The following is a 288,358-nucleotide window of genomic DNA, read 5'->3' as shown; positions in this document are numbered from 1 at the left end:
AATGTCACGCGTAACGAAAAAATGTTACACTAAATTTTTTTCCAACCCCGATAAAGAAGTTTCACTTCAATTAACTTAAACACATTCGATTATGTTATTTTTGACCACTTACCTTTATAGGAATAAAACATCTAAATAAATATTCATTTATTTAAATAACGAGGTCAATAACTTCATACAAAAATAAATTGAGAAAAAGAAATCACGTATGATGAATAGTAACTAAATATTATTATTCATGACGCATTTCTAGATGATCCTTTACTCTCTGAACCAGAAGAATACGATCATTGTGAAACCAAAAGTATTCGTGCGTTTACAAAACATATTTTAAGAGCACCATCTTGTTAATTTTATTGTGCAGATGCATGAATGAAAAATTTCTTAATTTTTGTTTACGCGTATTTAATTTTTATCTATTTACAGATTAAAAAAATCAATGGTTTCAACATAATATTATTATATTGCTGACTAGCTGCGCTCCGCGGTTTCACCCGCGTGGCTTCGCTCCTGTTGGTGTGAGCGTGATGATAATATGTTATGTAGCAGCTTCCTCGATAAATAGCCTATATAATACTGAAAAAATTTTTCAAATCGGACCAGTTGGTCCTGAGATTAGCGCGTTCATAACAAACAGACTCTTTAGATTTATACTAGTGCTCGTCCTGGATCCGCACGTTGTGGCCCAAGAAGGGCCCAAGTTAATAACGAAACAAAATATAGCCTTTGCCTAATAATGTAACTTTCTGATAGTGAAATAATCATTAAAATAAGTCCAGTATTTTTGGAGTCTATTCAATAACAACAAAAAAATATTTCCTCTTTATAATATTAGTATAGAAGTATAGATGATGATGCTCTAGAAAATATTATTTTTCCATCTAGAATCTAATAAGTCTGTTTAAACAATAAAACCCAAACGTGCTTATTCGTATATAAGGAGATCACGTTTTCATATTGACCGAATGGATTTCATTTTTCCGGTACTATTTTTTCTCGAATCTATAAAATATATTTAAAAAATACGTGAAATGTGATTATTAAGTTATTTTAATGTTAATAATTGACATGCATTTTGCATTTATATTTATAAAATATTTGAATGCCACTAAACCAAAAATATCAAATTCAATAAAATAAGTATCTACTTCATTGAGATAATATTACTACGTATGGAGGAGACACCACGAACAAAATCTGTGCGCCATTTTTTTGCTCTAACTAAGTTTTAAAAATTATAATTTAGTTAGGTACTTAACGATGAAAGTTATTCCTTTGCACTTTTCCGTATTATTTGTATTATTTGTGCAATATCGTAACACACACGAAGGCATGTTTGATGCGTTTCACTTTAAAACCATTAAAAAATACCGCTCAACATACGTCACATGACGTATGTTGAGTGGAACATAAGTGATGTAGGCGGTGTCGTCTCCTATTAATATTATCTCAATGATCTACTTGGTATTTTGATGAAAATGTATATTGGCGAATACATTTCATAAATTGTATGATTATATTTTGAAAGTGGTGTAGTTTTTTTATTGCTAGAGCGATAGTTTTCTACATAATAATTATTATATTCAACTAGCGGTCCGCCCCGGCTTCGCCCGTGGTACATGTTTACGTTTTCTCTACATAAGAACCATCCTCGTACTTCCAGGAATATAATAAAAATAGAATTATCGAAATCGGTTCAGCCGTTCTCGAGTTATGCGCTTACCAACACATTTTGCGATTCATTTTTATATATAAGAAGAAGACTATTATCACACCTAGAAATTTTGGTTAAGTTGTTTAAGGCGGTATAATTATTTATATTGTTTTTCTCGATTTTGTTTAAAATATGCGAGTTTCTATAGTAGGGGTCACAATTTACGAATCCTGTTTTGATTTGTACTTACTCGAGACAACGTAAACAAAGCAGGGATTTCTGTATAATAGATAATTTTAAAGGATTAAAATTAACAATACGCATATTTATAAAGTACTAGCGGTCCGCCCCGGCTTCGCCCGTGGTACATATTTACGTTTTCTCTACATAAGAACCATCCTCGTTCTTCAAGGAATATAATAAAAAAATAGTTATCGAATCGGTTCAGCCGTTCACACGTGATGCCGTGACAACGTGAAACGGGTTTCATTTTTATTTATAAAGACTTTTAAATGGCCAAAAAAGGTTATTCATGTTAACCGCGGAACAAAAAAGTGAAATTAATAAGAAATTGTTTTACTGGTCGACGTTCCTATTTTTTTTAATTTGTACGAAATAAATTATTAAACATATTTTTTACTATATACCTTATGCGTAGATGGGGGTTCGATTCCCGGTGGAGACGAAGAAAAAAATGTCTCGGTTTGGCAGGACACAGGAGGCTGATCACCTACTTGTCCCTAAAGAAAATCGATCAGTGCAACAGATGTATGCATAATGCATCTGCCCCTTAACCCACTAGGGGACACGGGACTTTATGTGTTATTCTATAGAAATATGTTATAAGTCATCTAGTACATAAGCTACATCACCGCCACATAATATTATCAAAATACATTCATTTTGTTCATTCCGTTTTTGAGTAAAGGAGTAACAAAGACTTACAATTTTTTTAAGTTTTTTTTTATATGCACTTATAATATGATATTCCAAACAAAAAATCAATCCAGTTAATTATCATTTCTACACATAATACAAAAGATAAATGGCTCATTGGAAATTGTTTTGACGCTCTCATTAGTCAGAAGCGCGGTTTTGATGTGCCCGTGACAAATTGCTTTCGCACAACACTGTATATATTTTATTTATATAAATTGGGTGTATCTTTATTTTGTGTAAATTGTACTTTTTAGGCCAGAAATATAAGGAAAGTATTTTTATGTTTGTGAGGCTTTTTAGGTCAGAAAGCTAGTCAATGTTTTCTTTTTTATGTTCAAAGAATCGTAGGCCTTAAAGATTGCTGTCATTACTTTGGTGAGACGTAGCGTATTCTAAATTTTGCAAGTGATATAAAAAACATAATAATTAATATTATATAGCCACATAGGTTCATTAGTTTGATAGCTACAAACATACACAAAGTATAGTCATCGATACTACTTAATCATAAAGTAAATCGGTTTTTTTCATACTTTCAAGTTATAGGTATAAGGTAGGAAGTTATTTAACAAAAAATAATTAACAACAGCTTTTTTAATAAAAGTTCGTAATTTTGATTTGTTTAAATTATTTTTCAGAGTTATGATTTCTCAAGACTATTATATTGTATTATGATTACTCTTCATCCATATAAAAATCTAGTTGTACCCATAATATAAATATTTTAAAAGCCAAAATAATGGATTCAAAGCGCCATCGACGTGGCATTAACTTTTGCTCGAAAGGTGATAAATCAAGTTACTCCGGACCTAGTTGCGAATGCTCTGAATAACTTTGTTTATTTTTCTTTTTAACAAGCTGTATACAGTGACAGTGAGATATGTTTTATAGCTATAGAAAAAGGATATTGTTATATTATTATTTACTAGCTTTCCGCCCGCGGCTTCGCCTGCTCTCTCTAAAACCTAATCAATTATACACTAAAACCTTCCTCTCGAATCACTCTATCTATTAAAAAAATCCGCATCAAAATCCGTTGCGTAGTTTTAAAGATTAAGGCATACATAGGGACATAAGGACAGAGAAAGCGACCTTGTTTTATACTATGTAGTGATTTCTATATTATATAGGTATTACTCTTATCACTACATAAGCTGCGCTCCGCGGTTTCACCCGCGTAGTTCCGCTCCTCTTGCTATTAGAGTGATGATGATGATTATAACCTATAGCCTATAGCCTTGCTCAATGAATGGGCTATCTAACACCGAAAGAATTTTTCAAATCGGGCCAGTAGTTTCTGAGATAAGCGCGTTCGAACAAACAAACTCTGCAGCTTTATAATATTAGTATAGACTATATAGACAGTATAAAACAAAGTCGATGTCGCTGTCTGGCCTGTGTGTATGCTTAAATCGTTAAAACTACGTAACGGGTTCTGATAAAGTACTTATAATGGATATACTAGTTCTTGAGGAAGTCTTTAGTATAAAATTTTTTGATGTTTATTTTAATTTAAAAATGTTAAGCTTGTTGTAACTCTTTAAACCTCTCTTCAATCTTAACCTCTTTAATAAGTCATATTTTAAATGCTTTAATATCGTTAAAGTCACTCGTAAAAGAAACAGCAAAAACCATTTATTACCAACCCATAGCTTACTTAGTAAAAAAAATAATTTCAACAAAACACCGAAATTACGAGTTCCTTAATACCGAAGATCCCGAAAATATTTTACTTGTGTTTTTGTAAATCCCCAAATGCCGCACTAAATAAACAGTGGTTTAACTTTAACCTTTGTTTACTGTAAGTATAAATGTGTCAAAAGTTATGGTTTTATGTGTTGACGGAGAATCTTCGGGAACATCATAAGATGGTATTAGTTTTATGATGGGACCGTTTAAATTTCGGGCAGTTAACCTAAATTGATCGTTGTAGTATTTTCAATGTTCTTTGGGCTTTTGATAGTGATTAAATATATATTCTTGTGTCGGTTCTAAGTAATTAGATAAAGCTGTAAAGTTTGTTTCTTTGAACACGCTTATCGAAATATTCCAGCGATTTTAAATCTTCCTTACAAAACATTAAATAAATAAGGATTAATTTAAATTGTGTGTTTTAATGTTTGTTTCTCTTTCAGGCTCAAGACTCATCGGATCTACAATGCAACTTTTCACAAAAATATAGAGTACAGTTTGTACTACTACTTATATTCTTATACGACGTGAGTAAAGCCGTGGTTTGAAGCTGGTATATTTAAGAACGAAGAAGTCGTCGTTTAGCAAACTAAATTAAACCGAACATAATGGAAAAATTATAAGTAGTAACAAAGATGAGAACTAATTATCATTTTATTGATAGGATATATTATCGTGATAACCATGCTGTTATTCATTAATTGTAACAGCTTGATCTGTAGTAAAGAGGAATATCTATCAAGATATTATGTAACTGAATTAAAAGCTTAGGCATAATAATATTATGTGAGATATCTACTCCTTGACGTTATATTTATCTACAGGAATAGTTCTTTCGCTATGTTTTGGCAAAAGCAAAATAAATATGAACTAAAACTTATTTTATTTGCTAACCTACAATATTTATTTTAGTGCTTAATTACTGAAGAATAAATCAGTTTGCTATTCGCTTATAAATGAACTATCTTCCGCCCGCGGCTTCGCCCGCGTGGTGTTTTGATAAAAGGTCTGTGCCAAATTTCATCAAAATCGGTTGAGAGGTTTAAGCGAGAAAGCGTAACAGACAGACAGACAGACAGAGTTACTTTCGTATTTATAATATTAGTAGGGATTTCTGAATCCTACTAATATTATAAATGCGAAAGTTTGTGAGGATGGATGTGTATGTGTATGTTTGTTACTCTTTCACGCAAATACTACTTGTAGTGAATGTCCCCTATTATCGGCTCTTAGACGCACACGACCTCTCACTCCGACCGCCTGCAGCCAACTGAGCTGTGTAAGCGGTGTCACCGTTGCACGTGCGCAAGAGATGACATAATACTTCCGTCTCTTTCACTCACATACACTACATCCCTCCTTTATTTTAGAAATTTTTAATTTTTTCAATTAATTTTATTAAATAAAATATTATGTTCTATTCGGGTATGTTATATGTATGCTTCTATTCTAGTCTATACCTAAGCACCAGTATCAGTTAGTAAACACAACTCAGGGACACGTCCGCTCCATACCAGCGATAGAGTAGAATGTGTCACCTGGCCTAGTAATATAATTCTATCTATATGCAACATCTCTCCTTTTCATTTTTTTTCTTTTTTTTTCCATTAAGTATATGTATATTCAAAATTATAATAATTTTTACAATATATATGTATTCAAATCGATATTAATTAATAATTTTTTCAAACTCAAACCTTCATTCATCAACCAGACCTCGTCCAGAAACGTTTTAAAATCGTCAGTATAAGGACAAAATATGAATTTACCACTGGTTCGGAAAGCCGCCTCAACAGAGAAGAGCCGGCAAGAATATATAGGCATATAGTCGCTCCTTCAAAATCATATAAACGTAACATCTTACATCTAAGGTATTTATAATAACAATAATGACAATTTATTTAAGTATACGACAATCTATCATGAATAAGTTGTATACTTATATTTAAGCTTATTAAGTCATTATTTATTTATTGACCAATGGGACGAAATCGTTTTCAGTAACTTAATGTATATGTAAGGTATAATGTTTAAACTATGTTCCTTCTGTAACTTAACTATACTTTTGACTAACTGTACCTGTACTGTACCTGTACTGTACCTGTACTGTACCTGTACTGTACCTGTACTGTACCTGTACTGTACCTGTACTGTACCTGTACTGTACTTAACCTGTTTTATTTTTTCCTTACATGACTATTGCACTACCTTGTTGATATGTTTCACTCACTATTTATCATGACCTGCACTCCAGGTCATTTAGAAGAGGTGAATGCTGCTTCTTCTGACGCATAATTTAATTCACTTTACCTGCACCGGCATCTGCACCATCTAAGTAACCACTGTTTTCCCACATATTAAAATTATTAATAAACGATAGCTGCAAACCGAATTATTACCAAGTGAAATGCCTATAGACTGGGTACATACTTAAATGCTCGGTTATTATTTAATATCTATATTCTGTATAATTATGTACTTCGTTACTAAAACAATATATGTTCCGATTTTAATTCAATATACCTAATAAAATCGGAATGTAATATAATATGTATATATCTGTACCCTAAATAATATAATAAATATTATACGGCCAAATTTTAACCAAACACTAATTGGTTCATTATTTATTCTTATTTAAGCAACAACAACTTATCATATTATGATCCTTAGGCACAAGGAAGATTTGTTTATTTATTCGTTTGTCCGTCTCTCTTTCATATCGCAATAAAGCGATTTATGATATATTTTTGGGTGATAGTTTAGAGGCTAGAAAGTGGCAGCCTTTTTTATAGCGCATTAAGAATATTTAATTCATACAGATACATAGTATTACAACGTTAAGGTTCATAATTATCAATTATTTAAATACCAACTTTCGGGTATAAACCACTCTGACAGAATTATAGTCTTAGTGGAGCTTGCTCTGCAACAGTACAATATCATACTATACTGTGCCATTGACTTCTGTTGAACCGCTTTTAGCTTCACCTGTATGTTCGTATGACTGTATGCAACCGATTCTTTTCGATTCGCTTATGACCTACCCAAACCGTACAGATTTAACTTCAGTGACAATATTACAACAATTTATTGACAATACAATAATGAATATTTAGTAAAGCGTGATTAATAATGTATTACTTTTTTTTATACTTCTTATTGTAACCTCAACACACACGCGGTGTTGTTCATTGTATGATTATTACATTAATAACACATAGGTATTTAAAATTCAATTAATGTAACGAACCTAAAACGAATCAAAATGTATCATTTTGTTGATGACTTTTTTTATTTGTTACTTATGATAATATTTGTATTTGTATTACTGACAACTTAATAGCCACTTGAAAAAGAAAAAGATAACTTAATGACAATAATAATGGCTAGACATTAATCACACATTAATGATCTGAAAATAAGTAGTTGGATACATATTTTTTTTAACTGTACAATGTTAACTGTAACAATCAGTAATACAAATTTAACTGTAACAATCAATAAAAACTTTGTTACCTATAACTATATAAGTATTTGCATAAATTAATTAACTTGAATTTACAATATTCAATTTTGCATTTCGAAATCAATACCACTATACCACCTCAATATTGTAGAGATTGATACTTGGAATTTATATTCTGACTAAGGCACGAATGGTGACCTTTTCGCGATAATACATTTTTTTTTTGCTTTGACAAGAAATCTTTAACGTATTTCTTAATTGATAATCTTTTATTCAATCTAGTACGATATCCGTTATTTTTTCGCAGCGGTGTTGATGCATTAGGTGCGATATTTAATGTTCAAAAGATGAGCTCTTAAAAGATGTATTAAGTATGTGTCTTTCTAAAACACACAGCGTTGGATGAAGAAAGCTGTCTATGAATCCTATATATCTCTATAAAATAGGGTCACCTTGCCGAATATCGATGGATCTTTCACCTCACTAGCAAGAGCGCGTCCCTAGTATGTCATCTGTCATCGCCAATTTGACATCGCCTTTGAAGTGCTGTCATCTGCCAAGCTCATAGCGTTTATGAATTCGTGCGCAATAACATCGCGCAGAATTTATTTAGTATTTATCTCTAGTAGAAGTGATGTTTTTCACTTTAAAACACATAAAGCGTTAAATTTTAGTAGTAATTGGTGTTTCTAGTGTTTTCTCGTCTATTATAAAATTGGTGTTTTTAAATTAAAAACAGTCGTTATTAATATAGTAATAACTAGATGCACATGGTGTATGATTTTACCATGGTTCTTACATATACCAATATTTGCGGTATGATGTGGTTATGATCCATTTTTTATTTTACATTAAATGTTCGTCTTGAAATTGACCTTTATTATCTATCTAAAAATTTTAAGTGTATATTTGACAGGTTGTTTGTCACTATACACTATCTATCAAAGTAATCTACTATATAAAAATAAGTCGGGTTTTCCTTCCTGACGCTACAACTCCAGAACGCACGAACCGATTTCCACGGCTTTGCACTCGTTGGAAAGGTCTCGGGCTCCGTGAGGTTTATAACAAGGAAAAGGTGTCTCTGGTTCGAAACGGACTTCGCCAGGTTTGCTAGTTATTAACAATTAACGATTCATATTTTATGCCAACTGTCTATTGTCCAACTATTGTCTTTCACGGTATATTATTGTATAAATTACGTAAAAGTCGTTTTCAACGTTCCAACATGTAATGATTAACAGTGTGTTATACCTAACCCCAAACCGGGGTGCTACATTTCCGCTGAGGGAGTGGTGTTATGCTACTGCTACGTTCCGTTTAGAAAGCTTCTACATACCCGCAACGTTCCCGCGCAGGGAATTGTCGCGTCCTTGCCACGTTCCGATAAGGAACCTCATACGCTGCTACATACCGCTTAAGACCCATCTTCAGTAGTACTACGACATTGCTACGATTGCCGCTGAGGAAATCCTTCTACGTCTTGCTTGCTTCGGCTCCTTAATTCCTGTTGAAGGAATTCAGCGACCAACCCCTAAGACACCCTACCGCCTAGCCTTCACAACGAGACGCGCACTCCATCTTACGTCCACCTATATCAGTAAGAGCCCTACCGGAGGGTTTGGACCTAGGCACACCACGACCCTTATTGTTACTGATATTTGTATTTTATTTTAGTAATTAACTAAATTAATTGTCGACTGTATGGTGAGTATCTAGTTCTTATTATTATTTTTTTGTTTCCACCTCACCTACAACGCCACATAGTATATACAATAAAAATGAATAGCCAAATATGTTGCTAAGTGTAAAACTCAAACCTCGGCGCGCGGCGTATCGGCTCGACCAATTCGGATAATATTCATGTTCCAATTCGTTTAAAGAACCGATAAAAGGCGAAAGAGCATAACAACGTCTGCCAGGTGGGTAGTTTGAAATAATGAATATTGAGACTACTCTGTATGTCTCTCATTCCATTTATTTTTGTTTTCGAATATTCATTGTTTTATAACCTTACCCTGTTTATGATTATTATATTATCACTTAACCTGTCTAACTTTATAGTTGTCGGTTAAATGTGCAATACCTATCGCAGATATTTTAGGTATTGTTATCATTATGATTATTCTTTCGTTGTTTAACAAAATCTGCTATGAAATTATGAAAATATTAAGTCACTTTTAGATAAGAATAATAAAAGCTACTGTAAATATTTTAGTATTTACTGTATGCTCTTAAAAATTGTATTATTCCATTTTTTATTTGGATATCAATACTAACCGTAAGTATTTTCGAAGATACAATCTATCTTACGAACAATACTTCACTGTGAAATGGTGACGAACGATCACTTTTTTTTTTAAGATCGCGTATTTAAGTGCATGAATTCGCAATATGGGCATCACCCAAAATATAAACATTTTATACGAGCATCACCCGTATCACATCACTACAGGCATCACCTGTATTGTAATTATATTACGACTACCAGGCATCATTTGGTATAAAATTACAAAGTACACACGGGCGTCACCCGATTTTTGTTTTTGCACTACCAAGCATCATCATCTGGTATAACATTACAAAATACACACGGGCGTCACCCGATTTTTGTTTTTGTACCACCAGGCATCATCTGGTATAACATTATAAAATACACACGGGCGTCACCCGATTTTTCTTGACCACCAGGCATTATCTGGTAACACAGTACAAAGTACACACAGGCATCACCCGTTTTTTTTTTCCTGTACTACCAGGCATCATCTGGTAACACATTTCAAATTACGTACACGGGCGTTACCCTTTTTAAAGTGAAACTTTTATTACATCGTCTCAAACTTTTTGGTCTGTGTAGCGCATGTCGCGTGACGGTCGGCTGTCGAGTAGGTATAAAGCAGTGTTCGGAACCGTTCGAACAGTTTCACTTTTACCGTGGTTTCATAAAACCACACAACATTTTTTTTTGTCAGGCTTCATCTTGTAACATTATAGCTTAACGACAACTTTAGAAATCCCTTGTCGTGGTCCACATCACCATCGAAACACATACATCAACTTACATGAACTTCCATAATGTTACTATATTAGCCTGTCCAGGAAACTTACGTTCCTTGCATGATAACCATTAATTACTTCTTTATGCAATAATGAATAATCTTAAATAATACTCATGCAACTTCACATCGAGTAATTAAATAAGATATAAGTGGGTATTTGGTATAATTATATTTTTGTAACCAGACAAATCTATTCTGAGCTGATCGGGAATCGAACCTTCTTAGCTCATTTAATCATGTTTAACCAATCCTTTAAGCAGGTTTTTACATATCAGTATCAATAAATTTATATGTAAACAAATATCCCAAAATAATAATCTACAGCCTCGACTAAACAAAATATCACATTTAGTCTCGCATAACGCAGTTACAGTCCTATGCATGACTACGTGAGTACATATACTGGACGACGCTAGCTGTATACCCGTACACTGTACAGTGTATTTATCAAACAGGCACCATACGCTCGAGCAATAAAGACAGCCCGCGTATGCATTGGTATCAGTGTAGTTATGTATACGAGAAACAATTTACAAACCTACTTTATCCTTCTGGCTACAATTATTTAAGAGGTTTTGCTAAATCTTTATGTAAACGAAACCTTCGTTTTCTACGGCGCGGAGGCCGGAGGCCTCTCGAAAGGCACGCACATGTTATTTATCTACTTTGTGCGGATATTTTTTTTTTTATGTAAGCGGCACAAAATATCATAATGAAAATAGGTATGTGTGTATATTATTATTAACTTTAATATTCCCTTCGATGTAACTTGACTGTGGATATAATTAGTTCAATAGTTATCACAGCACACCTATTTCCTCCCTTTTTTTTGTTTTGTAATTTTTTTTTATTATCAAAAAAAAAATTACTTACATTTATTCCCGATTTACCTCGTCGCCAAAAATGTAGTGAATGTCCCCTATTATCGGCTCTTAGACGCACACGACCTCTCACTCCGACCGCCTGCAGCCAACTGAGCTGTGTAAGCGGTGTCACCGTTGCACGTGCGCAAGAGATGACATAATACTTCCGTCTCTTTCACTCACATACACTACACTACTGACCCGATTACAATGAAATTTAGCACACATATAGAGGGTAACTTGGATTAACACATAGGATAGGTTTTATCCCGGAAATCCCACGGGAACGGGAACTATGCGGATTTTTCTATGAAAACGCGGGCGAAGCCGGGCGGAAATCTAGTATACTATACAGCTTCGAAGTCTACTAATCAAGATCTTACTAAAAGTGCATCCCAAGATAGTTAAATTACAAAAGAGTACTAACTAGCCGTCTTTGAAATGAAAACGTCTTATAAGTTGTGTTTTTTTTTAAATTTCAATTCCATTGAAGCTCTGATTGAAAGTGGGTCAACGATAAATTGGATTTGTTTCACCCGATGAGATAATAACGAATCTTTTAAAGTTTAGGTACTGAGTTCTGTGTTGTCTGTGGTGTGGTTGTACTGATTTTAATAGACTGTGGTTGGTGGTTTGAAAATGATGATTATGGAAAATAGATGATTCCTTTTGAAGAAGAACACATTTTTATACAAGTACTCATCTTTTCTATACTAATACATACCTAACACTGAATAGTATAAACTAGAGTCGCTTCCCGCGTCTGCCTGTATGTATGTATGCTTACATCTATAGACACAACAAATTTTGATGCCGTTTTTAATAGATAAAGGGATTCGATAAGAGGAAGTATTTAATTTTAGTATTTTATTTATTAGGTTTAAGAAAAAGTGGGCGTAGCCGCGGGCAGAAAGCTAGTTCAGTATAAAAAAAATATTTTTAAGTTTGAGTTTGAAAAAATAGTTTCATACGATATTTTACTATGAGAAAGTTCCACGTTTACCGAGTAACATGTATCATATTTTTGTTTCTCACAACAAAACCATATAAATCGAATCAATAGATTACTGAAGGAATACAAATAGGGAAAGATTAATATTATTATATGTACAAAAGATAAGCAGAAGTGTAAATCAATTAGGAGACGGAAAATAACGCATTTTTGCCGATTTTTCCCTCCACGTGAAGGAAAATAAGCGATCATTGAAATTATGACATTTTGCACTGATACTGTGATATTACAAGGTGATATTTTTAAGGGAATATTGGAGTTTGATTATAATATTTTGATTTTTTCAATCTGAGACAAGGCTAGAAATCATTGAAATCCGTTCAGCCGTTCTTGAGGTGTAACCTTGTTTTATATAATTAACTAGCTGTTGCCCGCAGCTTCGCCTGCGTGGAAAAGATAAATAAACATGATACAAATTTTCATCCCCTATTTTATCCCCTTGGGGGTAGAATTGATCAAAATCCTTTCTTAGGGGACGCCTCCGTCCTAACATCTACCTGCATGCCAAATTTCTGCCCGATCCGTCCAGTGGTTTGGGCTGTGCGTTGATAGATCACTATATCAGTCACCTTTGAGTTTTATATATATAGATTAACATACAATTATAAAAGGAGAGGCTCATATAAAACTAGCTTCCGCCCGCGGCTTCGCCCGCGTGGTATTTTGATAAAAGGTAGCCTATGTTCTTTCTCAGGGTCTAAAGATTGTATGTGCCAAATTTCATCAAAATCGGTTGAGAGGTTTAACAGAGGTGTAACAGACAGATAGACAGAGTTACTTTCGCATTTATAATATTAGTAGGGATGTATCTGGAACGGAAAATACACGGTTTCATAACGAAAGTTAAAGATACATCAAGAATTATCCGTAGGAATAAATCCCTTAATTAAGAAACTTCTTGCTCAGGCGTTACTTTTAATTATTAATTTAAAGCCAAGTCAGCTAGCGATACTTTTCCTTTTAGGCATTTTAAAGTTATTTATGTTACAAATGTTAAAGTTTGATTTTGAAATTTTGTTCAATTGTTCTTCAATTTTATGTTTCGTGTAAATTTGTAATTGTTCTAATTTCAATTAAATCTGGTTAAAGTATTAATAAAACTGTATATTTCTAAGAAATTTCGCAATTCTTTAAATAGATAATCTACTTATTCTCTATAAGAATAGTATTTTAGACTTACATTTTGTCATCAATTATAACTCTATAACGCAAAAGTATTCTCGATAAATGTATTTTTCACTGTAGCTCCTAAACTAGTGCTTCTATTCGACTTGGTCATAATTTAGTTTATCTGAAAAATTGATTGACAAAATATGCAAATAATCAGCAGCTGAAACATTACAAGAGTCACTTGTGTTTATGGGCACTTAACAGGTTCAATCAGTTTACCTACATCGTACATGCGGAAGATTGCAATTATAGTGTTCCCGCAGCGCGTTGGTGCACGGTGGGGTTTTAGTCGGTAGGAATCCCACGGCTCCTTGCCCCGGGAGAGGAGAGAAGTGGGTATCTTAGGCAAGATTTCCCCACTTGAAAAAAAAAGGTTACCTACATCGTACCTTATTCCTTCTAGATATAAAGCTAACATAACCACGTGGACAACGAGGAAATGCTATTTTTTTATTTCACTCCTATATCATGTAGGGTGTATCGAATACCCTCCCTGTTGCAAGCTGGTCCAATTAATAAATAATAAATAATAAATAAATATTATAGGACATTATTACACAAATCGACCTAGTCCCACAGTAAGCTCAAAGGCTTGTGTTGTGGGTACTAGGCGACGATAAATATAATATTATAAATACAAAATATATAGATAATAACACCCAGACCCAAGAACAAATAATTGAGTTCATCACACAAATATTTGCCCTGACCGGGGATCGAACCCGGGACCGTCGGCTCAGTAGGCAGTTGCTTTACCACTGCGCCAACCGCGTCGTCAATTCGTGCCGAAGCATGCTAGACTCAACATTAAAATCGGTATACAGGTATTTTCCTTATTTTATAGAAAAATAAACGTGAAGCATATTCATTGTTAAATCTAACATTGTTGATGAGGCAGAAATATAACATAGTGAGCTAGTACTGACGAGAGTTATAATTAACCTGTTTTAATTGCAAATTTATGATTTATATAACGGAATCTATTGTTTAAACAGCTCATTGGATCGCTTTATGTGGAAAATGTTTTGATATTCACTGTCAAATGAAAATTGTGAAAAGCTTTTAAACATAATGTGCAAACGGTTTTCAAATTAATAGAAAATTATTTAAACTGACTGTTAGCATGTATGTACATAATATAATATATAACCGGTAATTAATTCAATTCTTAATGGTATATAAAATAACGAATTGTTTTAATACAATTCTGAAATAGTAACTCGTTTTTCTTGGATGCATAGATATTAAGTTTAAGAAGGTTCTAAGGTGCCTTTTTATATTTTTATTACAGTATTATTATATTTATTATAAGTATATATTTATTATACGTATAATTTCTAAAGTATTAAAGTGTACTTAACTATTCATCATGCCTTTCATTTAAGGAGCAATAAAGAAAATTCCTAAATTTATAGCCCACAGCTTGAAACATTAATGTGAAGCCAGTGATACTATCTAATGCAATAAAACTGGTTGCCCTGTTTTCATGCACCACCAAATATAACTCATAACTATTTATAGAATAACACATTTTATTTATTTACTAGCTGTGCTCCGCGGTTTTACCCGCAGTGCTCCGCTCCTGTTGGTCTTAGCGAGATGATATACGTATATATGATGCCTTCCTCGATAAATGGGCTATCTAACACTGAAAGAATTTTTCAAATCGGACCAGTAGTTCCCGAGATTAGCGCGTTCAAACAAACAAACTCTTCCGGTTTATAATAATAAATATATATAATAAGTTAGTAAGTAACTTATTTGTACTTTATTGTACAAACAAGAAAAGAGAAAGCAGAAAATGAACAAAACGCTCCTACACAGCTACATACGCTTGCTTTGCATACAAAAAGTATCAATGTGAACATTCGTTTTAAACATACAAACACACAAGTTTTACGTACAACACTCCTTACATCAAATGTTAAACTATCTTTACTGAACCCATTTCTTACAGGCATCTGTTACTCAGTTCCTAGGTCTCCTAGACTCCTAGTCTAATTGGAATTACATACAAGAACCACTCCAAAGGGTTAAAGAAACACAATTTCCTCCGCAAATGTCTGTAAAATTCCCTCCAAATAAAATTATTCGCACATCAAACACAGGGTTCATTTGTGTAGAAAGTCATTTTTCTGCTTCGATGCCTTTGTGGATTTTATATTGAAATATATCTCGGGTAAGTGAGCAAGGGCATTAGCAAGTGGAGCTAAGAGCTTATTTTTATTATTTATAAATGGTAGGCTTAAATTGCTGTGGGATTTTTTTACTCCAATTCGATATTTCAACCACAATGGACCGAATAATTGACCATTCAATATATTTTATTGCAATTAGCGAATAGCAATTTACATGCGGTATTTTGGTAGTCGTTTTAAGGACTTATAAGAAGAGCAGATACTATTCTTAAGGACTGGAAGGTCATGGGGTGTTTTTAGGCGTTTTAAGAATTACTTATAAGACCTGCGTATACCATTCTTAATGAACATAAGAACAGAAACGTCTCTAACGAACCCTAAAAGTTGTGGTTGTATTTGGTAGTCTGAACGCATTTTATATACAAGGGTCTATTCTTCTTCGTCTTCAATTAATAAACAGCAAGCAAAGCAATTATTTCTTCACGATTTTAAAATATTTATATATAATTTTTAGATGAATAAGTAAATACGCTAAAACAGTTGTATTCTTGAATATTCTCACAGATTGTAAACATATTGCAATCCCAATAGATTTACACACAATTACGTAGCAAAACATTGCAGAACTTTTTTGAAGTCAGTAAAATAATATTCAGTTTCTCGCACACCAATGTAAAATACTATAAACAAAGAGATACAATGATGCAATTTAAATAAAGCTGTTTAAAAATGATAAATACACTTCAGGAGCTTACGCTTAGTATCCTCCCGTTGTCTGTGTGTGTCACTTTATATCGCATCATATACAGGAAGCTTATGTTCGAGTGGTACTATGAGAAGTCGACTCGAACTCACTATAATCTCACACTTTTTGTATAAGAATTTTGAAGTGAAACTTTACATGCGTTCAGAGTAAAATTTCAAGGTCGCGTCATGCTATACCGTCACCTCATGGAGTATGGCGACGATTTTGGTATCTTTGAATCTTGCCAAAGAAGTTTCACTTCTTACACCTGTGCTCGGCACACGCTCTTTTATATATTCTAAAGAATGACAATATGTCATCTCGCTGTTCAAACTAACAATGAAAGCTCCTTAAGATCAATAATTTTATCCTTACAAAGACTTATTACTACTACTATAATTACCTGGAAAAATCCCTAGAGTCAGTATAGATACTGCTAGTTAAAATAACCCCTTCATTAAATAGTACACGTTATAATATAACACGAATAATAAACGGTATGAATTTGAGTTTACCATTGGCAATAAAAATGGTGAAATAAATATCATTTTAGCGCCCAAGTATCCGCCCAATAATAATATATAAATAAACTAGTGTCATGTCCTTGACATTTACTGTGTTAAGGGCTTGGTCTAGTAGTGCAAACAAATGCATCCTGTCATCCTATATGTAAATAATACAAATGTACTAAGGGAAAGTTGCTCCACTTAATTTTTAAAAATTAAATCATTCGTATGCATAATTTAATATTCGTAATAAGTACCAAAAATGACAATTTGAAACAATTTTCGTGAAAATTACACCGGGTGTTTTTTTTTATCAGTACACAAAATTTGCGAATACTTTCTATTGATATCTTCAACTTCATGTTTATATAACTGATCAACTTTTACAAAGAAATTTGGACGAAATGTAAAAAAAAATAAGCTTTCTATACAAAATGCATAACTCTATACATTTTTTTCGACCTAAGTTTCTTAGTGAAAGTTGTTCAGTTTAACTAATAAAACGGATAAACAAATTTTGTATATATGTAATAAAAAAAATGTAATGTTTGTGTTAAAAAATTATAAAATAGAAAAATACGCAAATGAAAACAAAAGATATTTATTTCTGACTAGCTTCCGCCCGCGACTCCGTCCGCGCGGATGTCGGTCTTCGCGTCTTCTACAGATTTATTATATTATGTATAATATATAGATTTATATTGATAAACCTAATAAATCTTTTGCTAGCATTCTGATGCTTTATCGGTTGCACTGGATTTATCTCTTTTTTTTTTCAATCGCTTGAATAATATAGGATGGGTCCTTGATGGGCATCGAATGCTGAAGTCTCGAATCAATCAATTCTGACAGTAGGCAATTTATGTAAAATCTTGATAATGGTCCATCATTTTATATTGCCTAAACGTTACATACTTTTTTATATATTCTATTTTTAACGAATGATTCACTCCAGTCCAAACAGCAAATAAGCAGACTTCTGCTTCTATAACGTTTAGTTGTCCCTGAATTTGGAAAAAATAGTCATGATTCTTATCTATGAAAAAAGTGTTATTTTTTGCATTGTATTTCAAATATTAAATTTTATATTTTTAACTGCATCTACCGCATTCATGTCTTTTGCCGGAATTAGACATTTAACTTCTACTAGTCCCATTTTCCCTTTTTGATACGGGAGTGTATAAAGTAAATTTTTTAGATATTTCTCGTTATACTTTTAAAAAGTTATTATTGTCATTTTGCTCATTAGGTAAAGTAATTTCGATATCAGTTTTAAGTTTTTTGATACCTGCAATAATAACGTCATAATCGCCTGCACATACTTATCGATTACACCCTGTATACAATCCACCATCCACATTCATAATGTTTTCCTGTCCTCCTCTCCTTTACGCTGTTCACCGATACATTTTAAATGAGTAAATCTGCTACCACTGAAGGATGTTTCATTGTGATCAGCAAATTTTCACCACTGTTGTCGATTATTTGTTTTTCATTTTTAATCAGCAATTGGGAATCATCAGTTTTGTTTTTTGCAGATTGGTGATGTACCCTAACAATACGTCGAAAAGGGAAAGCATCAACGAATTATCGTTTTCGTCCTCTTTTTTTATTCTTCGCGTCTCTGTTACTTGTGTTTGTTTAGTTCTCAACACCCACTGAATTTTCTATGTTATTGTGATCTTCCATTACATCTGAGTTTTGATGATGTGATGATAATCCATTCGTTTTAATATTGGTACTTAGAGTTGGTGGACTAAACTAGAAATGGCGGACTAAATTTGTCAGCGCGTCTGTAAGATCAGAATATAAAACCAACATCCTGTATTTAAGTTACAAAATTAATAATCAAACAACATGCCGCTACGTTGAAAATGACTAGAAGAAAAAATTAAAACACCTCGGCATATAATTTTGGAGTAAACAAATCATTTTCCTTGGGGATTTCCCCGGATGAACTTGGGAAGTTCAAGTTCTCAATACAAGTTTATATTATATTTCGTATTTCTCAAACGAAAAATAAACATTTTTGGAACTTCAAAAAAAATGTTGTGTGGTTTTATGAAACCACGGTAAAAGTGAAACTGTTCGAACGGTTCCGAACACTGCTTTGTGTAGCGCATGTCGCGTGTCGGTCGGCTGCCGAGTAGGTATACCTACCTACTCGGCAGCGGCGATACACGCGACATGCGTTACACAGACCAAAAAGTTTGAGACGATGTAATAAAAGTTTCACTTTAAAAATTATATTATAAGAAAATTTATGAGCTTACTTTAGTTTTAAAGAAATATACATCCCTTTACTGACACTCCGTAAAATAAAGAAATTGTTGCCAATCACCTTTGCAATCTATTTGGTTTCATTAACTTTATGTTCGAAGATAATTTTTTTTCTAGTAAGTAGTTACACGCGTATTTTTTTCGTTTATTTTCCATATCGAAATCAAATGTTTAAAAATACGAATATTTGCACAAAACTAAGATAAAAATAATCAATTAACAAAAATATTAAATTTAATGAAGTAGAGCAACTTTCACTTCGGTATGAAGGAAAATCGAGCGTAGAGCACACGTCAGAACGCTCCGGCCCAAGGAGCGCGACTAAAGAAATTCGCTAGGATTTTTCCTAATTATTTTAAATATTTTTTTAATATTTAAAGAATTATCAAAATTAAAAAAAAATTTTTTTAAAAGGATTAATACTCATTGGTCTTCAACCAACTCGAATAAATTAATGGAAAAAATAACTTTTAGCAGTATTTATCAATAGATTTTGGTAGGCAAAAAATGGGAAATTTAATGAATTTATAACGTTCTAATTAGGAAAATCATAAGTTTTTCGGCAATTGTATTCAGCAGTTTTTAATAACGACTATATAAGGATAATAATGCGCTGATCAGATTGTGTAAATTGTAATCGGTTGCAACGCAGTGAGTGCACAAACTTAGCTCGAAATGTCTTTGGGGGAAAGAGACTTATCTTGAAGGCCTGATTAAGGTAACATAAAGTAACTTTATAAATGTGAAAAAATTCACGCGCATTTCTTATATAACACTAATTGATAAACAAGAAAAAAAAATTCAGTTTATCATTTCATTAGCCGGGAAAAAATTGTCAAATAACTTGTTGAAAACGCAATTTTGCTAGACTGCAGCCTTAAGGCTTATTTTAGCGTATTAATTCTATACCTTTCATGTCATCATTACACAATACACTCTTACGCTAAAACCTACATGTATTTTTACTTCTTTTGAATACAATTTCAATAGAGTGACTCATGAACATAATCTGTCATGTGTATTTTATAATTTAGAATGTTTTAAAATAGATCTTTTACTTGTGAATCAAAGATTACCTACATAAATAGCTAGAGGTGTTTCAAAACACTAAAAATAGAAAAGGCACCTTTCATTGAAAATTGATTACTATTATAATTTTACGCAGAATATTCACTTATAATACGACAAGACTCAAGAGCTTCAAAATTATCGGGTATTTTCCGATAGGTTCGTTGCAAACAAATGAAGGAGTCAAGTTTTTAGTCAAGGTTAAAAAATCACGAGCGCGAAGCGCGAGTATTTTTCCTGAAAAACTTGACGACTTTATTTGTTTGCAGGGAACCTTGAGGGAAATGCCAGATAATTTTGAAGCTCGTGTGGTATTCGGGAGATTATTTTTCCGTCCCAAATGTCGGTCAATAATTTCACAATTGAATTGAACCTGTCAGTTTGACGTCAACGACCAGAGAAAATTTTCAAAAAATTATCAGTATGTAGTAGTACAACCATGTAGGTTGTACCACGTGACGTCGAATGGTGCAATTCTATTGGTCGATATTTGGGTCGGAAAAATAATCGTAAATAATTTGAATATTACTTATTATTCTTGCTATTGTTTATTAAAATATAACCCTTAGTAGGGGATAAATAGCTGATATAATCCGATGACGCTGTTCGGAATATGACACTGTGTTATAAACTGACTGACGTTTAAATATTGCGCTGTATTAAAACGTTATATAATAAATAATAATAATACACATATTATAAGCATTTTACCTGAATATTAACTAAGACTATTTTTAAATTAAAACAAATACATATGAATAGTTTACACATATGTTTTATTAGCTTATTATTGGATACTAAAGCGCCTAAATTTAATATTGTTTAGAAACTTTCATGTAATGTTTGATAGCTGCTGGCTAACTTTTTGCCAAAATAAGTCAAATAAGAATTAGAATGACCAGCAAAGTTCTTATTAAAATGTATTTAACTAAAAAATATATACATAGAGGCATTTTTAATAAAATGAAACTATTTCTATACCTATATGAATAATTTAATGTAAATAAGTTTTACAAAATCTCGTTTGCGTAGTGTTCGTATTGTCTTTCCTCCTTAATACCCTGAAATACGAAAACAACGCGACAAAGCGAAAATGTATTTATTTATTTTACGTGAAAATATGGATATTATGCGGCGTGGAAAAACATAATATTTGTGATGTTTCTTCTTCATTTATTTTACTTGCAATATACGAAGCTGCAAAATAATTTACCAAAAACACTCTCGTCTAATTTCCTTATCCTATAATATTATATACCTACTATTAGCTGCGCCCAACTGATTCACCCGCGTGAATCAGTTTCTCCTTTAAATCCTAATGTGTGGGAATATCAGTATAAAAATAGTCTTAGTTACTCATTATAACATCAGCTATATGTCAGTGAAAGTCCGATCAAAATTGGTCCAGCCGTTCCAGAAATTAGCCGGCGCTGTATGAAATGTTTACTTCCATTCAAATTTTGCATAAGAACGCTTTAATATAAAAAAAAAATCGACCCATTTCATTAAAACAATCTACGTTAGTTAGTTTATCCATCCATACGTCATCTCCATTCCATCTATACAGCTTTTATTTAAAAGGACACTGTTCTTGAATTCCTCTAAGTTATTATTTTTGACAATATTGTTTTCAAATTGCTATTTATTTCTGACATTTTTTTCTATGTATAATTTAGATTAAAGACTAAATTCAATCCAATGTTCAAGTAATGCTGTGTGTACCTATAATTAGTAGCCAATTTAGAATAAGATTTAAATACGAATTCTATATTATGTTACAAATGAGCTACTGTTGGTGCGTCTTTAAATAAATAAATAAATAAAACTGTATCAACAAAGTCCAAACATGACAATACAGTACAAAATAACCAATGAACAAGCAAGAGAAGTGGATCATACAGTAACATAGTTATAACAAGTTTTCTATTAAATAAAATCGAAGAATATCTTGTGTAACAGTATTTTACAATCGCGTAGAGTTGCTATGAAATGGGTCACAGAATGGTTTGATGTTATTTTATATGAAACTAGCGGTCCGCCCCGGCTTCGCCCGTGGTACATGTTTACGTTTTCTCTACATAAGAACCATCCTCGTACTTCAAGGAATATAATAAAAAAAGAATTATCGAAATCGGTTCAGCCGTTCTCGAGTTATGCGCTTACCAACACATTTTGCGATTCATTTTTATATATAAGAAGAAGATTAACTGTAACTTTAGTTACATAAGTTTCTTAAATGGTAAGTGTGGTGTGGTTTTGGCCAAGATACTTATAAAGAAAATTGTAAAGAAAATGAATTACATTAAACATTAATTATTTATTTATGATTAAACTGCTAGTTGTTATACAACTTTAACGTAAACTGCTACATTAAAATAAGTATAAAACATTAAATACATAAAAAATAGTGTGTATTTATTATTTTTCATAGACACAGATCTCATAGACTTTACTAATGTTTTCTTTGTTGCGTTTGATATTGTCGGAGAAGACGAGACTAAACCTACATCTTCTTCTTATATATAAAAATGAATCGCAAAATGTGTTGGTAAGCGCATAACTCGAGAACGGCTGAACCGATTTCGATAATTCTTTTTTTATTATATTGCGTGAAGTACGAGGATGGTTTTTATGTAGAGAAAACGTAAATATGTACCACGGGCGAAGCCGGGGCGGACCGCTAGTTATGAATAAAAATTTAAAGTTGCGTTTTAAAAATTATGACTACTTACAAGCATTTGACAACGTTTATGTATCGATTCAGGAAGTCTATTATAAAAACAATTACTAACAATCCTTGTTCCAATTTGTTTTTCTTCTACATAAAATAATAATAATAATAAAGCTCATTTATTCCGTGAAAAAATCAAAATTTACATTTCAAATGTTTTGTTAGTTGTTAGTTTAACTTAATCTATTTTAGTATCTAATGTTAGTTTTATTTTTCTTATTTCCACGGACCCCTTATTGGGTAAAAGCCTCCTCTCTCCTCTTCCATGTAATCCTATCCTGTGAAATTTTCATCCAGTTTTTGCCCACCGTTTCTATTAAATCATCAGCCCATCGCTTTCTTGGTTTACCTTTTTTCCTTTTTCCTGTTGGTCCTGCCCATTTAGTTGTCAGTAATGTCCATCTGTTATCTGTATATCTCGATATGTGACCCGCCCATTGCCATTTGAGATGTAGAGCTTGGCGGAGAGCATCTGTTAGTTTAGTTTTATTTCTTATGTCTTTGCTTCTAATCTTCTGTATTTTTTTTATTTTTAATATACTTCGTTCCATTGAACGTTGGCATGTGGTAATTTTGTTTTTAATTTTCTTTGTATATGTCCATGTCTGGCTCCCGTATGTCAAACTAGGTAAAATACAGGTATCCATCACTATTCTCTTCAATCCTATGTGGTAGTCTCCTTTTAAAATTTCTTTTTGAGCCCAAAATTTCTTCCACGTCCCATTAATTCTTCTATCAACTTCTTCTTCATTACAGTTTTCGTTAAATGATACTAGCTTTCCTAGATATATGTAGCTGTTAACATATTCGATTTGATTACCGGATATTTGTATTAGTTTAGTTCGAGAATTGGTCATTATTTTAGTTTTTTGGAGGTTCATATGTAGGCCTACTTCCTGGCTGGAGTTCGATAACAGTTGTAACATTTGTTCTAGTTCGTTGGCTGAGTTGGCAAATAGAACTATGTCATCTGCAAATCTTAGATGACTAAGATATCGGCCTGAAATCCACAGCCCTTTGTTTTTCCAGTCAATACTCTGGAAGACATCCTCCAATACTGCGATGAACAGCTTTGGTGATAAGGGGTCGCCTTGTCTAACTCCTCGTCCGATTTGTATCTCTTCTCCTTTGTTTTCTAACCGTATTCTGCTTACACTATGAGAGTAGATGTTCTTTAGAATATTTATATATGTGGTACTTATTTTGCATGATTCGAGCGCTTTCCAAATTGAACAGTGAGTAATGGAGTCGAATGCTTTTGAGTAGTCAACAAAAGCTACATAAAGCGGGTGATTGAATTCTTTATATTTCTCTAGTACTTGGTCTAACGTGTGGATATGATCTATAGTTGAAAAGGCCGAACGAAAGCCTGCTTGTTCAATTGGTTGTTGGGAATCTATTAGTGGTGTTAACCGACTCAAAAGTATGGATGTGAAAAGTTTATAAATACTAGATAGAAGGCTAATAGGTCTATAATTAGCAATATCTAATGGATCTCCTTTTTTATAGAGCAAAACTATCTCTGAGCTGTACCATTGTTTAGGTACATTTTCGGTTTGAAGTACTAAGTTATAAAGTTGTGCAAGATATGGAGTGAGTACTGGTGCACCTATTTTTAAAGCTTCATTGGTAATATTATCTGGGCCCGGACTTTTGTCAGATTTTAGTTTTTTGATATGTTTTAATACTTCGTCCTCACTAACAAATTCTTTTACGATATCTTCCTTATGTTGCGTACTCGAGAACTTTTTCTGTGTAGTTTGTATCATTATTTCTGGTTTCCTATATAATTCTTTATAAAATGAAGTTGCGTAGTTAATAATATCCTGACGTGTTTTAGTTGTCTCTTGCTTTTTGTTTAGTTTAAGTATCCAGTCTTTATGTGTAGTAAGTTCTTTATTAGCTCGTTTGATGCTTCTGTATTTGTCTAAGTTTTTCTCTATAATTTTGCTTCTATGGTTTTTGTAATCTCTTGCTATTTCTTTATTTGATAATTTAAACAATTTTTTAAGTTCCTCTTTAATTTCTTTTGTTTTATTTTTAGTTTTTAATAATTCTGTCCGCCTGTTTAGTAGGTTTATTGTTGATTCGCTTAGGATGTTAGTTTTGTTGTCTCTGCTATTAGTTGTAGGTTTTTTAATAACGCTTGTTGAGATTATGTTTTCTAATTTGTCGTAGAAATATTGTATGTTTTTTGTATCATGATTGAGATTTATTTTATTTTCTAAATTTTGTTTCAGTAGCTTTATGTACAACATTTTTTCTTGGTCAGTTGAAGGTAACTTATGTTGGGATCTGAAAGTTTTCCTGCTCAATTTCGGTATTTTTAGTGAAAGAGATGCTCGTACTAATCTATGGTCTGACGGATAGGACAGGTTATTCAGAACTTCTATATTATTTATTATTTTAGGTTCATTGCACATTATAAAATCAATTTCGTTTCTCGTTCTATGGTCTGGCGACACCCAAGTCCATCTCCTATTGTGCCTCTTTTTAAAATATGTGTTCATTATGAACAGTTTTTGTTCGCAAGCATATTGAATTAATCTTTCACCTCTAGCATTCCGTCTCCCATATCCAAATTTACCCATTACAAAATTTTCATGACTAGATGGTTGTCCTATTTGAGCGTTGAAATCTCCCATAACCAATACGGTTTTGCCTTCAGTTTCCTGGGCCGTCCTAAGATCGTTATAGAATCTATCAAGTTCTTCCATTCTACATAAAATAAGTATACAATAATAGTGACAATATTTTCCCCGGGTGGGAATCGAACCCACGACCTCTGGCTTAGAAGGCAGGATCATTACCAAACAAACCAACCGGTCAGTCAATTTATAAATTAACGTCAATTATTTATACAAAAAAATAAATTATAATAAACATAATTTAATTTATTTCATTCTCCTAAAATCTGACAATAAATCTGTAACTAAAGTTTCAGCCGACTTAGTCGACTTTATTCTATTAAACAAATATATAACCTACATACAAGCCTTGTCCGCACTTTGGAGGCTGTATTTCACAACCGGTCGAGCTGAAATTTGGCACATACGTAGCCTCTGGTTTTCAAGCAAATTTAAAGGTATAGTTGAAATCTTACTGTGGCTGCTATTTGTAAATGATACCTGTGCAGTTAGCATAGAGTTCATTTTGGATTGAATAATGTAAATGGTATATAGATCTTACATTTACTGCAAAGAGAAAAGATTTTGTTGGTCATTTTAGCTTATAATGTATTCGCTAATAGCTTATAATTCGTGAACTACTTTTCTGAAAATTATTTTAACCTTAGAATTCTGTTAAAGTGACATGGACTATATTTTCCAATGCTTAGATTCGGGCAGAATCAAGTGCAATAGCTAGAAACCATATTTCAAAGAAAAAACAATTGTCTTGTGATCTCGGTGGATTATAAAATTAATAAGTATATAGTATATTTTTCTACTACTTCAGTTTTATATTCCGCATAGTTATACTACAAATAAGAGAGTAAAAATCTATGTAAGTATCTATGTGGTTTTCCTGTGTATATTTTATTATAATTTTTAACCAACCAGGTTTAATTAATCCTTTTTACTAACAATCGATAATTTGATTATAATTAGTAACTATGATGTTATTTAACAAAAAACAAAATATAGTTAAATTAAGATTCTATTCATCCCAAATAACGTATAATTAAATATAACCAATTTGTTTGTCAGTTGTTTGTCTGTTAAGTTTTGAACTAGTTGATTGCGAGTGATAGGAATTCTTAGTGAGGTCGTTGCTCTTTCTACTATCTATACTAATCTATACTAATATTATAAAGCTGAAGAGTTTGTTTGTTTGAACGCGCTTATCTCGGGAACTTCTGGTCCGATTTGAAACATTTTTTCGGTGTTAGATAACTCATTTATCGAGGAAGGATATAGGCTATAGGGCTATCACGCTACGACCAACAGGAGTGGAGCCACGGGGGTGAAACCGCGCGGATCAGCTAGTTGATAATACAATAATTAATTCATGAAATACGAAACGCGACACTGTTCTTAATAATTACAATGAACCTGGCTGTATATTTATTATCTACCTAGTTTGTAAGTTCAATAACCCTTGAAAGTTTGAAGAATGTTTCAATGAACGTATTCTATGAAGTTGTTAATTATAAATCCAAGTAATTATTTTCCGACAGGCGACTTGCCTTTATTTTAAAATGTAAACAATTTAAGTATTTAACAAAGAGCTTATTATCGTCTGGCTTGTCCCATCGAAAGTTAATGTGGTTCGAAAAAAAAACAATTTTCTCGAATTTCTTAACTATCACTCGTACGTTATAATATTTTAACGACCTTTGTTATTTTTATTTCACTCTGTTTTAATTCTATCTGATCGAAAAAATCTTCGGAAATGCTGCACCAATTCTAATACAGTTCTAACTTAGTGACAGAGTAAATAATGTAATCACCATAGTCCGTTCCAGCAAACCACTAGACCGATTCATTTTGTTACATTCAACCTTTACATTTACTTTGAAATTAAGTTTTATATTCCAAAGTATAAGCTTCGTGGAATAAATAAACTACAAATAACAGTGTCAATGGCAAAGGCGTAAATTGGAGCCGTCTCCACTTATTTTATAATTGGAGAAAATTACTCGTGGACTTAACATAAACCTGCCTTAATAAGGCTGGTTATATACGAATTAAAATGTGAAAATTTGAACGCGTTTTCTCTAGCTTCTGGAGTGAAAAATTGTAATATGTATACGGGTATTTGTATAACTACGCCAGAAGTAGGGATAGGTTTTTAGAGTATGACTGTGTCTTTGGTATGTCCAAAATAGACTACAGGCCCATGTTGAAAAAAATTATGGGTCATTTGAACCACCAGGTGACCTATCTAGAACGATATAAGAGCATAAAATAATACGATTCAGCACTATGTCGTCACTTGTAAGCTGTCCAACTGAGTGCAGATGAGAATTCGAAATTACAGATAGAGATTTTTCCCCTTGTCTCCATGTTTTTTTTACGGCGTTGCGGAATAATGGATTAAAAGCAGTATTGAAATAGTATGACACAGATGCCGTACAAAAATGGTAGTCCACAAAGTCGGAATTTATTTTTATTTTCCGACAATTGCCGGGGTAAATTTGGTCATTTGATTTTGTACGGCATCTGTGTCATATATAAATAGTGGAGGAGGAGTGGTGGATTTATGGAAACAAATGGATGATATGACAGGTATCATTTTTCTTAATTGTGTGAAGTTTGAGCGATACTGAGTATATCACACAAAACAGAAAAAGAACACCTTCCTTGCAATACCAAGCTCACAATTTTTGATGGTCTAATGGAGATAGACCCCCGGCAAAAATAATATACAAACGAGCGTATAACCTGCTACATTTGCTAATATTATATGCAATTTATAACTTTCCAAAATAATTGTTGAATTATTCATATATGTATAAACGAAAATAAAATCCCTTCTTTTAAAAGTTGAGAAACACCACAGTACACCGTCAAAGCTTAGTAACTAGAAAACTTTCACATTTCACAATCTATTTAATATAAAATTTCTTGTAAACTGTTAAAAATCAGAATACAAGAGTACATGAAACTCGGTTAAATTTAACCCAAAGTTATAGAAGTTGAACGAAAAGTGAATAACTAAGAACCAAGCTTGAACTCTAGTCAGAAATGGTTATTTTTTTATTCCGTTTAAAAGTTCCCGTGAGACACAAAAGTATGTCTGCGAGCGTTCTGCTGATTTCATTTCATCAAATTTGGTTTTACATTTTAAAATACGTCATAATGTACCATCTACTTATCCTCTTTTACTTTTACTGAGTGTTTTTTTACCCAAAAACTAGTAAACGAATTTTGTTTTTTTTTTATATTGGCACTGTCTTTATTTAATTTTTATTAATTGATTGTTTTTATAATTAGTATCTTTGGTTTTTAGGGTTCCGTACCTCAAAAGGAAAAAACGGAACCCTTATAGGATCACTTTGTTGTCCGTCTGTCCGTCCGTCCGTATGTCAAGACCCTTTTTCTCAGGAACGCGTGGAGGTATGAAGCTGAAATTTATATCAATTACTCAAGTCTACTGTCCCTTGAAGCTGTGAAAAAATCAAACTTCTAAGCCAACGCAATCAAAAGATACAGCCGTTTATGCCGCAAATTTTCGACACTTTCAAGGGAATCAAAACCTACAGGGTGCTTCCCGTGAACTCAGAATCTTGAAATTTGGTACGAAGCAACGTCTTATAGCATAGATAAAGGAAAAATTACGAAAACCATAAATTTTTAGTTACATCACATAATATATATTTTTTTAATAATTTTAAACTTATTTGTACGGAACCCTCGGTGCGCGAGTTCGACTCGCACTTGGCCGGTTTTTTTTTTATACAGCAGCTATCTTATATTATATCCAAAAAACACAGTCTTGTGATATTAAAAAAGTTAGTTTGCCTGAATTTTTTAAATTTCCGCGAAATTTCTTAACATTTTCCATCACTAGAACATTCTTCTCTCTCCATTCGCAAACGAGGACAAAAAATAATTACTTAGAATTGGAAAAATCAAGATGTATGATATCGTTATCAAAGAAAATAAGGATTTGTTTAAATAACGTGAATCATGTGTTTTCCCAATAAATATACTGAAAACGTATACGAAAACCATAATCTTTCTTTTTGTTTGTCTATCTGTGATGCTATTCAAGGCACAGATAATATTATTATAATACAGGTTCAAGCTATGTAACATATTCTACACACACACATCTCCACAGAACATCTCGACGCGCGCTTGGCTACCATCCTTTCGTAGTTGATGTACCTTTTTGCGCACAAAACGGTTTCAGAACTCTTTTATAAACCGAACTGCGAGGGACTGGAATGCCTTGCCCGCGTCTGTCTTTCCAGAAACCTATAATCCGGATCTGTTCAGGGTAAAAGTGAATAGGCTCTTTCTAGGCAGGCATGCCCATTCATAGACTGCATCACTACTTACCATCAGGTAGGATGCAGTCAAATGCCTGGCTATCTTTAATAGATATCCGATATTGTTAAGGGTGCCACAAGTGATTATATGGAACCAAATTATACCCTTTGTTGGGAATAATGAAAAATAATAATTAATAATATACGTTTCATTGGAAAAAACATGTTATAGACTACAGGCCCATGTTGAAAAAATTATGGGTCATTTGACCCACCACCTGACCTATCTAGAATGATATAAGAGCATAAAATTATAAGATTCAGCACTATGACGTCACTCGTAAGCTGTCCACCTGAGTGCAGGTAAGAATTCGAAAGTTCAGGTAGAGATTTTCTCCCCTTGTCTCCATGATTTTTGTACGACGTTGCGGAATAATTGATTAAAAGTAGTATAGAAATAGTATGACACAGATGCCGTACAAAATCAAATGACCAAATTTACCCCGGCAACTGTCGAAAAATAAAAATAAATTCCGACTTTGTGGACCACCATTTTTGTACGGCATCTGTGTCATACCATTTCTATACTGCTTTTAATCAATTATTCCGCAACGCCGTACAAAAATCATGGAGACAAGGGGAGAAAATCTCTACCTGAACCTTCGAATTCTCATCTGCACTCAGGTGGACAGCTTACAAGTGACGTCATAGTGCTGAATCTTATTATTTTATGCTCTTATATCATTCTAGATAGGTCAGGTGGTGGGTCAAATGACCCATAATTTTTTCAACACGGGCCTGTAGTCTATAATAGATAAGTCGTGTATTTTTTTGTGTATGCATTATGCAACGGCTTTTTGATTGATATGCTAAAAGTACATCCATTAAAATTATTAAATTTCCATTCAACGGAATTTGTATCCACTTAACAACGTCTAGGATTTGGTTCCGACAGCTCTGTTACAGATAGGTCTTTCGAAACCTAGGATTACTCAGAATTTATTTCATTTGAAGTAAGAATTTATTAATTATCATAATGTAGGATTATATGAGAAGATTAATGAGAAATGAATTCTGTTTCATTAATTAAATTATTAAATAATGTTTCCAGTCTGAAGAATTTTCAATTGAAATGATAATATTACATAACATAATATTTTAAGGTGATTGCAACGATCTGTTCCCAGCCAATATCCCGCTAGATGGCGCTGAATTCTACATTTCTAGTTTATTTGAGTTTTTGCGTAATTGGAATAGTCATCAAACCTAGGAATAGTCATGGCGGTTACTGAATATTATATTTTATTGAAATATGTTATATCATTGCCTTAAAATCCACCCAATTCGGTAAAATTATGCGTTTTAACATCTGTCATTGCATACAGGGTCGTTTACACACACAGACGTATACAAAAATGATAAAGATTTAACTCTAGATGGCGTGAATGTAAAGCGCGTCACACACGGTGAAGATACTACCTATAATATTTTATCTAATCTAGTAATATTTTATATTACAGTATCTTAAGGTATCCGGTATCAGCGTTCTGACCATCATTTTTCTTTTTTCGCTGTAGAACCGCCATCCTGTTACAAATGACCCACAAAGGAGAATGACCACGGGTGGTATCGGTAAAATTTTAGTTGTGCCACGTATTCGTTATATTGTATTTATAATGATCATATGTATCAATATTAAGTCTTAATTAAACCGGATAAATTGAAATAATAGTAAAAGTAAAAGTTTTTCTTTTGAAACATGTATGACTACGTATGGAATCGGTAAAATACTAGTTGTGTCACGTGTTCGTGATATTGTTAATTCCTATTTGTATTTATAATGATCATATTTATCACTATTAAGTTGTAATTATACCGAATAAATAGAAATAAAAGTAAAAGTTTTGTTTTGACACATACCTATATCTATCTCTCTTGCAAACGTCATATGTCATAGTTTCTATTTGAAATGTCAAATGAATGTGTTCGACGCATTGTTCGATGTTATTTTGAAATAATGTTTAAATTACGATTTACTTTTCACATTTGTCTTGTAAATTAAAATATTACCTATGTAATAAATGTAAAACTTAACGTTCATCGTTAGTTTAAACTCGATTAAGTAGTTTTTTGAAGTGTTGAATAAAACTATTGTTTTATTTTTATTGTCGCGAACTGCGGCTTATTTACATAAAAACTTTAATCATATCTAAAAGTACTAACATCAAGCTTTAAATTGAGCTATATTTCATCTTGACACAATAAGTTTGATTGCGATACCAAGTGCCATAGTCTATTGGGCAATCTCCTGTGGTTTTCATTTTTCTGTATGGGTAGACAAAACTTCAAAACGCCACCTGCTACGGTTTATATTATTATGAACGATTAGCTTTCCGCCCGCATTTTCAAAAAAAACCCGTATAGTTCCCGTTCCCGTGGGGTTTCCGGGATAAAACCTATTCAATGTGTCCAAGTTACGTTCTATATGTGTGCTAAATTTCATTGTAATCGGTTCAGTAGTATTTGCGTGAAACACACACATACACATCCTCACAAACTTTCGCATTAGTAGGAAGTAGGATTGTTATAAAAATAAAAGTTATATTTGTTGGCGTAAACTATTTTATTGTAATTTTGGGAAATAAATAATGTCAAAATTGATTACCTACAATAAAACGCAGTTTTATTTTATTACCTACATTACACTATTGTTTTTTTTTTATCAAAACATGTATTTGAAGTAGCAAATATGATATTATGCTGATCCAAGCATTTTCACTCAAAACTAATATCACTAATGATTTGTAAAAGTAAATTATTTCAAAATACATTTCATAACCAACAAGTAAGAATAATTATTCATACAACAACAAATCAAAAACACTATTTACTATGGAAAAAAAACCAGGAAGGTGAAAAACATATTTACGATTTCGATGCACTCGACTTTTAGTAAAATAATAGGTAAAAATATTATTATGGTTTTGATCACAGACATATCTGTGGTTTTGATTTTAGCTACTAGTATCAGAAAGCTGCGTGTTCAATGCACGTCGCGTCGGGGTCCCACAACTGTGGAGGAAGGAAGGTAGAATACCTCCATCGAATAAGTGAAGTTTCTCGACATACTCGATTTGCCGGCCGGCCTCAATGAAGATTGTCCGAAAGTTGTATATGTGCTCTGTAACGAAAAAATTTCGCTAGCGCGATTCAGAGTGAGGTGTCGTACAATATACCTAATGAAGTTTTTCATCTTTTTATTTTACTGCAAATACAAAATAAAAATTAAACAATGGTAATGTAAATTCTAAACAAACTACTACCAAAATACAATTAGAACAAAAATCATTTGACTTGTTTATTTCACCCAGAGGCCAGAGGCGGCTCGTGACAAAATTGTATAGGTGTTCACTTGAAATAAAACAACGAAAATACAATAGCGTTCGGGATGATTTATTACAAAAAAATGAGCACCACATTTTATAAATGTCTATAACACTAAAAATTACAAAGTACAGGCTATTTCAAAACGAATTCAATGACTAGGTATCAATAATTAGTAAATCACCGAATTTGCATTCGCGAGCGTAGGTATCCATAGTGTTTGTCACTGACGGTCACTGACCTCTATAACTTATAGTTATAGAGGTCAGTGGTGTTTGTTGTGTAAACATGTATGTATTTGAGTAGTTAGTAGCATATTATATTCTGAATTTCTGATCCATGCCTATTCACTCAAAACTAATAACACTAGTAAATTATTTCAATAGGTAGGTATTTGAACATTTCCCAACAAGACGTAAGAATAATTATTCGTAGGTATACAAGATACAATAACAAATCTAATACACTATTTATTATTTTATTATTTACTAGCGGTCCGCCCCGGCTTCGCCCGTGGTACATGTTTACGTTTTCTCTCCATAAGAAGTAATAGCTAGAGAGCTAGCGCAAAGCTACCTGTATGTATTTGACCAGACCTGGATTTTTGTGTGTTGATTCCCCTATACCTACTATACATGAGATGAGGAGTCACTAAGCCCAGAGTGGTGGACGGGGCGCGCGCTTAGGTAAGACAGGTGGAAATTTTTGGCGAACTTTGAAACCATTTGACCACGTCTGCCATTTTGATATTTGAAAATAGATTATTATTACTATCGGAAAATAACAATGGCAGACCATTATCACGCGGATAACATTCTGGCAGACACTTATGAAAGTGCTGAAAAAAATACAATTTTGAAAGTATTTGACCAGATCTGCCATTCATATATTTTATTTATTAGGGTCTTAAAAACTTATTTTCGAAACGGCAGACATTTTCATTGCGTACAGACTTCAGCAGACAACAAAACTTTACAGACTTCAGCAGTCAACAAGACTTAGCTTCTACATGGTCAGATGTATATATGTATTACGTTCCCTGACCTTACATCAATGATTTACTTTATTAATGTTTTTATGGTCATTTACATTTAATTTTGAAAACTATGGAATAAAATTTATAAATTTGATGATACAAAACTAAATATACATTTGTAAAGAATCTCAAATATAAAGTTGTGTTGCAAATAACAAATCATCATTTAAATATTTAGTTTATTTCTTTATTTAAGAAACAATTAACAATTACAAAACAACATAAAAAAACACGCATGCATTTATTGAAATGTTCATTCATCATCACTATCGTATGGCGTTGTGTGACTCGTCTTCATAATCCATTGAATCGGATTCTGTAAAAGTAAAACGTAAATTATATAATAAAAGAAATGAGTCATTATAAACTTACCTAGTAAGGCAATGCCTTTGATGTCGCACGATGCCGCCGCGCCGCCAGTGTAGGTACTTCTGCTGCTACATGAAAATATGCTAGGGTTGCAACAAATGGGAAATAAAACAATTGTGATTATTACTATTATGATGTAATCATTTATTCATATTATGTACATTCAAAACAATTGCTATTATTAAATCTGATGTAATTATTTTTTCATAAATATATAATTATTATTAATTACATAATATATTGCACTGTGAAATATTTACGTATCACTTTATTTTTGATGTTCTTAATTGTCTTTTATAAAATTTAAGTGACGCATTCGCATTGGGATCAACAATCCGATAAGAAAAGAATGGAGACAACATATACATAGCTTTGATTTCAATTCTACAGATTTATTTATTTATTTATTTATTTATTTATTTATATTTTAGGAGAATCTACAGCTGTATCCTTAAAGATAGTCACATAATATAATACTTACAATAAGCCATTTACAGATTCTCACGGCTAGAATAATGTTAGTATATAACAATTACAAATGTGAGCGATTACGTACACGAATCAAATGCTTAAAAGTTAAAACCAATGCTATTGTAACACTAATCAAATTACATATCAACTTGACCACCAAACTGACGGAAGAACTCATTAGCTAACTGACGCTTAATGGAGTAAGAACTGCTGCAGAATAAGTCAAAGTCGAACTGTTTTGATAGCTTGTTAAAATTATTGCTTACGCGTAGAATAAACGAGTTTTGACGATAGTTAGTGTTGACTGCGGAAGTAAAGATAGGATTATATTTACGAGATAAAATTGAGGGTGTGTATAAAGAAATTTTGGCTAGTAGTTCTGGGCAGATACAAAATATACAATCTATCTAAAATGATACAACGGATGTTTCCTGCGTTTTCTCGTCAAAATACCGAAACAACGTAATTATTGTATAGTAGTTGGGCGTGAAAGTAAAAAAACAAATGAAAAGTGTTTTCCATATGATTATTTATTAAATTTACGCGATTAAGAATAATTTCAACGATACAATTTAGTAACCGAGAATTCAGAGGATTAAAGAAAATACCTGCCTGATCATTTTATCAAACTCTAAAAGAATTATGGTTATTTCGCATCACTCGGTTTATTAGTTTGGTAATAATTATTAAAGGTAGTTACAACCCTAGCCATTGAGTCGAACGGTAGGCAACACAATATCGACTTTGTGCGGGTACATATGGTACATTTCTTCTTGCTGTGAAGCGTAATTATTATTATTAAGATTTTTTAGGCTATTTTGAATCAGCTGTTCTAATTTAATTCTAGAAATTTATTAAAACGTGATTTTTTTAAAAGTATATTATGAGTTTATAAATACCTCAACCAATAGTTATTGTGTCCTATCCTCATTTCTTTATATCTTGGTAGTTAACTAAAGTGTTAAATTTACATAACCTCAACAACAACATTTACACTGCCACTGCACTAAAACTAAACTAACTAGCTCTCTAGCTATAAGAACCATCCTCGTACTTCAAGGGATATAATAAAAAAAGAATTATCGAAATCGGTTCAGCCGTTCTCGAGTTATGCGCTTACCAACACATTTTGCGATTCATTTTTATATATAAGACTAGCGGTCCGCCCCGGCTTCGCCCGTGGTACATGTTTACGTTTTCTCTACATAAGAACCATCCTCGTACTTCAAGGAATATAATAAAAAAAGAATTATCGAAATCGGTTCAGCCGTTCTCGAGTTATGCGCTTACCAACACATTTTGCGATTCATTTATATATATATACTAGCGGTCCGCCCCGGCTTCGCCCGTGGTACATAATATTTACGTTTTCTCTACATAAAAACCATCCTCGTACTTCAAGGAATATAATAAAAAAAGAATGATCGAAATCGGTTCAGCCGTTCTCGAGTTATGCGCTTACCAACACATTTTGCGATTCATTTTTAGGTATATATAAGATAAGATTATGTGAAAATAACCAGGAAGGTGAAAAACATATTTACGAAAACATAGTAACATAATATGGCTGTCGCTACAATAATTATATTTCAATTTTATCTTTTTATACCTAGTAGAACTGGCCGACGAATAAAAAAAATCGTATTAGAATAAATACAATAAATTACGGAACAAAAAAAGGATTGTAACTGAATTAGGTATGTTTGTTTCTGGGCGCACCGTTTTCGACGACGCGACGCGCGACGTAAGCGTATAGGTATAGGTACCTACTTTGCTAAAACAAACTAATAAAATTGTGTGTCTGTCTGAAAATTCGGAAAAGCATATTTTGCAAGTTTGTAATTACTTTGATAGTTTACCGATTTATAATAATTGTAATTGTAATTGTATAATATATAATTTGCAATGTGGTGAAATTTCATAAAAATCACGGGCCAATTTTTTGTTTTGAATCCCACCGAAAATATAATTGCGTTATTAGAATAATTAATTACTATACCTACCCACGATCAATTATTACAATATAGTCTCAAATGCATACTAGAGAAATATTGCAATTTGATTCAATTAAAATGCATAGCATACAAAAATAAATTCACAACACAAGAAATTCCGCGCGCAAATCATAGCGCGTGTCAATGAAATCAAGAATGTTTTATATCAAGCCGACGCGGACGACGACGCGACGCCGAACAAAAGTACCTACGACGGACGACCACGCTTCGAGTTGCCAAACAACATGAGTAATAAATTGTTTACAAAAAAAACAAGTTTTCCATTTTTCTGTATGAGTAGACAGAACTTCAAAACGCCACCTGCTACGGTTTATATTATGAACGATTGTTATAAAAATAAAAGTTATATTTGTTGGTGTAAACTATTTTATTGATCAATAATTTTGGAATTTAAAATTGTCAACATTGATTACAATAAAACGCAGTTTTATTTTATTACACTATTGTTTTTTTTATCAAAACATGTATTTGAAGTACCATATAATATTATGCTGATCCAAGCATTTTCACTCAAAACTTATATCACTAATGATTTGTAAAAGTAAATTATTTCAATATACATTTCATAACCAACATGTAAGAATAATTATTATTATTCCTACCTACAACAACAAACCTAAAACACTATTTACTATGGGAAAATAACCAGGAAGGTGAAAAACATATTATTATTTACGATTTCGACGCACTCGACTTTTAGTAAAATATAGTAGGGAAACATAATATTATGGTTTTGATTTTTGCTACTAGTATAAGAAAACTGCGTGTTCAAACTACTTGTTTGTCTGTCTGAAAATTCGGAAGTACTTTGGTAGTTTACCGATTTATAATAATATTGTATATATCGTTGTTTAAAAAATATTCAAACACAATAAAATATGATATATGTACTGATTTATCACTGGTTTCAGTGATGAACTGATGAGTCAATTATAGCCACTATACTTTCGTCATACGTGTGTATGATTGATGTGATTTGCAACGTGGTGATATTTCAGAAAAATCACGGGTCAAATTGTCCCACCGAAAATATAACTGCGTTATAAGAATAACTATACCTACGATAAATTATACATAATACAATATAGTCTCAAATGCATACTAGTGAAATATTTTATTTGAATCAATAAAATAAAAAAATAAATAAAAAATAATAATAATACAAAAATAAATTCACAACACAAGAAAATCCGCGCGCAAATCATAGCGCGTGACAATGAAATCAAGAACTTTCGAGCCGACGCGGACGACGAAGGAGCCTAACAAAAGTACCTACAATCATAGGCGGCTCGTGACAAAATTGTATGGCCGTGTTCACTTGAAATAAAACAACGAAAATAGGTACCTACAATAGCGTTAGCAGTACAAAAAAAATGAGCACCACATTATAAATGTCTATTTATACACTAAAAATTATAGAGTATTTCAAAACGAATTCAATTATTATTTAGCAATAATTAGAAAATCCCCGAATTTGCATTCGTGATCGTATTCATAGTGTTTGTCTACACTAATATTATAAAGAGGAAAACTTTGTTTGTTTGTTTGATTGTAATGAATAGGCTCATAAACTACTGGACATTTTACCAATGTTTGCAAGTTTGTGATTACTTTGATAGTTTACCGATTTATAATAATTGTATACTTATATCATTGTTTAAAAATATTCAAACACAATATGATATAGGTACTGATTTATCACTGGTTTCAGTGATGAACTGATGAGTCAATGTTAGCCACAATACTAATCACTTTCGTCATACATGTGTATGAACTATGATTGATGTGATTTGCAATGTGGTGAAATTTCATAAAAATCACGGGCCAATTTTTTGTTTTGAATCCCACCGAAAATACATATATTACTAATTGCGTTATTAGAATAATTAATTACTATACCCACGATCAATTATTACAATTTACAATATAGTCTCAAATGCATACTAGAGAAACATTGCAATTTGAATCAATTAAAATGCATAGCATACAAAAATAAATTCACAACACAAGAAATTCCGCGCGCAAATCATAGCGCGTGTCAATGAAATCAAGAATGTAATTTTATATCAAGCCGACGAGCGACGACGCGGACGCCGAACTAAAGTACCTACAGTACCATTTACCTTCAGTGTACAATACAGTTTACAGACCTACGACGGACGAACAATAATGAGTAATAAATAAAAAAAAACATAGTTTCTAAGGTCATTAGTTTTATTTTATTTTATTGTTATTTTCTTTGAACGATTGGAAATGAAATTACTCAATTTTTACACAGAACTTTGATTTATTAGAATTATGCTCATTATGCATAAGAGCGTTTTTAAAAAAAAGTGTACCCCTCACTTTCGGCCTGTCCCCTGTGTTTCAAGTTGAATAACAAGTAAAATTTATATGATGGCTAATTATATAATGCTTGAAAAGTATTAAATACATCATAATTTGATAAATGCAAACAATTAATTCACGGAAACATTGCGTACTATTTTTTAAATAATCATTTTTAAAACTAAAGTGTCAGTTTTTGGCGTGTCCCCATCCAAGTTCTTCGATGTTAGAGAAGCGATTCTAAAAAGTTTTATACCAAGGTACCATAAGTTTTAGTGTCATCTAAAAGTACATTTATTTGCGAATCATCGCATGTAGTTCATAATTAAGGCCTTATAATCGTTTAAAAGCAATTTGATTTCCAAAAATATCTTAAAAAGTGGTACCGACCGGACATGTCGGGTTTATCACGGCTAATAATGCCACTTACAAATTTTAGATTACTATTTGAATTTTATAAATGGCAAAATTATCGTTTACTTTCACCGTCCGCTAATTTAAAAAAGCTTATTTTCAAATACAGTTCGAGTAAAACAGAAGTGTTTTGTGAGTGCAACGGCCGTTGCAATTTCTACTGTCTGGTTTGAGACATATTATTACTTGATACAGGGAAGTAAACATCGTTTAAATACTTTCAGAAGATGAGCAATATATTCATTAACCGTTATTTACATTTGATAATCAGTGTAGGCACATTTTTTCGTCAGAATATAATTTTGACTAAAAACTGAAAAGAAAACGTCACGTCAGTTTTGCAACATTTTGCTTCGTGACCTATAGGCTGACAAGAAAAGTCGCAAAACTGCAGCATAAAGCCAAGTCTAGATTGTCATTGTAATATTCTTCATAATTTTTATAATTTTTTCATATTTTTAGGTTTCACTGATCTCGGGACCAAAAAGGACATGTATAATTTGCAAAAAATGGTATTGCAATGAATGCGTTGGTCAGCAGGTATACCCTGAATACATAATATGTGATACATGTATGGAAAGTTAAAAGGTGTAGGTAGTGTAACTCTGAGTTTTACCCTAAAATTGATACTGTGTCAAACTATGTGTTGGTGTATTTTTTTTATGAGACTTAAATAAAATTTTTGTAAACATATTCTCGGTTTTATTTTAACCATGTTAATTGGATTCAATATAAACCTAGCCTTATGAAAAATGGTCTATCGGTTTTGCGACAGTCCCCCGTTTTGCGACAAGAAAAATTTTAGTTTTTACATTTTTTTATTATACGAGACACAAATAATTTGATTTCAATATTTAAAATGGTTTTACTGTTCCGAAATAAAATAACCACTTTGCCGATTTTAATCGAAATGTATTAAGTATCGTAAAAGTAACGGCTACTTTGGCATCAGCTGTGGCAAAACAGAACTTAAAGCTCGTTTAATAGGAATTTTATTAATTTGTCGACTTCAATTTTCTATTTTTTAAATAATGTATGTTATAATCTTCGTAACACAATCAAAATATTTTGCGTCTTTCTTCGTAGTTAATAGTTACATGAGCATTAATGACTGTCGCAAAACTGACACTTTTTTTCACAGTCCCAATTTATTTTGATGATTTCTCGTAAAACAAATTAATCTGCAAGAAATTAAATACAATTTCACTTACTATGATGTATATTTAAAATTTCTAAATCAAAATTTCATTAAAAATGCAACATTTAAAATTTATCCATAAATTCAGGCATGGTACACTTTTTTTTGAAAACGCTCATAAGATAACGAACGCGAATGCACGACATCTAGCGCGTCAATGTCTAAACATCGCCTTTCGTTTAGACATTGACGCGCTAGATCTGTAATAAGTATATAGTCTATGCGCTAGATGTCGTGCTTTATGTCGTGTTTCGCTTGGCAAAAGTCACGCACACTACTGTAGAAGTGTCAAATTTTTCCGGTATTTTACTGTTGTTTTTCTAAGTAAATATTGTAAATTATTGATTAAAAAGGTCGAACGCGCACACATTTCATTATAGAGAAGTGATAAAATGATTAGTTTTAAAGAAATAGTGTCTGTGTTAAGTGTTTAGAGGTAATCAAAAATGTATGGAGGGACGGTCGGAACATCAACCTTAAGTTAAGATTTTAATTCACGAGATAGCGCCTTTAATCTAGATATCTAATGCAAAAAAAAAAATATTATAATGTATTTTGTTTTTATTTTAACTACATGATTCCTATATTTTTAATAAATTCATAAATTCACGAATTTACATCTTTTATCTCTATCTATACTAATATTATAAAGCTGAAGAGCTTGTTTGTTTAAACGCGTTAATCTCAGGAACTACTTTTCCGATTTGACAAATTATTTCGGTGTTAGATATCCTATTTACCGGGGAAGGCTTTAAGCTATATATCATCACGCTAAGACCAATAGGAGCTGAGCTAAGCGGCTGAAACCGCGGGGCGCAGCTAGTTCAATTACATTAAAGTACTACTTAAGTCACTATACACCGTATTACTGTATGACATCCATGTAAATTGATATACAATTTGTTATATCTTATTTGTTATAAGTATAAATATAAATAGTGTGCCAAATACCATGAATGAAATGAATATGAAAATATAAAAGCCCACGCGTTTTCAAGGAATTCGAAATAACATTTCCCGTGAAACCATAGCGATGCATATTATGTATATTTTTCGTTCCAAATATCGCATTTCAATTCCTATATCAGTTATTTGTATTATAATGATAAATTAATAAAGTCAGCCTAATTCTGTATCTATAAAGAGCAACACAGGATTGAAAACTATATCCTTTTCAAAAGACTGACAATCATTCTTGTTGTAGACGACTTAAATAAACAAAATATTAAGAAACATTATAGCATTATGAGTAGAAAAACTGAAAATGAAAAATATATTTATGTTATACATAATTTTACAGTTACAGAAAATTAATGGGACCTCCTAGTAAGTTTACAAAAAACTGGAGAACCCGACCTTTCTTTAACTAAAGTTATTTATGAGTATATATTTCACAATAAATTTAAAAGTTCGGATAATAAATTAAAACAACAACAGATTAAGTGATAAAAATAGCTTAACAAGATTAACAACTCAGAAACGATATCACCCACGCCAGAGCTTATTATTTAAGAAAAGAAAACATTAAACAATGGAAAATTATAAATGCAAATACAACAGATGTTTTCGTTAAAGAACAATGGAATTGTACATATTTTACATACACATATTTATAAAGTTTGAAGGTCACCTTTCCGATAAAATAAATAAATAAATAATACAATTTCAGGACAATTTTCACACACGGCACGATCTGATCCCATACTAAGCTTTCGCTTGTGTTATGGAAACCAGATAACTGATAGACATACATATATAATTTTAAATAAATACTTAATATAGATAATTAACACCCAGACACAGAGCAAACATATAAGTTCATCACACAAATATTTGCCCCGGGTGGGAATCGAATTCACGACCTTTGGCTTGAAATGCAGTGCCACTACCAACCAAGCCAACCGGTCAGTAAATAATAAGTACGTAATAGAAATCGAGAAGATGCATATTCATAAATAATGTGTACACATAACAAAGTTTACAGGCAGTCTTATCATTTAAAGCAAACTCTACCAAGCAACCTTTATATGTATCTCTGAACATGACCTACCTCACTTAAAAATGTAAATTGTAAAGAGCACGACAAAATATATGTACCGCTTAAACTTTAATCATATTTTATTCATACATCAAGTTATACATGTCCGCGAGAAATCTTGCTTTTCCAGTCGGAAAAGTTTGCTTGGAAATTATAATATTACTAGCGGTCCGCCCCGGCTTCGCCCGTGGTACCTACATGCTTAAACTATCCTATCTCTCAAGTTGGATCGAACTGCACATGGTGTGCAAATTTTATTATAATCGGTTAAGTGGTTTAGGAGTCCATTGAGGACAAACATTGTGACACGAGATTTATATATATTAAAGAAGATTAGCAGTCCCAGCATACGTTGTTCTGCCTTACTCTTATCACTTAGGGGTAAGAGAATGATGTTTGACGATTCTGAGATCTACCCAACAGGTACACAAAATTTATCAACCCAACCTGTGATCTGTGTAGGTGCACACAAAATTTAATGAGAATCGGTCGAGCCGTTTCGGAGGAGTATGGTAACTAACTGCAGTGTGACTGTGCGAGAATTTTATACATATTATTATGGAGAAGACTAGGAGAGCCTTGTTGGTGTAGGTCTTGTACGATGGAGAGATCCCAAATTCACGTGGGATTATAATTAATAAACTCTGGAGTACAGAAGCAGTGGCGAAATTATATACAGGTTGATAAATAATGATCGGTCATCTAAATGTTACAAGCAATATGTGATAGTAGAAGGTAATTAGGCTTATTTTCTTTATCTTTTCTTATCCTCTATTCGGCTTTCTATTTCTATTCTCATTATCCAATCCACCTTTCTGGAAGGAAAATTGACGAAGAAAAAAAAAAATCAAATAAATTATACACTTTTTAACGTTTGTATCATCACAGTAAAATTGTCCGTGTTTACGCCAGTTGTATGTCATCATCATCAGCCCATATACGTTCCCACTGCTGGGACACGGGCCTCCTATGAGGGGACAGGCCATAATCCACCACGCTGGCCAAGTACGCTGGCGGATGTAATGTAATGTTCTGAAATGGTTAATTCACATGTTAAATAAAAAACGACAAAATATTGAACAGAATTGTATCAATGAAACAATTTTCAAAATCGATCAAGTAGTTTTTGAACTTATGAATTGCAAACATACAAAAAAAATGTTAATTCTTTATAATATTGCAGAAGAGATACACCAGTATTACCTTTACATAAACGACTCAAAGTTACGTAACGTACAATATCTTGGATTAAGGTCTCATAACTATAAGATAATACCTTAGTACTGTCCCAGAATAAACATTCTTAGCGCATACTAAAACCCTAATTTTAAGAATTTCGGTTTTTAACAGTCTCACCACTGACCACAGATATACTATATTTCATCAAAATATTATTTTATGAATTCCTGGAAAAGGATTAATTTTTGCTTCGGTTATAATATGATTTATTTATATGCGAAAAACATTAAAATACAAATAAAATTATGATCAAATATGGTATAAGAAGCTGTTATTAACTTTGATTATTATTTGAGGGGTCAAATTCCACTACTCGATAAATTATTGTTCAATTTTCATTGCAAAAAACATTAAATTTGACTCTACACTTCACCTTTCCTCTAATTTAATTTCTCTCCGTACCTCCGGTTGTCTGGAAGAAATCGCTGCATAGCGATAAGACCGCCAATTATTGTTTTAATGTATTCTTAGGTTAAGTATTATTGTAATAATTCTAAGAGCAATAAAATTAATTTGTATAGCAAATTTTATATTTGTCTTTTTGTTTGGTTAGGGAAGCTACTTTCCTTCAACTTTCCTAATCATTTAGAAATCTAAATCCTTTGAGCGCATTAAAATGTAATATTCTAATGTGTGTTTGGTTTAACTTTTTCAAAAACAATTGAATTACATCGTCTATAAACTTTCTATAATCAGACATGCTCTTTGCTCTATATTGTGGAAAAGAAAGTTATAAATCGTAATTTATCAGAAAGTAGAAAAAAAAATATTTTCATAGCCATTTCATTTCAGTAAATAAAATAAAAATAAGGTATCAGATAATAAACAATCAACCGACTTCTTGATATTTTCAAAAGAATTAAAAAAAACAAAAAGTTCTCATTTCATTTTTTTATGTTTTTACCTCAGTATTTTCGACTAGGTGAACCGATTTTGATGATTATTTTTTTATATACGCTATTTCAGATGTCTCTCATTTGGTCTATATTATGACCGTTTCTACGCAGTCTTATTATTAAAAAAAAATAACTAGAGTTTGGAGTCCATATATAAAACTCTACCATAATTTATGTTATTATGGCTGACGTCTGACTGGCGCCTGTCCACATTTAGCAAACACAATATGCTAAAACTGTGTCCTGCATAGCTTCTGTTTCTTGTTTTGAAAATATTGTATCGAGATTTTATAAGGAATAGGTAAAATTCGACCAGAGTGGGATTTGAACACGCGTCTTCGATCGAATTTATTCTATTCTAAAAAAATCTTGTTTGCAAAGCTTTTAATAATTCTTTCTGTAACATAAGTTCACTTACAAAAATAGTATGTGCCCGAATAATATTTTAATGGACGTTCTAAGTCAAAATCGTAGGTGGCAAATTATTATTGATTCACTATAGCGACCCGCCCCGCTTCGCCCGTGGTACATGTTTACGTTTTCTCTCCATTAAAACCATGCTCGTACTTCAAGGAATACTATAAAAAAAGTAATTAACGAAATCAGTTTAGACGTTTTCGAGATTTGCGCTTAGCAACATTATATTGTCGTTAAATTGGCAGAATTTGTTTTCTAAATGTACTTATGTCTTATTATTAATTATATCCATTCTATTCTTGGAATTCTTGGTTATTTTTATAGGATTTATATTTATAATGAAGACCCATTCGTTTAAAAATGAGACAGATGATTCCACTCATTAACCCGCTAGAGCTTTTATTTTAACTCTTTGAATTTCCGAACGAATGACGTGACCTTTGAAATGAGAGAGAACAAGGAACACATCATTTTATTCATACATATTTTTCATTGACATCTCCTCAATTTGACCTCATTTTATCATAAAATATCAAAAGTAAGCCTAAATATTCAAACAACATAATATCCACCAATATTTTATAACCGATTGCTTTTCTCTACATTGTATTCAAACCTTTCAACCGTCTGGACGGCACATAATATATTCCACACAATAGCTAAGCTTTAATACATCAATATGACAACCTCAGCCACATCTACATTTAATAATAATTGTAAAAATAAATGTAAAAATCGTTTTGTTAACGCTCACCCGGGCGAAGTGGCGCCCCCGCCCGGTTTCAGGCAGTTTCATGCCAACCTTAGCGCTGAACGCATGTCCGTCTGTGAAATAATCAAATTACGCACATTTGTGTTGTGACTTGTGATTAAGTGCTGTGAGTGTGGTTTCCAAAACGGAATGTGAAAATGTAAGTTTCGGTAAGCGTGTGTTGTATTTATTATATTGAAATTGTCTGAGTATTTGGTTTTACGAGTTAATATCCAATGTCTGCACGATAGAGGTGGCCATAAAATTGTATTAAATGACATTTTTTTACACCTTTTACAGCGTAATATTAGCAATGGTTCCAGAAATCTGTCGAATTTTCAAATCTATATAAGGTCTACGGCAATGAAATTATTATTTGGTTGAATAGTGACGCATCAATCTTGCTCAGAATACTGTTTAGTGTTTTATCGATATTTTGAAAATAATCGACGTTAAAGGTACGCAATTTCAGCTCTACACCTCTATATATTTTATTTTTAGAAGTAATGAAATTATAATGACGTTTCCGATTAAATTCAACTTATTTTATAAAAATAAATATTCTGAGGTAGTGTATTATTAATATACTCAGTATTTTTCATACATTTCAGTTTTAATAATAAGAATTTTTTATCAGTGAGAAATTGCCGTCATCTATAAAGTTGAGTTCGTAGCGCTATTAATTTTTCAAGTTCTTTTAAAATTTAAATTTATATTGTTCTCATAAAAAAGTCATGAATAAAGCTTTCCTTTTATTTTACGAATACTTGCATATTTATAATGTTGATGTCAAAGAATCTATGAATCTTATACTTTAAGGTTTAACCGTACTTATCATAAAATTAATTATGGAGATAGTTTGAGCCTAGATAAGATATTTTGCCCTGTAATGAAATTCATATGGGGTTGAAATGGGGCTTATATTTGGAGCATTATATATCGTGTAGTGGAGAAGCATTTATTGATGATACTTCGTAAAAAAGATAGCTTAAGGTTTAATGAATATATGGTATGTATTTTATTGTGTTTGATTTTACGCGAGTATTTTATATTTAGAAATTAAAGATTTTAACGGATTTTAAACGCGATTTGTTCATTATATTATGATCCCGATATGGTATGTTGTAAGTACATGTAAAAGGTCCTTAATAATTAAATTAATTCGTTTGTTTTAGGTAACAATAAAACTTTTATTAGCTTGTAACATACGCCTTGTATTCTCGTTAATTGGTACTAAAAATAATTGCTTATTAAAGAGAGCTGCTATGTTCTAACTTCTAATGCCCCTTAATTATTTATCTATTTATTTCATGGAAAAATACTTTTTCTTTCATAGTTATTGTTTATTCGTATAAAGATTAGTTGGTGGGTTTTTTATTAAACTTCAAAGTTTAAATAACACAAAAAAAAAACCTATTGGAACTATTTTTCCTTTTTTATTTGAATTAACTATTTTAGAATTTATTTACATTTGTATCGCATATTGATATACGGTCTTTGGATTTTTATAATTCAGTTTTCAAAAATTAAGTCAACTTGAACGTACTTCTATATCATATCCATTAAATTGTATCACAATGTATATGTCCTACTAATATTATAAAAGCGAAAGTTTGTGAGGATGTGTGTGTGTGTGTGTGTTTGTTACTCTTTCACGCAAATTCTAATGAACCGATTACAATGAAATTTAGCACACATATAGAGGGTAACTTGGATTAACACATAGGATAGGTTTTATCCCGGAAATCCCACGGGAACGGGAACTTTGAAAACGCGGGCGAAGCCGCGGGCGGAAAGCTAGTATTATTATAATAACCTCTTAGAAACTTGTAATCTATTTAAAAAGTAATGCTTTCATTACTTGCCTATCCTTTTAATAATATAAATTATCACATATGTGCGTAATAATATAGCGTCACCAACATGATTGATTTCAAGATGAAGGGTGGAATATGATTATGATGTTGAGTTTATCAAGTCCCTAGACGATAATGCACCTTGACATGCATAACGTGGTGTCATGCATGAATATTAAATTAATGTTTCAGGACAATTTTCACACATGGTATGATCTGATTCCATACTAAATTCGCTTGTGTTATGGAAACCAAATGGCTGATAATAATCATACATTTTTGTAAAATAATTATAGTTATACAGATAATTTACTAATAAACAGGGATCAAACATCTATGTCCATCAGACAAATGTTTGCCCTGGGTGGGAATCGAACCACGACCTCTAGCATCGAAGGTAGGGTCACTACCAACTAAGCCAACCGGTCTCTCAATAATCCTGTAGACTCTAGACTCTAGCACATGCAAACGTGGCAGCTGATTGAAGAAGATTAATTATATTTTCTACTAGCTTTCCGCCCACGGCTTCGCCCGCTTTGTCTAAAACATAATAAATTAACAAAAGTGCACGCCTCATAATTTTTTTTTAATAAATATTTATTAATTATTATTTTTGTTTATTTAATAACAATTAAACCACATCGAATCAGACCCTGAAAAATGAAAGGGTTCTATTCCTGAGCATACTCAAGCGTAAGAGAAAAAAAAAGACTCGATTAGTAAAGTATTTCGGTCGCTATCGTGTTAACAAGAAAAAGGATCCGCACATACAGACACACGGACGTCCAAGACAGAACTTTTTTAAACTGTTTTTTAACTAGTTTAAATAACAAAAATGACATCAAAAATATCATGAACGTTAAAAATAGTGTTTTTTCTTAATATGTGTGTGTATGTATTATCTTACAAGTGCAATGTATGATACATAAAGACATTTTAAGTTTGAAAAATCAGATGTTTTGCGCGAAGTGACAGTAGTACCCACCTCAACGCTTCGCTTATGAGGCGTGCAATATATTAAAACCTTCCTCTTGAATCACTTTATCTATTAAAAAAAACAGCATCAAAATCCGTTGCGTAGTTTTAAAGATTTAAGCATACATAGGGACATAGGGACAGAGAAAGTGACTTTGTTTTATACTATGTAGTGATCCTGCAAGTGCATCATGCAGCATGATCGTTTAGATCGATTGCTGTCATGACTCATGCATCGCTGAATCGGTGGTTAAATGTTAAAAATATCTAATGACGATTCGAAGGTGCTTCTAAAAGAAGTCTAATTGAATAAATAAATGTTTGAGTTTGAGTTCTGCAAAAGCTTAGTGTTTCATAAGCGGACGCGAACTGTATAAAATGCATGTTTTGCTATTTTTAGACATTCATGCAGCATGACAATACACACGTAAACGCATGACATGCATACATAGCTGTCTAGGATTACTTTAAAAAAATGGCGAATGTTTTGCAAATTATGTTTAATATAAAAATAGTAATAATAAATAGTAATAATAAATAGCGAATAGAATATAAATTATTACAAGCTTTTAAAAGCTTTTACTCAATGTTGATATATTTTTGACTGACCTTGATTCACATTGAATTTCAGTCATTATAGTTGCAATATAAATGAAAAAGGTTTATGAAGGTTTTAATAACATTTTACAATTAAAGCGACAAAGGCATGTGGGGGCAATTTCCCGCGCTTTTGTGTAAAGTATCTCATTTTCTAGAAGCTCACGTTAATTAATATTAGCTAGTGATTATCACACGGATTACGGGTTCTGTAAGGCTTATCTTTGGATTAGAGGAGCATCAAAATGTGTTAATAAGTAAACTCTACTATTTTTTGTTGAGATATCTTTAAATTGACTTCCTTTTTAATTTTTTTAACTAAAGATATTTTATGATATCTTTTTAAAATGATTTTTGGACATTATTTTTAACATTATTTTATGAAACAATAATTCTACTTCTATTATGGTTGCGAAAGTTTGTGAATAGGTTTGGTTGAAAATCAATAATAAGGTAAGCACATGGTTCGATTTGTTTGTTTGTTTGTCTTTCATGTCGCTACAGAACGATTAAACTGAATGATATCCATGGCAGGATGTAGTGTGAAGGCTAGAAGTGATATAGGATACTTTACCGCGGCGAAACATTATTTGTTTTGGAAATTTATTTGTTAACTAGCGGTCCGCCCCAGCTTCGCCCGTGGTACATGTTTATTTTTTATTTCCATAAGAACCATCCTCGTACTTCAAGGAATATTATAAAAAAAGAATTATCAAAATCGGTCCACCCGTTCACGCGTTTCGCCGTGACCAAGGAAAATGGGTTTCATTTTTATATATTATATAGATGCGAGCGAAGTCGCGGGCGGAAAGCTAGCAACTAGCTTACTGACTACTGTAAGTAAGGCATTAGCAAATAAAGAAGTATCTAATTCTATTACACGTCAAACACACGAGTTATATAACTTCCTTGACTCCCGTTCATTTCCTCTATTGGTAGGGTATTGAAAGCACTAAGCAACATTAACTTGGCCGGATGCTTTGAACTTACTGTACTTGGAAAGTTTGATTCTGTAGACCAAGGAACTCAGCGTGGGTTGATATGGCCTAGGATCAATAAAAATAATACCAAACACATAGTGAAGTCCGGTGTCCCCTAGTAATATGGGGTAAAGGGCAGATGCATTATGCATACATCTGTTTCACTGATCGATTTTCTTTAGTGACAAGCCTTCTGTGTTTCTGTGTCCTGCCAGACTGAGACATTTTTTTTTCGTCTCCACCGGGAATCGAACCCAGGATCTCTCTGTTCTCTCTCGCGTCAACAGAACCAAGGAGGCGGTCATACCAAACACATAACACTACAGAATTCAGAGGTTTTAGCATCACGGTTTTGTTTGTGTTGAATAAAAGAAAATATACTATAACCACTACCGAATTCTGTTTTATATCATGCGTTGCAAATTAAAGAATAATTTTTTTCAGTTTTTTATTTGGGTTATATTTGGGTATAGTTTGTCGAGTAAATGAGCTATCTATGATTGGTCGAAATAGAAGTTATTTCTAAAATATGCAGTTTTTTGCCACTGAGTTCCATTACCGCACAGCCCGCCATAAACAGAAATACCACCCTCACCACCTTGACTGCTGGCGGTCGACAACTGTGCGCTTTAAACGAAGCTTCTTTCCGCGCACAACCGTCTTATGGAACCAGCTTCCTAGTACGGTATTCCCGAATGGTTACAATCTGGGGACCTTTAAGAAGAGAGCGTATTCTTTCCTAAAAGGCCGGCAACACACTTCCAATGTCCCTGGCGTTGTGGGTGCTTATGGGCGACGCTGAACGCTTACCATCAGGCGTCGCGTCTGCTCTGTTGCCTCCTCTCTCATAAAAAAAAAAAAAAAAACTTTTCTAATAGATTTTTTAGATTTTGCATAGGAAGAAAAGGTCGAGGCTTTATAGTAGAATTTAGTTTGCTTACCTAAATAATAAATTTAGGAAAGAAAATTTATACGAGTATCAACGAGTACATGGAAGACCTTGATTTAATTAGTTTGGAATGATGGTTGGTTTCATAAATGTTTCGTTATTATTTCCACATTAAGAGAATACTTTAAAATCTCCATAATTCCTACAAATATAACGGAACGTTGAACATTGTGTGCACTACAGTTTCCCGGACAGAATTCCATCCCTCCCGTTGACGCAGCTATAAGAGAAAAGATATTTTTGATCAGAAAATTATGCTTTAAGCATTTCGCTAGTATGGCGCAAATTTTGATCAAAATTGCCCTACTTCAAGTACTTGGAATACTGGGAAATTGTAGATACTTTGAACGTTTGTTACGAGTGAAATCCCATGTTTTCATGTGGTGTTTTAGTTTTTGCGAAATTAACCTTTCCTTGATAATAATAAATTAATAATAATACAACATATTTATTTCTCATCATAAATATGCATATCAGAAGAAGACAATACCAGATATAGTATAAATGCCGTCATCTGGATACAGTCACTTTTTTCTTATTTTTAATATTTTCCCACTTTGAGTGACCCCACTGTTGTTAGCTAGCCCGCAGGCTAGCTAGTCTTAAATAATTTCCACCGTAAATGCATATTCACTGAAGTTTACAAATTATATTATTTGTAATATTATTACCAACTAACATAAATCTAATGCACGCAGAATTTACAGTGATACTAGCGGTTCGCCCCGGCTTCGCCCGTGGTACCAACATGTTTACGTTTTTTTTCATAAAAACTATCCTATCTCTCAACTTGGATCGAACTGCACATGGTGGGCGAATTTTATTATAATCGGTTAAGTGGTTTAGGAGTCCATTGAGGACAAACATTGTGATACGAGATTTATATATATTAAAAGATTAATTTCACTGTCATAATTATCAACGATTTGAATATTGGCTTGAAGACAGCAAACACTATCCTGGAAATCCCACGGGAACGTAAACGCGTTAATTTTTCTTTGAAAACGCGGGTGAAGCCGCGGGCTAGCTAGTCTTAAACAATTTCCACGGTAAATGCATATTCACTGAAGTTTACAAATTATATTATTCGTAATATTATTACCAACTAACGTAAATCTAATGCACGCGGAATTTACAGTGATATTAATTTCACTGCCATAATTATCAACGATTTGAATATTTGCTTGGATACAGCAAATACAGTTTTCCCGCAATATACCGTAGATACGCAAACAAATAGTTTATTACGTAAATATTGTCATATACCTGATATTCCTTTTATTTGGTATCTATTTGGTTTCCGATTTTGAAAGATGAATGTAAAACTTTGTGTATTTTGATAATAAAAACTGTTATTTTCTCTGTAGACCTTATAGGAGGGTTGGAGAATAAACGTATGAACTAATGGTCTTATTTAAATTTTATGATATTTAATTATTAATTAATTAATAAAACTGAAACATGTGTTTATTTCAACATAATAAGATAAAGTTGCCAAATTCCTAAATAAATATTATGTTTTGTTATGATTATTTTTCCGACCCAAATATCGACCAATAGAATTGCACCATTCGACGTCACGTGGTACAACCTACATGGTATTATACTGATAATTTTTTGAAAATTTTCTCTGGTCGTTGACGTCAAACTGACAGGTTAAATTCAATTGTGAAATTATTGGCCGACATTTTGGCATTTCCCTCAAGGTTCCCTGCAAACAAATAAAGTCGTCAAGTTTTTCAGGAAAAATCAACCTAAATTAACCTTGACTAAAAACTTGACTCCTTCATTTGTTTGCAACGAACCTATCGGAAAATACCCGATAATTTTGAAGCTCTTGTGGTATTATAAGTGATTAATAATTATTATCAGTAATTATTACTTATTTGAATCAATCTGTTATTTACTTTAAAAGTTGACTCAAAACTTGCCGTGTGAGCTGAGAGGTTATGTCGACCTAACCGTTTTATTAAACGAACCTACAAATTTTGTGGAAAATATTTTTTCCAATTTACTTTCGAAAACACAAGCAAATGTATACAACTATTACACAAAAAGCAACCCCGCTTTATACAGTACATAAAATAAAACGCATTTCTCTCCCAAAAAATAGTACAGTCCAAAAAAGATTTATATAAAGTCCCGTGTTGTGTTTATCCGATTAAAAAATAAGCATTCAGACCATTTCTGGCCCGAAACACGACAGGGGCCTTTGTCGTTTAAAATACAAGTGGTATAAAATTGTACCATTCAAAAATATAGTGCGAAATATTCGTTCACCGGTGTACGACTTTGATACGCATTGATTGTATGTAGACTTTTATTATTTTTCTGTACCTAGGTATATACGTGTGTATTGCACATTTCTTTGGTCAAAAGAACGGTATACGCTATATAATCCATACTAATATTATAAATGCGAAAGTAACTCTGTCTGTCTGTCTGTCTGTTACTCAATCACGCCTAAACTACTGAACCAATTTGCATGAAATTTGGTATGGAGATATTTTGATACTCGAGAAAGGACATAGGATAGGTTTTATCCCGGAAATCCTACGGGAACGGGTTTTTCTTTGAAAGCGCGGGCGAAGCCGCGGGCGGAAAGCTAGTATATAATATAATGAAATAATATGGCATTTACTTAGAACTTGTGCTATGTACTTTAAAAAATGTTAAAGTTGTGTTTCGATAAATCGGTACTTATTAATTATTGTAGAATTCTTTACAATTATGAAAGTGTTACTAACCTTTTCATTTTAAGCATTATGCAAAAATTAAGGCAACTATGGTTAGTCTAGTCAAAATTACTAAAGAATTTCTTTTAATTTTGAAATAGGTCTCTCCACTCCTCCAACACCAAAGCAATCTTTAGGTGTTACAACGTTTATATTCTAAGGAAAGAGTACATTCCTCAGAATACCTATAAACGTTATTCATCTCATTTATATCATGGTGGTTAAGGTGTGAGCCTAGCACCCATATATTTTAATAACAAAATGTCAGATAATCGTGTAAAAAAGTCGATTATCTATCCAAATTATGTGAAATATATAATATATTTGCTTATATGCACGGACTTCACTCTACATTATATGGTAGTTCATAAAATTTTGGTTTTAAACTTATAATTGATGATATGGTAAAAAGTAATTAAAAATTAATAATTACTTTTAACATTCGTCCAATTTAATTTTTAATGAGGTTTTAATGTTAAAGCGAGAAAATTATTATAATATTAAATATTGATTGTATTTAAAGTCCATTATGTTTTCCGTAAAGGATGATTTAACTGTTTTTAAAATAACAGCTTAATTAATATTTCAAAATAGTCATATTTCTACCCTTGCTTACGTATTATATTCTTTGGTAAAAAATTAGGTTAATTTTGGTACTAAACTATTTCGCTCGCTGAGCTTTCTCATCACTACATCGTATAAAACAAAGTCGCTATCTGTGTCCCTGTGTCCCTTTGTATGTTTAAACATTTAAAACTACGTAACGGGTTTTGATGCGGTTTTTAAATAGATACGAGTGACTTATGAGCTGTTAGGTTTTAGACAAAGCGGGCGAAGCCGCGGGCGGTAAGCTAGTTTATTATAATTGATTTGAGTTCGCTGTAACATTAATAGTACCTAGTTTAGCTGTGTTTCTTTGTTTATATGGATAGAAGCACATTTTCAGTGGGTTGCCTGAAAGAGACCATTTGAAAGTGATAAGGTCGCTTTTTTCTTACTACGTTTTTTTTTTCTTATTTCATGATAAATAACGTAGGTATAATAAAATGTTTCAAATTAAATAGAAATAAGTAAATAAATACTCATTACGTAGTGCAAATTGGCAATGGTCTCTTTTTAATTCCCTACCCAGTAATTAAGTGCGCTACAATGGGTATTATGACCTACTAAAATAACAATAAACCCTAATGAAACTACATAGTACATTGTATTTTGAACAGCTGATAAAAAAGTGAAGTCCCGTGTCCCCTAGTGGGGTAAGGGGCAGATGCATTATACATCTGTTTAACTGATCGATTTTCTTTAGGGACAAGTAGGTGATCAGCCTTCTGTGTCCTGCCAGACGAAACATTTTTTCTTCTTCGTCTCCACCGTGAATCGAACCCAGGACCCCTCGGTTCTACTCTCAAGCGTTAACCACTGTTCTAAGGAGGCGGTCGAATAGCTGATACTCATAATTAAAAACATTAAAATTAGTACAAATATTTTTAGGTATAAATCTGGTAACACGCACATCATAAGCAGATAATGGTACACAAAGATTAAGAAACCTTAAAAATGCATGTCGTTACAACAAAATTTGTTGTAACGACATGTAGGTACCACGGGCGAGGCCGGGGCGGTCCGCTAGTTTCATAGTATATTTCATTATGTTTTCTTATTTTTTATTTAACGTGTTTCAGTTTGAGTTACTTTTTAATATAGTAAGCGAAGCTGGAAAAGGCTGATTTATTTCAGATTCTTATTGGTATTAAAACTAAATATTAAATAACTATTTCAAACATTTAATTAATTATAAAAACGATACCTTTTTAAAACAGAATATAAAAAATGGTGAAAGTTATGAGCATAATTTATTATCGAACAGAAAATTGCGAATATTTTTCATTGAGATAAATTCAACATGTTATTTTGGAAAGGTTTAGGTTTAAAAAATAACAAATATTGACAAATTATATCGTTTAATTTTTACAAATAAAATATATGTTTTTGTAAATATAAAAATACAACAAAAATTACATTTAACTTTACGAGAAAAAGAGAAAACTTAAAAACTGTCATTAGCTTTACTCAACTAACAAAGCCATTATTCACAAAAAAATCTTAAAAGCTGCATTAACATAAGCCAAAGCACATATTCACACCTTTTCCGAACAGCAAGCTACGGTAGCGAAACAGGAATAAATAATTTAAAAGCTAATCTCTTCTCTTCTCTTCTCCGTAGATACTGCTTTCCGAATCGGTGGTAAATTTTAAAATATGTAATGACGTTTCAAAAGTGCTTCTTTAAGAAGTCTAATTGAATGAATAAATGTTTGAGTTTGAGTTTGAGTTTGAGTTTGAGAATCAAGTCAAATGGACATTTAAATTCCCTTTCACCACTATTCCTTGTAATCCAAACTAATGACCTATTTGATTGCGTGTCGACGTGATTAATAGCATTTTCATGTTTTACTTTGATTACTTCATTTTCCTTTCGCCATGTTTACTAAGCGTTATGCTAATATTGGGGATTTATTAATTACTCTGTAATGTTTTTATTTTGAGGACCCATTTGCTTGGAGTTTGAAATATTCGGTTTTTATGAAATTACTAGCTGTGCTCCGCGGTTTTAGCCGCAGTGCTCCGCTCCTGTTGGTCTTAGCGAGATGATATATTATAGCCTATAGCCTTCCTTGATAAATGGGCTATCTAACACCGAAATAATTTTTCAAATCGGACCAGTAGTTCCCGAGATTAGCGCGTTCAAACAAACAAACAAACAAACTTTATAATATTAGCTAGATATATAAAGTAGGTAGAGTTGAATAATTTGTTTATTAGTTAGGTAGATATTATTTTGTGGAAGATGGTACATTATTCTCTTTATTTTCTTAGCATTGTATTGAGCTGCTAGCAAAAAAATGACTATAAAAATTTCAAAATTGTAAATGGTTGATATCATATACCTAATTTTGAATAAGGTCTTAAGTTCAGTCTCTGAATTGAAAATTTATTGTAGGTTTGAAAAAGCTTAATGTCACATGCAAGAAAATATTTAAGCATGGTTTGAGACAAGAAGCTTATATCTAATACACTGGAGATTTCAGTATGAACATTAACTTGTAACAAGAAAATATGACCTTGAATGACGCCTGTATGTTTTTTTATCCCTTTCACACCTAACTAACTACCTAGGTGTGAAAGGGATAAAAAACATACAGGCGTCATTCAACGTCATATTTTCTTGTTACAAGTTAATGTTCATACTGAAATCTCCAGTGTATTAGATATAAGCTTCTTGGTTTGAGACTACATAATAGGCCAGTGGAAATTAACATTAAATTGTTGTTTGGATCAGTTGTTTGGATCAGTTAGGGTGATGTAAATCCCAATTTGCAACTTCGAAAAAGTTGTGCTCGCTGCGCACCACGTGATAAACTGCGAAAATTTTAGACTTTTTTCACTTTTTGCTCTAAAAGTCATAAACTATGCGTTTCCGACAAGTATCATTCAGTACATAAATTAAGGTTATTAAATTTGCAACAATTTAAGCCTAATTACAGCTCTCTAAACCTTATAACGACTAAACTGTGGCCATTCGAAGATGGTTCATTTTTCCCGAAATATTGAAATTTTTAGTTTTGCTCCCGTTTGAAGCAAAATATTGGCAAAAACCGCTCGTTCTATGAAAAGTTCGTATAATAAAGTTGTAGTGCATTTAATTTTCTTTCATTAGAGCATAGAACAAAGTCTGTGAGACAAATAGTTCACACACAATATCTGAAAAACAAAAATAAGGTAGAAATAGATTTTTAAAGAATTGAAACTGAGAGCATATAAAATCATAAAAAGGATAATACTTTTTCATTTGCAGGATAGGTAATTAACAAAATTACAAAATTTGGGAAAGTAGGAAAAAGGATAATACGCAAATAATAAACTGCGAAAATTTTGTACTTTTTTCACTTTTTGCTCTAAAAGTCATAAACTATGCGTTTCCGACAAGTATCATTCAGTACATAAATTAAGGTTATTAAATTTGCAACAATTTAAGCCTAATTACAGCTCTCTAAATCTTATAGCGACTAAACTGTGGCCATTCGAAGATGGTTCATTTTTCCCGAAATATTGAAATTTTTAGTTTTGCTCCCGTTTGAAGCAAAATATTGGCAAAAACCGCTCGTTCTATGAGAAGGTCGTATAATAAAGTTGTAGTGCATTTAATTTTCTTTCATTAGAGCATAGAAAAAAGTCTGTGAGACTAATAGTTCACTCACAATATCTGAAAAACAAAAAGAAGGTAGAAATAGATTTTTAAAGAATTGAAACTGAGGGCATATAAAATCATAAAAAGGATAATACTTTTTCATTTGCAGGATAGGTAATTAACAAAATTACAAAGCTAATTAAATTTGCAACAATTTAAGCCTAACCGCAGCTCTCTAAACCTTATAACAACTAAGCTGTGGCCTTTCAAAGATAGTCAGTTTTTCCCGAAAATTTCAAATTTTTAGTTTTGCTCCCGTTTGAACCAAAATATTGGCAAAAACCGCTCGTTCTATGAGAAAGTCGTATAAAAAGTTGTAGTGCATTTAATTTTCTTTCATTAGAGCATAGAACAAAGTCTGTGAGACAAATAGTTCACTCACAATATCTGAAAAACAAAAAGAAGGTAGAAATAGATTTTTAAAGAATTGAAACTGAGGGCATATAAAATCATAAAAAGGATAATACTTTTTCATTTGCAGGATAGGTAAAAACTAAAAAACAAAATTACAAAATTTGGGAAAGTAGGAAAAAAGATTATACGCAAATTAAATGTTTAACTAAGAAGCTGCACTCGCCAAAGTGATTCTGGAGGTGTGTTTTGACAGTTCTGATGTCAGGTTTGTATTCGCCTTTGATTTGTTGTGCTCTATTAAAAGAAAATTAAATTTTCTACAACTTTATTTTATGACCTTCTCATAGAACGAGCGGTTTTGCCAATATTTTGGTTCAAACGGGAGCAAAACTAAAAATTTGAAAATTTCGGGAAAAACTGACTATCTTTGAAAGGCCACAGCTTAGTTGTTATAAGGTTTAGAGAGCTGCGGTTAGGCTTAAATTGTTGCAAATTTAATTAGATTTGTAATTTTGTTAATTACCTATCCTGCAAATGAAAAAGTATTATCCTTTTTATGATTTTATATGCCCTCAGTTTCAATTCTTTAAAAATCTATTTCTACCTTCTTTTTGTTTTTCAGATATTGTGAGTGAACTATTTGTCTCACAGACTTTGTTCTATGCTCTAATGAAAGAAAATTAAATGCACTACAACTTTATTATACGACCTTCTCATAGAACGAGCGGTTTTTGCCAATATTTTGCTTCAAACGGGAGCAAAACTAAAAATTTCAATATTTCGGGAAAAATGAACCATCTTCGAATGGCCACAGTTTAGTCGCTATAAGATTTAGAGAGCTGTAATTAGGCTTAAATTGTTGCAAATTTAATAACCTTAATTTATGTACTGAATGATACTTGTCGGAAACGCATAGTTTATGACTTTTAGAGCAAAAAGTGAAAAAAGTCCAAAATTTTCGCAGTTTATCACGTGGTGCGCAGCGAGCACAACTTTTTCGAAGTTGCAAATTGGGATTTTCATCACCCTAACTGATCCAAACAACGTACCAAAAATTCAGAACTACATCGTGCTTTGCGAATTTAGGGTTTTTTAGTGTCGATTTCTACTGGCCTATAACGTCAAATACTCAATCTGAATAGCACACGTCATTAAAGTTTCTAACTATGGAGTATGGAGTTTTATGCCGGTTCTTCTCCTTAGATACTTCTTTCGGAATCGGTGGTAACTGTAAAAGATATGTAATGTAGATTCAAAAGTGTTTCTAGAAGAAGTCTAATTGAATAAATAAATGTTTGAGTTTATTAGAACAACAGAATCGAAATATACTAGGTTTTTATTGCTAAAAGATTATAATATGAGAAATAACCTGAAAGTCTTATTCAAAACAAAGATTTATAACAAACATAAGCTTCTTTTTATCACAAAGTTCCACATCCACAAAAATCAACATTCCTTTCATTAAAATCAACTCAAAGCCACGAGAGTAACGTATTCCATTATTCAATCAAAATTATAAGGAAAAACCGAGGAAGGAGCGAAACTCAAAGTTCGCAAGATAGGGCACGCACAAATATGAATATCATTTAAAACTTACGCGTAGAGCATGAATTTTACATTTCCAACTTCGAAACCTGTACTGTCTTAAAGCAGTATTACTTCCAGAATGCGAAAGGGATGCCGCTACACGACTTATGTAGCGCTGTCATTGTTCCACACTGGAATCAATACTGCTTTAAGACATCATGATACGGGCGGTATGGGAGCTGGTTTGTTATATTCGGTTCTTATGAAAAATATGAATGTATCTTATGTTTGGTTATTATGTTTTATTTGTAGGTGTTTTTGAGAATTTATTATACACAAAATTTGAAACGCTTTATCCTATTATTATAATACCTTAGTTACTTTTTATAATGTGAGCTGAGCCAGCGAAATCTTATTACCTCTACATCTACAATCGATGCATTCGTATATAAGATGTGTGTGATATAATTGAAGTTTCGTAATTATTGTATTAGTAATTTTCAGTTATTGTTTGATTCTAAATGATTTTAATAATATTATTTCTTGTTTTATTACTTATTTTATTTTATCCTAAACACCTTCGTTTAACAAGTAGGTATTAGATTTGAAATATTAATCTACTCAACATTTTTTCTTTATTTCTATGAAAATAATAATTTTAAATTTCAAAGCTCCATTTTTCACATAAAATATTATACATTAAACGCTTTAATAATACAATCTCGAAGAACATTAAGTTATATATGGACAAACGCTAAAACGTTGAAAGTTATACAAAATAAATCACTTTTATGAACATTCTGCGAGTATATTAAGTTGGTAAATTCTTCATGTCCCCAAAAACTTTAGCTGGGAACCTATTAAAGTGACATTAGTAGTCGGGACTTTTATCTCCCGGTTTTATTAATTATGGCAATGAATTTTCATTATGATTTGATTAAATTGTGATTTGGGATGGATGTTAATTATCTTTTTTTTTTCGCAAAGTCGGGGAATGTTAAGGTTATGGGTCAAGATAATCAAATAAGAGCTTCTTCTTCTATAATATGTTTATTAATACAGGGTGATTTGTTATAGGTGAAAAAGTTTTAAAGGGGTGAAAGTTGTCTCATTTGGAGTAATAAAAGTAAACATTACCTAACCAAAAAAAAGATTTTTTATGAAAATATAAAAAAAATATGTTTTACACCTCCAAAGCATTAGAATGACGCAAAATCTGCTTCTTTTAGCTTACAATAAAATATTTCCCATCCTTTTTCCTTTACGTATCCATTACTTCTTGTATTTAATTAATCCGGTTTCCTCAAATATCTCGTAAGTCCATCTAAATCAAATAATGGAATACAAATAGTGAAATATCGTAACTAGATACCGATGTCATTGGGCAGCGATCCAAAATATTTTGTGAATCCAGTTTATTTCGACAAATGTACACAGATTCTGTAGATATAACAGTGAGTAAAATCTAAATATAGGTATAACAAATTTTTGTTTACCAAGATACTCAAATAAATATCGTCCTACACAGGTATACATTTATGGTATAATTTTAAAGATTTTTTATGTACTTCGACATAATTCGATCAATAGGCGGTTCCACACAGTGCGAGCAGCCTCGCGAAGCAAGGCTTCTCCCAATATGCTTCTTACTATTAAGCTATTGCCTAGCTTCTATCGCGGGCCTTGAGCGCGGGGACCGAATCCAGAAATTGCGTAACGAAAAACCTCACGCTCCCAACTCCGACGGGCGCGGAGGTGTGGCTTGAAGGCATAGCATGCAATAGCTTTACCGCGGCAGTCCCCGAGTGCCACACGTCTTTTTATGTTCCTAAAACCGTCATAGGAGACCCGTGTCCCAGCAGTGGGAATGTATATGGGCTGATAATGATGTTCATAAACTAAACTATAAGTCAATAATAGGTAAGTATTGAAAATATATTTATGGTATCATCTCGGTAAGTAGCATAGAAACGAATAATAAAAAGATCGTGTGTGACGAGCACTCTTGTGAAGTGAAACTTCTTTGGCAAGATTCAAAGATACCAAAATCGTCGCCTTATTCCATGACGTGACGGTATTGCCATGACGCGATCTTGAAATTTTACTCTCAACGCGCCTAAAGAAGTTTCACTTCAAAAATAAACCTACAGTAGACTGTAGAACATAATATAGGCAACTCCTGTTTTATATCGGTTAGAAATCTGACCTACTTTAAACTAATTTCTTTTTCAATTAGTCTACATTATTGTTCAATTAATAACGTAATTAATTTCTCGGGAATGTTGCTATTGGAATCGAGAAAATGGATAAGACTCAGTACTAGATGGAATTAATGGATCTTCTGAAGTAAAACCTGCTCGCCTATCTTGAAACAGATTTTTAAACTGTAATAATATATCTGTTAATTTTTAATAAAACTGCAATAAAATATGATAACCTGTATTGTAGCTATACCAGTACAGACAGATAAACAGATTATATAGAAATAGATATTTTTGGAAATTACACGTGAAGCCTCTACCTATACCCGTGGCCCCGTCGTTGATGCAGCTTGACGGAACACAGTGGGGTTTTAGTCGGTAGGAATGCGACATAACCCACGGCCCTTTCCCCGGAGGCCGTGGGTATCTATGCAAGATTTCCCCACTTAAAAAAAAAGGTTAAATATTTGATTGAATGTAAAAAGAATGTAAGTACTGCGTTTCTACACAACTGCCTAATTGATGTAGACAGTTGATAACAAATCACAGCTAGTCAACGACTATTAACAAAGTGAGGGTAGTTGGGTCGACCGTCGTATAAACAACGTCAGAGCCCCTAGGCACGATTCTACGAAATCGGCAGGATTCAAAGGAAAGCGGCATTTTATAGTATTCGACAGCTAAGCATGTTCAATTGTTCATACAGGAAATAATGACAACAGCTATGTTGACAACTATTCATCCACAAAAATATTAAATCAAAAGTTAGGTACGTCTAACAATATAATATCACCCCTCGTGTTTCGATGGGCGTTAAAAGGGGGTGTAGATGAATTTACTTATAACATCAATACGTCGATTCCTTTGAAGATATATGACGAGCATTTCTAATATATTTCAGAATTCCATTAATAATTTAATCTCATGGAAAACAATATATCATGTCATATAACTTGGCTCTTTGTAATGAAACAAGTTTATGTTGTAAGGTAGATGGGTATGACAATGTAGCTTTATGGCATGCTACATAAAACGGACGGGTTATACCTACGTTTTAGCTAAGGGAAAAATATCGTAAATTACTGAATGGTGACGAGCTATGATTTGCGACGCGGGCAAATGTAGCGTAAAAATTTCAGCATTTGCTTATGTGTATTATATTAGAATTCTATGTATTTTTGTTCGTGTTTTGTATGCGAATGAAATTCTTGTAAGTCAATTAACAATAATGGAAAATGTGAATTATTGAGATAGGTACGTATTAATCCTTTTTAGTCATCAGAAGAAAAACACAAATCTGTTCTAATAGTTATGTTAATGTCAAATTTCCAGAAAAACTTTGTTGTATGGTCTTGATTACAATTAGTTATTGTGTTTAAAATATACAGCCATTTTTTTAACTTTCATTCCCTAAAAAGCCCTAAAAAGCCCTAAATGTTGCTAGTTTTAGTATAAATTCTTCTTACATTGACAGTGACGTGAAAATTGAGCTTTAAAATTACTCTGTTTGTGAATACATTGTCTTTTATGCCAACTGCGCAAATAAAATGATAGTTATGTTTACGTTCAATTTCAACATATTATCATATTGCCAAGTATTTTATTACTTTGTAAAATAGAAAGTATAACTTGCATTCGTAAAAATATCATTAGAACTAGCTGACTCGACAGACGTGGTCCTTTCTTCGCGCAATTTTACGCATGGCCGTTACATTTTCGCATCTTTTTAATTCTTGACTTTTTCTTTTATAAGATCCTTCTCCTGTCAATAACAAACACATCAAAATAAGAATTATCGAAATCAGCCCAGCCGTTCAGAAGATTATAATACAAGCCTCTTGTTTGTTATGTCAAAACATATGCTAACATAAAACTCATATTGAGAAGCATTCCTAATAAAGATAAAACCTTTCACATAAGAAATGGATACGTCAAATTTAATTACACAGCCAATCAACGTCAAGTGCCATCACAAAGACCCTTTCTCGAACCTTCTAGAACGTTCCACGCGAATAAAATCCTTCCAATTTGATCGCACCCTATAATTTGTCCTTTCTTATAGTTCTTACATTTTGCCCTTTTCATATCACCCTACGACACGTAAAGAAGATATTTCCCGCTAAAAGGAAAACTTTCCGTGGATAAGATTTGGTTTGGAAAAGAAATGAGATTTATTGGATTTTTAATCGCTATTTCATTCGATGTGGAATTATAATCAGAAGCCACGATATTATATACCTATTATATTATACTTAAAATATTTTTCATCATTATTTATATTAAGTACGTGTGTGTGTAAAAAATTGTTTATGTTCACTGGTCTCTATCAATTATGGATAGATAGCTACAAAAATAGTTATTTTAAATATCGATTTTGTTTACACAAACATATTACTAGCTGCGCTCCGCGGTTTCACCCGCGTGGCTCCGCTCCTGTTGGTCTTAGCGTGACAAGCCTATAGCTTTCCTCGATGAATGGGCTATCTAACACCGAAATAATTTTTCAAATCGGACCAGTAGTTCCTGAGATTAGCGCGTTCAAACAAACAAGCAAACTCTACAGCGTTATAATGTTATAGTAGAGATTTAAAATGTTTGTATGTTGAGGGAAATCAAACGTCTAGACTCTACATAGACTAAGCTAGGCCATAACTCATGTATGCATCATAATTTATCCACCTTACATTAGATTATAGATTTATAAACATAGTATTAAGCAGATATACTAATTCTCGTTAAACTACCATTAAATTTTAGTATTGTCTCTGTTTTTATGACTGCAAATAACTAGGATAGAGAATTGCATTTGTATTTCAATGCAACTTTGTCACGAGTAATCGTAAAAGTTAGTTATTTTACAGACTGTCTTGGTTAACTTCCTTTAATAGGTATGTAGTAATGAAACACATTCAAATAAAGCAATGTGACAAATCGTTAAATACAAACTAAATCTATTCTATTACAGTATTAAGGAATATATGGACGATAAAAACCCATGGAGGGTTGTCGCGTAAAAACCACAGGACAGTTCTTTGGCATATCACTATAAATTATGATGTTACAAATGTAATTTGTAAAATTAAATTGTAAAACTGACATGATTAAAAAGAGCAACTATGGAGTTTCTTGCCGATTCTTCTCCGTAGATACTGCTTTCCGAATCGGTGGTAAATGTTAAAAATATGTATCTATGACGTTTCAAAAGTGCTTCTAGAAGAAGTCTAATTGAATAAATAAATGTTTGGGTTCGAGTTTGAGTTTAAAACTAGGTAGTATGCACTCTTCTCTACTCTGTGTTCAACGCTAAAAAAAGCCTACTGCAGTCATATTACAGACTAGCTGCGCTCCGCTGTTTCACCCGCGTGGCTCCGCTCCTGTTGGTCTTAGCGTGATGATATACAGGGTGTCCCACTATTGGTATACTAAGCGCGAAGGAACTTGTAGTTTTGCATACACTGATCACGTAAAAAATACTTTAAAAAAAAATTACGTCCAAAATTTTTTGCTAAATTTTTCCTGAAAATCCATGTTTTCTTCTCTAGCTTCGCGTAGCCGGCATATACCGCTTCTCTAATATGAGCATTTTTTCTATGAAAACATAATCTTAAACGATAGCTCACGTGCTGGTGGCAAAGTTGGGCGGCTCGCTTGTTATGGGTGTACACTGTACACATAGAGTTTTAAGAATTCATCTATTTGAAAAAAAATGCGTCTGGAATTTTTTAATTATTTTTTACGTACTCAGCGTATGCAAAACTATAACCTCCTTTGAGCTTAGTATACCAACAGTGGGACACCCTGTATAGCCTATAGCCTTCCTCGATAAATGGGCTATCTAACACCGAAAGAATTTTTCAAATCGGACTAGTAGTTCTTGAGATTAACGCGTTCAAACAAACAAACTCTTCAGCTTTATAATATTAGTATAGATTTCTTTATTCAACAATAAAGCAGATTTCTATTGATGAATGAGGTTTCCAATTTGATTTGTTTTCGAGTATCTTCTTAACAAACATACAAACCAGCCAAACATTAAATCCATTTTAATAAGTAGAGACAAAAACTGCACAAACAAACAGTTTCCATAACTTAATATTTTAGCCAACCTTCATATATCATACAATGGTGTTATACTATATCAGTTCTATGGGCTGTAGTGGGAGCAGAAAATACGCGAAAATATTGGTATTTCTATGGGATTTATGTGATGGACTTTCGTTAAAATGAATAAGGAAAAACGCTTCCATCGCCCATATTTGATGAATTAATCGGTGGCTTCAAGGAAAAGCTTTTTAGATGGATATTAAATTAATATTGGTAATGGTTACTTTTATTACTATCTATGTATTTAATTAAGATTGGCTTCAACATTTCTCCTTTGAAACGAAGAACTCTATATTTATATTAACTAGAAAAATGATTGGTGATCACTACAAAGTATAAAACAAAGTCTCTTTTTCTGTCTCTATGTCCCAATGTATGCTTACATCTTTAAAACTACGCAACGGATTTTGTAGCGGTTTTTTTATAGATAGAGTGATTCAAGAAGGTTTTAGAATGTAATTTATTAGGTTTTAGACAAAGCGGGCGAAGCCGCAGGCGGAAAGCTAGTTTAGTATAATTAAATGACCGTAACATAAAAACTTAACATATTCTGAAAAATCTTCCACCATTAGAAAGCTAATTATTATTCTTCAGTAACATACGCTTTTTGAAAACTGAGCAAATCCGGGTGGCTAGTCTAGCATGTTCTATATCTGTGATTTCTCCATCATCCTAATATTCTTTTCTTTGTTATTCTATCCAATATTATTAGCGATAGCGGGTGACATGTCTTTATTTTTCCTCGCAAAAACAATATTATTTCTGTCATTTTTATAGATTTGCTTTGTAATATTTACTATAACGTGTAGACTGTAGTGTACATTGGAGCGTAGAATGTAGTGGTTGTGCGTTTGATTCTAGAGGTAAATAAATTTTTACAAGTTATAGTTCTTGTGATGCATATTATTTGAATATTTAGTCGATTAACTGCTAGTAAATCCCATAAACGTCAAATTCAAAATTCAAATTCAAAAATTCTTTATTTGGAACATAATAACAAATTGTACATAAACTTAAATTACGATGACATCCGTAAAAGCATAAGAGCTGTGGCACGGATGCCAACGCCCACCTCCTTACGTATGTACTGTCTTATGTCTTTCTTATGCATTTATAGTAAAACCAGTGGTACCAAAGAATACTTAGGTATGCTTGCATGTTTTATAAGTAAACTCCTTATTAAAGTATCTCGTCATTACAAAAATATACCTAAATGTATAATATTAGATTTAATACAACCTACGTCATTCAGAAATAATAGGCCCGAAGGCGAAATTTACAAATTTTCTAGCTGTGTCGCGAGGTTTCACCTGCGGATGAACCCGCGAGCAAAATCAAGTAGGTATTTCTATAACTCTGTGTACTGATATGATGTACTTATAACCTATTTATTACTGTAAAGTTTCATCCAAATCCGTCCAGTGAGCCAATTCGAAATAACAAACATAGGTAGGTACTTCTAAATCTTTCCTCTAAAAATATTTATTTTTACAAACAAAAACACTCCCTATATTACTATAAATTATACGTTACTATCCAATTACTAAGGCTAGGATCCATTACGGAGTACAAAGCGTTGTATACACTCATTATTGAATTCCTTCCTATCGCGTTGTCAACAGCAGATAAATTGTAGCAAATAGAAAAATACGAGAAAAATATAAAGACCTTTGATAATGATACCTCGGGTTTTGTTTACAAATACTGGGGACTGTCTTTGATCTAATTATAGTATGTGGGTTTTTACGGTAATGAGGGTAGGTAGAGATTTCAATGTTAATAATGTATAATATTATAAAGTAAATACTGTGGTGGCAGGATTTTGTTTTTTAATGGTTGTTTTACATCGAAATGTTGGTTAATGGAATTTTAATGAAATAACTCTTTTTTATTTTTCTGCTCATATTTTAAGTAATTGAATAATCTGCAGTTTTTACTAACTGTGGTCTATATTTCGTCGAATCGGCATTCACAAAGTAGTATTAATTAGCGAAGCAAAATATTTTTTTTTATATTTTTTGTAACCTTTGATGTTTTGTATAATCTTTAATTAGTAACGCAATAACCAATTGATTGACAACACTTCAAAAACCCAATGAATGTTAAAACTTTAACGCCATTTTCAGTGAGGAATGTCACACAATAAACTGTCGCAAAAAATACGAGGTGGCTTCCGAAAATTCGCAACTAAAATGTCGGACTGTCGAATATATTTTTTCGCAAAAATCTCCGGACGAATCGTCATGAAACTGTGGAAATGCGGCTTTTATTGTCGCAAAAACCAATACCGTTAAGGATCTGTGGAGCGTACAGAAATTGTACAACTCGATTTAACGCTCAGGGTATACCTATACCTATACTATGTGTAATTGTATAACATAGACATGTTATGTGTTTTTCATGTCAAAGCAAGTAAAGGTACATGTGCACAACCATCCTTCTAATCTTAATACTATTATAAAGGAGAAAGTTTGTATGGATGTATGGATGTATGGATGTATGGATGTTTGTTACTCTTTCACGTAAAAACTACTGAACCGATTACAATGAAATTAAGCACACATATAGAGGGTAACTTGGATTAACATATAGGATAGGTTTTATCCCGGAAATCCCACGGGAACGGGAACTATGCGGGTTTTCCTTTGAAAACGCGGGCGAAGCCGCGGGCGGAAATCTAGTATTAAAAATGCGAAAGTTTTTGAGGATGGATGTGTAGATGTATCTATGGATGTTTGTTGCTTTATCACGCAAATACTACTTAACCGATTACAATGAATTTTGGTAGGTAGCTGAAGACCCAGAATTAGACACTCTATGCCACTTTTTATCCCGAAAATTCCACAGGAACGGGAACTATACGGGCTTTTTTTTAAAATGCGGGCAAAGTCGCGGGCGGAAATCTAGTTGCCCATAAACAACACATATTGTTCAAATAATAATTCTCAATCGACTATTTTTAATAATTAATTGCTGATCGAATGATCCAATGAATCATATACTTAATCCTTTTACATTTTAATGTATTTTTATCGCCATTTCTATGACTTCTTGATCCTGTTTATTTAATACATTTGATTCGAATTATATCATGTCATTTATTTTATGTTGAGCAAAGCAATACGACAAGATATACAGTTAACTTCAATTAAAAACACTAAAATAATCAATAAGTTGAATCCATACTAATATTATAAATGCGAAAGTAACTCTGTCTGTCTGTCTGTTACTCAATCACGCCTAAACTACTGAACCAATTTTCATGAAATTTGGTATGGAGATATTTTGATACCCGAGAAAGGACATAGGCTACTTTTTATCCCGGTAAAATGACGCAATCCCGAAAATCCCACGGGAACGGGAAATTTGCGGGTTTTTCTTTGACTACGCGGGCGAAGCCGCGGGTGGAAACCTAGTATATAATATATTAAAAATTATCGAGTATTCGATTTTGAAAAATAGATATAGTCTGTTTTTATACATGAATGCTTTTCCCTCGAATTTGTTCCATCAAACACAAAAGCCAATATGTCCGAACATAAAATTTAATGACCTTGATAAGAATTGAACAGTCATAAAGATAGCCTCTGTTATTACTAACCTGAAATATTTAGAGCCTCGAATCACGCGTCAGTCCATAGAGGGTCATGTAATGTGCAGTTCATTGCGATTTTCAACATAATGAAAGATACAGGGCGAATGGTAATTTGTTTATTTACAGTGGAGATAAAAAATAATCGTGGTTATGTTGTAGGTATTAGAGCTTTGAATTTATTTGCTTTTTATGAAGGGAAAAATAAAAGTTATGGCTAAGCAGTTATGAGTTTTGCATGAAAGTAACAGACGAAACTTTGAATCTATACCAATATTATAAAGTTGAAGAGTTTGTTTGTTTGTTTGAACGCACTAATCTCAAGAACTACTGACCCGATTTGAAACATTCTTTTGGTGTTAGAAAGCTCATTTATCGAGGAAGGCTTTATCACGCTCAGACCAACAAGAGTGGAGCTATGCGAGTAAAACCGCGGCACAGCTAGTTTGTTACATAATACTAACTTCCACCCGCGGCTTCGCCCGCGTAGAGTTTTGATAAAAGTTAGCCTATGTTCTTTCTCAGGGTCTAAAGATTGTCTTTGCCAAATATCATCAAAATCGGTTGAGAGGTTTAAGCGGGAAAGCGTAACAGACAGACAGACAGACAGAGTTACTTTCGCATTAATAATATTAGTGGGGAAGTGGGGATGTTGTTAACGCCCAAATTATTGAAGGAATATAACGTTATGAAACCGAAACAATATCAAAGAACAAAAAGTGTTTTATTATTTATAAATTCATTTCACATCTGATTCAATGAATTAGGAAAAGAACGAATTAATCATCACATGATAATTTTGTAGAATCGAACCCACTATCTCCTTAACACGCACACTTTACTAATCTCTCTGCACCAAGGAGGCGCTCTATTAAAAACTTATAATAATAATATATGAAATATCTAGTTGAATGACATCCAAAATCACATTGAAATTCAAAAAAAGAAAATATTATTCCAATTTCAAACGGGCGTTATTAGAAAAGTTTACTGCGAACTGTTATGAGTCAGGGTTGCCACAAACAAGAAGATAAATTGAGCTTTTTTTAAATAGGGTCACACTCGAGTTTGTAATTTATTCAATATTCAAAATTCATGACCAGTCGGGGTAGACTTTCAGTAGGACTCTAGAGGTTTGAGTTTTCATATTATGTAGTGTAAAATTAAAATAGTATGAAATCATGTCTATCTATCAATTTTGCATTTTGTAACATACTATATTTAATTTGTTTATTATTACGCAGAAATGTCAGTGAAGAAGGAAAAAATTCTTACTATATTATTTATTGGAGTAATATAAAGCAGTTGTTGTACAATATAAAGTAGGTACTCGTGTACCTACTGTGTAGATTATGAACTCCAGGTTCTTAATCTACACAGTAGGTACACTTACAGTCAAACTTACGCAACAAATGAAAGATTGAATAAAGGTTATATACATTTTACTTAACATTTATTATTGTATATCTACTTAAGTAAGTAAGTGTATGTTAAGTAGGTTTACCGACAGTTTCTAAAGCTTACTTTTAGAAATAGTTGTTTATATATTTATTTTAACAAAGTGACAACCCTAAAACATCCAATACTTTCACAGATTCGGTTCAATTTTCGTATAAACACTGCTTCGTGGAAATCATACATTAAGTTATTTATTTGTAACGACTTTGTGATTTAATATTTAAAAGGACCTTGTCCCTTACAAGATCTTTGTTACCAATATTGTATGTATGAGAATCATTCTTGACAATATTGAATATTTTATTATAATACCTTATGAAATAAAGTAGTATTTTATGATAGAAAACAGCTTAGAAAATGGCTCAGCTCTATCAATAATATTTTTGTATGAAGCTCAGCTCTATCATGTTTTGTAGTATGAATTCTAAGCAACGCTATTTGAAGGCAAAACACTATTCCATCTAATATAATAAATGCGAAAGTTTGCATGTTTGTTTGTTTAGAAATTAATAAATAGCCTAAAGTCTTATGAAATTTCAATTGATTTTACGTAAATAATTTACGTTAAATCAGAAAAAAGTGTTTAATTTTCCCTAGAAATGCATAAAACGAGTGCTAAAATAATTTTCAACAATAAACCTTCAGCATAAACCATTAAATTATACTGTTTCCATTCACTTAATCAAAACACATTGTCTCTGAACAGTTTATACGAACTTGAATTGGAGTTAATATTATGCATAGTAGATAAATTTATAGTTGGTAATTTGCCGAACAATATGCATAGAGTTACATTATTAATTCTAATTATTGAACGTGAATCGTGCAAAGTATGGTAATTTACAGTTAACTAGTATTCTACCGCAGCTTCGCTCTTATTTTATATTACGACGCCGCTATATATCTCAACGTTACATTTTTACATACTTTTTTTAACATATAATGTAAAAAGTATACCACATTCCTGCTGATTTATGTTGTACCAATTTAAAAAATACTCAAAATCTGTTTTAATAAAGAACTTTTTATTAATAAATTACTTTAATAGCCTTAGTAATAGATTTGGTAATAGTCACTAATTATCAACTTCATCTCATCTAGTTTTACAAAATATATTAATACTAGAAGTCCGCCCCGGCTTCGCCCGTGGTACATATTTCGCAATAAAAGGTAGCCTATGTCCTTTCTCGGGTATCAAAATATATCCATACCAAATTTCATACAAATTGGTTCAGTAGTTTAGGCGTGATTGAGTAACAGACAGACAGACAGAGTTACTTTCGCATTTATAATATTAGTATGGATGATTATCTATATATTTGTAGATAGTTACATTATGTTTCCCTTTTATTTCTGTCCTCACATTATAATAATATAGAACTGTATTGTTTCTTCATTGAGAAAATAATTTAAAAGATTTACAGTAAAACGCTCTATGCGCATGGTAATTGTTTATAAAATGGCTCGAGGGGAAAATGAATGAATAATATTTTTCTATTTATATTTGATTGTTTGCTTCATTTGATTTGCGATGTGTAAACGTTTCGTTTGATATTGTTTGAAAAATTATTTTATTTTTGAACGTGAAAATCTGTATTGGATTTAAATAAATTTTTGTCAGAATTTTTGAGGTTCGCATATAAACCTAGTTCAGAGGCAACGAATGATATATTTTACAAATGATGCAATGATTTAAATAAATTGTAAGGATTCTGAAATTTAAAGCTGCGATTAACAATTTTTGGTAGGTTTTGTGTGGTTTTGTGTCACTCAATAAACTTAACGAATTTCGTAAGACAGGGTTATAATTTAGATGAAATACAAGTATAATAAAATATTGCTGAAAGGTTTGTAGCACCTTTAGAGGTTTTTTAAATATTTATATTAATATCTGTTGATAAATGACTTTGCTCTTTTTACATTAAAACCCATGAAAATGTAAAATACTATCATAAACTAAAATGAACTAAAATGAACTTCCCTCAACTGTGTTTTAATTAGACAGAGAATACTGTCGCTTTCTCTGCCAGTTCATTATTTCATAATTGTTTATTTTAAATTTAGTTTCAATAGCACTATTTATTTTAAATATTTAATTCATACATAAAATAATATTCTAAGTAAACTATTTGTATAGTGAAAAAAGTAATAGCTAGACTATATTATATAAGACCCTGACCTTGACCCAGGGTCACTTATTCAGGAGTGCATTATACGCAGCTTTTGAGCTCGCAGCTTTCGAGCAAAAAGCTTCAATGAAAAGAAGCATCTAAGCATTGTGTTTGAAATAAAAAGCAGTTAACTTTTTTATCAACACATAAAGCGTAAACTAGACTTTTTATTATTTAATAGATATTATAAAGTTTAGTTTGTTTGTTTGATCGGACGTGTTAATCTTAGAAAACGTTAAAATTGAAAAAAAAGAAAAAAAGAGTGTGTGTACTGTGTACCGAGCACACTCGTCAGAAGTGAAACTTCTTTGGCAAGATTCATAAATACCAAAATCGTCCCCTTATTCCATGACGTTACGGTATAGCCATACAACAACAACAATATGAGGCATATGTTACATTTAAATCAATTTTGCACTGGGTATCGAACTCAGAACATATCGATTAAAAGATAAAACGCTCCTAATCAATCTGCCAAGTTTAAGTTTTATCAAGAAAATGTAATATCCAAATTATTTATATACATTCAAAAATTGAAATTATTTTCAGATTAAGTTTGGTATCGCTATACGCATTTTAAAACTTATTTTTCATCAATCGAAATAATGATATTTGGTACTTATTATTAAAATTCTCGGAATAATTTTCGCGTAAATCCATAATACTTTTAAAGTATTTTGAATAATTTATTTTTTACGCTTTGAAAAGTGGATTATTTTTCACGTAAAATTGTTATTAAAGTAATTATATTTTAGGAGTTTTGATATGTTTTTGTTACGAATTTTAATATTATATTAAAAGGAACACAATGTGTCCTGAAATAAAACAATTTTATTATTTACTAGCGGTCCGCCCCGGCTTCGCCCGTAGTACATGTTTACGTTCTCTCTACATAAGAACCATCCTCGTACTTCAAGGAATATAATAAAAAAAGAATTATCGAAATCGGTTCAGCCGTTCTCGAGTTATGCGCTTACCAACACATTTTGCGATTCATTTTTATATATAAGATTTAATAGATTATTAACCTTTGTTTACTTTAACTCAAATAAAAGTTATACAAATTTTAAAACAAGATTTTTGTATCTATTAAGTACTAGCTTTTCGCCCGCAGCTTCGCTCGCGTAGTCAAAGGAAAACACGCATACTTCCCGTTCCCGTGGGATTTTTGGGATAAAAACCTTTAATCCAAGTTACCCTCTACGTTCCAAATTTGATGACAAACGGTTCAGCAGTGTGTGAAGGAGGAACAAACAAACATACAAACTTTAGCATTTATAATATTAGTAGGATTATGTAATCCGAATAAGAAATCAATAAAATAAAATTATCTATTTATAGTAGATGAATAAGTATTATCCCTTATTCCTATATTGTAATGTTATTCAAACTAAAAATATAATTTCAAAATTGTATCTTACTGTATGCAAACATTTCGATTAATTTTACACTACTATTTTGCTCCGGGTAACAAGTTATGTTCACACGAAACTCGTACTTGATACACTGCAATAAAGTCCATTATTCCTCAACTGATAAATGTAATAGATGAAACTCAACACCTCGACGTTGGAAAGGAAACGTAACGGTCATTTACGAGTATGTACGTTAACATTACGTGGTGAGAATTATTAGTATGTAGGTGTTTGTATGTTGTTTTGTTCGTATATTTCAACCCTTATTTCTTTACTTTTTTATCTGTATCATCTTTTTATAACGTAGTTGTGACGTAGTTTTAAAATACAAATAGGTATTTTATCATTTCCTTGGTGTCATTTCCTATTTTAACCCTTGTTCAAATAATATATTCCTAGCTACATTCTTACAAAACACGATTATTCCTTAAAAATCGTGTTTTTTATGTAGGTAACTAACCTAACTGAAAACGGTGTATTTTATCACTTGTCTAATACCTATTATGATCAAAACTACTAAGTTACTACTTAGTTACTAACCATTACTACCTATGATAGTATCACTGTTGAAGTTTTCATGTTTTAAACGTGGAAGAAAAACATATTTCAACTAACTGGTCAACCTTAATTTTCACTGAAAATTAAAAAAAGCGTGCAAAAACATTTCTAAAAATAACGAACCCTAAATAAATATCTTAAAATATTAAAGGGTCCAATAAATTTCCCTCCATTGTCTTATTCGGAGGGCTTAATCTAATACATATTATAAAGGCGAAAGTTTGTAAGGATGTATGGATGTATGGATGTATGGATGTATGGATGTATGGATGTTTGTTACTCTTTCACGTAAAAACTACTGAACCGATTACAATGAAATTTAGCACACATATAGAGGGTAACTTGGATTAACACATAGGATAGTTTTTATCCCGGAAATCCCACGGGAACAGGAACTATGCGGGTTTTCCTTTGCAAACGCGGGCGAAGCCGCGGGCGGAAATCTAGTCAATAATAAATCAATGTTAGTCTATAAATCTTTTGAATAATTAACGGACCTCCATTAACAGAAAGAATTAAGGCCAGGTGTTCTCAGTGATTTGGCCAAGTTTCCCGCCTTTAAGGTCATTAAGTCACTCATTATTTTTTTTGTGTTGATTGAATAAGTCAGGGTTAGGACGTTACAAAGATAACTGTATTTATTCAATTATTATTCAATAGTCTTCAGGATTATACAGAACTAGCTTTCCGCCCACCATCCCGCTTCACCCGCGTTTTCAAAGAAAAACCCGCATAGTTCCCGTTCCCGTGGAAGAAGTAGGTTTTAATCCCGGAATTCCAGTCCTATATGTGTACTATAAATACTATAATAATACTATATGTGTACTTAATTTTATTGTAATCGGTTCTGAAGTATTTGCGTGAAAGAGTAACAAACACACATCCATCCTCACAAACTTTCGCATTTATAATATTAAGTAGGTTAGGAAATAATGTATTCTTCCTATTTATAAGCTTTCTTAATAATTCTTCATACACCGCCACTGCAATAACTCAGTTATGTGTAGGTAAGTATTAATATTTTACAACTATTTAACTAGTTTACTTTTAAACAAACATAATATAGTAAATACTAGCTTTCCGCCCGCGGCTTCGCCCGCGTTTTCAAAGAAAAACCCGTTCCCGTAGGATTTCCGGGATAAAACCTATCCTATGTCCTTTCTCGGGTATCAAAATATTTCTATACCAAATTTCATGCCAATTGGTTCAGTAGTTAAGGCGTGATTGAGTAACAGACAGACAGACAGAGTTACTTTCGCATTTATAATATTAGTATGGATTAGTTTTAATTTTTCTGTAAAAAATAGTTATAATAGAGACAATAATATACAATAATATACACTGACCCATTATCATAATTGTGTATGTGCAGCTGTAAAAGCATGTTACAAATCTGAGAGACCAACATTACTTATTACCATCAAATGCGTTTTATATTAAAACATTTAATTAAAACCAGTAAACATATACTAAATACACTATTATTAATGCCAAACATTCATCATGCATGTTTAGTTAATTTCCTAGTAAACCGCACGCTGAAATTTCTAGGAACACAAATCGGATAATGTCACACATTTAGCAAAACCTGAATACACGAGCAGTGGTAGCTCAGTAATAGGAAATTCAAACAAAATCTACTAAATTTGAATTTTTTTAAGTCTGTATTCATTTAGGTACCTACTCAGTATCCAAATATCGAAAAAAAACAATACACACACTGTTAAGTTTACATTATAGGTATTTTTATAGTATCCGCCCCGGTTTTGCCCGTGGTACATATTTAAGTTTTTTCTCCATACTCCATAAGAACCATCCTCGTACTTCAAGGAATATTATAAAAAAAAATAACCAAATAGGTTCAGTCGTTCTCGAGTTTTCCGCTTAGCAACACATTAGGCGATTCATTTTTATTACATTGATGGTTATATCTTCTTGACCCGAATCTGCCCGGGATAAAAATAGCATATGTCCTGAAGTATATACTTTTTAATTTATAATTATCAATATTTATTAACAACTGACATTGTTTAAGCCAATGTTCTGTTACACAAAAAACCTTAATACTATTATGATTTAAAAACAATTCTATTTCTAATAATTTGCTAGCCAAGCCTTGAATGTTTTGATGTACAATAGAAAAGGTCTGCTTAGCTGTTGTCTTATATACTAGTTTAAATCTAGCTTAGGGCTAGATTTTCTGTCAACACTAGGTTGGTGTATATAATTACTACTACATAAAATTATAGTAGATCCAGGGTCTGATACCGAACATGTACCAGACTGGTTAATATTATATGCTATTAACATAGCAAGTTCTCGCTTATATCTAGATGGCAGATACACTGTATTCTTTGTCAAAGTAAAAGATTTAATACACAAATTAATGTCAAAGTAAATAAATGCATCACGATGATGATTTGTTACATTATACAATTTTAAATTCATATTATGAATTAATCTATTTTGTTCTTGTGTCAAACCAGGTAGGTATGGCAATGTACACAACATAAATTTACATTTAGTCTTACTACTAATTTCCAACATTTTTTGAAATCCTACATCAATATCCTTATTTTTTACATTTAAACTATCTCCATATAGTATAATTACAATATTATTCTTATTAAAGCTGAAATGATCAAGTGATTTGATTATATAATTAAATGAACTGTTAGGAGTGCAAATATTAGTGACTTTAAGCCCTAAATTGTTGAGCATAGCGCCAAAACCCTGACCAATATTATCTGACAACACAAAAATTTCCTGCTCGGAAAGGTGTTTAGTTTTACTAGTTGAAATTGTTGTCACGGGTTTTACACTATGTATGTCTGTGCAGTCAAGCTTATGGGGCGACGTTTGCTCATTGTCACTTTTTGAACACTGACATACATATTTATTGGTCAGCGACTCAAAGCGATCCATATTTTCAGTACTCAACTTAATTAAGTCATCTGCCTGTTGTATATGCTCGTTTATTTGTATTTGAGCAGCAGAATATTTTTGGTTGACATCATTTAACATATGACTTAAAGAGTCTATCTTCTCCTTTAATTCATTTGTTTCTACATCATACAAGATTTTATAATATTCTAGATCCCTATGATATTTGTCTAACTCTTGAACCAGGTTTTTATTGTCTTTCTCTAATTGAACTACATTTTTTAAAGAACTCTTTCTAACAATTGATTGGGTACGCTTGATATTTTTTCAACTTCTTATGTGAAGAGAAATTGATTTTTTTAAAGTTTACAGAGCCACTTAACTGTCCACATTCAACTAATTCATCATGAAGACTACTTGGTGTGTTGCATTGCCGCTTGGGATTGTCCTCTTGCACTTCCATTAAGCTACATTCCAACTCCGCGATACGGCTGAGAGCTATCTCATGGTCACTAGAGCACTGCTGGAAGCTGTCCACAACGTCTTGGAGGGCTTTGCACTTGTCTTCACTATAAATGTATTTCATGTGTAGTTCAGCCAGCTCGGCCTTTAGAAGAGAGTTCTTTTTAATTACTTCTTGAATTTCTAATTCACTATCATCCCGCTCTTGTATGAGTTTTTCACATAAAGATTGTGAAGCTTTCAAATCATGGAGTGTAGCTTTTAATTTGTTCTCCATGTCCTTAGCTACTGCCTTGCGGGTCAGCATGTTGTATTTTTTAGTTGCTGAAACAGATGAAAGAAAATGTATGAGATAATTATATTTGAATACTATTATGATAGTACTAAATGTTGATAAGTGTTTAACGGTATGATGTAGTAAAGAGTAAAGAATAATATTGTCTGGGGCGATAAGTTTTTGTCTTCTAAATTGCTTCCAACTTGTCAAGCAAAGTGAGACGGTAACTTTTGTGCCAATGTATTTATTGTGACGTAGCTCATTAAATATGAGCGGTGTTGGTATAACAAATGAATGTAGGTGTTGTTTATAATTAAATATGAAATTATAAAACTAGTACTCCCCTGGTTTATGGAAGAAGTTTGAATTTGGATAACCGTTGACACGTTGACCTCCGCGTTATACAAAACGTTGCGTAGATCCCATAGAAGGTGTGTTTCACAATAATTTTCACTTGTACATCAATGTAATGGTTAATAATTACTAATATTTTCTATTTAAGTACTATACAATTCGTTTTAAATAATTTTATAATTTAAAATCTAACAGCTGATGTTAACTTTGCTGTTGACACCTGTCAAGTCAAGTTGATTGTCCTAATTGTAAGATAAAGCTTATTGAAATCTCTTACAAAACTGTAGAGTAATATAACTCGTAATTTATTTAAACTACGTTTTAAAAGAAACATAATATGACGGTGATATCTATAAACCTGCACATTTCATAAGTGTGGATTACAGCTTAAACTCTCATAGAAAGGCGTCCCTGCAGTGAAACAAATATGGTCTGACGATTAACCTGAATAATATATAGGCTAAATAGTAAATACTAGGAACTACTATACTAGGTATGAAATAGCATATCAATAGTAACAAAAATTCAAAGATTTTTTATTTTTTATACAATAAAGATTGGCTGGTATGTTGCTACAGTTTTTTAAATATAGATTATTTTCAATCGGTTTTAGTTGTGCCTTGCCTGTGGCTATTTATGAAATCGATTAATTTTATTATATATATAATACAGATACTGGATTGAGTTGTAATTGATTTGTTTGAAATAATTATACGACAATAAATGTCATTATGATTTTTATTTTGAAAATTTATTTAGATTTCATCTACCTATTTTCAATAAACTGAACGATTTTTTTGATATTGTGACGTCACACATTTATCCATAATACTGAATATACAAATTCAATAGCAATATAATGTTGTGTAGCGGAAAATGTATTTATTCGCTGACAATAACACCTGCCGCACGGTGAATAACGTTACAAGGAAAAAATGTGATTTTGATCATACAAAAACCATTTCTAAAAATATTTGTACAAAGTTAAACGCCCTGGGGGACTTGTTAAGCGTTTAAAATATTATTACAAGTTAAATGAACATAAAGATTACATATTTTAAACCAACAACTATACCGCCTTCAAAAAGAGAACTGCACAAAATTTTAAGGCGACCAACCGAAAGTAAAAAAAAAAATAACCATCAAAATCGGTTCACTCAGATGAAATAATATCTAGTAAAAACTCAAAACTCCTGTCGAATAGAAAACCTGAATCATTTTTTGTCAGTTCAAAATAAATAGAAGGATAAATAAGAAGACCAAACAAGATTCACACACATACTTCTACAACGTAGTAACGTCAGCTGGGCCCAATTCTCGTTACAAATCTTTGAATTTACATTTCAATACCATTATTATTACTATTGTCATGAAACACCGTCGATGTGTGACAGCTTCACGTTTCTATCGCATTGTAAAACACTGAGTGAAGAATAGAAAATTCCGAACAGAACCAATATTGATTTTACTAAAATGTTGAACGTTATTCGACAGCGAAATGCTTTTTATGATGATGTTTTTTAACTGGTGGATAATTGTTTTGGCAATTCACAGTTTTATGTGATAGATTTATTTCAAAACATTATTGTTTGCGTTTTTGAATGGGAGATTTGATGTTAATATTTATATTGAGTTAGTTAAAGTTATTCCATATTCACTAAACTGATTAAAACTAAACTGATATTTTAAATTCTGAATTAGTCGATGATTAGCTTTATGAATCAAGTGCTTTTTTAAGAAATAATAAGAAAATAGACTTCTTGTAGGAACTTTAAGGGATTATCCATTAACTGTGCTATCTTTCTATAGTTTTGTTCTATCTCTGATGAAGATGATCAAAGCTGGGGCGTGCAGTTAGTTATAAACATGAAAATAAGGTGGCAGGCACTCTAATATTTCAATTTCGGTATTAATTAAACAGATTCAATTTATTTTATAAACCCTTGTTAGGTAATAAGAGAAAGAAAAGACTACAAAAAATTCAGACGAAACTGGATTCCAATTTTAATATGAAATATTTCCAACCCAATTAGTAATACGAGAAATTTCGTTCAATTAGGTGCTAACAAGCTTAAAAATATACTTTTAAACGTGTCCATCAAAGAAACACTGTTCAAAGAATCCCTTTTAAAACCCTTTAAAGAAACGGAATTTGACCCTTCATTTTGCTTGTAAAATAATTTTAAAGTTCATTTAATTTTCGAGGTTTTTAACCATACAATATTATATACCTATTAGTTTGCACTTAAAAATGTATTCGTAATGAAAATTTCCCCCAAATATCTCTACAAATGTCGTAGCATATTTTATTAACTTTCATATAATAATATATAACATTATAACTAAACTCAATTATTAAAAGCTAGTCACAATTATTAAGACATAATTTTCACAAAGGATAAAACAATCAAGCGTAAACTTTATAATTCCAACCGATTATCGAATAGTTTAATCACCCCAACTTAGAAGCCGTAAATAAAATTTAACGGCTTAGTAACAAAGTTTAGTTTGATATAGGTAAAGGCCGATTAAAAACCCGAAGATTCAGTGTCCCGTGAAATTCACTTGAATTGTTTTTCAATTTATCGTCTACCGTGGCGACAAGATAGATTTGTTGAGATTGTTATCAAATGGTAGTTACAAAATGATATATTTTGGGGTCTTCAAGCGAAGAGTGAACGGGTACCTTCTAGGGAAGCGCGCTCCATCATAGGCCACATCTCAGCTTACCATCGGGCGAGATCGTGGTCAAGCGCTTCCCTATCACACAATTAAAAAAATATATATTTATAGGGATAATTATTTACTAGCTGATAACGCAAATTTTGCTATAAAGAGGAAGTTATTTCAACATTCTTCATTGCTGCTACGCTCATATTTGTTGAAATGATCTTTTTCTATATTCGATGCACCAATAAAGGTTCAATTACTACAATTCACGAACATTAACATTGCCTCTAAGATGAATTGAATTGGCAAGAGGGCGCACACAATATTGATAGCAAAAATCTTTAAAATGTCCTGTTAAATTATTAAAAATTTAAATGTTACCAAATACTAAAAATTTCATCTAAATTACAATCAAAGCTTCCTAGATCATTGGATATAGGTAACATATAAAAATTTTAATAAGAAATGCCAGATGTTATCACGTTTAACCAAACTAACGAATTCTTCAGCTTTATAGAATTAGTAAGTTAAGATTTGATCGTCTTTTTCAGTGTAGAACAATTTCCTACGATTCCTGTTAGAGAGAAAAGAGAAGAAGTTTATATGCAAGTTATAGATTTGTAATTTGTGTAAATTCTAATATTTTATTTCATCTCACGAACCCAATTCTAAATAATCTTAATCTTGAAAATTAAGGTATTGAATATCCAAAAATTAGACTCAAATATCTACGTTGTTAACACAAAAATTGAGAACCAATTGTATCAATAAATTATAGAACAAAATGTATGCCAAATGCCATAACATAAAAACATCTACCCTCTAGCGGTTCTGGCAAGCTTTGGGAACTGGAAAGCTTCTCCCTCCGGGCTTGTCTTGTGACTTGTCGACCGATGTCACCGGTTTATTCGCAAGACTTTAAATGAATATGCAACAGTATGTCAATCACGTTATAAATGGATGGGAATAGCAATATATGTTATTGTGCTCAAAGACCACATCACATAATTTTTTGTAAATGAATGTTTTCCGTGATAGATACCTAATATACCTACTTAAATAAATAGCAATATCATATTAAATATTTAAATAACATTTAAATGAAGGCAAATGGAATAACATTTTGAACAAAATTGAACGATACCTACATTAAAAATACCGATATTTATTTAGTTTTTTGATTCACAATAATAATTCTCATTCTTTTTATGTAAAATAACATAATATTATTATACCTATTGTAGCAATGAAGAAAATCCATGAGCTTCCACTTACGGAATACTAGTTGATTACTACGAATACATAATATTTTGACTTAAGCAAACACCTATCGAAGCTTTTGAGGTAATGATGTTGATTCAAGACTCAATGTTCATGGCAAAATACCGTAATATATTTTTTATCGCGTTTTAAACGTTTCAAAGGCGAATAAATTTTCGTTCCTTATAAATTACTTGGAAGCTAAGCCTATTTGATAATCTAGACTAGAAATAATTATGTTTTAATCAAATTTTATACAGGTCTGATTACATATTTTGGCATGTAAGAATAACAAACATGTATCCGTCTATTTATCCATCTTCTACGTCAATTTTTAATAGAAGTACATATTATATTTAACTAGCTTCCGCCCACGACTTTGTACGTGCTCGCCGTTTTTCCCCGTTCCCGCAAGAATTTCGGGAAATCCTTTCTTAGCGGATGCCTACGTCCTAACATCTACCTGCATGCCAAATTTCAGCCCGATACGTCCAGTGGTTTGGGCTGTGCGTTGATAGATCACTATATCAGTCACCTTTGAGTTTTATATATATATATAGATTCATGCACACTTAATAAAAAAAGCTAACGCAAATATGAGTGGGTAGTAAAATTGATGGTACTCTGGATATAAAAACTGGCCATCACAGCCATTCACTTATTTTATGTCATGTGCATTCACTGTGTGGTTGAAGATAAAAATATTCAATTACTGTAAAATTTCATATTCTAGACACCAATGCTTGTTCGACAATCATTTTTGGTTATAACCTGAAATTACAAAATTTTAATAACAATAATTTTCAAGAAGTACTTTTTATACCAATTTTGAAACGGTTTTATAGTAGACTAGCTTCCGCCCGCGACTCCGTCCGCGCGGAAATATTAAGATTTATTTATTTCTACGTATTTTTCCGGGATAAAAAGTATCCTATTTTATGCCCAGGATAATAAGGTATAATTATACCAAGTTTCATCGAAATCGAACCGTTAGTTTTTACGTGATGCCTTCACATACAGACAGACAGACAGACAGACAGACAAAAATTTTTTTAATCACATATTTGGGTTTGGTATCGATCCAGTAACACCCCCTGCTATTTATTTTTTCAATATTTTCAATGTACAGAATTGACCCTTCTACAGATTTATTATATGTATAGATAATGAACCAGAATATTAAATGTCATATTCTTACGTGAAGCGTGTTTTTGCCTTTAGTATTTTCATGGAATTTGATAAACTTCTTATATAGGTATTATTAGAATCACTGACTGGGCTTGCAACATTAAAGATGTGGTACATAAGTAAATGATCCATACCCAATCAGATTTATTACCCGTAACAAAAACAGAGATCAAAGTCGAATAAGTCATCCCGGATTGATTTATCTCCATCCTTTAGCACCTATTCGGTATATTGGCCTAAATAATTTTATTCTCCCAAAAGATTTGGATAAGACTTTCCTCCGAGTTGTGTTCAGCCAACGGAATTTATGGGTGTTTTTATTCGATATAAGTTCTGGCCGCAAGTTTATCTGGGTAATATTTTTATGGATATGTGGGTAGTTCGATATTACGTTATGGTTACTTATTAAGATTATGTAAGGGGCGCGTTTTGGGAGCATGTTTGTTTATATAAGTTGGGTTCGTGAAGATTTACATAAATATTACATTGGGTCATGTTATAAATTATTAATTAATTTAAATTGTTTCGCATACGTATCTTGACGATATTATACTGAAGGTTTTTTTTTATTCAGGGCAGATATCATAATTGGTATTGAGCCGCCTATAACATCTTCCCGGTCCTGTGACTGTCCTACCCACTTTGGGTAGTCGATAATGAGGAGCTCTAGTGCGTTCTACGCGAGATCCCGGAGTCCCCGCTACCATGCCGGTTTGGCCGTCGAGGAGGTTTTAGTGGGTAAGAATCCCACATGCTCTTTTTTTTCCCCCAAAAGAGAGTATCTTTTGAATATCCTCCTCGATACCAAAAGGGCAGATATATTATAACCTAATAAATATAACTCAAAAATATTATGTACTAGTCAGTTGTGAAATTCTTTAATATAATATGCAACTTACACGTTTCCTTACCAAAAAATTACCATCAAAATGTTCCCATCCTTTCACTATAATGAAAACAGAGTAAGATTTACTCTAGCAATTTCGTAGGACTTTTAACCCTATCCGTGAATATTGGTGCCATCAATTTTATTCGGATTCTGTAGGTCGCCATTTTTATACGCCTGTTTCTTGCTTCATTTGACTTCGACGGGACGTTAAAGGAGACGATTTTTTTTGTTTGGAGAATAGGCCCACCTCAATTTCTTAGCGTATATTAATGAAATGTGTGTTAATTTGTTCCTTGAAGTCCCCAGATTACAGTGGTGACATTATTTTTACATGTTTTAACCGGAATCCTTAGAAACACGATGTGCAAACATTTACCTCATTCCTACATAAAAACTAACTGATAATGAGCGATTTGTCTTGTGTGACCCATCTGAATTATTGGGTATAATATATTTAAATTAATGAATAAATAAATATTAGAAAACATCACATACATTGTCACGATTCCAAGCTCGGAAATCGGAAACAGCGAAGTTACCACAAACACAGAGACCCGATTTGGTTATAAATAGTATAGAAAATAAGTGATATAAGTGTGTGTACCTCAAGTTTCTGGACCTTATGCGATTTTAGCGAATGGGAAAACTGATTAAATAAGAAATTATTAGTTAAGTAGGTAGGTAGGTACGTGATTTATGACTAGGAGTAGGCACATAATATTAGGATAGGTAGCCATTTGCACAGCTATGCTATTATTCATGTTCTATTGTAATATTAAACGCTCTTAAGTTGTAGCAATTACATTTTAAAATAGGAAATAAAAACATTGTTTATGTTAAAAACATTACAACTACGACAGGAAGAATCTGACGTCTATCAAAGCAGCCAATAGATGTAACGTTTCGTTACACGGATTTTTTTAGCTTAGTAGAAACAAATTGTTTTATTTGAATTTAAAATCGCTATCAATCACATTCTTCCATATAAATAGGAATAAAAACAGTTTCTAAAGTGATTTGTTTAAGGCAGTTTTTTTTCGCTTTTTGGTTTTATTTTCATTCTATCGATAAAAACGTTTCGTTCCAGTTATTTTTAATGTTGGCCATTGTTCTTGGTTTCTAGACAGCACTACAGCAGGGATGATATCAAAATAAAGCTTTTTAATTCGATTTCATGATTCCGGTTTCGTTTCTAAAACAACGAAGCTTCAAAATTCATAATATAATTTTATATTTTTACACGTTTTTTTTTATTACTATACGTTACCGAGTCTTGGTGGGCCCACAAAAAATAGTCTCCTTTTATGTGTTCAACTTCCTGTATGTGAGTTATATAGTTCTGCCCCGGGGGGTGGGGGTATGGGCCAAATATGTGTCAATGTTAAACGGATTGATTTCTCTTATTATGAAAAAAGTTGGTCATACATTTCACATAACATTTTCATTAGTAACAATATTATGTATCAATGTATTGTTACTATCAGTTCCTTCGTGCTAATGTGCAAAAAAAGTGTAAAATTTTAACCGCGTTTCCCTATGAAGTACTTTCAACAATATCACCAAATGTATAGATAGGTATACAAACAATCGCAATTTCGCGAATTTTAAACAATCAACCCTCAAGACCATTGTCTGAAAACTTAATAGGAAATTATATAACCGTTTATGAAAGATATCCCTGAATTGGTCCCATAAACAAAGTTCGCTATCTAACCCAATAATGGTTTTGTTGACAATAGAAGATTTAGCTGACTTGGAGTTTTCAAGACGCCATTTTGATTATCGTTCTAAAATTAAAGTTTGAAGTTATGACGGTTAATTATCGAATTTTCTGTACGTAAATAGGTTTATAACACCTTGAGATTGCAAAATTGTGTTTTAATTGTTTATTTTGATAGCAGATAATACGATTGATACGAAAATTTTAAGGCTGTTAATATTGAAATTAGCGGTGATCTAAAACCAATATTGGCTTTAATATCTAAATTGAATTAAACCTCAACAGTGTTATTAACAGTAAATTCTAAGCCCACACACAATGGTAGTGTAAAACAAAACAACAATAGAGTTTCAACAAATGAATTCTATATGCCCATACATTTTCCTGACACGTTTGACAGGGGTCCCCTGATGTCCATTAGGCGGGTCTACACAGAGCGAGCAGCCTCGCGAGCACTTGCGCGAAGCTCGGTCAATGTGGACGTGGCTCGGCCGAGAGACATAGTTATGCGCTTAACGTAGGCATGGTACACCGTGCCGGGTACGGGCCGTGTCAGAGCCGGGAAACAAATGAAACAATATCCATACACATTTCAAGACCTTGCCCCGTCCGAGCCTAGTGCAGTTTAGTGTGTTGTATACTTTTTATATGAATTGATTCATAAATTACTTCAATAATGTTTGATCGAGCCCCGGATGGAGCACGGCTCTTTCGCGACATGGTGTAGCGTATCATTCTTTACTCTACCATGCTACATAGGCTCTGACCGAACTATTTCAGCAAATGCTCGCGTGGCGGCTCGCTGTGTGTGGACCTGCCTAATCACACAATGTATCCAGTGTTTGGGCATTTTGCTAATTGATCAATCGTGGCATATGGTAGCGATTGTTTTCATTGTAAATTCTAACGTTTTTGTCGCTTTGAGGAGGATTAATTGTATTGTATTTTTTACAGGTGATGGAAATGTGTTGTTTAATGTAAACGTATATACGTAAATGTTTAATAGAAGGTGTATTTTTATTTAGTCGTAGCCGGAGTTCTTTGTTATTTTTATTTCCTTCAACTAAATTAGAGTTTAAAAAAGTAGAGCGTTTCTACTGATGAACTACAGTGTGATATAATTACTTTATTAAAAAACGAAGTATTAAAAAAAAAAAAAAAAACATTTCTTATCTTTCAATCTTATGACCGTTTTGTGCTAAATAAAAATATGTTATCTGGTAAAAAGGGCATCCTATATAGGCATTTCTATGGAATTAACTGGTTCTGTTTTTACATAAAATACATAGAATACTAACAGAGATGTATTTGAGTAAATACATAAGGTAAGGGTATTCAGCTACTTCCAAACGTGATCAATCTTTGTCAAACGCACGATATAGTTTCACAGATTAGGATGAACTTAGGATTGTAATATATGACGTGTTTTAAGGGTTATTAATGAATTAATGGTATTGTTTAGTAACTCAGAATATTTGTATTTAGATTTCACTATTAAATCTTTACTTAAATTATAAAGCTGAAGAATTTGTTTGTTCGTTTGCTTGAATGCGATAATATCAGGAACCACAAGCGCGATTCGAAAAATTAACGAAGAAGGCTATAATATATCATCACACTTGGAGCAATACGGGTAAAACCGTGAGGCACAGCTAGTACAAAATAAGCACACTTTAGAGATGTATAGAATATTTGAAGGTAAAAATAAGGACCGAAACATAAAATAAAAATTTAAAGGAAAATTACTCGAAAAAAACATAATATATTTCTAACAACAGGGGAAAATATCTCTCAGTTTTATTCAACAAAATGGCAGTAATAAAGCGAACTAAGTGGGTACTATAAAAGTTTATATTTAGCTAATTGATAACCTTGACATAGAGTGATGCTTAACGCTTCTGGAAACAAGAAAAAATTGTTTTGCTTAGTCCAATGTTTAGTGGAAAAATTCCAAATGAAATGAGAGAAAATTAAAGAGACAAATGAATTCTATAAATAAGTTTGTTTCTATTTCATTAATATAAATTTTAAGTTTGAAACGTATGTATGTATATTAAAACTGAGCGCTTAATTTGGACATTAATAAGAGCTTTTTCAGTGCACCTATCTTAATTAGGTAACTAAAGAAGATTTATGTACGATTACTAATTTAAATACATAATTTAAAATTAATTCAAGAATTATATATTTTCAATTGTTCATTAATATTAATTGTTGAAAAGTATACCTACTTTTAAGTTTTCACAATCTCTCAAAGAGCATAACACATCTAATTGCTTATAATTATATTCTAGACTGTACCTAGACTACATGTTTCTATAGATAATCTGACGATATCGTCTAATTAAACGAACATGCTCTGAGAAAATTATCTAGCATTACGAGGGTTCGTGTAATACGTTATTTAGGTTTAATAAAATCAGTCTAGACTTGTTCAAGATGGAATTACGAGCTGAAATGTACAGGGATTACAGTTATTGCAAATCGAATTCTTTATCTTTTGGGAGTTTTACTTATTAGGTATCTAAGTTTTTTCTAGTGGATTTGTACAATTGGAATATGATGTCAATAAACGCTGTCATCTTCGATGAAGTAGCTTAAAACATTTCGTCTGTCTATCTACTAGGTAATTGATATATACCTAAGATAATATAAATAAATAAGTTATGTTATGTATGATGTGTTATGATGTTTTTACAGAACAGTGGGATTTGTTAAAACATGGTCTTATATCTAGAAGGAACAGTTCTCTACATCTAAACAAGTCCCATACCTTTTCAATTTGCGAACTTACCTCGTCAAACATTTACCCATTTAACTCTCTAAAAAGCACTACAATTAGTAACGCAAAAACTGAACTACATAAACTTTTAGCGGAAACAAAACAGAACAGAAACAAAAAGTAACACGTGTGCTCTCCATTCGGTAAAACAACGGGGCATAAAACCCTCTGAAAACCACATAAAGATAAATTTAAGGAAGAAACACACGCCTGCCTAATGTAGACATAAAACACCTTGACAGCTGAATTCTCGCCATAAAGTAAATTGCTACATTTAAAATTATAATTAAATGTTAACCATCGCGTGCATATGATGTGTAAAGTTGAACTTTGTATCAGAAAGCCTTTATTACCTCACCTAGTTTAGGTTTTAGGAATGAGTCGTTAAAATTTAATTGGTCGAAGTTGGAAGTGCTTTTTTGATTGACTTTTCAGTCGATTACTGCACTGTATTTGGGCTATGGGTGAAGTTAAATTGTTCTAATTGCATTGTAGCGTGAACATTCGATGTTGGTTACGTTATTTAACCTTTTGAATTCGAGTATCTTTGATTGCTAAATGTTTGGCAGCTTACACGATTCACAAACAAGTTTTCTACCTGGACCTATCCTATATCTACCTGGATCTATCCTATATCTCTTCATGTAATTAAATGCAATGTAGTAGTTATTTAAGCTATAGATATTATTTAAAGGAATAGGAGACTCAGGCAGATAGTTGTACAAATTTTTGCAAGCAACTTTATTTAACACTGTTTTATAATTCTTAAAAAACTAAACTAAGAGAGCATACAGAAAATATATCAACGGGAGCATAAAATCATCTTTTATGGTGACTCCTAACAGAATAAAGAAAAAAAACACTGTCAAAGGACGCCAAAATTTGCAAAACTGGAGTGCGGACCGTGACATTTCATTTTGAATTTATTATAAAGGTGAATTTGCATAAAATTTTTAGTACATAGCACGTATATGGTGACATAGTCCCATTTTATAGCGAGTTATATTTTACGCGCCTTCGCGATGCAATATAAAAGAGTATAAACTTGTTTTGAGAGGTTTCCTTAATTACATACTGATGGAGGGCTTCCGTCTGCTTTGATGGGTGTAATGATGAATATCCACGATGTTTGTAATTTTGTGAAATATCTATACTAATATTATATATTGTCTATGAAAACATAATCTTAATCGATAGCTCACGTGCGGGTGGCAAAGTTGGGCGGGTTGCTTGTTAGGGGTATACACAAAGAGTTTTAAGAATTCATCTATTTGAAAAAAAAATGCGTTTGGAATTTTATAAGTATTTTTTACGAACTCCGCGTATGCAAAACTATAACGCCCTTTGATCTTAGTATACCCACAGTGGGATACCCTGTATATTATTATATTTTAGCATCCATAACCCTCTGGCACCTCTGGCGTTATTATAATATTCCTTACACAACTATTAAATTATATTTAAAATAGTACTTGTAATAACTCTACTGTAAAATAAACACTCAAACAGTTGACATGAAATTCTGGATCACTGCACTGAAATGTTGACTACCATTGCTCAAACAAAATCAACTGATAGCAAAAAACACTTGTCAACTTTAAAAACAGTAATTACATCGTATAAAGAGAACGTAATTACGTACACTGGAACAAAAGCCGTATATAATGTTGAATTTTAATACTCGGAAACGGCGGTCTCTTTGATGAGCTGCTCTGTCCGCCATCTTGTCGTGCGGAACTTGTAATGGCGTCGCTTAGACTTTTGTCTATGCCCTTTATGTGCCACGTTAATGACCCTAGTCGTAAATAGCGGTTAACTTTATATGATGGAATGAGGATAGTGTTTATGGCTGCTGGTTTAATATGATTTGGAATTAATCTTAACATATTAGATCTGAGTTAAACAAATAGATGTAATAATAGTGGGCTTTGTGATACGTGTTTAAAATGTCGAATGCATTTTTTTTATTGAACACTAGCAGCTGTCCCGGCTTCGGCTGCGTTAACCTAGGGTAAGAAATAATAATAAAAAGTAGCCTAAATTTGATAGATAGAGCTTTTCAATGAGTTTTTTTTTAATCTGTCGCTTAGTTATTCACTTATTCAGTTAAATTATATCTAAGAAACATCAACTCTTTCTTCCTCTTAATATTAGCATAGATAATAATAGATAGATATCATTAAAATTGAAATAAGAAACCTGACACACATAAGAAACACGTGACTGGGTCATAATACGAAATTTAATACTGATTCACTGCCATGTTATCAAAAATAATCTTAAAATTAGTAACTGTTCTTTTAGATAAGGTTTCAATGATACATAGAGTAAAATCGGTCGAAACATAAGGCTTCCTCTATATATTTATTATTTAACGTTTTTCTTCTTTTTTTTCGACATAAGCCACTCACAACGAACTGTAATTACTCTATCAAAGCGTCGCTCTTATTATAGAGGTTAAATAACAACTTAACCTGGTAGATATATATTTCATAGCTATCGTTCGATAAAGATATAGATTTCATAGCTATCGTTAACACTAATTAGCATTGAAAAAAGCAACTCCTTCATACATTATTTATTTGCAATTTAAATTGAAAGCGTTAAGCCATCAAACTTAACCAAACAACGTTTAATTTAACCTTTGAAGATTTGGAATTATATTTGACTTTTCCGAACATCAATTTTAAGAAGATACAAACAGAATGTAAATATTAATGTTTGATATAATTTATTAAGGTGGGAATATACAAGATTTTCTAAGATTTTATAGGTAAATCACCTCAAGTTCGCACGAGTTCAAAGGATTTATCTTCTTAACTTATAATATGTGTAAAAATTCTGCCCAATTTTATATAGCCGTAAATATGTGTGAGTTATAAATCTATATCTATACACACTCCGATTATTATAACATATTTTCTTCTTCCTATTTTGGATACACTTATCTTTTGTGTCCTACTAATCCACTCTAGGATAAAAAAAAATACAAAACTAGGGAAATATAACCATCAGAATTACAACCACAAAAAATCATTTAAAAGATTAAATTTTAACAAATTTCTCATCCAATTTAACAAATAAAAAAATATATGAAAAACGCAAATTCTCAAAAGCTTAAAGCTTGGATCGCGAATTCACAACTTCAACAAGTTTGATTGACGCCCACAAACGACTGTGTGCACACGCGTTAAGAAAAATAACAACGCTATAAGGTGGCTATAGATTGATGGCTTCGTTCAGGAAACTGGAAATGGAATGCTTCGCGAACTGTACTTAGCGAGTAATGGTTGATGCTCTGATCAGGATTAACGGGTTCATATCATTCTGAATTAAAACTTTCAATTTCAGCGTTTGTTTTCAGTTTGCAAGTTAGACATGATTTATGTATATTATTGCCTATATTTTTGAACGAAGATTTTTCTTGTGCAATAGAATAAAATAAATAAAAAGAAAAGATTATAGGTAATTATTATTGTGAATAACTCTTTTTTAACAATAGATAATCCAACTTCAAGTAATCAGAATTTAACAAAATATTAATGTGACCAATCGGAAGGCATGAGCTTTCAGATAAAAAAAATAATCATCAAAATCGATTCATCCAATCGTAATTAAAAAAAAAATATAGATAAGTAAATAGTTGAATATTTTGTAGTCTGTTGAAAAAAGAAAGATAAAAAATGTTGTGTGGTTTTATGAAACCACGGTAAAAGTGAAACTGTTCGAACGGTTCCGAACACTGCTTTGTGTAGCGCATGTCGCGTGACGGTCGGCTGCCGAGTAGGTATACCTACTCGGCAGCCGCGATACACGCGACATGCGCTACACAGACCAAAAAGTTTGAGACGATGTAGGTAATAAAAGTTTCACTTTAAAAATTAAGGTACATACATACACATTTTTCGCGTTGGAGCTGCAAAAACAATTTCATGCTATGAATACATACCTCATATTATTTCTACATTATGTTATACATTACATCGATTCCCTCTAGCAATTTTTATTAAAAGACTCAATTTCCTTGACGTTCTCTTCGGAAGCTATTTGCTATTTCTATTATACCTCGTTGAAAATAATGTTTGTTTAATTAAATTATTATATTGTGTTCAAATACACAATATGATTAAAGTTGTTTATTATAATATGCTTAAAAATATATAACAGTACCAAGATATCTTCTTATATATAAAATTCTCGTGTCACAATGTTAGTCTGCATACTCCTCCGAAACGGGTGGACCGATTCTCATGAAATTTTCTGTGCATATCGGGTAAGTCTGAGAATCGGCCAACATCTATTTTTCATATGTACCACGGGCGAAGCCGGGGCGGACCGCTAGTCTTATATATAAAATTCTCGTGTCACAATGTTAGTCTGCATACTCCTCCGAAACGGGTGAACCGATTCTCATGAAAGGAGACGATTTTTTTTGTTTGGAGAATAGGCCCACCTCAATTTCTTAGCGTATATTAATAAAATGTGTGTTAATTTGTTCCTTGAAGTCCCCAGATTACAGTGGTGACATTACTTTTACATGTTTTAACCGGAATTTTTAGAAATACGTGTGCAAACTTTCACCTCATTACTACATAAAAACTAACTGATAATGAGCGATTTGTCTTGTGTGACCCATCCGAATCATTGGGTACAATATATTTTAATAAATGAATAAATAAATATTAGAAAACATCATATACATTGTCACAAGATTGTCACGATTTAAAGCTCGGAAATCAGACACAACGAAGGTACCACAAACACAGAGACCCGATATTTTGGTTATAAATAGATATAAGTGGGTGTACCTCAAGTTTCTGGACCTTGATGCGATTTTAGCGATTGGGAAAACTGATTCAATAAGAAATTATTAGTTAAGTAGGTATATAGGTATTTAGGTAGGTGATATTTTATTACTAGGAGTAGGTACGACATAACCCACGGCCCCTTCCCCGGAGGCCGTGGGTATCTATGCAAGATTTCCCCACTTAAAAAAAAAAAAAAGGTACATAATATTAGGATAGGTATCCATTTGCACAGCTATTTTATTATTCATGTTCAATTGTAATATTAAACGCTCTTATGTTGTAGCAATATCATTTTTAAATAGGTAAAAAAAACATTGTTTACATTCATTGCAAACATTGACGCAGGGGGCTACGACCGCGACAGGAGGAATCTGACATATTCCGTCAAAGCAGCCAATAGATATAACATTTCGTTACACGGATTTTTTTAGCTGAGTAGAAACAAATTGTTTTATTTGATAAATGACAGGATTTAAAATCGCTATCAATCATATTCTTACTTATAAATAAGAATAAAAACAGTTTCTAAAGTGGTTTATTGAAGGCAATTTTTTTCGCTTTTTGGTTTTATTTTCATTCTATCGATAAAAACGTTTCGTTCCAGTTTTTTTTAATGTTGGCCATTGTTCTTGGTTTGTAGACAGCACACTACAGCAGGGATGATATCAAAATAAGGCTTTTTAATTCGATTTCATGATTCCGGTTTCGTTTGTAAAACAACGAAGTTACAAAATTCATAATATAATTTTATATTTTTACACGTTTTTTTTTGATGACTATACGTTACCGAGTCTTGGTGGGCCCACAAAAAAATAGTCTCCTTTTCTGTGCATATCGGGTAAGTCTGAGAATCGGCCAACATCTATTTTTCATATGTACCACGGGCGAAGCCGGTGCGGACCGCTAGTCTTAATATAATAATATCGTTATGTTGAGAGAATGATAAACGAAATCACAACAATGTTATGAAATATTGAGTGAAATGAATAAAAATTCGAGTACCAATAAAGCTTAAATGTTTGATTATATTCTGATTCCCTTAAATCCCGAAACCAGACGGTAATCTGGTTGCCATGGTAACGGCTTAATTGTAACAATAGAAATATCGTTTAGAAAATTCTATTCAGTGTAATGACGTCATGCTCGGAGCTTCAGCTTTGTTAGTTTTCTGTTTGAATTATTAATTCGTTTGGGAAATTAATTATTAAACAAACATTTATTAAAATATGTACTAAATGGAAATACGTAAGTGTTTTGTTAATTTAATTAAATTCACATTTCTCAAAACGAGCCTTGAAAGAAGTTGAAAGTCGAATAAAGGATAGGCTCAAAACTTTGACCGTTATGTTTCTCGAAATTTCATCAGCCGTTGCTTCGTCGGGTAAAATTTTTCATATTAATGTAAATTTGTGTCCGTTTTTAGTCTGTTTTTAGTTAGGAATGATCTGAGATATTAAGAATATTCTAATCTAATAAGAAATTTGTTTCAAACTACTTAAAATTTATAGCTCAGGTAGTGCATTGGATAAATAATAATTGATCCTTTGATGTGTTATGTTTTTTCGTGTAGTTGCTTCGTTAATAAATATTATGAAGTAAAGGTTAATGTCTTATTATAACAGGAAGGCAGAATGTTTAGAAACTAATTTTATGCCCAATTGCTTTAACTAAAGTTAAGGTTTTGCTATCCTTTTTGTCCGATTTCTTTTTGCACGCCTCATAAGCGAAGCGTTGAGGTGGGTACTACTGTCACTTCGCGCAAAACATCTGATTTTTCAAACTTAAAATGTCTTTATGTATCATACATTGCACTTGTAAGATAATACATACACACACATATTAAGAAAAAAAAGACTATTTTTAACGTTCATGATATTTTTGATGTCATTTTTGTTATTTAAACTAGTTAAAAAACAGTTTAAAAAAGTTCTGTCTTGGACGTCCGTGTGTCTGTATGTGCGGATCCTTTTTCTTGTTAACACGATAGCGACCGAAATACTTTACTAATCGAGTCTTTTTTTTCTCTTACGCTTGAGTATGCTCAGGAATAGAACCCTTTCATTTTTCAGGGTCTGATTCGATGTGGTTTAATTGTTATTAAATAAACAAAAATAATAATTAATAAATATTTATTAAAAAAAAATTATGAGGCGTGCACTTTTGGATTTTCCAAATTATTTTCAAATGCTGCAGCTTTTATTAGCATATACTCTCTGTGGCTTTTAAAACTCTTTTATTTTGCCGTCGGCCATGTTTTGAAAGCCCTCTTTCTCTTATAATTCTAAGATATTCCTTGTTTTTTCGCTGTGTTATCGAAAATATCGAAACCATTTCTATAACCAAACTTTCTCGAATGTTTTATTCCTCATACGCAAGCGTTTCTGTGATTTATATCCTACATGTTGTCTTCCTTACGTGCCCGTGTTTTCTCTACTATTGCATTTTGTGTTTTAATATTATAAGAGCTGAATTCTTTAAATTAGACTGTTCTTCTGAATAATGGTTGCTGAATTGTTTGCAGAGATGGTGCTTTTTTGTAGAAATTGATTGTAATTTTAGAAAAGTAGCATTCATAATATTCTCCTTCATATTTGATTTTCGTATGTTTTAATACTAATAAAAGTCTATGTTTAATATTCCTGAAGATTATTTTTATATAACTCTACTTATGTTGAGGATTAATATCATGACAATACAATACTTTTACATTCAACACTTTAAAATTGAAGATTAGTCGCAAATTGGATGTACACGACTGAATGCTCACTAATTTTTCCTTTTCCTCTGTCGTTTTATATATTGATAAAAATATGAAATAAATTGCTGGCAATTTGTGCCTTATAAACAAAAGATTAGATTACCAAAATTATAATATAGTTGTTATTATAATATAAAATAACATCATTAACAATTATAATTTTGGTATATAGAACCTATCATTGTTTGATCAATGGTTTGGATTAAAATCGGTATAAGCATAAGCTTCTTAATTACTTCAAGTAATTTAAACGTATCTCACTTTAATGTAATTTACTTTAAAATAAATAATATATCCAAGCATTTATATTAGAGAAGATCGTGTTTTTTTCGTTCGATAGAGCCTGTAAGTTCTATTCAAGCAAATCTATTAGAAAAGATCGTGATTTTTTCGATCGAAATCCATACTAATATTATAAATGCGAAAGTAACTCTGTCTGTCTGTCTGTTACTCAATCACGCCTAAACTACTGAACCAATTTGCATGAAATTTGGTATGGAGATATTTTGATACCCGAGAAAGGACATAGGCTATCTTTTATTGCCAAATATGTACCACGGGCGAAGCCGGGGCGGACCTCTAGTCTGAAATATATTCTTATAATTAATTGCTATATATAGAACTAATTAGCAAGTAAATTATGGACCTAAATATTCCCATATTGGAAGTAATCAGCATCATATATTTCCTTTGTTCTGAATGCTATTGTCTTCAGCTAGATGCTGACGTCATCACGCGCCTGGTATTTTCATTATGTAATAACAGGGTGTGGAAAATTAGGTGGCATATGATTAAAATTCTAATTAAAAGGATATACTATGTTTGTACCTATTTAGACACATATATATGAGAAAGTAAAATGTCGTGTTCAACTCATAGTTACTTCAAAAACGGCTAAATTGATTCTGATAGAGATAATCTATATAACAAAAATGAATCGCCAAATGTGTCGTTCAGCGCAAAACTCGAGAACGGCTGAACCGATTTCATTTTTTTCGGGTAACAAGCACCACTTTAATATACATTGATTAATTATTACTAGGAACTGTAGAAAACTTAGGACAACAAGGGTAAAAAATAATAAGGATTTTTGTAACTTATGTTATTATTTGCAGATTTAAATAATTGACTTACGTACATATTTTTTAGTCGCAAAAACGCATCCACTTCCGTTTTACCATCCTTGATACGTTATAACTAGAACATGATAGCAGGACATTTATAAATCAAGTGAAAAGAATATGCTCAGTTTGAAAAATAACCAGCAATGAAGGTATCTTGGTCCACAGATAGACGCAGACTGACTGATTACGCTATTTTTCATACAGGAAAAACCGCGTTATGACAGTGTTCACGGCAGCATGGACTGTTTTATTAGGATTCCGTAGCGAAAGGGTAAAACGGGACCCTATTACTGAGACTTCGTTGTCTGTCTGTCTGTCTCCAGGCTGTATCTCATAAACCACGATAGCTAGAAAACTGACATTTTCACAAATGATGTATTTCCTTTGCCGCTATAACAACAAATACTAAAAATTAAAAAATATAAAAGGGGGTTCCCAAACAATAAAATAATGATTTTCTATTAAAGATACGGAACCCTTCGTGCGCTAGTCCGACTCGTACTTGGCCGGTTTTTCGAACGAACGTGACAATTTTCTAGTGAACTTTTTTTGAAGGGTGTCCCAAATTCGGAAAGTTTTGTCTCGCGAGACTCGGCTGCTATTATCGAGGTGGAACTTAAAATTGTGGAGAAATCTCGTTACGATGTCTTACCGTTTTATTTTCATTTATTTATATTTTCATGTATTGAGGCACTGCTCCTATAGACGTAAATACATAAATCAATTGATGTATGTGAATTAAAATTTAAAATCATTAAAGGGAGATCTACAAGATATAGTTACTTTTATTTAAATAATTAAATTAGTTATTGTAGCGCTCTTAATTGTTTAATTATGTATTTAAGTGTGCAATGAAGAATTTTTCATTCATTCATTGTCTTTACAATGCTTAAATTAATAGCTTTCTATTAATTAACAATCAACATTTAATTATCAAACCTCACTATATTAAATCCTGAAATTCTCAATTCCTATACTTAAACTACATTAAAAAGACGTGTGGCACTCGGGGACTGCCGCGGCTATTGCATGCTATGCCTTCAAGCCACACCTCCGCGCCCGTCGGAGTGGGGAGCGTGAGGTTTTTCGTTACTAAATTTCTGGATTCGGTCCCCGCGCTCAAGGCCCGCGATAGAAGCTATGCAATAGCTTAAAAAATATCTATAATAAAAGAGTTAGGTCGAAATAAGTGGAACAAGCGTTATTAAAACAAGTAATACAAGGTTTAATTAATTAAAAGGTCAGTTATATGGCTGCGATGCCGCCATTGCACCCGCTGTTCTGTAGTGTATGACCGCGGCCTAAGCATTTTCATTCTTATGAGGGATTGCTTTAATATGTGATACTGTTATGTATTCTTATTGGTTACATTTATTATTCACACTTCGTCAACTCTGCTTCATTTTGTTACGATATTTTATGACCGCCTTTGTAATTATTATAATTTTACGTCGTGCATCTAGTCATCATGCATATACTACATATTTATTACATTTCTTCATAGGCTTCCTATGTGTTTTTTTTTTATTATTTATCCCTATACTATAAGTTTTAAGTTCATTATCGGCTTTTTAAAACATTCAGAGCCGACCAACAGAACGTTTCTTAGTTCCATTCATCTACTTATATCTGTAATAAACATAATATCATATATACATTCAATGTCACAGTTCTTTGAAAACATTTCAAATTACCTATCAACCATACCAATTTCTATTTTCCCAGTAAAATGTATTTCAATCGTTTCACCTCACATTTACCATAATAAAAGCTAACGGTTTGCAAATATAAAAATATCTTGGAAATATTTGAATCTCAAATATAAGGATTTGCCCATCAACCCACAATTTCGGGGAATCGGGAAGAGGAAGGGCCTAACACCATTCATTCCTTTTAACGATCAAATATTCATGCGAGATTCACTTCTGAGTTACTTTTGTGTTATCAACGGTGAAAAATTGCGTACTTTGATTTGTTTTATTATTTAGTGGTTGTGTTTTCGTAATTGTGTGTTTTTAGATGATGTGCTGTGTTTCATTTTTATTATCCTGCCTATCTTTTTTTATAATAATGGTTCTATCGAAATATAATAATGAAGTGTGTGTATGTTTGTGCGTGCGTTTGCGTGTATGCAAGTTTGTAAGGGTGTTTTAATATTGGCTTCTGAGTGTGGTTAAGATTCAAAAGATTTTTTTCGTTTTTTGCACTGAGCCATTCTAGAAGTTTGATCTACTAAAGTCCGGTCGCGGAGCAGAAAGAATTTCGTACAATGACCTCTTTACCTACTGACAGTGGTCACAAACATTTTTGAATGAAGTGCAGTTTACATGAAATATTTGGAGGAGAAAATGTTTTTTACTAATTTATTAAATAAATGTCCTTTATTCATTTACAATACTTATTAGTTAGTTACATTTTAACTTTTTCAATAACAACGATATATTATATAAAAAAAGTGTGCGTGTACACACATAAGAAGTGAAACTTCTTTATGACCTTATTTTTCAAAAAATAATTTACTATGTACAATATTAGATACAGAAATACGTTAAGGTAGCATTCGGATCTGGGCGGTCGCGACCCGGCAGCCGCTGCCCCGCAGCCGCGACCGTGGTCGCGAGGCACCGCTTCGTAGGGAATTGTATGCGATAGTGTCCGACGCAAGCGACCGAGCCGCGCGGCCGAGGGGCGTGGCCTGCTCGCGACTTTGGCAGCGCTGCCGAGCCGCTCCGGGAGCAGTACGGTCGCGCTGCTAGCGACGTTTACCGATGAAAACGACGAGTTTTTAGTTGAATTAATTGCAAAAAATCCACCACTTTACGATCCTTGACTCAAAACCTATAAGGATAATGTTATGATATAATGAATCGATTTTATTCCTCTTTGATGATAGTAAGACCAACATTATTTGATCGTCCTCTTCTTCGTCCTCTATCAGTCTCTTCACGAGTTCTCGCTTTCGTAAATTTGACTATTATTTTGACTGAGTGCTGTTTGACTACTGCGCGTGGCAGTCGCTGCCCGGGTCGCGGACGCTGTTATCCGTAAGCTTCTGGCAGCGCCGCACAGCAGTGACAATTTTCCCGGCTGCAGGGCCGCGGCTGCCAGGTCGCGACAGCCCAGATCCGAATGCTACCTTTAGTCTTACACGCGATTTCAACTTTGGCGGATTTTGATTGGACATAAAGAGTTTGAGGTTTATTCTTATAAATTTTGAATTCACAAAATCATAATTAAACACCTGACACCAATCAAGCAAACACAAACCTTACGCTCTCAGGTTAAAGGTTTACAATCCCTAAGGACGGCGGTCATTGCACCTGTGCGAGCAAGACACATTATTTTTACAAGGGAGTGACAGTGACAGGTAATAACAGGTTAATGTACGAAATTCTTCCTGCTCCGCGACCGGACTTTAGTTTATTAGTTGAGTGAAATGATAAAATTGTGTTGTTTTTTTATCATTTTTCAGGATTTGATCAATTTACATAACCAGTTTAACGAAACATAATAATTACAAAAGTGAATACAATACACCAAGCGCACGAAATAATTACGAATTGCTAACTCCGCAAACCAGAAGTCGTATAAAACGTTCTGAAATTTAAAACCAAAAGTTTAATAACCAGCTGTTTGTCCATTCTCTTATTTCATTAAAACTTATACTTTCGTCCAGTATGGTCGTTTATTAATTCCTTTTTGGACGTTTTCGGAAAGCCGTGTCGATTAATAAATTCATTTAATCATATGTTCATTATTTTCAATGGAGTTGTTAACGCTTTATCTCTTTAAATATACATGCTTTTTCGTAATTAAATATTTAATGAGAGATTTTAAATTATATTGTTATATTTTGTCCGATGTTTAATGTGACACGACACGTTATATTTCAGAACATAAATAGAACATAATGTCAAATTATTTTTGTGTAAACAGGCGTAGAGCATTCTTTCGTTGTTCTTAGTGCGTTTGAAAAGATTCTATGCAATGTTCTAATACTGAACAACACTGAATATAAGAGTTTTCGTTTACACTAAAAGAATGCTCTTGCTACGTCGTAGAATTTGAAAATTCCAATTTAGATAGATAAATTAATAAAAGATACCGTACCTACACCATTCCTGATTGATATAAAGTACCTACCTATTTTTTTTCTCTGGTTATCTCAGTCAGATCCCGGAGCAAGCTACTTAAATGTATTTTCAGAGCAGTGCAACAGTTACACAAAAATAATAAACGAAAAGCAGATAATACAATATAACTTAACAAAGAAAACACACACGTCCGCGATAAATATCCACTATTGTTGGGAACAATTTATACCGCTCGTAGTCGTGTATGAAAGGGAGTAAACGAAATAAATAAAATAAACAAAAAGGAAACCGAAATTCACGGCTTTAGCATTAAGACAAAGTCGCCCATAATCACTATAATCATTTATGCGGGTGATACATGGATACTGGTTTCTAGAAGCGCCTTTTTATATGTATTTATATTACTTTTTGATGATAAAATCATATCATTTGTAATTTATATAATTTTGTGCGCATTGCATTTGTGTAACTTGGCATGTTGTTTTGACATTAGTACCTATACAATATATTTTAGATTTTTTACCAAAATGTGATTGATTCATTGATGTATTATTATTACATTTTAGACACAGTTGTTGCTTCATCTCTATTCTTCACTTATATTGTTTTGTAAAATATCAATAGTGTAATTCAAATAAACTATAGCAACAAAGTACAATAAACCGTCACCTAAAAGACTACACTGCATTTATACAATGCTCTACAAAATGCTAGCAAAAAATATAACAGCGTTAACCCATCTGTTACAACAACGCGAACGTTACGAAAAATAAATGCCGCTTCCTATTTCTCTATATCCTTGTTTTTATAGACTCTATGCAAATCCAGAAACCAGAGCTCAACATGCACCTGCTTTGTATCTGCAAAGAGGTCGAAATTTAAATTTACAATTGTTTTCATAAATTCCTTATTGACGGATTTCGGCTCTCTTTGTGTAATGGATTTCTGTCAGTGGGAAGAAGGTACTGAATTGTATATGCATGGGAAACATATTAGTTTAACTTCTCCGCGGGTTTACCCGCAGTGCTCCGCTCCTGTTGGTCTTAGCGAGATGATATAATAGCCTATAGCCTTCCTCAATGAATGGGCTATCTAACACCGAAATATTTTTTCAAATCGGACCAATAGTTCCCGAGATTAGCGCGTTCAAACAAACAAAAAACTCTTCAGGTAGTATAGATTATATATTTTTCAGGTATTGAAGATATGGAAAATAAATAGGTAAACGTTCTAAATAACATTGAAAACAAATGTTTAGAAACAGTTTAAACATTAATCATATTGCCCTATTAACTGATTTGAAAAACTGATGGATAACAAGAAAAAAATACTAAGAACTAACTACTTACAAACTAATAGCCGCTGAAACTATGCTGTGGTTGGAATAGCCTTAAAATGTTAACTATCTTTCCTTAAAAGGACCGCTAACAAATTATATATCTATCCATACTAATATTATAAATGCGAAAGTAAGTCTGTCTGTCTGTCTGTTACTCAATCACGCCTAAACTACTGAACCAATTTGCATGAAATTTGGTATGGAGATATTTTGATACCCGAGAAAGGACATAGGCTACCTTTTATTGCGAAATATGTACCACGGGCGAAGCCGGGGCGGACCTCTAGTATTATATAATAAAGAAAATATTCCACGGTATTTAGCACCTAAAGCTAACAGATTACACACAGCCATTAATTTTTAGAACCCAGCTTTACGACAAGGCATAATCTAAGGTAATTACTCGGTACCATGTCTTAGCAGTATTCATTCCAGTGCCGAAAAAAGACAGCGCTATATAGTTCGTGTAGTGCCATCTCTTCGCACACTGGTATTAATACTGCTTTAAGACGTAATCGCTATCAGATTGCTTGTAGGCTCTGCTCCAGTGCTCTTGAATCGATTACCTTGATGAGATGTGATATTGATATGTACCTAGCTATTTACTTAGCTATGTACTATTTTCTATATTAACTAGGGATAGTAGTGTTTGAAATTCGACCATAACCAAGTATAGATGCATCTATCAAATTTATGTACTCATTCTGTATGTAGGTAAATTATTTGTGTATCTAATTAGTAATTACATATCTAGTTATATATTATGTACTCCTACATCAGCACATTTTTCGAAAAACAGAACAAACATCTTTCTGAATTTTTTTTTCTCAAACTATGGATGTGTTTTTTAACTGTGTTTGTAACTAATTAATAAATTGGTTTTATTTATTATTTTCAGTGTGGAATGTTATTGCAATTTTTTCTTCTATTTATTTTTCAGCAAAACGAATTGCTTTGCAGGATCTATAAATTTTGATAAAGTTTTTTTTCAATATATTTCTGTCTTTTTCTGTATGCGATCTCTTTGGAATTTTATGAAATTGACATCCCATGTCCCCTTGTGGGGTATGGGCCATGGGGCAGATGCAATTATAAACAATAATGCAAATATCTGTTTCATCGATTGATTTCTTTATGGAACGTATTATTTTTTTAGTTATATTTTTTACTATGGAATTAAGGACCACTAGACAGACTAGGACACTTATAGATTGCGTTGACTACATTTTTAATTATTACACTGTAATTTATTGTATTTTTCATGGCAGATGAAGCAATTGTACTTATAATCGAACGTATAACTAGTAATTCTATCAAAATTATTATCGATTCGTCTCGATAGAAGCGATATTCAAAATAGATGCTATTATAAAAAATGAATATTCATAAATACTTGTAAAGGTTCTTGTTCATTACTTTGTTCATATAAATGAACAAATATATCTATATTTTTTATATTAAATACACAACATTTAACGAAATTTTTATTTATTTCAGGATCATCAGATCAAAGCCAACGTTATGAGAACGGTAAGTGACATTAAACCATTTTTCATTAATTTTAATAAAATATATTTTTAAAGCTGTGTTGAACAGCTTTTAAAAAATACGTGTGCGGTTTAGGGTTAATTTTATCCTTTAAATATCTTATTTCATACTAGCTTCCGCCCGCGACTCCGTCCGCGCGGATGTCGGTCTTCGCGTGGATGGTTTATTTATCCATTTTGAGTAACTCTGACAATAACATCTTATAAATATCTATTGGACCCAAATACGGCTAGGCCTATAATAATACCCAACGTGTGTTCGCGGTTCTACAGAACAACGTCTATGGATAAAACTGAAAAATTAAGATTATTTTTTTTCTTCGTATTTTTCCAGGATAAAAAGTATCCTATTTTACGCCCAGGATAATAAGGTATAATTATACCAAGTTTCATCGAAATCGAACCGTTAGTTTTCACGTGATGTCTTCACATACAGACAGACAGACAGACAGACAAAAATTTTTTTAAGCACATATTTGGGTTTGGTATCGATCCAGTAACACCCCCTGCTATTTATTTTTTCAATATTTTCAATGTACAGAATTGACCCTTCTACAGATTTATCTTATTTCATATTTGTTTTTTAACGAAAATATAAAATGATATAAAAATACGCTATTAATATTGTTAAAATAAAATTGTCTGCAAAGTACAAACCTTTGATCGAACTAACAGATTTTCATGTTTTCAATTAAAATAATGTTGTAAGCTAGAATTCAAAAGGTACAAAGTATCTTTTATTAAGGACGTTGAACTTTAAGGATTTTTTTATATCAATACTCTATTTCAAATACATATTATTCTTCTTCTAGATACTATGTTTTTTTCTCATAATCTAATTACTATAGAAATTCAAATTGAACTTAAAATATTATTTTTTATTAACGTCCTTACTTTTTGTCTTAAAAAATACCTATACATTTTTTCAGCCGAATAATTTAACTATAGCAAAGTAAGAGCGGGGGCACACGATGCGTTGCGGCGGCGGTGCGGCGCCGGAGCGGTGTCGCTGCGTCGTCTTACATAGAAATATCTGTGGCATGTCACACGATGCGCTCCGGCGCCGCACCGGACTTGTAACCACCAAGACGAGGCGGGGAGGGGTGAATGCGGTGCGACGTCGGAGCGGCACCGCTCAGTTGTTTTGCATCACAAGGAAGGACACGCTGTGCAACGCTGCTACGACGCCGCTGCGACATAACAACGTTACGGCGCCGCACCGCTCGTGTGCCCACTGACACGGTGAAATCTTTGCGGTGCGGCGCCGCAACGCATCGTGTGCCCGCGCCCTAAGGATACCATTTTGATCTTCAGTCTTTCAAAGCATTGTTTTAAGACAATATCAACTCTAACCTAACCAAATAGAGTCCCATATCATTTGAGCCTTAATTTTATGGTCCGTTGAAGTAAATGACGAACGTTTAGATCGCAGACATTCTAGATTTTTCTTTCGTTTTCGACTAAGTGGATTAGTTGGGGTGTTACTGGGAACAATGTCTCTGAGGAACAGTTATTCATATTTCAGAATGCTTTAATATTCTGACGTTTAATATATTACTGTGTTTGGTTCCTTGAGGGGGAAATATTAAATGAGATCTTTATGTTAAAAAGCTGTTTCTTTGATTGTTGCTTTGAAAGATTTGATAGCAGGAATTCCTAGAAAAAAAAATAGTTGTCTGTAAAGTCGGTTTACTGACGATAGTTGAACGTGACAACGTCCGATTGTGCTTCTTTGTCGCTCGTTCCGCGCTCTCGCTCGCACTTCAAGCCTAAATGGAACGCCTCAGATGAGTCAGAGCGAGGTAACGCCGCATGAGTCATGTTTTTTCGTGCGTGCAGCCGGCTCTATCGAATTATAAGACGTTGTCACGTCAATAAACAATTTGTATGCGTTACCAAGTTAATAATAAAGATTCCTTTGTAACAATGTCGAGGTATTTTTTAACTTGACTTAAAAAAAGGAGGAGGTTATCAATTCGACCGGTATATTTTTTTTAAATGTAGTTTATTGCTTCGATATTTCTGAACCGATTTACGTGCTTCTTTTTTTGTTTGATGCGGAATGATGTCGAATGGTCCCATAAATTGCTATTTAATCCATCAGTCCTCGGAATCACAGACACAATAGAAAATCTATTGTGTCGCGCCCCGATCGGGGCTTACGGTGGTCAATGGGTTATTAAATAGGTTTGAAGTCGGTGCCAAACACTAAGCACTAGGATTAACCCCATGCACCGACATCAAACCTTTTTAGTAAATAGCATATCTAAATATTATGTAGTAATTAATAATATCAAATCCTTTTTATTTTTTACTTTTCCCTTTTTGGAAGTCGGTTGTTTTTAACGAAGTTATTTTTATTACGTTTTTGGGTAGTGGGAAAATGTAATTAATGTACCAAAAGGCTCTATATTACCTACTATAGATTGATATTGTGATAAAGAATTCGATCTTTAGTTCATTCTTTAGTTTCAGCTACATTTTCGTTTCGTTCAGCGATTTTTAACTCTCTAATTAAGTTGTTTCAAACCATAACAATATTATGTAGATAACAACTAAAAAACTGTCTAGACTCTAGACGCTATACAGTAAATTTCCTTTATACTCGCGACGATAATACAGATAATATAAATTCATCCCTACTAATATTACAAATGCGAAAGTAACTCTGTCTGTCTGTTACGCTTTCCCGCTTAAACCTCTCAACCGATTTTGATGAAATTTGGCACAGACAATCTTTAGACCCTGAGAAAGAACATAGGCTACCTTTTATCAAAACACCTCACAGGCGAAGCCGCGGGCGGAAGCTAGTAGATAAGAAAATATTTTAAGCTATTGCATAGCTTCTATCGCGGGCCTTGAGCGCGGGGACCAAATCGAGAAATTCCGTAACGAAAAAACCTCACGCTCCCCACTCCGACTGGCTCGGAGGTGTGGCTAGAAGGCATGCTATGCAATAGCTTTATTTACCGCGGCAGTCCCCGAGTGCCACACGTCTTTTTTTTTTATTAAAATGATAATATTTAATAAGTTAATTACTTCAGGCACTTACGTAACAGCTGTTTAAAAAGCATTTAATTATAAAATATAAAGCGCGGGATCTCTGACTAATGGCGGAAAAACAAAGAAATCTCAATTGCCGAAGCAATTTGTACTTTGATTGAAATTTATTGTTTTATTCTGTCTATTTTTGCCGCTGATGAGTTTTTGGGAAGCATATAAATGGCGCACTTAATTTACGTTTGCTGTTCTGTAAGACTGATTTATCCGTTTTTAATTAGTGTTTTGTTATTCATTGTGTAGCATTTTCTACTATTATTTTTATGTTAATGTGTTCGTGTAAATATAAATCGTTTATAATCAATACTTCAACAAAATCGCTTGACTTGTTTCTTACCTTCACATTTAAAATATTAATAAGGAGAAAGTTGATGAAGTGAAACTTCTTTAGGTAGAGAGTAGAATTTCAAGGTCGCGTCATGACAATACCGTCACGTCATGAAGTAAAGCGACGATTTTGGTATCTTTGAATCTTGCCAAAGAAGTTTCACTTCTGACACGTGTGCTCTGCATTTCGGCACACACACTCTTGAATTTATTACCTCATATTATCTAACTTAGCCAACAGCCATACATTATTAAATATTAAAGAACAAAATAATTTATTTAACTGTCAAATTGGGAACAATTAAATTTTTCATTAGCAGATGTTTGGTTGAACGGTTGCAATTACCTACAATTGTATAACAATAAATTTGTGATAACACCGACCCAATTATGTTATAATTGCTCCAATTATAACAGATTTAATATTGAACTGTTGTAATTAAATGTATTGTTTCAAGTTTTGTCTTTACGATACTGTTCGCTTCAATTCAAACACGATAGACACATTTTTGTAAATATTGAAATCATTAAAGTCCGTTCAATATTAATAAAAAATATTGCTGCAAAACTGTTTTACCGCGTGTAGAATTATAGTCTTAGAAAATTCTTTATATTACATAATCAATCTCTAAAAGAAAAACCACCAGTGGCCCCTGATTTTATTTGTTATGGGATAACCTAGCTTGCTCTATTATAAAAATCCAAAATCAAACTCAAACTCAAACTCAAACATTTCAAACTCAAACATTTATTTATTCAATTAGACCACTTCGAGAAGCACTTTTGAAACGTCAATACATATTTTTAAAATTTACCACCGATTCGGAAAGCAGTATCTATGGAGAAGAATCGGCAAGAAAATCGATAATATTAGCTAGTAGGTAGGTATTTAAAATTGCAATTTCCAACTTCACTTATAAACGCATTAGTTTGTAAGAATGTATTCAAGTATGTTTGCTACTCATTCACGCGAAAACCACTCAACATATTTTAATGATACTTGGCAGGGATGTAGCTTATAATATACCAGAATAACACACAAATTACTTGCATTTGCCGACGGCGAACGCAACCGCGCGGCACAGCTAGTACACCTATCTGTTGAAATATGATATCCTCGCCTCAGTATTATCAATTTTCCAAACCGCTGATAAATTGTTCAAAACGCGTATCAAAGACGCTTGTTAATAAATACTCCTTTGATTATTAAACTAGTAAACGTCCCGTTTTAATTATCCTTTAAACTTAATCACTAAAGGAACACTGGCCAAGTGCGGGTTGGCGGATGACACATATCGTCAAACTTTTGATTCTTCGACATGTCGGTTTCCTCACGATGTTTTCCTTCACCGTTCGAGCAGTGGTGATGTTACAACATGCGCAGATAAATTGAAAAATCAATTTATTTCCTGCGCGCTCGCCCGGTCTCGAACCCCGGACTTATCGATTCGAAGTCCGAGGTCTCACCACTGAGCCACCACTGCTCTACACTGCTCTACACTGTGGTATACACGAATTATGATAAGCAATTATAGTTTTCAAACATTTAAACAATATTTGTTATTGATGCAGTGAATTCCCGTACCCCCAACTTGGGTAAGGGATGCATTATGCGTACATCTGTTTCAATGGTCGATTTTTCTTTAGGGACAAGTAGGTGATTATCCTGCCAGACCGAGCCTTTTTTTTCCAGCGCTTTAGCTTGAGTGTTTGAACTTAGAACCCAGGATCCCTCGGTTCTAACGCTCACGCGTCAACCATTGTACCAAGGAGGCGGTCGAAGTTTGTTATTAAAATAATAATTATTATTCTTGTTTTTGTTTGTTTTTTTTTTATTGTTACGAACTACTTTAGCCATTATTACTATGTTTTCAACTTATTCAATATTTTGTTTATTAAAATTTAAGAATCATTGTTATTATAAGTTACATAAATGAAACTTTGTAGCTGATTCCCTTGACACTTCTCTACTTTAAATTGTAATAAATGTCATTGCGCAATAAATCATCTTTGTATTTTTATTCACCCACATTCTCGTGTGCTTTTATTTCATAAAACGAAACTGACATGCAAATGTTGCGTTAAGGAAATATAAAACAAACTGAAATATTGTGAATAAGCTAGCAAAAGCGCGCCATTTTTGTATCGTCAACAATACACGTCATTTTCACATCACTTGTGTCACCACATTTAATTTCAACAAATGTTTGAACGCCGCCGCTACACCCAGACAATTACCTAACCCATTTTACGCGAAATGAAACAAAAACACAAGATTCATGACACGCCATTCTTACACCCCCGAAAACAATAATATGAATTCGTAAGCGAGAATAAGTCCCGATGTTTTCACGTCCCAAAATTTACATAATAACAAAAAATCTTTCGACACCCGGCTCTTCACTTAATATCTCAAACATTAGGGTATAAAATTCAATGTCTGCGAGAGTCCGGGATAAGGAATTTTATGGCACTTCTGTGCCTAAAGCGCGGTGAAAAGTGTGAGGAAAAAATTTAGCTGGCAATGAAGAAATTTATTCAGAAAAGGGTAATCTTATACTAGTGATAATACATTCCACGACTGGGAGTCAAAGAAAGGGCTATTATTTTAAATAAAGGAGTATCATCTATATATCTCATGTACTAGCTGTTGCCCGCAGCTTCGCCCGTTTCCCAAAATAATTTGATATCATAGACAAACTTTCATCCCAATTCCATCCTATTAATCCTTTTTTATCAGATGTCTACATCATAGGGGCTATCTGCATGCCAAATTTTAGTCAAGTTGATAGACGAGTAAATCACCATTTTATGTATTAAGATTTTCGCCAAATATCTCATCAACTAATAATCACCTGTTGGTTTACGCCATCCATCCATCCAGTAATTGCTGTCAGGTAATATTTCACGAACCCTTTAAGGGTTGGCGAGAAAACTAATCTATTAGGTCTTCACTAGGGTGAGTGTTTTGTTTTGGGATTCCACCGATACATTAACTAAACTAATGGCTTTAAAAACAGGTGGTTTTAATATTGTCATGAAATTCGATTTTCCCGTTCACTTTTCCTGATAATATATTAGTTGGTCCTAAGTGTTCTATCAGAAATACCTGTAAATTTGTGATTATTTAGGTAGTTGACTTGTTTTACAATGTTAACAAATATAACATGAACTACTACTACTATAGATGCTATGCCTTTCAACGATAGTATAAAGGTTGTTTTTGAGGTAAAAAGGAAATTTATTGGAACGTCAATCAGGATTAAAACTGCACCTAACCGAGTATTATAGATAAACCACCTAAGCCGTGCAGGAAGGAAAAAATATGTTCGTAAAATAGATATTTTAACAGAATACATTTTATATCCCGCTTAACAATATGTGGTTTACGATAACCCCAAATCTGGTTTAAATATAACAACCACTATAAATATATAATATATATAAATACTAGCTTACCGCCCGCGGCTTCGCCCGCTTTGTCGAAAACCTAATAAACTATATACTAAAACCTTCCTCTTGAATCACTCTGTCTATTAAAAAAACCGCATCAAAATCCGTTGCGTAGTTTTAAAGAATGAAATAGAATAGAATGGAATAGAATTGAAATGCCATTTTTCCGATTAGCTAAAGTTAAAAATTCATTTATGGGTCAAGGTATACGCTTATACAATAGAATTCCTCACAATATTAAAGAGTTTAGTACTTCTAAATTTAAAACTTATATAAAAAATGTACTAGTTCAGAGAGCGTACTACAGTATTCAGGAATATATAGACGATAAAGACCCATGGAGGGTTATCGCGTAAAAACCACAGGACAGTTCTTTGGCATATTATGATACCTATATTATTATGTAGTTAGATATAAGTTACATATTATGTAATATTGACATGATTTAAAAGAGCAACTATGGAGTTTCTTGCCGATTCTTCTCCGTAGATACTGCTTTCCGAATCGGTGGTAAATGTTAAAAATACTTATGTAATGACGATTCGAAAGTGCTACTAAATAGTAGTCTAATTGAATAAATGAATGTTTGAGTTTGAGTTTGAGTTTGAAAGATTTAAGAATACAAAGGGACATAGGGACAGAGAAAGCGACTTTGTTTTATACTATGTAGTGATATCCCGCTTAACAATATGTGGTTTGGACGATAACCCCAAATCTGGTTTAAATAGAACAACCACTACAAATTCAGGCTATATATTCAATGGATCATTCGTAAATTGCATAGCAAACTAAATCATTTCCGTAGGTACGTACTTGAATACTGCACTCAAACTCAATTTACTTGCAAGTGCCCTCAGTGTAGATTTCTGGGTTAATATACTTAGTGATGTAGTTAGAATAATTCGATCATGGCAATTAATTTAATGACTGTAATAATTCCGCTAGGTAACAGCATTTGTGTTATGCAAGTTTAATTTTCTTTGGTTATTATAATGGATCATTAGAGAGTTTGTAATAGTTGGATAATGGGTCAGTAATTATGACTTTGATTGCAACATATGCTATAGAGAACGATCAAAGCTTTGTGCTTCCAATATCGGTTTCCCATGTTGTTGGATATTTATTATTTGGTGTAGTTTTTTGTTTATTTGAAAAATTTGTGTGACTTTTAAGTTTTAGTACATTTACATATTTGCGGATATGATACAGTAGATCTAGATATATTTTTCAAGGTTTATTTTAACAATATTTATATCATATTATTCGTCCTAATAATTTATTTTCAGTTAAAATGAAATCTTATAAAACATCCCCTATTAATACAACAAAAATAAAAGATGTTTCCTCACAAATAACGAAAATAGTAACAATAACTCAAACCCATAATAATATATTATCGGCACTAAAAGGTTCTCCACAGGGACGGTGATCAAAATGACTATCTTCTAAATCGATAACGAAGATAAAAACATATCAAAAATAACCTTTGCCGTCAATAACTGGGAGGAACGTGACAGGACTGTAAAAGACTGTTAAGATTAACTCATTTTATCATGCTGGGTTTTAGGGTACCATACCCAAAGGGGTCTAAAAACCTGACCGTAGTGATATATCAGAAGTCTACATTAGTCTACACAAATATTATAAAGCAGAAAGATATAATTTTTTTGTTCTATAATAGGTAGATGTTACGAAGACATTCGTTATATCCATTTGCCCCTTTAGTGTTTTCTCTCCATAAGAACCTTCCTTGTGTCTAACAAAAACTAAAAAAATTGCCGAATTGGTTGAGCCGTTCTCGAGTTTTACGCTTAGCAACACATTAACCGCTTTATTTTTGTTAATTTTAGATTTATGAAGGATAAATCCAATCCACGTTGCCGTTCTAGAAAATAAGCACTAATCAGTTAAAACAATTTTCATACTTAGAGAAGACGAAGCAAATAATAAATTCAAATATCTGAAATAAGCTATTATTGTACTATTCTATCATCGGATAACCAAAGCTCGATCCTTGGTATGCACGAAAGGCTCCAAATACTTATATTAGTTTGTTCAGCACCGATTTGTTGACTTGACCCTTTGCCTATAGCAACGCTTTAGTATAATACCGTCTTTGTCTTATTTAAATTCGGGTGACAAGATAAATTTGCCAAGGGCTGCATAATCTTTGAATACATTGCGATAAAACCCTCAGCAATTAGTCAAATTAATATAGATTACTTTCTTCGTTTTTATCTTTGAAGTACAATTTCTAGGAATAATTCGTAAATGTTATCGTCAAAAATGTTCACAAAATAAAGGTATTTTTCATCCATCAGTAATGTTATTTATATCACGTACATAAAAATAGAAATTCTTATTTTAATCCAAGTGTATTTCTTACAAATAATACAGTTAATCGTATAAATATATTTCTGAATCGGCCGAATATTTCGTGCTTAGAATTCCCTTTTATCGACAAGGTCGGGGCAGAATTATTTGTCCCGAATCAATTCTTAAAGAGATCGTATGTAACATATTATCTTCTACCGATAGTCTTAAACCTTAATCATATACATACAAATCTACTGGAATTCCGGATAAGGAAAATTGAACATTAGCTCAATGGATTAGGGTACAAATCTCTTTGAGAATTCGCAACATGCTTTAAGATGCGAGCATAACGCTTGACTATAATTAATTCTGAATATTTTACTTTAGTCAAATAGGTTACATTTGTGTTTGGCCTTTCTCTGGCCTTAAATTTATATCAAAAGCCCACTATTTTCATAAAGTGATTATAACAGACATAGCCTAAAACGATGGAAATTCTGAATTCGTAGCATTATATTCCTTTTTTCATTTTGTGTATCCTAAACCAATATACCTACGCTGGACAACTACGTGGGATAATAGGCCAAAATCTACCCTATACTTCACTACTTGTAGTTTAACTTCACCTAAAAAATGGATTTATTAATTAACATTGGAATATGAAAAATAGGTATTTTGATGATATCTACCAGTGCACTAGCCTACGTGATAATGATTTTAGCAAGACCAGCTGAGTGAGCAACAACTGTCCGTAGCACTGCTGCATTGCAGAGAGCAATATATTTGGCACGATGGGTTCTGCTTCCTTGGCTTGTCAAAATTTGAATTAATAACGCAGAACCTTAATTTTGTCCTCTTTCATTTGGATAGTTTTTCAAGTGAAATCAGCATTAAACAAGTGAAGGTTAGAAAATTTATAGTCTTTGAAGCTACTTTTGATATGAAACTTCTTTAGGTGCGTTGAGAGTAAAAATTTAAGCTCGCATCATGGCAATACCATCACTTCATGGAGTAAGGCGACGATTTTGGTATTTTTTGACGTGACATCGTCTTATAATTCGATAGAGCCGGTTGCACGCACGAAAAAACATGACTCATGCGGCGTTACCTCGCTCTGAGGCATTCCATGTAAGGCTTGAAGTGCAAGCGAGAGCGCGGAACGAGCGACAAAGAAGCACAATCGGACGTTGTCACGTTCAACTATCGTCAGTAAACCGACTTTACAGACAACCAATTTTTTTTAATCTTGCCAAAGAAGTTTTACTTCTAACATGTGTGCTCTGCACACAGTCTTTTTAAAGATACTTGTTATCCACTAAATTATTTTAAATGTTACCATTCAATTTATTTACTTTACAAGCCCTAAAGACTCGCCATTTTTGTCCAATACCATTATTGTAACGACTGTTTTGTGAAGCAAAACGACGTATTATATCAATCCAATTCCATAGTTTTTCCATTAGATTGTAGCTACCCATTGTGATCTACCAGAAAATGTGTCCAATGGAGCCGTAATAGAATAGTTATTCCAGCCATCTTTAGAATACAAATCGCTCAGACTACAAAGTAATTAAGTAGAAGATCTTTGTCAGGGAGTTGTTCAATGAGATGGTTCGGAATTCCTAAGTTTCGGGAGCAATGAATCTATTATATAATTTGGAATTAACGGAACGGTTTCTTGGAATGGCTTAATTTAAATGGGGAGAAAGTTACAATCACCATATGGAATTCGGGAGTTACGTTCATATTGTCTGACTTATCTAACTTCTTGTTAATGTCCTTGTAAATATGTAACGTCTGTTATTACAATGTTATTAGGTGTTGGGGAGTGCTCATGTGTAGCAATAAAGGCATTTTCAGTTCAGTTTTACGTCGCCATGTTATACAATAAAATAATGATAATATCTGCATGACAATTTAGTCTAATTAACTGCTTATTACGTTTTGAATGGTTTCATTGTATTGTATACGAGCTGTGCCTCGATATTTCGTGGTATTACCCACATTTCACCGATCCTATTTGTCTAGCGTTTTGATATTATATAGCTTTCCTCAAGAAATGGACCATATAACTAGTGAAATAATTTTTCAAATCGGATCTGTGGTCCGTGGGGGTTCAAGCAAACAAAAAACTTTTCAGATTATAATATTAAAAAGATACTTGGTACAACAACATAAGAACATTGTAACAGAACTAATTGGAAACTATTGCATTATGCAAAAAATTCGTGGAATTCATTATAAAATTCAAATTTTCAGTAATCAGCGCACGTTGTACCCACTTAGAGTGAAATTCCAGCTGCCATATTTTACTAAGTTCCTGAATAAATTAATATCTACCCGCGTTCTGAAATTAATATTTTCTTTCAACAATATTTGCATTCTTAATTGGTCCATTCATTTATACTGCAAATTATAATGCAGTTATTACAAAAATTGGTAAATTTCTAACGTTTTCAGTGTGAAATTTTCTTGTTTCTAAATTTGGGTCTAAGCAAAGCTTTTCACATTTTTAATTTTTAGTGACGATTTTTTTTTTTCTATTTAGATGTTTGTTTCTTCTACACTTATAATATCATAAAGGCAAAATCTGTTTGTTTCTTTCTTGTTTGTATTTTCTTATAGATATAATCTACAAAGATATTGAATCATATACTCATAAACATAGAGCCTATTTTTCTCTGGTTTTATCTCGAGAAAACCGGGGTAAGCAACTAATATTACTTACAGACACATACATATAATCCTTTATTTCGGCTCTCCTCAAGCTATTTAGGTTTTGGTTACCTAATTAATTTTGAACATAAATTTCTCATAACACAATACAAAGAATTAAATTTTAACATAAATTTCTCATATTATCACAATACAAAGAAATTAAAATTAGAGGTAATTAGCTCAAATTCGTAGTATGTGTTGTGTAATTTAGCAAATTAAGCAAATAATTAGGTCATGCTAGTTCCGGGAAAAGGAGAAGATTGGCGGAATAGGCAGTATAATAGAACGGATACAAGGTATTATGTTACTGCATATCTTATCTTAATACTATTATAAAGGCGAAAGTTTGTAAGTATGGATGCATACATCTATACTTACAAACTTACGCCATACATCCATAGATGTATGGATGTTTGTTACTCTTTCACGTAAAAACTACTGAACCCATTACAATGAAATTTAGCACACATATAGAGGGTAACTTGGATTAACACATAGGATAGGTTTTATCCCGGAAATCCCACGGGAACGGGAACTATGCGGGTTTTCCTTTGAAAACGCGGGCGAAGCCGCGGGCGGAAATCACTTCACTACATAGTATAAAACAAAGTCGCTTTCCCTGTCCCTATGTCCCTATGTCCCTTTGTACGCTTAAATCTTTGAAACTACGCAACGGATTTTGATGCAGTTTTTTTTAATAGATAGAGTGATTCAAGAGGAAGGTTTATATGTATAATAAGATCCGTTAAGTAGTGGAGAAGTACTGTTATTTTTGATGTTTCTAATGTGATGTCGTAAAAAATTACATTTATTCCGCTTACATTGCAAACGCAGGCTGAACCCTACGAGTTTTATCAAAATAATGTACTAAGTATTATACACATTGAAAAGGTCTACAGAAAAGTCCGCGATGGTATATGTCTATCTCTTATGGATAACCCACAATAACTTTTTTTTGTCATTTACTTTTTACGACAAATAATGGCTAATTTTCGAAGCGATTTTAACCAATACAGCATTAATCCTTAACCATTTAAATACCATGGATACATTGTTCATTTAATATAGATCTATATGGCCCTTTACACCGTATGATTTAAGTGAATATTTTCGAAGATATTACAGATTTAAAAATTGCGGGACGTAGCGTTTGCGGCCGCCCGGCTATGTATTTTATGGCCGTGCGATGCCGGAGCGGGCCGCTATATTTTTATTTTTTATACCTATACAACGTTCACAATTTTTCTGTAGTGTATTTAGTATCAGCATTGCACCCGTGCGAAGCCGGGGCGGGTCGCTAGTCTAGATATATACAAGTAATTGGAAAGGGTATAGAAGAGAATTGGTAACATAAATTCGCGCGAAACCGAATTTCTTTCAAATTATGTATTGTGTATCAACACACAGGTTTTTGACTTGTTTTATCTTGTATCTCATAAATACCTAATCGTATCAAATACCTTTAATTACGTCTCCTTAATTATGTTGTTGTAATAAAAAAAAACACTATATAAAATACCTATAATATATTTAACAATAATACATTTTAACACAAAGAAATATCCGTTCCAAATTCTCTATAATAATTAATATCTATACAACATAGTATATGAATCAAACATCCTTTTGACTATATTCGAGATTCGTTAATTATTATAAGCCCCTGGTTAAATGGTATCAGATTTAATCTCAGCTGCAGATTACGGATTATATTACGTTACATTAAGTATGATGAGTAATAGAGACGGATTAGATAGCCACTATGCTATGAGCTTGAAAGCGTACATGGATGTAGGTAGCCTGGATGGTTTTATGCAATATGTCAGCGTTTTTGTACAGTGATATTTAAATGGTATCAAATTTAATCTTAGCTGCAGATTACGGATTACGTTACATTAAAATGTATGATAGGTAATAGAGACGGATTAGATAGCCACTATGCTATGAACTTGAAAGCGTACATGGATGTTGTTAGGCTGGATGGTTTTATGCAATATGCATTTTTGTATAGTGATATTTAAATGGTATCAAATTAAATCTTAGCTGCAGATTACGGATTACGTTACATTAAATTAATGTATGATAGGTAATAGAGACGGATTAGATAGCCACTATGCTATGAGCTTGAAAGCGTACACGGATGTAGTTAGGCTGGATGGTTTTATGCAATATGTTAGAGTCCTTGTATATTTATACGGAGTTAGTAGTGATAATTGTATAATTTTGTAAAAATCTTTTTGCTATAGAAACTTTTCGATCTTTCTTACATTAACATTCAAAATTTAATAAATTATTATAATATATTTTATAAGCTATCAATTATTACTCTATACATAGTGGGTTGAACATCATTTCAAACTATATAGACTTCAATTTAAAAATAAGTTTGATAATATGTAAAATACAATCTACAATCATCATTTCACCTGTAACAAAAACAATTCTCAGCACACACAGAGCTCTATGCATTTTAATTAAAAGTAAATTAAGTACGATATTATCAGTACACCTTATCACGAGATCCCTGAATGTAGCAATTTAGCGGAAACATCCGAATCTCCATATTCAACAGCTCAGCTTAACATTTAAGTGGCTACATCGAAACCTCGCATCTCTAGCTTTTAGTTTAGGTCTGTAGTACACACCTATGCTAGGAGATAAGAGATTTGATTCAGTATTCACGAGATAAATAGGTAGTATGCGATTTACGCAGAGTGGGCATGGCAAAGCAATTCCCGAGCAAAGCAGATTGTCTATCAAAGAAAGACATTTTTTAAATATAGTTTCTAAATCGCTTGGCGAGATTCAAAATATGTACACAAACTTTAAAATTCTATACATACACACAATAATAAGCTTCATTCAAATTTATTATTTAATACCGACCATACCATATAGGTAATTGTTAAATTTTTATTTCACCTCAGCATGGCGAAGAACACAGGTTCGGATTCCAATTTTTTCAAACACCATACAACTTATAAAAACACACCACGAGCATCAGATATTATAGCTTCCCCTACACCACCAGGCTTATAGTATTTCCCGGAACGTTGTTTTAATTTCGCCTGAATATCAGAGTTGAGGAAATTATGTCATTACGTGAGGAAATACTCCGTGACTGTCTGTACATTTACATATTTTATGGATTACAGGCCGCGATCTGGTCTCTAGAATATTTTATTCATTTTTACGCGAAACGCAAGGAGGAATGTTAATTGTAACATTTTCTTGTGTTTGGTTTTCATAAAGCCCCTCTTACATTTATATTCAGGATTTCAGTTCTTCTCGAGTATTGAAGACATTTGACGGATTTAAATGCGGTTATCTAGATCGTGCTATGTAAAGTGTTCATTGAAATTATTTTATTTCTTCGATTATCTCTTCATTTTATATCTATTTATATATCTTTATAGTATTGTCACAGTATTACAATATTATGGTATTGTTAATGTTATTTTTTTCCGTTTCAACCTTTTGCTCGTTTTATACATATTTTTTTCTTATTTATCATTAATTATTTGATATGTAAGAAATAAAGAACTTTTAAATTGTCCACATTGCCTTTCCTTATATTATGTAGAGTTGAACTCAAACTCAAACTCAAACATTTATTAATTCAATTCGACTTCTTTTAGAAGCACTTTCGAATCGTCATTACATATTTTTAACATTTACCACCGATTGATTTAAGTCACAGTATTACAATATCTATAGGAAATAATATTGTAATACTGTGTTTAAGTACTTTGATTTACTCACATTATTATCTGTAGATATTTTTTTAGCACCTATAATAATTATTTAAACATTTATATACTGTCTGATTCTCCCATAAATCTTACCTATTTATATGTCGATTGTCGATGTAGACAGCAGTGTCTGCGAAATCCTCAAGAAATCTAGCTCTCTGAATTTATGGATACATTCGCTTTTATGTAAAATGATAATATATCCCTGACTTTTATGTTTTTGGAAGATATCTCAGAAACAATGGCTGAAATATGGGTCTGATTTGAGTTTATGATAGAAAAATTGTTTTATATTTGGGCCACGTTTATACCTATGGTTTTTACTGAAAATCAGCGTTGCTGTAACTCAATAAATGCTGTGTTATCTGTAAACCACACTGAACGAAATAAAGATTGAAAAAGGTTATATTATTAAGTATCAAAAAATACATGCATATTGTATGTTACCATAATACATATTTTTACTTGATCCATTTTGTTTTTGCAAAAATGTTTTCAACCTTAGAAAAACATATAATGAAAAAACTGCGAGCCTACCTTATTTACAATTAATTTACACATTTTACACATACCTAAAAATATGAAACACAACACAATAAACAAGGGGTTATATTAAAAACGACCGCCTCCTTGGTACAGTGGTTGACGCGTGAGCGTAGAACCGAGGGGTCCTGGGTTCGATTCCCGGTGGAGACGAAAAAAAATGTTTCGGTCTGACAGGACACAGAAGGCTGATCACCTACTTGGCCCTAAAGAAAGTCGATCAGTGAAACAAATGTATAATGCATCTGCCCCTTACCCTACTAGGGGACATGGGACTTCACTTTTTTTACGTTTGAGTTTGAGTTTGAGTTTATATTTAAAACGAAAAATAGAATCTAAAGCGCTTGTAGCCTTGTAATATTAATCCCACCAAAACATTTTCATGTAAAATGTTGCCAAGACTCTCTTATACTCTAAAAAAGTTCCGAGATCTAATGTAGAGCTAAGCGTCTAACTCTCAACGTCTTAACTCTACAAGCCCTAACTTAACAAACTCTATACTTAGCTTATATCTATTTCTGCACTAAATTTTATCCAAATTCGATCGGCCATTCTTGCGTCAAAGAGAAACAAACATTCATTAAAATAGTTGTTTTCGGTATAGGATAATAATTATTATGTGTACATGAACAGTAAGTTGTTTATTGATCATTTTACATTTATCTTAAGAAGCTATTTCTTTTCAAATTTCAAATAAGTAGTCATTAGATTATCGAGTGCTGTTAAGTATCCTTCAAGATAAGTATTCTTAACTTAAGTTTAAGATGAGACTTCAATCTTTACTTTGAAAATGTTTAAAACATTAAAATCATTTTAATATTTACATTATTTAATTGACTTGTAAATTATATTACGAAAGAAACCAACCAGATAGAATGTAAAACTAAAAGAATTAAATAAATAGTTTTCGCACTTCACTACTTTACTTTAGTATTTAGGCTATCTTTTCGCGGTGAAACATCGCATTCCCAAAATTTCGTTCGAAAAAGCCAGTGTAGCCGTGGGTTCCATCTAGTCACTACATAGAATAAAACAAAGTCGGTTTCTCTGCCCCTATATCCCTATTTATTACTTAATTCAAAACTACACAACGGATTTTCATGCGGTTTTTTTAATAGATAGAGTGATTCTCAAGGAAGGTTTTAGTATATATTATAATTTATTGGGTTTAGACAAAGCGGGTGAAGCCGCGGGCGGGTCGCTAGTTTAATATTATAAGAAAATGCTACACCCGGATTGTTAAATGGCTGTTACACGCTCCGGACATAGAAGAGGGTGGCCCGAAACCTCTGTCCGGAAAATGCTGAATCACCACTATCTGTAAATACTGCATTTAATATTACAGACGGTTTTGGTGACATGTGAGAAATTCATAATTTTTTCAGAAAATTCGTTATAGTGTTGACGTTACTACGATTTTTAAATTGCAAAAAGATGTATATTGAAAACAAGACAAGTTTTTTGTATTTATGTGATTTATCTCGACGTGTCTTAAAACTATTTATTGATTATTTTGTATACCTATTATATTATGTATTTCGTATTTGTTATTACTTAAAAGTGATTGTGGCTTTTTATAAAAATACTGGATCGACTCATCTCCCTTACTAAATAAGTGTAATGTCGATTCGTTTTTTTATCATAATCAATAACCATAATATTTATTTGCTTGTTGTTATTAAAACAAGATAGGTATATAGTTTATTTTTCACAGTCGAATAGAAAACTAAACTCCTTTTTGAAGTCGGTTGAAAAATATTGGCTTCTCAAGGATAGCCACGGCTATCTGGGGGCACGGTAGTGCCCCCGCCAAGACGAGCCAAGCGACTACGCGCACGGGCACTACCTACCTTTTCTCGAAGCGCTTCGACGTTTTTTTGAACCCTCATAACTTGGGTTTGGATTATGTAATTACCCAACAATATTTTCGGGATATATTGTCAATAGCGGACTTATTGAACATATTAAGTTTTAATTACATTAGCTTTTATACTTCAGATTTTATTTATATCTAAAAAACGCTAATTTCGTCACTGACGCACTGTCAAAAAGTTATCAGATCTCATGTAGAGCCAAGCTTCTTACACTACACGCCCTAACTCTACAAGGCCTAACTTCACAAACTCTACACCTTAGTCAAAATATTATGTGGCTTGGCCGTCCGTTACTACAAGAACTATTGTATAACACAAAAGTAATGAACATCGAATTAATTTTTCACCTTATACGCCGATGTGAATGTAGCGAAATGGCCAAGCCACATATTTTGACTAAGGTGTAGAGTTTGTGAAGTTAGGCCTTGTAGAGTTAGGGCGTGTAGTATAAGAAGCTTGGCTCTACATGAGATCTGATAACTTTTTGACAGTGCGAGTCATATGGGCTCGTCTTGGCAACATTTTACATGAAAATGTTTTTTGTGGGATTCATATTATACAAATCGTTACCCTAACTTAACTCAAACAAGGGAAGCAAACATCGGTTGACGATCGGATTGGGCTTATCAAAGTCGGCGTGATAAGCCCTCAGGGGAAATGGTGATGGAATACTTTTAGTTTATCTTTGCAATGTGTAAATATGTATGGGAGTGTTGATTAATTTTCAGTAGGCTTTTTCCGTATATTTTTAATCAATTTAAAGTGTTCTTTGAATTATCGATGCTGAATTAGAAGCTTCTTTCAACAACTATTTGGTGCATAAATGTGAAATTGTTCAATTTTATAATATTACAAAATTATGAAGGATTTATGCACAATTATTAAAACAAACAATACGTAAAATAGTGTATTTTACGGAATTTACACGTCTTCACCCCTTTTCTAATCCGTAAATAGAATTGACATCAATCTTTTGACACGATGGCACACGATGGCTTTTTTCCTCAAACACACAATATATCTTACTTTTACATCTTTATCTAGGAAAAATAACTATTAATTATAAAAATCTCATCAATATTTCCTCTTGACAGTGTTAACTAATAAAACCAGCGTCCGTGTCCATGAATAAAATTCCTGTTACATTAATTAAATAACCAAGAAAGCAGCTAAGTCGAAATTTTGCAGCTATAAATTAACACTACGCATAGGTACTTGGCACAAATTCTTGCAGCGATTAAGCTGCTTTATTCGCTAAACCGTTATCCTTTATATGGGGATAAACCTTTTATGTACATCAACGAAACTGTTAGTAATTGTTAGGAAAAGTGTGAAAGATTATAATATGTACTTATGGAAGGTCCATTTTAGGTATAAAATATAGATCACTCTAGAATCCTTTGAAGCGACTTCCAAAAGATGTCAAGGCGACAGTTGTTATGTTTAAACAATTTAAACTTCATCAAAATAAAATAAGTAAATTAAAGAAGTAAGAAGAGAAAGAAAAAACATTAAAACGTAAGAACAGGGAAATAAAAGACGTGTGTCACTCGGGGACTGCCACGGTAAAGCTATTGCATGCTATGCCTTCAAGCCACACCTCCGCGCCCGTCGGAGTGGGGAGCGTGAGGTTTTTCGTTACGGAATTTCTGAATTCGGTCCCCGCGCTCAAGGCCCGCGATAGAAGCTATGCAATAGCTTAAAAAAATTATTTAAATTTCCTATCGTATTATACACAATACATTTAGAAAATAGGCAAAAAAATTGGGCTTTTATAATTGAAAAAACATTAAGCTTCAGATTCAGATGCTTTATATACCTACACCATTTTAACCCGTCATAACTCATACCTATATGTAAAAAGTTTTTATACTGATATTAATGTACCTAATTGGCTAAACGAAATGAAATAACTGGTTTTTTTTTATTAAGCTATTGCATAGCTTCTATCGCGGGCCTTGAGCGCGGGGACCGAATTCAGAAATTCCGAAACGAAAAACCTCACGCTCCCCACTCCGACGGGCGTGGAGGTGTGGCTTGAAGGCATAGCATGCAATAGCTTTACCGCGGCAGTCTCTGAGTGCCACACGTCTTTTTTTTTTAAATACTAAATGTAAATTATATATCTAGTACAAATTAGTAGTATACTCATATTAAATCAAGTACAAAGCTTTATTATACTTTTCAGAACATTACCATTTGTATTTCAAATAATTGAAACGATTTTGTTCAACTCAAATGCTTCATAAGTCAAAAATTTTAAATGACTGTCGAAAGAAATAATATTAAGACTATACACAACCTTTTGGATTTGAATCTAGGTCAACACGGTGTTTCGGCCAAAAATGCTTTTAATTAAAATAGATTCATTTCAAACCCGGTTTTTAAATTTTTATATAATATCTGTGGTATCTTTTCGCTGAGATGAAAATAATGACTTCAATATTTTTCAACGTTTCAAATTATTAAGTACCATTATTATGTTTAAAATGGATGTAATTGCTCGAGATCGATGTAAAAATTAAATGTTAATTTATTTTAAAATAATTCTAGTTGTAAATAGCTTTTTGCATTGCATAATAATATTATGAATGAATAAATGAAAACTCTTTATTCTACACCATATAGGACAATAATTTAAAACAATATGGTTGTAAATAATATAATATTATGTAGTTGACACAATTATAACAAACTTCAATTATTCCAATGTTAGTTTGTCTGCCTCTTTTTCAATTAATGTTTAAAACTTCCATACAAATTTCGACAGGATTTCACATCCTACGTACGTATCTCCCAAGTTAATAACATTACCTACTAGATTTCCGCCCGCGGCTTCGCCCGCGTTTGCAAAGGAAAACCCGCATAGTTCCCGTTCCCGTGGGATTTCCGGGATAAAAACTATCCTATGTGTTAATCCAAGTTACCCTCTATATGTGTGCTAAATTTCATTGTAATCGTTCAGTAGTTTTTACGTGAAAGAGTAACAAACATCTATACATCCATACATCCTTACAAACTTTCGCCTTTATAATATTTATTAGATTAGATTTAAGTTTAAATCAAAATATATTTCCATCATGTTATTTCAAACTACCCGAGATTTTGAATAATTCACAACCAGGAATAATTTATTTATAACAAATCAAATAAAACAGTCCAAGCAATTGTTTCTCAAAGCAAGTACTAGAAACTATTGCGATTCTCAAAGAAAAACTATCCCTTTTATAAAAACAAGAGCGATCTCACGATTAGGGCGAGTGTTCACAGTCAGCGATTACGTGAACGATAGCAATCTTGTTAATTGCAATCGATGAGAACTCCGCCTAACGTTAAGAAAATGAGCCACTTAGATTAATTTATATCCGTGCAATATGATTAAAATTGTTCGCGCTATTCTTAAGTAGATCCATCAGTATCTTTTTGCAGTAATCTTAAATCTAGGTTCACAGCCTTTCAATTTTATTGGTTGTCTGTTCTAAGTTCTTTATGGAAAATCGACTAGAGATTCGAATACATCGTCCAGAAAGGAAAAATATAGGATTTCTCAGATAATAGTGCCCCAAAAGGTACAGTAATAATTAAATTACCACTAACTTTCAAATTAATACACATATTGATGAATGAACATAATATACTAGCTCAAACTTATTTACTAGACGTTAAGTAATAATTTTACTAACTTTTGGGGCATTTTTAAGGTCTTCTTTCCGATGTTCCTTCACAATAACAAACACAACAAAAACATAATCATTTTTTTCACATTATTCTTTATTTTTACTTAATTATTCGATACAAGAACTCACATTTGATTTATTGAGACAACACAAATTAAATTAAGCGCACACCCACTAAAGGGAAATATCGCAATTTTAATTTCGCCAAGCGCCGACAACGATTCTATAATTTAGTGTCCCAGACGTCCAAGCCTGTTTAATATTCCTCTAAAAATTCTTCCATTCTTTCAAACGAAAATGGAGATAATTTGATGAACGCTCGAGATATAATGGAGTTTCCATCGGTTATTTTTGACTTCAGTACTACAGTACTTCTGGTGCGAAAGTTTATTTCAAATGCTGTTGCAAATATACTTGACACAAGTGAGAGAGTGTACTTATTCGGAAATTTCTTCTGGTACTTTAGAGGTTTGGATTTTGCTCTAATAATATTAATCGTCTTGGTCAGTATCTATACTAATATTATAAAGCTGAAGAGTTTGTTTGAACGCGCTAATCTCAGGTACTACTCGTCCGATTTAAACAATTCTTTCAGTGTTAGATAATCCATTTATCGAGGAAGGCTAAAGGCTATATAATATAATCACGCTAAGACCAGCATGGAGCGGAGCCACGCGGGTGAAACCGCGGGGCGCATTTAGTAGTGGTATATCATGGATACGTCTTCAATATAATGATGTAGTATGGTTCAGAAAATCTTATATTGGTAAGCTACGAGAAACTTTTGAAATTAACAACGGTTTAAAATTACCAAAGAGAAAGCTATGGTCTAAAATCAACAGCCACTTTGTTAGTAAAGCAAACACTACAGAGAGAAATATCATATTGGGGACAATCTCCATCTCCAGCACATTAGCATCAAATATCTAGATAATTTGTTATGTTTTGTGAGACATAAATTAAAAATAATTTGGAAAATCCAAAAGTGCACGCCTCATAATTTTTTTTTAATAAATATTTATTAATTATTATTTTTGTTTATTTAATAACAATTAAACCACATCGAATCAGACCCTGAAAAATGAAAGGGTTCTATTCCTGAGCATACTCAAGCGTAAGAGAAAAAAAAAGACTCGATTAGTAAAGTATTTCGGTCGCTATCGTGTTAACAAGAAAAAGGATCCGCACATACAGACACACGGACGTCCAAGACAGAACTTTTTTAAACTGTTTTTTAACTAGTTTAAATAACAAAAATGACATCAAAAATATCATGAACGTTAAAAATAGTGTTTTTTCTTAATATGTGTGTGTATGTATTATCTTACAAGTGCAATGTATGATACATAAAGACATTTTAAGTTTAAAAAATCAGATGTTTTGCGCGAAGTGACAGTAGTACCCACCTCAACGCTTCGCTTATGAGGCGTGCAATAAAAAATCAAGTTATCTGTGTAGGAAGATGACAGCAATTTTATTATTCTAAGAAAGAAACCTTACTAGAACGATCAATGAAGCTTGTTAAAGACACTCAGATTAAAAGAAAAATTGAATAAAGTCGTAATATACAGGGTGTACCAAAAAGTAGTGATGAACGGAAGCTGAGAGGTAGAGGACCTAGAGGGCTATCCGAATCACCCCCATGTATGTTATGCGATTTTTCGTATTTTCGGAGTTATGACGTTTTTTTTCAATTTTTCACCTATCGCCGAGTACGATGATATTTTCACTCATGCTGACGTCAATGATTGCGGAACATGCTTGATTTTTTTTGTGTGCTAAGCTGAAAGATAGGCCAATTCTGTATAGCAACATTTACTATCGTTAGATCTTTGAATGGAATAAAAAAAAGAATTAAATGGCAAGAAAGATAAAATTACCCAGTATGTTCACCACTTCAAGGGCCCGTAAAAAAATAAAATCACATAAAAAAAGTTTTCCGTTTGACTTTTAAAAACTTGCTCTATCTATCAGATAGCTACCCTGAAAATTTCATTTAATTATTCAGAAGGCTTCAATCGAAAAATTTAAATCTAAATGTGGTAAGTGCAAAAATTGAATTAACATGATGATCATTAAAACCAATAAATAGGTGTTTAATTACCAGAAATTTTTAAAATAACCCCGCTGTTGCTCAATGCAAGTGCGACATCACCGTAAAAAGTTGTCTTTTAAATGTCTGAATGCCCTTTTATCATTTTTAATGGTTTCTTCTGCTACTATGAATTTCCGGGTTATTTCGTCCAAATAGTGGCAGTCTCTCGTCTTTGTAGTATCCCCACGGAAAAAAATCAATAGGATTTATGTCCGGGGACCGTGCAGGCCAGGCTAAAGGGCAAAGATACCCTGAAAGATGGATTGGTCGTTGCAGCCTGCGCATGCGCCGGTGACGCCTGCCTTAAAGCCTGGCCTCCACGGTCTCTCGACCTAAACCCCATTGATTTGTTTCAATGGGAATACTAAAAAGACCTCGGCTACTTGAGAGAATGCCACAATTTGGACGAAATAACCCGGAAATTCGTAGTAGCAGAAAAAACCATTAAAAATGATAAAAGGGCATTCAGACATTTGAAAGACAACTTTTTACGGTGATGTCGCACTTGCATTGAGCAACAGCGGGGTTATTTTAAAAATTTCTGGTAATTAAACACCTATTTATTGGTTTTAATGATCATTATGTTAATTCAATTTTTGCACTTACCACATTTAGATTTAAATTTTTCGATTGAAGCCTTCTGAATAATTAAATGAAATTTTCAGGGTAGCTATCTGATAGATAGAGCAAGTTTTTAAAAGTCAAACGGAAAACTTTTTTTATGTGATTTTATTTTTTTACGGGCCCTTGAAGTGGTGAACATACTGGGTAATTTTATCTTTCTTGCCATTTAATTCTTTTTTTTATTCCATTCAAAGATCTAACGATAGTAAATGTTGCTATACAGAATTGGCCTATCTTTCAGCTTAGCACACAAAAAAAATCAAGCATGTTCCGCAATCATTGACGTCAGCATGAGTGAAAATATCATCGTACTCGGCGATAGGTGAAAAATTGAAAAAAACGTCATAACTCCGAAAATACGAAAAATCGCATAACATACATGGGGGTGATTCGGATAGCCCTCTAGGTCCTCTACCTCTCAGCTTCCGTTCATCACTACTTTTTGGTACACCCTGTATAAAAATCTGAATAAAAAATAATTGAAATTGATTGTTAAGGCGCGGGTCAAACACAAGCGGCGCGGGCGCGGGCGTGCCATAAGCTTATACATTTTGTATGAAAGAATTTTGGACAGGCGTCGAGACGGCACGCTACGGTTGTGCCAAGGTTGCGCCAAGGTTGCGCCTTTCCAAAATTATATTTTCATACAAAATGCCAATAGCGCACCCGATGCACGCCGGCAGCGCGCCCGCGGCGCGCCCGCGGCGCGCCTCGCCGCTTGTATATGTCCCGCGCCTAACAGAGCAAATAAAAATCATTTTGACGTTTATTACGTATTATGTCTTTTTGTGTAATTTCATTTGTCTTGAACAGTCTTGTTTGTTTTTATAGTAAACTAGTGGTCCGCCCCGGCTTCGCCCATGGTACATATTTCGCAATAAAAGGTAGCCTCCTTTCTCGGGTATCAAAATATATATAACAAATTTCATGCAAATTGGTTCAGTAGTTTAGGCGTGATTGAGTAACAGACAGACAGACAGAGTTACTATCGCATTTATAATATTAGTAAGGATTTACATAAACTTAATAGACCTTATAATGAACTCGGGTTGCTCTAATGTTATTGCTTTTACGTTGAATATCATGGTAAATAATGGAAATTTTGATTTTGTAGAAAACTTTATAATCTAAAAGTCAATTATGTTTTATAGATTCTTCAGTCCAGAACTTGCAAACGGTAATAATGTAATGTTCAGAGAAAAATTGGGTTTTGCAAATTAAGTTAGAGATCCCAATACACATCGAGGTAATACATAATATTATGTATATTAGAGTAAATTAAATATATTATCATCTTACCAACTATACTCTTAAAAATAATAAAATCTGCTTTATAAGTCAGCACTTTATTCTAGAAGCTTCTTTGGGCATAATCTTATATATAAAAATGAATCGCAAAATGTGTTGGTAAGCGCATAACTCAAGAACGGCGGAACCGATTTCGATAATTCTTTTTTTATTATATTCCTTGAAGTACGAGGATGGTTTTTATGTAGAGAAAACGTAAACATGTACCACGGGCGAAGCCGGGGCGGACCGCTAGTATATTATAAATATTTGAAGAGTGGCTCACTTTTAACGTTCCATACGTCTGCACTGTTACAACAAATGTTAAACTACTCAACATACTCGTATATCCCATCAAAAAACTTTTAACCACTCAGTTAATAAAACTCCACGGATAAAAGAATAACAAAACCATATTTTTAATCCATTAGCAGGATTCAAATTTTAATATTAGCACGTTAAAACCGCGATAAGAAAACATTTCACAGAAAAAACGTAATTTGACTGCTTTCTTTGCTGTGTTTTAAGTTTCTTTGTTCTGGTTTGTTTTAAAAACAACTTTTTAAGAAGCAATTTGTTTAATTATTTTTGTTTGAAGTTTTATTGATGGCTTGGTTGCGGTGATTCTGAGCCACGTCCTGATTTATTTTCTCTTGAATAATAATAATTTTAAAGGTTTTGGATTGGTAATAATACCTCCTATAGTACGGAAAGAGATAAATTGCATCCAACAATTAACGCCTTCGTGATGTGATGGAGTTTTAGTTCCCAGGCATATTATGTTTTGGCGAGTTATCATTGGTCTTCTTCAAATAACAATTCATTTACAAGAAAATTAATGAATATTTTTTAGCGTTATGTTTGATAATTTGATTGCAATTTCGTTTTCACTCATGTGATTGTTAATATACCGGTTATCAACATTTTATATTTATTCGAGAGTTTACCTTTCTTTTTCTAGAACTGTCTTATAGACACAAACATAATTCAAACAGTATACGTAAAAATCTGAACTGGTCCAATATAACCGTTTAATCCCAAAATATATAACATTATTGGGCTGTTAATATTCCGGTTACATCGAGCTCACGCTCAAGGGTTTACGCAGTAATCCATGCTGGCCAATATCTGGTTTGGGTGTCACAACTCATTGAACATTTTGGTGTAATCATTGTCAACACGTACGTTATTGATCTGGATAATGATTTATGAATATAATATTTAATCTAGCGAATTCAACAGAAGATGTCTTTGCGCGAAAAAGCTGAGGAGTTAGCTGTTAGGTTAGGTTAGGTTAGGTTATGAAATTTGATTATAATGTTCATTTGTTGTTTATGAACACATTTAAACTAGCTAGTTTGGGGTCAGCTGACCCCACAGATATTGCCTAATGCCTTGTCTTCGCGCGAACCGTCTTGTGTGAAGTTGAAATACTTAAGTATTGGAATTTTATTAATTTTTGGAGCAAATCTCTTACATTTATCGATCCGTCACCTTCAATTCTTGGTAATGATAGTGGCCTTTATTCATTTGCTGTTGCCAATGCGTGCTTCAATGTCTGTAAAAAAGGGTTTAAAACAGATGTTAGTGAACTTAGCAGATCATTTTTAGCAGATCAAAAAAAAATGTGAGTTCTTATCGCGTGCAGTTGAGTTCTACAGTTCCTGATACTTTTTAGAAATATTTCTGGCGTTTTTACCTTAAAAAACGACATTTGAAAAAATGATCTGCCAACTTCCCGTAGCAGATCATTTTTAGCAGATCAAAAAAAAATGTGAGTTCTTATCGCGTGCAGTTGAGTTCTACAGTTCCTGATACTTTTTAGAAATAGTTCTGGCGTTTTTACCTTAACAAACGACATTTGAAAAAACCCGACCTGGACCCGGCTTAACGTGATGCTAAGACGTAATGCTACGACGTGATGCTACGACGTGATGCTACGACGTGATGCTACGGCGTGATGCTACGCTGTGATGCTACGGCGTGATGCTACGGCGTAATGCTACGGCATGTGTTACAGCGTGATGCTACGCTGTGATGCTACGGCGTGATGCTAAGTGTGAGGCTACGGCATGATGCTACGGCATGATGCTACGGCATGATGCTACGGCGTGATGCTACGGCACTGATGCTACGGCGTGATGCTACGGCGTGATGCTACGGCGTGATGCTACGGCTTGATGCTACGGCATGATGCTACAGCGTGATGCTACGGCATGATGCTACGGGATGATGCTACGGCATGAAGCTACGGCATGATGCTACGGCGTGATACTACGGCGTGATGCTACGGCGTGATGCTACGGCATGATGCTACGGCATGATGCTATGGCATGGTGCTACGGCGTGATGAAATATGACATAAATAAATTTTCTAGTGTTTCATTTTATGCGAGTATTTCTAAAAAGTATCAGGATCTGTAGAACTCAACTGCACGCGATAACAACTCACATTTTTTTTTTGATCTGCTAAAAATGATCTGCTACGGGAAGTTGGCAGATTATTTTTTCAAATGTCGTTTTTTAGTTCACTAACATTTAAAACAGTAAATTTCGACTAAAAAAACAATCACCAATAATAAACCGATTAAATTTGAATGTCAACAGTGAACAATTTATAGTCAGGCTCAATATTTGTGCACCCAATGTCAGAACATGTGAAAAATAATAGAAAATAAAATATTGTCAATATTAGTAGGTATGATTAATTATCAATCCTTTTAATATTTACCTTTCAGTATTCCATAACTTATAAGTATTAAAACTACTATTAAAATATATATTTACAATTAATAAACATGCTTTTACAGTACCTATTCAAAATTAGGTCACCTGTGTACGTCATCATGTCGTTATTGCTTCAGTGAATTTGACGCGAAGAAATAATAATGTGATATTCAATTTTATTTCATATACATAACGAGGTCTTCTAGATAAAACTCTATAACATATAAAAATCTCTATGATTGTAGAAAAGAATTCTTATTTATTTCTATTTTGAGTCTGACTAGGTTAAATTGAGCAGACACAAACGGTTAGGCACAAAAAAATACAATTTACCAAATGCTCCGGAAATTTATTGGGAGTTTGTGAATCGAAAAAATGTTGAATTGAGTACGTAAGTGAGTAATAAAAGCCAGATTTGTAAACGGTTATCGGTAAAAGTATATTCATATTAAATAAATAAATAGTTATAACTAGCTTTCCGCCCGAGGCTTCGCCCGCTTTGACTAAAACCATTTAAATTATATACTAAAACCTTCCGTTTGAATCACTCTATTAAAAAAACTGCATCAAAATCCGTTGCGTAGTTTCAAAGATTTAAACATACATAGGGACGGGAAAGTGACTTTGATTTTTACGTATGTAGTGATTACAAAATCTAAAGATTTATGAACATTGACGAAACATAATATTATAAGGACGTAAAGTTTAAATTTCTATTGATTAAAATTACAGCGATGTAATTTCGTAGCGTTCTATTCTCAGCTAACTCAAGCATATTATATTCACTCGCCAAAGGTCCATCACAACCCACTGTAAGCCATCAATCGAAATTAAACGCACACCAAATTAATCATACACTCGCAAGAACAGATTGTCACATCATTCATATCTACAAACAAAGGGTCTATTGGGCAAGGCGTTGGCAAGATTGAATTACAGCGACGTACTTAAGGCAGCCTGTACCCCTACCATGAGTTGACATAGTTAAATCGTCTGACGTAACTACAATAGTAAACGTGAATAGTTCACGAGATTATTTTCCGTGAATGACGTATCTATCATCGAATAGTTATAAACTATGACATATGTCAAAATTAGAACTCATGGTGCAAAAATTGTATGGTTACTACAGCGAGTGTAGTATAGTTTACTATACGTTATCTACTGTAGTATACTATAATGCACCTCATGGTAGGCTTTTTAGTTCTAATACGGCACACTAGGGGGCGCTGTACCAAATTTCATACAAACCGCTTACTACAATCGCTAGCGAGTATCGTGTGCGTAAACTCATGGTAGACCTACTGTTAAATGCTAATGGTATCGGGTCAGGTGAACGCTTAACTTCGCAAGGGGATAATTGAGACAATGTCCTTTATGTAATCGAGCTCAAAACATGCTCCATAAGGCAGGTATTGACCCGCGCTCAAGGGTCTGTGGGTGTTTAGTTTTTTATTATTTGAGCTATGAACGTTGAAAGAAAATATTCTATATAATTACATTGAGATAATATTACTATGTATGGAGGAGACACCACGAACAAAATCTGTGCGCCATTTTTTTGCTCTAACTAAGTTTTAAAAATTATTATCTAGTTACCAGTACCAATAAAAAGTTATGTTAGTCACTTTTCCGTAATATTTGTATTATTTGTGCAATATCGTAACACACACGAAGGCATATTTGATGCGTTTCACTTTAAAACAAATAAAAAATGAGCGTGCAGTTAAGCCATATGGCTTATGTTGAGCGGAACATAAGTAATGTAGGCGGTGTCGTCTCCAATATATAATTATAATTTATTTTATTGTTCGAAAGGTTTGAGTGTAATGTGAATAATTATTACAATGAACATTTAAAATAAATTAAAGAAAATAATATTATTCTATCAGGATCAGAACAACATAGTAACAAAGAAAATGTAAAATTTAATATTATTTGAGTTAAATAAAATGCATTCTCAAAAAAATAACAAGCAAATAACAGTAAAAACATGATGACAGAAAACAATCTTTGAGTAATACACCGGAAATTTATATTTTAATTTCCAAGAAGAGAAAAACATATTTAAGGCAATTTATGCGTACAAATGTTTTGTTTTAATTTATATTTGTAGTTTGGTTATCAATAAATTTACAATCATATTCTACAAGTATAATAAAAAACACTCAGATGCGTCATATTGTTTAAATGCGATATTAATTTGAGCCAGTAAAGATGAAAATACTCTTTTAAAAGGGTAACTATCGAGTAAGTCACAATTATTTATATTCCGACAAATTGCTGGCACTGAGACAAGACCCACGGCTATTCATGAAAATCGAGGTTTACGAAATAAATATAGCCGCGATAATCTATTGCCGAAATGCTCTTAGAGCTAAATTCAAAGGATTCTCCGTAGAATTTATGAGTTCCCTTTGAGGTTTAGGTTACAAATAAAAATATTATTGCCTCAATCTTCGGTAGATGAGAAGCGTGGGGAGTCGGCTCGGTTTCGTCTTAAGAATTTTCCTGTTATAGACATTTAAAAGAATTGCGGTAGATCAAAGGTTAAAGGCCGGATTTAAATTAATGCAAATAAATATTGAAGTGATTCTGTTTGCTGACATTTTAATACTTTTTGGTATAGAGTTTGGTATCGGACATTTATATGGTACTAATAAAGCTGATGGTGTTAAATATGTAGCAAAAAATATGACAGAAGGAACCATGAAGTGATACTATGAAATGCGAATAAAGGAAGGAAGGCCAATAACAATGTAGCTAATACTATTTGCACAAAAACTCTACTACAATTAGTAAGCAATCAATATCCCAATACCAAAAAACATTCAAATCTGTTCAGCACTTCTTCCGTATTAAAGGTAAGTTATATCCTTTATTTTGTATACTACCTCTAGAGATATATCATAATATATTTCTCGAGTGTACTTTCTCCACCCTAAACTTCATCAATTGTCTCTACCTTTATAACAGAACACATCTTACATAAAGAAGAAGCAAAAGATCCAAGATTGAGTCCTCCTGATTAGAATTCTCGTGATTTATTCCTGTTAAAATGCACGAGGTGACACAGAGCAGCCGCGAAGCCAATCTAACTGCTTGTTTGACAATCCATTTTCTGCACTATGTGCCTGTAGAACTTGTAAATGAGTTTCCCAGTACTATTCCTCAATACACTTTGGTAAATATTCTCGGCTTTAGAGTAATGCTATTGCGTTGGTCTTATCAAGTTTGGAGAGTAGTGTTTGTAATTTCCGTTGATGTTTTGGGTTTTTGTATCTATTTGTAATGTTTGTATGTAGGTATGTGTTAGGCAATTCGTTGAAAAAGTATTAATATAATAAAATAAAATATTCGAATTTTGATACAACTGATTGTAACTCATACAGTAAGATTTAATATTTTAATTTCTTGCTTTTTTTTTACTGGTAGCTTAATTTGTAGTAATTAGTATCCAAACTTTAACACAAGGATTTTTATTTTACTATTTGCGAAATATTGTTTAATCATCGTCATCATCATCAGCTCATATACGTTCCCACTTCTGGGACACGGGCCTCCTATATGGGTACAGGTCATAATCCACCACGCTGGCCAAGTGCGGGTTGGTGGATGCCACATATCGTCGCACTTTTGATTCTTCGACATGTCGGTTTCCTCACGATGTTTTCCTTCACCGTACGAGCAGTTGTGCTGTTACAACATGCACAATGCTTAATAGTTGAGAAAATATTTATTACTATTAAATGATGTTGGTAGGTACAGTAGAATCCGTTTATTATGACTCCGCCTATATTGACCAACCGGTTATTATGACGTAGTTGCACTACGAAGTTTGGTTTTCATATAAAATTCTTTATAAAAAAGTCGGATATATTGACTTCGCTTACAGTGACATGCCGCTTATTATGACCCATTTTTAATAAATTATGTCTGGTTATAATGACCGGCATGATTCTTTACACCTTCGATAATGTTCGTCGATTCTTGACGACGTTCGGCACGTGGCTCGTTTTTGTTTTGAATCTCAGTGAGTATTACCTACCGCAGAAGAGGCATTAAAAGCTGCAGAATTATTATCACGATTTGATCACAGCAATATTGAAAATGATAATTTGACCATAGTAATGTCTTCTATACACAAAAGTATAAGAGACTGTTTTTACAATAAAATGAAAAAACAAAAGCAGACAAAAATTACAGTGTACTTAGGTACAGTAAAAATAACATTGGTATGTGTTATATATAATAATCTGCTGATTACGTGCAATTTTTATTTTGATTTAATATGTACGTATACATAATATGCAAGTATACTATATTCTCTTATATATAAAATTCTCGTGTCACAATGTTAGTCTGCATACTCCTCCGAAACGGGTGGACCGATTCTCATGAAATTTTCTGTGCATATCGGGTAAGTCTGAGAATCGGCCAACATCTATTTTTCATATGTACCACGGGCGAAGCCGGGGCGGGCCGCTAGTTTCTGTATAAAATACTTAAATTTACATAAAAATGATTTTTCATTTCACATAACGCTTTGTATGACGTCCGCTTATTATGACGTGTTTGTCGATTCCCTTCGATGTCATTATAAACGGATTCCACTGTACTTATTTCCGTATGTTTATATAACTTTTAATCAATGACAGCACAATATTGTAGTAAAATAAAGCCATCCGCATATACTTTGCTTTATATAAACTTGAAGTGAATATACGATGTAGTTGCAATTTTAATATCGTGATCTGAATTCTGTTATTGCTCGTACCACATCTGTGACATAACTTCATTTCATTTTCAAATTTATTACTTTTTTAAATGGGATTTTTGTATTTGCGGCCTCCAGTTGGGTTTATGTTCATATTTTAGTAGACTATGTTAATTCAATGGATTATAATTTGTTATTTAAATAAAATGTAACATGATAAGATAAATTATTCCAGCTTTGGTCACTTCACAGTATTACAAATACTCTGATATTCAATCTTTTTTTGTTATATTTTCTCAGTAATGTATTATCATTGTGTTACAGTATATTATCACCCTATTACCTAGGTATAAACTATAATTGAAAACATTTTATACATCTATGTATATGTACATATATATTTATTTAACAAAATCAACTACAAACACGTCCACATGATTATATTAGTCGTAAATTAAATTATAAATAGCTAATCAAACGGAGACATGTACATCAATACAGTATTAAAATTTCGTAAAGATAAATATACAGATACATCTTCAATTTATGTAGAGATAAATTACGATATTGATTTCTGATTTTACCAATATAATAATATTATGTCAACTAGCCGATATCCGGCACCAATATCAAGAACGATCCGGCATCATGTTACTAATTTATATTATTTAATTATCCAGCCAGATCACCAACATAAAAATGGCCAGATGATTATATTAGCCGTTCATTAAAAAGCCAATGAAACATGTACATCAATATATCATTTAAAACTTCATCAAGATAAATAGTGAAGAACATCTCCCATGATTATATAGAGATCAATTCCAATGTTGATTTTACCAATATGTCAACTAGCCGATATCCGACACCAATATCAAGAACGAGCATTTCCCTGCATCATGTTTCTAATTGAGGAATCACGGCGCCCGTTGCAGCCAATTGATTTCACACCTTTAAAGCTTGCATTGCAGGATTTCAAAATGGCCGCCTTTAATCTTTCTGACTTCCACTGGTGAGGGATTGATTCGTTTCGATGCACGTTTTTCAAACTTGTTAGTCTCAACACTTGGATCTGTTATTCATAAACGAATGGTTACTTTTATTGGACTTTCTATGATACATATAAGCCGCTCGTTATTAAATAGTGTTAGTTTAATTATATACATTATAGAAATTGTAATAAACAACTGGCGAGCATATAAACTTCACAAAGGGTATAAATTTGAATTTCATCTGTACATGATCCTGAATGAAACAAGCTGACTACGTTATATTATGAACTATTTTGGCACGATCTGCTGAAAAAATATTTGTGGAAGAAATATTAGCTCCAAAGTATCCGGCTCCTATATTATCCTACTATTCCGATGAAGCAGAGATAAACAGAAAATAGGCGAAAAACGTAAAAATTTGTAGCATTACTCCATTTTTTCCATTCCAGTTTATAACCTACAAAATACACTATAATTTTATATATTTCGTCAAATATAGACACAAATTCTAGTCCTTTAATTACCGAATCGCTGTTCAAATCAGAATATTGAGATGTAATAACAGTTATTCAGTTGGGAGCTCACGGAGACGCAATGCGGTGCCAATACGGTAATGTATCGAAAAGTAATGAACGCCTGTATTTTAAAGCTGTAATATACATAAATTTGTGTGCTAGATGTGCGTCGTGAACGTTTCAACTTTGGCGGGATTGTGTCCTAGAAGTACTATAGTAGATTTTAATGGTTTGGTGTTAAACCGAATTATTAAACTTATTGGATTTTAACTATTCAAGCGCTGTTTTTATTCGCTGTCATGAATCTAACAACAATATAGGAGTTGATCATTTGATCAAAAATATAGTTTAAAATAAAAACTAATAAGTACAGATGAACATAAATATTTATTCATAATAATACGGAATTATTTTCAGTTATTTTTAATGTTTATTAAATTCCATGCTCATATTTTAAAATAAACATGTGGATGAGAATATTAATTTTGAATGTTTACACTTTTGCGTTTTTAACGCAATTTCATACTTTAAGTTTTATTTACCGAATTAAATTTGTGAAATAACTCGACGTTTTAATTATCATTATTGATTATTTTATTTTATATTGCATTCTGCTCATTCAAAAGATTCATACATAATGATATGTTAATATACTTTATTACTTTTTATTTACGTTACTTACATAATATAGGTATACTAGCGGTCCGCCCCGGCTTCGCCCGTGGTACATATGAAAAATAGATGTTGGCCGATTCTCAGACTTACCCGATATGCACAGAAAATTTCATGAGAATCGGTCCACCCGTTTCGGAGGAGTATGCAGACTAACATTGTGACACGAGAATTTTATATACAGGGTGTCCCAAAAAGTAGTGATGAACGGAAGCTAGGAGGTAGAGGACCTAGAGGGCTATCCGAATCACCCCCATGTATGTTATGCGATTTTTCGTATTTTCGGAGTTATGACATTTTTTTCAATTTATCATCTGTCGCTGAGTACGATGAGATTTTTATTTATGGTGACGTGAATTATTATGCTAGATGCTTGATTTTTTTTGTGAGGTAAGCTGAAAGATAGGCCAATTCAGTATGGTAACATTTACTATCGTTAGATCTTTGAATGGAATAAAAAAAAGAATTAAATGCCAAGAAAGATAATATTACCCAGTATGTTCATAGCTTCAAGGGCCCGTAAAAAAATAAAATCACATAAAAAAAGTTTTCCGTTTGGCTTTTAAAAACTTGCTCTATCTATCAGGTAGCTACCCTGAAAATTTCATTTTATTATTCAGAAGGCTTCAATCGAAAAATTGAAATCTAAATGTGGTAAGTGCAAAAATTGAATTGACATGATGATTAATAAAAACAAATTAAAACCAATAACAAGGTGTTTAATTACCAGAAATTTTTAAAAAGACCCCGCTGTTGCTCAGTGCAAGTGCAACATCACCGTAAAAAGTTGTCTTTTAAATGTCTGAATGCTCTTTTATCATTTTTAATGGTTTCTTTTGCTACAATGAATTTCCGGGTTATTTCATCCAAATTGTGGTAGTCTCTCATCTTTGTAGTATCCCCACGGAAAAAAAATCAATAGGGTTTATGTCTGGGGACCGTGCAGGCCAGGCTAAAGGGCAAAGACACCCTGAAAGATGGATTGGTCGTTGCAGCCTGCGCATGCGCCGGTGACGCCTGCCTTAAAGCCTGGCCTCCACGGTCCCACAACCTAAACTCCATTGATTTGTTTCAATGGGGATACTAAAATACCTTGGCTACTTGAGAGAATGCCACAATTTGGACGAAATAACCCGGAAATTCATAGTAGCAGAAGAAACCATTAAAAATGATAAAAGGGCATTCAGACATTTAAAAGACAACTTTTTACGGTGATGTCGCACTTACATTGAGCAACAGCGGGGTTATTTTAAAAATTTCTGGTAATTAAACACCTATTTATTGGTTTTAATGATCATCATGTTAATAACATTTTTGCACTTACCACATGTAGATTTAAATTTTTCGATTGAAGCCTTCTGAATAATAAAATGAAATTTTTAGGGTAGCTATCTGATAGATAGAGCAAGTTTTTAAAAGCCAAATGGAAAACTTTTTTTATGTGATTTTATTTTTTTATGGGCCGTTGAAGTTGTGAACATACCGGGTAATTTTATCTTTCTTGACATTTAATTTCTTTTTTTATTCCATTCGAAGATCTAACGATAGTAAATATTACTATACTGAATTGGCCTATCTTTCAGCTTAGCTCACAACAAAAATCAATCATCTAGCGCAATAATTCACGTCAACATAAATAAAAATCTCATCGTACTCAGCGATAGATGAAAAATTGAAAAAAATGTCATAACTCCGAAAATACAAAAAATCGCATAACATACATGGGGGTGATTCGGATAGCCCTCTAGGTCCTCTACCTCCCAGCTTCCGTTCATCATTACTTTTTGGGACACCCTGTATAAGAAGATAGACAGGTTATTTATTCTAAATGGGCAATAAAACCTTCAGCACAAAGTTATAGTACTGTCTATTAAACTAACGAGAAAGACATAAATAAAATACAAGTTTGATATTGCGGATTTACCCAGCAATTATAGAATACAACTGAAATATTTTACATCTACATTTTACATAATATAAAAATACTGCCTGGCTTTCAGCCAAGGGTGATATTCAGCACGATTGTGTATTACTCTTGGTTTTCAAGTAAAATATTTTTTGTTTTAATATTTCGCGTATTTAAAATATTTTTATAAGTGCTATCAGGTAGTGGAGTTTTTTCAAATGGAGTCAAGCATGCTACGTTACGAATTGGGTTGCGTTTTTATTAACGTTATCGTTTTCACTCTAAATTGGGAAGTTTAAAAAAGTAAAAGTTAGTTTTTTTTTTGTGTTGAAAAACGTGAAAAACGTTTCTGTTTTTTGTTTAATAATGGTATGGTAAAACGGGAACAGGTATGTTACTAAGTGCTAATTACCACCCATAAATCAACACTAGTGGTGTCATAGGTGCTTTGCTGTTTTTATCAAATTATCTGTTCTCTACTTGAAGACCTGTATGTCCAAATTCTTGAGGAAGTACGCAGCTTAAACACAAAAATATGATTAATTAATCTTGATTTATTTTATTAGTACATATATACCTATTATAAAACATACAAAAATTATATATATTTTGTATCAATCAAAAACCAGTCATATAAAAAGAAGAAATGAAAATCTGTTCTATTAAACTAAAGATTCATCTCTATCTTTTCCATCCTGCAATCTCAGGGATCCTAACTCAAGCTTCCATCTTCAGGGATTACATGTGTTACCCTGCGTTATCTCATCTGGCTACAGACCTGTCATTGATTTTGCTTGCTAAGGTCTTCGAGAGAGAACGTTCTGAATTCTGTCGTTTTTCAAAACGTTTATAAAATGATCTGGTTTTATTTTTAATTGAATTCTTGATTGTAATATTCATCGTTGTTTGATATTGTCTTGTATGACCTTTTGCATTTGCTTACCTTTATAACATAGATGAGTGAATATATTGATGAATTAGTGTAGTAATTAAATCACTACTTTAACAAAAGACGATATTTGAAATCAATTTGCTATTAATATGCACGTGTAATATTAGGGGGCCGCTATCAATTACAGATAGCGGCCATAATATTAACCACAATCATTTATGTATATATTTAATAAGTAATTATAATTTATTTGTACGACTTTCCGTTTGTGAAACCTGTAACAGGAAAAAAAATTACGTATTACAATCCGTAAACATCCATAAAACAGAACTATTCAACACCAAAACAAAAATATCAAACAAACGCAGAATTCACTCAACAATATTCCCTCTAAGGGAATATGGCATCCCAGATCATTGGGATTTACTCCGCTTGTAAATGCAGTGACCTAAAAATGGATAGCTAAAGAGGGCGAAAAAAATTGTAACATCATTTATCCAAAAAAACACCTCACACAGTTTCGGCAGGTTGACATAAAAATACATTAATACGCGTCAAACTGGCTCACTTGCGTTTGCAAAAAGTTGATGCTTTACCCACTACGCGTATTTTACGTTGCGTATTATAATATTTCGATTTTAACATGTTTTTTTTTTTAATTATAATACATTGAAACAACGTTAATTTCACTACATCCACATGATTTTATTCATTACTTAAATAAATATTTGTATTATAAAAACTTAAACGGTTTAATAATTGAGATATTAATTATTTTAGGTGACGTCTTACTATAATTATCCAATTTAGAGTTTAGACTGTGGTTTAGATATTCTCACCCATAAATACAAACTGTCACATTTATAAACTTTTAAATGTATATAATTTCAGTTCCCCACATTTCATGACATATACCTATATACTTAACCATTTATGTTTTTGAATATTTTAGTACTTGACACTCTCGTATTCACTAAGTCGAGAAATAAAGACGACGACGAAATTTTTTTCAATAATTTATAGATGTACCCCTTAAAATCGTCTTACCAAATGCTAAAGTCGCGCAACATAACAGTGCGTAGACCGAGAAAACACCAGTACCATAAATCAAAACGTAATGATAGTCACGTTTTACAACGTTTTTACGAAGACCATTTCGGCTGACATCGAATTGGAGATGACCCGCGGTAATTTGCATACGATTCCTGTCAAATAGCATTGTATCATTTAGCTGTAGTTTGCTTTAGTTGAGGTTTTACCATGATAAAGTTAGTGTCAAACGGTTGGAAGTTTTCGGTTTTCAATTTTATAGCAACGTTTTTAAGCCATTCAATGACTTCGAAGTTTTAAAATTTTTTTGGTATATTTTCAATTTGCAGGTTGGAAGTTTCTTGGAAAATTTTCAATTTATCGGCATTTTTCAGGCTTTAAAGTAATCGTTGGATGACGTCATGTCAATGATGATGGATGTTTTAATCTTTACCAGGTTGAAGTTAGTTAATAAGGACCACGATATATGTATACTAGCTTTCCGCCCGCGGCTTCGCCCACGTTTTCAAAGAAAAACCCGCATAGTTCCCGTTCTCGTGGGATTTCCGGGATAGAACCTAGCCTATGTGTTAATCCAAGTTACCCTCATTGTAATCGGTTGAGTACTTTTTGCGTGAAAGAGTAACAAACACACACATACACATCCTCACAAACTTTCGCATATTAGTAGGATAGGATGGTGTCCCAGGATGATATTATTTTATTAAATGTTCGTGATTTCTAAACTGTAAAAAATAGCATGCATATCTATACCACAGCTTGATAGTCTTTCCTGGAACACCCTGTATAACTAAGCACTATGACGATGCAGTTTACAGAAGGCCTCTCAAAGTTATATTATGTAACATACAGTTCAAATGTTGCTTCTATTTGAAATCTCAAACGTAATATTGTCTGGTATAAAGTGTCAAATACACGACTATCTGTCGTGTAGTTTGTGCAATATTTGAGATATGATATTATGATGTAAGATATTATTGCCAGGAAGCTTAGCTTTTACTCCATTTTAGCTAAAACTGTGTAGTCTGCTTATAGATCAACGTTCACAAAAATTATTTGCATCATTTATTGAAGTGAAACTTCTTTAGGTGCGTTGAGAGTAAAATTTTGAAGTCGCGTCATGGCAATACCGTCACGCTATGAGTAATGCGATTTTGATATCTTTAAATCTTGCTAAAGAAGTTTCACTTCTGATATGTGTGCTCAATCTTTTTCTTACATTAGTTATACTAAAAGTTGATAAAGAGAAAATACGCAACAAAACAGTATTTAAAATAACTTTAAAACAAAGAACAAAAGCGTATTTTTTAAAGCAGTTTAATTTAAAATATAATTTATTCACCGTTTATTAACTTAATTAGTAGAGAGTAAATTTATTTTCCTCACTTCGTCGGAATAAAGATCTAAGAACTAGGAAATAGAATTGTTCCTTCTAATTTATATGAGAACTAATTAGTTTGGTCCACGTCACGTTCAAGCTGAGAAAATACAGTGTTATATAAAATTTACTAACTTTTTAATCATAATTTTATATCTTTTCTCTTTTTTTCTTCATAATGAATTTTTAATACCAGACTTATTTATTTTTGTTATAGTATTATCTTGACTTTGAGTTTATATGAACAGAATTGACTGATCGAATTCGTTATTATACAATAAAAGAGCGTGTGTGCCGAGCACACATGTCAGAAGCGAAACTTCTTTGGCAAGATTCAAAGATACGAAAATCGTCGCCCTACTCCATGACGTGACGGTATAGCCATGACGCGACCTTGAAATTTTACTCTCAACGCGCCTAAAGAAGTTTAACTTAAAAAAATCTCTCGAAATATAGCTAAATTTGATATTGTAATAATTAAGTATTCAAATTATTTTGGTTATCTACGACGAAACAATGACGAAATAATGTAGGTCGCACGTTATTCAAATAACATCATTTAAATTTCAAATAACCACGAAACAATCATACGAAAAAGCCTTTCACTAATAAATACGTTTTACAATAAAACTCAATCACCATTCACATTATTAATAACAGCATCAAAACAAATTTAATTTACCTTAAAAATATAATTAACATCGGAACAATAAGGCACTTTTCCGAGACATAAGTTTCAAATTGTCAAGTCGAGCGTCGTTAGCGACTTTCAATCAAAGTTATGAAGTGTCGAGCTTCGTCAGAGAATAATTGGAAGCCATTGAACGTACGTACTGCTAACTTTGGGAACTATAAATTGTGTTTTTGTGATCATAGTTTTAGGCTAAATCTGTTAACACTGCTAAAAACGACTCGAAACAGTTAAGAAGATTCCGAAACGTCGGGAAAATAATATAATGAATAAATCGCGTTTAAAATCCGTTAAAATCTTTCATTTCTATGTTAAGAAGATTGTCTACTGCTTCTTAGGCAGTGGGACTATAACATAAATAAATGAAGAAGTGCATTGACATATTATTTACAATTTGATAAATCTTAATGCTCCTAGAGGTTCATTAAGATATAGGTACATAAATAAATATCTAATTATGCATAATGCTTCGTTTTATGTAGTACGAACTGTGTTTTGGTGAAATCTTCGTTGGTTAAATTTATCTTCTATACCCCATAGAGGTGATGGGCTATGGCCATAGAGATAGAATAGTAGATAATTGAATATACGAGTAACTTCAACCTTTCAAACATATTTTTTTAAATCTCAAATTAATGAACAATGTAATTTATGAAATCGTTAAATTTGAAACCTTTCTAATCTAATAAGCCCTCCTAAATTCTACCACTAAATTGTGACGAAACAAAATGTAATATAAAAACTGGAATAACAATTAAAACGATTGATTTGCTTTCTTTCCAAATAAATAATCACTGTTATATTACATTTTCATTGAGAGTAACTCATAAAAGAAATGAATCAAGTCCCTTGATAATTGACGCGGGTGACAAAGCATTTTGTTGATTGCGGAACGTATTTTCAAAGTTTCCTAATGGCTTTTGATATTCTTGACAATGTGAAACTGGAAAAATATTTTTATATTAATGTTTGCACTGGTTTTTGAAGTCTGAATTTTGAAATTTTTATGAGGAAGTTGATTTGTTATTGTTTATATATGTAATTATTCATTTATGTTTTAATGTTATTTTTTCCAAAATTTATCATTTCATTTTGGATTTCATTATGGAATAATATGAGAACAAATCTGTCTATGGGTCTATTAATTGACATAATATATAAGTTCACGTCAATAATTAATTTAATATCCCTATAAAGGATACATAGGCCTTAGATAATATGACATAGATAATACACAAACTGGGATTAATACTATAACAAACGAAATCGTATGGTCACTATACTCCTAACATTTATTTTCCCATATTATAATGCTTTAATATTGAATGATTCGGAGATTGACGTTAAAATATATTTGCTATTTCATCTTATAAGTAAAACATGTAAACATGATACATGTACCAGATAATACTGCTAGTTAAAAAGTGCTTAAAGTATAAAGGTCTTTATTACAAAAAGTGCGTCCTTTAATATAAGTTTCATTATATTTTCATCCGCCTTAGCGTAAGTAGGTGATCAAACTTTTAACTCTTTTATTAAATGCTGGGTTTGCTCATTAGTCTAAATTTTCGGACCTACTTTTGGGTATCGCGGAAACATACGTTTGATAAATTTGCATTCAGTACGCATCATCGCAAATTACAATTCCAATACATTTCGCAATTGTGCATAAGTTTATACTATTTCATTCACTTGCCTGTGATGAGAGATAGGAAGTGATGGCTTGTAAAATAATAATTTTGCAAGAAATTAAACATCAACTGAACGTCACAAAATTATTGCGATGTACGTATGCTTTAACTTGCTGATACATTAATTTGTTATCTATTAGCGGCAGCTGTCTCCATAACATTAATATAATATAAGGTCTCAAATTCTTATCTAATAACAATACTCTTCAAACGGGGTGCAGTAGTTAATTAAATAACCCTTTAAATTGTAATTACTAAACTTACAAAATATATAAACCTCAAGCAATCTAATGATTTTAATTAAACTGGGACTCTGTCCAGGAAAAGGCACACATTGTGGTCACCCTTCTTACTATTTATCTGATTCTTCCCCAAGGGGTCGGGTTAATTCAAACTAGACTGCTGATTAACATGGTATGTGCTGCCAAGACCATTTATTTAATTGCCTGAATGTTATTGCGTTTTTCTTAGCTTTTTTATAGTATAGGTACACGTTTTTAAAATAAAGTATTTATTCAATATGAAATATGTACAGTCAACATAATAATTATATTATATTGTCTTTTACCAAGATTTATTTATCACATCAAAATGCATACAGCTGTTCTGGCATGTTATTGATATATCATATACCTACATATTCAGATATAAACATGGTTTCTTAACGATCAAAATTTTCTAAAACAAAATATTATCATCTATTTAAAAACTCAAACCTCTTAAATCTTTCTAGATAAGCTGCGTATAAAATACAAGTAATGCATCCTAACATGATACCATCACTCTGTCCCCTCTTTCCTCTAAAGCTAAACACATATAACTCCCTAACATTAAATATCTCCAACAACATTGCAATTTGCTGAAACGACATCGGCATATCCAACACTGTTCTCTCCACATAACTAGTTTTATCGTTTTTATGGGCCATTCGCCCAAAACTTTGACTTTCTGTATGTATGGATATTAGGTTTTGGTATCTGTGATGTTGTGAAAGGATAACGAACAATCTATATATTAAATTGTTTCTGCGTATTTCAGTGTTCCGTATCGCTGATAATATATTGTTTTTGACGTGACAACGTCTTATAATTCGATAAAGCCGGCTGCACGCACGAAAAAACATGACTCATGCGGCGTTACCTCGCTCTGACTCATCTGAGGCGTTCCATGTAAGGCTTGAAGTGCGAGCGAGAGCGCGGAACGAGCGACAAAGAAGCACAGTCGGACGTTGTCACGTTCAACTATCGTCAGTAAACCGACTTTACAGACAACCAATTTTTTCTTCTTATTATGCTTATTATGTTACGTAGTTATAATACCCATTCCTATACAATAAAATAAAATATTTTGACGGTTCTTAAATGCAATTTTTTATCTCATTTAGTTTTATTAATATTTTCGTACAGTGTTCACTAAAACCCTAGTAATATTCAACGTAAGATCTTTTCATAAGTGGCAACTCACAACCATATAAGCTTTTGTGAAGTTAAATTTAACATGGCTTGATATTTAGTCATATTCCATAGCAATATTCATTATTAATGTTTGAACATACACATTTCGTCAAACACTGTTCCGCACATTTATCAAACACTTACGAGATTCTAAAACAAATTGGTACAGAAGTAAGCATTAGCGACTCATTTATTATAATGACGTCACTCTAAACTCGGCTTTATTGCATTGCAGTAACGGCTATTATACCTTGCATCGATTCAACTGTAACATTATCTGTATCAAAAACAAAGCATTGAATAATATAAAGTCGTTCAAAGGTCCCAAAGTCTTCAGAGCTTTTATGAAAGTTCAAAGTGTTCGTGTTTTGTTTGTTTGATGTCGAGTTTTATTCGTCATTGCCACTGTTTAAGTGGAAGCTCTAGGGAACGATACAAATACCGTTATTTTGCGTTTCAACGTTGACTAAATACCAGTATTTTTAGTTATTCAAAGTTTGAGGTTTGAATAGGTGAAGAATGAACAGTCACAGTTGTTCAAAGAAGTCTTTATATTTTTTTTATATATGTACCACAACAGCAATCTAAGTATTTTATGTCAAAGTGGTTTAAAGGTGAATTTGAGAAAATAAATATTGAAAAATGTTGTTTGATTAAAAACATAGTTCTATCGGATTAATTGACAAACGCCTACGATTTATTTAGCATAATAGTGAAAAATCTCATTCGAAACAATATCTTATAGACATAAATATTTTATAAGCGGTTCCATCTATATTTAACTCTGAAATTTTATTTTTTATGAATATTTTAAATCTCACTCAAATCCAAAATTAAAGAAACACGAAATTTAATCCCTCAAAAAAATCAAACCAAATTTCGACATAAATCACGTTGAATTTTAACCACCATCAAAAGTTTTACTTTGCTATGTAAATTTGTACAATACCTATCGCTTAATATATTCAACGTTTTGTCCCCACTTTTCAAAGACATCGCTAAGTCTTACCAAATCTTAACACGGAAGGAAACCCGAATAAACAAGCTTCACAAATGAACACCTAAACAAAATCGGTTTATGCAAATGGCGACCCTTGTGGCCGGTTAGATAAACTACCCTCTTTAACTGTAAAACAAAATATTGCATTAGTATCAGCGATAACAAATTTGCATACGTCCCTTTTATGTTACGGTCAGTTTTTAAGTGAAATACATACAAAGTATTTAAATATCTTGGTTGTTAATTTTCACGACTAAAACATTCTGTGGTCGAAATTAAACCTTACTTTGCATTAGGCGTATTATCAGAATTGTGATATGAAACTATCGATACATAATTTATAGCAATTTGTTAAGCAAATAATTTTATACAGATGTTTAAATAAAGTGTAATATTATGTATAGGCCTCCCCAAGAATTCTTGGGGAGGCCTATGCCAAAGAGCAAGACAATCATAAAACCGGTGTCTAATAAAAACAATAATATTTGAATTATGTTGCTTTCATAAACTTACATGTTAATAATACTTAAGTAGTTTTTAAGAAGAAATGTAACATTTAGATTGTTAATAAAGGCTTTATTTATTTATTTATTTATTTATTTATTAATATTATGTATATCGCAAAAAATTATAGCAAAGCAAAATTCATGAAATTGGAAATCGCGGAGCTCATTACTGATTTCACAGAAATAAATTAACGATTTCAATCGTAAACAAAAAATTTATACGAAAATGTGTGCTACATTCATCTAGAAATAATCACTACAAAATAATTGTACACTTCATACGAGGAAACTCAAAATAACCGTGCTCAAGTACAAAACTATCATCAAAATACACAGAATTGTACAAGCGTAGCTTTTGTGTGATTTTATTCAGTTCCGATCAGCTGTTTTAGCGGGAAAGAGTAACAAGAAAATTCATCGTTATCGGTACCAACATTCGTAAGCTTTAACATGAAACGTAAAATAATACTACATATTATTGACGCACAAATTCAGAATCTAGAACATTCCTAATCAAAACGATTTGCATTTGAAATTAAATATCGACAATTATGCATCGCGTCAATGCCATTTATCAATGCAGATTTGCGTCGAAATAAACGATAAGGCCGATCCACACAGAGCGAGCAGCCACGCGAAGCATTTGCTACGCGAAGTAGCTGAGTCTTTGTGGCTCGTGGTACGCCCGAGGAAAACAGCACACGCGTTTACTGTTGATTGTAATTAAATAGACTAATAGACAGAACTCGGCTGAGAAAACGCTTTCTTTGACCGAGCCATGTCTATAATATAGACCGAGCTACTTCTCGCGGCAATTACTTCGCGAGGCTTGTTCTGTGTAAATCTGGCTGTTGATCTTAATAAGGCGGTTCCATAAAAAAAGCCGTAGCTCGGCCCAGAAAAAGCCATCACACGCGCTTTCCTTAAACTAGCCACGTTCACATAGACCTGTCTGTTCCTCGCCGTTATTACTTTTCGAGGCTGCTCGCTCTGTGTGGATTCGCCTATAGTCTGTAATTGAATGACAATAAATTACGCCAGCATGTGGAAATAATGACGTGCATTGACCATCACTTTGTGATAATAACCTTTGATACGAAATGGGTCGAATTTTGTATATAAAAGGATACTTAGGACAAGCAATGTGCAAATATATTAGGAAGCCATCGATATTAGTTGTAAGGGTATTTTTCAACAGATATTGTTACATTGTTTTAAAATTGAATTATGAGAAATAATTGTATTGTATCGTCTTAATTTATAAGTAATGCGATTCGTTATGGAAGCTAGCAGAACATGATAGTTATTACATTTTTTTAATTCCTTTACACAACTCAATTCATGCATCAGGAACAATACATAGAACTATATTGTGCAAACTCATGAAATATTTTTTTCATGCTCGACTAGAAAGTGTCTCGCTACAAAGTGCCAGTTTCTATTATTTTCTATACATTTTAACTGTTGCTTAAAACATCCTCTATTTGTATTCGTGGCCTTTTCGTTCGCCATCTATGATAAAAAGTATTAATCAGAAATGGTCCACCCATCTAGTAGTGAAAATTAAACATTCATGCTTAAAAACACATTTTATGACTACAACTTTAAGTAGGTATACTTATTATAAGCTTGGAAACTTTATTTACGTAACAACAAAAAAGGTCGTTAACAAAATACAGGTAGGCAATAACTAAATATAGTTGTTGTCGTCACGACAAAAGGTATTTTGGGACGAAAACTAACAAGTGAAAAGTTTTGGGATTAGCGAAGTTGGATAAATCATTTTTCCAACTTCTGACAGGCAGAAGACTAAGACGTATTACGCGTATGGAATAGGTATTCTGTATAACACATTTAGCTATTAAATTAAGAGATAGTAACGAAATAGAGTAGTGGCTCAGTGGTGAGGATTTTTTTTATTATGTTCAGAAAATTAATTGGTTGTTTTTGATTTATCTGCGCATAATATTATAACTTCAGCGGCTCGAACGGTGAAGGAACACATCGTGAGGGAACCGACATGTAGAAAAATAAAAAGTTCGACGACATGTAACATCCGCCAATCCGTCAAGTGCGGGACTTGACCAGCGTGGTGGACGTCTTAATTTACTAGATGTAGATAAGATCTTTTCATTAGTAAAAAGCTACTATATTTCTGATTTCCATAGGCTATATTCATAATTAATGAGTGTATGTAATAATCTATTATAATTGCATAATATTCATTTTATAGTTTTTAAGGTAAATTATTTTTATACGTTGCGATCAGAAATAACATCGTTCAGTGTTTATTATATTTTATTTTAGATGCTTTAAAATATAGTGAAGTGAACTAAATATAGAAGACAATAATTCAAGGCACGCGCCAAAAATAAAACCAAATTATGATATTGTAAAATTTTCGTTGGATAATGCATGCAATTCAATTTTCCTGATCTCATCATTTACTTTTTTATTTATTTGCTCTTTAATAAAACAAATCTTTTTTAACTATTTATTCTGGGTCTTTAGCTATTTTCGTACCAAATTACTTTTAAACGGTGTGAAAACAATAGTAACAGATAGAAAAATTTAATTTAAAAACAATAATTATGGATTCGTGACTATTTAATACATTTAAATTCATTCATCATTATTTTAAACAAAATTCAAAACAACGTATCTAAATATCAACAATGTGGATGAAATTTTAAAATCTGATATAATATTAATTAATTATGCCAAAACAATAGCCTAACGAAATTAAATCCCTGTAAAAATATTAAACAATAACATTATTAAACTGTTAATCTGTTTTTATAATTAATTAATAAAACAATTCCAGAGAAAGTTTGATTCTCGGAACCATTACCAGAAGCTTTGTTTTAATCATTTAACAAAATTGTTTTTTCAATGGAATATTTTACGTTCATTATCTAAAAGTACTTATTTACTATATTAATTATATCATTATTTTATTATTTGAAAGCTTGCTATGTGGTCTCATTAAAATTCGTTTAGTTCTGACAATTTGAAAGCGGTTTTTTTTTCTTAAAGATTTCTTATTGAATTGGGGGATGAAAGTTTTGTAATAGTTTTGTCACGGTTAAAACCGCACGGTTCAATTAGTCATATAAATAACAAATTTTTACAACAGAATTAATTTAAGCCCTACTGTAAAACCAAAATAAATATTAGTTATTATCAAAATTAATGTAAATCTTCAATTTCTTATTACCAATAGAATTTAAAGCCAAATCTGTTTTTAAAAGTAACTAATAGTTTTTAGGTAATGTAAGCGGGTGCTTTGCGTGCGGTTGCGGGAGTTAATCTAAATTACTTCAAAATAAAAAAATCTCTAAAATACCATGTAATACATTTGATAATTATTTCTTATAGATTTAGGTTTACGGTCACTGAACTTCATTTCTCAAATTAAAACAGAGATTTTAGTTATGAGTACACTTATTTACGAATTAAAATATAATATGTACCTTTAAAAATATCATAAACTTAGTATAATTACTTATATAATAAAATCGTAGGAAAGTCAAAACTGTACATTGAATATTTTTTTAAAAGAATACATAATCCATGATCTATAATCGATATAGAAGCCAAAAATATAGTTTTTAGAATTTTTGTCTGTTTGTCTGTTTGTCTGTTTGTCTGTTTGTCTGTATGTTTGTCCGAGCTAATCTCGAAAAGTACTGCATAGATTGACTTCAAATTTTGCATGAATATTACTAACAGGTCGTGTGAGGTTTTTTTAAACATATTATCATGCTATCACCTCCGGGGGAGGAGCTGTGAACCTTTACTTTTCTTACGTATTCCGTGTACTACGACAGCGTACAATCTAAAGACTCATGTTTAAATGTTGTTTTTGAGTAAGCCATGCTATTATCTAGCTTTACACTATAAAAACTACGTCATTTACGTAATTTGGGCAGAGAAACTGTTTAATGAATCTTTGTACTATAAAGACAAATTTGATTCAGCGCCATCTATGAGATTTCGTAAAAATCAAATCAATTTACATGTTAACACTACTGAACACAATGTTAAAAATTAATAATTTAAATATTATAATTATGTTATTTATTTATTTAACTCTTTAACCCATAATAAATCTTCCCTTCTCTATAAGGTGCGCTTATATAATTCGTGTGAATATACTACATTTTTAAAAGTGAGGGTAGATGTATATTATTTTAAGTCAAACTAGACACCATTACAGTTAATCTAATATTGATTGTGTTCATTGGTTACATTTTTAAAAATCTTCGTGTTTTAATAATTCGATCACGAGGCGGGACTCTAATACAAAAAGGTTAGTTCGTTGATAATTATTATTCCTTCATCATTTACATGTTGTTAGTAAAAATATACTTTGACTGTTAATACTTTTGTTCAGTATTTATCTGTATGATTATTGCTTGGTAATTAATATATTTTCATGTCGTATACCTAATTATAAACATAAGTGTGATGTGAAACTAGCTGGATTTATTTTTACATACTCACAGTCTTATATTTTGTGTTAATGTTAAAATAGTAGATATTAATAGTGTAAATCATAATATTTTTTCAAAGTTAAAAATATTTCCTTTTTTCTGATGGTGTTGCCATCGCATTAAACCGCGCTGTCGTTTCGTTCACAAAAAGTCATGTTATTAGGACCGAATATGTAGCCGCCTCAACTTACGGAAACGAGAGTAACCTGCGTTGTCTGTTAGTTATTATATAGTCGAATTTAACGTTACATGGAAATTGGAATCTAAATATATGTATACCTATTTATATTAAATCTGTAGAGGTCAATTCTGCACATGAAATATATTTCCTAAATAACTATCACGAGGTGATTAGAGATCGACATCGACGTCAAAAATGTTTGTCCGTCTGTCTGTCTGTATAACCGTTATAGAAACAAAAACTACTCGACGGATTTAAACGAAACTTGGTACAATTATTTTTCATATTCGTGAGCAGAGCAGCAACTCCATTTTTAAGCTTTCGTCGCGTGTGCGTTCTTCATGCGTGTATCTTAATGGTTAAAGCTACACAGAAATCAAGTATGAAAGAAATGTTCTCCATATTATATAAAAAATATCTCCCGACATCATAAATGTCTATCTTTTATGGTTGAGCTTAGGAGTTCAAAGCTTTCTGATTATATTTGTCTACTAGCTGTCCCCGCGACTTCGTTCGCGTGGAATAGTGACTATGGGACCTATGACCATGGGCTCAGGGTGGGGCAACAATAAAAAATCATTTTTATTTTCATGCTCCCACTCCCGCGCCCACTCGCACTCCCACGCCATATGCCACGTTCAGTCCCAATCCCACGCCCACGCCCACTCCCCTTCACAATTAGTACCTACCAGATCAAAGCCAGGGTAAGCGCCCCACCCAGCCCCACCGTGGCTACGCCCATGCTGAATTACTACTTAACATACAATTATTGAGTAAATACATACAACCATACTGTACTGTTGTACTACCATAAATAATTAAAAGAATTGTTATTAAAATTTCTTACTAAACTGAGCTAAAAAACTTACGTACCAAATTATTAAAGAAAATCAAGAAATGAAATGCCTAACCTATACCAAATAGTTACTACATATTGTAATTAAAAATTATGATTAGTATATAATGTCGAAAATCAAAAAAGAAATGCCTAACTAATTCTACGTAAAATTTCTTTTAAATTATGTCATATTATTTTTTAGGAACCAGGGGGGGGGGGGGGAGAGGAGCAAATTCTATTTCCTTCCTTTCTTAAACGGATGTTTTTAATAATCTATGGTGTAGCCAGTAGCCACTGATCAGCTTAATCGATACTCAGTTTTTATCAAATCCAGAAACAAATCCAAATTAGATCTTTCCTGTCTCACGCACGTAACTAAAGGCTGAAGAGAGAGAGAGCACGTAACTAAACCGTTTAGACGAAGAAAAGTGTATAGAAAAAGGAATAAATAATTTCATAAACTTCCCGACGATCTTTAAAAATAAATTATAACTTTCATTTTTTTCATTCCCACTTTTACCCTTATGTAGGTATAATAAGTGGATGAACCAATTTTGATACACTTTATCTAAGAACCAGCGTCGGAAAATATTCTGCCTAACAAAAAAAACCGCATCTAATTCGGTTTACCTGTTAGCCAGCTACGGTGCCATAGACAGACACACACACACACACAGAAATACATAGCGGTCAAACACATAACACCAGTCTTTTTGCGTCGGGGGTTAAAAATATAATACGACATAATTTAAAGGACATTTTATGTGGAAAATTTACCTATACACCAGGGTAGATAATTTTTGAAACAAAAAAAAATCGCAGTAGGATGAAACCCATTAGAAAAGGATATGATAAAAATGTAAGGAAAAATAAATTACGGTCAATCGGAGTTCGGGAAGTGGGAGGGGGGGAGCTTTTAAGAGAAAAAAATGGTTTCTCTCGATTTCTCGATAATAATAACACCTGCTAATTTTTTTCTACATATTTTAATTGTACAGACATCACTTTTCCACAATTTTATTATATGTATTGATGATGATGATTGAGATTATAACACTCTTAGTCCGTTTTAATTTTTATTCACCCGCATCAGTGCCACCTAAAAAATCTTTGTATATCGAAATTCGAGCAAAGTTAAGAAAATGAGAAATAAGAGTTCTCAAGGATCGTTAGAGATAAGAGGCTTACTATTGACCGAAAACAACATGTGTTATGCCGAACCTGAAACCGCTTCACAACGAGAATTGCGGCTCACAGCTGACCGCGAACGGCATGTACTATCCTGTGAGACCGAAACCTTCACTGAGGGTATATATAACGTCTCACAGCTGATCGCAAATGGCATATTGTACTATCCCGTGAGACCGAAACCCTCACTGAGAGGGAATTACGTCTCACAGCTGATCACGATCGTCATATTTTATCTCGAGAATTCTGAAACTTTTACTCAATATGAAGACCGTTTGACAAATAATAGGGTGCACCATAATATTATTCGATCTCTCGAAGATGAACATGAGCATAAGCAATGACTAGAGTAGGGACGCGAATATTACCATTATTTGAGACAAGAACGATTAATAAGTTTGTTTAATGAAAGATTAAGAATTGAAACTATTGGTCTCTTTAAACGGACGAATAGCGAGAGGCCCGTCTTATTGCAGACAGATTTCGACATAGTCTTAATGACTTAGAGGTAAACATAGAAGATCAATCTACAAATTCGGTGGTGTGGTCCGACAAAATAATATAAAAGTGGGTTTGCTTATAACCTCACAATCGATTACAGATCATCTTCTGTATAGGCGATATTAACGTAGTATGTTCTTTTTGTAATGCTTTAAAGTGGAGTAAGGAGTCGGCTTTCGTTTGAAGATACGCCGGAACCTTTGAAATCACTACTTTTAAGTTTTAGAGGAACATGTGCAATCTAAACAGTTCTTAGACAATATTAGCTCTTATAGTATTGCGTTTTAAATGATCCTTTGGTGCTCAACAATTATCAGATGCTCCTTTCATTCTTACTTTTAAGATACAAGGTCAAGTTTATCATTTGATAGGATCCCTTTTGCCTGAAGGCCAACCTAAGTTTCTTTAAATATATTTTGTATTCGACTACGACGAATAATCGAATACAAGAAATCAATATTTCTCGAATTTAAAACTGAACTCATTTCACAATTTTAGAACATGTTAATTCATCAGGTTAATCCGTATATATGCGTTTTAAATCGATATTAGAAGCTTTTCCTCAAGATGGTGATATTAATATAAAATTGGTATAAATGCCGATAGACGGAAGTCTATCAGCACTCAGGAATTCCCTGAGCGTGTTATAACGCCCAGGCCGCAGTATTACAATTTTTCCTACAGTAGGGCGACGAATGTATTTTCGCATAGCAACGGAGGGGAACTCGTGGGGGGTAAAGTGACGCGGGCCACGTACCACAAACATGTTTAGTTTGTGGTACCGAGCGCGAAAGAAAGTCATCGTGTTTTTAGTAAAGTTACTATGTAAACTAACGTAATTTATTACTTAGGTACATATTCTATAATGGTGCGCTCAAACTGTTAATCTACATTTAATTTAGATTATTATTTTAATTACTAAGAAATGTAGAATTTAAATCACATTCATTCATGTTTTCCTCAGATATTCGATGTCTATGATTTTCGATGATTTTAAGATTTTCTTATCAGAGTATTCAATTTTAATGTAGTTAAATTTTATAAGAGACAATTAAGAACATTCAAAAATAAAGTGTCACGTATTTTTTTTAAACGACGAATGACGAAAAACGACCGAATCGCGGACGAAGTCGCGGGCAACAGCTAGTTACTTATATTCCTGCATCTTAATTCACGAAATATATTATTATGTCTGGTCCTCAATCACGTTACACACCTGAACATCTAGTCGTTGTTGATGATATAAAGGGAACGCTAGAGAATAATACAGGGTACATTATATCAAACACGAAACTTTATAAAATGGAGAGAATTTAGTATGGGCAACGGTTGTCACGCGATAAAATACACGCGAAGGAAGCTACGAGCGAAAAGTTAGTAGTATACTAGCTGTGCCGCGCGGTTTCACCCTTGGACGAACCTGCAGGCAAAATCAGGTATTTATTTAGCTCATATGTTATTCTGCCAAGTAAGCTGTACATAAGTTCCATTACTGCAAAGTAATATCAATATTCGTTTAGTGGTTTTCGCGTGAAAGAGCTACAGACTTCCATACATCCGTCCTTTTATTTTAATTTGAGTAAAACGCTTTTATTTTAATTTGAGTAAGGGCCGATTTTTCAATGCTTGGATAAAACTTATCCGTCCAATAAAGTATTACACGATAATATTAAAATGTCACGTAAACTGTCAAATACGGGCAATTAGAATACGTTTTTAAAAAGGTAGTTTTATAAATTATTCGACGAATAAGTTTTATCCAAGCATTGAAAAATCGGCCCTAAGAGGCAAAATTATTTATTTATTGAACAATTATTGTAATGCAAAAAGCATTTCCAACTGTCGTATTTTTCTAATGATACTTGTTTTATTGACACCAAGATAATTTTTCCTATTCTTTGTTGAATTTGTCATCATCGCAAATCATTTATAATAACACAAAAAGTTTCTTTTAAATTCCAGAACAAATATTAACCTACCGATTAAGGATCAAGAGGCCATGTGTATAAACAAATTACACTGTTTGGTTTTGACCCTTTGCTCACTTCACTCCGGATCGTCTTACTCCTAACAAAGACTCGTAATTGGAAATTTTACGATCCACTAAAGTATAAAATGTTAACGTTTAACATAATGAAGCAGTTTTATGTAATCGTATCCATTACATCCCTTGTAAAGACTGTTTTACGTACTTTTGTGTTAAATAGTCCAACTTTGGGTATAGCAGATAAGTTGGACGGAAAGTTGGGATAAAAATCAACCAAGCGCTTTATGAAAGATGAAAAGATTGATTTTTGAAGGGAAACTTTACGCGTTGAGAGTAAAATTTCAAGGACATAGCAATACCGTCACGTCATAGATTAAGGCAACGAATTTGGTGTCATTGAATCTTGCTAAAGAAGTTTCACTACCAAATACTAGGTATCCCGGCAAACGTTAATCTGCTTTACTCTTATCACTTAGTGGTAATCAAACAACATCTAGGATGTTGTTTGATTCTCTATCCGATATGCACATAAAATTTCATTAGAAACAGTCAAGCCGTTTTGGAGGAGAACACCGTGAAACGAGAATTTTGTATTCTAGATTCATAAATTTTACATTTTCAATCCCGTAAACTAAGAAATTTAGTAATTTAGCAAATATTTTATTGTTTTACGTATTGTTATGGTTAAGATTCAATTATTTCAGTCGTATTACAAAGCTTTACTTGTAATTTAAGAACGTTACGCTTCGCAATAAAAGGAAAATGAATTTCGCAAAACACAATGTTTGCTTGGGCAATGTTTTTGTTTGTATTTGTAAATTTTAATTACCTTTTTCCCAATTTTATGTACTCAGATGGTTGGGCCGGGGTAAAAACGGCCGTTATTTTAATATGTGTCTTATTTAAACGGCTTTGCTCTTTTTAACTGTACCCAAAACAGAAAGAATGGATTTTTAATCTGGGTTGAAAATTCTGGTTCGTAGCTACGAAAATATAGGAGTTCAATGTATCAATTAGAATCTAATCTTTCGACAATATCACTCTTCTCGATATTCAGCCCATTTGTGCCTAGATCCCGGTCAGTCTTAAATTCAGAAATATTATGCGTCCAGACCCCACGACGAGTCCGTACACTCCATTAGGGTCTGATTTATCGCTTCCAACTAAAAGGGTCTCACAAGGAACGATCTTTGGTCCCCTACTCTATTTAGTATATAAGCATGATATACATTTGTCGTATGAAGATTTTCTATGAAATATTATTTTCTTTGATCGTAAGTACATTATAGTGCCTCTCAATGGTGTATCGATTTTGCATTAAGGCACCCTTTTTGTCAAGATTGTGACTTGCTTATATTGCTGTATTAACATCTTTTATGGTACTTATAAGATGTATTTACAATAACTTTAAATTTAAAATTATAGCTGAAGAGTTTGTTTGTTTGTTTGAACGCGCTAATCTCAGGAACTGCTGGTCCGATTTGAAAAGTTATTTCGTAGTTAGATACTAGCTGCGCTAAGCTAGTATTATTTAACACTAGCTGCGCCCGGCGGTTTCACGCGCGTGGCTCCGCTCCTGTTGGTCTTAGCATGATGATATAATATAGCATAGCCTTCCTCGATAAATGGGCTAGCGAAATAATTTTTCAAATCGGACGAGTAGTTCCTGAGATTAGCTCGTACAAGCAAACAGACTCATCAGCTTTATAATATTAGTGTAGATTGCAATACAATGTGTATAGTTGGCATACATATTATAATAATATATCTGAGCATAACACAATAAAATTACATAATCAGTTATTGATATAATTTGATATGATTAGTAGCAAAGCATTTCATTGCATACACAGAACATAATATTATTCATAAACAACATTGTCATATTACAAATTGCTTCGAACAGATTCGAAATATCCTTTGTTCTAAAATCCCTATTATAATTTGAGTAAATTTTGTGATTCTCTCTTCATTTCATTTATGTTTATTTACCAAAAACGATCAAATTATCATAAAATGAAGACTTTCAATTTCAGTAGGTACATAAATAATAACAAAAATAGGTTTTACCCGCATTGCTCTGCACCTATTGGTCTTAACGTGATGATAATTATATATCTTATAGCCTTCCTGGATAAATGGACTACCTAACAATCAAATAAATTTTCAAATAACACCAGTTCCTGAGATTAGCGCGTTTAAGCAAACAAACTCTTCAGTTTTATAATATAAGTATACATTACGATAACAGCTATAAACGATAAAACAAGTTTAAACAATACTGCTATAATAAAATGAACTTAACTACGCTCACGTTATCAAGATCTCAAGGATTTACTCTCTGCCATCTAATTGGCTATTTCTTATTGTTGTTTACCAAAGGATCTGGGCTATTAGGTAAACGTGGAATGTAGGTCGATGCAATCACTTTGAAAGCTGAAATAGAGTATTGTTCAGTGGATTTATTGGATAGTGCAGTATCTTGGCTAGATATTCTTACAATTGTAAACCGCTTCAAGGGTTCAATACTGTTGTGGTATGCTTTGATCTGATACTAAAAAGCATATTTATTACTTAATCAATTTATACACTTAGTTTGTAGAATCGCACCAAGCCGAAATAGCGGGTGGCTTCTACTACATTAGGGAAAATTACGTTAACACAAAATCGATGTTCGGAAATAGTGAGCAGCAAAAACAATGCACCACGTACCTTGGAGATGCTGCAGCACTCGATGAATTTGCGCCCAATTATCCGATGCGATACACGTGTTTTAATGGCCGCCGCGCGCGCACACAGCAGAGGAGCGGCTCGATCGAATGCGGAAGTACAAGTGACGACCACAGATTAAGGTCTCGACTGTCGTGGTGCATGACAGTTGCAAAATAATTTGACAACCTTTGTTTGCATACTCTGTGCCAAACATCGATAATAGACACCACGATCAATTACACGGTAACGAAACATCCCGCCCACCAAAATGCCTATGGTATTTTCTGGTCAGACGATAAATAGAACATAATGGGAACGAGAACGATAAGAATGATCCGTATAATTATTGATGATACTTATTGATTACGATAAAAACTAGTTACCTAACTAATTGATTCTGTATAACACGATAGATGTTACACAGACACGATATCTTATTGCTAACGATAACTTAATGTCTAGATACCTTACGATACTAAAGAAAGATAAACGATTTAAGCTAGTCCTCGATTGGTAGAGGGCATAACTTAACCAACGGTCTTTGAATTATATGATTTTTCGCTGTTTTAACTACTGCAATCCGAGCTACACCATCAGAACCGGGTAAAAGATCCACTACTCTGGCAAGAGACCATTGTAGTGGCGCACGATTTTCATCCTTAATTATCACCATTGAGCCTATCTGAAGCGGTTTAGAATCCTTAGTCCATTTGGCGCGTTGTGTTAGTGAGTTAAGATACTCGTGTTTCCATTTGGACCAAAAACTCTGGTGAAATGATTGTAACAACTGCCACCGATGAAGCCGACTTATATTAACATTTGATAGATCTTCATCAGGGACAGCTGTCAAAGGCTCTAAGGTAAGGAAATGGCCTGGATGCAAGTAGCTACGATGAATGTTGTCGATAATTAAAAACGTTAATGGATGATCAGACGGTAGAAAGGCTGGATGCCTTTGTTCGTATTCTAAACCTGCGCGTGAAATTCTACCGCCCACCCTGAGAATACCTAATCGATCGATAAATGGATTGAGTTTTCGAAAAGGTTTCGATAAAGGTTTGTTCGATTTAAGATTAGCAATTTCGTTCGAAAAGACTTGACTCTGTACATGTTTAACGATTTTTAATAATGCGTTATGTCTTTCAACGTTATTAATGAAATTATTACGATTAGCTTGAGCTGGGTTTTTAGAGTTATTGATAAAACGATATACAAATGCCAAAATGTTAACGATTGTTTGAAATGATGAATAACGATTAAGTAAAGAGTCAATTATTGTTGGTTCGATTGGAGCTCTCTCTTCAGCGGAAAGAGCTACCTTACGTTGCTCCTTCTCCATAACGACCTTCTCCTCATTTGATGTGACAACAGCTGTATCCGTAGGCCAAGTATCACTACCTTGGGTTAACCAGCACGGTCCCGCCCACCATAAGGCATTGTGCACAAGCTCACTCGGAAATAAACCTCGTGAACACAAATCAGCAGGATTATCACCTGAGGATACATGATGCCACCAGTCTGTAGGGGTGATATCCTGTATGTGACTGACACGATTCGCGACAAATGTTGTCCAACGCGAAGAATGAGAACGCAGCCAAGACAAAACGATGGTTGAGTCAGACCACAAATATACAGAATCAATATGAATACGAGAAAGATACGTATCTTTTACAAATTTGTAAAGATCTGATAGAAGAACTGCAGCACAGAGCTCGAGTCGTGGTAACGATGTATGTTTAAGAGGTGCAACTCGAGCCTTAGAGCAAACGAAGAAAACATGAATATTACCAACAGCATCTGTAACACGTAAATAGATAACAGCTCCGTATGCAAGGGTAGAACTGTCACAAAACCTATGTAGCTCATACGATACAGCATCCGTGCAGGTAAGTTGCCGAGGAATCAGAAGTTCACTCAAAAGATTAAGTTGAGTGCGATGCTTGTTCCATGTATTGATGATCTCGTTAGGCGGCGTTTGGTCCCATCCAACGCCGAGAATCCACAACTTCTGAATTAAACATTTTGATTGAATTGTGATGGGAGATAAAAAACCTAACGGATCGAAAACCCTAGCGAGTTCACTAAGAATTGAACGCTTAGTACACGGCCGATAAGTAGATTCAATTTCGAAAACGAACGTATCTGTGGATGGATTCCATTTAAGACCTAATACCTTAAGAATTTGATTATCAGAATTGTCTAACGATACGGATCCAGTCAAACAACTATCACTGGGTAGATCAGACAATAACTGTGGTTTATTACTAGCCCACTTCCTAAGTTCAAACTGTCCACACTTAAAAAGTTTAATAATCTGCGACTTTGCTTCCTGAGCGACCTCTAACGATGAAAATCCAGTTGTGACGTCATCACAATAAACATCAGACAGTAGTACTCGTTTTGCGAGTGGATAAGAATCTCCCTCATCTTCAGCAAGCTGTCGAAGAGTACGGCAAGCGAGAAACGGAGACGAAGCTAATCCATATGTGACTGTATTTAAACGATATTCTAAAAGGGGCTCATCAGGAGAACTCCTCCAGAAAATGCGTTGGTAATCACGATGTTCTTGCGCTACTACAATCTGTCTAAACATTTGACGAGCATCAGCCATGAAGACAACGTTGTGTTCCCTAAAGCGTAAAAGTAGATTTAAAATATTCGGTTGTAGCTTTGGGCCGATAAGTTGTGTGTCATTCAGTGACTTAGAATGCATATCCTTCGCAGAAGCGTCGAATACAACGCGGAGGCGTGTGGTCGCAGAGTCAGGGCGTAGAACGCAATGATGAGGTATGTAGTATTTTCCTGTGCCAACTTGTGCTACAGGAACCACTGTCATGTGACCACTTTCGATGTAATCAGACATAAAGTCGACATATTGCGATTTTAACAAAGCGTCACGTGACAACCTACGTTCGATAGCATAGAACCTACGCAAGGCAACTTCGCGAGAGCCCTCAAATGTAGGTTCTGAATTATTCTTAAATGGAATACGAACAATATAACGCCCAGATTCATCACGTGTGTGTTCTTCAACGAATTTACGTTCGCATAATAACTCATCTGGAGTTAGCATTGAAGTTTGCGGTACTGAATCTAATTCCCAAAAACGATGAACCAATGAATTCAAATCATTATCGATTACAGGCAACGTCTGCAACAGACTACTACATGAAATATTAGTTTTACCTAGAAGTAGCCAACCAAAGATTGAATTAAACGCGGTAGGTTGGTTGACACCTCCCTTGATATGTTGATTAAGAACAGAGTCAGCGAATACATCAGCAGCAAGCAAAATGTCAATGGGACCAGGTATATCGAAACCAGGGTCCGCTAACGGCAACGATTTAATATGGGACCAACTTGATGAATTAAGTTGAGCGATAGGTTGATCGCCACATATTTTAGATATGACGTGCATATCCAAGTTAAATAGAATTCGACCGTTAGTGCCGATAGAACAAGTGACGTCACCAATAACAGGTGCATCCGCTTCCCCTATGCCACTAATTGCCGCGGTTGTTGAAGCCGGCGTTAAATTTAAAAGTTTTACTGCTGATTCTGTTATGAAATTGCTCTGACTGCCCGTATCAAACAGGGCACGAAACGATTGCATATTACCTGAAGCATCCTTAACCTGAACGATAGCTGTGGCTAACAGCACTGTATGATTCGTATGTGACCTTGACACCAGCGACGACCCGATTTGATTTGATTCGATCTTAGTGTTATGATCGCGATGGAGTAAGGTGTGATGTTTACGCTTACACATACGACACGAAAAAATAGATTTGCAATTTTTTAATTGATGTGATGGCTTCAGGCAATTAAAGCACCAATTGTTTTGAGTGGCAATAGCCATACGATCGTCAATCGATTTACTAATAAAATCTTGACAAGAAAAAATAGAATGCGACTTATGGCAATACGCGCAGCTACTTGAATAAACTTTAGACTTATCGTTCGAATTACATCTATTGTTCATAGCAACAAGTGCATTTGAATTGAAACGTTTCGTTGATTGATTTTGAGTAGTCGAAGGCTTTAAAGATTTGTTCACACCAGAAAAATGTGTATCTCGTAATAAGGCTTCGCATTTGGAACGCAAAAAACCCCTTAATTGATCATAAGACGGCAACTCCACGTTAGAATATTTCTCCTCAAAATCGCGGCGTAAGTTCTTGTCTAATTTTGATAAAATATGGTAAACTAAAACAAAATCCCAACGATCTATCGGTAACTCAATAGATTTTAAAATATTTAAATTTTCATCGAATAAGTCGAGTGACTTTTGAAACTCAGTTGCGTTGTTATGCATGAAGTTAGTGTTTAAAATATCTTGCCAACAAGTAAAAGCTAATGTTCGTTTACATTTATAGCGATTAATAAGAGCTTCATACGCGTCGCGATAATATTCATGAGTCATAGGGAACGCCTTAACCACCGATAACGCATCCCCGCTAAGAGAAGAAATTAAATAATGAAACCTTTCCGTGTCCGAAACTGACGTTGAGTTATGAATTAAAGAATTAAACGTATCATAAAACACAGGCCACTGCTTGATATTGCCCGAAAAATGTGGCAATGTAATTTTAGGTAAACGGATATTCGATGAAATGATGTTCGAGTTAATCGAATTATTTGTATCATGTTTAGTTAAACTAATATAAATAGACTGTATACGAAAATATAATTCATCGAATTGTTCCTCAATTTCAGTTTCATTATCCGCGTCGTCCGACAGATCGAGTATATTAAAATGAGCATTTTCGAAATTTGAAACGATTTGTTTAATTTCCTGATGATACGATAAAAATAGGTCGTATTGTGAACGATCACTCAAAGCTGCATTACCTATTTCTAACGCCTTCGATAATCTTTTAAGCGCTATAGTACGTTTTCTACGCAATGTCGATAAGTCCTTAGTCGTATAATATTCATCCACCGATTTAGATTTTAATTTTTTCAAAGAACCTAACTTCCGAGTTGAATGTTTGGTTAATAAAGACATCTTATTAAATTCAAATTCAAATATCGAATAAACAAAATGTAAAAACGTTTATAAACAAACAATTAAATAACAAAGTTAATCTTCGATGTAATTATTCAAACAATGAAATAAAATGAAACAATGAAATTATTATTTCACCTTTACGCATATGAAGTTAAGGATGAAAATCGCATGAAACGGTAATGTGAATGAATACAGATTATAACTTACAATAACAAGTTAAAGTGATGATGTGCTGCGCGAGCCGCTAGAATGTTTTTCGATTTACCCCCGAGTATTAATATAAAATGAAATTATTTTATATTACGATTTAACCTAATATTACGTTTTAATATTAGTTATGTAGTTAGGATAAACTGTAACGTGAATGAATTATGTTTTGGAATGTGAAATTACTATAGGCCGATGTAAAATTAAGCACCGATGAAATATGTGATTGCTTAACTAGTTCCTACAATAATTAAACACTTTGACTTGTACTTCTGAATATGTATTAAGTTTTAGAATATGAAATTGTTTTAAGCCGATTGAATTTAAGCACCGAAAAAATAAGTGTTTGCTTAAATAGATCTTATAACAACTTCCTACTTTGTTAAACAAAGAACCTAATACGAACGGAATTGAATTTGATTTTAGATTATGAATTACGTGTGACCAGTAATACCATAAGCTTTTGAATATGATAATTGATACGCAAATTCCCGGGTTTCGGCACCAGAAATAATGTAGAATCGCACCAAGCCGAAATAGCGGGTGGCTTCTACTACATTAGGGAAAATTACGTTAACACAAAATCGATGTTCGGAAATAGTGAGCAGCAAAAACAATGCACCACGTACCTTGGAGATGCTGCAGCACTCGATGAATTTGCGCCCAATTATCCGATGCGATACACGTGTTTTAATGGCCGCCGCGCGCGCACACAGCAGAGGAGCGGCTCGATCGAATGCGGAAGTACAAGTGACGACCACAGATTAAGGTCTCGACTGTCGTGGTGCATGACAGTTGCAAAATAATTTGACAACCTTTGTTTGCATACTCTGTGCCAAACATCGATAATAGACACCACGATCAATTACACGGTAACGAAACATAGTTATTTATTTATATTTAATTTCTATCAGTATCATGCATAAGCTTGATTGTGTCATAAGTTGATACTTTTATTAGATATACTACTAGCTGTGCCCGCGACTTCGTCCGCGTGGAATAGTGACTACATAGTACATACTTAGTTACTATACTATGGGCGTAGCTAGCCATGGGCTCAGGGGGGGGCAACAATAATAAACTACGTGTGGCACTCGAGGACTGCCGCGGTATAGCTATTGCATAGCATCGCAGTGCCGGTTGGAGGGGGGGGAGGGTGTTAGGTTTTTCGTTACGGAATTTTTACATTCGGTCACCACGCTCAAGGCCCGCGATAGAAGCTATGCAATAGCTTAAAAAATCATTTTTCACGTTCACGCTCCCTCTCCCTCTCCCTCTCCCTCTCCCTCTCCCTCTCCCTCTCCCTCTCCCTCTCCCTCTCCCTCTCCCTCTCCCTCTCCCTCTCCCTCTCCCTCTCCCTCTCCCTCTCCCTCTCCCTCTCCCTCTCCCTCTCCCTCTCCCTCTCCCTCTCCCTCTCCCTCTCCCTCTCCCTCTCCCTCTCCCTCTCCCTCTCCCTCTCCCTCTCCCTCTCCCTCTCCCTCTCCCTCTCCCTCTCCCTCTCCCTCTCCCTCTCCCTCTCCCTCTCCCTCTCCCTCTCCCTCTCCCTCTCCCTCTCCCTCTCCCTCTCCCTCTCCCTCTCCCTCTCCCTCTCCCTCTTTCTCTCTCTCTCCCTGTCTCTCTCCCTCTCTCTCCGTCTCTCTCCCTCTCTCTCCCTCTCTCTCTCCCCCTCTATCTCTCCCCCTCCCTCTCTCTCCCTCACCCTATCCCTCTCCCTCTCCCTCTCTCTCTCCCTCTCTCTCTCCCTCTCTCTCTCCCACTCTCTCTCCCTGTGTCTCTCTCTCTCCCTGTCTCTCGCCCTCTTTCTCTCTCTCTCTCCCTGTCTCTCTCCCTCTCTCTCCGTCTCTCTCCCTCTCTCTCCCTCTCTCTCTCCCCCTCTATCTCTCCCCCTCCCTCTCTCTCCCTCTCCCTCTCTCTCTCCCTCTCCCTCTCCCTCTACCTCTCCTTCTACCTCTCCCTCTCCCTCCCTCTCCCTCTCCCTCACTCTCCCTCCCTCTCTCCCTCTCTCCCTCTCTCTCCCTCTCTCTCTCTCTCTCTCCCTCTCTCTCCCTCCCTCTCTCCCTCTAAAGAAGGATGAAATCTGCTGTATGAATTCGCGTATCTGACTGCGCCAGACAGTCTAGTCACATGAAGAGATCGGCGGAAAGCTGTGTCCGCCCCTACCACCGATGTGGACGTCTCAACGTGACCACGACCGCTCTGCCAAGAGTGAATCGACAAAGAAGAAGAATAGTTTGTTATGTTTTTTACAAAAAAACTGCAGTTTCCAGGAAATTGGTTCTACAACTATTCGAATTGAATTGTATTGTATTCTATAACAAGCATCGACGCTTTCCGTTTAGAAACATACGTGTCTGACATTAATCTTCAAGTGTATCTGTGTTCTATTATTTATAGTTTTATAGTATTTCAAAAACTTATTTATTTTCTGATAATACTGAAGAACTAGGTGCTAGTCTCAGAACAACAACCTCTATATTTTAGATTAATAGTTTTGGCTTTATACAATTATTACAATAGACGTATGTGGATGATTTTTACCGAATAAAATAAAATAGATAAACACAGTTAAAAAAAAGTCACTTTAATGAGAAAAAACTCATAAAATTACCACATTGTCGCCGATGTTTTATAAGTATACAAACATACAATTGAAGCTATTAAAGCGCTTTAAAATACATACCTACAAGCATTCACATGTCATGCCATATTAAACCGAAATAACTTTCATTTCCATTATATAATTTAAAACTAAGCATTTGTCAGCATCATCAAACTTCGTAATTAATTCACTCTGATTAAAATACTGACCATTGCAATATTTAGCAACAAATTAGCCATCAATGGAGCGTAAAATATAAAGTAATTTATAATACTAGTAAATATTAAAATTGCTTATAAAGCGAATGTATACACAAATCACATATTATCTCATTATCGGTTATTGAACACCGGTATTATAACTGTGACCTCATTTGAGTATATAAAATTACTAGCTACACTTCGCGTGATAAAAATAAATTTCCTGGTAAAAAACTTCATCTCCTATACGTTAGGAGCATAGGGCATACGTGCCCTTGGAAGTAGAATTTAACAAAATCCGGTCTTAGTGGATCTTTCATTATAGTCTATGCATGCCAAATTTCAGCCCGATCGGTCGAGTAGGCTGTGCGTATGCGATCCGCCAGTCAGTCATCTTTACCTTTTATATTATACTAGCGGTCCGCCCCGGCTTCGCTCGTGGTACATATTTCGCAATAAAAGGTAGCCTATGTTCTTTCTAAGGGTCTAAAGATTATCTGTGCCAAATTTCATCAAAATCGGTCCAGTAGTTTATGCGTGAAAACCATACATACATACACACATACATACAAACCTTTCCTCTTTATAATATTAGTATAGATAAATAAAAGAAAGTTTCCGTCTGTGTATATTATTGTAAGGAGAGAGTATATATCACGCTTGAAACGGGGAGCCAGTAACAGTAGATTATTTAGTTAGTTTCTTGATTTATTCTGTTATTATTTTTTGTTTTATATTAGCAGTTTTACAATGTATCACTGTTATAATATAACACCTGTGACCTTTCTCCCTTAACCAAGTTAAAAAGAATTAGTGTCCGACCGAAACTGGTTTCCAGGCCGAAACCGAAACCGAAACCGAATGTTCGGCCGTGGCTTCAGTTTCGGCCGAAACCGAAACCGAAACCGAAACTCACGTGGTCAAGTATGAAATTTCTAAAAATACTGAACTTTGGTGCATTTTACCTATTATTTTGCCTTAATTAGGGCATGAAATGAAAACACAGTATATTAAATTTGTTGTAATTATTTATTTAATATAAAATAAAAAAATAATATTTTTAATATATTAATAATAACAATTTGAATTTTTATTATTTTTTCAAATTAATTTCTCAGTAAAATCAGTCATCTAAATCAAATCAGTAATTGTTACTGTTACTTTAAATACTAAGTTTTGGTATTTTGAGATCTTTCTCTTTATTAAAGAGTCTTTAATACTTTGGATTGGTATTTGTACTTAGAAGAATAATCAGTCTCTTTAAGGTACCTCTTATATAAAAATAATAATTATTAATTACTAATTACTATTACACCCAGTTCCAATCTCAACATAGATAATCAAAAATTGTTTCCACCAGCGTGGGTCAACCAACGCTTTGACAGCGTCCGTCAAAGCGTTGCATAGGAAAACGAAGTTAGGCGAGCGTGAACGTGTGTGAACTAATTTCACTGAACTTGCGAAATAAGTTTCGGTTTCGGCAAAAGTTTCGGCCGATTTTGGCCGAAACCGAAACTGCGGCCGAAACTTGATTTTTGGCCGAAAGTCGGCCGAAACCGAAACCGAAACCGAAAGTTCGGTCGGACACTAAAAAGAATATACAGGGTGTAATCGTTAAGTGTGCACAGGCGATTTTTCCGTAACTATTACAGATATCAAAAAACTTTAAACTGATATCGAAAGTACTTAACCTAATGAGTAAAATGGCCATAATAAATTTTTAAAAATAATACGAGAAATATCTAAAAAAATTACTTTAAACCCTCCCATACATTTAGTATGAGATATGAATATCCCATGTACATGGGTTGATCCAAAAGTAATGATAATCAATATTAAACAAGGTCATTACAGTTAAAATAATTATGTATTTCTCTAGATAGTCTTCTAACTAGATAATATACTTCGATATTTTTTTTCCTTAACTTAGAAAAAAAAAAACTTTGACTTCATCTACAAAAACCCCTCAAAATCGGCCATCACTTCGCTGTCGTCTTAAAATTTCTTGTATCGACGGTGTTTCTTGTGCCGAGGTAAGAGATAGAATTAACTAGGAGCTAGATCTTACAAACAGGGTGGGTGTTCAAGCATTTTCAATGCCGATTTTTGATTGGCAGCCATCGCAACTGACGCTTTGTGATCTGGTGCGTTGTCTTGGTGAACCAACATTCAAGACCGAAGTTTGCCATGTCTCTTTTTCTTACTAACCTACCCGCAATCTTTTAATTTGGTCTGTGTAGTAAGAGCCCTGTGTAGTAGTGGCTACCTTCTTAAAATATTCCACATTTCTTCAGCGTCCCAAAAAACTACGGCTTTAATCTATCCCACTAATTTTCACTTTGAAAATCTTCACCGTCACTTTGGAAGCTCGCATCCAGGCCATTGATTGTTTCTTGGTTTCAGCATAAACATGGTGAACCCAGGTAACGCCCATGGTCACAAATCGTGACAAAAAATTATCCTAATCTCATTAAAAATTTAGAAATTCACCCTCTAAATGTCGAATCGTTGTTTCTTCTTTTCGTCGGGAAACATTCTGGCTCGCACTGTTCACATTAAAATTAATGTTAATACTTGGAAACGTGGCCTGTAGATATAATTTTTTTGTGATAACTTAGTGATTACATGAGCAAGCATAAAACATTTATTTTATATTTTTATGTGCACAGGAAATACCCAATTATCATTACTTTTGGATCAACCTATACATTTAATATGAAAGATTTTAGCTTTTTTTTTGTTTTTTTGGTTTTCTGCTTTAATTACTTCGCAAATTTGGAGGGAAGTTCATTTAGAAACTGTAAATAGACCTCCTCATTGTATTGCACAATAAGGACGTCACTTCGAAAATCTACTATGAATACAAAATGTATGGGAAATAAATTGTATGGGAGCGTTTAATGTAACATTTTTGGTTATTTCTCGTTTTATTTTTAAAAATTTATTATGGCCATTTTACTCATTAGGTTAAGTACTTTCGATATCAGTTTAAAGTTTTTTGATATCTGCAATAGTTACGGAATAATCGCTTGTGCACACTTAACGATTACACCCTGTATAAGCCAACATTTGCGTATGGTATGCGGCATGAATACACAGTATGTAATGTAAAAGAAGACAGGAATGTAATATATTGTATGTTCTCTACACTGTATAATATATAAGTATTCAACTTTATTTGTGAATAACGAAATTGTTTCACTTTAAGTCAGCTGTTAAAGTGAAGCAAATTATGTAACAGATATATTTAATTAGCTTTTCTTCGCAACAACTCATACAATTTGAAGAGTTTTTCAATGTAACTGTACTAAATTGCGTCAGTTAAGCTATTGCATAGCTTCTATCGCGGGCCTTGAGCGCGGGGACCGAATCCAGAAATTCCGTAACGAAAAAACCTCACGCTCCCCACTCCTACGGGCACGGAGGTGTGGCTTGAAGGCATGCTATGCAATAGCTTTACCGCGGCAATCCTCGAGTGCCACACGTCTTTTTTTTAAGATAAAACAATAAAAGCGAAGCGGTTGTTAGGCGCCCAGTGAAGTCAATAAGGATAAGATAATCGAACAATATAATATTATGTACATTACAATAATAGATATAGTCCAAGATATTCTTCTACATCCTTGTGAAAATGTTTATCTCAAGCCTTTCCTTACTAATTCATTGCTTGAGCCCTTGCCTCCCTTGGGTACACATTGTCGATTCAGAGTCTAAGGCCAATCTACACCAATACGATCATGATTGTCACCCGAGGCAGTTGCTTTGGAATACTAATCTGATAGGTCCGATAAGTTTAACATTCTGATTTGGACAGCCGAGCAACTTGGGGATAATCTGTATTTATAGGCCGAGGGCCGTGACGTCATTGTTGTTTTAGATTGTAAGCCCAGCGGATCAACCCAACAATAACAGATTTATAGATGGAACTGATTTTTGAAGACAGCGGTTATGGAGATTAGTAAAGTCTGTTGTTACACTGATAAATAATAGTTTTCAGTAGATATTTATAGGGATAGTTTTCTTAAACTCAATTCCGGTCCCTGTATGTTTTTAATTCTCCATAAATATTACCTTTCCTCTTTTCAATTATAACTCCATTCATGATATTCCTGTAAACTTTTTATTAGTTCAAACATGTCGCATTTCTCCAGTTGGAATCTATCTTACTGCTGGCGTATTTGACAAGGTTTCACTTCTAACATCATAGTCTTTTTCTCTATGAGGTAGAATCAATCTTACCACTATCAACTTTGACAAGGTTCCACTGCGATCTATCACAGTTACGTTTCTATATTTATCTGTATCTCTAATTTATATGTTTTACTCGGCTTCCAGCTTAAAATATTCATCTTTTAAACACCACATTTTGATTGATATTTAGTTTTATAGCATTCAAATGCTTCTTAAATGAGATTTTTTTTACAATTTCACCACCTTTGTCTAATTCAATATTCTCAGAATTAACCTGTTCCTAAAATTGGTAATAATTCTAAAGCTCGATCAACCAAGCAAAGCAGAACGGCGTTTTGGTGTCAAAGCGATTATTATTATGATGCATCACTTCGCTTCATAGTCTGAGGTTTCCAAAACATATTAAGCTCGGTCTTTATGACTCAGCCGGGGATGATTTATTTTCAAGATGGTTCAATTATTAAAGTGGAGTAACAAATTATGAGCTGGTTATATGAAAGTTTTGTTGGTTCGAAATACGTGTCTACAATAATGAAACTGTTAGATATTCATCGATTTGACTATATCGAATTAAATCATCATGTGATGTGTTTATTTATGCATAAAAATTATGGACCAATATGCAAATAATATACTATGTTATGTGACCATTTTACGCCTAAATGCGTTTCAGGTGACCAAGCTAGCATGTGTGTTTATTATGTAAATAAATCAATTTAATCTTTCATTACACCAATGCCTCAACGACATTTATCTAACTCCAACAACGCAATACAATTAATTTTCAAGAATAGCATCCCAGCCTTTTCTTATTGAAGACATACAAAGTTGTCTATCCTTCGAACATTACCCTGGACCCAGTGTACAAAACTCCAATAATGCTAGAAGATAAATAATAAAGGTCACAATGTTCGCAAACTGCTAATAGAAAAGGAAAATAATTCATGAAACAACAATCCAGTGATGTTGTTATATGTTACTTCAAATTCTTTTACGAGTATATTTCGGAAGAAATATCAACTTTTTAAGCCCTCTGGAGTTTTTATTCTTATTTAGTTAATATTTGAATACAATGTTGTTCCGCTCCTTTGGGTGGAGTTTTTTTAATGTACCTACGATGATAATAAAATCATTTCTTTGTTGTTTTAAGTTTGTCTAATCCTGGTAACAAAGAAATTCCTTAAACATTGCTCGCTAAACTTTTTTTGTCTCATCAAGGCTTGAAATTTGCTATCCGTATTAGTTTTGATATTAATATTTAAATTAAAGGTCATTTCCACAATTTCATAACAATACTTCTTCTTCTGTCTCATTTCAAACAGTTTATAAGGGACATCAAGGGGTTAGTAGAAGTCATATCCAGCCAAAATATCAAGCCTAAGTCATAATTTGCTTCAAGAGTTTGAGCAGTAGTGTGGACAATTTTCAGACAAATTGAACACGACGGTTTAAATTTATCGCTTGATCACTATCGAACCCTCGACCTAGATTTTCGTTAAGGGTCTTTGATCTGTGGGCCTTTCAAATTTCATAAACATTTTCAGTTACTAGATCTTTGTAAAGGTTGTTTATATTCAACGCGATAAATAGTGTTATAGAAATTGGATAGAGGAACATGCAAATTTGTATTTCAAACTAGCTGTTACGATTTCGCTCGGGAGGACAAAGGAAATACCTGTATCATTATTTAGCCTAGTAAGAACAACATGAATATCATAGTCATTATTTGTAACTCAAAATCGGAAAGGAAATATGTGTCCTTTCAAATTTAATTGTCTAAAGGCATTCAATTTAAACTTGTAACATTACTCAGATAAAGTTAGCCAAACTTTGACCTAAATGCATCCACAATCAGACTGCAGGAAGGCTCCGAGATCTAATTAGAGGCAAGATTGGGTTTGACAACTTGTTAGTTTGAAGATCTAAGGTATTGTCGGACTGATCAATAGAATGGTGCTCGGGTATAAAGGATTCCAGAGGTATATATGAGACGATAAGATCTGGTTGGTTCAAAGGACTATTTATGTATCTTGCTGTGGTGTATAATTGTGCTATAATGTTGTAAATAGGTTTGGAAATAGATATTTTAATGACGTTTTGTGTACTACTTATTACTTTATTATTAGTGTGAAATTTTAAAAATTAAATAAATAATCTACATTTGCTTCTTTTCAGTTTTGTAATCTGATATGTTAACATTCATAATATTTATGAAATCTTACTCTACTTTGATTAAAATAAACTTAACAAGAATTCACTACCTTCCTGATTTGAAACGTCTTACAAATTTCAACAAAATATTGCACTAATAAACGTAATATAGAACTACGAGAGCTTCAGCAAAATAATTTAATATTCGCAAAATTATTAATCACTCAGAAATATTTAATGAAGCAGGTCTTTTTCCAATTTGCAATTTCCTACAAAGTACATGTAAATGAAAATACAAAACTCGTAGACGTAACTCGTTTTTCTCAAGTCCAATAAGTTGAAAACTTGAGCGTACAATAAAATCTATTAGAGAACGAATATTGGAGTCAATCGTGAAGTTAACGGGTCTGGACATATTTCATAAGGGATAGCGTTTTTAGAAGAATTGGCGTTGTTTTTTCTTATAGCGTTTCGCTATATAGTACCATTTAAATGCTTAAATTTTGGTTATTTTACCTGCAATGTAAAATATAGTAAATGCTTATACTTGTATACCAATAATAGAGCTTACTTATATCAACTTTTTTATTAATTTACATTCTAATTATCTGGTCCCTCTTCCTTTCTCTGATTGATATTGATTCCATGTTAGATCTTTAGTAGTGCTGGTAAACTTGATAATATTATTATGCTCAATATAAAAAAAAGTATTGTAAATTCCAACTTTTTTTCTGCTCAGTTCCTTCCAAGTTCCAGGAATTATTCATAAAGTAGAAAACAGAATAAATTACTAAAGCAAAAGAAAGGCAGACCGCACTTTTCATTACTGTAACATCCCCCCACAACCCAAGGTATGTTCTTGGCGTAGATATATTTGAAATGAAAGGCTTGGAAATTTTCACATAATACGAGGTCGTGTAAGTCTCTCTAATTACTTTTTAAATTCTGAATAACTTTCCTTTTAGCTCTTATTAATTAAGGAACTATCGAGAACTCAATTACGCTATTAAAATGAGCAAAGATATTTTGCACTTAGTTTTATGTAGAGATTTTTATAAGTATTGATTTCGACGTCACTGTGGAAGTGTAGAGTATGGTAAAAATTTATACAATCAAGTGCCTGTTTCTAAAGATTTTTTATACACTTCTCTAGTTTTAAGTATAGTATGCTTTTGAATGTTTAAATGTAACATAGATAATTTACTTATTATTAAAATGAATGAGGTATATTCTGCTTATTTTATTAATCACATATATATTGTACTAGCTTTCTGCCCGCGGCTTCGCCCGCTATTCAAAGAAAAACCCGTATAGTTTCCGTTCCCGTTGGATTTCCGGGATAAAACCTATCCTATGTGTTAATGCAAGTAACCCTCTATAATATGTGTGATAAATTTCATTGTAATCGGTTCAGTAGTATTTGCGTGAAAGAGTAACAAACACACACATACACATCCTCACAAACTTTCACATTTATAATATTAGTAGGAAGGATAGAATGAATCAATTTAATATTTTTTTACCAATATTTGAGTTTGTATTCCCACTTTTAACATATAAATTTTGGAAATACGTTCAACAAATACATTCAATTTATTTCACCACTAACTTTAATTTACATTTCCCATTACATGAACAATATGAAAGTTGCCTACTATATGTTACAATACTGAACTTTTATAAATAACCCCATTTTTCCATCGTCTCGCCAGCCACTGGCTTGCATCCAAGTGTCTTAGCAGAAATGCTGGGAAAAGAAAAGTATTCCGAGGGTATTACTTCTTTGATCAGCTTAAGAGATTTTCCAGTTTATTTATTGCTTTAAACACTGGAAAGGTATATAAAAATGAATTGTTACGAATATGATTCAAACTTTACGTATTGTTATTTTCGGTAGTTATGTTTAGGAAATAGGAGATAATAATATGAGATATTTTTGACTCAAATATAATTTGTACGTTACTAGCTGCTTTTTGGCCTAGCGGTTTCGCTTTGTTTATATTTTTTTATTGAGCTATTGCATAGCTTCTATCGCGGGCCTTGAGCGCGGGGACCGAATCCAGAAATTCCGTAACGAAAAAACCTCACGCTCCCCACTCCGACGGACGCTTTACTGCGGCAGTACCCGAGTGCCACACGTCCTTTATTTATCTTAACAAATTATGGAAATTACGAATAAGAATTACGTTACGTAGTTTTAAAGATAGAAGCGTGCATAGCAGCGTATTTCCAAACTATACATAGCCAGAACGCAACCATAGGAAACTGCTCGTGTATACTTTGTAATGCTGTTTTTAAGTTTGTTATTACAATATATACACGAATTTTGCGTACTGATCGTGTATACTTTGTAACGCGGATGCTTGCTTCTTCGTTCCAAACTATACACGACCAGTACGCAAAATATAACTAAATATACCTACTACACCACTTACGCTTGAGCGAAATAATAAATATATAGGTAATCAAAGACTTGTATAGCTATATCTATGTACTTTTATTCTTCTTGATTATTATTGATTCAGTAAAATATGGAATAAAAATATTATTAGGTAAGCTTAGGAAAATAAATAGGTAACAGATAAGGGTACCTATGGGTTAGGTCAGGTTCGTGTATTTTTTTAACTACATAAAAATAGGTAGGTATACATCTTCTGGACTTATTAGATTCTTACATTTTAGCACTACTGTCAATTGTAAGTCGTGAAGTATAGTCGGGAACGAAGACACAAGTATCCTCGATACAAAAAATATACGATCAGTACGCAACATTACATACACATGCATTGTAATAATAGATTTAATAAAACCGGCCAAGTGCGAGTCGGGCTCGCGCACAAAGGGTTCCGTAGCAGCAAATATAATAAATTACAGTTAAATCAACCTATCTCAAAAACTATAAGAGATACTTTGATCAAACCAAAAATCGTTGAAAGAGTTAATTAGCATGCATCACCTCTATTTTTTTTAGAATTTTATACCCCGTAGTTATAAAAATAGAGGGGGGGGGACATACTTTTTACGACTTTGAGAGCTGATATCTCAAAAACCGTTCACTTTAAGAAAAATGTTTTTTAGAAAACTTTATATCATTTTAAAAGACCTTTCCATTGATACCCCACACGGGTATGTACATCGAAAAAAAAAATTTCATCCCTCAGTTACATGTATGGGGGGCCCCACCCCCAATTCTTTTTTTTACTATTTAGTGTCATATTTTTGTAGCGGTTCATACAACACATATTCCCATCAAATTTCATCACTGTAGTACTTATAGTTTCCGAGTAAATCGGCTGTGACAGACGGACAGACGGACAGACGGACAGACGGACATGACGAAACTATAAGGGTTCCGTTTTTGCCATTTTGGCTACGGAACCCTAAAAACAGCAATACAATAATATAAACGCGAGCAATGGAAAGACGGCGCGCTTACTCCGAAACATACACGATTAGTCCGCATGCGTACTGGCGCTGTATGTTTTGGAGCGCTATTCTTACTTACTTCACTACAAAGTATACGCGAGTATTTGCGTACTACTGTTGTATAGATTGGAAGAACTTTGTAAAAAAGTTATTTCCAAACTATACGTGATTAGTTTCACACCGTTGCGTGCTGGCCTTGTATAGTTTGGAAAGACGCTGCATAGCAACAGACAGACAACGGGCAGCTTATTGTAGTACTATATTGTAGTGATACACACGTATAAAAAAATCTTATAAAGCAGCAATTTTTGTTTCAAACTACGGTCATTTATTGGTCCTTCGAGCCGGATTCTTTGAAACTGAAGCAATTAAAAATTAAAATTTAGTCTCTGTCCTTCATTAATATTGAAATCCTTTAACTTGAGACGGTAGTTGAATCCCGTATCACTTACCCTTGATAATATCCTTTTATCCCACGTGGCTTCAGTGTACAGTTTGAGGTTATGCGGTATATTAGTATGTAATCCATAGGGGTCCACTTACGCCACTAATAATTATTATTAGAGGACATTGTTTTTAATATAAACTTAAGCAGTAAAATTATAAAAGAAACGCCATAACAGGTAAGGATGTTTAAGAAAGAGCAGCTAAAGTAGTAAGGTAATTATTTTGCAACATAAAATTGTATTTTATGATAAACATAATTGATTACGACAACAAGATTTAGCCTCAAAAAAATCGGTAAACATGATATCTTCATTACGCGTTTTTTACAATGGCTTTCTTATTATTAAAATAGAATAATTGAAAAATAACTGACCTAACAACCATTCAGCGCACTTTCCATTCAGATTAAACACTTAATATTCATACAAATCACCTATGAAGTAGAAAATTGAAGCGATTTCAATCAATCCTAAACAAAAAGCTGTTTCAATTAAAAAAATCAATTTCTTTATTCACGTTAGCTCCAGGCGTTCTATTTATCGTATTGAGAACAAGGCTTGCTCTGGATTAGGTATTGTGCAGGAAATGGGATCGAATGCCAATTGCTTGGTTTGATATCACAACCGCATTATTGTTCTTGAAGTATCCCATAATGGGATACGGGTGCGATCGGGCGACAGGCTTTTATTCTGCGCGATTCTTCTTGGAGTGACGTGGCGATGGTAGTTTTAAAATGGCTATCTGCAAAAAGTTTACAAAGTTAAGGTTTTGAGTTTATGGCTTATAGTGTAAGCAATAATATCTTCAAAAAAGTAGGTTTAAGTAGGTAAAGTAGGTTATTTCATATATGTATAGCGACTACATTTCTGCACATATTATCAGCTGTATGTACAACTTAGTTTATAAGTCAATATTGTAATTAAAATAAATTAGACGTTAATATAACACCTTGTCTCGTTGTTTTATTGCCATAACCTTGCCATAACACAAAATCTGTCAAATATGTTATAGATAGTACCTACCCGATGTATATTTTGGTGTGATAGTCAATTGATACTAAAATAGCATCAGTTTCGAAAACAGCTTCATAAAAATAGAATTATGATTACCCATCGGATTATTTTATGTACGTATTTTGTGTCCTTTTTATATAAGAAGACTTAGCTTACTTCAACTATACCCTTGGCTGTTAACGTTTAGAAATTGAGATGAAGATTATGTTTAAACTTTTTATTTTTTGTTACTTTTTCACTCAACGTTTTCAATACTTTATAAAATAAAGTGCAGCTAGGGAAAAACTAAGTAAATTGAGCCTGTTTTTATAACGCTAGAGGTAATATTAAATCTACGTTATTTTATACCGCAAAATAATTACGGATGTTGTTAACTGCACGGCAACTATTGGCTACTATAATAATTCGATGGACATACTCATATGATATTATATATATTATATATTATATATATATATATATGGTATTGATTGTAACATAACAGTTTCTAGGTAATATTATTTTAGACTGTAATTGTTGGTTTAATTGTATCAATTTGTCTATATAGGAACTTGTGCGTTGGCAGCTAATATATAATATTGAAGTAAAGTGAAGGCTTCCCATGTCCTCTAGTGGGGTAAGGGGCAGATGCATTATACATCTGTTTCACTGATCGATTTTCTTTAGGGACAAGTAGGTGATCAGCCTTCTGTGTCCTGCCAGACCGAGACATTTTTTTTCTTCGTCTCCACCGGGAATCGAACCCAGGACCCCTCGGTTCTAAGCTCACGCGTCAACCACTGTACCAAGGAGGCGATATTGAAGTAGGTATGCTTTAATTTTGAGTTACATAATATACATCACTTCTTGAATATGTTTATAATAAGAGCGTTTTAAAATTTAACGATTGATACGTTTTCGATTCAATCCTAATAATGAGATAAACAGAAGTCTTATATGTCTCGAAAGGGTCATAACCACTTGATTAAAACTAATAGATGACATTGCTATGAAATGCCTACCAACTCCACTACTTATTTGAAACTTACAAAGACAAAAGCTACAAAAATGCATCTAAAACAGCGCAAATACAAAACATACCAACATTAACATACAAAGCTGATAGCGAAACACTAATTTTCTTTCTACTGCGCTCATTAAACGAGAAAAAAAGAAAAAACAAAGCACGTCAGAAAATAAATTACAACAGCACAAAGACTGAGCCAATTACGCGGTAAAGGCGAAATTCGATTTCCAACTTCTAATTAACGAACATATGAGCATAATTACGCAAATGTAAGGAATTGCTTATAATATACCCCTTGGCTTTGTTCGCGAAATTAGACGGTATAAACGTCAGCACATTTCGGTTAGAATAATTATTAGGGTTATGTAAAAGCATTGAAAAACATAGATCGATACGAAATGTAGTATCAACAGCTATATTTTTAGATCTCAATAGTAATTATAGGAAACTAGCTTCCGCCCGCGGCTTCGCCCGCGTGGTGTTTTGATAAAAGGTAGCCTATGTTTGTTCTCAGGGTCTAAAGATTGTCTGTGCCAAATTTCATCAAAATCGATACAGACAGACAGAGTTTACTTTCGCATTTATAATATTAGTATGGATAGTAGGGATACCTGGCTTCATACATGTTAACCTGGATAAAAACTAAGACAACAAAGTATCAAAAATTTCACATTAGGTACATTAGAATTGATTTTATCGTTTTCTTATGAAATATAATATTATCAAGTTTAAAATGAAAATAATTTAATATCACATAATTTTTACATCGCATGTTTCTCATTAATTTATATTACTAACATATGTAATCAATCGGCATGAAATAAAATAGATCTAGATTTTAGAATTCAGTCATGTTAAACTAATTTGAAAGTATTATAAGTCTATACCGATTTCGATGAAACTTTGTCAAGTCACCCGCAAAGGTTAGAGTTTGTTCAACCATATATCGAAGAAAATAGTCCCAAAGGTGCAATAACCAGATTGCTCACTTCTAAGGAGTTCAATAGAGTGTAAAAGTTTATGTGACATTTTCGTCATTTCGAAGTTAAAATCTTGTGGATGTTCTGCTGAATTAATTATATGTTAACATGTACGTATCTACAATTTAGAAATAACTATCTAATATTATAGATGCGAAAGTTATTCTGTCTGTCTGTCGATCTATCTGCTTGTCTGGCGGTCTGTCTTTTAGTCAGACTGTCTATTTCTTCTTCAGCCGTTAAACACTGCACTGATTTAGATAAAATTTGGTACGAAGATATTAAGAGACCTGTGAAAGGGCATAGATCACTTAAATCCCTCGGGAACGGCATCTACCCATACCTATTTCCTTCACTACGCGAGCGAAGCAACTGGCGAAAAGTATAATATAAACGTAAAAAATTGAAGAATTGATGTATGTATGCGCTTACTCCAAAAAGAGCTGATCAGATGTGAATGAAACTTATAAAGGTAGGGTCTGAGCATTAGCACATTTTAACACACAACCAAAATGAAGTCTTAGGACTAGCTACAAGTTAGCTAGCTAGTAATTTATATTTGCAAATTAGTTCGTCTAGACGCAATATTGATAGTCAAAGTCAGCAGTCACGCACTAAATTTACTGGGTCTGAGTTGAAAGTAAGATTAAGGGGTCTTTTATAACGCTAACATCAGTTAAATAATGTTTTTAACGATTTTAACATTAAGGAGATATTTAAGTTCAAAGTCTTAACTTTAACTAATTTATAAAATAGTTTCGATTTAAGGTTAAAGTTATAGGTATTATATTTTACGCTTCACAAGGCACTGGCATGTTGACTGGCCATGCAGTTTTCACCTGTTAAAATTTTATTAATATGTATTTGATAAATTTCTACAAAATATAAACACTAAACACAAACACAAATTATTACAAATTTAGCTTTTGAACTCATGAACTGATTACATTAGTATATTATACTAGCACCTTGCCTCGACTTTGCTTGACCAAATTCGAGATTAAAAATACACCTTTACCACTCCAACACAAATCCAGATGTTTCTGAGTTAAGCCGAACCAAACAAAAATACTTTCCTTTTCATAATATTGGAATAGATCAAGGGAAGTCCCATGTTCCCTTGTCGTGAACAAATCGGGAAACCGTTCGATGCAATTTATTTATATTAAAAATGTCATGGCCACGGGATTGCCTCTAGCTACTTCCTTACGGAGTGTGTGTGACATATAATTTACTGTAGGTTATTTTATGTTAATTTAATATGGATTCCAGCCAGCAGTAGGTAGACAGTTGAATATTATGTTTACATTTATACCATAGAAATCTAAATAACAAGACACATAGAAGTGCTATAATGTCATAATTCGTATGAAAACCGCTGTCGCCATAATCAACACATTTAAACCGATAGCTAAACAGTACACACAAGTAAACTATGCCTTTTATTGGACAGCTTGATTTTAGTGAAAACTAACTTAAATATTAAATTAAGCTTTTTAATATGTATCCTAACGCACGAATTTACGGTTTATTTTAGAATAACATCCCTAAGCATATGAGACGCTTTGTTTATTTTGGCTCCAACACGCAAAAATTTTGCTTTTCTACAACAGAGGTTGTCAATTTTCAATAGATATAACTTTGAACATAAACTCATAGAAATAAGGTTGAAATTTGTGTTAAACGTGATAATAAGAATGGTCATCGTCATGTGGCATGGTAACCACCTGAACGGCGACAATGTCACGCGCGCTTACCACTTCTATTGCCTTGTTATTTAGATTTCTATGATTTATACAATACTTTCAAGTAAAACAAAAAACAAAAACAGTCAGTTAACTAGTTTATTTAAGAACTATAAACAGATAAACCTATACCAATAACTTATATAGTTATTACTTCACCGCTTGTTGATGGGAAGAAAAATAAAATTAGATTTAGAAATAGCAGATAAATTATTGAAATAAAAACATATTGCAAAGACATTTTATATTTTAGCGCACATGAAAAACCTTCTAAAAGTAAAAAAAAAAAAACCTAATATCTTGTAAGTATAATTTCGTATTATTTTAGTCAAGATGTTAATATTATGTTTAATATTGTAAATTCTATGCCACTTCTCACATATGCTTATTCGTAACAAAAACTCCGTCTTATTTACAAGACTTCAAACAACCACAAATTTTTCCCAAACCCAGACTAGCTGTTTAATCAGAAACTTTATTCATACATTTCGCGTAACAAAGGACGAAAGTTTCTTCAAGTCATTGTCACATATAGCGAGCTAGTTGGGCTTAGTTTGCGAAACAAGTAAAATTGAAATTCTTGTAGCGTTGAGATATTTATGCTAAGACGGGTTAACGAATGTGTTTATGGTATATATTTTGTTACCAAGATATATAGATTACTTACTAGTTGTGCCTCGCGGTTTTACACGCATTGATCCGCTCCTGTTGGTCATAGCATGGTGATGTAGAGCCTTCCTCGATAAATGGGCTATCGAACACAGAAATAATTTTTCAAATCGGACCGGAGTAGTTCCTTAGATTAGCGCGTTCAAACAAACAAACTCTTCAGCTTTATAATATTAGTATAGATTATTATGTTTTCATTTTATATTTAGTTAGCATTCACGTGCTTTATAAGTGAGATTTTATTTTGAGAATATAAAAATATCGTTCAATCTCGCCGCTTCAATCAATTTTTTCTATCCTTTAAAAATATTCTCATGATGTTTTATGGCTAGTAAGTTTGAATCCGTTGTTTTGCAATTATGTTAAACAATATTTAATACGTAATTTGGTAGAAAAATATATTATGTACATACATAGGTCACATATTATTATATACATAGGACACATAATATTTATATATATAAATTATTAAAATATATATAAAATTATATATATATTTAATTATATATAATATAATAATTATATAATATTAAATTATATATATTTATATATATAAATATGTGTCCTATGTATGTAATAATATGTGACCTATGTATGTAGGTACATAATATATTTTTCTACCAAATTACGTATTAAATATTGTTTAACATAATTGCAAAACAACGGATTCAAACTTACTAGCCATAAAACATCATGAGAATATTTTTAAAGGATAGAAAAAATTGATTGAAGCGGCGAGATTGAACGATATTTTTCTATTCTCAAAATAAAATCTCACTTATAAAGCACGTGAATACTAACTAACTACAGCATTATTGCAGAATCCAAGGTACTTCTACGTCCTCGTTAAATCAAATTAATTTAGCTAGCATTCCTAACTTTGATCATCTCCATCCTTGAAGAGATACATACCTACATATTATGTAATGAAATGTTTCGTTAAATTTGATAACACACAGTTCAACTTAATCACATTATTATATATTATATTATTTCCCTACGCGACTCCACTCGAAATGCGAGTGTGACCCAAATTGTATTCAAGCATACTTGACCGTTTCAAAATTCTGTTTAAAATAATTGTATAAATAGGGATAATGATTACTTTCCGGCTAAACTCAAGATCAAACTGGGATCTGTATTTATTCAACCGTAATGTCCGACTTTCAAACCGCCTGAAAGCTCTTAAGCATTTTGAACATTTTTGTTGTGAAATGGTCAATATTATTTTGCCGTCTTATACTTTGATACTGATGAAATTATAGGGATCAAGGAGAGGAATATTATGCGACCAAATTGTAATGAGCTTCATGTACAGTTTTCTTGGAACTGATATTGAATGCTTCTTGTAATTTGCTTTAACGATTCGACTTGATTCTATTAAATTGAAGACGTTAAATTAAACCACGAGGACTGGGATAATTATTTCGCGTTTTGGTTTTGAATTTTCCTTCCTTATACTTTCTTAATAAAATACGAAGTTTGAACCCCAATAATTAAAAAAATATATAATTTAATAAATTTGATAAATTAAGGGTTTACTAGATTTTGACTTTATTCGTTACATAAAATATAAATCCTTCCTCATTATAATATTTATTAACATCTTGGCGTTGTTTATATTCTAACTACCGGTCCGCCCCGGCTTCGCCCGTGGTACCTACCTACATGTTTACGTTTTTTTTTCATAAGAACCATCCTCGTACTTCAAGGAATAGATTCCGCAGCGCACGCGATGACAGAATTTTTATTACGGAATATTTTACACCTTGGGTTACATTATTGCATTTTTGGTAAGGATCTCTAATTTTTTTGAAAATGCAATATAGCCTATGTTGCTCAGTGAAGATGCAGCTTTCTAATGGTGAAAGAATTTTTGAAATCGGTCCAGTAGTATAAACTACTGAAAATCATACATAAATAATCACAAACCTTTCCTCTTTATAATATTAGTATTGATTATCGGTAAACTAATTAAATTTGTATTTCTTTCTTTCAAGATACGAATCTTCATTGCGCCAGAAGAATGAGTAAAGGGCAGTAGAGATGGCGGTGGGTCTGCTGTTTGGAGCGTTAGGCGCCCTTGCTCTGGTCACAAGGACTGGTAAGTTGATTTAATTTACTATCGTCCATATAAACGTATAAACAACAATTAATTAAACAAAACTTATGGTGCATTTACATACATCAAACGAAAATAGATCTAGAGCAAGAGTATTCTTTCGTGATCTTTTAGTGTAAATGAAAACTCGTATTCAGTGTCGTTCAGTATTAGAATTTTTTCGAACGCACGAAAGAATGCTCTATGCCTGTTTACTCTAAAATAATTATTTAACATATTAGGATTAAGAATGAGCATTCGCTCGTTTGATGAAAATGCACCGTTAGAAAAATATCGATATTATTTATTGACAGATTCACGCTCAAAATTGTCCGTCGCAAAAGTCTGCCTGCATCTCCATTAGGCAGACTTTAGTGGATAGCAATTTTCCAAATAATCATGTAATCCAGGAACATTAGTTTTAATATTCATAACACACAAATACTCGAACATTTATCTTTAATTTCCGCATTCACAAAAGCATTCAAAGTCACGCAACCATTATGAATTTTTCCATCTAACGTCGAAATTTTGGAAGTCATTCTATATAATGGAAGGTCTTGATTAAAGTGGTCACGATGTAATCCAGCTCGGATTTAACTGATCCCAGATTTCGTATAAAGTTGTTTTTAAATCTCTGCATTATTTTAAATTCAGATAAGTCCGAGTTTGTCGTAATGGTGCGATTCACTTGTATTAAGTTTTCTGTTTTGATGTCGCTCTTTATGGCTTTTCGCTTCGCTTCGCTAGAACGCCTTTACGAGTGTAGAAAAAAAGATATTGGACAGACGAACTGACTGTATATAAATATAAATAAATAAATATTATAGGACATTATTACACAAATCGACCTAGTCCCACAGTAAGCTCAATTAAGGCTTGTGTTGTGGGTACTAGGCGACGATAAATATAATATTTAATAAATACATATAAAGATAATAACACCCAGACCCAAGAACAAATAATTGAGTTCATCACACAAATATTTGCCCTGACCGGGGATCGAACCCGGGACCGTCGGCTCAGTAGGCAGTTACTTTACCACTGCGCCAACCGCGTCGTCGAATATATAAATGGTCGTATATATAAATGGTCTATATGCTTGCCCAATTCTCACTGCGTTATTCACATCTCATGGCGTTTATTGTCACGTTTTTAAAACCATAACTTTTTAAACTGAAACAGGCCCGAAATACGAACTGAATTTTACAGAAAAATGTAGGAAACGTAGTTCAATATAACTTTTTTATTTGAAAAATTGTTCTGTTAAGGTCCAATTACAGTGAAATAATACAAATAATATACCATCTTATTCAAGAATTATATTCTGTACAAAAAAAAAACAAAATCCAACAAAATAGTCGTCTCTATAATTTCTACAAATACTAAAGTTTTTGTTACGAACTAATGCTATGTACAGACAACTCTTAACTCTGTTATTATACTACTTAAGTTAATGTTTGCATTACGTTTCAAACAGTGTGGAATCTCTTTGAGTTGTATCAAGGGATGTACATTGTACAATCTCTAGAGATAACAAAAATATCTGAGGTAGATTTTTCTAGATTTTTACCTCATTAATTAAACGAAAACATTGTGTACATAAACATATTATAGTAATAGAGATATATTTTTGTATTTTATGTAATCTAAATGCGTTGTCATATTTTTTTATTTGTTTATTTTATTATAATGAAGTCCTATGTGATTTATGAATGTATGAAGCAGTCAAGAAGCAGTTACATTTTTTTTTCCTAAATCTTAGTTGTTGTAAACTTTAATTATTATAGTCTTAATATGTATAATTAAGGATGCTTAAATAATTCAAAAATGTTAAGTACATGTTTTGGCTCACAATATAAAATTTTATCAATGACAACATAAAAATATGTGTGTAATTCGTCTTGGAATTACCAATTAATTAATAATATTACCTGATCTGTGACAATTGTATCAAATTGAATAAGATTTTATTTTTATAAAATACAAAATTTGAAAATCAGAAAATTGACTGGGCGCGGTTTTTATTTCTTCGCATCGTGTTAATTGTAATCTCTTACGTTATTTCACTAAAATAAAACGAATACTCTGCTATATTATAGGGGTTTATCATCGAGCTGAACGTAAAACAATGGCGATTTCTGCTTTAAACAATTCTGAAAAACGTACAATATAACAAAGCCCCAATTACGTATTCTGTTTAACTTTTGATTGAACTAAACACAGTATGTTAATAAATTAATATTCGCTTCGACATCAAAGCGTAATGGATTGTTAACAATTTGTTATAATTAATTATATGTACTATCTACTATATACTGTATAATTTATACGTATTTATATATGTATTTTAGCTGGAAAAAAATTGAGTTTATTAAGGCCTCTGTGATAAAACCTTCGTCTCGAATCATTCAACCTTTAAAAAAAGGCGTTAAAATCCGATAAAATCCGTTCGTAAATGTCAATTATGTTTTTTGTGGAAATATTTATATGGTACGTACAAACGGGTTAAGGAATATTATATACTAGCTGCGCTCCGCGGTTTCACCCGCGTGGCTCCACTCTTGTTGGTCTAGTGTGATGATATATAGCCTTCCTCGATGAATGGGCTAACACCGAAATAATTTTTCAAATCGGACCAGTAGTTCCTGATATAAGCGCGTTCAAACAAACTCTTCAGCTTTACAATATTAGATATATTGAATATAGATATACTAAATGAAAAAAATCTTTAAGTTGAACATAATATAACCTATAGTTAAACAAGAGACTCCTTTATGATTATCGATTACAACATAAACATTTGAAATTTGATCGATTTCATTCTTGTATTACTGATAGAGTTTTCATTTAAAACATGTAATAATATTCTGGATATACTGTTTCTATAATGAGAAAGAGTTTTTACTTCGCATGGAATAAATTGGATTTTAATTGCCACGTCTCTGGTTAGAAAAACAGAGACGATAATGGAATTAATTACATACGGTAGTTTTCATTATGCTCTCAAAGAGATTGCATGCATTTCTCCTTTATTATAATAGTATTTTTTACAAATAGGTATATGGATATTAAAGACTTGATAAAGTTTATTATAACATACTATAACATGTCGTGAGATTCTTAAAGTATAGTACCTATCTTAAAATTGTTAATAGAGATTGAATTTTTGGTATTGTTTCTTTGTTACGATTGATCTTAAAAACTATTGAACCGAATGTACAAAAATGTTCAATTTGAGAGCTTCATATTTTCCAAGTAACACCAGGCTTATTTTTTTATTACCTACTGAGTATGATAATTTTATGACGATGATGATGCCAGGATTATAAATAGTTTTTCCTGTATCTAATTTCTAGTACTAAAAATCATGTGTTTTTGACTAAAATGTTACTTTAAAAGCTCCCAAAATTACAGACATTTTCAAATGTCCACAGGTTGTACAGACAACACGAATGGCCTGACCGACATGCAGGATGGGTACAGCGACGTAGAGCTCGGGCTGGCGCAGAGAGGTCCCTACTTCGATGTGGCGTACTCTAAAAATGTCACTGCCTTAGTGGGGAAGACAGCACAACTTAATTGTAGGGTCCATAATCTTGGGAACAGAACGGTATGTGGTATAAATTGAACACACTAAATATAAATAGAACTACAAATTGACAAGAAAAAAAGTAATTCTCAAAGTATTTTTATCAAACTTCTGAAATAAAACTAAATGGTTCAATTATTACTTATTGTTCTTAGGTAATCGAACGCTTTCATTGTTTACAATATGGAGTAGGGCAACGTGTTTATTTTTGCATTCAATTCCTGTATAAATGCTAAATTAATTGTTTTATGTTTGTCTGTTTTAAAACACACTATCATATAAATAGACTTAATAAATACTGATTGAGTTTTACCTTACCTGAAAGTCGTACCATACTGTTACTATACATTTGAACAATATCTATTGTTATAAATAGTATGTGCAAGGACACATAAGCCTATGTTGCCTTCCGCAAAAAACGGGGTAGCTGTAATGCAGTTGAACAAAATGTATTTAAAACAAAACAAAAAAGACGTGTGGCACTCGGGGACTGCCGCGGTAAAGATATTGCATAGCATGCCTTCAAGCCACACCTCCGAGCCCGTCGGAGTGGGGAGCGTGAGGTTTTTTCGTTACGGAATTTCTCGATTCGGTCCCCGCGCTCAAGGCCCGCGATAGAAGCTATGCAATAGCTTAAAAATCCATTAGTATGTATCTAATGATAATATACTTCTAGGTATCATGGATAAGGCACCGTGACATCCACCTCCTAACATCTGGGCGGATGACGTACACCTCCGACCAGAGGTTCATCAGTGTTCACAACCCTCACACTGAGGACTGGATACTGAAAGTGAGTACACTAGCTATGGTTTTATTTTTGACGTGACAACGTCTTATAATTCGATAGAGCCGGCTGCACGCACGAAAAAACATGACTCATGCGGCGTTACCTCGCTCTGAGGCGTTTCATGTAAGGCTTGAAGTGCGAGCGAGAGCGCGGAACGAGCGACAAAGAAGCATAATCGGACGTTGTCACGTTCAACTATCGTCAGTAAACCGACTTTACAGACAACCAATTTTTTTGTAAATGAGGAAAGAAAAAATATTACATCCATCCAAAATTATCCAAATTTACATTGTACAGAAATGGATTAATGGGATAATAGTTAATAATCTAAAAATATGCGTATTTAATATTAATACAATCAGTTTTTAAATTCATCATTTCATTAATTTGAAGGAAGTTGGATAATAATTATAATTGGTTTTCCTTTTTAAGTTTAGGGTAGGTAATTGTCTTTTATATAAAAATTAAATCTACAAATTACCAATAATAGTCATGAACCTACCACCGATTCGGAATGAAGTTTCTGTCGCCAAGAATCGACCAGAAACTAGATAAATACTGTTTATTACACTGTTGTTAACTTATTGTATTCGCTATTATAGTTGTAAACATTACACTCACAACTTTTCTGAACCCAAATATTGAATAATTAAATAAAATATTGAATCCATACTAATATTATAAATGCGAAAGTAACTCTGTCTGTCTGTCTGTTACTCAATCACGCCTAAACTACTGAACCAATTTTCATGAAATTTGGTATGGAGATATTTTGATACCCGAGAAAGGACATAGGCTACTTTTTATCCCGGGAAAATGACGCCATCCCGGAAATCCCACGGAAACGGGATTTATGCGGGTTTTTCTTTAACTGCGCGGGCGAAGCCGCGGGCGGAAACCTAGTAATTTATAAACCGAATTATGTCATAAAGTAATTCACGTGGAAACGTTTTTATCTTTAATTTAGATGATAATGTACTTTCATTTTAATAATTCAGTTGACAATACCCTGGAGACAGATTGGTTCATGAATAAAAATCGGATGCCTTATTCAAAAATAGAATATTAAATTGATCCAAACTCAATAAATTATATCAATCCACTTATATCCCTTACATGACCGCCTCCTTGGTACAGTGGTTGACGCATGAGCGTAGAATCGAGGGGTCCTGGGTTCGATTCTCGGTGGAGACGAAGAAAAAAAAAGTGTCTCGGTCTGGCAGGACACAGAAGGCTGATCACCTACTTGTCCCTAAAGAAAATCGATCAGTGAAACAGATGTATGGATGCATCTGCCCTTTACCCCACTTGGGGACACGGGACTTCACTTATCCCTTACATAATATTTTATTAAACAGTAAAATGAACATTATTGTTAGAAAACTTAGTAATGAAACTAATAATATTCATTTGATTGATACCCAATTTTTTAAGGACGACGCTATTATGTATAATAAAATATCTCTCTGACGTAAAATATGATGAATATCATCTCATTTATAACAATTATTACAAAACAAATTATTGAAGTGAAACTTCTTTAGGCGCGTTGAGAAATTTTCAAGGTAGCTTCATGGCAATACCGTCACGTCATTGAGTAAGGCGATGATTTTGGTATCTTTGAATCTTGCTAAAGAAGTTTCATTTCTGACGCGTAGGCTCAGCACACACGCTCATTTTTTACATGAAATATACAAAATGAAGTTTATGGTTAATTAAAAATTATTTCCACAGGTAAGATTCCCACAAAGAAGAGATTCTGGGATCTACGAGTGCCAAGTGGGCACCACTCCTCCTATTGGTCATCGGATGTACCTCTCTGTTGTGGGTTAGTACCTAATATATTATCAGCAATTGTAAACATTAAATTAACTATAATATTATAGTGACTTACTTGACTGACCGGTTGGCGTTGGTAGTGACCCTGCCTTTCAAGGCAGAGGTCGTGGGTTCGATTCCCATCCGGGGCAAATATTTGTGTGATGAACATAGATGTTTGCTCTGTGTCTGAGTGTTGATTATCTATATAAGTGTTTATTTATAATTATATATGTATGTTTATCAGCCATCTAAGTAGTTTCCATAACACAAGCGAAAGCTTAGTATGGGCTCAGATAGTGAAAATCGTCCTGAAATATTTTATTTATATATATACAGGGTGTCCCACTATTGGTATACTAAGCGCGAAGGGACTTGTAGTTTTGAATACACTGATCACGTAAAAAATACTTAAACAACAAAATTACATCAAAAAATTTTTGCTAAATTTTTCCTGAAAATCCATGTTTTCTTCTCTAGCTTCGCGCTGTCGGCATATACCGACAGCGCGAAGCTATATATTTTACATACTCAGCGTATGCAAAACTATAACCTCCTTTGAGCTTAGTATACCAACAGTGGGTAATTATATTTATTTTTATTTATTTATTTATAGTAATCCCCAATATTAACACGCTGGCAGTTCCAAACAAGATAATGTTCGAGCAATTTCGTTCACTCTTGAATGTTTTTTCTTATCTCTTTATACTACTTTAAAACTGTTCATAAGTTTAATCATACAATACTGTATCCAGTAGGTATGAAGAAAAATAGACGTGTTATCTTACAAACTCTCCTGTAGTAATGTACAACACTCTGCAAACACTATTGGTTGATTTTTTAAATCAACATAATTTAATTAACATTGCTAAAAATATATTAAAAATTGATGCTTCATAAAAATCCACTTTCAGTATGAGTATTGAAATTATTCAACTGACGTGAACTTAAATAATTTTTTATTGCATTACACTTCAAATACCGACCATTCCATGCAAGCAAAGGAACTTACATGTCTTTTAACCAAGCCAATATCCACAGAGCCACTCACAACCATCCTCGGAGGACCAGAGCTGTTCATAAACACAGAAAGCACGATCAACCTGACCTGTGTGGTGCAGCACTCGCCGGAACCGCCACCAGCAATACGGTGGACGCATAATGATGAGGTAAGTGTATTGACACCTCGATCTGAAATTTTTTCGCTACAGATTATATGCAACTTTCCAAGCATCATTCAAGGGGGCCTTAACGACCGGCCAGATGGAGGAATTCCACCTTCCTTCCTTCACAGTGGTGACCCCTGACAGTTCACAAATCATTTTGTCCATCCATGATGTCCAAAGAAACAGTAGGTACTTACTGAAATATTATGGTAGAAATGTGAGAAAATAAAATGTACTATATTATGGTCGAAATGATCGACAACACGAGTAACGTCTGTTATCTATACATGAAAAAAATAATAAAATGAATCCAAAATATAGTGTGATATTATGATCTAACTAAAGATTTACAGTAATAAATAAGTGACCATGTAATGTAATATGTACAAAGCTAGTAAAGATTCGACGTAAAGATATGTTAATTAAAAACTGCTAAGTTGCTTTATCTCTATATATTTTTTTATTGTTACTTTTTGCCACTAATCAACTCGGTACCTAAAACATAATATAATGCGTATAATATTTCTCTTAGTAAGGTAACATCTAATATCAAGAATGTAGGTAGTTATAGCTTATATTATACATTGTTTGTATGTAAGCCAAAAGATGCCCAAGCCTTTCCATTTTCCTTTGTGCTATGATCCCTATCGTACCTTCGAAGCATTTGTATCAATAAATTTTGGCGCGTATCCGCTCTTATGATGTATCTCGATATCCGGGTTATTGGAAAATAGTACTTTATTTATGTATGAACAAAAATAAAAAAGACTGGGAAGAAATTATCTTGTAAACATGTTAATTTATTTGGTTTACATAATATTTGCTTGTGGATGAGGTTTCTAAAAACGAGGTGTACATTCTAACATCAATATCACAGACAGCTAAATACCACTAGTAGATACAATTACTCTTTAACCTACAAAAATTAAAGTCAGTCGTAAATAAAGACTTGTCTTTTCTTCCAATGTGCATGATTTATTTCAAACAACTTCCGCGTAAATATACTTCTGGAAGTCGATAAGATATACATCCCCAAAATTACGCAATCAGAGCTCGAGAACCTTCGGCAAGCTTCCCCGTTTTTATTTACCCCCTTGAAACGGTGCCAAAACGACCTCACTGGTCTGCCAGGAAATAAAATTGATGCCTCCACCATTGTTCAACTGATGGCCCAGTTTTAAAGTCGCCGTGTGATATTGACATACCTAAACATGTCTGGGTGATAGAGGCCGCATTTGAGGCAAATGTTTGTGACATCTGTGGTAATGATGGACATGATTTTGTGTGAGTTGATGTGACATCACTCACATTTGATTCAACTTTGAAATTCATATCAAATAAGGCTACCTTTGTGTGTCTAGATGAGAAACCTGATTAAAATAATATTTCCCAGCAGTTTTCTTTACTGGCAAGTTTTATACACGGTTCTGCATATCGTAATATCACATTGCCATTATCTTTTTTATGTCGCAGTCAAAAATATAGTCTCAATCTCGCCATGTAATCTCTTTGCTGTTCTCCAGAATTTTTCCAGAATATTCGAGAACTTAAGCTTTCCCTGGCGTTTCAATAAAGATTTTACGAGTTATCTGAATTCTGTACAAATGTCTGCTTTTAAACATTCCCAGAATAAAATTATGTGAAATATTTTACAAGAAGTAACAACATAATATTTATGGCAACGTTTGATGGTGGAATAAATTTGTTATTATTCTTAGAAGGAAGATTTAACTATGTTGAAATCATAAAAATTATTTACGTGAAAATATTTTCCATTAAGTACAATAATTCCCTATCTGTTCTATAATAACCCGTTCTATTCATTACGCTCTGTGTTGTCTTCTTATATGTATTTTAGAGGAATGAGAATTGTTACAGTCAGAATGTAGGATTCAACCAATATATTTTAGTTTTTAGAACTTCGTTAATCTTAAATCTTAATTCCAATTTTTATCTTAATTAAATTATCCTTACATTACCAACCATTCTTAAGGCATCATTAACCAAACATGAATCATCGTTTTTATATCAGGTTCGTTGTTATTAATCATCGTTGTTAAGTACATCAACATTAAGGGGCCCTGCTCCGAAATGTATGTTTCTAAATCATGGTTTTTGGATAGAAATCATCATATTTAAAATCCTAAAAAAATATATAGCACAGATAAACGTTTGATCTAGTGACTTTTTTGGATAAAAACACAATATTAAACATTTGACTCGATCAAAAAAAAATCAGAAGTAACATCGATTTTAAAAGCATAATCAGTTTTATGAGAATTAGGGGAACGCTATGTTTATGAAAATTTGACATTTCATTTACTAATCAGGTTTTACAGGGAAGTTTTTGGATAGATTTTTAATTTAGCCCTTATTTTTTTCTATATAAAATATAATACGTAAAATGCGACTCGCGCGCACCACGTCAGTGCAGCCAGAGTCCAGCCGGACGTTATCGAGGGAGGACCTGTGCTAGTTTTGCTCCCGACCACGTTGCAGTCGCCGTTCGTGTATTAGAACCGAGCGGCGAGTAAAACGGCGAGCATGTCACGGTATAAATAAATCAGTAGTTTGATTTTGTTAGTTATCCTAGGATTATTGTTGTAAATATAAATTAACTTCTTATTCTATACTATTAAACGAACAATATTTGCATATTAATATATTTGTTTGTAAATACAGTGTGGAAATTTTCGATGGGCCCTGGGTGAAAGTACTAGAAATACTGGAGATAGCAAATTTCCTTTATTTTTAAAAGAAATAGAACTGCATTCAAAGATTTTCAAAAATTTAGAATACACTAACTTACTTATTACATACTTATATTCAATTATTATTTTGCCTTTTTTATTTGTTTTACTTTAAATTATTATTACCAATATTTTCAGAAGAAAATAAATTAATGTATCCAGAACGAGAGTTTCATTTTAAACTTTAAATGTATGTATAAAATAGACCAAAAAATTTTTACGAGAAATTAACAATAAATTATCTTTTATATTGTTTCTATCGATTTGAATAATAAAATAAAATTTGAAAAAGGAATGTTTCTTTTCAGAAAAATTTGCTATCCCTAGTATTTCAAGTACTTTCCATTCAGGGCACATCGAAAATTTCCACACTGTATATATACAAACAAATATACAGGGTGTCCCAAAAAGTAGTGATGAACGGAAGCTGGGAGGTAGAGGACCAAGAGGGCTATCCGAATCACCCCCATGTGTGTTATGCGATTTTTCGTATTTTCGGAGTTATTACATTTTTTTCAATTTTTCATCTATCGCCGAGTACGATGAGATTTTTATTTATGGTGACGTGAATTATTGCGCTAGATGCTTGTTTTTTTTTGTGTGCTAAGCTGAAAGATAGGCCAATTCAGTATGGTAACATTTACTATCGTTAGATCTTCGAATGGAATAAAAAAAAGAATTAAATGCCAAGAAAGATAAAATTACCCAGTATGTTCATAACTTCAAGGGCCCATAAAAAAATAAAATCACATAAAAAAGGTTTTCCATTTGGCTTTTAAAAACTTGCTCTATCGATCAGGTAGCCACCATAAAAATTTCATTTTATTATTCTGAAGGCTTCAATCGAAAAATTGAAATCTAAATGTGGTAAGTGCAAAATTTTTATTAACATGATGATCATTAAAACCAATAAATAGGTGTTTAATTACCAGAATTTTTTTAAATAGCCCCGCTGTTGCTCAGTGCAAGTGCGACATCACCGTAAAAAGTTGTCTTTTAATTGTCTGAATGCTTTTTTATCATTTTTAATGGTTTCTTCTGCTACTATGAATTTCCGGGTTATTTTGTCCAAATTGGGGCATTCTCTCAAGTAGCCGAGGTCTTTTTAGTATCCCCATTGAAAAAAAATCAATGGGGTTTATTCGAGGGACCGTGGAGGCCAGGCTTTAAAGCAGGCGTCACCGGCGCATGCGCAGGCTGCAACGACCAATCCATCTTTCAGGGTATTTTTGCCCTTTAGCCTGGCCTCCACGGTCTCCGGACATAAACCCTATTGAATTTTTTCCGTGGGGATACTACAAAGACGAGAGACTGCCACAATTTGGACGAAATAACCCGGAAATTCATAGTAGCAGAAGAAACCATTAAAAATGATAAAAGAGCATTCAGACATTAAAAAGACAACTTTTTACGGTGATGTCGCACTTGCATTGAGCAACAGCGGGGCTATTTAAAAAAAATTCATTTTTAAACACCTATTTATTGGTTTTAATAATCATCATGTTAATAAAAATTTTGCACTTACCACATTTAGATTTCAATTTTTCGATTGAAGCCTTCAGAATAATAAAATGAAATTTTTAGGGTAGCTACCTGATCGATAGAGCAAGTTTTTAAAAGCCAAATGGAAAACCTTTTTTATGTGATTTTATTTTTTTATGGGCCCTTGAAGTTATGAACATACTGGGTAATTTTATCTTTCATAGCATTTAATTCTTTTTTTTATTCCATTCGAAGATCTAACGATAGTAAATGTTACCATACTGAATTGGCCTATCTTTCAGCTTAGCACACAAAAAAAAACAAGCATCTAGCGCAATAATTCACGTCACCATAAATAAAAATCTCATCGTACTCGGCGATAGATGAAAAATTGAAAAAAAATGTAATAACTCCGAAAATACGAAAAATCGCATAACACACATGGGGGTGATTCGGATAGCCCTCTAAGTCCTCTACCTCCCAGCTTCAGTATATCACTACTTTTTGGGACACCCTGTATAAATATGCAAATATTGCTCGTTTAATGGTATAGGATAAGTAGTAAATTTATATATCAACAACATTCCTACGATAGCAAATAAAATCGAACTACTGATTTATTTATACTGTGGCATAATCACCCGCCTTCATAGGTCACCGGAGTTCATGCCGCGCCGGCTCCTGCGCAACGCGGGCGCGAGCCATCTCAGTGCCTAAAATGCCTAAACTTTCAGTACAAAGGGCTCTTAACTATATAGGTTAATTCTAGTTCCTGCTTCAATGTTTTTGTTCATATTACTTACTCTTCAAAATCCACGTATTTTTCGAAACTAGAAATTTTCAATCTAGATCGATACATTTTTACCGACTACAACCACTTAATTTCATCAAATCAACTACCTAGGTATACTTATAGGTTAAATTTCCAGTTTGTTAACTTCTTTCTTTTATTTATCTCCCTTACTTTTCGAATATTACCCATATTTAAGATCTTCCTAGATCCTTATAATTAATCTAAGGGCATCATTAAACACACACAAATCATCCTCTCCATCAAGTAACTCTATAATTAACTATATAGGTTACACATCCAGTATATTCATTACATGCCAATCGACGACCCACGCGCGACCGCTCTATTAAACTTTGTTTGAACTGCTTTCGCTCATTTGCGCTAGCTATTACGGGAACATCGCCAATAGGTTCTGTATTCATGCCTTTAATAATATTATATTTAAGTTTTAAGCCTTAGTAGTCTTGTTTCTTTGATCAAGATGATGTGTTCAAGTTTTACGAAATAATCTTAACGGATTTGAATTTTTGATGAAGATCACTTCTTCATTTAACACATTACAGCCTAAGTCTAGGTGTTTTTGAATTTATTAATTAATTAGACTGCACATAGACACACACATACGCACTGATTCCATTAATTACTTAGATATACTTTCGTACAATATGAAAATTTCATTATTAATTTGGTTACTTTGCATTATAAATCAATGTATGCCGTTTGCATCAGAATATTGAAAAATAGAGTGCTGTCATTAGTTCCTCTTTGATAGCACTAAGCAAACACTCGGAACATCATTCGCTAGAATTCATACCTTTAAAATTCTCCATTTTATTCGTACATTTCAACGATTTTAAACGTGTCTAGCTGCAGTCCCAATAAATCCAGTTTAAAAGACAGATGCCAATATTCAATATGAACATTGCTTTTACTAGTGTTATTCAACTAAAAGTAAAGTCTTGATTATTTAGTAAAATTCAGACTAGCTTTCCGTCCGCGGCTTCGCCCACGTTATCAAAGAAAAACTAGCATAGTTCCGTTTACGTAAGATTCCCGGAATAAAACCTATCCTTTGTCCTTTTTCAGGTCTTCATTTAATTATTCTATACCAAATTTCATTCAAATTGGTTCAGTATTTGAGGTGGGAAGAAGATACAGACCGAGTTACTTCCGCATTTATAATATTAGTTAGGATTAAATACATTAGTATTATTGTCTTTTTTAAAAAGGCATGAATATATTATGACATGATTAAAAAGAGCAACTATGGAGTTTCTTGCCGGTTCTTCTCCATAGATACAGCTGCTTTCCGAATCGGTGATAAATGTTAAAAATATGTAATGACGTTTCAAAAGTGCTTCTTGAATTAATTACTAAATGAATAAATAAATGTTTGAGTTTGAGTTTTGAGTTTGAGTTTTTAGTTTGAGTTTTGAGTTTGAGTTTAAGAAATAATCTTCCTCATTTCAATTCGTTGTTTTCTTAAAGTGGAATGGAAATATCAAAGAAACTGATGTTATACCAAGAACAACTACAGAGTTTCTTGCTTTTCCCTGTAGAAACTGCTTTCCAAACTGGTGGTAAATATTATCTATGTATTTTGATGATTCAAACGTGCTTCTAACAACTAGAATTACTTGCCAAAATTTCTCTGAAGAAACTGCTTTTCAAATTGCCACGAGCCACCGTTTCTTCGAAAAACCTTTTGTCCATCGATCTCGAATTTTTTTCCAAGTACCGGAACGATGGGAAATTTTAATATTTAATTTTAACCTAGCTTTCCGCCCGCGGCTTTGCCCGCTTTGTCTAAAACATAATAAATTATAAACCTTCCTCTTGAATCACTCTATCTATTAAAAAAAACCGCATCAAAATCCGTTCCGTAGTTTTAAAGATTTAAGCATACATAGGGACATAGGGACAGAGAAAGCGACTTTGTTTTATACTATGTAGTGATTGTATTTTGAACAATTTTACCAAATATCGGCTGGATAGAAATTTTGGTCGTGGTCGTCGACGTCGTTGGTAATGTGACCAAAACCTTAGGAAAACTAGCTTATATCAATTAGTATCGACACCGGATTTTATTCTTTAGTGTTTCTGCCATTTGTCTAGAGGCTCTGGTAATTAATAACGCATGTAGGGACTACTAAAGGAAGTGTATTTGAATATCTAACTGTTTGAGTTTGTGTTTACCTGATACTTACTTAAGCATGAATAATAGGACACGCAACCATATCCTAAAATGCGGTTTGTACTTCTGTTAACATTGTTACAGAAAGGGAAAGGTTCAACACGTGTATTGGGGTCATTGTATTTGATTATAACATCTTCAATTATCATTCTGTTTCACCACAGATCGAGTATTACCTAGTTTCCGCTAAGAAGAACACATTTGACATTAATCTATTGGAATTGCTAGCAGAGTCTTAGCAATTCCTTTTTTTGTAAGATGACCATTTTCTTCGTCATTTTACGACCTTGCAACAAAAAAATTCAAATAATTAGTTGTTTTTTCAACTGGTAAATGATTCATATGGCCTCTTTTTAACATTCGAATCAAAATTCATATGATCTAATTATGTTTCACCAAAAGTCACTTTTTAAGCCCCGTAGTTCAATCTCTACAATAATAAATTGTTATAATGATGATTCATTTAGATGTATCTCTGCTATTATAGCAAGTTTTCAATTTTATAACCGTTATTGGACGTCAATTCCTTTTCCAATGTTTCAACGTCACATAAAATCTCCTTTTCAAAACCAATCACCAAACGTATAAAAGATGCATCCAAGACATTTCATACGTCGAATCGGCTCCATTCCACTCGAACATTGATATCCTAAACCTATAAAAGATTGATAGGTATTCATATAAAACATTGCAAATACGTGTTATAAGAAATTGATTCTGAGTCAGTGATACATGCGTGAAATTGAAATGAGGATAGCTTACGAATCGCGGTGTGTATGATATGAACCTATTACTATAAAGTACGTACTCTTTTGTATTCGCGGAAAGAAATGTACGTGAAGCCATCTGTAAACTTTGCTATTGCAGCATATTTTATGATGTTTTATTTGACGGCATTGACATTGACATCCGACTTGAAGGATAATGCTGACATAGAGAGGGAGCGTAGAGCGTTGTCGGTCCGTGCGAACATGGTGGCCAGGAGGTTTGCTCGTTGTTCCACTGAAGTGAAATTAACACTATTCAGAGCATATTGCTCTAATTTCTACACGTGCAGCCTCTGGTATAACTATGGTCGTCGGGCATACAATGCTCTGCGTATTCAATATAACAACGCATTCAGAGCGCTGATGGGGCTGCCTCGCCACTGTAGCGCATCAGGGATGTTTGCTGAAGCTCGGGTAGATTGCTTTTATAGTATAATACGGAAGAGATGTACATCTCTGGTGCGCCGGGTGCGGGGCAGTACCAACACTGCTCTAAAAATGATCGCAGACAGATATGATTGTGTGTACTTGCACCATTGCGAGCAAGTACACACATCCTATATCAATAAAAATAAAGTGACATATAAGTGGTAAATTGTAAAATGATAATATTTAAATAATTAATGTAATGTACTAACAGAGTAATTAAGAAATTACTAACAAGTGGACCTATGATGTCTTATCAATAAATAAATTATTATTATTATGTATCTCATCCATAATACTCGGGTACCATCATAAGGAAGGTACCCGGTCCTTTGGAAGGCTTACGTGGGGACACGGATCCAACACGCAGAGGCCCTTTAGAGAACTTTACTGTGTTGTGGGACACCAGCCGCAGCCTGCCCATGACTGCACTATAGAGATACAGTCCTAGGCAGTCCGCGGCCGATGTAGGACTATTTCAAGATATGGAAAACAAAATAAACTGGGCTATGAAGTGGGATGTTAAATGGGCCGGTATTTGGGGACTATTGGAAACTATGGCACCTGCCTTTCTACTAAAAGAAAGTAAAAATATGTTGGCAGGTGGTGACTCGCCCTCTCACTGTATGGGCCCCCGAAATAAGTCGCTGCAATAGTGCGACAAGGGGGCAACATATTGCGAGCAGCTAAGGGTGGAGAGGCGTCCCTGGACTTTAAACTACGATCACGCGCTCCCTGAGGGTCCAGCATCACGTGCCCACTCGCCACTTACGATTCGCATCCACCCTTCGAGCTAAAAGCTCTCGCGACTCCACTCTGGCCGGCCGGTTAAGGAAAGCCAGAGGTGGGTCCTGTCCTCGTCAGGCTTCACTCCGACCGGCCGGTGAAGGCAAGCCGGAGATGAAGACAGGGGCCTCCCCCGGGAGCACTTGGTTCCCGCGGGGTCGCTACTCCCCGACACCCCGCCACAAGGTGTCCTGCGGGTTGACTGATTGCACGGGTGGAATATCTATTGTCACGTAAACAATAGATATCCCAACCGTGGGCGATGGGGTCGTCACATCCCTACGCCCTTATTATTATTATTATTAGTTTGCTACGAATTTTGCGAAGTAATTTTATGTCATGTAAGCGAATAATCTTTAGCTAGTTGTTACGCCTTGCTGTTTTTGTTTTTATTTGGATGAATATAAACTAGCGAAACATGAGAATGAATGAATTAATAAATTGGCTAATAACTTTGAAATGTTACACTAAAAAAAATATTTTTACACATATTTTCTCAAATAGAGTACAAAATACAATATATTTTTCAAGACAATAAAAAAGAGCCCTTGACTTGTGCATAATATTAAACGACTTACGAGTCAGGAAATTGCCAAAATGATGTTCCGTTTTTTATCCGGATATTAAGAAATTTTGAAAGTACCTATCTCGTCACTGCAATGGTACTGTTTTGATTTTATGACTTGGGGTTTATCTTCAATGTTCAGATCTTATACGACTTTGTAAGGAAATAAAAAAATATGGTTTGAGTTGTTCGTTGCCTCTTGTGTTAGTTAGAAATGTTTAAAAACGTAGCATAAATAATTTGATGATTATAGCATTTTAAATACTACCTAATAATTTTGTTTTCGTGAATACTCGTATTTATTTATCTTCTTATATATAAAATTCTCGTTAGTCTGCATACTCCTCCGAAACGGGTGGACCGATTCTCATGAAATTTTCTGTGCATATCGGGTAAGTCTGAGAATCGGCCAACATCTATTTTTCATATGTACCACGGGCGAAGCCGGGGCGGACCGCTAGTTTTTCTATATAATATTAGATTGATTCATCCGAAATTGTTTTGAAGATAATATTAATTTACAAATTAATTTATAATATTACTTCAGACTATTGATTAACCATTATTTCGTTAGAAAATAATGTACACCTAACAATGCTTGAATGCATTGACTGATAACTAGTAAAGTAATAATAAATATAAAAAAAGACGTGTAGCACTCGGGGACTGCCGCGGTAAAGCTATTGCATAGCGTGCCTTCAAGCCACACCTCCGCGCCCGTCGGAGTGGGGAGCGTGAGGTTTTTTTTCGTTACGGAATTTCTGGATTCGGTCCCCGCGCTCAAGGCCCGCGATAGAAGCTATGCAATAGCTTAAAAAGCTTATTACAGAAAGTTAAAATTAACTTAAACCTACTTGCCCTTAAAACCCTACCTGTCATAAAAATAACTCCACCGACCAAAATTTCATTGTGACCAACATTCCATACAAAAGCAACAATAAACAACCTAGAAAACTAAAACTAGACACATATTAGTAAAAACCTATCAAGATACCAGGTGGAGCCGTCAAGACCCTTTTCAAATAAAAATACGGCCATGACTTATGTCCTTTTCAACAAGGGCCTGGTACTAAAGTATTTTCCAAAGAAATAAGCCTCTTATAAAAGTACCCTTTATGTGTTGTATCTTATAATTTTTTATGAAAAATATTGTACAGAAATAGATTTTTATTTATTTATTTATTTATTTATTTAAATAGGTACACATCACAGCTGACAATTTGACTAATTATACACAAATTTAATCACATGTTGCGGTAAAATGCCAGCCAAATTGTATGTACACAGCACAATTGAGGATAAAAATAATTATTAAAAATTACATTATTTAGCACAATTCATAGATCAAGTAAAATATTTCTTTTTAAAATATACATGTCATTAAATACATTGAATCATCATAGTACAAATAAATACCTATCACATCAATATAGCTACAATATAATAAATCATTTTGGTTGAGTTCTGAAATCATCTAAGTTAAAAATTGTAGGGTAGCTGTAGAAAGTATTTTAATAGAGCTTCCTCAGTAAATAAGGCTTATTTATTTATATTGAGTGGATTCCTTTTTTTTGATAATGGTGAATTAATGTTTTCTAATTATTTATTACGTAGATAATTTATTTAATTACCTACTACGAAATATCATCATGATCAACAACGATAAACGTAGTTTATAATTCAGAGTTGGGTTAGTTTCCCAACTTCTAGATATTATTTTGTTGGGCTTATCTGACATTTAACACACACAAAACAATGAATAAAGTATTTAATAATAAATATATATATCAAAGTGTTGAAAAGGCTGACTTTAACAACAAGTCGTGAAATTGTCCATTATTTTCGTTATATTCGGGTTGTTTGCGGATAAAAATAAGCCAAAATATGTAAGCATTTAATATAAAAAGTTACAAGGCTAAAATTTGTCACAAAATCATGCATTTTTGAAGTGAAACTTCTTTTTCGGGGTTGGAAAAAAATTTAGTGTAACATTTTTTCGTTACGCGTGACATTTTTGCGTTACGCGCCATCTTTTTCTTATCCCTACCACGCGTGATTGTTGCATATATACAGTAAATTATTTTTCAAAAATAAGGTGATAAAGAAGTTTCACATCTTACGTGTGTACATTTTTTTTTTTTCATCATAGACTTATGTTTAAAAATGATTATTCATTGAATGTATATATTATTATCTTAGGATTATTATATTATGTTCGGTGAATTTTAACTAAACGCGTTATAATTTTATAAAGGTCTGCTAATCCAATAAGAGAAGATAAAATTAAGAAATTTTATGTGGGTTACACATGTTGCTGTAATAAAAATTGTTATAATAAGCGCTTCCCTGTCGACAATAAAAAAATACTTAACAAGCTTTGGTGACAATTCAATAATTTCATGACTATTAATGGGTGTTTTTTTGTTTTTTAAACTATAATATGTATTATTGTTTAGTATTTTCTTGTGTTTAATTTTACGCAAGTAGGAATTAAACATGTAGAAATTAAAGACTTTAACGGATTTTAAGCCCGATTAAAATCCGTAGGTAGTCTTTATTGTTATTTTACATCCTTCTCTTTTGACCAGCATATCCTGAAAGTAGACCATATGTATTAAATTTTTCTTCTTCCCCAGGAGATAAACTACGACTCCCCTCGCGGAGGGGTGTCCGTGATCACCGAGAAGGGAGAGATGACCACCTCCCACCTCCTGGTGCAGAAGGCGAGAGGCTCCGACTCAGGACGGTACACCTGCGCACCAGCCAACGCTAACCCTAGATCTGTTCTCGTCCATGTACTTAGTGGTAAGACTTGCTTTTTATCTTTTTAATTTTACCTATAGCGCTAAGGTTTTACATATGTTATATTCAATGCTACAAGAATGTTTGAAATTTTCCCAGTAGTTTCTGAGATTAACGCGTTTAAATAAACGAAAAAGTGTTCCAGCTTTATATTATTAGTACCGGTATAGGTCTTATAATATCCGGTAAATAATGTTCACATAAAATCTTGTTGTGAGCAAAGAATAGCAAAAATCATCTGTACATCGCTACATACTTTCGCATTTACCTACATAAGTAAATGAACAAATTATTCAGCCAAATACCGAGAAAGCAATCGACTTAGAAGAAAGAATCAACTTAATTTCAACCACAAATTAAATTTGAATTTCAAAAATATACTTTACAATAATAATATGATCACACAAAAGTATTATTTATTCAACACTAATTGTAATTACTTTTTCATGATACGTATCAAATCTTTCAATTGCAAAACTTTCAACTGGATCGTTCCCAAAAATGAACAGTAAATTGACGCGAATTTCATTTCGACGATGAACGCGTAACGAAACTTTCTGCCGATAAAAATTTTATAGTTTTTGTTTCCAAGTTGTTAAACTCACATGTAAAATGTTAGATTGGTTCTATAGTACTAGACATGTTTGTTTAATTTGGATAATTGTTTTAAACGAAGTTTTTTTATATAGGTTGTCATAGTACCTACTTAATATTTTATAGGCCGCTGTATTTTCTGATGAAATGGCAAATTTGAATATAGATCTATTGGAATAAGTCTTATATTCTTTGAAATAGTTTTGTTCGATTTTATAAGAATTTAAGCATGTGAAGATGAAGAATTTTATTCAAGACGACTTTTCGAGAAATTTATTTTTACTATTTTACACTTCAAACATTTAACATACCATTCCATATATGTAAAAAAAAATCAAACATATATAAGTAATACTAGTAGATATTTACAATTACCCCAAAAAAGCGAAGGTCACATGAAGGTGAAAACTTTCCTTGTTAACCTAAAAATCTTTACCCAGAAAAAGAAAATTACAATCCTAATTCCAATTTTTTCTATTCCCTAGGCATCCACGCAAAATATCCCTACTATTTCGACTATACCGTCGCATTTCTAAATTAATCATTCACAATATAGAATAACGAGCTCTAATTCCAGCTCTTAGGTGCATCTCTTATACATTAATCAATTTGCGTGATGAAAGCAAAGGGAAAATCCAATTGCTTTTGGGAGCACATACTATGTTCGCATTGAATCTCGCTTGCACGAGAATGGTTCCTTCCTAAAAGACCCATGATATAGTATTTCTGGTTTCTACATTCTACACGTTTAGGATAGTCAAAAGATTTGGTGGACTCGAAAGGTAAAGTTATTGTTGTATGTTTGTGTGTGTTGAAATGATTGGTTCTTTTTTTTCTTTCGAGAATAGGTTGTTAAACCATAGTAGCACGAAAAGATAGTAAAAAATTTTGAGACCTACTCCTGCCCTTTTTATTCCGCTTTTTGATAAAATAAGCTGTGCCAATTATAAGATATCTACGTTATATAAGTTTTAGATAATGAAAATATTTGAAACTCATATACCTGCCCTTTCTTGTTTAGTTTTAAATTTCCTTTTGGTAATAAGTTCAACCTATACAGCAATATAAGGTTTCACGAATTTCGGTTTTTTACTTACAGATGGCTCGTTTAATTTTATTTACTTACATTTATTCACGTGATTTATATATTTACTGCGAGGCAGTCTACCCTTCTAATTTTCAAATGCCAATTTATTTCAATTCAATCGTGGTTTTAATTCTCATTTTTTTAAACTATACTAATATTTTAAAGCTGAAGATTTTGTTTTTTGTTGTTTGATTGAATGCGCTAATCTCAGGAACTACTGGTCTGATTTGAAAAATTATTTCAGTGTTAGATGGTATATTTATAGAAAAAGGCTATCAATACACTAAGTCCAATAGAAGCGGAGCTTTGCTGGTAAAACAGCTACTAAAATATAAGACAAAACATCTGGTAGAGTTTCGTTAAAGATCCCAAAAAGTTTTCATTAGAAAAGAACTACATTTTAATACCTACTTACCTCATAAACGTACTTAAATTAACACGTACAGAATATTCTAAGTTTCCCTTTGTTTCAGGAGAGCACCCAGCAGCAATGCAGCATGGGGGTCAGTTGCGCCTGCAGTACCCGCTGTCGGCAGCCCTACTCAGCGTCATTGTAGCCCTTATGGGTTGCTAGTACTCAAATAAACTAATATTTTTAATTTTAGGGCTGGCACAATAGATCGAGACCATTTTTTTCTAGAGAAAATTGACATTGAAATATTAGCTTATTTTTCAGCCCTTTTGTATTTGGTTTTATTTTAGGATTAATATATAATTTAAAGCGTTTTATATAATCACAAAAAAAACTATTTGTAATATCTTCGCCATTTTAAAGTTAAGTATGATATGACAAATGAGTTTGTTCATTAATAAAAAAATAATCTTTAAAAATATCAATGTACGAATACTAAAAGGTAAATACATAATTTCATAAAATATAGTATTTAAGATGACTAAAGATTCAGAATTATTAAATTGGTACAGTATGTGTTGTATTTATTATACTTTCAGAACCACATAACTACGTTCATTAAAAGCAACCTTGAAACCTTTCAATTGGTCCTTCAAGCCGGATACGGCAAACGAAATACAATTACTAACAGTTTCAAAATCCGAAATGTATTAACCAATAACAACACACTTCAACACATCCCCAGACAATACCACAACATGACTAACAATCCAACTAATATATGTCATGTAAATTGAAGTTATCCCGTCACGAGATTTGTATTCCCTAGTCACTAGTTTTGCTTGCTACAATTTAGTCAATGTATTCTACAGATACGTTAGTCAATGTATCCTAGAGTAAAATTTTCAAGATTTAATTTTAATATACACGAAGTTCTAACTTCAAGAGAGTTGAAGATGAGATAAAATAAAATGTACAGGTCCGTTTGTTAGGTGGTTTGTAAAGTTAGGATCTCTGGGGATATTATACAAATAAGTACGACTTTGTTGGAAAGGTCGATGACACGTTTTGAGAAAAACAGGATTATTACAACTTGAATTTTATCTAAGGACTTTATTTTCGCCTTGAAAAGGTGAATTTTAAGTGACTTCTAAAAAAGGAAGAGGTTCTCAAATCGAGTGTATTTTTACCCCATAACTTTCGACTGGGTGATCCAATTTTGATGATTCTTTTTTTTAAGTTGCTAGTATTGTCATTTATTATATTTAGGGCTAATTTTTCAATCCTTGGTTAAAACTTATTCGACGAATAGCGTATTACAACCATTTCAAAAATGTGTTCTCATTACCCGTATTTGACAGTGTACAGGTGACATTTAATGTTATAGTGTTTAGTGTAATACTTACCCGTCCAGGAAAGTTTTAACCAAGATTGAAAAATCGGCCCTTATTCATTTAAATTGTGTCCAGTTCTGACCATTTGAAGGGAATTTATTTTTTTCTAATAAAGAACTATAGAATTTGTCATTTATTTGTCTTTTTATATATGTATAAGAGTTACAAATCTATCAGGCCAAGGCCACCTTTCTGTGAATGTGGCGTCACGCAGATGTCCCACTCTTATACGAATCGAGAGCTTTTCTGAGTCGGCTCTTGACATATTGTTCACAATTTTTATTTCTTATTGTAATATTTTAGGTCAAGTGATTACTGCGCTGTTTTTTGATGGAAGATAATATCCGAATGTGGCTTTCTTTCAAATGTTTATTTAGACATAAGTCCATTGCTCATATAAATCATTAGAATGTGGCTAGTCTGTGTTTTGGGCGTTTAAGTTCATTGTCTAGTAATAATAATTTAAGAAGATTATTTTATTTATAGTTTGCCCATTATAGTATATATAACCTTAAGTATATATTAATCTATTTCAAGCTTTAGTTAAAATAGTATTTGCAGAATCACAAACCAACATACATCGACACTATATAATTTCAAAAGTTTTAAAATTTAAATCATGATTTTTGAATATTACAAAATGGCGAAGATATTATTTAATTAAACAATTTATTTGAATGTGCATGGATGATGTTAATACATTTGTAAATAATAAATTAAGTTGTAGTGTAATTAATTTAAATTGTAATAAGCTATTGTATTGACGAATGGAATTTGTTGAATTTAGAATTATTATCGTAGATAATGATTCTAATCCTACACATTGTAAAGTCTCTTATGAGACTCGGGTCGGACCAAATAAAAGGAGCGTGTGTGCTGAGTACACGTGTCAGAAATGAAACTTCTTTGGTATAAGATTCAAGATACCAAAATAGTCGCTTTACTCTATGACGTGACGGTAATGCCATGACGCGACCTTGAAATTTTGCTCTCAGCGCACTTAAGGAAGCTTTTCTTCAAAATGTTTTTTTTTTTTATTATTTTTTGAAAGACATGAATAAGGAAACAACAAAGTTACTTTCCTGGAAGATAAAATATTAAATAACTTCTTCGGACGTGTCAAATCATCCATTCCATTGGACAAAAAATGAAATAAAATCCAGTTAAGATTTGCCTTCAATCCCGTTGTAAAACGTTACTTAATAATAAACCTCAATAGTCAATACTTCAATGTATAGAAGCGATGAAACTGTATAGCCGATACATTTAAATGTCTTACGATGATGCTTTTCCGTACGTATTCCATTACTCCTCACAATGAAGCAGACACAAGACTTCCATACAAAGCCAGCAACGTATTTGTGCCAGAAAAAATCGTTTTTCACCCAATTGATTTTTAAAACGATATTCGAAACCTTTCAAGTAAATTGTCCCGTTTTGAGAACAAATGGACGGATTTGGTTAAGTCATCAGAAATTTACGAATTTAATTTTCAAGGCGGAATCAAATTTTCGTTTGATTTGGGAAACGTTTTTAAAATGAATACATTACGATTGTTTCTTGACAATTAATTTTAGAATATGTTTTAACCTTAATTGTCGTTTCTTTTCCTATGAGTTGAGTGAATAGGGCATTACCTAAATGAACTATATTTTGAACTCAGTTTGACTCGCTCAGTGGAGGCTTATACGGACAATCTCCAAATATTTTCTATTACATTAGGTATTTCTTAGGTATCAAATAAATCATATAATAGTAAAGAAGTGCATATTAAAACATTTAAATAAATCTATACATATAAACTTCGAATAGGGCTGTCAATGCCGTATTCTTACGCAAGCTTTTTTAAAACATGCAAAGGGCTGGTCCTGTAATAAATTAGGTTTGTCCACGACTTCGCGTGGGAGTAAGTAAATTGCGTTTTTCCCTCGTAATTTGCAACATTTTTCATTGATGCTACGTGGTGGTAACTTGATGTTATTTGTTATTTAGACTACTAGCTGCTCACCCCGGCTTTGCTCGGATAGTTCTTTTATTTATCGTAAAATATAATAAACTATTACTTAAAATATAACTATTATATATTTTTAAGTTGGATAAAACTGTACACTGTGTGGAAAGTCTCATTATAATCGATCCAGTAGTTTAAAGAGTCCATGGCAGACAAACTACGTGACATATAATTAATATGAAATGAGATAGCCTTCCTCGTTAAATGAAACATAGAAAATACCTTTGTATCTTGACAAATCAAACCTTATGTATAGTACTAACCACTTTACCAAGGAAGCAGCGACCATGATTCACAAAAATCGATTTATTTATGTAAATATATTACTCGAGATATTCAACAATTTCCATTTGTCAATACAATATTTTCACGCATTTATTAAAATAGATTTAGACCATGTTACATTAAAGTTCTTAAAGTATACAATGTGCGAGTAATTAAATTATTAAAGCTAATTAAGATTGTAATTATCATGCAAATGTTTGAGTTTTACGTTAATTACGGTTGTGTAAATAATATCGAGGATGGAAAGATAAAATACTGTAAATCTTTACTTATTTATGCTATTATGTATTACCTTTTTTTAAGTGGGGAAATCTTCCAAAGATACCCACGGCCTCCGGGGTAGGAGCCGTGGGTTATGTCGGATTCTTACCGACAAAAACCCACTGTGTTCCGTCGAGCTGCTTTAATGATGGGGCCGCGGGTATTGGTTCGAATTCTTCCGCGACCATGCTATTATTACCTACTTAAATATAAAAAGTTCTTAGTTTTTTTGATAGAAATAAAAATTTCGTTATATAGAATGTTCTGCAAGCTAATGCTTATAAATAACTATTAACTACAATAATGTTTCAGGAAATATTTAAACAAATGTATAAGTTAATTATTTAATTCTGTATTAGACCATTATGTATATTTGTAACAGTATTTTAACTTTCCCATAGCGATGTAATGTTTAAACATTAAGGAAATAAAGTAATCGTCAGACGAATATTATGTTTGTTTCATTTTCATACAATCCTACATTTATAATTACTAGTACCTTTAGTGATAAATCTATAAATAGCAGTACCAATTTCTCATTGAATTTGATAATTTTTCAGACTATTTCAAAACTTCATTCAATCCTGATTAAGTAAATCATATTAAGAAATGAACCCTTTTTGCAATCCCTATTAAGAAATAGCAGGAACCCCATAAATAATATCTCGTAAAAACTGCAAACCAAATTTCATCCCAATCAGGTCCAGAACAAAACATTTTCACATCAAAACGTTTTGCAACCAGTGTAATATCAAATGAAGTTGTCTACGTCTGGTTAACTCGATCCGTATAGCCTGCGGACAAGTTTGTATAAAATATAAAGTTTAACATTGCCAAGCTAATCTAATAACCTGATTATTCGCTTACATCGCGAGCGGAAAATTACATCAAATATACAGTGAATATTATTATAATAATTCATTCGTAGCACGCGGAATGACGCGGATGAATGAATTTTGCAGATGTGACTAATTTTTAAAATACATAGATCTATTAGATTCATTATGTAAATATATATAGTTTTCCATATATTATGATATGGTAGTTTGACCGTTTAACTAATTTTTATTTAAATATAAAATCAATTAAAACTATACAATATAGGTTTAGACTAAAGACTTAACAGTAGGAAGCTTTCTTAAAATCTGAACATTTCAATTGAGCAGAGATTCATGGCAATGTTCTCTTACAGAAAGGCTAACGTTAATTTAGTTGTTAAAATAGTAAATTATCGACTAAACAAGACAGAAGTGGAAACGTGAATAAGATTTAATACGAAACTTTGTTAATTGTGCTAATTATAGACCATTAAAGGCGTTTTAATTGCGTTTTCTTTAAAATAAAACAGGCAATTTAAAGTACAGGAAAGGATTTCTCCCTTCACGGTAGATTGGCGTTAAATAGGAGTAATTAATGATATTTGAGTTGGGATCCGTATCAACACCTGAAGTATTATCTTATAATAATATTAATGTAATTAATAACTCTCCGTGATAAGGTATGTTTAAATTGTGTTGTTACATAAATTAATGTAGCAATAAAACATTAACATAGAAGAGATACGTACCACTGTTCAATAAATGTCATTTTTATTACTGAGATAGAACTATAAGAGATTTACAATTTATGTTCTCATCCACTCTTGATTTAACATGATGTCATTGATATTTCAAAAATTATAAAATTAAATAGCTTAAAAACAACCTATGTACAACGTGGTTACAGCCTCTCTACATCATAACATACATTATCTTTCACTTGATATAAAAACAAATAAAACTTATGCCACATCTACATTCTACTCTTTGCCACGCACAATCCCATCTGATACAAACCGCAAACCGCGCTTCATAACTTTGCACTTAATTATAATTAGATAAATCTATTACAGCTGCTATCGCAAGATTGCATGCGGTGATCTCTGATGTGATAGGATGATTATTGTGTCACAAACGTTATATATTATATAGATAGCTATGTGTTAATCAAATCTAACAGTTAGATAATAGTATTGATAGTAGTATTTTTTACCTATGCTTGGTTTTACGCGAGTGTTATTTAGAAATTAAAGATTTTAACGGATTTGAATGTGATTTATTCATTATATCCCGCTCCTTGAAGAGTGTGCGAGACTTCGGGATAATAATATAATGAATAAATCATGTTTTAAATCTGTTAAAATGTTTAATTTATAAGTTAGTTAATATATTTTAATATATTCTCTGATAAAAAGTATAATATATACGCATCATACGTCATATTATCTGCAAAATAATCTCTGTGACCAAATAAAATGTGTATTAAAGCGAGAGGCCTTTTTAGTAAAAAATACATTGTCAAAAAAGCACAAAATGAAGTCACAAAACAAATGAAGAAAAATAGCCTCTGGTGAAGAGAACAATATTTTTTTCTTATTTTCTCTACCTACTATTATTAATGGCCTCCTAAATATTTCGTTAGCTAGTTAACCAATTGAATGATTCTCGATAACACTTATGATAAAGCATAAAAACGTCAATACTAAAAGTGTAAAAAACTTTCTATTACGAGCATAAAATACTTGCATTAAATTCAATTCGTATACTATTTAAATCCCCGCATTAATACACATTAAGATCCCTCTTTAGAGGTTTAAAGGATTCTCTCCGATTAGTGGTTAGAAGCACCCTCATCAGGGGATTGTAGTAAGTATGTGATTATATTATGGCGTATTATGTTTTAAAGCTTGATTGAATGTGTGCACCGACTTTACGAAAGAGGTGTTCAATTCATCTGTAGTTTTATCTGACTTGATGAAGTACCTACGCCAATTTTCATAGATTATTTTCTAAGAAATTAGCGCTACATTAAAATCGATTTAGAATAGGTTCGGCAAATATTCTATTTCATCAAAATTAAAATTTTTCATCATCACAGCGTAATAATTTAATAATAATTTTTCATTGGACTGATAATAATAATTAGGTATTACCTACATAAAAACCTGCTTCACCTGAAAGCAGCGAAACAGATCCAAAATACAAACAAAATAATCTATTTAGAAAAAGGCTCATTTTTCCAAGCACTATTGTACATAATGTCATGTCACATTAACTATGCCTAAATAAGGGCTAAATCTATAGCAACTAGTTCAAACTAAAACTTGTAAAAGATCTTCACGATTGACGCAGCAATAAAAGCTTGTAAAACAACAATTGGCCTGTAAACAGAAACAAGAACATTTCAAAATTGCTTTAAAACTATGAAGTTTATGCTTTGTACAGCATACAATGGAAGGAGTTATTTATTTATCACTAACAAGCTCTCTTGTTGAGTGACAACGAAACTTGACTTTGAATACAATGAATGCTAATATTATATTCTTGAGCGTTTACAGAGTATCATAGAAACCTGGGCGGAATTTGTGACCGTGAAAATGTTGCTTTTGTGTTGCAATAAACATTGTTTTTAATAGCTAATTATTATCCGTGATGTCTAAAGCAGTAATAATTCCAGTGTAGGAAAGAGGCGGTAGACGACGTATTAATAGCTCTATCCTTTTTTTTACATTGGAAATAATATTTCTTTAAAACGTCATGGTAAGGGGGCTGGTGTTCTAGGTAGAATGGACAGCGGTTAAACCTAAGCCGTAGAACCAAGTAATCTTGGATTCGAATTCCAATAAAGATTAACAAAAGTTACAAGTCCTGGTCTAGCATGATAATACAATAGTTGATAGTTTATTTGCCTATAAAGAAAATCAATCGTTAAAAAGTTGGTAGAAATTCTCTTCAAATTCTAGAAAAAGGTAGATCTGCAAACATATACAAACTAAAGGTAAGCAAACACCGAACACATATTCATTCATATGCAATAGAAATCGAACTGTAATTATATTATAGACTAGCGGTCCGCCCCGGCCTCGCCATTGGTACATATTTCGCAATAAAAGGTAGCCTATGTTCTTTCTCAGGGTCTAAAGATTATCTGTGAAAAATTTCATCAAAATCGGTTCAGTACCAACTAGTCGACGTCCCCCGCGAATAATCCGGTAATGACCTATTACGGGGTTTTTCATGTTATGCGTTTTTCGGCATCTAGAAGTTAAAATACACCATGTAAATTTTTTTCAGAATTTTTCTATCTTTATTTACGAAGATATGAAAAATTACGCGTATATTCCATAAAATAACATTAAAATTTATTTTAAACGAATAATATGGTTTTAGATCTTTACGAAAAATAATATCAATATGCTTCGACAGTAAACATTGTTACGATATTATTCAGGTAAATAGTTTTCTACATTATTTAAGTAAGTGCTAGTATAGGCTTATTCGGGGTTTTATTAAGAAATCGATTTCCAGATACATTCATTATGGAGTGCAAGTGTGCAAGGTATTTTTTAAACACTCTTTCTATTACTAGCAAATGATTTACACGGCCTTAGAAAAATTAAAAGAGATGAAAGTTTGATAGATAAACGAGGCAGGCATCAGAATAGACCACATCGAAACCTTCATCTTCATTAGATGCTGGTCGTCCGACTCAGGCTCTACCTGCTGCCCACAATAAGCCCCCATCAGTATGGCTTCATGCCACAGAGGAGCACCGAGGACGCCCTCTATAGACTGGTGGGCCACATCAGAAATAAGAGGGAGGAGAAGAAGATTTCTGTTGTGGTATTTCTGGACATAAAGGGAGCCTTCGACAGCGCCTGGTGGCCAGTCATAAAGGTGCGGTTGCCGAAGTTGGGTGTCCGGGGAACGTCAGGCGGGTGATCAGCAGATACCTGAGTGGAAGAGGTGTGAAAGTTACCTAAATTCGCGCCACACAAGACATGTGCCCTGCTCTCGACACGAAAATTAAAATTTGACATGCCACAACTTGTAATGGGGAGTGTGGACATCCAATATTTCGAAAGTATTAAGATACTGGGCCTTACTATTGATGGCGGCCTGACATTGACCGAAACGTCGGGAGCATTTGCAAAAAGGCAATCGCCCGGTTTAAGCTATTAGCAAGAGCAGCCAGAGTAAGTTGGGGGCTTAACCCCCAAGTAGTTAAGACTATATATATCGCAGTTATAGAACCGACTATCTTGTATGCATCAGCAGCGTGGACACCCACTACGGAAAAGATGGGGGTCCAAAAGAGGCTTAACCGTTCAACGGGGTTTTGTCCAGAAGATCTGCAGATCATATCGGACTATCTCCCTGAACTCTGCGATGCTGTTGGCTGGGATTCTCCCTCTTGACCTCAGTATACTCGAAGCTTTGAAGCTTTATGAGATCAAGAGGGGTGTGTCGCACCCGGCGGTGTTGAGGGACAGGGAGGTGGAACGAATGGCTCTTGCGATTGAGGACGCACATCCGGCAGAGCATGTAGAGCTGGGGCTCGGCTTGATAAATGAGGACACCTATGCTGACGTGGTTAACAGCCACGTCCACAGGGTCTAAACGAACGGCAGCAAGATTGAGGGTCGAGTCGGAGCCGCCCTTTCCGTATGGAAAGGTGATGCCGAGACAAAGGCCATTAAGCTTGCGTTGCCACCGTATTGTACCGTCTATCAGGCTGAGCTCCTAGCGCTCAAAAGAGCAGTAGACATAGCCTGCAAGAGTGGAGCGGCATAGGTCGGTGTCCTTATCGACTCCAGATCGGCGCTCCAGGCGGTTTCCCTGAGTTCCCAACAGGTCATCCCCTCACTGTACAAACACGGGCGGCCCTCCAAAAAGCTACATTGCAGAGGCGGGAGGTCTCCCTGTTTTGGATTAAGGCGCACGCAGGGCGGGGAACGAACGGGCAGACGAGTTAGCCAAGGAGGCCGCTCTGGGGTTGAGGAGGAAACCGGATTACGATCTGTGTCCTGTTTCATTCGTCAAGCGTATTTTGAGACAGGATACGATCAGCGAATGGGATAGGAGATACGATGTAGGAGGAACGGCCGGAGTCACGAAGCTCTTTTTCCCAAGCGCTGCTGCTGTATACAAGGTAGTCGGGAAAAAGACATCACACACAAGTACTGACTGGTCACGGTGGATTCGCATTCTGTGAGGTTCTGATGAGGATTCTGATTAAATTTTTAACTGTAATAGGACCATAGTATAATTTTCATGATTATGTAATCATGTGTAGCCTAATAGTCGTGTCTTCAGTGCAGTGTCTATTTTTTATAATAATAATAACTATCGTGTTTTGTGAAACAATCCAAAGTTGTTTCATTTACTAAAATGTCCTGTATTTCATAAAATATACTATAATAATCATCAAATAATACTTAAGTAAACTATTCGAATAAACAGTAATAGTTATAACAATAAAATGTACGTTACTGTTAAACAATCGAATAACCAAATAATAGATTTTTACAAATGTTCAGTATACAAAACAAATAACACGAATATTAGCGCAACAAGATTTTACTGTTGCCGTCGAAAATATAAATTTACACGAACAATATCGTAAGTGACATTACTGACCAGAGCTTGACCTACACTAGTATAGTAAAATGCATCCAGCTAAATTATAACGAAGCCCTTGGGACTACTTAAATTTTATTGAAATAACCAGATAGCTGAAAAAATTAGCTTCCATATGCGATATTAAAAGTCTCTGATACTTGTTGTTTCATGAAGTTATTAAGGAAAAATGGTTTTTTATTTTTCCTGAACATTTACACTTTTACGATTACCGGATTATTCGCGGGGGGCGTCGTAGTGTAACCATACATACATACATACAAACCTTTCCTCTATAAAATATTAGTATAGATAAGTTTATACTTAGATACGCTTCATGATAAAAAGAGACGGAAAATATTACAATCTATTAGTAGTAATAATAGTAAATACTAGCGACCCGCCCCGGCTTCGCACGGGTGCAATGGCGGCCGGCCGGTACCGCCGCAAACGCTACGTCCCGCAATTTTTAAATCTGTAATATCTTCGAAAATATTCACTTAAATCATACGGTGTAAAGGGCCATATAGATCTATATTAAATGAACAATGTATTCAAGGTATTTAATTCGTTAAGGATTAATGCTGTATTGGTTAAAATCGCTTCGAAAATTAGCCATTATTTGTCGTAAAAAGTAAATGACAAAAAAAAGTTATTGTGGGTTATCCATAAGAGATAGACATATACCATCGCGGACTTTTCTGTAGACCTTTTCAATGTGTACAATACTTAGTACATTATTTTGATAAAACTCGTAGGGTTCAGCCTGCGTTTGCAATGTAAGCGGAAAAAATGTAATTATTTACGACATCACATTAGAAACCTCAAAAATAACAGTACTTCTCCACTATTTAATGAATGTTATTATACATATAAACCTTCCTTTTGAATCACTCTATCTATTAAAAAAAACCGCATCAAAATCCGTTGCGTAGTTTCAAAGATTTAAGCGTACAAAGGGACATAGGGACATAGGGACATAGGGACAGGGAAAGCGACTTTGTTTTATACTATGTAGTGATTACTACAGAGAATCGAAATAATATCACGAATTACCGAGGTCACGCTCGAGGCTAAAACAGATATTGTTGTGCCCGATTTATAATTGTAAATAAAGGGTTGTATAGCTTATTCAAATAACATTTCCTCTTAATACAGCCATGATGTACAATTAAAAGGTTTTAGATTTAATCCGCATTGGACTATCAGACGAGATTTAGACTGAAAGAAAGATAAGTAGGTAAAAAAAGAGATATACATAAGATTTATGTAATTAATCTTGAAAGTTATTAAAAGGGGACCACGGGGCTTCCTGTATATGACCATACCAGTACCTAATAAATGATACATATATACAATTAATATAATATAGTAATACATGTACGTGCAAAGCGCTAAAAGTATCACACAGTAGGTACATCTTAGTACTAGCTTTTCATCCGTACCTTCGCAAGCGTAGTCATGTCATAAAATCGATCCATAACTATATGGAAGATCGATCGATCAATAATCGATCCACAACGAGACAAACAAATGAATTTTCGCATTATATTAGAAAGGATTAGTAAGTCAACAACATTTAGTTATAGGTACTACAGTTGAAGTAAATACGGCACTCTACTCCTTGTTCAATTACCCCAATACATTAAGAATTCTACCCAACTCCAGAAACCTAGAAAAAGAAGACGATCAATTAATTCTTCAGCTCAAAACGTAACTACAAACAGCTTTTGCTGCGAAGGAATCCAATATAAAACTTGAGCTAACCACAATTGAAAGTTCAACACAGCTTTGTATCCATCCTTTCAAATGCCTAAGTGATACGAATCATTTTATTTGCGAGGTACATTGTACATTGTGTGCGGCTTTTAGGGTTGCCATTTTTTAAGGTCTAGATCCGAATTCGGACAGATTCAACTGGATAAGAAGTATGTAGATATAAATTTATGTTACTTAAACGTAGTTTTAAAGTACAATAGCAAATTTTATACGAATTCTTTTTTTCGGTTTTACACAAAGCAAACATTTAGATATACAAAATTTCGAATTTGTCCTTTGAGTAGCACACATAACCTAAAAGTGGTGAAAGTATAGTGGTAGCGTTTATTTTAATTTAGTGATTGTTGGGAGAAAAATACTTTATTTTTATATAATTATCATTAGTAAGAACTTGTAGGAAAATTGAAAAAAAAAATGTTCCTGTAAAATCCAAAATCATGGTCAATATGAAGAATGAAAGAAATCAATAGCGTATAATCTTTTGAAATGCTTAACGTTACATATCATTTTGTTTACAACTCCCTGTGCCTTGTAGAGTAACCATGCTTCCTGCAATTATGGGAAATAAATACCCTTACAAATAAACATTGTTACGTCTTGATGAAACTGCATTTAATAGTTTAGTTAACTGATGATTTTGATGCAGCTCATTTAACAAAACCGGCAGTAGTTTTTATTATAAAAGCCAATACAAGTGAAACAAGTTAATTGTGCATTTCTTAAAAAAAAAGCGAATGTTTAATTTTATTTGTGATGTAAATCGTAGAGAAAAGAAATAAACATTGCTACAACGATGATGCAAGGTTTTAGTCAATGCGGTTCACAAAGGAATACATATTCATGTAAATCATCGACACTGCGGTATCGGCTTGTTGATGAATCGACCTTGACCTGTTTCATAGAGATCAGGTGTCGGTGTCTCGAAAATTGATGTTTTCTGAATACAATGATTGATGGATATTGTACGTTTTTATTTCATATAATATGCAGGTAAAATGTACCTATTAGTAAGATAGTGCTAGTGATAATATTATGCTAGTGAAATGTAGTAGTAAGAAAGAGAAATTGTCACTGCTACGTAATGAGATGACTAATTTATAATAGACCATTCATATAATAAAAAAGCAATAAAAAATTGTTAAAATATAGAATTAACTTGGATTATTTTTGTTTACATATAGAAGTTGCTTGTTAAGGCATAATATATTATTACATAAATTGATCTTATTATATTAAACAGTCAATACAACATTTTTGTAAGCAATTTTTATTGCATTACTTTCTCAAGAAAAGTATTTCTCGCTTATTATGAAAACGCTCTAACCCACTGAAAATTGTATTTGATAAATAAAAACCAATTGAGCACGAATGCTACGAAGTTCAGATAATTCCTGAAAATTCCAAAATTATGGTGCTATTAGGGCAGTATGAATTGAAAGTCTCAGTTAGGTAACGGCTAATGCCGGGACTTATATTTTCTACCAAAATCGGGTCAGCTCTTGAGGTTTCTCCCAAACAAATTCCACTGACGGCAGTCTATTGAGCTTTTAGCGTTTCAAAAGCTCTGCCTAAATACATGATATTTATACAAAATGTAATTAATTCTTCGTCGTTTTTCGTTCGCGCATTCGAGGTCACGGTTAGAATGTTAAATTTGTTTTGCCTTCACTTTCACGCATTTCAGTCTTGTACTACTGATACTGTAGATTTTATCTATGTATGACGGATTTGCTAATCTCAGGAAATACTAGTCATTTGAAAAATTCTTTCGGTGTTAGTTAGCCCATTCATCGAGGAAGGCTATAGACTATAATATATCATCACGCTAAGACCAACAGGAACGGAGCCACGCAGGTGAAACCGCGGAGCGCAGTTAGTTTAGATTAATTCACACTCACTTATTTTTCTGAATGAACTTAAACGTACGTAGACAAAAAAAATATTATTCTCAGTTCCCGCTTTTGTTCAAGGTAAAATCAATTATTGAAGACATTGTTCGTAGCCACATAAATTCAGGTGTTACATTTTATTTTTTACCAAATTTTTCTTACAAGTAAATATAGGCTCGAAAATAATTTTCTAACCTTTAGGTTTATAGAGAGCAGTAAAGTATTTCTGCGGTAACAAAAACAAAATGTAGGCACACGGGAATTGACAGCCTTTATTCTTAAAAGGTGTTAAAATAGATTTCCAAAAATAAAACAAGGGAGAACATTTATGTATTATCATTTCAACATAAAATTGGTAAGCTTACAAAATACTCGTGTTTCCACCTGTATTTGCTCACAGTTCGCGCCTAAACCAACAACTTGTAACCTCCTGTTTAAATAAACAGTGCTTACAAAAGGAACTACTATATATATTTTATATGAAATGTCGTTTGTTTGCATTGCCTCTTTAGAAGAGTCGTGTGAACATAACCATAGTGCCTGAGGTTCTAGGTTCGATCAGTCGAGCGTACGATATTTCCGTTTGGAATATTCCATACGTCGATTTTCTAAACGTTGAAATACTGACCTATTTTTATATGACATCTCAGCTCCTACACTAAAGTTAAAGAATTTGTTTGTTACGCCTTCACGCAAAAACTGCTGATCCGATTTTCATGAAATTCGGCACACACATAGAGAACTTGGATGGGATTGTTAACATCCCGCCCGCCTTTTACATATTTTGTCTATGGCCGAAGCTGGCGAAAAGCTAGTACCTTAGTAACAATATAGTATATATCTAATAGCATAGTTATGTAGATCATCAGAGATAATTATTATATACTAGTATTAGTACAGATCCTAAACAAATCCTTAACTAATTTTGTCGTAAAATTTATGTCGTAGTTTCCGCTAAGGTTAGTCACCCCAGGCAATGATTCAGCTTATTTGAGATGCCCAATATCCTTATCTATGTGACCTAGATGAAAATAATCCATCGTTATTACTAGCGACACGCCCCGGCTTTGTACGGGTACAATGCGACTTAATAGATTACGCTATATTATGGGTGTACCTGTACCTATATCCGACGGACAGCGAAAATATATTTTGTATAACACTTTCTTTATTCTTTGAACTACACGAAAACAGACTTATCATATTATTATGTCCAACCTTATAAAACAGTAGCAATGTCGCACGGTAAGCTAGTTTATAGGCGGGTCCACACTGAGCGAGAAGCCTCGCGTAGCATTTTGCTACGCGTAACGTTTTTGGAACGAAATTCTTTATCCCGCGTTGCGAAAGAGGGCTAGACGGAATTAAGACCAAAAGTTGTAACGACATTTTATGCAATAGTTGTAAGCCGTGCGGCGTGCACGCGTTTCTCTGTCTGTCTCTTTCTCTCTCGTAGAAAGCAAGCCAGTTATTTAAGGGGGGTTAGGCGGTCAGCGAAAATTCAGCTATTCGGGCCTGAGGTAAGCGGTGAGGGGGTCCGCGTTTAGTATGGAATCAACGTGCTCGAAACTAAAAATCGTAAGCGCCATTCACATTTTTATCAAAAAGTGTATGAAAATATTTAGTATTTTCTAAATCTAAAACAGTCACGAAATCGAGAAGGTAAATACCTATGTATTTATAATTTTAAACGAATTATTATCGTAAAATACGGTTGTAATGAGCATTTATATGATATTTTAGAGGTAACTTCAGGAATTTTTTTTTATCGAGCAAAATTTTTCCAATCGTGTTTTGGAAACAGTCATCCCATCACACATACGTTCTGTAATACATATTAGACATTTCAGTGCGAAAAAACTTCAATATTTTCAGTTATAGCTCATAGAAAACAGTCCATTTTTCCGTTTTCACCTACTAAGGGCCCTTAAGTAACTTCGTTCCAGCCGGGCGTCCCTTGTTCACACCTCTCAAGTTTTTATCGCGTAGTAATTGCCTCGCGAGGCTGCTCGCTCTGTGTGGACCCGCCTAATAACATTAGTTCCAGTATCGTGGGCCACAGAACGTGCCACTAAGTTAATAGTTGTTCGAATATGCGGGATAAGGTCCGGGAATAAATTATGGAATTTACGTGGGTGCTGATAGCACGGTTTTGTGGGATACGGGTCATAGAGTATGGGGCCAGATACGGACTTTGGTAGGAATGTTTTGTGATGTGAAAATGAGTTGTTATTGAAATGAATACAATTTATTTATTCAAAGATTTAAGTTTAAAGTGTGAACCTTTTGTACAAGTCTGTGTAGTGTCATATTTATTATTTGTGCTTTAATTTTATCTGAGATGTATATGATGAGGAAATTGTTATTTTTATCTTGCAAAATAATGGCTTTATATCAACTACAACATACAGTTAATTCTATATTGTATACTCAAAAAACATACAAGTTATCTTAATTTCTTTAGATTTATAATTAAAAATAGTTCACGTTTTAAATAAAATATGACTATTTAAGTAAATAAGTACCTTAATTTAAACACCCCTTTAACCAAAACACAAAATGAAATATTCAGAAGCCAATCAAATTAAATAATCTTTGACCAAACGAGATTAGACGCGTTTCTAACCTGACGCAAAGCTTTAACTATCGCTATAATATGAATAAGCCCAAATTTTCTCTTAATTAACTTACTAGTCGAAATCATTTGTTATTTCACTATTCTCTATTGTGAGAACAATAGAGTTGATATTTGCATCACAACATGGATGGAAAATTGTCATAAATATTTTATGTGTTCGGATTTGCTTTTAGTTCATTACTAACGCTGTCAAATGAATAAAATTAACTAAATTATTAATGTAAAATTATTTAAACAAATATAACTTATGTACGCAATTATTTTATGGAGATTAATTTATAAGATTCTACAGAGATGTAGATAATGCACAGAACAGAACCTACATTTTATATTGTTTTAAAGGTCATAAGAAAATATTACCCACTTTAACAGAACATCTAATTCTTTCCTATGCTCTATATTTAGTAGTATCTATACTATAAAGCTGAAGAGTTTGTTTGTTTGTTTGAACGCGCTAATCTCAAGAACTACTGGTCCGATTTGAAAAATTCTTTCGGCGTTAGACAGCCCATTCATCGAGGAAGGCTATTATAGGCTATATATCATCACGCTAAGACCAACAGGAGCGGAGCCACGCGGGTGAAACCGCGGAGCGCAGCTAGTACTATATAATATTGAAAAAGTCAAGTCTAAATGAGACTAATCCTTAAATTAAATGGTCTACCAAATCTTATTACATGAAATAATGTCAGACCTTTAAGTATATACTCGTAGACTAAACTAAGTCAGCAGGATCGTGATCCCAAACTTAGACCGAAGTTTATTGCAAATACATGTTATAAAGCAAATGTTGTATTTCGATATTAAATACTATATTAATACGTTATTTTAGTTTATGTGCCTATTGATACAATTTGCTGAAAACATAATTATAAATAAAAAATGTTGGGTGGTTTTATGAAACCACGGTAAAAGTGAAACTTAGGCACAAAATTATCGTATTTGTACGATAATGACTCCGAACACTGCTTTATACCTACTCGGCAGCCGACCGTCACGCGACATGCGCTACACAGACCAAAAAGTTTGAGACGATGTAATAAAAGTTTCACTTTAAAAAAATACGTGTGGCACTCGAGGACGGCCGCGGTTAAGCTATTGCATAGCATCGCATCGCTGTGCCGGTTGTAGCGGGGGGTGTTAGGTTTTTTCGTTACGGAATTTTTACATTCGGTCGCCACGATCAAAGTCTGAGATAAAAGCTATGCAATAGCTTAAAATTATATTCAACTCAAACGTTTATTAATTCGACTCTTCTAGAAGCACTTTCAAATCAATATAACATAGTTACCTTTTACTATAAGAAAGCAATTTCTTCTGAAATAAACATACATATCGAGTTCCTAAAAATAAGTGTCACTAAGTAGAAAAGTATCCTAAAATTATCAACTCCGAATTCAATTTTCCAATTAGCGTTTCGAACATCCTACACAACTCTCGACCCATCTTAAAACAACCTGACCTATTCCTGGCATAGTACTTAACCCTTCGTTGATAAGACGGACCATTACTTTTAACACAAATTGAAATCCATTTTACGCAGTCATAAATAGCCTTTCAGGGTGAACAGATAAACTAATCGTTAAATTTTTTCCAATACCCACAGCGGCATGCAATCTCCGGTACTTAGTGTTACCGCCATTAAAGGAACATTCACCCTGGCCCATATTTTTATTCTTTTCACAGGAAGGTAAATATGGACATTCCTTTAGTAAGGAACCTTTTTCTTCTTTGGAAAATATCGACACTACGATGTTTTAGTTTAGCTTGTTTATGAAGAAAATTATAAAGTCTACATAATCATGGCTTGCTCTTAAATATTTGATTTTATTTAATAATAATTTAATGAATTAACGCTTACCTCGTTCATCCAGAAAAATACAGCTTATGCCAATCAAGAATAATGAAGCTATCTCCTAAAATGAGAAAAAAAAAGACGGCTTGCACTCCGGGAGTGCCGGCAGAAGTGAAAACTTGATTATTAACGTTCAGCATGTTTGATATTTTGGAATGGTATCCGTCTTACGCATGGAATATAAGGGCTTTAAAAAATCCGTCTTACGCTTTTTCGATCAGGCCACGTGTCCTAACGCGAGTTTAAGATACAGAACAGATACAGAACAGAACCTACATTTTATATTATTGTTTTAAAGGTCATTAGAAAATATAACCCACTTTAACAGAACACCTACTTCTTTTCTATGCTCTATATTTAGTGGTATCTATACTAATATTATAAAGCTGAAGAGTTTGTTTGTGTTTGTTTGTTTGTTTGAACGCGCTAATCTCAGGAACTACTGGTCCGATTTGAAAAATTCTTTCGGTGTTAGACAGCCCATTCATCGAGGAAGGCTATATATCATCACGCTAAGACCAACAGGAACGGAGCCACGCGGGTGAAACCGCGGGCACAGCTAGTACTATATAATATTGTAAAAGTCAAGCTAAATAAGACTAATCCTTAAATTAAATTAAATGGACAACCAAATCTTACATGAAATAATGTCAGACCTTTAAGTATATACTCGTAGACTAAACTAAGTCAGCAGGATCGTGACCCCAAAACTTAGACCGTGCGAAGCAAGTTTATTGCACATACATGTTATAAAGCAAATGTTGTATATCGATATTAAATACTATATTAATACTATATTTTAGTTTATGTGTCTATTGATACAATTTGCTGAAAACATAATTATAAATAAAAAATGTTGTGTGGTTTTATGAAACCACGGTAAAAGTAAAACTTAGGCACAAAATTATCGTATTTGTACGATAATGACTCCGAACACTGCTTTATACCTACTCGGCAGCAGACCGTCACGCGACATGCGCTACACAGACCAAAAAGTTTGAGACGATGTAATAAAAGTTTCACTTTAAAAAAATACGTGTGGCACTCGAGGACTGCCGCGGTAAAGCTATTGCATAGCATCGCATCGCTGTGCCGGTTGTAGCGGGGTGTTAGGTTTTTTCGTTACGGAATTTTTACATTCGGTCGCCACGATCAAAGTCTGAGATAAAAGCTATGCAATAGCTTAAAATTATATGCAACTCAAACGTTTATTAATTCGACTCTTCTAGAAGCACTTTCAAATCAATATAACATAGTTACCATAGAAACCATACCATAGAAACTACTATAAGAAAGCAATTTCTTCTGAAATAAACATACATATCGGGCCCTAAAAATAAGTGTCAATAAGTAGAAAAGTATCCTAAAATTATCAACTCCTAATTCAATTTTCCAATTAGCGTTTCGAACATCCAACAAAACTCTCGACCCATCTTAAAAACAACCTGACCTATTCCTGGCATAGTACTTAACCCTTCGTTGATAAGACGGACCATTACTTTTAACACAAATTGAAATCCATTTTACGCAGTCATAAATAGCCTTTCAGGGTGAACAGATAAACTAATCGTTAAATTTTTTCCAATACCCACAGCGGCATGCAATCTCCGGTACTTAGTGTTACCGCCATTAAAGGAACATTCACCCTGGCCCATATTTTTATTCTTTTCACAGGAAGGTAGACATGGCTCTCCTTTAGTAAGGAACCTTTTTATTCTATGGAAAATATCGACACTACGATGTTTTAGTTTAGCTTGTTTATCAAGAAAATTATAAAGTCTACATAATCATGGCTTGCTCTTAAATATTTGATTTTATTTAATAATAATTTAATGAATTAACGCTTACCTCCTGTTCATCCAGAATAAATACAGCTTATGCCAATCAAGAATTATTGAAGCTATCTCCTAAAATGAGAAAAAAAAAAACTTGTGTGGTATTATGAAACCACGGTAAAAGTGAAACTTAGGTACAAAATTATCGTATTTGTACGATAATTAGGTATCGTACGGTTCGACCGTCACGCGACATGCGCTACACAGACCAAAAAGTTTGAGACGATGTAATAAAAGTTTCACTTTAAAAATAATTGTTTATGTGAATCACGTCACGTTCTATAGCATTAAAATGCCTCGCTTCTTACCCAAAGGATAGAAGAAGATTTTCTATAACTGCGATAGTCACATATTATGGCCGACTGATCAGGCATCGCCACATCATCATCAAGCTCACAATAAAAATTTTCTATACTTAAACATATTTCTTCAGATATTTTCAGAAATAAAATATTTTTCTCGGTCAATTAAAGATTTTTTAGGCTCTATATTTTTATATCGTCAATATTCTTAATGCTGCTTCTTAATTAAGAAATACTAACATACCATCAATATTTCTACTAATACTACTACTCTACCACTATTCTACTACCTCTCCTAATAATTTTAACTGGACCACAGAGCACTAAACACTAAGTACAGAACGTTGCCACAGTCCTCTCAAGTCTAGATGGCCGAGATAAACTTGTTCTAACAAAGTGCGAGATGAGAATCCTTCTTTTAATTAAAAACGGTTTCTTGAGTCGTGACGAAGTGACACTTTTCCTTCTTTTAGGACTCTTATTTCTGAATTTTAATTAACTATTTGGAAAACTGCGTCTTAAATGCCAGTGTTTGTTAGTAGGTTAGGACTTGCTTGGTTTATTTTTATTATTACACGCTTTATATTAGCTTCACCTGTATGTTTGTAACCGACTTCTTTGGGCGCGATTTTGACCCACTTTAAACGGCCAGATTTCGTTCAAACTTTGTAGATTTATTTAGGACCGATGACAATACACTAATTTGATAAAATAAATAATTGTTAAAAAAAAACACGCGTTTTATAGAAAACCGAACTAAAAGCGTGTTTTTAAGTTTTTTTAAACTATTATAATTATTATTATTGTGTTTTACTGTGTTACATATTGTATGTGTGTTTTTTAAACTATTATAATTATTATTATTGTGTTTTACTGTGTTACATATTGTATGGAACACGTTTTCTTTAAGTATGGTTTGTTATGTTTTTTATAAATTGGTTTATCAGATTTTCGCAAAGTATTTGTAGGAGCATTTGGTTATAGTTAAGTTCTGGATTGCTTTTTAAGCTATTGCATAGCTTCTATCGCGGGCCTTGAGCGCGGGGACCGAATCCAGAAATTCCGTAACGAAAAAACGTCACGCTCCCCACTCCGACGGACACGGAGGTGTGGCTTGAAGGCATGCTAATTGCTATGCAATAGCTTTCTTTACCGCGGCAGTCCCCGAGTGCCACACCTCTTTTTTTATTCTTTAAGCGTCGTAGTTATTTCATAGTTATAGAGGTATTTTTTTCGTTAAATATTATTTTATGCAATATGCATATCAGATCCATGTTATTTTTTCCACTTGTACTTGTACTTTATCAAATAATTCTAGTTTAGGTACAATTAAAACGTTTTGTAAGTTCATTAACATCATCATTTTGAGCCTATACTATCGCTTATATTATGTCCTTTATTTGTGGTCATAATTCATTACTTTAATAACAAAACAAAATTAAAAGGAGATAAATTGTCAATTATTATTGTCGACAGAATGAAAGCTTAAAATTTGGTTTTAAAATAATCTTATACAATCGGCGGAGTAATTGATAGAAAATCTTCTTGTTAAAAAGATAATTTGAATTTATTCAACGGATCTTGTCGACAATATTTTCATAATTTTTTACGAACATTTTGAAAATTGCAAAGTTTATCCAATATCATCGTATTGTGTTTTTTAAGTTTGATAGTGATCTTATTTGATTTGAATTTGATTTTTTTTTAAAGAATTAAAATGTAATTTTGGTTTCCACTTGCATTAACAAAATAACTGCAAAAAATTTTACAACGTGGGCGTAATCTACTTGATTAAGATTATCATCAACACCACAGCTAAGAACTCTTCATAACCGATAAAACTTCATAAATTAAAAGTCACTTAATAACTAATTACCCGTCGAATAAGCACACACCAAGATTGCTGGGTGGCTATTCTAAAACCCTTCGTCGTTATGTGTTTATGTACCGTATCGGGCTATTATGTGTACTATCTAAGATTACGAAGTCAGCGTTATGAAATGTTTGATTACATTTTAGGAATGTGTTTTTGTATTGTTAATTTTATGAAAGAAATTGGGGAAAAAAAACAAGTAGCATCATACTACTAACATTATAAATGCGAAAGTTTGTATGTTTGTTTGTTTATTACACCTTTACTCCTTCACGCAAAATCTGCAAAACTGATTTTCAAAAAAATTTGGCATAATAGAGGGTAACTGAGATAAGCACAGAGGATAGATTTTATTCAGGAAAACCCTCAAGAACAGGAACTATGCGGGTTTCCTTTGAAAACGCGGGCGAAGTCGCGTATAATATAATTATATTGCTGACATAATTACTTTTATTGATAGGATATAAATATGGGGCTCTGAACTATAATATGCTCCTAAATGTTTACAAGAACATGTATTCGCTCTGTACCGGTTTTACAGCCAACTCAAGAGTGTACAAAATTAATATCCATGAAAATTAATAGAGTACATATTTGTACGACAGTGCCTGGCAGAACAACGTGTCAGAAAGTTTAATTTTAGTTTCATTACAATAAATAAATAAAAAACGTAATGGTCTCTACAGAAAACAATGCACAAATAAAATACAATAACTACATTATCAATTCACACTCCGCGAATCAGCCACTAAAATATTTAGTCAGCAATTATAAGTTTTATCTACATAACATTCGGAACGCAAAAAGTTAAATAGGCAATCTATACGAATTCCAACCCGTTAAGGGCCTTGTTAATTGACCTCCGCTTATATAACCCTTATACGCTGATATAGGCCTGACGGTTAACCCTTTCTTTTGAGACAAAACGAATTCAAACCCTTAGCAATGGTATTACGATCGATTTTATCTCAAAAACGGTTTCTTAATACGAAATTAAAGTGGCCTTTGTGAAACACCAGCAATATTGCTTAATTATTAAGATTTTAGTATCGTAATTGTTGAAATTGAACAATTTTGGCGCTATTTAGTTTGAGTGTTAAGTCAGTTAATGGTCAAATTGGTGTGAAATATCAATTGAATATTTAATAGTCGCTTTAAAGTCTTAATAGTTCAATATAGCAATATTAGTACTACCAACCCACTGTTTGTGGATATTAATTCAACTACTAAAACAATTTGACGAAATCGTTATCAAAAAGTAGAAACTAATTTTCGTGGTGGAAAAAAACTTTTAATTTTTCCGAAGTCTGTTATAACTCTATACATATAATATAAACTTGAAGAAAATGCTTACACGATTCATAAATAGGTATAAACCGAATTAACAAACAAACATACATGACGAATAAACGTCAAATTATATTTAAACCTTTTACCGAAGAGGTTTCATCTAATGATAAATTATGGCGGTTTTCTGATTCGGCCACACAAGCGAAAACACTGAAAATATTACATTATACTAATAAATTATCCGTGTCAGACGTATTTAGATTTCATTTCGGAAATATAAATGTGTTTTTGTAATTTATATATGAAATACGAACGTATGAACGTCATATTCAAGCAATGTTAAAAAGTGAATTATTGCTAGTCAGCGATCTCTTCAGCAAGACGTGGTTTGAAAAATATAGTATTGTTTCCATTAATACCTATGATATTATAATAGCGGTCCACCCCGGCTTCGCCCGTGGTGATATTTACGTTTTCTCTACATAAGAACCATCCTCGTAGTCGTACTTCAAGGAATATAATAAAAAAAGAATTATAGAAATCGGTCCACGCGTTCACGCGTTATGCCGTGACCAAGGAAACCGGGTTTCTTTTTTATATATACAGGGTGTCCCACTATTGGTATACTGTCTATCTATACAGGGTGTCCCACTGTTGGGACACCCTGTATAGATAAACAGAGTAAAGTTTAAAAGTTCCCCGGAAGCGTCACGTTGATATTTGGCCAGAATGAACATCCGTTGTCTCCTTTTTGCTCACGATAGTTGAATCAAGCCATCTTACTTTGACATCTAATCGTATGTGCATTCGAGTGCCGTTTTTAATGTTTGAATGTTGTGTTGGTAACCTCTCTATACCTTTTTACTCCTCATTTGACTAAAACGAAAACCGTGTTAATTTATTTTCTATATAATTTTAATATTCTACCGATAATCGACTTGAGCACCTCTGGTTAACTGTATAATAGAATTATCTTGTGTTTTGCTCCTCCGCTGTTTCTGGTATAAAAATATTCAGCTGCGCATTAAGTATTAAATTATATTACGTTTAAAAACCAACGCGAAAAAAAAAAGCATTTAAGGATTTTTACAATACACTGAAGAAGTTTCTTTGGTCGGTTTATAATGTTATTCAGATCAAGTTTGATTTGAAATAAGGAAATCTGGGAAAAGATTCTTTCTTAATGCAAACAAAGCTTGGCTAGTTATACCTTTGAAATAATGTTCTATATAATATAATGTTTGATAAGAGTTTGATTGTTTGACGATCTATCTTCATTCCTAGTAACCCCTTAAGATCAATTCGTTCCACAAATAAATAGTAATTCTACGAAATATTACCAATCCCAAATCCTATTTACAAATAAATCCAAGAAGTTGACATCACAATTTGATTTACAGCTGACTTCCACAGATATAAAGTAAACAGTATCAAAAGACCGAAAGAGACGATATCAAAAAGATATCTAGAGAACGTCAAAGTCATTTCATATCGAGGTTTTATAGACCGGGAGCTTGCGGCGGAAATATTACAGACATCTTATATGATAAGCGGAAATCAAGATAGTTTCTTAGAAATAAAATTTTCTGAATGTTATTATTCAAAACTATAATAAATAACGTAAGTATTTGTATCCAAAGTAACAAAGTTACGTTTGAAACAGCTAATTGAAATATAAATAAGTTGTATACAGTTCTTGATACCTAAAGTTTATTAAAAATGTTTTTTTATTATACATAAATTATATCTATATTAGGTATAAGTGGTTAATCTTCCTTTCTATAGTACTAAACAAGATCTAAGCATTGACCAGCATTTCATGTATCTTTTACAGTATACTGTATGTGACAATATAATTTTCTACAAATACTTTCCGATTTGGAATCTCCTCTCCCCTCCTCCCCCTAAACTTTAAGCCGTCGACATATTTTCATTCCATCTGTGACTCTATCTTTTTATATTATCAACATCAACTTTAAACGAAATAACAATTAACAATCATCAATTAAAACATCCGCCAGCTCCTGGCCTAATCCCCCATACGAGACGTTCCAAATAACCAGGAAATAACCCGGATAACTGCAGAATGGAATTTTATCGAACACTTATTGTCTTACTAAGAATGTAATATAGTCACTATGGTAAATTTTTCGCGTGCCTCAAATTACAGAGGGTGTAAAAAGGTTTTGGAAAAGGGTGGGATTTAAAAGGGATTGTTATATTATAAGGGATTGTATAAAAACAATGCAACTACTCGACACAAACGTATAAACATATATTTAGAAGTACATTTAAGTAAATGTGTTTAAGATTAGGTATATTATAGACATTGACTTCTTTTTTGGAGCATTGATAATCGATTTTATTGTTAAGCTACTATTATTAACATTTATTATGTTGATACTCTGTGAGAGTATCTTATAAATTTCATATTTATATAAATACTTTTTAGAAAAGGCTACATAAAATACACGATTCTAAAGACTCTATAATCTTATAATAATATAGAGCTTGATTCATACAATATAATAATATTGTCTGTATGTTCTTGTACAACATTACAACTACATATAATTGAAATTTATATAAGTATATTGATTATTTTAGTAGGTACCTATCTCAATTCACGAACTTTTATTTTTTCTCATACAAACTCATTCTTATTCGTACAAACAAAAACCCCTAATCCATTAAAACCATACGTCACTATTATCGAGAAACAACCAATAGTTCACGGCCACAATAAATCACACATGATCCATCTCAGTTATTCAAATCACGGGCCCGCAATAAAAAAAACGCCAGTCTGTAGCAAAGTTTCTGGAACTTTCTGATTTACGAGCGAGCCCTGTGAATCCGCGAATACATGTCAACGGAATGTATCTGTGACTATTTTTGGAGCGAAGTTTCGGAAAAAATTCATAGTTTTTACCGCTTGAAAGTGTAACCATTCTGAAAATACGTTCAATACATATATTCTGTTACACTATAATACCCTCATTTATTTAGATATTTATTAACTATAACACTTTATTGCACAAACTAAATTATGATAAAAATAACATACATACAAAAAGAGAGGCATCGTTTGTACAAGAGGCGGGCCCTATCTCCCTCCTTGGTATAGTGGTTAAAATGTGAGCGTAGAACCGAGGATACCTGGGTTCGATTCCCGGAGCCGAATAAAAAAACGTCTCGGTCTGGTAGGACGCAGAAGGCTGATCACCTACTTGTCCCTAAAGAAAATCGATCAGTGAAATAGTTGAGTGCATAATGCATCTGCCCTTTACCCCACTAGGGGACATGGGACTTCACTTTTTATCTTACTCCTGATGTATGTAGTTACATAATATTATGTAATATTAAATTGTAATATTGACATGATTTTAAAAGAGCAACTATGGAGTTTCTTGCCGGTTCTTCTCCATAGATACTGCTTTCCGAATCGGGTTGTTAAAAATACGACGATTCAGAAGTGCTTCTAGAAGAAGTCTAATTGAATAAACATAAATGTATGAGTTTGAGTTTACTGCTTAATCGAATTATAGTTTTTATAATATAAAAATAATTAATGTCCGTGTGAAATTTCAGCGAAATTGATTGGATTGTTTTTTGAATAAAAATGATTAACGTAGCAGTTTTATCGATATCAATTCAGGTTTATTATTATAATAGTTTTAATAATACTTGAACAATAATCAAATAGACAAAAAGTATAGTTAGATACAAGTGGATACAATTATATTATATTCAGTTTCGTGTTATCTACACTAATATTATAAAGAGGAAAACTTTGTTTGTTTGTTTGATTGTAATGAATAGGCTCATAAACTACAGGACCGATTTTAAAAATTCTTTCACCATTCGAAAGCTACATTATCCACGAGTAATATAGGCTATATATCATTATGCTAAGACCAACAGGAGCGGAGTTAAGTGCGTGACATACGGTGAAGATTATATCACAGTATCTTAAGGTATCCGGTATCAGTGTTCTGACCATCATTTTTCTTATTGTCATTGCGTACTACAGAAGAACTACCCCTGTAGAACTGTTACAAATTTTTTGGCTGTAACATAAAATGTTACGGTAATATTATAGTATCTTCATCGTGTGTGACGCGCTTAATGCGGTGAAACCGCGCGGCACAGCTAGTAACATATGAATTGAACAATAAATTGTCGTGTCCCATAGTAATGCTTTCGGAATATGAATCTACCTGTATTGACCTGTGTTCTTAGGGAAATATAATGTTATTATTTTATTAAGCAGTATTCAATAAAAGTTTATCTGAACACATATGTATAATACTAGCACACAAATGGAATTCGTATGTTAAAAATACTATAGAATATATTTTAAAAAAGATTTAGAGATAATTTTAATATTATTAATATCTTAATTATTACTATTATAAAGGCGAAAGTTTGTATGGATGTTTGTTACTCTTTCACGTAAAAACTATTGAACCGATTACAATGAAATTTAGCACATATATAGAGGGTAATTTGGATTAACACATAGGATAGGTTTTATCCCGGAAATCCCACGGGAACGGGAACTATGCGGGTTTTCCTTTGAAAACGCGGGCGAAGCCGCGGGCGGAAATCTAGTAAATATTATTTCAATTTCATTTATCCATATAGAACTATCGGATTTACAAATACATTATCCGTACATAACTTTAAAACATTTGTGGTTAAAGTTGGTTGAAACCAGAAGACTTCGAGATGACTTGCTGAAGACGCTAGACAATGGAACAGCTACGTGAATAGAGCTTCCTGTACTTTATTACAAATAACTTTACAATGATATAAATCCATAGATGCGCCTTGAAATTAATTTTGTAAATAGTCATGATGATGTGTGTTTTACTTCGCTTAAACTTACCGAATAAAGTTATGATTTTGCGTAATATATATAATAATATGTACGTATGTTTATCTATTTTAGCTCACCTCCTAAAATATTGTGAATTATTAATATTAAAGTCTCAATTGTTCAAACAATCCACAACAAAGAATTTTGTACCTTGTTCGATAAATCATTATTATTTATTTATTTTTACTAACTAATTAATGTTCAAATTAAAATTAACTTCTCATCAAACAATCGTACCGCATACTTTTTCATTCCATCCTTCTCTACCACGTTGAAATTTATATTTTCATAATATCCACAAGATATTTCGCTCCAGTGTGTACTTCGACACCAGGCCTACACCCGCATCACGCTGTCCTAACTTCTCTGATTTATTGTGGAACTAAACTATTAAAGCTCCTGTTATCTCTTGGAGATGACATAACAACTTGGAGATTGTTTTTACAAGTCAGTTGAAGATTTTAACAATTTTATCGAAATAATATAAAGTATTGGTGACTAGCTATGCGCGGTTTTATCCGCATTGCTCCGCTCCTATTGGTCTAAGCGTGATGTTATATTATAGCCTTCCTCGATAAATGTACTAAAAGAAAGAAGTTAAGTAAAGTTTTCAAGTCAGACTCGTGGTTTCTAAGATTAGAGCGATCAATCAAACAAACTTTTAACTTTATAATCCATACTAATATTATAAATGCGAAAGTAACTCTGTCTGTCTGTCTGTCTGTTACTCAATCACGCCTAAACTAATGAACCAATTTGCATGAAATTTGGTATGGAGATATTTTGATACCCGAGAAAGGACATAGGCTACTTTTTACCCCGGGACATAGGATAGGTTTTATCCCGGAAATCCCACGGGAACTATGCGGGTTTTTCTTTGACTGCGCGGGCGAAGCCGGGAGCGGAAAGCTAGTATTAGTATAAATATTATTAAGACTGTTGTGAATGTATCTAAAAGGACGCTACTAGAAAAGAACACAGTATTTTCAATCTCTTAACTGGAACTATTGTTGAAATATTAAAAAAAAGACCTGTGGCACTCGGGGACTGCCGCGGTAAAGCTATTGCATGCTATGCCTTCAAGCCACACCTCCGCGCCCGTCGAAGTGGGGAGCGTGAGGTTTTTCGTTGCTAAATTTCTGGATTCAGTCCCCGCGCTCAAGGCCCGCGATAGAAGCTATGCAATAGCTTAAAAACAATTTTAAACACAGACATAGAAACACAACAATAAATAAATCTCAGAAGGAAACTATTTATTCTAGTTAAACAATATTTCACTGACAAAAACAGAACACAAACCATTGCCAAAAGAAATACCAATCAATCGTAACGCTTTAAATTCTACTCCAATATGAATGACAAAGACATCATTTGCTTTGCGAATATTCAAGATTCTGTTAACGGACTTGAATCTTGTTCTATACCGTTTCAATTACACTCTAAAACAAACATAAAATTAACCCGTTGGGTTGATGGATAACATTTAAATTTCGGTTATCGAGAGCCACACTTGAACTATGTAAAATTCTACCTATTTTTAGCCATCAAAATTCGCGTAAATTTCAACCTATTTTTTCCATTACACCAGGTTGTATAAAATCGCTTTCAATGTTTACAATCCTTGAAAGAAAAACACGATTTATTTATTTTTATTGAAAGCAATGTTCCGAGTATTGTCGCGCGTGAAAATTGCCGCGACAGGAATGTATGATATTTATTTCTAGATGAAAAATATCGTTACAAATAGTGGTGGCTCAGTAGAGATCCTCTAACTTGAAAGAGACAAGTCGTGGGTTCGATAGCAGGCAAGCACATAGGAAATAAATTAATTTTTCAATTTATCTACGTATGATAATAACATCACCACTGCTCGAACGGTGAAGGAAAACATCGTGAGGAAATTTACATGTCGAAGAATCAAAAGTTCGAATACATGACGTGACATATACCAACTTGCACTTGGATGGTGGATTATGGCCTGTACACTCATAGAAGGCCCATGTCCCAGAAGTGGGATATATGGGCTGATGATGATGATGATGAACATCGTTACATCTATGAAACAGAGGTTGTCTTACATTTTGTTCTGTTGAACTCTTTTCAATACATTAGCGTCCGAAACACACGGATTGAATTACTTACCATATTTTCCAGGCGTATCCGTTTATATAGCTGAGCAAAGTTCGTACGGTATTAGTGTTTCAATGGTTTCAATGCTGTAACGAGCGAGGCGACAGTATTTGGATGTGATAAAATTATAATATCTGAATATTTTTTATATATGTTTAATTTTAATGTTTTTTTCCTACAATATACTAAATGTTTATCCATTACAAATTATGTTATTAGTGTTCTAGTTTAAAATATAGCTAAAAAAAGTGAGTTAAGTTTAGTTCCGTACACATAATATTTTACACGGCATTTTTTCTCTACAATAATGTGCTGCTCAAATCAACGGTAAAACCTATTTTACAGCTTCAATTTATATACATATATACCTTGCTATACCTTTCGACGAAACACATTTTTTATACATTGTGATTGCAGTACTCAAGAATTATACCTCTTAATAAAACAAGCAACCATCAATTTACTTCGAAAATCGCTCCCGCCTTCGCTCGCTTGCATAACCTCTTACCTCAAAACAGCGAAACTCTAAAGTGAATCGCATATTCTTAACGGCCATGTAAATTCTGTGCCTCCAGTGAATAAGGGAATAACTCAAAAACAGCACTTTTCAGGAGAGACAAAAAACTATATATCAATACTAAATCTTTATTAATTCAAAATTTTAAGCTTGTATGTGTAAGATATGATGTTAGACTATATTTTTACATATGAACACATATTGTAACAACCCCATAAATATACTTTTTTAGTGTTTTTTTGTAGTTGTGGCCTTATGAACGAGTACTTCATGGAATAACTCAATGTATTCACATACTTTTTTTTTTACTCTTTGCAATATAACGACTTATGCCCTTATGCACTATGTTCATAATCGCACAACACGACTTATATTATTGCCAGTTTTGGTTTTATAGAAATGATGTGACTTATTATGCTTGAAATTTGTGTACTTTATGACTCAATTGAGGCATTTTAGTGGAAAAACTATGCACGTAGCTTGAAAAACGAATGAAATCAAAGGGTTTTTTTATCATTATTAGATTGGAAATTGACTGGGGCATTTTGCCAAACATTAAAATTGGTGACGTTGCTTTGCCTTACAAAACGGTAGTCAGAAATTTAGGTGTGTTGCTTGACCAAACTTTATCTTGGTCTTTCCATATCCAGGAACTAAGCCGTAGGATATATGCTGCTTCTGCTACGCTCCGGCGGCTTCGTAACTTCTTGCCTATTCCTACTAAAATTACGCTAGCGCAATCCCTTCTCCTTCCCATACTTGATTACGCTGATGCATGTTTTCCTGATTTAACAGCCGAGCATCTTGATAAACTTGAGCGTCTTCAAAATTTCTGTATTAGATTTATTTTCGGCCTTCGAAAATACGACCATGTTTCTTCTTTCAGGAAAAAGCTCAAGTGGCTCCCTATCCGACTTCGCCGGGATCTACACTATTTGCAACTACTGTTCCGTATCCTTTTTAATCCCTCTGCTCCTTCCTACCTCAAGTCCAATTTTTCCTTCTTGCACAATGAAAGCTATTCACTTCGCTCTGAGGACAGACTTATCTTGCGTGTTCCATGCCGACGCACAAATTTCTATGGCAAGTCATTCGCAGCAATTTCCGTGAAGTTATGGAATTCTCTGCCGTTAAACATTCGACAAGCCAGGACCGCTTCGGGGTTTAAAAATCTTGTGAGACAACACTTTCTCTCCGCTGTTGATCCGGATCAGTAACATTCTTTATTATTTTACATGTATGTAGTAGTATAAGTGGTATTTATGTATAGATATGCATGGCATTTATATATATGGGTATTTTATTTAATATCGGTGTGTTTCCTTCAGAATATGATATATAATATTTATGTATATATATAATTTGTATGTATACCTATTTATTTTATTTATGTATGCGTCTATGTAGATTTATATTTATTATCTTTGTACATGTATGTAAGTATATGATATTATATATATTTAGATATGTATTAATTTATGTAGACACATGTTTGTATGATAAAAAACTCTTCTTTTTCTTGGTTTTTCTTGCTATTATTATTATTATTTTATTTCTTTTCCTGTTCTCGTCCCGCGTACCTTTTTGCTCGTTACCTTTTACCGTGGTTGCCTGGAAGAGATCACTACGTAGTGATAAGGCCGCCAAGTTAGTTGTACTCTGTTTTTTAGCTGTAAGTAATTTTAAGTTTTCCTGATTGTACAACTAATAAAGTGTTAAATAAATAAATAAAATAAAATAATAAAAACAAAACAAAATTTAGGTATTTATGCATTTAACCCTAGAAGTCCAATCTACGTAAATTTGACGTATGAACTCTTCTATATTTACCATCGAATCGCTGCAAAATCCAGAACCAACTTATTAGCCGTCTAGACCTAGCAGTACATAGTTGGCTCATCCACGTAAATTCCGCAAATTGGTTGTAAAGAGGATGTTGTGCGTCATTTTGACGTATAATTAGGCTTTTCGTGACTTTTAAAATTGTTTAAAATTTTTATTTTGTAATTTATTTGAATAATTTTTTTCAAAGTCACGTTTCACATGATATCTATAGTATTATACTATAGATTGAGTATAAAATGGGATCCAGACAACTTTTATACTAGGACGAAAAACCTTCAATTTTAGTACCTAAATGACGATTATTGTCCTCCGCTGGATTTGGACTTCAAGCAAGGGGATTGGGTGGCTGAAGATGATATCCGGAGTAAAACCGAATATGTTATGGGGTTTTGTTGCCCATGTATAATGAAAGTCGTAGATTTGTAAAATAAACCTTTAATCGATCTGTCAATAATACAGTACTATGTTGTTAATGCTATACAGTGTTTCACCAGTCACCACAATGAGTCTAGTCTGTACAGGTTAGCAGGAGACAATCATTGAGTATTGGTATTAAATACGTATCAACTGCGTATTGCATTTTGCGTATTAACTATTGTCCTAGTGAAAATTAATCGTCGAATCAATTTGAAATTCGATCAAGTGCGTTCCGTTTCGGAACGCCACAGATAATAAAATATAGATAATAACGCCACAATGTCATGGTGGTATACATTGAGGATACAAGCACTATAAAGAGATAAGAGAAGCCCGAAAACCATATTCCTGTATGTTCAGTTAATACAGGAAAAGTTATAGGTGGTCAGTGGCGATATTTTACGGCATGATATAGAATTTTAACAATTTCTATATCATATGATATTAAAATAATGTAGATAAATAAAGAAAATACAATGAGCCGCAAAGATTTTATGAAAAAATTAAGCACAGATTTGAAGGTGCCTTGGATGCAAATACGACTTGTGGCACGCTCTTTGAAGAGACTCTACGTGACAAAAGCCCAATTTTTTCAAAATATGTAGTACCAGAGTATCCATAAAATGTTTACGAAAATGCAGGACCAAAGAAGTATCGATATTGCGGATTTTTTTCCTATAAAAAAGGCAAATTACCAAAGCACAGTGGCTAAAACGCTATATGCGGAGAAAACGATATTCATAATTGTCAAGACTGGTTATAAATACTTTTTTTTATGCGACTATTATAGACTATAGTATTATTGTCTTGATTATTGTAGTTAGATAATTTAAAAAAAAAAAGATTAAAAACGAGTTATTTTTTAAAAACTTACCCAATTATAAGAAGAAAATATAAGTTTAACATTTTTGTTGGTTTTTTTTAGATGATTCAATTATCGTTCTGTATTTATATAAACAAAGAGTATAATATCATTAAATGCACTTAATGTGTTAACTGTATTTTTAATATCTATTGCAAAAAATAATTTATTTCCATAGAAATATATTAGTATCCCAAGTTAACTGATAAATACCTTTTTTAAAAAATATAAAGATTTGTTGTTGCAGATTTATTGAAAAAATGATTTAAAAATAATAAGGAATAGTGTGTGTTGTTTCCGTGCAGTATTCAATTAATAGACCAATAGCAACACCGCATTAATGCCAAACTGTCTCATGTCGTCACTTGAACCAATGACACTAAAAGAGTTGTTCCTTTATGCTCATGTTAGAAAAATGACACAAATGCGTTTATACTAAAATAGTGTTAGGACTGATGGAACAAAATGAATTAAGTCTTTATTCAAAAAGTATAACTACACATACGTCTTTGTGTTCGTGGGTACTTTTGACTTGAGACGAATAGTTCCTTTGCGATTGCCTAAAATGATGGATAAGGTAACTTATACCGTTAATCACACCCTACTTATACCGTTTGGGTCATTCGAAAAAATGGGTTAGGACGCAGCTAGAGATATGACCTTTTGATATGTTGTGTATTTTGACGAGCTGAATCCAATGGTGCAATAAAAACCAAAGGGTATAACTCGTCTTACTCCCTTATTCACTGGAGGCACAGAATTGCAAGAGGACAGCCCTGGCGGCCAGCCAGGCAACAAATCGGTTCAGACAAAAGTTATTTGTTCTCTAAGTAATACTGGTTATATGTCAAACTGGTAAGCGTGCGGTATCGGAAGTTTTAGGGATGAACTATATCTACCGGTATTTGTGTGAAACTATCGGTGTATAAAATTATAATTGATGCTTTATTGCAATTTGGACAATTTTCACACACGGCACGATCATCCCATACTAAGCTTTCGCTCGTGTTATGGAAACCAGATGGCTGATTAACATACATATTATATAATTTTAAATAAATACTTATATAGATAATTAACACCCAGACACAGAGCAAACATCTATGTTCATCACACAAATATTTGCCCCGGGTGGGAAGCGAACCCACGACCAGTGGCTTGGAAGGCAGGGTCACTACCAACCAAGCCAACTGGCCGGCAATTCAAAGAATATAATGTTATTCAGAGAATGTAAAGGGAGACACATTGTTTATTATTAACTATAGTGTACTGGCGGTTTCCCATAGCAACGTACCTACATGGTTGATGAAAACTCCTATGAGAAGATGTTTCTCCATGGTATAAAGTAGGCTATATTTCTACCTAGCCTTATACAATTGCGACATGAAAGAAAGACACACAAACTGACAAACAGGCTTACGCATTTATAATAATGCTAGCGGTCCGCCCCGGCTTCGCCCGTGATACATGTTTACGTTTTCTCTACATAAGAACCATCCTCGTACTTCAAGGAATATAATAAAAAAAGAATTATCGAAATCGGTTCAGCCGTTCTCGAGTTATGCGCTTACCAACACATTTTGCGATTCATTTTTATATATAAGAAGACTAGCGGTCCGCCCCGGCTTCGCCCGTGGTACATATTTACGTTTTCTCTACGTAAAAACCATCCTCGTACTTAAAGGAATATAATAAAAAAAGAATTATCGAAATCGGTTCAGCCGTTCTCGAGTTATGCGCTTACCAACACATTTTGCGATTCATTTTTATATATAAGAGATTATATACTAAAACCTTCCTCTTGAACTCTATCTATTAAAAAAATCGCATCAAAATCCGTTGCGTAGTTTTAAAGATTTAAGCATACATAGGGACATAGGGACAGAGAAAACGACTTTGTTTTATACTATGTAGTGATTATGAAATAAATAAGATAGGACTGTTATGATATTAGCAGCAGTAAGTATAATAAACTAGCTGCTCCCCGCGATTTCACCCCCGTGGCTACATTCCTGTTAATCCTAGCTAGCGTGATGATATATAGCCTTCCGCGATAAATGGGCTATCTAACACCGAAATAATTTTTCAAATCGGACCAGTAGTTCCTGAGATTAGCGCGTTCAAACAAACACTCTTCAGCTTTATAATATTATTATAGATTTATAGAATATTATTAGAGGTAAGAATTTTTACTTCACCCCTAGACAAAGTCACAGGCACTGGGCAGCAGCCTGTTTTATTTAAAAAAGGGAACGTTAATCCTACCAATATTATAAATGCGAAAGTTTGTGAGGATGTGTGTGTGTGTTTGTTACTCTTTCACGAAAATACTACTGAACCGATTACAATGAAATTAAGCACACATATAGAGGGTAACATGGATTAACACATAGGATAGGTTTTATCCCGGAAACCCCACGAGAACGGGAACTATGCGGGTTTTCTTTGAAAACGCGGGCCAAGCCGCGAGCGGAATGCTAGTACATTATAATATTAAACACAATATGTCGTAGCGATGCGACCCACTAATCCAGATTCAATTGAAGGCACTTGGATAAGATTTCTCAAGTAAAACATACATTTAAGTCATCAACTTGAGTGTACTTAGAAAATATTGAGATAGCTTTGTTTTAAAAGTTATGTAGAAAAATAACACAATATTTTTATGGTTATTAATATTGAAATGAAATGTTAGAGTTTCAAATTAAAAAGGATGCTTTTAAATATTTTTGTAACATATCAATTATGATAAAAAGCTGTACACTAAAAAAATACATTTCCATAAAATATTTTTTCGTCATTGAACCGAAACTAAATGGCTTAATCGACTTTTATAATAAACTAGCTTTCCGCCCGCGGCTTCGCCCGCTTTATCTAAAAAATAATAAATTATATACTAAAACCTTCCTCTTGAATTACTCTATCTATTAAAAAAAACCGCATCAAAATCTGTTGCGTAGTTTTAAAGATTTAAGCATACATAGGGACATAGGGACAGAGAAAGCGACTTTGTTTTATACTATGTAGTGATTTTGAACGGATGAAAAATAGTTCATATTTTATTCGAGCTTATAATATACCGAATTTCATACAGGTTCAATGATTTTGACATGATTCAGTCACATCATGAGTTACACAATTATTCATACAAACATACAAGCTTTTGTATCACACTAGCTTTCTGCCCGCGGCTTCACCTGCGTATTCTTAAACTTCACAAGTTATTTACCTTATACTTCCAACCAAAAAACACGCTATTCATTGTTAAAACAGAATGAAAATCGGTGCAGAAGTTTTTGTGTTTTTCACGAACAGACAGACATACTGAGAGACGGGGCGGAGGAAATTGTTTTAGTTAATTTTTTTGTAAGTTCTGATAATAGATTAGTAGGATCTCTTGTTTCTTCTAGAAAATTTCATAAACTTCGGTTACGTTGAGTATTTAATATTTCCTAAAAATACTGGAAGTAACCTAAGTTTATAAAATTTTCCAAGAAAACCAGTAATAGTCCAGTTTTACAAAAGAAATCAAAGCAGGTTCATGTTACATTCTACCTCTTTATAACATGATAATTATAGACTGGTTTATAGTTTAAAGTTAAACTATAGTTTAAACTATGATCCAAGTTATTTGTATTTCAATATTAGTTTAATGAGAGGATGCTGTTACATGGAGATTCTTGGAATGTCAGAGGTATAAGTTTGTGTGTAACTATTGTTTATATTTGTTTTTCGTAAAGTATGCAGATTAACTTGTAAGGTATCTTATGTAATTTGGTGTTTTGAAATCAATAAATTGTGTTATCCTCAATATTTTTTGTTTAATTTCTTCCCTTCAATGGTTAAAAAAATGTGTAGGTAAAAAAAATATTTATTTTTATTTTTATATCAAATTAAGTTTGGTAACTACCTAACTAAAATTCAACTTAAAAACAAAAATACTATTCCTAGCCTTTAAATTCAATTCCATTCTCCCTAGCGGCATTTAAATTTTAAATAGGTCAAATTCTACAAATGTTGCTGACGAAGCCGGTCAGTAAGCTAGTTTTGCATAGTACAATGGTATTAATTTAATATGAAATTAAACAAAATTAACAACAATAAAACTGTTTCGTCTATTTAATTAACATTATATCACATATTGTATTATACGCGAAATTACCATACTTATAAATCAGATCAGATGGGTCCTTCACATAATTATATATAATTTTTATAAATCCCGCATAGTTCCCGTTCCAGTGGGATTTCCGGGATAAAACCTATCCTATTTGTTAATCCAAGTTACCCTCTATACGTGTGCTAAATTTCATTGTAATCGGTTCAGTAGTATTTGCGTGAAAGAGTAACAAACACATCACATCCTCACAAACTTTCGCATTTATAACATTAGTAGAATCATTGCGATAAAACACATATTTAAATACTGAATCCAGACCTATTTTATATCTAGCCTATTCATTAAAAACCATATAGACAGCTCTGCCCCATTTGATACAATCAGATAAAAGATTTTGGATGGTCGCCATATGCGCTGAATATATGAATATATTCATAGATTTCCAATTGTGAAAGAGGACAATGGAATCTACATATCGTATAAAATTTAATGCCTTATGGTGGCCTTGGCTCGAAGCTGTTTGTTATGCAGATATTAGTTTGTCGAATTGTCATTAGGCGGGTTTACACAGCGAGCAGCCTCGCGAATCAAGTGAAGCAGTGAGGTTAGAATGTCACTTAAGACAAACGACATGCAAGATCGTTTCACCTAATGTGATCACGAAGTATAGAGGGTCCATAGTTTTCGCCAATTGAAAGCTTTCGATTGGCTGACGGATAGTTGGCTGACCAATCAAAATTAAGTGAACCGATCGTTCATGCGTTGCCTTATGACATTCTAACCCCACAGTTTGGTCGATGTGAAGGTCTAGAAAAGCAGCGGCGCATGCGTTGGCCTCATTCAATCAAATATTTTTATAACTCGTGAGTTATTCTGATGTATAGCTTATATTATGTCAAGTAATCCTGTAAAGTTTCATTTAAATACGTCCAGTAAATCGATACATCTATCCTTCCATACTTACAAACTTTCACGTTCATAATATTAACTAGAAGCACGTGTGACTTCATTTACTTTGGTCGAGCCTTCCACACCGAGCTTCGCGCAATTGCTTCGCGAGGCTGCTCGCTCTGTGTGGAACCGCCTTTATTTGTGTCAAATTGTATGTATTTGGGTAATCGAAAATATATTTGTATGGGTTATCACTCTTATGATGAAAATGCAAAACTGATAGATTCTGTATGTTAGTTTTTCACGCTAGAATAGCTTAACAGATTTGAATGAATTATGAGTATAAAAATGAAAATGATATTATGAAAAGGAAAAGCTTTTCTTTAAAATCACATTGCAAAATAATAGAAAATACCAAATAGAAGTTTAACAATATTTACGTTGGATTTGTCGCCCTTTGCATTAGGATAGAATTTTAAAAACTGCAAAAAAGGTCGTCGTTCCGAGCTGCTACTTTCATATAAATAAAAAATCATATCCATAAGAACTAGCTAATAATATACTTGATAATTATTTACGACACGTTAAACCAAATAGCACGTGCAACCGAAATACTACAAACATTACTAAATATCGTTGTATTGTACAAATTCGTACTGTATTCAAAAGCTAGCATCTTCCTCCATTCGATTTTACCTCCCGGCTGTAGTTATAAATGCTAGCACGAATATATTGTATCAATGTATTGCACAAAATGGTCGAATTCACAGCACGAACCAGACTTCGTAAAATAAATAAATATTTATGCATTTAGTATGGCAGATTTTATTAATTTCCTACAAATCGTTTGGTCTATTTTTGCATAAATTCATTACACCATTACTTTTATTTTTATTTTATTAAATACAAAATTTGTATTTAAAACATTGTGTATCTTTATTGAAATAACATTTAACAGAATTACACATGATGTTAAAATTGCAAAAAATATTTAAATGCTACGAGAAAAGTAATCACACTTTATACAAAATCAGCTGTAAAAATATAGTATACTAGCTTTCCGCCCGCACTGTCAAAGAAAAACCCGCATAGTTCCCGTTTCTGTGGGATTTCCGGGATAAAACCTATCCTATTTCCCGGGGTAAAAAGTAGCCTATGTCCTTTCTCGGGTATCAAAATATCTCTATACCAAATAGCAAGCAAATTGGTTCAGTAGTTAAGGCGTGATTGAGTAACAGACAGACAGACAGAGTTACTTTCGCATTTATAATATTAGTATGGATTGTATTAATATAATATTATTCTCGGTCATTGATTCGATCTAAATATCATGTGGTTGATTTGGTGATAATTAAATAATTTGATTAATTTAATCAAAATCTGTTATAAACATCAATGTTTATAACAGATTTTGTACATAGTAACTCAATGGTTATAAATCAGTTCAACATAGGCTTGCATTACACGTTCTATTAAAAAAAGGTATGTATTTGTCTGTATAAATGTTATTTGTATAATTACTGTGAATTACTAATGCCACTTTGTCAAATTATTTTATAGATCATTCTTTCGTTGTTCTCAGTGCGTTTAAAAAGAATCTGTGTAATGTTCTAATACTGAACAACACTAGATACAAGTGTTCGTTTACACTAAAAGGTCAAGAAAGAATGCTCTTGCTCTATCTTTAGCTCTATGTTCGTTTGGTCTAAATGCACCGTTAATATAATCAATTTGCACAAAAATAAATGCCTGTCACACAATTATATTCTCTAATTATTATTTTTCAGAAAGTGACCATTGATCAAGTGACCCAAATTTTCAATATAATAAAATAGAAATATACTATTTAATCACTACATAGTATAAAAAAAAGTCGCTTTCTCTGTCCCTATGTCCATTTGTATGCTTAAATCTTTAAAACTACGCAACGGATTTTGATGCGGTTTTCTTAATAGATAGAGTGATTTCTGAGGAAGGTTTTAGTATATTATAATTTATAAGGTTTTAGACAAAGCCGGCCGAAGCCGCGGGCGGCAGGCTAGTAGTGAATATTTAAATCCAAAAGGGACTTCAAACAGCTCTGATCTATTTCCGATAGTTTACCAGAGCTATAACTTAGATCAATGTTCTAATGCAGCCTTTCCCAACCTTTTCCAAAAGCGGACCCCTAGCGCCACCTTACCCTGATCCGCCGAACCCTAGCGCCACATTATCATGATCCGCGGTCTCCCAAAAAAAATTATTCGCATAAGTCAATCTGAAATATATTTAAAAAATTGATTGATTTCTTGCAGTGGTTTTGTATAAAATGGCTTAGCCACGCATCACTTGACAGATTATTAAAACTGATAAATACAAAGTCCGGCCGTCAATAATCTGGTCACTAAGGCTTTGGTAATTTTTTTTGCTTTGTCCGCGGACCCGCTGGGATATGCACGTGGACCCCAGGTTGGGAAAGGCTGTTCTAATGAATGAGCTACGTTCGAAGACATGAATATACATCTGTCTTTATTTATCTGTGGGTACAATTTGTATTAATCTACTAGAATTGGTTAATACGGGTTGGTGAATTAATTGTGTTGTGGAATTCGTGTATTGGGTACGATTTAAACATAAAGGAAGGTGTTCATAGCTTTAATGTTATGTTCATGTTTGTTTTTGTAGTATCTGTTTAAGGATATTTTTTAAAAAAACGAAACTATACCTATATGAAAATATTACTGTATACCTACCTATATTTGAGTAAAAATCGAAGCAAATCGATTTATAGATTGTCATAAATTACCGACTTGTTTTAATTAAAAATCATAGTACCTACGATTGAGTATTTATTATGTTTTGTTGCAACTGTTTTTTTCTACACCATCCATAATCGCCTTTTAAATTGATATCGATTGGGGAAGAACTATTATTTCAAATTTAATAAGTGTAATTAGTAGTTAAATTAATTAGAGTCAATATATCTGCGAATTTGTAACAATATGTCTCTTTATTCTCTACAGATTAATAGTTGAATTTATCTCTCTTAGTATATAGCATAATATTAGGAACTAGCTGCTCCGCGCGGTTTCACCCCTGTGGCTCCACGGTCCACCCCTGTTGGTCGTAGCGTGATGATATGTATATAGCCTATAACCTTCCTCGATAAATGGGCTATCTAACACCGAAAGAATTTTTCAAAACGGACCAGTAGTTCCCGAGATTAGCGCGTTCAAACAAACAAACAAACTCTTCAGCTTTATAATATTAGTATAGATTACTACCTACATGTATTTTAATGTTAACTCTATATACCTGTATATAAAAGACTGTAATAGCCCATACATTTTCAGTTTCGCAAGCTGTAGTACGAAATAGTCATCAAACTTGCCTTTGGCCACTCGCATATCTTCACAAAGGACTTACATTTGAATCCAGTATTGCGTCAAAGGTAAAATACCAACGTTGCTGTGAATTTATAAAATTGAATTCTGTGCTGTGTGAAATAAATATCAATATTAATGGAGTTGTTGTGAACGGATTCAGGAGAGTAGTTGAGACCAATAAAGGCTTGTTTTAGTCATTTATGCAAGTAGAATTTATTTTCGTAATCACATTACATGAATAATAATAAAATACCTGTACAAATGGGGAGTGTTCCGAGGAACTTTTTGGCTTAATACCGGCTGCCAAATTCCACAATCGCACTGCACGGCATAAGCTCAAGTACCATCCGCACCACCTGGATGAGTGGCTCTCAACAACTGTGCGCTTCTCACGGCATTTCTTGCCCAGAACAACAAAACTGTGGAATAGCTTACCATCTTCGGTGTTTCCATCTGTTTACGATATGGATGCCTTCAAAAAAAGAGCCTATGCGTCTCTCAAGGGCCGGCAAAACAATCGCAAGGGTACCTAACGTTGCAATTGCTATGGGCGGCGGTGAACACCTTACATCAAGTGTACCGCCCGCTCCTTTGCCGGTTGTAGTAATAAAAAAAAAATAAAAAAAAATAGTTGCGCAATCGAGGCAAAATATTTTTTTCGATTGTAGAGTATAATAATTTGGAAAATCCAAAAGTGCACGCCTCATAATTTTTTTTTAATAAATATTTATTAATTATTATTTTTGTTTATTTAATAACAATTAAACCACATCGAATCAGACCCTGAAAAATGAAAGGGTTCTATTCCTGAGCATACTCAAGCGTAAGAGAAAAAAAAAGACTCGATTAGTAAAGTATTTCGGTCGCTATCGTGTTAACAAGAAAAAGGATCCGCACATACAGACACACGGACGTCCAAGACTGAACTTTTTTAAACTGTTTTTTAACTAGTTTAAATAACAAAAATGACATCAAAAATATCATGAACGTTAAAAATTGTGTTTTTTCTTAATATGTGTGTGTATGTATTATCTTACAAGTGCAATGTATGATACATAAAGGCATTTTAAGTTTAAAAAATCAGATGTTTTGCGCGAAGTGACAGTAGTACCCACCTCAACGCTTCGCTTATGAGGCGTGCAATATCTCATGCTTCACAATAGGAGTCATGTAATATAAAATCTATGTTGCTATAGTACCTAATTTCTTGTGTTAAATTTTACGCGAGTATTATAAATTAATAAAGAAATACTTAATAATTATTAATATAATGAATAAAACGCGTTTAAAATCCGTTAAAGTTTTTAATTTCTACCTATGTTGCTATATTTATACTAATATTATAAAGCTGAAGAGTTTGTTTGCTTGTTTTATCGCGCTAATCTCAGGAACTACTGGTCCGATTTGAAAAATTCTTTCGGTGTTAAATAGCCCATTTATCGAGAAAGGCTATAGACTATATCTTATCATTCTAAGACCAACAGGAGCAGAGCACTGCGGGCAAAACCGCGGGCACAGCTAGTAAAATATATATTACGATTATACTTTACTATAGTACATTCCCAGACACTTTTAAGAGACACAATCTTGGTGAGAAAACAAGCAATCTATCTTAATTCCCCCTAAAGCCTGATCAATCGCTTGACGGTATTAAGTTACGGTATTCGGATGGAAGTGGATATAATCCTAGTAATATTAACGCAAAAGTTTGTGAGGATGGATGTATGTTTGCTACTCCTTCATGCAAAAACGGCTGTTCTCATCTGTATGAAATTCGGTACAGGGATTCTGGTTTGTAACTGCATTGAACGAGAGACATATTAACAATTATTTCGCAATTATTGCATCATTATGACGATAAAAATTGAGATAATAAACGTTTTAAAGTGAAATTACTTAGTACACGCACATTTTTTTTTACAATTTTTATTGATTTGCATTTTTGCCGGCATAATAATATTGAAGAATTGTATTTTATATTTCCTGTTAACATCTATCAACGAACGAAAACAAACTTAAAACGATCTGATCTAGTTACAATATAGGATGCTAGAACATTCTACACATAAACTCATATGGCCGCATCCGGTAGCGAATGCATAGTTCAAAGGACGTCCTTATTTCCCTCTATGATAGCGAATTATTTAGACTATCCTTTATGGACAAGAATGCTTATGATTTTCAAAATGTGTAGTTTTGAAGTTATAAAATGTAGATTTTCTTAATTTTATAGTCGTATTTCTGTTTTCATTGAGCCTTTGTTGTATTATTATAATTGAAATCGATAAATCAATCGAAAAAGTGGGGATTTAATCTATTTTTATATAAATTTTCAACTTAATCCATTCAGCGATTCGCATGTGATAATGAAACAAAGAGACAGAACAACTCTTGCATTTGTAATGTATTATGTATGAGTGTGTAGTTTACGCGAATATTATTTAACTGTAGAACTTAGTATTAAATAACATTAAAAAAATATCTATAGTATCTTTACATATAATGCTTACAACTCTTTGAGAAAAATAATATCATCGAACCATAGTTATATTATGACCGCCTCCTTGGTACAGTGGTTGACGCATGAGCGTAGAACCGGTCCTGGGTTCGATTCCCGGTGGAGACGAAAAAAAATGTTTCGGTCTGGCAGGACACAGAAGGCTGATCACCTACTTGTCCCTAAAGAAAGTCGATCAGTGAAACAGATGTATACTGCATCTGCCCCTTACCCCACTAGGTGAGACGGGACTTCACTTATAGTTATGTCATTTACCACAAGTTTGAAAAGCAGTTTCTATAGAGTAGAGTCGGCAAGAAATAGTTGCTCTTTTAAACAATGTTAATTTTCTTTTTCTAATTCCACACCTTAGCTTACTTTACCTTCAATATATCTAATCTCACACTTCAAAAGCATAGACAAAATACGCCACATAAAGGGATGTAATAACCTCAATTTGGAGCTCGGTTTAAAAATATAATGTCCTCAGAAAAGCTATTATTTATATCGCTTGGATGAAGGGTTAAGTGCTCCGACCCTTTCTCGATCCCTAGTAAAGGGTTACATCTAAAACCTTCCGGCTAAGACGTTTTATATAAGTTGTGTTGATATGGAATTTCACACGGTATATTTCGTCATTAATAAAACAAAAAAGAGCGTGTGTGCTGAGCACAAGTGTCAGAAGTGAAACTTCTTAGGCAAGATTCAAAGTTACCAAAATCGTCGCCTTACTCCATGACGTGACGGTATTGCCATGACGTGACCTGGAAATTTTACTCTCAATAAAATATTTTGAAGACGAGACAATAATTATAATGTACTGGTTCGATTTCACAACTCAACACAAATTAAAGTATAAATGGTATGATTTTTTACATTTTATTAACGAATGTCAGCCTCTTCACCTGCCTAGTTTAAAACTACCTTTGCGTTATTTTTAACATTCATGCTTACATAGGGATAGACAGACGGCGAGAAATTACTTTGTTTTATACTATTTTTGTACAGATATTAACTTTTTAAAAATAAAACATACAAACGCAAACCACCACCTTTTTCATACGCCCTTATTTTTCAGTTCATCATTTTAAATAATACCACCACATTCAAAGGTACACACTACATAATCAGGGAATCATAGACCAAAAGGTCAAGACTACTATTACATCCCTTCGCTGAGCTATGTTAAATTTTAATACCTCACAAGCTTTAATGGTGGTCATAATCCTTTAAACCATCTGCAGCCATAACCGTTTAACATTTAATATTAAATGTCCCACGGAAATTACGTCGTATGAATTAAATTTTGTCTTTTAAACTTCTCACATCTTGTCAAATGTAGATATCTAAGGTACAGAAAAATACGTGATTGTTATACTAATTTAGACACTTACAAAAATAGTTCCAAATGTTTTTCACTTCGCAAATCATAGTTGTATTAACAGCTTTAAATATAATACACTAGCTTTCCGCCCGCGGCTTCGCCCGCGTTTTCAAAGAAAACTATACATACGTAGTTCTCGTCCCTGTGGCATTTCCGGGTAAAACCTATCCTATGTGCTAATGCAGGTTACCCCTGTATATTTGCTAAATTTCATTGTAATCGGTTCAGTAGAATACTACTGAACCTGAACCGATTACAATGCGTGAAAGAGTTACAAACATACATAAAAACTTACCAACTTTCGCATTTATAATAATAATTAGGAAGGATTGATAACTGTACCTATAATAATATGTTACACGTTAAGTTAAATTTCTTAAAACCTATAACAAAACAACAATCAACAAAAAAACCAGCTGAATCATAATAAATTTACAACCCTATTCTTGGTACTGTGTACAATTTGATACATTCAACTTTAAAAAAATCCCGAGAATTTATCTAACGTTTTTTTTTTACTTTTATTATTTAATATGGTACAAAATATATTTATGCTCAAAAAATAAAAACTTTTGAAGTGCTTGCAACACTAAAATCGTCAGTAGAGCGCAAGATGGCTGACCGATCGAATGCGTCTACGCATCGCAAAGTAAGATTATAGTTTATTTATTATATTTTGTTAAAATTGTTTTCAAAACTAATCTAATTTAAAAACCTTGTTATATATTCTAACTACTAACGTTATTTTCCAATACCTAAATAAATTGTTAGTGCATGTAATCTTCATTGTTTTTCAAGTGTAGCAAATATGATACATTGCTAGATAGCGAACATTCTACATATTTTTAGCTGTGTATCAAATATGTGACATTGCCAGATTTGTAGAGATGTACTATTTCGTTAAGTTTTCCAAATCGATTATAGCCAAGGGGCCAAAATGTAGTCATTATGTATGTAAATTATTATTTTTTTACAGGTAATTTCACATTTAAACACGCAACAACAAAGAAGAGCTCGGCAAGTCGTAGCTCTTGTTCCAAAACCGGGAGCAAAATCAGATTTGGACGAAAGTGATACTTCTGAGGACGAAGTTCAATATTTCTCCCGCCTTCCTTACTCTGATAGCAGTTCGCCACCTCCATCATTGCCATCTTCAATAGAAAACCTAAATCTTCTCTCAGATGACGATATTGAGGTCAATGAAATAGTCGCTTCAAAGTCTTTAGTACAAGCATACAGTCAACATTCAATTCAGTCACCATTGATTAATCCTTGTTCGCCATCAATTTTATCGCCTAATCCATTAGCAAATGAGACCAGATCTTCGTGTCCGATACCATCACCTTCATCGCCATCTGTACTAGCTGCACCCTCACAATTAACTTCACCGCGAGTTAGTAACTTGAAGCGGCATCATCAGTCACCACCAACGTCGCCATTATTTGCAAATTTTCCTTCAACGTCTACTCGTTCAAAGAGACCTAAACTTGTCACAGTAAAACGCAAAGCAATACCACCTAAAAGGTTAACACCTAAATGGGGTCGGTTCAAATTTACTGGTTGTGCAGAAGTAGATGAAATCGTGTTTGAGCCAAGTGAAGAGAAAAGCCCAATTGAATATTTCATTCATAATTAATAAATATAATAATTCATAATTGTCATTCAATAAATGTTACAGAAAATGATATCAAAGATTTTCTGGCAATTCTTGTATAATATATGGGTATTCATAAATTATTACCAGCTTATACAGATTATTGGGCTAAACATACGCGAAGCAACAAAGTAGCTAATATAATGACCCTGAAGAAGTTCCAATTACTGAGGCGTCACTTGCATTTTAATGACAATTTGAAAGACGATTGTGAGACTGATTTTTTACTTTATTGTATTGATTGATCTCAATTTACTAATCATTAAGATTTAAGATTAATAACATAAGTACTAAGGCTGTTAATTATTCTAATTTTATATGTCTGTAGAAGAACATATTAATTTTATATTTTACTAGAGGTCCGCCGCGGCTTCGCCCGTGGTACATATTTCGCAATAAAAGGTAGCCTATGTCCTTTCTCGGGTATCAAAATATCACCGTACCAAATTTCATGCAAATTGGTTCAGTAGTTTAGGCGTGATTGAGTAACAGACAGACAGACAGAGTTACTTTCGCATTTATAATATTAGTATGGATTTTTTGTTATTTTACGAAGAATATTGACATTTTAAGTTTTGTTTTGTTACAAGTATTTTATTAAAAAAACTGATTTGTTTGGCACTGAAAAGTTGGCATTGTAGCAAATTAGATACATAGATTTTATAGTGTTGATTGTTAAGGGCTTGGCAATGTATCTAATATGTTACACTCAATAAATGACAATTTACTGACATTAAATTTTTTTTATTATTTTTTACCCCTTCTATAGCCACATACAAACATATTAAATAAGTTTTTTTTCAATTTAAAAAAAAAAATTTCTTGCCAAGTATAGGGCTAAAAAAAAGCAAATGCTCAAACCTTCAGAGAGCATTTGAATAGGTATTTAAATGTCTGCATCTCTGGTGCGATAAAGCACGAAGGAACACTGGAGAATTGTTAAATGCAAGTGGATGCAAATATTTTTTTCTGCAGGAGCTTAAATATGACAACATCGGCGATCTTAATCGAGGATTTTGTACTTGTAAAACACAGTTTGTACCTACATAACTACTTCTTGTTTCAATAGAGCGATGTTATTTACTATTTTAGTACATTTCTCATTTTGGTAAATGTATCGACGACGCACGCCAAACGCAGTTTGGTACTAGGGCTTGGCGTGCGTCGTCGATTATGTCCTATATTTTTCCTGCGATAGGAATATTTATAGGCAGATGATGATTATAATGACAATTAGAATACTGAAAATTGGGTAATCTTATTTTCATGGGATGTTCCCGTAAGCACGGCAGTCAGTGTAATGCAGTGTAATTGTATGATAAACATTTCATTGTAACTTACCTATGATAAGATAGATAAGATTATGATGATGCATGTAAAAACTAGTATGTAGTTATGTAATATAGATAAGCGTAAAATTTTACGATGTTACAGTATTTTAAAGATAATCCCAATCCTCCTCATTAAGTATAATATATTTCAAATTATACAATCATTAGGTCTATATTATAACCCCGTAAAATTAAAATCACTTCATATTCCCAGATTTGTCTAGAACGAGTTATCCATCGAACTGCAAATAAAAAGAAACCTCCTTTCCACGGCTCTAAATCCCAAAATGCATAAGCAATTCCAACTGCTTACAAAACATCATTGTTATGTAAATATAGGGAAATACGGAAATATGTGATTGTATGAAAAATGCTGACTCCGCGTAATTTGATTCGGTTTTAACTCGGCTGGTTTGTACGTGTCGTGAAATTTCTTTATGAATGAATAATGTGAAGTATCATGAACGTTATATTGTTATATTTCATTAGTAGTTTGGTTTAAAAACATCTGTTAACTTTCTAAAAATACGTTTCTGGGGAATAGGATAAGCGAATGGGCAAATTAAAATAATGAGTGGAGAATAAACTTAGAAAATAAATTATTTATTCCTTTTTTTAAGCTATTGCATAGCTTCTATCGCGGGCCTTGAGCGCGGGGACCGAATCCAGAAATTGCGTAACGAAAAACCTCACGCTCTCCACTCCGACGGGCGCGGAGGTGTGGCTTGAAGGCATAGCATGCAATAGCTTTACCGCGGCAGTCCCCGAGTGCCACACGTCTTTTTTTTAAGCTATTGCATAGCTTCTATCGCGGGCCTTGAGCGCGGGGACCGAATCGAGAAATTCCGTAACGAAAAAACCTCACGCTCCCCACTCCGACGGGCTCGGAGGTGTGGCTTGAAGGCATGCTATGCAATAGCTTTACCGCGGCAGTCCCCGAGTGCCACACGTCTTTTTTTTGTTTATATCTTTATTTAACGAGCTTAATCACAATATGAATATGTCGCTCAGATACACACAATCATACTTATAATTTTAATTTCAAATGTTTTTGCTGTTTCTTTTAATGACTAAATTTTGTAACATCGGCACCGATTTAAACAGGATTTTCATTTCTATGACTGACTAGCACTTTTTTAACGTTACGTTATTTATCAGTCGAGTGTTACCTATTTTTTATAACTAGAAAATACTAGGTACACTTAAACCGAAACTTTATAAGGTTTAAAAAATAATATCGATATAAAAAATAGTGTAAGTGTTGTTGTTGTTTGTTGTAACATTCAAACCACATTACACTGGAAAATTCATTTTTCGCTTAAATTCAGTTTTCTGGATCGAAAAATGAATAAAATTCGATAAACCTTTATTTGGTCACGAGAATATAGCTATTTTATATTCAGATATTTCTACATTGTACTGTATATTTTAACACAGTGTTTTTAGTAGAATTATTTAGATAGTAGTCGAGTATGAAAGTTACTAGTTCAAATGAATTAACTCAATGTAGAGCCATAATTTTCTCCTAATTTTTACATTAACTTCTTTGCTCTATACTTACACTTACACTTACTTATACTTACTTAATGTCCGCTTTTAAGCATGAATTTACTAATTCTCACTACTAGGAACTATATTTTATAGTTTTGCAAAGAATTTTGATAACAAGTTCACTAGAATAATCGATTTGATGGATTCTAGCTTCTAAAGGTAAGTTCACAATACCATGTATAAAAAAGTATAAAAAGACGATGGACTTTTTATACAAGAGTAAAACAAATTATCTAAACAAATTATTTGAACTAATTATTTGTTCTATAGACAATTTGTTTTACTCTAAGGGCCAATTTTTCAATGCTTGGATAAATATTATGCTTCCAATAAATAATTACACGATAATATTAAAATGTCACGTAAACTGTCAAATACGGACAATTAGAATACGTTTCTAAAATGGTACTTTTATACATTATTCGATTTTTTATACATTATTTTATCCAAGCATTGAAAAATCGACCTTAAGTCTCATTTATATGACCACATATACTTTGTTACTACAATCTTAATACAATTGTAGTTCAACGAAAATTAGGTAATGAAGTTGCTGACGCTACTCAATAAATCTCGATTCCTGAAGGATGAATTCACTGCATTGTACTCATTCCGGAGCAATATTACAAACAATGTATTTACTTTTTCTTTTATATCGACTGGCGATACTGTTAAACTTCTTTCAAATAATAATTTACTTGATTTATCCAGAAGTTTCTTGGGAAATTTTATGAAAAGGAACAAATAAAAGTCTTTGCTTTTCATTAAATTGCATTTGCTGCTGAAGGAACGATCTGCAAATAGTTACAATGGTAACTAAAAGTATTGATTGGTTCATTATGTTATTTAAAAGGTTTCTGAGGAATTGAATCAAACAGTGCTATTACTAGTTTTATAGTATGTTTGTATAAAAAAAAATAGTAAATTTCTATAAATATAGAATATCAGCATCCAAGATAGTTGTTCTTCTGAAATGGACTCGGATATATTACAATGTTATAAGTTGCTTGTTTCAAAAACTTCAAAGCGCTATTTAATTTAGAAGTTTGTATCCCTTTTTGTTCAAGTTTACGTCGTTTTAAATATCTACTTGTATAACAATTTAAAAATACCTTGTAATAGTTTGTGTTCCCGGTAGATTCATTTAAAAGATATATTTTTGACAGTTTTCTAAAAACATTTTTATTTTTTATCATCATGACTTTTACCAATTTTTAGGAATCTCCAAAAAAAACACGTCTTTTGTTTCACAATTATAGTCCGGATATTAACCATTTTATGACATACCTTTATCAATAAAAACAATACTTATACCGATAGAATAAGAACCAATACGATACCGTTATCGTTACCAACAAATATCGTTCCACAGAATCACACATCAGAATTTAGGCAGCTGACATAGAGCATCCGTGCGGTGAACAGAAATGTTTAAAACATGGCGGATCAAGATAGAATATTCTCATCCATACATCAAGTTCCTTAACGTTAAACCTTTGCTTTGAATGCTGGCGTTTTGTAGACAATATTAAAGTTTAGGAGAGAATTCTAAATGTTCTTCTTTGTTGCAGTTGAAATTTTAGTTCAGAATTCAGAAATTGCATGTTTTATATCCTGAATACTTGAATGTCTGCTGGGTAAAGTGATTTATACGTTGTAGAGGTTGTAAGTTTGATTCCCGGTGGAATTAATCGTATCAACTATACTAAACTAGAAGAAGAACATCCACGTAATCATTATTTTAGAATTGTCTTGTTAAACTCTACTATTTTCAGTAGAAACACTCGCGTGGTACAGTCACGTATCTGTTAACCTGGGTTATAATCTATCTCTATTAAAAATTTCATACAAAACTGAACAGCTGTTTTTGCATGAAACATAGAAGCATCAAACGGAAGATTTACAATATACAAGATAGAAGAAACGATAATAGCATATGAAAAGATAGAATATAATAATTAATATGGACATATTTCTATAACATATTATGCTCAAATATCCACACTCCATTCTGTAATTACCATTATCAAACGGATTTTAAAGAGCTTTCACCTTATTCAAAATTTATCACGCCATCAAAACATTTCCCGCCGTTTTTAATATTATTTTTGCAAACGTCGTACCACAAATATTTTGACAGATGTTCCACACAATGGGTTGAAGTAATCTGTAAGAATAGCGTAGGATACGAATTATCGACGTATTTTCTTGTGATTGTTTTCTATTATATTATTAAGTTGGTAAGTAAGAACAGTAGTTCAGTAAATAGAAGTATACTTTTTGAAACAAAGTGATACATATCACTATTTCTTCCTTCACTTGAAGGACCTGTGATGTATTCGTAAAAAAACGATCAGTGTAACAAATGTGTATAGGATTTTTCTTTCTCTATTATTTTTCAACAAAAAATAAACCGCCTTAAGCCGCCTAAGCTTAAGTAAAGATACAGTTTCTATAAAAAAGTACATTTGTTCAAGTTATATTTACCTTTATTATCATTAAAACAACTCCTCCTTTTTCGAAGTCGGCTGCAGCTCTTACACAACATACAAGACTGAATAACATACGTCTCTGTGACGTTGACACCAGGTTTATTCCCTTTACGGCTGTTAGGAGCCGCACGCGAGATTCTCTGATTTACAAACCTAAATCGAGAGGATTATATTACCCTTCACACGTGTAATAAAACATTTATTGAAATTACTAGAATAATTTTGAGTTAAAATTTACTTCTTGGGCTTTACGAGTACCTACTCAAGTTGAAAGGCTAAATCTTTACAATGTTATTCTGAATGTTGTGATGAATATTTATGTGTGTAATTATTTATGAGTGTATTATGTGTGTCTAAAATATTAACCTTCATGTAATTTCAAATTTGAACATTGGTATTGTATAAAATTAAAGACAATAAATTTCTAATTACCCTGTATACTAGCTACGCTTCACGGTTTCACCTGCGTGGATCTGCTCCTGTTGGCCTTAGCGTAATGATATATGCCTATAGCCTTCCTTGATAAATGGACTATCTAACACTGAAATAATTTTTCAAATCGGACAAGTAGTTCCTTAGATAAGTGTGTTCAAACAAACAAACTCATCAGCTTTATAATATTAGTATAGATAACAATAATAAAAGAGTTGGTGACTCTTTTATAATTAACCTTCTCAATGAGCCCAAAATCAACATTACCACGAAAATAAATAAAAGTATTTTAATAAGAATAAGATCCAATTTTAATACAATACTAGCGGTCCGCCCCGGCTTCGCCCGTGGTACATATTTACGTTTTCTCTACATAAAAACCATCCTCGTACTTCAAGGAGTATAATAAAAAAAGAATTATCGAAATCGGTTCAGCCGTTCTCGAGTTATGCGCTTACCAACACATTTTGCGATTCATTTTTATATATAAGAAAGATTACCACTTACGAAGATTCAATAAAGTTCTGATAGCGGATTTTATTATTACATGAGTTACTCTTCCAGACATTCTAGATAATATTTTTCGAAGAACTTAAAATGCGGAAGATCTAATATAATTTAAAACCAGATTAAAAGTTCAATTTCTTCTTATAAATATTCTGGCTTTTAGATTGGGTTTTATCGTAACATTATTTTAAAGTTTGTTAAAATTTTCGTTGTTAGTAATAATATAAGAGATACCTAGTTATTTAATAAATATGAAGCAATGAAATATGAATGTGTATGTGCTTACATGTGCATATTTATGTTGTATGCATTGTTTGTGCATAGTTTCATTAAAAAAATCTCTACTTTTGAGAGTATCTCACAAGTAGGAAATTATTTTTAAATCAAATCAAAAATGGCGAGTTATTGTGCCAATTATTTTCGCTGGTATACTTAATTACTATTAAAATATCCCAATTAATATATTATCTTAACTTGTGAACTGTAAGTAGGTACCTACTATTGAAGTACTTAACACTTTTTAATTCACATAATATATCTATTCAATAGCCATTTTTAAACATAATAACTACCCAATAAAAAATTTCATTAACAACCTACTTATATTGTTTCTTAACCGTATAAAAAACGGGAACAAAACCAATGAAACGTAACAGCCATTGTTTAAATATTAATTCCAATAAAAAACATACAAATTTTATTTTTTCCTGTCAGGTAAAACGGGTATAATCCACCCACATAACAATTTCCTTAAACGACAGCGACTCCAAGTTACTGTAAGTTGTCCTTCGTTTTGTACTAATTAAAATCTCCACAACTTCAAAGTTTATAAGTTTGATTATTTCGCAAGGAACACCGCAAGTGATTTCACGTTAAATTGTTATATGGATTAATACTTTTTATTTTTAACTAGCTGTGCTCTGCGGTTTCACCCGCATTACTCCGCTCCTGTTAGTCTAGTAGGTAGTCTTAGCGTGATGATAATATATAGCTTATAGCCTTTCTCGATACATGGGCTATCTAACACCGAAAGAATTCTTCAAATCGGACCAATAGTTCCTGATATTAGCGCGTTCAAACAAACAAACAAACTCTTCAGCTAATTTATGCATTTAGTATGATGATAATTATAATATTATACGTAGACTCTTAAGATATTTTATACCAGCATGAAGAAAGTACCAGCCCCCCTAGTCAAGTGGCTTTCTGTTAGCGTAGCGTTCAATAGAATAGACTACGAATGTATGAGATTGACGTAGGCTGTAGATACGTTTATCTACAGCCTACGTCAATCTCATACATTCGTAGTCTATTCTATACGCTACGCTAACAGAAAGCCACTTGACTAGGGGGGCTGGAGTTCCAAGCTTCGTTTTAACTTTATGGATAAAAGTTATTATAGTATTTAATAAATAAAATTCTTACTTGTTTATCTTGCGTTTGCTGTAGTTAGGGTTAATTTATTCTAAATGCCTTTGTTGATAACGGAAAGCGGGTTTTAACGATTACATAATCCATACTAATATTATAAATGCGAAAGTAACTCTGTCTGTCTGTCTGTTACTCAATCACGCCTTAACTACTGAACCAATTTGCATGAAATTTGGTATAGAGATATTTTGATACCCGAGAAAGGACATAGGATAGGTTTTATCCCGGAAATCCCACGGGAACGGGAACTATGCGGGTTTCCTTTGAAAACGCGGGCGAAACCGCGGGCGGAAAGCTAGTCAAATATAATTTTAAATTAATTTTAATACGTATCTATATCTAGAAACTACTCATATTTAATTTCTTCAAATAAAACTAAATTTCACTACTTTAAAAATACAAGAATTTCCTCTATTTCGCATTATAAATACAATTAAAGAGCACCCGTATTTTCCTATAAGGTCAATAAACGTAGTAACATTCGCTGATTTCCCAGGAGTAAGAATTGGGGCTGTGACCTGAGATCCTAGGCGTTAATTTAATTTAAAACTTATTTAATATTTAATATTGTTTTTCTTTCTTATCGGATCAGTTTTCCGGGTAGGCAACTGTAAATGAAGTTTAATATTTTATGTTTATTTTTGTGTTATTATGGGATTTTATTATTATAGATAAAAAACAAATATTTTGTATTTTAAATAAGTAAGATTTGTATCCAAAAATGATTAGTGGCGATGTATTATTTTCTTAATACAAGTGTATAAATAATTAATATTTAGTTAACTAGTAAATAACTATTTGACCTTCCTACCCATTTTAGTAATATCTGGCAATACCAGGCTCTTTTTAATAGTAAAAAAAAAAACTCTTCAAATCGGTTCAGTTATAATACTAGTTTCTAATAACAAAATTAAAAACTTTCTTTCCTTATAATATATCAGTGTACCTACTGCCACTGCTGATACACACTAGTCAGGTTTTATTAGTTCGAAAGTTTAACATAATATTACAGAACATTCGGAATTTGCCTTTATTATTATTATTTTGGTAACAGACCCATTGATGCCATTTTTAATAGCCATCAAACACAAGTAAAGCAATAACTCAAAAATAAAACTAATATAAATTCAACATCACACTAAGAGATAAATCTAAAACTAAATACGGTGAAGATTTATGTCTCAATTATTTAGCAGAAACGCAGGGAATGTCACGGGATCGAATATGCATTCGTGTGAATATTAAATATTCGTATTGTAAGACTCACGCGTGCCTGAGTGTGGTACAAGTGATGTGAAATAAGCGATTATAATACTAATATTATAAATGCGAAAGACTGTCTGTATGTTAGGCTGCCACTGCTAAACTACAGCACAGATTTTGATGAAGTTTGGAAAAGGAATAGTTGGGCGAAATTTTCCCATGTACATTTTGTCTCAAGGTGATATTGTGGACCACGCGTCTTTCTTGATAATATTATATTGTTAAAATAACAAAGCGTCCATGCTCATAATTATGTGCTTATATTGTATCGCTACCATTATCTGTGAAATATTATGATTAACATCAGAAGAATGAGAGAGACAATTCCGTATAGGATAGGAAGTTGATCGATTTTTTTTTAATTAGCCAATTTAACCTACTTTACCAGATCAAGGTGTAAAATCGAAATATACATATATATGGATTTTCTCAGCATAAAATCGACTTAGATTATTTAATCGCTCTCAAATATAACTTAATCCATACATAACTCACAGGAATTCAAGCAAATGTGTAGATATCTAGATTGCATGAGTTATGCAAAAATGCATACAATGCTTGGATATGCATTCGCCCATTATTAAATCGTGTTATATTTACTAAGCGATTTTTATTGACAGTGCAATTACTTTTATCGGAATTCTTTCTGACTATCATAAGAATTTTATTTGTAAAACCGGGGTATTATATAATATAAATTATTGTCAAACGGATCTAACGGATGGCAAGCTTGCTTTGCTTAAATTGCCTTCAATTTAATGCATGATTGCAATTTAACGGTGTTTAAAGTTCACAGATATATCTCATTATCTTTACTACAGGCCCATGTTGAAAAAGTTATAAGTTAGTTTATGAACCACCAGGTGACCTATCTAGAACGATATTAGATACCAAATTTACCCCGGCAATTGTCAGAAAAACAAAATAAAAATTCCTACTTTGTGGACCACCATTTTTGTTCGGCACTGTGCGTTTTCTTATTATTTTTAATGGAGCTATCGGTGGTAAGGAATGCCGTACAAAAATATGTGACCAAAATGTACTCACTCTTACCTGTAGGTACTTTTGAATTCTCATCTGCACTCAGTTGGACAGTTTACAAGTGACGGCATAGTGCTGAATCTTATTATTTTATGCTCTTCTATCGTTCTACATAGGTCACCTGGTGGTTCAAATGACGCATAACTTTTTCAACATGGGCCTGCAGTCTATTTTTATAACTCTACTTGTAGTAGGGGAGGCCAAGAGGGGATTTTGGGATTTACTCGAGCGCGTCAGATTACTATAAGGGACGGTACCTTAGCTATTCATTAGTACCTCTAGTCAATATGAGCAGTTATGGTTGGTGGGTGCGCTCAGGGGCCCCGCTGGAAAATTTGAATAATCCATAATTCCCTAAGGTTGAGCTCGAATCGTCAGATTAGCGAAATGGGGACTTCTTATATTGTAATTAACCCCCCCATATATTAATCTGACGCGCTCGAATAATATTACTTTAATTTTTTACCCTTTCTTCATAGCGATTAAATCGCCACTTAAATCGTCAGATTAACGTATACTTTTTTTCAGTGACGTCCTGGAGCATGCAAAATATCAATATCTAACGCGCTTGAGTATTTCCAAGCCAATTTTTTTCTTTTTTAAATTAAAAAAAATCAAAAAACCCTTCCCCACCGCTAAAAGTGAAAACATTATAGGACCTTTTTTTCTCGCTATGGTCTAATCTACCAATTCTAATAGGTTCCCGTGACGCTCGAGTAAATCCACATTTAGCATCCTGGGCTCCCCTACTATTGACTTTTAATCACGTTTGTTAGATTTAATTATTGTAAATTGACGTGTGCAAAAAATATGTGACAAAAATATAAAATTTCATAATGGCGGCTCCATATTCACTATTTACTTAACATCTTGAAATGAAGGATAACCTAATCAATATTTTAAAACTATTTGTTTATTTTTTTAATAATCAATAATAATAAATAAAAATAATCTTTTGTTAGTGTTTTTTCCAAGCTTTTCAAAGCAGATCTACCTGATTATATGTGCCTATAAGGCTTGCAATATTTTATAGGTTACATAATATATAATATTTATTCATCAATAGTTTAAAAGTTGATTTTACTCAGTTTCCTTCAGTAAGGAAGTTGTAAGATTTATCGAACTGGTAAAGTGGATTGCGTGATACGTAATTTATGAAGAAAGGTCTGTCTTTACGTCCGTTTCACTTGAGGGATAGATTACATAGAACTGGCTATGTAATTTACCCGACTGCGCAAAAGGAGAAATTGTTGAAGAGGACACTGAGTCATCAATAAGTTACCTAATATTCAAAATTTCATAACTTTCACTTGAATTAATAGTGGCTGAAAGTTGAGTAAAATCGCGGAGACCTGTTAGTCTTGTGTGTACATAATATTTTTGTGAAGTCCCATGTCCCCTCGTGGGGTAAGGGGCAGATGCATTATGGTCCGGGAGCCAGCAGCAGATTTTATGACCAAGTTCCTCTCAAGCGGTAATTAGTAAAATGCATCAAAGTATAGTATTATGAAGCCTCGTGAACGTCAGCTGGAGCTCGGTTGGGGGGAAGAGCGGTTGTAGCCTCCCGTATCAGCTGACGGTTTTTCCACCAAGATACAGCCAGCTGACATATATATTTATCCACAGTTACATATAAGCTATCGTCAGGTAAATTTTTGTTTGAGAGGAAATAACGGAAAATAAATTTTTCTTTAAATTTAACTTTCATGTTCGAGACACCAGCTGACGTATAATACACCATGTTGTAACCAGCTGACTATTTTTTTTCGTTCAGATATTGGGTTAGCTACAATTTGACAAATTTTTAGCTGAGAGGAAATGAATGAATGAATGTATTTTTTTTCCTACGTGCTATACTCTCATGCGTCTGACGAATTATCTCTTGAGAGGAAATAGTTAACCAAATTTGCACCTGGCTCCCTAACCATTATACATCTGTTTCACTGATAGATTTTCTTTAGGGACTAGTAGGTGATCAGCCTTCTGTGTCCTGCCAGACCGAGACATTTTTTTTCTTCGTCTCCACCGGGAATCAAACCCAGGACCCCTCGGTGTTACGCTCACGCGTCAACCACTGTACCAAGGAGGCGGTCAATACACCAGCCCCCCTAGTCAAGTGGCTTTCTGTTAGCGTAGCGTTCAATAGAATAGACTACGAATGTATGAGATTGACGTAAGCTGTAGATAAACGTATCTACAGTTTACGTCAATCTCTGACTAGGGGGGCAGGTACATAATATTATGCTTTATTATTATTTCTTGAATTACGTTTGTAATGTAAGGGCGCTTTTGCACTACAAGGAATTTTACTGTCCGGCATTCCGATTTTTTACGGTCCGGTGTGGCATGAAAAAACCGATGAATTGCTTGTGCACCTGTCCGTCTTTACTCGGATCAGTGCGGTACAGTTCAAGGAAGTTTGGCGGTATAATGCTGTCATAAATGATTGTTTTTGTATTTTACAAGAAACGAGTAAAAAATATAGAAGGTGAAATATTATATTACTTCGTTATAATAAAAAGTAAAGTTCCGTAAGAGATTTAAAATGCGTGTTTCACTTATTTATTTTAATCGGTGACGAGGAGCTAATTAAGCTATTCCCACTTGAACTTAAACTTACCAACACTTACTTAGATAATAATTATAGGTCAATGCTTGGTCAATGTATATAAAATAACAATACTGACTTCTCAAATCTCATTGCCAACTAAAAGAAAGTAAAACAAGAGCTTGCTTTTAATTGGCATATGCAGTAAAAACAGTAAAATCCAAGCAAGTGGGCATTATAAATATAAATAATAATAATAAATATTATAGGACATTATTACACAAATCGACCTAGTCCCACAGTAAGCTCAATTAAGGCTTGTGTTGTGGGTACTAGGCGACGATAAATATAATATTTAATAAATACATATATAGATAATAACACCCAGACCCCAGAACAAATAATTGAGTTCATCACACAAATATTTGCCCTGACCGGGGATCGAACCCGGGACCGTCGGCTCAGTAGGCAGTTACATTACCACTGCGCCAACCGCGTCGTCGCATTCGAAAACAATTATACCTACAGCGACTCGTAGACACAAAAAACCATCCGGAATAGGGAAAAGTAAAATGTCGGACAGTAAAATTACGTATAGTGCACAAGCTAGTATATAGATTAATGGCGTGCCATACCGGACCGTTAAAAATCGGAATGCCGGACCGTAAAATTCCTTGTAGTGGACAAACGCCCTAACCTTTGCCTTGGGTTGAACGCTCAGATTTTGTATTTCATGGCCAAAACGAAGCTTTTCTTAGATTTCATAAAAAGAGCTTAAATCCAATAAATAATTTTATTACAATTTTAATATTTCTAATAATAAAATACAATCCTTTTGAAATTGTGAGCTTAGAACTAATTTTAAAATAAAATTAAAATATGATCCAATAAAATATTTCTACTAAATGCTGATTTAAGTCCTACGTAGGCAGAGATTACGAAACAATGGTTACATTTTTTATGAATTATTACGAATACGCATGTTTACGAATTAAATTATATTCTTGTGTTTTACATATAATTTTTAAAAGGGTTTATTTATTGAAAAAAGATTTAATAGCCATTCTTTACCAAACTTTAGACAATATAGAGCGTCTATATTATTCCTTTTTATTTATTCTGTAATATTTAGGTCGATTATTTTTTAGTTTATAAACTAACTCTTGTATTCTAATATGTATTTCTAATATGTATTTTTTACAAAAATTATTTTGTTAGATTTTTTTTATAATTGAATTTATTTGATGCGGAAATACCTAACCTCAACCAGGTTTCCACAAAATTTAAAAACTTTCCAATCACATGAAATCTAGCGTTACATAACTTTATGTAGAGTATTAATATTTAAATATTTTTAAAATCATATTTGTAAGCTGCAAGCGAGTGTCACGTTTCGTTCAAATATTCCGCCATTTTGAATGCAGATGCCATTACATCCGAAACGTGAATATTAGTATAATATTAGATGCTTATAATATTTAATATTGTGTATAGTGGGTTCGATGCTCCGTTTGTTTGAAATTCTATATGTGTTAGATGTTTATGCTAGTATGAATATTTATTTCTAAATTTTCGCAGATTATGTTGCGAATTTTACGCGTAATTAATATATAGATATATTCCATGTAGAATCCATACTAATATTATAAATGTGAAAGTAACTCTGTCTGTCTGTCTGTCTGTTACTCAATCACGCCTAAACTACTGAATCAATTTTCATGAAATTTGGTATAGAGATATTTTGATACCCGAGAAAGGACATAGGATAGGTTTTATCCCGGAAATCCCACGGGAACGGGAATTATGCTGGTTTTTCTTTGACTGCGCGGGCGATGCCGCGGGTGGAAAGCTAGTTTTATATATGCGAAGAAACATAACGTGTTATTTATTATACTTACAATAATATAAGACAATAGCTTTTAAACACAGAGTTTGATAATAATTGTATTTATAAATTATATGTATAACCGCAAATTCAGTCATATGATATCTGGTCGATAGGTCACCTATCCTTTTTTTTTGCTAAAATTCATTCAATTCCACTCAGCCATTTTGGGATTAAAGAGTAAGAAACATAGCAGTTGATAGTAAAAAGACTTCGCCGTCTTATTCCTGAAAAAAACAGCATTTATTATTTGCAAGTAGTTTCCACGACACTTGCTTTCCTACATAAAAATCTATTCACACAGCTGAACACCCACCCGCAAGACTACAAATACAGCGGAAAAATATCGCGAACCTCCAAACTTTACAATAAAATACAAAATATATGAACGTGACTTAACTCACAAGTGACACAATATTCCCGTCACAATATTCCCGTCACGATCGCCGGGCATCGAACCGGCTGCCAGTGCTAACAATCGAGCCTAATCAATCGTGTTGAATTTCAATTCAAGTGCTATTTTTCGTAACCTATTTAAATTGGTAAGTTTGATGTATGAGTTTGCGGGTACAAATGTACTGTTTTTCCGTGGTGATATAAGTAAAAATAAGAGTCGGAAATATGACGTAAGATACGCGGGTTCAATTATATTTTACTTTACGTTCTAATACAGACACACAAGAAATAAACACAAGCCTTTCCTTTACTGATACTCTTTCAAACTAATGCTATTATTACGATATCGCACACGCACATACACACACTATAAACATAATACATCGGCTCATTCATTGACCTGAACACATACACACACAATACAATTCATTCATTCACACACACATTCATTCATTATTAAAAACACTATTAAACACCACAACAACCTTACAAACGGTTCACCGGCATTATAATGACCATTCATTAGCCTGTTATTGCGTCTCCACGCGGTGAGCGGAGCATCGGAATCTGCATAATCCCTTTCGAGCTGGATTTGATACTAAGCGATACAGTTTACACGGTACACCATTTCTTGGGTTGAAATAATATTATATTTTAGTAAAACATATTTGACACGTATTTTACTACACTGAATTTATGTAGTACAATTTTGGTGTATAGTTAATTGTAGAAACTCCAAAGCTATATAAATTCGTATTATAACCAATACTATTATCAACAAAAGCACAATACAAGTAGGTAAATATTTCAGGTAGAAATGAAAGACTTTTCACTTAATTTATTTAACATAGGTATCTGTATATTGTTGAATTTTTTATTGATTTGATACAATTTTTTGTTTACATAATAATATATCAAAAAATTAAACCAACTGATGACAGAACTAGATGTTATATTAACCTACATATTATAATTTTAAATTTAGAGCATTGAATGTATTTTTTATATTTGAAAAATGTTTAATAATATAAAAATCCGCTCACAATTCGAATCTACGTCATTCACCTCACAATAACGACACCTAGACTGCTATGACCCATAATGATGATGATTCTCTATAAAATAGTATTTAATATTAAACAGAAATGCGTAGCCGGGTAAAGTGACCGCTTTGAATTAATCTACAATCTAGATGCTAGATCCGCGCATGACACAAACCTAGGTTGTAGGATTACTGCGGCCTAGCATTGCCTGTTTTTAATTAAATACCGCTGTTATGGCGCAGATGTAAATACTGTCTTGATGTTTGATATTTTGCTGGTTTATTTGTGTTTTTGTATTGTTTTTAGGTATTTTATAGCACAATGGTTTCAGTTAGTTTTAATATTTATAAAACTTAAAATCATTGAGATAATATTAATATGGAGACGACACCGCCTACATCACTTATGTTCCGCCACATGGCGTATGTTGAGCGGTTTTTTTTAATGGTTTTAAAGTGAAACGCATCAAATATGCCTTCGTGTGTGTTACGATATTACACAAATAATAAAAATAATACGGAAAAGTGCAAAGGAATAACTTTCATCGGTAAGTACCTAACTAGATAATAATTTTTAAAACTTAGTTAGAGCAAAAAAATGGCGCACAGATTTTGTTCGTGGTGTCTCCTCCATACGTAGTAATATTATCTCAATGATTAAAATTTGTGCATCCATTTTAAACGTACCATTAACTGCCACTACATAGTATATAATAATAGTTTAAAAAAACTAAAAAAACACGCTTTTTATAGAAAACCGAACTAAAAAATAGGAAATTTTATCAAATTAGTGTATTGTCATCGGTCCTCAATAAATATACAAAGTTTGAACGAAATCTGGCCGTTTAAAGTGGGTCAAAATTGCGCCCAAAGAAGTCGGTTACAAACATACAGGTGAAGCTAATATAAAGCGTGTAAAAACAAAGTCGTTTTCTTTGTCCCTATGTATGCTAAAATCTTTAAATTACACGGAGGATTTTAGTGCAGTTTTTTAACAGATAGAGTGATTGAAGAGGAAGGTTTTAGGGCATAATTTATTAGGTTTTAGAAAAAGCGGGCGGAAAACTAGTAATGAGCATGGTAAATTGTGTGAATAGGCAAGTAACGCAACAATTCCTTACAACATTATCTAAGTAATATATATTATAAAGGCGAAAGTTTGTAAGGATGTATGGATGTATGGATGTTTGTTACTCTTTCACGTAAAAACTACTGAACCGATTACAATGAAATTTAGCACACATATAGAGGGTAACTTGGATTAACACATAGGATAGTTTTTATCCCGGAAATCCCACGTGAACGGGAAATATGCGGGTTTTCCTTTGCAAACGCGGGCGAAGCCGCGGGCGGAAATCTAGTAAACAAAATAATCTACATAACAAAGCACACAACACCAAACAACTATTGAATAAAAAAGCACTACAACATAAAACTTATCAACACTAAATGCACAAGCCCTCAAATCAAACTAAACCACTGTAACTAGACCTCCCCATACATCCATTACATTCGAAAGTACAGCCATTAACAACTGGCTGAAAATGGCGGACTCAAAATGACGTAAAATTCAATTAATGTTGGACCCCGACCGCTGGCCGAATGCCGAATGGTTTAATACTTGAATAATTATTCCACCGATGTCCATTGAAATACTTGTTTGTCGTATCTCATTACTGATTTAAATGTATTCGATGAGGATATTTTGTTGCACCTGCATAGTGAAAGAATTCGATTTCATGTTTTTAACAGACTCCCAAAACGTTGTTGTTCGGTATTATTTATTTTGTTGAAATAATTACGATTATTTAATAAAGCTTTAAGAATGTCATCAATATTATAATTTATAATATAGTATTCTATTTATTGATATTATTAAGCGCTTCAAATTAGAGAAAATCAATACAAAAATCATGACACACAAATATACCAACTTCACCACAGATGCAGGAAAATATTACATTTCATCCTGAGTAGTTAACAAAGAGTATTTCTTGTAATTTTTAATTATTTTAAGTGAAGTCCCATGTCCCCAAGTAGGGTAAGGGGCAGATGCATTATTCATACATCTGTTTCACTGATCGATTTTCTTAAGAGACAAGTAGGTAATCAGCCTTCTGTGTCCTGCTAGACCGAGATATTTTTTTTTCTTCGTCTCCACCGGGAGTCGAACCCAGGATCCTCGGTTCTACGCTCACGCGTCAACCACTGTACCAAGGAAGCGGTCCAAATTTTAACTATTTTAACTTTAAGAAATGTTTAGGGACGATGAATTCACTTCTATTATTTCGAAGTAACAAATGAAGCAATGAATGCCAAATAAAGCATTAAACTGTTTTTTTTTTTTTTTGTAAAATTAAACACAGCTTATTTACGTAATCCGTTTATCACTTAACATGCTTCAGTTTTAAAAACACCGAATTTATTTTTTATCTCTGCATATCAAATAGTAAACTGTAGTCAAAAATCCATCACATCGAAATATAATTTCAACGTTATTAACCTTTAAAACTACAGAGGTATCAAATACACCTGAGATTATATTTCTTCTTTTCCTTACAATACATATTATTAGTACTTTTATATTTTGTTCCAGCAATTTGGATGTCAATGACCCTGAGCCTTTATTTTCTTAATTTCATTTAGATATCGAAGGGAAATATATTTTTGGAATTGTTACAATGGAGTCAATTTACTCCAGTAATGAGTTTATGGTTATCGAAATGGATGAATAAATAAAAAAATAACTTTATTCATTTTTCTATACATTACGTCTAGAAGATTTTTTGTACGTCATTAGTATTACTGTTAAAGTTAATTCTGTGATAGTCCTAAAAATAAACAGTATATTATAATTAGCGCGTCACATTTATTTTCCTTTTTTTTCTTTATCCCTTACCTTGGGCAGCCTGGAAAAGATCGCTAGTAAGGGATAAGGCCGCCGTTTTTGTATAATTGTAAATATTTTTAGTTTTGGGTGGTACATTAAATTGCTAAATAAATAAATTACGTACCCTTCTGTATGTACTTGAAAAAAGTTATTGTCAGCTGCCAAAAGTCACCTATATAATGTACAATTAAATATAGTTATAAATTTATAAAGAATAGAAAAATTCGATCACGAGGCGGGACTCGAACCCGCATCCTTTAGCGCCATTCCGGGGCGGATGTCTGACCAACGCGGTCAGTCGTGACCCGCCAGAGCGATCGAATTTATTACATTCTTTATAAATTTATATTTATAAAGCATTTGAATGCGATAAAACTAAAAATATCAATTTCAATATATATAGTTGTTGAATATAATCTTGAAACAAGAACAAAGGACATTATTATTCTTACCGTTATGCCTCAATAAACATGATATGCTTCAAATAGCAATCCATAGTATCTTATCAGACTAAGCAATAATATCACTCAGGAATATAGATTCAATGCAGCCTTCAATTTAATTGTTTCCAGAATTCTGTTTAGATACATCCAGACGCGTAGCAATATATTGCCAGGAATATTATGCTCAAGCATATCAACCCTTTGCTACGAACGCGCTACGCCGGCGTAGCTGCGTAGCATCGTAGATGTTGATATAATGGTGTAGTATTTGAAACATTATTATTGTGTTTTCTCTAATCACGTGTTTACAATTAATAGCTAATTATTTTTATTATAATATACTATTTCCTATTTATTTAATAAGAATATATTATCTTATAATTAATGCGAATATTGAAAATTGAAAAATAAATAGTTCGTTTATGTGGAATGGGGCTTATTATACATAATATTATTATGTGTATTATTAAAAAAATTCAGTATTTTTTTATAATTTTTGCCAGACCTCGATCTCAATAATATAAATATATCATGAAACTGAATAAATATATGAGTTATGAAAGTATTAATTCATTTCGAGTATCTTTGTGCGTACAGAAATATAAGAAAGGGAAATAAATTGTAATCTAGCCATAAATATATGCTCCACTGCCCATATTTTCAGTTTTACGATGCATATCTCTTGCAATTTGGGCCATAAATTTATCTTTTTATGTTATTAACTTTGTCATTCCTTCGTTTGTTTCAATTTCTTCAGATTGGTGACATATTTATGACTTGAAAATGTATGTTGGTTCACTTATAGCTTCAAAAATTTTAGATAATATGTTATTTTTAGCCTTCAGTCTATTAAAATATTAAAAATAATGGATCTCTTTCGCCAGAGTTAGTTCTTTTTTCGCCTGATTTTCACTTGCTAACCAACCTTTCGCAGAATTTTATTTCGCCGAATAATCGTTTGCCAAATTATCATATTATAATGTTGTTTTATTTCCCAACCTCACAATTATCAACTGTACGTTTGGTCTGCGTATAATCTTTAAAATATGTACTAGCCTGTTGTCCCTACTCTTTCTGTAATAAGAGAATAAATTAACTTGACTCGGGAACAAGGCTTTCTACTAATAAAACAATTGATTTCAAAATCCGTGCATTTATTCTGGTGATTAACAGACTACCTCTCTATACTATGAATATTGAAGCGTTTTACACACGTTTGTCGTTTGCTAAACACAAAAATGCGGGCAAAAGGTCGTCAGAAAATCCCATAAAACTCCACACAATGCTCGTGACATTTATTATGAATGTATTGTGTAAAGTCAAATGGATCGTATTCGTGCCAAAGAAGGGGAATAAAATATCTCAATGCTCCATTGAGATTGTAATCTGTATGTTATGAATATAAGGGTTTTATTTATTTGATAGTATTGGTTGTTTGATTTCTGATTACCGCAAAGAATAGATACAAAATTATTTGCACATACTATCATGAATGCTATTGTTTAATACATACTGAGATATGTGACCGTAGACTAAAAGTAGTAATCGATATAAATATGTATAAAATATATATATATATATATTATATAGATACCTCCACGCGTTCCTGAGAGAAAGGGTATTGACAGACAGACATGCATATTATTTTGAAAAAACAGTTCACAATACAATTGTTTTGTCTAATATATTTTATCAATAATAACATTTCCTTTTAGGTACATTTTTACAAATCACAAGTATTCCATTGAAAAGTTACATTTGGGGTTGCATTTTTTAGAGGACGCAATTTTATTTTTTTGATGTGTAGGGGGGTTCAGTGTGAAGCTATCACCAAGTTTGTGGGGTCGCCACCCTTGTCCCACGGCCGCCATCTTGAAAATTGCGGTTGATATGGCTTTTACGATATATCTCTTTAACTATTTATTTGATAAAAAAAATTGTTAAAATTATTTGTTGCAAATTAAATTTTCTACAACTTTTGTCCAGTAACTTTTTGTCGTAGAACTATAAATAAAAAAGTTATAAGCGAAAACGTTCAGAAATTAGAGCTTTTTATATTTTTCAATAAAACTTTTTTTATCATTTTAAGGAGAAATGATATCAGACCATTATTGTAGATTGTTTTTTGAGGAACAACTTTTATGTACAACATTTTTTCATTAAGTAAATAGCTAAGATTTTACAGCGCTCCGAAGTGAGTACTATTTTTCAGTACTCTTAACTATACAGTATACATATATTATGTGTGTACTAATAATAATTTGTCATCAGTTTTTAATATTTTTAATAATTAATAATTAATTTTGCAATATTATTAATAATTAATTATTGACTGAACTGACTTGAAGTCTGGAAGCGCGTTTTTTTTACGTCGAAAAGCAGGGCTGAAATGTTCTGCAGTGTGCTTCCATTGTTCTGGAGTCTGGGAAAAGAGCCAATAGCCATTATATGTATAGTTAGGAGTACTGAAAAATAGTACTCACTTCAGAGCGCTGTAAAACCTAAGCTATTGACGTAATGAAAAAATGTTGTATATAAAAGTTGTTCCTCGAAAAACAATCTACAAAAATGGTCTGATATCATTTCTTTGTAAAATGATAAAAAAAGTTTTATTGAAAAATATAAAAAGCTCTAATTTCTGAACGTTTTCGCTTATAACTTTTTTATTTATAGTTCTACGACAAAAAGTTACTGGACAAAAGTTGTAGAAAATTTAATTTGCAACAAATAATGCTAACAATTTTTTTTATCAGATAAATAGTTTAAGAGATATATCGTAAAAACCATTTCAACCGCTATTTTCAAGATGGCGGCCGTGGGACAAGGGTGGCAACCCCACAAACTTGGTTTTAGCTACTCACTGACCCCTCCTACACATCAAAAACATAAAATTGCGTCCTCTAAAAAATGCAAGGTTAGGCCTAAAAAATGTAACATTTCAATGGAGTAAAGAGATTATCTAATACCAATAAAAATGAATCGCAAAATGTGTTGGTAAGCGCATAACTCGAGAACGGCTGAACCGATTTCGTTAATTCTTTTTTTATTATATTCCTTGAAGTTTGAGGATGGTTTTTATGTAGAGAAAACGTAAATATGTACCACGGGCGAAGCCGGGGCGGACAGCTAGTACCATATAAATAAAACAAAAATACTTATTCACATTTGAGTTCCAAATCCCATTCAATATTCGAACATTGTAACAATATAAATCAAAAGTCCAACATAACAGATTATTCCCAATCAAATACAACAATCTTATATACATGTGAATAATGTATAAAAAATATGTATAAAAATGAATCGCAAAATGTGTTGGTAAGCGCATAACTCGAGAACGGCTGAACCGATTCCGATAATTGTTTTTTTATTATATTCCTTGAAGTACGAGGATGGTTCTTACGTAGAGAAAACGTAAATATGTACCATGGGCGAAGCCGGGGCGGACTGCTAGTGTAAAATACAATTCCCATAAATTCCCTTTAACTGGTAAAAAGTATTTGTGTTTAATTTATAAAAAAAGGGAATTTTATTGGAATTCTTTGAAAGGCCTTTATGTGGCTGTGTGCCATTTTTGACAATGAAGGTAAATTCATTTTTTCCTGTTCAAGATCATTAGGGCTGCCCGCCGGGGACATTCCTTGTGTTTATTATTAGATTTCGCTTTATTTGTACTAATATTTATTGTATAATTAAGTAATGTGTAAAAAATAGAAATTGTAAATACATTTTAAACACCATATTATAAACTTACAATTTCAAATTTTATAAGTGTTTTCATGTAAAAAATGATAATCCATCATTTTATTTTCATAACGTAATTTTATTTGATCAAATAAATATGTATTCAAGTTGCTTACCTGCAGGTAGAGAGTGTTTAAATAAATTAAGTCTTAGCATACTGTTTTTGAAGTAAATTAATATAACATTTATAACACTGCTCCCTAAACAATTGTACCAAGATAATTTCTAAAACTCTAAAATCACTTGTAATTTCATTGTATGAAATACGATCTTTGAGCTTTTCAGTAATACAAGAAACACTAAATCCCTAGATACCTCAACACAATCATTAAACAAAACACTACAAGCTAGAACATATTATTTAGACAGTCTTTGATGTTATCAAGATCCCAATGTAATTCTCAAAAACCAAAAATATGTTAGGCAAATATCACCCCTATGTATAGAGGATATAATCTAGAATCGTGTAACATGACAATGAGCGTGTGAATATCAAGAACTCCGTTTTACGTAACAATTGTATACAAGTCGCACTAATGTACTGTGGAAATGGTACAAGTTGTGAGATACAGCGATTAAATTAAAATTAAAATGTGTATAATAAATAATTTTTCGTTTTCGTTCTCAGTTTCGATTGCGGCTTCGGTTTCGTTATCGTTTTCGTTTTCATTTGAAATTTATAAATAATCTTATAATTTTCAATATCCTAACATATTCTAACGTAAAGAATCGACTGAATTTGTTAAACAAACTTCATCAAACGACCAAAATTCTTTACAATAAGAGAGTGGATATTTTGAAAGACCTTCAAAGTGCCTGTATAAAAACATATTGTACATATGTGTAACACAATTCATCATACATAAGCTCAATATCAATAAATCGCTATCTCTCCTCCCTTACACCTACTTTAATATTAAGCTCCTAAATTTCGTCTGCAGAATCCCATCGATATATCAGGCAGTGACGCACCGCGAATGCGTTCAGCTTAACTGATGGTTATAGCGTTTTTACTATGGAGCGGGTTTTAAACTAAAGTGAAAATTTATATCTCCTTGTTTTTTGTAGATATGTGCGTGTGGAGCAGATTTATTTGAAAACAGTTTAATTAATCAATTTTCTTTACGATTAACTGTCGCGGGAATCGAACACAGGACTACACAAAAGCAGTGCTTACTTCATTCGTAAAAATTTTCATTGTTATATTATGCTGAAATTTTATATCTGTAGGTAGCTCTACTGAAATAATTTGTAAAAATCATTTAAATAGATTCGAGTTTAAAGACCTTTATTTCTATTGTTACTTGATACATAGGTACGATAATATTTTATACGTTGAACTTGAGATATAAATAATTTTAACAAATTCACCACAAAAAAAAAATTTTTGACGTCACAAACATAACTTAGCCTTGTTAGCTAATTTCTATAACAAATATTCACAAATTAGTGACTTTTATAACGTTTTGTACCATTATCGTTTATAATCACAAGCAGTTTGTATTAAAATACTAAAATAAAAATAGTATAAAAAAATATCAAACCCATTCCTTAACCCTAATTATAACGCGGCATGAAACATAATTATCGTAAAATCTAGTATAGTACTAGTGGTCCGCCCCGGCTTCGCCCGGGGTACCTACATGTTTAAACTATCCTATTTCTCAAGTTGGAACTGGTCATGAAATGGTCTGGGAATTTTATTATAATCGGTTAAGTGGTTTAGGAGTCCATTGAGGACAAACATTGTGACACGAGATTTATATATATTAAGATTATATTTTAATCTGTACTAAAATCTTAAAAAAAGATTAACGTGAGATTAAACTTGATTAAATCAGCCGCTAGGTGTCGCTGATCGCGTGTTAAATTAACTACACTTCAAAATAACATTAACACTTTTAAATTCATTATTTACTCAACAAAATTCGCTTGTAATACGACATCTTTATGAGATATTATTTTTATAGCTTGAAGCACGAAGTGTGTTTTATGAAAGCGACAAAAACACTGTTAATAATTTTATAAAATTAAGTTAGCACTTAAAATGTTAGGCTGGTGGTATACTGAAATGTTATTTATTTATTTTTTACATACATAGATTATTTTCATAAATGTGTTGATGTTTCTCCTACATTATTTTAATGTGCCTCTCCTGTATTTATATTATCACTACATAGTATGAAACAAAGTCGCTTTCTGTGTCCCTATGACCCTTTGTATGCTTTAATATTTAAAACTAAACAACAGAGTTGATTCAAGAAGAAGGTTTTAGTATATAATTTAGTGCTTTAGTGTAGTATATAGGCTATTGACTTATAAAGATGAGTCGATGATTGAGTCCATGGTGATATTATAATATCTTGCATCCTATTGAAGATATTGAGGATATGTCGTGACTCGTGATTAGTAGTTAAGTCTCCTCTTTGATTTAATCAAAATTAATCCATGACATAAACATCCGTTATATTAACTCGTTTTTTTTTCAGTCAACACTGTGAACAAGGCTCAGTTGTATGCATTTAAATATTTTTTTTACTTCATTCTTGTTTTATTTCTGCTGAGTGTGCTACAAACCTAAAACTCATTTCTCCAAGCTTCGTGTTACTTTGTTTGTTTAGTAATAAGTTCAACCATTTAGTTTTTAACGATAAATGGTTGTGTCTGTAAAAAACGTTTTATTTATTCGAGTTTTGATATAAACGAAGAGCAATTTATATTATGTTTAAACACGAGGTTTTTATATTAAATAGAAATTTAAATATTACCCAGTTAAAGAGCTGTTTTTTCATGTGTTTAATTATACGCCAATTAAAATACTTAACAAAAACATTGATAACATTATTTACGATAACGTTAGTATTTAACATATTATCGATTCAAGTTCGTGTCAATAAATAATTTTAAATTAAGTACATATAGAGGCTTTTTTTATTATTTTCTAAAATATAATATACCGCCCAAATTAAGAACATGTGTGGCTTTTAAATATCCCGATTTCCTGACATTATATTTTAGTTGGACCGTGGCGATGAACAGATGAAGGAAAAAATATTTTCTAAACATTCTACACGTTACATAATATGTTTATTGACAGTGGTGAATATAACTCAGTGTTACATGTGTTTCACTCAACAAAGACAATTAAAAACAAAACAAAAATAATTAAAATGATAAAGTATTAACAAATATATTTCTAAAAACAATGAATATGTAAATTATAATCTGAAAATGCGGACTCATTATCTAAGCCTATATTGTTTCAAATTCAACAATATTGTAGCCTCGTAGACCCGTAGTTAATATGCCTGGGTATAATCTAGAATACCTTATGAGAAGGTACAGGTGGGAACCTAATCAAATCCATAATACCTTCATAATACATTTCAATTTAAGGGCAGATTGTATGCTGTTTATTTGTTACTAATAATATTGCAAACGCAAATTCAAATCTATACTAATATTACAAAGCTGAAGAGTTTGTTTGTTTGTTTGTTTGAACGCGCTAATCTCGGGAACTACGGGTCCAATTTGAAAAATTCTTTCGGTATTAGATAGCTCATTTATCGAGGAAGGCTATATGCTATACATATGTTACATATTACTCTTTAGCTTTCCGGCCGCGGCTTCGCCCGCGCAGTCAATGAAAAACCCACATAGTTCCTGTTCCCGTGGGATTTCCGGGATAAAACCTATCCTATGTCCCGGGGTAAAAAGTAGCCTATGTCCTTTCTCGGGTATCAAAATATCTCTATACCAAATTTCATGCAAATTGGTTCAGTAGTTAAGGCGTGATTGAGTAACAGACAGACAGACAGAGTTACTTTCGCATTTATAATATTAGTATGGATTTAACACATTTTTTTTCACAGACAATTTATAAATAATATTGTTTAATGTGTGTGTGTGCTATGAGTATTAACATAACAAGTAAAATAATGATGTACAGAACATAAAAGATTTACCCACCAATTGAAAAAGCAGCGATCACAATAAATTACCTCAAAAACTGCACGGACGTTAAACCTTGTAACGTTGCAGTAAAATCTTCGCTTCCAAAGATTTAGCGCGAAAACATTTCTATCTCACGGAAACTTTGGACTAATGACAGTTGCTAGTTTTCCCGACTAACGCCAGGTGTTGAAAAATTGTGGTCTACAGTTTCCTAGCGATCTACACTGTTACGGAATCTTTGTTGAAGTTTTTAATATCCCTTGTAAACGGACAAAGCGTCTTCAGGAACGTTAGTTGTCATATACTTTCTTTGAATAGGTACAAAGATCTTATACTATGTACAGTTAAAGTTGTCTAATTGATACCTCCTTGGTTGGAGTAGTTATTAAGATTAGTAGTCAAAGCCTATAATTAGTGGCTAAATAAATACACAAATATTAACTGTATACACATATTCACATTCTTTAAAACACATACAATAGTTGTGTAACTTTATAAGAGCATATAAACATCGTTCAGGGTTCACAATATTTTATCGCCCGAACTAGGAACTATATATACTTACTAATGTTATTAAGCTGAAGAGTTTTTTTATTTGAACGCGCTTATCTCAGGAACTACTAGTGCGATTTGAAAAAATATTTCGGTGTTAGATAGCCCATTTATCGAGGAAGGCTATAGGTTATATATCATCACGCTAAGACCAACAGGACCGGAGCAGTGCGGGTGAAACCGCGGAGCACAGCTAGTTACAATAGAAAATTGAACCG

The 288,358-nt window shown here is 33.0% G+C and overlaps 3 protein-coding genes across 4 annotated transcripts; 2 read left to right on the top strand and 1 right to left on the bottom strand.

Moving 5' to 3' along the window:
• Positions 1 to 46,911: 46,911 nt before the first annotated feature.
• Positions 46,912 to 212,588, top strand: LOC149901553 (zwei Ig domain protein zig-8-like). 2 transcript variants are annotated; one of them, XM_090111205.1, is made up of 9 exons: positions 46,912 to 46,979; positions 106,646 to 106,678; positions 190,161 to 190,264; positions 193,699 to 193,874; positions 194,530 to 194,646; positions 196,378 to 196,471; positions 197,503 to 197,630; positions 210,027 to 210,195; positions 212,350 to 212,588. In XM_090111205.1, exons 3-9 carry the CDS (start codon positions 190,207 to 190,209, stop codon positions 212,445 to 212,447), a joined length of 840 nt encoding a protein of 279 aa, XP_089967331.1. In that variant the 5' UTR covers positions 46,912 to 46,979; positions 106,646 to 106,678; positions 190,161 to 190,206; the 3' UTR covers positions 212,448 to 212,588. The 2 variants fall into 2 exon arrangements, with proteins under 2 accessions (XP_089967331.1, XP_089967330.1); XM_090111204.1 differs by having other exon boundaries at positions 212,347 to 212,588.
• LOC149901554 (uncharacterized) lies at positions 164,326 to 168,128 on the bottom strand. Its single transcript, XM_090111140.1, has 2 exons — positions 165,839 to 168,128; positions 164,326 to 164,357 (listed from the first exon to the last, which is right to left on the bottom strand). Exons 1-2 carry the CDS (start codon positions 168,126 to 168,128, stop codon positions 164,326 to 164,328), a joined length of 2,322 nt encoding a protein of 773 aa, XP_089967266.1.
• A 46,863-nt stretch (positions 212,589 to 259,451) lies between the features above and the next one.
• LOC149901552 (uncharacterized) lies at positions 259,452 to 260,620 on the top strand. Its single transcript, XM_090111139.1, has 2 exons — positions 259,452 to 259,633; positions 259,961 to 260,620. Exons 1-2 carry the CDS (start codon positions 259,598 to 259,600, stop codon positions 260,618 to 260,620), a joined length of 696 nt encoding a protein of 231 aa, XP_089967265.1. The 5' UTR covers positions 259,452 to 259,597.
• Positions 260,621 to 288,358: the final 27,738 nt, after the last annotated feature.

Source organism: Colias eurytheme, chromosome 16, assembly GCF_061535395.1.
Source record: "Colias eurytheme isolate Ceu_HAF_F1 chromosome 16, ilColEury1 Martin Lab GWU primary, whole genome shotgun sequence".
NCBI classification, from domain to species: Eukaryota; Metazoa; Arthropoda; class Insecta; order Lepidoptera; family Pieridae; genus Colias; species Colias eurytheme.
Note: the sequence above shows the minus strand (reverse complement) of the source record. Positions and strands in the feature narration are given on the sequence as shown.

Excerpts from the sequence above, each read along its gene's own strand:
- LOC149901554 (XM_090111140.1), bottom strand. The coding sequence starts at position 168,128 with ATGCAATCGTTTCGTGCCCTGTTTGATACGGGCAGTCAGAGCAATTTC. Across the intron at positions 164,358-165,838 it reads CGTTATGGAGAAGGAGCAAC|TATCAGATCAAAGCATACCA; the intron begins GTAAGGTAGCTC and ends TATGCTTTTTAG.
- LOC149901553 (XM_090111204.1), top strand. The coding sequence starts at position 190,207 with ATGGCGGTGGGTCTGCTGTTTGGAGCGTTAGGCGCCCTTGCTCTGGTC. Across the intron at positions 193,875-194,529 it reads ATAATCTTGGGAACAGAACG|GTATCATGGATAAGGCACCG; the intron begins GTATGTGGTATA and ends ATATACTTCTAG. Across the intron at positions 210,196-212,346 it reads TCTCGTCCATGTACTTAGTG|GAGAGCACCCAGCAGCAATG; the intron begins GTAAGACTTGCT and ends CCTTTGTTTCAG.
- LOC149901552 (XM_090111139.1), top strand. The coding sequence starts at position 259,598 with ATGGCTGACCGATCGAATGCGTCTACGCATCGCAAA. Across the intron at positions 259,634-259,960 it reads ATGCGTCTACGCATCGCAAA|GTAATTTCACATTTAAACAC; the intron begins GTAAGATTATAG and ends ATTTTTTTACAG.